The following is a 288,358-nucleotide window of genomic DNA, read 5'->3' as shown; positions in this document are numbered from 1 at the left end:
TCTGGTGGTTTTACTGTTGCCGGTGTATATCTCTGTATGTGCATTACCTAGATTTGCTACATGTTTGAATGAATATTGCTTGCACCACTACAACACTGACGGAGGAAGGAAGGAGAGTCCTGAGAACAGGGAGGGGTGGGAGAAGGTGTTTTAAGACTCGGTTTTATTTCTCATCTAGACACTTGTATGCCCAGGGAAATAAATAACCAATTATAACAACTAGTATATTTTTTTCTCTTACTGGTAATTCCTGAATGCAATGGAAGTCATATTGTAGTTATATCCAAAAGGATACTGATGCAAGTAAAGGCTATGGTAGCATACCCTGCTGTTATAGGCCAGGTAGGCCTGAAAAATACAAATACCTTGAGTTGCTACACTGTATGTTTAAACACTTGAAGCTCCATGTAAAATAATATTTCTTTTAAAATGATGAAGGCAGACACAGTGTGCTTATAGAAAACCATCAAATATTGATTTACAAATGTATTCTCAAGTTAAGACTGAAATAATTATTTTTTCCTTTTTTTTCAGTGGGGCGAAATAAATCAAGGGAGCTAAAAGATCCTTATGGCTTCTAAGAGAGAACAAAGTATAAAAATATCTCTCAAAAACAAACCTTCTTTTTAGATTATTGTTTTGCAGGACTAAATATGGGTAAGATTTCTATCCTTTGATAAATAACACTACTGTTGGAAAGCAGACATTGTTCCTCCTTCCTCAGAGAGCAAGTATGGTAAGCAAAGCTGTGCTTTAAACTACATATCATCCAGTGCCAAGAGAGTTAATTTAAATTTGGTTAGAAATGTCTCTGCTTTTGAAATGAATGTAGCCTGGCAACTTCAACTGAGAACCCTTCATAGGGCCTCAATTATGTATGCAGCTTCTTTGAGAAATATTTTCACACATCTGACCCAAGGCTTGCAAAGCTGTTGCGATAAAATAAAACTGTATGTAGGCAATGGTTCATTTCGGTACAATCTCTGCATTTCTGTACTCCTCCTACCCCGGGTGCACACATAAAAAACATACAAAAACACTTATTGTGCGTTGGTTTCTTGCATTGTCTCATCCACTGCCAACTGAATACAAACTTAACATGTTTGATGTTTGTTCTAGCATTTAACCTGCACACTTGTTGGGATTTTTTTAGGAATTTTGAGACAGTCTGCCAGGCTGCCCTTGTCAAAGCAACATGTGAAACCAGAGAGAAAGAAAATGGGATAAACATGCCATTTCTTTTTCTTTTTTTTCCCTCAAAATGGCTTTGTCTATGTGCACACACCACTAGCAAATGTCCTTCTGTTGTACAATCAATTTCATGTGTCAAGTATTCATATGCTAATGGTGGTACAGTTTCTCACTTTTTCATAGATAAATTGGAAGGACTGTTACAGACAGTGAAACACAAGAATAAACAGCTTTCATTTCAAATGTGATAAATTACTTTCCATTCAAATAACAGGCAACACATGCTACTGACCATTATTGTTTCTATTCATTGCAAGTTTGCCGTCTGTTTTTCTTAGAATGCTTAGAAAATATTTAGCAGATATAGCCAAAGTTGATGCAAATAATTTAATTTCCTTAATGTACTTTTTAGTTTTGGCATGTGAAGTAAATCTTTGCTCAGTTTTCACTGGCAATGAAAGTTTTGCAGATGACATAGACCTATGGAGAATTCATAATTTTTTAAAGTTTACAATAGGTAGGATTTGAAGACTGGGATATATCCTTGAATATGTTAACAAAATATTCTATATGTTGCATGCCCAGAATCCATTACTTAAGAATGCTGCTGGCAGAGGATTTCCTAAATGTAGCATAAAGTAGGAACAGAAGAAAATAGTAGCTAACATCTTTTTGTTCTGTTGCAAGATCAACATTTGTTCAACACATGAAGATTAGGAGTTAGAAATGATCATTTATATTTTGTATCTGAAGTAAAATAGGATGGCTTTCAGTGCTTATATTTTTTAGGTATTAAATAAGTATTTGGCACAAATAAAATAAGCTTGTTTATTAAGCAAAGATTTTTTTTACAAACGCAAAATGGATTTACATTTCTACTGATTGAAAATGTATGGATTGACATAACATAGTCAAGGATGATATCTGTGTCCTCAATTCAGACATGAAAACACATATCTATGATTACATTTCCCACAGTCTATCCATAAAAGTAAAAAAAATCCCAAGTTAAACTTACAAGTCAAGACACTGTTAATTACATTAGGCACTGGCAAACATCTGTGCCACCCCTCTGAATTCTAAGTCACTTGACACTGCCCTAGCCCATGGAGGACGGTAATGTTAACTACAATTAAACATGATACCTGAGAACCATGTACATTTGGGCTTTTGCTTGCCTTGGTGGAAGGTAAAACATCAATGCCAGCTAAATGCATGCAGTATCAGGTTACCACAGACATACAGTAAAATCTTAGGCAGTGCAAGAAGTACAGTCCTTACTGTGGCCTCAACTCATCCAGAACATGTCATCCTATATATTTATGATATATAGCCAAGAGAGTAGCTCTACATTGGATATTTTTTTTAATTACAAAACAATGTGAAATCCTACTGACACAAAACATCTACAAGAGACTGATGGAGTTTGGGACAGTAAAGCTTGATTTATAAAACACACAAGATTTCTTGTTTTAAATGTGCCTACTTCATCTTGAAAATGCGTCACTTCATGAGAGAAGTTAAGGCTTAGAGAGGAGATGATTGTTGTGGTACTTGAAAAGAGATGTTGCATATACTTCAGGTAAGAGCATTAAATAATAAGCAACAAGAGAAATGGAGATGAAAGCCTTTGCTGACCAGCTAGCATGTAAACCATGACTCTTCTACTTTATAACAAAGTACACATTGTCCTCACAAAACATCAGCATCCAGGTAGCATTCTTAACAAGAAGGTGTTTGTTTCTGAAGAGATACGCCCACAGGCACTTCCAGCTCTGTAAAAGTACAGACTCTCAGAGGTAAATTTCCAGCTTTATGTGCACACACCGTGTGCATTTTTAAAATGATGATGGTACTGCTGATGTCCTCCAGCTGTTGGCCAGAAGAGTCCCTTTTCCATATCTTCTTTTTACATAGCAATTGCATCGATGCATGAGAATGTCAAACTGAAAAAGGAATTAACCAGACTGCACATAATCTCATCTAAGAATTTCTACAGGTGTCTGAAACAATGATGACCAGAGCACAAAAGAAATGTCACAGTGTCAGGGCTCCACTTTTTCTGGGAGGAAGAAGAAGGAAACTGAATAGAAAAGGATATTTGCAATTTTGATGCCCAATCATGTTCTGCTGTAGAGGTTACAGAGCTCATCTGCTCTGCCCTCGGAGGGCTCATGACCCATTATTCATCCTGTGTGCTTGCAGACGAGTGTATAGTCTGGTTCAGCAAACACTTCTGCACTTGCTTGACTTTAAGTATGCAAGTAATCCTATTGGGGTGAACGGTCAGCATATAATTCTGGGAGCAATGACATTGACAACATCTCAAGACTAATACAAAAACAAGAATCAAAGTCCTAATGCCTTGAAGGCTGATGAAAATCTGTTTTCACCAAATTTTTATCTAGTTTGCTAAAAAAGAAAAAAGTGAAAGTGTTCAGCAAAAATATTACTCCTTCAAAACCAGAAAATATGCAGAATATTGACGAGTGAAAGGTTTCTTCCTCAAATGTAGAGCACAAAAATTAGATCAAAATAATGAAATTTATACTAACCATGACAATTTTTATATAAACCATGATAAAATGTTGGGATTTTTTAATAGGATATCTTCTTCCAGACCTCAGCCAAAAATCATACATTCAAAGGCAAATAAATATGCATGGTAAGAGTTATCAGTACTTTAAACAGAGAATACAACTACTAAGAATGTGCATTTGGAAATGCTAACATCTACAGTGCTGTGTTGCAGCTATGTGCAATGAGTTGCCTTTTTAGAATAGTTTCAGAATGATCAGGAAAACATACAACTAAATTCTAAAATGAGCAAAGAACCGAATGATACTCTAGTTCTAAGAGTGCTGGAGGGGGTTTTGCGGTTTCTGCATCGCTATCAGGAAATGAGGAAAACTGCAGCATGGGTAAGAAGAGTGTGGACTCTTTCTCACATCCCCAAGAAGGTGGCCCAAGGAAGTAGAGGACTAAAACTATGATTTACTCCACTGTGATTCAATGTGCACTCCACAGCTGTGAGGTAACTTCTTCCCACAAGAATCTAGTGAAGATATTTATCCATGCCTCACTCTTGAAACTACAAGAGAAAGGCATTAAAATTCATAATTATTGTAATTTTTAAATGTTAATCTCCTCAGATTTGTTCTTAGGATATGTCAAATTAAAGTTTACTTAGAAATGCTTAAGCTGATAGATAGTGAATGCTAGGCAGATAAAAGGTGACAAGCAGGTCAAGGAGAAGAAGATGTACACAAGGTTACAATCATCACACTTTACATCTTTGCAAAATTTTTCATCTAAGGCCTGAACTCAGAAGTTTTACAAGCAGTTTTTTTTTTTAAGATGAAATGCCACAGCTAATTAAGTTTTTCATAAATGACAGGAAGTGATGGATTCATCTCCAAGCACTCCCTTCTGCCCACCTTTCTGAGGTGAGAAGGCTCCATCTGCAATGGGCAAAGGCTCTGAGACTCCATGGAAATGGCATATTTGGAGAACAGGGAAGCAGCACAAGAGGCTCAAGTGCTGGTGTGTTCCTCTTCCAGGGATTACAAGGGCAGCACCACACTGTACTGTAGCAGGACATCTTGTGTGACAAAAAAAGTGTCTGGTCAATTGCCTCCTCACTTCATCTCACTCTTGAAGCAGAAGCCCTATCTTTTTAGAGCCTAAGAGGAAGAGAGGGAATGTTTATGGCCCCAAAATCTTGCTTCTTTTCTGCACAGGATCATAGAATCATAGAATGGTAGGGTTGGAAGGGGCCTTTAGAGATCACTATGCTAGGCTGTGTCTCTTAAGAAGCATTTGACCCTCTCAATTTCAGGTATGTATAAAATTTTAAAAGTCTATTACTGTTGCAATTGGGATTTTGTTTGCAATTGCAATTACTATTGATTATTATTATGATTATAATTACTGTTATTGACCCATAAATTCCCAAAGCCGAAAACTGGCATGATTCATCAGATGACACCAGTCTGACATTCTGAGCACCACAGGCCACTGCATTTCACCTGTTGTCTCTTGCACTTTGCTCGGGGACTGCTGCTGTTTGACTGAAGTGTTGTTTGTGTTTAGCTAAAGAACATCTTCCAAAAGATTACCAGTCTTCATCTGAGAGATGTAGATCCTATAGCTTCCTTCAGTAATCTGATGGTTGCTCAGCCTTCCTGACAAAAACTGCCTAATTTCTTGTTTGAATCTGTTTGACTTCAGTTTCCAGCAACTGGTTCATCATGCCTTTTGCTGCTGGATTAAAGAGTCCTTAGTCTGTTGTCCACATGAAGGTACCTACACACTGTAATCATTAAGTGCTCTTTCAATCTGCTTTTTGATAAGGTGCACAGTTGCAGTCTTTATGCCTCTCACTGTAAAGCATTATCTTCTGTATGATTCATTTTTAGTTTTTTTTTTCTACTCCCTTTCTGACCTTGCAACCTCTTCATTAAAAAGAGCTCAGAACTGAACTATTTTAATGATGGTTTTACTATTGTGGAGAGCAAAGAAAAACTCTATACGTATTTGCCTGGGTAACACCACCCTTGAGATCTTTTTCTCAGTTGTTACTGACTAAAGTGCTGTCCCATATTTTGCAGTCATTGATTGCTTTCTATGTGCAACTTTTGTATATCTATACTGAAACAAGCAGACTCCAAGTGTTAGGTGCAACAGATTGCTTTATTTGGTTGTCCTCATCAGTGTTTAATACGATGTCATCAGTGATTTTAGAGTTAGAACCGAATCATCAATTAAAATATTGACAAGCACTACTGATGCTCCTCTTCCCTACAGATCCCAGCAGAAAAACCCTATTGTCACATTCTTGGTTTCAGAACCACCCATTAGCCACTCTTCAACCCATTCACCATTTAATCATTGAGGGGAGGAAGATAAAAGCTCTTCTATACCATTTTACACAGGGTCATAGTAGTAGTTTTATTCACAAGTTAGTTCTATTTGACAAAGTTTGTTTCCGTTTATCACTTTTATTTCCCTCTCAGTTGATTCTTTTTTCCTACTAGTTCAAGTCACGTGAGTAGGACCACTTGGCCTTTCTGAATATTGGCACAGCAACATTCTCCCAGTCTTCTGACATTTCTCTGTTATTTCAAGGTTTATTAAAAATTAACATTAGTAAATGAGTGCTCTCTCCAGCCAAGTTTTTTAGGACTCCTGGTTAAAATTTATTCAAGTCTACTGGCAGACATCGTTTAGCAACTATTAATTGACTGGAAAATACTTATTAACTTCATTAAAGATGATTTTTATGTAAGAATGTCATTATTGTTTCCAAATGGAGAAGAGAAATAACTATTATTGTTTCTGGGTTGCCTGTCTACTAATAGGCTCATAACAACAATTGAATCCCAAGTTTTTTGGATCTTTTTTGTTCCCAGTGCATTTTTTTTTAAAGTTCATAGATCCATCTCCATATTTTTCAAATACTTGTATCTGTTTTTTGCTGTAAAGATGCCTTGAATTTCTTTCTTGTGTCTTAAATATTCCAATTACCTACAGAAAAATTATCTTCCATACCAATTGCAATTCTGTTTGTCATGCCACTTTTAAATTTTAGGGTTTTAAAAAAAATGTATATGTTACTTCACTTCTTTGCTTAGCAGAGAAAAAAAATAGTTTTTCTTGTGCAATCACATTTTTTTATCTGTCTTATATATTCAACTTACAGAGCTCTTAATTTTCATTCATACCCTTAATTCTAAATAATTCTCCAACATATCCTTACATTTTCTCTGTCTGTGAGACCCCAGTTTGAAATCACGACATAGATACCACATTAGTACTTAAATTTCTCCTCCTTTTAGTCACACTGAATGTAATCAAGTCAAAATCACTGATTCTTGGGCAGTAACCAGCATCCAATGATTAAGTCTTTCTTTTGTCCATCTTGATGAGATCTATGGCAGGATTATTTATTTTCATATAATTTGTCTTTGAAGACGGGCTATGATCATCTCTAATCTTTAGTAGAGCTGTGGATTTACTACTGAGGAGTTTAATCATGTGGCCCACAGTAAGCCGTAAGACACCTATATATTTTTCACAGTCTTTCTATTTTTCACTTTTACAAGTCAAGTTGCAAGTAGATTTTTAAACTGTTGATGAAATCTTTAATTTTATTACAAAAATAAAAATTGAAATCCTTACAATAAAAGAAGTAGATAGTGGTAGAAATGCTATGGATAATAATTGTTTTCTCGAAATGGTCTGGAACCAGCTCTAATTGCTAGGGAACAATTAAATAAAGTAGAATATGCAAGGAAATATTTTTACAAGCAGTATATTTTTCATTAAAACTTCTGATAGCTGTTATGTAACACCATTGAAAGTAATAAATTCAATTATTTCCATTTAATTATGTAAGAAGGAATTAATAACTTCAGTTTTTATGGATATTTTTCCCTTTTAATTTCATGTTATCTATTTAAATACAGTTACACTCTGTCCAGAGTTCTGAGCTTTCTGTTCAGGTGTTTCAAATTCCTGTTTCTTGCAATTAGGACCTTATCTGCAAATATGCAAGTCAGCTGCCTGAGTTTGCACTTTGGTTCAAACAGAGAAGTTAACCTCTATCTCAAATCTTGTTTGTCACTTAACCTTCAAGCACTATTTGATTCAGTTTGGGGACTGAAAAAGCGGTAATCTAATACAGTCTTTTGAACCTGAAATGGTGAATATGAGGTTGCTGCAGGATCAATTGCAAATGCAGCACCACAAGATATATTATTTCCATAATTACTAATGTCTATGAAAACTAGGCAAAGTGATCTGTGTTAATGTAGCAATACTGTGTCCCGAGAAATTATGATTTCATTATAAGAGCTCAATCAAAAGCAAATCAATTGAGAAAAATGTGGGCTGAGAAACTGTTAATAGACTACAACCATCAGGCCTTTCCTCATCTTGCTTCAAAATAAGTGTAGGGTTTGGGCATTAATTACAAAACCTAAGAAACTTACAGCAAGTTAACTTGGAGGTAAGAGTTCCCACTGACTGCAAAATACAAAAAAAGGAAAAGACAAGAAGGAGGAACACAGGTGTTCACAACCTTAGACATTCACTCAGCTGAATCCAGGTTTTATAACTCAAACACCTCATGAAAAAAACAAAGATTTTGTCTGACTTCAGACACAGTGTGGATGCCATGTGTGACAGAAGAAATGAAAGAGAGGATGTTAGAGCAGGAAATGAGAAATGCTGAACCTCTGGGTCTCCCCAGGAGAAATCACTCTCCTTGAAATGTGATCATTGTTGCTATCTTCCCCACTGCCCTGTAGCATCTGAATATGCTACCTGAATGATAGCTAAGCCTGTGTTACGTTACTTGTCTTGCCTTTAATTTTGTAAGATAAGATCTTTGTCACACTTTCAAACTAAAAAACAAAAATAAATTGTGTTGTCTTTCTGAACATCAAATATGAAAAGGCTAGACTCCTAATATTGCATTTTCCTTTACTAAACTTGTCTGTATTTCACTAGCAGGAGTGTAAAATCGTCATTGTAATATTTATAAATTACTGACAAAATGAGTATCTAGGTATCTCCTAGTGAAGATATAAACAATCTTATGTCACTCCCCTCCATTCTTCTCAAGAGTATTCACACAGATTGACTTTAGACATTTAATTTAGATGCTTTAAATCAACCCCAAATACGTTTAACCCCTTCCATTGACCAACCAAGATATTGTGATAGGTGTGTTCATTCACATCTGAATCTAATGGTTTGTGCAATGTTTTCTCCAGTATTGACCAACAATCAACCCCAAAATTTCTGTCTTTGCAATACGTAGATTCATCTTAGAGTGTTATTATTTCATGTGTGCATGTGTGTGCTACTTGGTTTCAGTATGTGTAACTCAGTTGTTCATATCAGCTCCTGATTTTATTATAATTGTTGCTCTTCAGGATGTGAGAAGGGAGGAATTCTTCATGTTCCAGGAAAAAAAAAAAAGGGATATAGTCAGAATATTCTTATTGAGATCAACCCTCAGAACCCAGAAAACAGAAGAAAAAGAATGCAGTTATAGGAATTTGCATTTTTTAAAAAATAAACTTAAATCCATGGCTGTTGTTAGAGTCTTGGGAAACTGAGGCTGTTGATTGTTTGCTTGGCTGTTATTGGAGCATCAAAGTGACTTACAGGAGCAATCAAATCCTTCCTGTGTCATCTGCTTTCACATGAGCATGGCACCCAGGCCACATTGCATCTGCCTGAGATACAGACCTCAGTTAGGCTCAAGAACTTGACTCTAATGTGTAGATGTAGCCCACAAAAGTTCAGGTCAATTTGGGACTAATCTCATGTCCCAGCTGCAGCCCATAGTGTGTTTTGACACTAAAGGATTCTTCTGAAACCTGTCTCCAGTTGAGGGCTTGTGTTATGCAGAAGCTGCCATAACCTATTATGATGATGTTGCCTCTGAGGAAACAGTTTGGTGGGACTTAATAACCTCTTGCAGACCTGACATGACCTAGAGGAAGAGAGTAACACAGGAAAATGAGAGCTTCTTTTTCTTTTTGCACTTACACTACAGCTACAGGAATAGTGATAGCACAATTTAGCCAAGACAGAGGCTATCAGCTCCTGCTTGGCAACTGTTCTTACTATAAATAATGACTGCTTTTCAACCAACTGTTAGAATTCGGTTATGGTAGGTGAGCTAATACAAATGTATATGTAGCATCTTCATATGGAAAAGTTAAGATTCCTTTTTTTTAGTTACTGTAGGTGAAATAGGATTATGTATTTGAGCATACATAATCATAGAATCACAGAATGGTAGGGGTTGGAAAGGACCTTTAGAGATCATCTAGTCCAAGTATCCTGCGGAAGCAGGTCCACCTAGATCAGGTCACATAGGAACACATTCAAGCAGGTCTTAAAGACTTCCAAGGAAGGAGACTCCACAACCTCCCTGGGCAGCCTGTGCCAGGGCTCTGTCACCCTCACAGTGGAATAATTTTTTATTATGTTTAAAAGGAACTTTTTGTGCTCCAGCTTCATCCCATTACCACTTGTCCTGTTGCTAGATACAATAGAAAAAAAGGATGGCCCAACCTCCTGATATCCACCATTTATAAAGTTGTAAATATTAATGAGATCCTCCCTCAGTCTTCCCTTTTCTAGACTAAACAGCCCCAGTTCCCGCAGCCTTTCATCATAAGGAAAATAATGTAGTTCACTGTTACAAGGTTCTTTACTATGTTGCCATGAGGTTGGTTCTTTAGGGTCTTTTCAGAAACAAAAAGAGCCTCTCCGTTGATGATTTTCATGTTTGCCTTCTTTTGCTAACAGCTGTTACTGCTATTAGAGTACATAAGTCCTAGGAGAAGATTGTCACAGATCATCCCCAAAGAAGTGGAATATGAAACCACACAAGATGCATTTTTCAACAGCAGATATATCTGCCAGGCTACTACTCAGCAAAGTCCTTATTTATATGTATTTACTCAATACAGATAATTTTCTTGTACGGTATGCCTGGATACTTGTTATGTATAATATTAAAAGCTTTTGAGAGATGTATCTGTGCTGCCATATCATTAGGTAACTTTTCCCTCAGCCAAAACCAAGAATGATTTTCCCAAAAGAAATGTAACAATGATGTAGGTCTCACCCTGGGCAGGCATTGTAATGTGTAATTGTACTTTTGACATGAAAAGGGCCATAATTAAGCAACAAAATCAGAATTTCAATAAAGACATTGTAGAATCTCTCCTTCTATAGTGGTGGTACAACAATTTCAGTACAGAAAATATATTGAACATAACATCAGTATGTCTTTTATATTGTAAATACTAATTTTGAGGATGAAAGCAAAGCCTTTTTCCCCCCAGATTTTCTCTTTCTGGAGCTTAAGTTCATGATACTTGCCATATGCTATTCACACCTAGGTTTTACTATTTCCATTTAATAAAGAGTATAGATGCATTTCTTGATTCTTATTCATTGGTGCCAATGGAAAGGCAGAAATCTGCACTATACATCATTAACTCACTAAAACATATATCTCTTTTTCCATTACTTGCATGTGGAGTCTTTAGCAAACTGCAATGTGAACTAAATTTCATGAGCCCAATTGTCCAAGTTAAAGACTAGGTCTCAGAAGGAAGATTAAGCCTAATCTAAGCTAAAGCATGCTGCATAGCTTCATTTGATTCCTGCTTACAGAACGCCTTGATGCTTACTAGCAGAGCCAATGTATGAAAATAACCATGCTGTAGGAATAGTTAATATAATGTAATCTCTGAATGTGACACCTTATCTATGGGTATTAAAATATTTATGAAGTGGAAGTCATTGTTTATCTATAATTTTCTGACCTAAATTGTTTCCAGACACTAGAGTGCTGTAGAGAAATGGGAAGGAAGGAAGGAAGGAAGGAAGGAAGGAAGGAAGGAAGGAAGGAAGGAAGGAAGGAAGGAAGGAAGGAAGGATGGAAGGAAGGAAGGATGGAAGGCAGGCAGGCAGGCAAAATTACATAATTTTGCTCTGTTTGTCTTGATCTGTTCTTAAGTTTCCCATATGTACAGGTGTATGTCTTTCTCATTGTAGAATGAAAACCAAAATTTTCTTGTTTGGAATTTCAGTTGGAAATTCTGGTTGTTTAATTTTAATTGCATTTCTTAGCTCCCATCTAGTGACATATCACGTAACAGGTTTGGAGCTGAGACCAAAATGTGCTAGAATTCTAAAGGGATCAAAAAAGTAAAGGAGAAAATCCTTTCCAGCAACAGCTCCATGGCACATCCTGTCACACTGTTCAGAGTTTTGAGCCATGGAGAGAGAAGAACTATCATATGCAAGGAAACCACATCAGATGGTTGAAGAGCAAAATAAAGAGGAGAATCCTAGCACCTTTGCCCTTTTTACTACCAGCCTCCATGATAAAGGAAAAAACAAGTGAAAAGGAACAACCAAAAGCAAAAAAGGCAATTAAGAAGTTTCAAAGAGAGTGTGTTTATCTTTCCAGTCTTATTTCTTCAGCATTTAAATTGTTGTCAGGAAACCTTATACTTTTAATTGTTCCTGTATTTATAAAATTACATGTTTTTCTTTAAAAAATCCTTCTGAAATGGAATCTTCCTTTTAAGTGGAAATCACAATTCTGCTGCTCATTATCCAATAGCCACAATTAACCCACGGAAGGAATTATCTGGAAAAAGTGAGTACTTCTTTTCTTCTGCTGGAAGTAGCTTTTAAAACTTGGACAAGTGCTTGGCATAAAAAACACAGATTTTGTCTTTCTGAAAAAAAATCAGATTCTTCTACCAAAGTCAATCAAGAAATGCAGCTCATCAATCTACTCCAGCAATACAGATGAATCATATAGGTATGGGTCATATTTGGCACACTAAAGGTCTCTGCAGTTACATTTTATTTGCCTATGAATTCCTTTCCTTATGCAATTGATGTATGTATGATAGTAGATTAGGATCACTATTTTACTCTTCCGTTTTTTGTATTTAGGCCAAATAAGCCTGTCATTACAAGACTAATAAAAGACCTGCCTCTGAAGAAACTATGTTTATCTGTAAAAGCCCTGCTGGTCTCCGGTATTTTGTGGGAATGTACTGTTCTCTTTAGGTAGTATCAGACAAAAGAATTAAAAATATACTTTATATATTTATAGCACAAAAGAGACAATTACTTCCTTCCAAGAAAGCCACAGTTATTTCAGATTTCCTCAGTTTCATTCTTCACTTTTCTCCTTATTCTCAGTCCAAAATACCCCTCATCTCACCGTATTGTATTTCAGATATTTCTTTCCTTCCTTGTGTAATGATATCAGTTTGCTGTGTGAGTTCAATGGGAATGGAAAAGTTGCTTCCTGAAGTAAGAGGAGAGATGCATGAGTGCTGGGGGTAGGGATGACATGCATTCCCCAGAACTCCTGGACTGCATCTGGAGATAAATGGGCCTTATTGTTTTCTTCACAACATCAACAGCCCCCAGTAATTTGACTCTACTGTAAGTGCTATTATCCCATGGGAGCAGCAGTTATCCTCCAGTCTGAATGTGGCCAGGGAATGCAAGGTGATCTATGTGCAACACTTGATCTGTTGTTTAGGTGAAGGCTATAATGTGTAATCTATCCATATTGATCATAGCTCTATATTTTTTAACTAAGAGATTAATTTTTGATGTGTCTAATTCTCAAAGTTTGGCTGGAGTTGAACAATATTTTGAGGACTACTGAGAGAAGAATATTCATGAAAAGCAAGTGATTATGTGAAAAGAAGAAACTTGGAAACTAGCAGAAAAGATATCCCTGGTTTTACTTTTAAAAAAATAAGAGTTTTGAGTCTTTATGTCTGCAAGGAAAAGCTGGGTTACTGTGACCTGGATACAATCCAAACGTTTGAACATTAGACAGAAAGTAAATGAAATTATGATTTTTATTCTAAAATATTTTTTTTAAAAAAAGGTCTGATCTCAGGAGACTCAGAGGGAGTTGATTCTCAGCTTTCAAAGTTTCCACTAGCACTGGCACATTTTCTCCTCTCTCCAATTTTGCAGAGGCTACAGGAGAATTTTCAGATTCTGCTGTACATTACCAAGAAAACCTTCATCACTTGGGGAAGAAAGATAACCCAGTTGTAAAATTTTGTCCTTGGTTTGAGGCACCTCCCACCTCCAGAGAAAAACAAAGCAAAATAAAATGAAACAAACCCCCCAAAGCAACCAAAGCTACCACTCTGAAACCTCAGTTCCTTCAGGAACCCATTAAAGATAAGGTTACCAACAAAGAAGCGGGAAAACCCCAACATTTTAAACTAGATTTACTTGGCTTAAAATATTTTACACACACAATGCTACAGATAAAATATCAGAAGACAGAAATATCTTTACAGCCTCCAGGAGTAGGATGTAATTGACTTATCCATACAAATTAAATGTGAAGACCCATAGGACTGTGTGTCACCTGTCTGGTGGCTAGGCCTGATCCACAGACATGCAGGAAGCTGGCTGTGTTAGTGCTGTAGTTGAGAAGAACTTGTCAGGACCAATCATGAGCAATCCTCTTTGGCACACAAAATGAGGTCTAGGTTTCCCAGTCATCTGTGCAAAACTGAGTTCTATCATTCAATGATAGTACCAGATCAAAGGAGAGCTTGTAGTCGTGGCATAGCTCATCAGAGAGCTCAATTCTTCAGAGCTCTTCAGAGAAAGTAAGCAGGACTGTGATTACTGTCTTTTCAGCCCCAGTACTGTTGGTCCTCAAACACCAGACTCTACATGACATCTTGGCTTTCCGGGACATGAACACAAGTGGAGAAAGCAGAGGTGGCTGCCAGGGGTGGTTGGCAGGTTGTCTGCCAGTGTTCACTCCAGAGGGCTACTGCCCCATTTCTCTCCCAGTTAAGTATAGCTGTCTGATCATGTCCGTGTTGTTCTCAGGGATCTTCAGGAGTCTCTTAGAAACTTCAGAGCAGCAATGTCCAGACAAAGTTGAGTAGGCAACTCAAAACTTTTCAGATTTTCATATCCAGAAGAAAAATTACCTTCTAGGAAAGAAATATTTCCTGTCCCCAGGCAGAATTCTGACTGAGTATTGCATAAGGTTAAGTGCTTTTACAAATATTTCCTTTCTAATGGTGATGGAAGATCTGATCTGAAGGTTGAGATTGAAAGACTATAGATCAAATGGGTCTGACTATTCACTGTGCCCTTCTGCACAATCTGTGAAGCTTATGCAAGCAGAACAGTGAAGACTTCAAGCTGCTAAGCAGGAAAAATAAAACAAAAGCAGAAAACTTAAATCGACTGTTGGTGAAAGAATATATGATGCTTATGATTCCCTAAATAGATTTGCTACAGATAAGGTCTGAAAATGAAATCAGAGAAAACATTTAAATTTATTTTGGTTGGATTTGGATCACAGTCAAAAAGTTTAAGGCAGACCAAAGAGATGGAATATTGCATGTGCTTATGCCTAACGTAATTGCAGCATGTTAAAATGCATACAATTTAGTATAAGTACTTTGGAATTTTATCAGGCTCGGTGAGGACAATTATAACAACAAATGGCCTCATTTTGCTTGAAAAAAATCTTAATTCATGTCACCATGTTTATAACATTCTGTAATGGAGATTAGACATAAAAGCAAACATACAACAAAACAACCATTGTATCACTAACCACATGTAAACTAAGTTGATGCTTCATCATTAGTATAATTTGCCTTCAGATTTCCTGCTATAATACAACAAAGCTTTCTCTAATTCCATCTTGATATAGTTCGGAGTACCATAAGCCACTTTGTACACACATAAGCCTATTTAAACAATGTTTAGGTATTCATAAAATTATGCTAGTTGACTGCAGCAATACTGTATGAAGTAGAGAAGGGTAATGGGATATATAAGGACTTAGAACTGAACCAGCTAGTGCAATTATACCCTCACAAAACAAAATGCCCATTTGTGAGTTCTGCCTTGCATTGGATTTCAGATGGTCCAATTTTCAATGAAAGATATTAAACTTGAAATTAGCTTCAGGCTTAGCTTTATTCCTATGTGAGGAGTTAGATATCTCAAAAACAGGCGCCCGTATTACTTCCTCAGTTCATAAAGCAAGGAAACACCTTTCCTCTGACCTTGCTTTATCTATAATTTGACAAGGAGCTTTTGACTGAAACACAGAAGATAAATATTTTAGTTAAGCATCTGGTTACATGCTTAACAATAAAGAGTATTGAAGCTAGTTCTCAACACAGACATGGTCTAATCACCTTCCCCCACTTTCCTTTATAAAAATCTGAAGAACAGTAAACATTTGGAAAAATGTAGAAGAGCAGACAAAGCAAAGAGAAAAAAACAAACGTTTTATGTAGTTAACAAAAGTATCCTCCAGAGATATTTTTAACTACATAAAGACAAATCCTTCTTCTGTTAAATACTACTTTTGATGGAATAGTAATTCTTTTTCACTCAAACAGAGAATTGGACCCAATCTCAATCATCTGAAAATTCTTTCTGACCAAAAATAGAATCATAGACTTGTAGGGGTTGAAGGGACCTTTAGAGATCATCTAGTCCAACCCCCCTGCAGAAGCAGGTTCACCTAGATCAGATCACATAGGAACATGTCCAGGTGGGTCTTGAAGACCTCCAAGGAATGAGACTCCACAACCCCTCTGGGCAGCCTGTGCCACTGCTCCGTCGCCCTCACAGTGAAATAGTTTTTCCTTATATTTTATTGGAACCTTTTGTGTTCCAGCTTCACCCCATTACCCCTTGTCCTGTTGCTAGCTACTATAGAAAAAAGCGATGTCCCAACCTCCTGACACCCACTCTTTAGATATTTGCAAATGTTAATAAGATCTCCCCTCAGTCTCCTCTTCTCCAGACTAAACAGCCCCAGTTCCCGCAGCCTTTCCTCGTATGAAAGCTGTTCCAGTCCCCTGATCATCTTGGTGGCCCTGTGCTGGACTCTCTCCAGCAGTTCCCTGTCCCTCTTGAGCTGAGGAGCCCAGAACTGGACACAGGACTCCAGATGAGGCCTCAACAGGGCAGAGTAGAGGAGGAGAAGAACCTCCCTTAACCTGCTGGCCACACTGCTCTTGATGCATCTCAGGATGTCATTGGCCTTCTTGGCCACGAGGGCACATTGCTGGCTCATATTTAGCTTATTATCAATCAGGATTCCCAGGTCTCTCTCTGCAGAGCTACTCTTCCGCAGTTTGACCCCCATCCTGTACTGGTGCATGGGGTTGTTCCTTCCCAGATGCAGGACTCTGCATTTCTCCTTGTTCAATGTCATGAGGCTCCTCTCTGCCCAGCTGTCAAGCTGGTCGAGATCCTGATGAATGGCAGCACAGCCTTCTGGGGAATCAGACAGTCCTCCTAGTTTGGTGTCATCAGTAAACTTGCTGAGGGTACACTCTGGCCCCTCATCCAGATGAAGATGTTGAACAAGGCTGGCCCCAGAACTGATCCCTGTGGAACTCCACTGGCCTCAGGCCTCCAACTCAATTCTGTACCATTGATCACCACCCTCTGGGCTCTGTCATTCAGACAGCTCTTGATCCACCTCACTGTCCACTCATCCAAATCACAGTGCTTGAGCTTTCTGATGAAGATGTTGTGGGAGACAGTGTCAAAAGCCTTGCTGAAGTCAAGGCAGATGACATCGGCTGCTCTCCCCTCATCTAGCCAGCTGGTTGTGCCCTCATAGAAGGCTATCAGGTTAGTCAAACAGGATTTCCCCTTGGTGAAGCCGTGTTGACTTCCCCTGATAACCATCTTTTCCTTCATATGTTCAGTGATAGCATTCAGGATGTGTTGTTCCATCACTTTTCCAGGGACAGAGGTGAGGCTGACCAGCCTGTAGTTTCCTGGGTCATTCTTCTTGCCCTTTTTGAAGACTGGAGTGACATTGGCCTTTCTCCAATCCTCAGGCACCTTGCCTGTCCTCCATGGTCGTTCAAAAATGATAGAGAGAGTCTTAGCAATCACATCAGCCAGCTCTCTCAGCACTCTAGGATGAATCCCATCAGGATCCATTGACTTATGAGCCTTGAGCTTGGCCAACAAGTCTTTAACCTCTTCCTTTTCCACCCAGGACAAGTCCTCTGCTGTCCTTGCCATCCTGTTATCCTTGCTGGACTGGGCTTCCCGAGGGCTGGCCTTGGCCATAAAGACTGAAGCAAAGAAGGCATTCAGTACTTGGGCCTTTTCTGCATCCTCAGACACCAGGGCACCCTCAGTGTTTAGGAGCAGACTCACATCCCCCCTCGTCATCCTTCTGCTCCTGATGTACTTGAAAAATGCCTTATTACTGTCCTTAACATCCCTGGCTAAATTTAATTCTAGAAGGGCTCTAGCCTTCCTAGTTGCACCCCTGCATGCCCTGGGAGGGGATGATGTGAGTAAGCACTGAGAAGTATTGTGACAGGAAACTGGCATGTATTGCAATGATGAAGGAGAAAAGACTTGGAAAGACCATGGAGAAGCTATGGATTATCACAGCTCATGGTAGGAAGGAAGGTAAAGCAGACAGCTGCTGGAGATATCAAAAAGAATGAACAGGATTAGTATATAAGTGTTATTCCATCATCAACTCACATAATATAACCCATTCACATTTTCACATTGCAAAAGAACTTTAAAAGTTTCAAGAAAGGCATTGGTAAATTGTAATGAGTCAACAAAACTAGAGTGCAGAAGAACTTAATGTATGGAGAAAATTTGAAGGAATTGGGTTTGTTCAGCCTGGGGACAGTAAGGCTCAGGGGATCACATGTCTAAAAGGTTGTTACAGAGAAGAAGCTGTCTTGCTTTACAACAATGCATGGTGACAGAACAAGAGGCAGGGGGTACAAGATGCTTCAGGGGAAAATGCTGTCTGGATATAAGAAAAAATTCACTAAGAGTACTCTTAAATATTGAAACAGTTTGCACAGAGAAGTGATAGAGTCTACTTTTTCTAGAAATATTCATGACAAAGCCCTGAATAACCTGATCCAAGGCTCAAAAGGTTGGATCACGTGATCTCTAGAAGCACCTCCTAGCCTAGACTTCACTATGATTCTGTGACACATACTAGAACCAACTTTATCACAGGGTTAAAACCCTAGAATAAGGCTAATTTTAAAGGCTATTTTAAAAACTAGCACACATTTAAAATACCAAAATAAAAAAATATTTTTAAATCATATGAATTTAACAAGAGTAAGCTTGGTAAGCCAAAAATTTTGTAAGTCCAAGACCAATGCACTCAGTTCTTCAGCCAGCCATTCTCCTCAAATCTCTCTGCCTTGCAGGTAGCTCTGTCAACCTGTCTGTCTCAGCTGTCTATCTGTCAAGTGACAATAAGATACTAGGAGCTTCAGTTAACATAAATAAGTGATTTTGATGAAAATGTTTATTATGAAAACAATCAGACAATATAATTTTGGAAAAACGGAATTTTAGTTGTTTAGCTTGTATTCCACTATGACTGGTGTCACTACACATCTTTTATGGTGTCTCTCCTTTGATTTTAACTGTTCACATACCTTTTATTTGTATCTCAAGTTCCTCAATCTCTTCTCTGTTAGTTTTAATCACAAAATCAGTTAGCACTTCTATTTTTTTTTGCCTCTCATCTTCTATTTCTTATAATTTGTCCTAAAATAGTTCACTGATTCTCACATCTTACTGCAGAGATGTGCTTTCCGTTTCACCTCTACTTGGAACTGGTCCTTCTTTTCTCTGTTGACCTCCATCTCTAGTTTGTTCCTTTTCCAAGACTTACAGGTTGGCAGTGCCTCTCATTTCTGCAGTGCATACCTGTCTTTACTTCTGACAGTGTTACTTCTACTGGGATTATTGTCTACAGCTATATTGGGTTTTTTGTAATGTAAAGCCTTGGTCTTTTTTTTCATCATTAGCATTTGACTCCTGTAAGACCACAAACACTACTTTATCTTCCATCTCTGAAGTCTTATTTCTTATACTCTTTTGCCATAGAATTAAGAAGGCCAGGTACCAAGTGATTTAGCTCTTCTGCATATATTTTCAAATGCTATATTTGTTATATTTGTGAAATGTATTTCTGCTCTCTTTTCAAGCACTGAATTTACAGTCTTTTCTGCTTTTTCTGCAGCTTCATATCTCTCTGTTCTTTACTACACTGTAAGACTCAAAGCCTTTTCCATCCTTACTTTTCCATCATACCAAGACATGTTCTTCCCTATTTCTGTGCTCTTATCTTCTTTCCCAACATCTTTGCTCTATTCAAACCTAATGGCTTTGTGCCTTTATTCTGCTCTCATCTTCAGGTACATGGCATATTCTCAATGGAGAAGAGTCTGGGCAGCAGTCACTGAAGCCAGTGAATGGTGGTTCAGGATAACTATCTGAGCTGTTGACAGCAACTTCTCACACTGCTCTCCTGGACAAGAGTCTCACTGTGGTAGAGAGCACTTCAATGTCTGATCACCTTGAGTCTCTTTAGGGTGAACTCCTCTGGCAGGCTGGCTGTTTACTCAAGAAAACTTGAAGATGAAAATAAAAAATAATTGAGACGTTCAAGTGTACCACCAGCATAGTCCCTCTTTCAAGGCCGTACTTTTAAATGATACATCTTCTTTCAGCTTTTCTTCAAATAAAACAATTGAGTCTGATCTCTGCAGCTGCAGCAAATGCAAATTCAGGAGGCAACTGCAGTGCATCCTCATTTACATACTGTCTGAGTGCTCAAATAGCATTTGATAAAATTTAAATCAGCCTGAAGATGATCTCAGTGCCCTCTATGTCCCCCACTACTCTGAGTACAGATCAGGGTAATGATTTCATGTTTTGCTTTGCCTTACCTGTCTGGTCATGGTTCCTCCCTAGTTACCCATACCCATGAATAAGTAATGGCAAATGATAGTGTGACACACAAAACCATAATTGTGGCCAGAAATGTGGGATGTGCTTCTAAGATTAACTTTCTTTTTTTTCTCAGTTATGAGCACAGTGCCATAAATACAACTCATAAGAACATGATCTCATTCTTTCAGCATGCCACCAAAGGAAAGATACATGTATAACTCAGGCTTTCCATGGGAGCATTTTCACATCAATTTACTCTGTCAGGTACTGAGAACAGAAAGTACATCTGTTAAACAGTCATATATTCAGTTCAGGATTCACCTGGACATTAGGACTTCCTCACACAAGCAAGAGGAGAAGGAATGAAATATGCTGACCTATAGGGAATCTTTCTTTTTGAGAAGGGAAGAAGGAGTTGGGAAAAGTGAGCAAAGTCTAGGTGAAAAAACTGTTGGTTTTATCCAGTCTGATGAGGATGACAACATCCCTTCAGAGGGCAAGTTGAACAGGAGTAATCCTTGACTCATAAGCCTTCAGTGATCTGGTCATAAAATATCGCATGAAATGACTGATGGAAAAATTATTAAAGAAACAGATCATGTCAGATAAAAAAAAACAAAAAAAAATGCATTACTGATGAAAACAAGGAATACATTGGATCTCTATAGCAGAAGCCTATCAGCCTACCATGGATGAAGACAGCTTTGCCTCAAGAAGGAATTTGATTTAGAGACTGTAGATTCACAAAGACCAATTTTTCTACATTTAGGTATTTTTTGTTTGTTTATTGACCTATAATGCATGAAAAGGTATCCTTTCTATTAACTGGTATCAATAGCAATATAATTATAGAATACTGACATAGAAAATGGTACAAAGACAGGAATGAACTTGGCACGATGGAAGGTGATTATTTTTGTCTTCTCTTGTGGAAAGTACAGAGTAAGTGCCCTTTTAAGATGGACTAAAACGAAGACAAGGGGGAGTCCAGTTGTATTAGAAAAATCAGATGAACTGCAATTTCTCTTTTTCTAAGAAGCCGAGGTTTATTTTTGAGACAGCCTGGCTCAAACAGTGAGGAAAATAAGAGAACTACTGTGCAACATCCACCATGTGACTTACCTCTACCATTTGTCTCAGTGAACTAGGTATGGACTTGAAACACACAGAGTGGTGTGACAGGGGGATAAAAAAACAATGGTAGAAAAATAGATAGAACAAAAGGCTCTTAAGGATCACAAACAAAAGTTGCACAATTCTGTTAAGTGTCTGTTCATGGATGTGATTCGAGACATGCAGTCTGAATTGGGATGGGATTGGACAAAGGGTTATGGAAGTTAAACTCTCCCTGTAGACTTTCTGTGATTACTTTGTGTGCATTTTCTGCTCTTTAACTGAAAAATAAGTCTTTAATTCATGCCTGAGACATCTTAGCTTTTTGGTGTGAAAAGGTGTGCCCTGATGTAGAGATTCTAGTTGCTTATCGTTTAGCAGCTTCTCGAAATACATTTGGTGAAACATAGGGAATAGCACAAAAATAGAACCTCATTGTCAAGCTACCAAAAAGAAACAAAACTTTCAATATATAGGTGACAATACTACTATCTACAAAGGTGCTGTAATGTATTATATCCAAGGCAGTATCATAGAATCACAGAATCACAGAATGGTTGGGGCTGGAAGAGATGTCTAAAGATCATCTAGTCCAAGCCTTCTGCCAAAGCAGGTCCACCTAGATCAGGTCACACAGGGACACATCCAGGTTGGTTTTGAAAACCTCCAGCAAAGGAGACTCCACAATCTCCCTGGGCAGACTGTGCCAGGGCTCAATGACCCTTAAAGTAGTTTTTTCTTATGTTTTGTGGGACTTTTTGTGTTCCAGCTTTTTTCCACTACCCCTTGTCCTGTCACTTAAGATAACAGAAAAAAGTGCCACCCCATCCTCTTGACATATACTTTTTAAACACTTGTAATGAAATCACCCCTCAGTCTTCTCTTCCCCAGGCTGGACAGCGACAGGTACCACAGCCCTTCCTCACAGGAAACATGTTGTCATCCCCTGATATCTTAGTATGTTATAAACTCATCATTTTTTCTCAATAAAGAATCTTTCAAAAGTCATATTTTCATCAGAAGTCTTAGTAATCTTACAGCAATTAACAATAAAATTTGACCTAATGCTACTCTTCAATCTCATAAAGTTGCCTGCATTTTGACATTTCCAGTATTGATTCCTATTTCCCCATGGAAATAAACCAAAGTCAAAACTAGAAACATCTTGAAAGCTTTTTCATGTTTTTGATACGATAATTTCTTCAAACAATATTTAACTTGCAATAACTCTTCAAGTCATGTAGAACATGGAACTTTTTACTTCTTTCTTTGTCCTCCTAGCAGTTGTAAAAATAATATGGAAGCAATAAAAGTGTCATCTACATGGTAGAAAATTCAATTTGTTGTTTTGCTGCAAGGTAATCTATACATGCCAGGGCTTATGAAAAGGCCTCTGCCTCTTATAACAGAATTGCTTCAAGATGAAGATTTTAGTTGCAAAACTTAGAATTTCCTTTCCTTTTTGATGGAATATTAAACTTTTAAAATGAACTAGTAATTTGATGTGAATTGTAGCTCTTGTTTCTTGATATAATAGCATTTCTCTATCACATGAAATACACAGAAGCTACAATTTTTCTTTCTATTAAAAACAGGTTTTCTTTGAAGTTCATATGAATAGGTTAATCTTAACAATTCTTATTATCTTATAAATTCTTTGTTTTCTTTCCCACTTGTCATATTTCATATGAATTGAAAAAGTATTTAGTATAAAGGTATTACAAGTGATCATACTCACTACAAATCAAAATCTGCCCTATGCTCAACCTGGTGTAAATCACATGTAATTCCCTCAAAGTGAAGTTATACCACACTGAAAGTGATGAAAAGAACTGAATCAGTCCTAAAAGTATTTTTTCTCTATCAATGAGCAAAGAACATTTGTGTAAATCTAATAAATTCACATTATCAAATAAAGATTAAAAACTCCCACATATTTCTAAGTACTTAAAAATATTTCTGATAAAACATCTTTTAAAGTTATCTTTAAAATTATTTGCATGGAAAAATGAATCTGTTTCTGTTTCATCTGTAAACTTCTCATGGAAATGACAGTTGACACAATAAATAGAAGCAGCTTATGGTTGCTCTCCAGTCTTTGACTTACATTTACTAGAGCCTTTTCTCTGAACTCATCCTTCAGTGGTCATGGTTAATAATCTTTCAGTGATGAGAAAGTTATGGCTTCTTTTCTAGTTTTGTTTCAACATACATTAGCTCAACTAGGTGAGAAATGTCTCAAAATAAATTTTGGAGGGAAAACCAAACCAAATCAAATTATTACTGAAATTATTTCCTCACTTCCCCAGCAGACAAAATACCCAAAAAAACCCCCTCAGGCTCAGTGAAAGACTGAATCAATTATGAAAAAGAAAAAGTTTCTTTGAATGAGGAAAAGCTGATTGGAATTAAGATAGGCTTTGTTCATATCTGCAAGGTACAAGGAGAGGACTTTTCAGTAGAAGAGAAAAGGGGGATTTGGGAGTGTTTGGCTGCTTAACACTATAGTGCTTCAGAGCCCATGTGAAAATTTGCTGCTAGCTATTAATCATCATTGTGCCTCTGCAAAGAAGCTGTTACAATGATGACTATATGTCATTATATTCCCACTGTAAGTAACGAATCAGAGAGCTGGGAAAGTTGGATAAGAGCGGCTGGCAAACTTTTAAGCAGCAGAATCTATTTAAATAAATTTACATTACATTTGCTACTTTCGCTGGTATGGGAATCATACTTTAAAATTAAACAATATGCTGTGTTCCTGGGCCTGAGTCTTTTATTCTCCTGTCTCTGAGCCTACTTTCCAGGTCAGCCTTTGCCAGCGCTGACAGCACGCTTTTCTCACAGCCTCTCCTTCTCATAGCCTTTGGTTGCTTTCAAGTTCAATTTAGCACAATGAAGTTGTTATGCATGACAGTTTGGAGAACAGAATAGGTGGTGTCTGAGCCTGCTGTGTCGCTACAAAGTGGGCTCATTCTCTGCAAGTCGTCTCAGTTACTGAAGCCTTGCTGGTGGGACACTGCGCTGGACTTCCAGACGTTCCCATCCTGACGAAAACATTTAGCTTCAAACTGCCAGAAGCCGCAGGGTCACCCTTTCTTTTACTGAGACCATGCCATTTAATATGCTGCAGTGGATTTCAAATTTGTGTTGATTTATCCTGTTGTGCTCTTCTTTTATGGTCTTTATTTACAGATGCGTAAAGGGACAGGGAAAGTTTGAGTCTCACATGGTTGAAGAGTTTTATTAGAAATCTAAACCATTGTTTTATGTTTATTTTATAAAGAAATAGAGCTGAAACATGTCATGCTTAATTCCATTAGGCTGAACTGCCTAAAAGAGAGCCCTGAGGTTCCTCAAACAAAACCTGAAAGTGTCTCTTCTGCTAATCATCAGCAACAAGCCAAACAATAAACAACTTCAAAATGTTTAAGATGTCAACACAATCATCTGCTACAAGAATACAAAAGAAAAGAAAAAAGAGCTAAAAATCATCTACAAATGAAAAATTACACAATTATTAAAAATAACTTAGTCTTGATCCTATGTGGGGGTACTACAAGCTACTTCTCTAAGCTAGGCACAGCTCACCATGTCTGGTTGTGTTCATTTCTAACAAAACTGTGGGCCACCAAATGTAATGGAACAGTATAGTTACTATTCCTACAGGAAAAATACTACCTTGTTATGAACTTAGCTATTAACACAACAATAACTTCTTTTTTAAATATCAGGTGCTGCTAGTATTGCTATGAAAAGCAAGTCAGTTGCACACTACTTGACTGTATGTTGTTAACAGGTGGTCTCGATTTCTTAGATTCCCCAGCAGAAAATAATTAGTTGTCTTGATTATGGATCTTGCTAATTACTGGGTAAATCTGTGGAATAATTCTCATTCTAGATTAAAAATTAGCTGCAACCCATGGAGGGCAACGGCAGGACTGAGAGCCACCAGCAGCTCCGAGTGAGTGTGCCCAGATGGGCAGGACTGTGTGAGAAGGAGGCCATGACACAGGCTGTGCTGGAGAGCCTCCGGGCATCAGAGACACACACACAGAAGGTGGAGAGGAGCTGCAGCCCTTGGCATGAACACATGTTGGAGTAGCCCATGCAGGGCTGCCCAGCATGTGACGGGCCCTGCACTGGAGCAGGGAGGATCGCTGAGGGTTCCATCTGCACTAAGTCGAAACAAGCAGCAGGAGCCACCAGTAAAAGGAATGGTCAAAACCGCTTTCCTCCGACTCCCTGAGAGTTCTGAGCCTGGGAAGAGGTGAAGGGTAGGAGGAAGGTGGTCTTAAAGGGCTGGTTGCCTTCTTCATTGTTGTACCACTCTGTTGTTTTCTGTTTGTTATGGTTTTGGTTGGTGGTGGATTAAATTAGTTTTTGTTTTCTTCCCAAAGTTGTCTTGTCTGTTTTTCCCTAGGACCATAACTGACAACTGAGCATTCCCTGTCCTTAGGGGTTCCAGAGGCCCTCAGTACTTACGACTGATCTTGGTCCTTTGTTCCTAGATGGGCCTAAACCACAACACATGGTCACATCAATCAAAAAACGGAATCCAATTTTAGGCCTGTAAAAATAAAATGTTTAAGTTCTCTAAGAAAATTGTATAATACTTTTGTTGTGGTTATGATGGTCTTGGTGTGAGAATCATGGTTTACAGAAAGACTTAATATATTATCTTATGATTGCGGGTGTTAGGAAGCATTCGTGAACCTGAAAGCTTCCTTGCTTATTTCAACATTTCAGTTGGGTTAAAAAAAATATTTTACTTCTCCTATAAAACCGTTTATGGGGTTTGGAAAATTTTATCCCTGAGTAAATCACTTTTCCAAAAACTTGTTATTGCAACTCCCGTTGATGATGATAAGAATTGTTGGTTTTATAGCACATCCAAAACAAGCGAAAACAGATTCAGAAGCCTACTTTCAGGCTCTTGGTTTTTACTGACATTGCCTTGTAATTCATCCAGAAATACAATGCTGAGGCTAGAAAAGCATACACACATACAACAATCATGTAATACTATGGCGTAGCTAATATATTTGTGTTTGCACATACATGCATGCAAAGGAGTGGAGAATTTGTTATGCAAATAATCTCACCGTACTACACCGATTGTCTTTGCTATTGTTGTTGTTCTACTATTTCACATAAATTTTAGCTCTAATTTATCTTTTCTTAATTCTCCCAACAAACACAGCACAAAAAATAGTCAGAGCAGATTTATCTGTGTCCAAGCCCATTGCTATCAGTAGAGCATCTTGGAGTAGAGTCACAGTGCTGCCTAAATCATCTCCTCCAAGCAGAGCCAGATGCACAATGTAGCTAATGTTTCTGTTTCCTTGGGGCTCCGAGTGGTGTTCCCTGTTACAAAACTGATTTTATTTTTTCTGTTGCCTGTTTCAGAGTGGGTTTGAGGGTGGCTGAAGTATGAAATGTCACTTTGGCAATGTCATAGAATGGTAGGGGTTAGAAGGGACCTTCAGAGATCATCTAGTCCACCCCCCTGCAGAAGCAGGTCCACCTAGATCAGGTTGCATAGGAATACATCCAGGAGGGTCTTGAAGACTGTCAATATACTAGGATGTTCACAAGAATATGCTATTTATACCATGACTTTTCAGTGTAACCTATAAACTGGAAAATACCCAGAAATATACATTGTTTGGGTTAAACCCAAATATCTGGCAATGATGAGTTGCAGAAGTTGACTAACTCATTCTGGAGCAATGGGATTTCAGTGAATACCTAAACTCAGATGTTAGCTTTCTTGGAAGATTCAGGACATCTTTGGCTTCATCTATGCAACAAGATACACTGGTTAAAAGAAAACTGGAAGGAGTAGAGGAAAGGCTCAAACCTTTTCAGTTTCATGGACATAGTATAGTGGAAAGTCAAAGCTCATGCAATTGTAAGCATATGTTAACAAACTTGGGAACCTTTGGATGTATTATCATGACTGAATATAGTTCAATTGTCTTGGATGTACAAGAGGATTACACAGAGTGAGCAGAATTAAATAATCTGGCTTGTGTTTATAAGGATAATCTACTATCAGGTACTGTATCTCTAAGGAACACCTGTGTTAGATTTTAGCTGCACTGTTTTTTCACAAGTTAAAGGTGAATCTCTATCTAAGCCTAAGCACTTCAAGGAGTTAGGCCTCTGGCTACCAGGCCTGTCCTGTGATGGGTATGAAGGAAGCCCTGTCAGCCACAGCCAGATTTTTCTGTCTACCCCTCAGGAAAGTGCCTTCTGACCTCCTGCTAAGGCAGATGTCCTATCAGTTGATTTTAAAACCTGCTAATCAACCTAGCAATGCTAGAGAGGTTTCACCAGCACTATGATGACAAAGGAGATCAAGCAGTACATGGGCAAGCAGACCGGAAAAAAAATTAAAAGGAAATAGCTTTGCATGGTAAAACCTAGAGTATTTATCAGCCAATAGCATTTCATATACAACTAATAGAATGGTAAAGTTTCCTGTGATGGTGAGCTTTAGCTATAGCTATTTCAAGTCTCCTAAGCAAGTTCAAAGAAAGTAAATTTTCCTCTGCCCTGATTATGAAAATGGCAGTAAAAGAATTTTAAAAATTTCCTCCAGTACATAGCACCAAGCCTCACTTATTCTATATTTCTTCCTCTGTGATTTTCCAGAATCAAAGTTTTCAATTAAAGAACTGCACTTACAGATAAATCACACTTTTTGAATAAACAATCATCGACAGTCTTTGTAAGGCTTGTGCAGGAAAGTAGTTAATACAGATGCACATTTGCTGCTTTCTCTATCAGCGTGCATTACTACCATATCTCGGATAAGCACCTTAACTTGAGTTGTCCTCCAAAGTTTATCAAGCTTCAATAGATTAATCAGTGGGCTTTTATTTAGGACAAATGAAGCTCAAAGAGTCTCTAACAATGAAACTAATTACTGATTCTTCCCTGACCCAAGCTTATAATTTTGCACACTGTATTTCTAAGCAAGTAGATTTCAGAACAAATATCTCCATTTTTTCCCTTGCTTGCATCTTTTGTGTGTTTTTTTTTTTTTCTTTTCAGTTGTCTATATTTAAATCTATGTGGTAAATGGCAAGGTTCTTCAGGTAATCTTTCGTTGGATACAAATGGCCTAGTATTAAAATGCAGATCATGTTATCTCTGTTAGAGAACTCCATGCAAAACTCGAGAAAGACATAGCTAAGTGTTTGGACTAAACAAGCAAGCGCACGTTGTTATGAGTGGCGCTGGGAAGGCTTCAGTTTCAATGGCTCTACTAATGAGTGAACGTGGGACTGTATCAACAGTCCCGAACAAGCACTTCCTTTGTGTGCGCAGCGACTGCAGTAGTATCAGTTGACTGATCCTTTGTGGTGGCTATAAAGTACCCTTGAATGTGTCAATGAAGGGAAGACACGTAGACAATGAAGCTGTGACAGCTAAATATCAGCAGAGACCTTGAACCTCAACCAGTCCCACCATCCTGGTGATTCCAGCTGCAGTGCAGACGTGCGTGGATGGACTGATGGACTTTCAGTACTGCCCGTCACTTGCCCTGCTCCATCTCCCTGCTCTGAAATGACAGTTTCACCATGCTTCAAGACTTCCCTAATAAGCATCGGGGAGCATTCACTTATTAGTGATGTTGCTAACAATATGTTCAGCATTCTAATCAGGCCCTTAGTGGCATTTACACAACAGAAAAGGGAAAGTAAAAACAAAGCCAGTTGGCTCTGATCAAATGTTTCCTATCAGCATCAGTGGCCAAAAGAGACATGAGATGCTCTGCTGCAAAGCAAAGGCTTTTATTCTTGATTTGAGGGTTGCATTTTGGAGATCACTTGCTTTGTTGATGTATACAGCACATGATTGGTTAAAACACTGCAAAAAGGAACAATAAGCATCTGGCATGCTAATGTTTTCCAATGGAAAACAACAGAATTTTGTTAATAATCAGCCTTCTGGATTACACATTAATAGTATGCCATTGTTAAGACACACACAGTACAGAAGCAGAGACCCTCAAATCTCTTTGTGACAAAGAGATAGACCAGAAACAGCATTCCTTTGTTACAAGTGAACAAATTGGCATCCTCAACTGAGTATGTTTTAGTTCCTCCTGTGTGGCCTTCCCTGCCCAGAGTGATGTCAGGACAAGTGTCCATGCTGAGGAATTCAGGATCCTCCTCAAGCTCCTCATCATCATCACATGGCAAATAGCTTTTTAGAGTGAAAGATATAACATGCATATTATGACAGTAAACAACAGCGCTCTTCTTTTTGCACTAATATCAGTTCATCTGTAAATCAATGGATGAAAGAAATTTTTGTGGCATAGAAGATGTTTCTCCTTTCTCAAGCATCCGGTCTATCATACCAAGCCCACTGACTAGTCACACAGCCTGTTTGTAAACTTATCATTTAGGATTAATTCAAAACCAAGTGCTTTTGACTTACCATGGTAATAGCATTTTATTTTGGTCTCATCCTTTATATATGGCAGACAGCAATGGAGGATAGTTTTTGGAGAGATGGTATAATCAAAGAGAACTTGAAAAGAATATCAGCTCATGAGCAATTTCTGGCTGGCACCAGGTTTTCCATAAAGTAGGAATTAATGGGGGAATTTTTGCTAACTGCTATTCAGAGTAATCCAATCTCCTCTTTGGCTCTGGATATGGAGAAAAGAATAATGAGGAACTACATTACCTGAAAAAATCAGACTTCTATGGAAAAAAAAAAAAAAAGCCTTTTCATCATTCATTCGTTTTTTCCTTAGTTTCCTGTAGATTTTTTTTCCTTTTTTTCAGTGAAGCACAAAGCCAAAATCAAAAAACATTTTCTGTTTGGTTGTTGGATTTTTTTCTTGGCTACAATTTTTGCACTGAAAATGGAAAAGATTGACTCAGTCAGTTAACAAATGTTGACTTAATTCTCAGTGACACATTCTGGGAGCATGGATTAATGATTTTCTAAATGTTTATAATTGTTAAATACCTTCAGAGTTTGAGAACAGTATTTTTACTGTGAATAACGTAATATTTGTGATTTGACAGAAATATTTCATTTATGGGGTCAAATATATATCTTAATTTCTAATCTTTCCTGATCGTGAGCAACACAAGTTGGCTTGCTGTTTGTCTACTGAGTCTACAATAGTGTGGTTGTTATGAAAAAGGTAATTTATTAATAAAATGTTATGACCAGATCAATTGCAGTCTATATTTCAAGAAAAAGAATTCACAAATATTGCAGAACAAGCAAATTATTTGAAAACTCCACATTGCAATCAGGCTAAGCGTTTGTCATAGTGACATAAAAGTCATTGCTTTCCTAAGTCTATGAAGTAACAAGTCGGCCCATTGCTTTTGTCCTTTAAATAAACACCAAAATGCAGGATGGCAGCAAATATAACCAGAGAAACCCCCTACAATCCATATAAGAAGCCTCCATAAAATGGAAACTAGGAAGGCTTGAAATAGGAAACCACATCAGCCCCCACAACACACTTTCCTTGAAGTTTTCCAGATAATTCTGCAAGTAACTACCAATTTATCAGTATTAGTTTCCATCCTCAGCTTCCATGCTGCTTTCCAAAGCGCACCATGTGCTGTTCGTCACAGCTTCATGAAGGGTTTTACCAGAGTGACTTCTAAGTCACTGGAGATATTGTGCATCCATAGGACTCTGTGGTGAGAGCAATTCTTACCTGACACTAGTCTGAAGGATCTGATGGATCCATAAGCCTGATCCCATATTCCCTCTGCATGGGCTAGTTTGCTTCTTTAGTGAGGAAAATGGAGAACCTTATGGCACCCAAGCTTTTTCTCCCTCTTCAGGAAATTTCCTTATGAGCAAAATACCATAGTTTTATAAGTCTACCCGATAAAAATTGCGCATGCGGTGTTGGGATGAAAGTGGGGTGAATAAAGCAAAATCTGAAAATTGTTTTATTATCTAGTGAGAAAGAAAATATTTTGTTTGTCTTTATCCCCTAACAGGAAGAAAAATACTAATACAGGTTGTTTGGTGCTTACTTCACATGAGTAAGAGTAGTTCTCAACACCCATGCTCAAGCATCTTGCTCCTTTTTTAGAAGATACAGCATGAGCTAAGAACAGGCATGGACAACACAGAGCTCTCTAGGACGTACAGAGATAATTTACTCTTGGAAAAGGCTACCCATAGATTACTACTCTCTGGAGCAAGAGGTGAGCAAAATAAAAAGCAACTACTTCCTAGAAGTCTCTCTGACATGAGTCAGTGCCCACTACTTACTGCTTAGGGATGGCTGTGCAAACAGTTGAGTCCTAAAAAAAGAAGATTTAACTAATAGAAATGCACATCTGTTCCCTTACAAAACATATAACTCAGTGAGCTACTCAGTGGCTTTACCCGCACCGAAGCCTTAGCAGGATCATTATTTTTTTTAAGCTAGTGCTTTTCATAAAAGAGAGATGACATTATTAGAACACAATAACATGAACACTTAGGAACTTAGGTAACTTTCATCACATAAGTAGTCCCACAGAAGTAAAAAAATATGTGCTTCATTGTTTGCAATTCTGGGCACTTGATATTATGTCTTTTTATTTTAAGTCATTGAGGTTTATGTGAACCATGTTCACTCTAGAAATATATTATCTAAAAGATTTTTTGATATTTGTGTTGACATAATATACAGTCATGGTATAAATTTAACGAATGTCAGAGAATAAAGTATCTTTTCCAAATATACCTACATCCATTATGAAATAGTATGTCTGCAAACTGCTTCTGATTCTCTCACATTCACATTTATTGTATCTGGGCTTAATACTACAAACAATTACTTACCTCACTAACTTTACTCATGGAAGGGTTCTGACAGTACTATGACAACCTATCCTTGCCAAAACCAGTATGTGTAAGCACTCTCCTCACAGAAGAAAATTTTCTTAGTGATAATTTCCACTTGAGGGACTTTCTTGTGACAAAGCTAAGATCCTTCATTAAAACATGTCACTTAATCCTTCATTGGGAAGATACTTGAGGAAATAAAGAGATAAATAAAACAAGAATTAATTGGCAGACTGCGCAGGTAGATAAATTAAATTTTAAATGCAGAAAGAATTTGGAATTAAATTCAGGCTAATAGGTCACTGCAGTGCCTACAGCTGGAGCATTCACTTTTGCTAGCCCACATATAGACACACCCAGCAGATCTGACTTAAAACAAATGTATGTGGTCATGTCTGAAAATACACCAGCCTTCATAAAATAGTAAAGAAGCATTTACCATGAGCTAGTATGGCAGGCTACCTAGAAGAACCTTATAAGGTTGCAAAGTATTTCACTTAGATTAAGAGCAGTTAGAGAGGTGAAGTACGTGACCGTGTATAAGCAGCTGAGAGTGAGATTCATCTCTTCCCACACACAGAGTAAATAAGGTTTACACAGACAGCTTTAGATTAGGAGAACCTGCCTGGACACATGCTGTATGTGAGCCATTCTGACCACTACACCCATACCAACAAGAGCAAAACAACCCCTCCCAATTAATTATCATTACTCTGTGTTTATATGGGAAAAGCACTGTGAAGAACATAACCCAGCATCTGGGGTGTGCAGCAGCCTTTGTTTCACAGCTGTTTTGTGCACTCAGGAAGGCAGGCAGTTTTCTATAAGAGCCCAGGGATCCTTGCAGAGGACTTTCACATAATATGACTCACTGGATTTAATAATTCCACAGGATGCAGGTCAGACCAGGATTAGGGCCAAGGCATGCTTCTAAGAGAGACATATTGCACAATTGTATTGTTATAAATCATAAGCGTTGACATAAGAGAGGCTGAAGAGATGAAAGCAGGAAAAAATATTGTTACAGTACATACACTGCTCATAACATTAAACAATGTATGTAGAATTACATTTGCAATAAAAATTTCAGTTCTGTTTCAAAATAAGCATATGGATGATAATTTTACATCCACTTTTAAACAGGCTCAGAGGCAAAGCTGGATTAGACAATGATAGTGGATAAACTCCACAAGTAGCATATAGGAGTCTTCTCTCCATCCTTAAGCAGCAGCAGTGCATAATACATTAAGGTGATGGTCTTATAAGACAGCCTGTGATTTAACAGCACAGTCTTAGGCTACTTAAAGGAAGGGTGCCATAAACTCTCCTAATAAAGAGAGTTTTCTTTGGCTCTCTCATATCCAAAAGAGCAGCCACATGCATCTATGGCACTTTTCCAGAAAGAAAGTGCCTCCCAATTAGACTTCAAAGTCCAGAGATTTGCACTACCGAACTGAGTGCCTCATTGTGTCCAGCTGAAGTAAAGCTCGGCAGCACACAAGTGAGCAAGTGCTGTCTGCAGAGTAATTACCAGGGGCCTGATGAGAGAATCAGTGGCTGTGGAGAAAAAACAGCTGAGTGTAGCTGCATAAGAGGGGAAAACTGGAAGATGACGATGCAAAATGAGAGTCAGAAGGATGGGGAATGCTTAGCAGTAGGGATACAAGAGAAAATGCATTAGAAAGAAAGAAGAGATAGACTGAAGAAAATGAGAGGCAAGGAATGAGGGAAACACCTCTGAAACAAAAATATCAGCAATGGAGAGGAAGAGGAAAATATAGTATCATGGAAAATAATAAATTACATCTGTGAAAAATTAATGACAACTTCATAGAACTTAGTAGAAAGCTGAATGATACACAAAGAGCTGTGGGGATGGATTTTACAATGGCACAGCTCATTGCTTAGGACTAATCTTTTTGTAGGACATCTGAACAACAAAATTGAAGTCACTGCTGGAAAACAGGTTTAGAGACAGGCCACTTTGCTATTTAGATATCTATATTGGTGACAACTTTGAAGAGGGTGGTGAGTAAAGATATTGTGGCCTCTAATATTTTCTGTTGCTTTCCATAAATCTCTAAACTAGCCCTGATAGGGTTGACTCTTATTCCTAGCTCGTAAAGAGTGATTATTTTCCCCAAAGAATACACTATAAAGCAGTTTTTTTGCTAAAATATCCCCTACAGGCAGAAACGCTGCATTTCTTCAGGGTGCTCCAAGCCTTTGTACATTAGACATTTGTCTCCTTCATTGAGAGCTTCACCTACTCCATGCAGTAGCTAACAGACCTTGTCTGGACAATATCAGTATCACCTTGTTCAGTCTGTCCAGTATATCATCCCAGCCATGGTCTAGTGTCCACCAACTCCATGCCTAAGTATATGGTTTTCCTGACCTATCCCACAGTACAACCATGTATCACGGATGATAGAACCTGTAATGTTAATGACAAGCATTAATGCATTAAACACTTTGAGTCTTGAAAGACAATAAATGTTACTGTTTGCATTTATTTCAGTGGCCATGAGTCTGATTAATCAAGTTGAATTTGGTCTCATAAAGAAGACCTTCACAAAAAAGTCACTATCAAAGCTGAAAACAAAACCCAGATTCTGTATCTTTTTTTAATTATTTTCCTTATTCTTATTCTAAGGGAGAAAAAAAATCCATAGTGCATGCTTAGGAGAAAATAATTTGTTAAAATAAATAATGCACGTTTCAGGAAACCCATTCCCAACACTTACATCAAAATGTTACTCAAAAACACATCAAAAAAACCCAGAACAAGAAACTTCTATTAATTTTCTCTATAATTCAGCAAAGCTCTTTAACCTGTGTATATGATTAGCTTTAAGATAACACACTTTTTCCTGCTCATGAGTTCATGTCAGGTTACCTGCAGAGTACTCAGTATCTCACAGGAATGTTCTGATGATTTTGTTAGGATTTTTAGTATTTCTTTCAGGGTTTAATTCTGCAATTTTCCCTCAGCTCACATGTCATTGACTAAATAAGTAGTGTTGGTGAAGGCTATTCATGGTAGTACTATGGAAGTAAGTAAATAATGGCATTTTCAAAACTTATTAAATGATTCATTGTGACCAACACAAGAATATTTTATCTTAGTGGCTTTTAATTCTGTTATTTATTATCTTTCCTAGTAAGGAAGGAGAAATGAAAACAAAAACTTTATAAATTGTTGCTGGGGGTATTTTTGCTTAAATATTGTAAGACTGAATCTGTTGGTTTATATTACACTTGATATTTTCGTGTATATAATACAATTTTTTATAACAGAAATGTAGTAGTACACAAAGGCCATAAAAAGGTTACTTACGAATACAAACATTTTGAGGAAGCTGCATATATTCAAATGCATGCTTTTATATGAAATACTAAGTATACATATAGATAGATATGTATATATGTGTGTGTAAGTTTATGTATGTACTTTGATACTGCGACATATATATATGACCACATAGTCTACTGAGTGTAGGTGTGCATGTAGATGTATATATATATGCACTTGTGTATGATTGTGTTTTCTATCTAAAAAAAAGAAATTTTATTTTTTTAAACACTTTGGGACAGATCTTTTTGCCTTCAAATGAAACGGAGATAGAAGAGAGACATTATAACAATATTTAATTTGAAAATGTTTGAGTAATCTTAATATGCAACTTAATTTTCCCCAAAAGCTACCTACAGGATAAAGTATATAGTAATTTGGGCTAATTCTTCCTGGAATTTGAAGGCTGCAGTACTACTGGCTGGTCCAGTAACAGACTTCTCAAAAAGTAGTTTCCTTAATATTCTCTTTATAGCCCTAGCACCAACAATTGCACATCTAGACATATGAAATACACAGATGATAGCAATATATTTGATTTTTAATTTCTGTTTGGTACTAATGTATCTTACAGCTTCATGATGTACTTGTAATTATTAGCATCTGCTAAACCATGCTTTCCAGTGCTATATTTTATCACTCTTATGACAGTATATATAACCCAAAACTGTTCAAGGGAGAAATAGTGATCTATGAAACAGAGCAGCTGTTCTTTGCACAACTCTCATGTATACATTATTGGATTAGCAATAATTAAATTAGTGCATTTAATTGTCCTGAAATTGGTAACAAATTTAGATTCTGGTATTATTTGTGTAAAGTATAATATAATCCCGTAGTTGCAAACTGCACTAATATAGGCCTTATACTATTATATAGCAGTACTTGCTTTCCCTCCCTTGAAAGTAACACAAGGGCTGCTGCTTAGCTTGACAATAACACTAAAATAGCTTTTTTGTACTGAATGATCAGTTTTGCAAAAATAACACAAAATGACAACAGTAGGCATCTGACAGGTAAATAATATCATGAGGATTATCTGCAAAAGTAAGATATTTTGCCTGTAGTTTCTCTGAATCCACAGAAGTGTTTCTCAAATAAAGACATTTCAATTTTATAGGTTTTCAGTCATAAAATGCTGACAAAACACTAGGCCATTATATGTTGAAAAGTAACTAATCCTCATAACAGAAAGGCACTTTGTAATTTTTTTTGAAAGAAAACTAAAAAAAAAATGGAGTGTGATAACTATACTAAAACTTGGGAAAATGAAATAAGGTATATATTCATTGAGATACCAGGGAGCAAAGTCCTCATGAAACTGGTCTTGGTTTTGCAATTGAAATGCATTATAAGCACTTTTTCTTCTTCTTCTTGACATCCAGGCAAGAGTGAGTCAGTATATGGAAATAAATATATTGAAATCAAAGTTTTGGGGAATGTATTTTGTCTTGTTATGGACTTGATATTACATGCCAGCATTCATAAAAACAGGAGTAATTCATACTTGAATTATTTACATCTTTTTCTTCTATGACAGAGCCTAACTGACAAGGAGCTGAACTTTGCAAACAATTCTCAAGTCATCCTTGCCAAAATTAGGCTGTTGAAAGCAGAAAATAAAAAGGACTTTTTTTTTTTTTCAAAATTCCCTTTTAAAAAACAGATACATCTCTTTATAAAACACATCTATCTACAAAATATATCTATCCCTCTGCATCATTGTCTTTTAGCAATAGCCTACCTTCATCAGACACACACTTGCATTTTCAAAGATAGGGGTTTATTATGGATCTTTCTTGTACAGGTTCTACATATGCCTTGCAGCTCAGGAAACAAATCATTCAATTAAGGTTCTCTTGTTTTCTTTCAAGTATTAACATTTAAAATATACTCTACTAGTATCCTATGGTTGACAGATAGCTAAATGCAGTAAAAAATAAAAGAGAAGTTTTTCATTGTGTCTACACAGAGCACACCTTTCTGCAGGTGACTGGTTACTTACAACAGTGAAAAAAATGTAGCATCATGCCTGTCAAACTTCCCAACTATTTTCAGGTAAATTTTTACATGAATCTGTGCAAGAAATCTTTAAGACCTGTTTCCAGTGTTCCACTTCTCTTCTAGTATACTCAGCTATGAAAATATAACATTGACACTGAAACAGAAATATTTCTACATACATACATATCTACCTGTATCTTCATATAGGTAGGCACATATCTTATGAGTGTAAACATTTAAATAACCTCCAGCTTCAAATTTATCTATCAATGTACATTTTGCAAAAAGTTCTATGTGTATATTCCTCAAGTCATGGTTCTGGTGATGTTAAGCATATAAGCTCATATAGGTTAAAGTGTATCTTTACATTAAAACATACCTAATGCAGGACCACATCCTGAGTCCTTGCTGAGGATGTAATTCTACTAGATACTTTACACAAACTTCCATTCTTTAATGCCAAACTTCCCCTACAGGCAGTGTAGTTTACAGGTTTGCAAGCCAGGGTCTTAATTCTTCAAACTGTGAACACAAAATTTCCCCTTGGCTCCATCAGAAATTTGATATGCAAAAGATTTTTGCCTTGGGATTCTGATTAAGGGCCATTTTGCTCTGAATGAAGAATTATGAAGCAGGACTGGAGGATTGGTTTGTGAGACTTGTGTTTGTGAGCAGCCTTTGGATGAAATCAGTGTAGCTGCTTGTGAAGGACAGCTCACTGAGGGAAAAAAGCTCATAGTCCAATTTTAGGACTAACTCAAGGCCATCACGTGCTGGTGTTGGTTCTGAAGAATAAATTGAGTTTAACAACACAGAAAGGCCCACATGATTATTCATCTAAAATCACATAGTCGTATTAGTAGAATGTGTAAGTGAACTCTTTGGATGGGAGTAGTGCAATATCGTTAACATCAATGCTTTCAAAGCACACATTTGTGGCCATTGACAGAGCTGTTGCAATCACAGATTGATGGGTTATGACTATGCAGTCTTGGCAAGATGTCTAAACAAGCACAGAAAACACCATCTCAGACACATCGCTCTCTCCTCCTTACAAAAAAATAAACAAATGAAATGCCCTATGTAGTGGTCTCTCCATGGTGGGATCAGTCATGGGCAAACAAATGTACATGTTAACGAGGCCTAATCTTCCATTTTGTGTTTGTTTCTTCATTAGGCTCTAACAGTGCTTCTGCCCCCACACTGAAGGTTTGATGAGAAGATAGTATGACAGGCTTGGCCTCTCCCCATACAGCTGGCACTGCCGATGCCAAAAGCTGGAGCCTGCTGCAAGAGGGATCAGGAAAGGGTCCTCAGAAGCACAGTCTGCCTGTCAGTTTCCCACTCGCCTCCCAGAGCCCAGCTCCCTCCCTGAAGCCCCTTAATGAGAAGTGGAGGACAATGCCAGTATTATTGTTTCTATTTGGAATCTGGTGGAAAGAACAATTGCTGTTTACCCTAGCATCCATGCTTCCCAAATCCTGCCCATAATTACTTCTAGAGCCTTTGATTAACTCTGCTCCCCTCTTTCAGCACAAAATGCTATTGAGCTAGAGCAGGACAACCTTTCTGTCTCTCTTGGGTCTTTTAATATTGGCTGGGCTTCCTTTTGCTTGCAGAACTGAGAATATACCTGAATTTGTACCAGGCTCACCTGCACCTTCTCCCTCAGAAAAACGTGATGCTGAAAAAGCACGCCCCTGGTTTCCCATTCAAAGTTTTCTTTACAACTGACAGTTTTTTTAATTATTTTTAAAGGTCCTTCTAATTAGCCCAAGGCATCTCTTATCAATTTATCCTTGCTAAATTGTTACAGCCACGTATGTAACACAAAACAGTCAGCAAATTGTGCTTATCACAAGAGTGGAGCAAGCAACTTTGTTTTGGTTTTGTAAACCAAGCAAAAGGGAACTGTTGCTGAGTCTGTTTCTGGGAGGCTCATGATAATTTTAGTCTGTTAAACCATTTGCTCTTTCTTCACTAGCCTCCCTTCCTAGCTCCCCCTTGCAGTCTGCTGCTAGCACTATGCAAAACACCGTCATGAAGATGCTCAGTTATGGAGATTCATGGTAATTTTTAAGGGTTATCCAATGTGACGTTTATAGGACAGTAGCATACCTCAATTTAAATAAGAGTGACAAATACCTTACCCTTTTTATTTCTATAGTATTTTTAATATTTCCTTGATCTCTCCTGGGAGCAGCATGAACTGGTAGGAGTTTTACAAAATATTTTAATAATCGAATACTACTTTTTAAAGCTCTGGGTTTTTAATGTACACATGGTATGTATGCATGCATGCATATAAGTCTGTCTTAGCTTAATGGCAATTATTTATATGAAATAAATAGAAGTCTTTCTGTAGATATTTTACATAATATTCTGTTACCTACAGATAACAGTGGAGAGTGAAATGTCTCATATATCAGACTGTTCTATCTGTCTAATTACTTCAATAACCTGATTACTCACCTGACAGACTGATTTAGCAAGCTTTTATTTTCATTTTCACTTTAAGTACAGACTTTAAAGAATAACATTAAATGATTTGATGTTAACTATGGTGAACTGCAATTATGTTCCGGGTCTATTGTAGTACCTCTTAGAGGTTTATGTTGTTTTAATTGGGATCTAGTCTAAAAATGTATTGTTTGTAATGATTACTAACTACGAGCATTTTTGTTCTTGATATTTTAATGTGCTGGCACAGCAGATAAACCTTCAAATTCATTTCATTATTTCATTTAATATCAGTAAGGTTGCTTGCAGATGAAGGTGTAATCCATAGTAAGGCCTTGAAATATCGTGTATATTCACCACACATTGGTATGAAACAATAAGAAGTTTACCTCTAAGGAAAAATAGTAAAATTGCCTGCTACACTGCAAATTACCATAGTACTGGATATTGTTATAGAGTCATTTGAAAAAAGAAATCTGTTTTATACACTGACACTTCAAAGTATTCACAATATTCACAAAACATGCAGCATCATTACTGTATAAATCCTTTACTCTGAACAGAAATGATTTTGTGATTATACACATAAATAGAAAAAGTGTTGCAGAACACATTAAAGAGAAGCTTTAATTTCAGTTGTATAAGTTCTTAGCAACTCTTATTTGCTCTTTATAAAATTTAAGAATATTTTTCACTGTCTCTCTTAAACACATAAATGTTACATTGCATTTGCACTTAGAAAAATAGATGTACTTTGTGTTTTATTCCCTATTTTTAAGATCTATTTTTATGGTATTTTTAATTGGCATAAACTCAATCCTATCCTCCATGTGTAACAATGTAATGGAAGAGAAACTCAGTAGAAGTCCTATATTTCATTACAAACCTTGTCTCAGGTTTAATTGGGGAAATTAACCAGAAGGTAATGAAACAATGTTAGAAGCCTTTGCTTTGAACAACACAAGGGTGTCAAATCCAGTGTTTTACATTTACCTGTGGATGTATATACATTCTATGCAAACCTGACTGTGACATACTATAAATACAACCTAACAGCTGTGGTACTTCATAGGAAAGAAGTGTCAAAACGTTGCAGCCAGTCCCACACTCTCATCTGCACAAAACGATATGGTCCACAAGAGTTTAATTTTTTTTGCATGGCTAAACTTTATAACCTGTCAGAGGATCCATGAAGACCAAATAAATAACTTAGCATGCTTGTTTTCAGAAAATATTAAATGCATTAATGGAAGCGTAGGAATTTTCTCTGTTTGAGTTGAGCATGTATTTTGCGTTAGTCAGACACAGAATGAACAACCAAGGTTTACCTTCACTCGCCCCATGTTCACAACCTCTCTACACTTGGAGCACCCCACACAGCCACCGAGAGATATCCCCTCAAAGATGCTCAGTCCCTTATAGACATGGGGCCAAAACAAACATCAGGACACAAGGTCCACCACAAGGCCATTGAATTAAAATTGTAGGAAAATACTGGGACTGTGCTCCTGTATAATCTTAGTGTTATCATACTCTAACTCTTGTAGGGTCAGCCTTCAGTCTGAGCTTACATCTGTCCTCTGTTCACGCTATTTACACCATGTCAAGTTTAAAAAACTATTCAGTGAAGACTAGAAATTTGGGGGCCATGGATATGCCTGTAAAGGCCCTGATCCTGAAAGGTACTAAGCAGCTTGTAAAAGGTGCTGACATCCATCTTCAGAGTTACTGGAAGAGCCATTTGGAGAGCAGCACCTTGAGAAAATTTTACTGTGCGCCTTTAAATTAGTGACAAGTCAAAGCATTGTACTCTCATTAAAAGTGAAGGCTTAGTTTATTTAAAATTTTATTAAAACATTGGGTTATGAGGTTTTATTACTATCAGTTATTAAGACTGTAGTGCTAAGCATCAGCAAAATATTTTATGAACCTACTAAGTGACAAAACTGGGCTAGTGTTATCTTATAAATTCACTACATGCATGCTCACATATAACAGTTTTTTGCATTTTTCATGCTGCCTGAAGAACTCTAATTTATGTATACAGCAGGCAGAAAATTACATCTCCCTACATAAAGACAGAAAGGTGTAAAATCTTTTATATTTAGCTTTTCAGAGATTGTTTGAATTTGCCTTTATGATCTATAATTTTGTTTATGAGAAGTAAATTTCTGGAATCAAATGGGCATATTTTCCAAATACTATGCATAGATGTGATAGATATTTCCTTTAAATTGCTGAGGCAAAATACAGTATTTGGTGGCAAGCAAATACTGGTAATCGTGTAAGGTAAATCCATAAGAAATACAGGAATATATTTCGTTGCTCTTAAACTAGCCTTTATTTATCTTAGATTTTTTGCTTCTATGAGTAGAAAACAAACTTTCCTTCAAGAGGTCTGTGAACTGAATCAACAATATAAGGCCTGAATCCCATATGGAAATCAGTTGTGTTTAATCCTGGAGACTCTTCAGGATGCAAATGAGGAGAGGAGTTTTCCCTGTTCCTGCTGTCATATGGACAGCCAGTTTACTGGTGCGGGTGCACACTGTACATGCTGTGGACCCTCCTGCACCTCCCCCTCGCCCCAAGACTTGGTCTCAGCTGCCTGCCTTTCATAGAAAACCACAGACCAAGGAAACATATCAGTAATAGTGCCCTGTAAATTAACTTGACATTTGATGCAAGAAGAAAAAAAAAAAAAGAAAAAAGAAAAAAAGAAAAAAAGAAAAAAAAAACAAACCCTAAAAGCTTACAAAAGATATTGAAAACAAAAGCCACTCAGGACTCACACTACATGAAGTATGGATTTAAGAGATCTGGAAGGTAGTTATTCTCTTGCAAGCAAGACACTTGTCCCTCCTTGTCTTTGTTAAGACAACTCAGTCACTCTTTGTTAAAGCCACAGCATCTGTCAAATAAACAAAAAATACTTCATACTTCCACGAAACAGGCAAGTAATATCAAGGAAATGCACTACTAGCTGTGGGCTTGGCTTCGTCTTGTGTACCTAAACTGTAATTTTCAAAAACATGCTGCTGTTGGATGATAAATTGGAACTACTAATATTAATTTACCACTAATAAGTTGTGTTACATAATGAAGACATAAATAATTTAAGGATAGTATTTTATGATTGGCATCAGCTTGTTAAACATGTGAGAGGTGTAAACACTGCTTTATCTTGAAAATATTATCAAAGTAAACATTACATTTTTCTCTCTACTTGAAGCTACAAATATTTTTTCTTTTTTTTGTCAAAAAATATCTTTGAATCAAAGACAAACTATTGATGTAATATTACCTGCCTCCCTGACTCTGCTTGCAATATCAATAGCAATAGGATAGAGGAGCATATTTAACCGCTTAGACATGCAGGAATGTTGCTATGCTTTATTGTGTCTGCCCATCCCCACCTCCTTTCCTTCCCCTCTCCTTCCTCCTCCCTCCCTCCTGTCTTTTGCTCACACACACACATACACATGTACATATGGACACAGACACACACACTCCTCACCTCTGTAGAGCTGGCCATACTACATTTCACAAATGTCTGTCCTTATGGTTTACAAGCAGTGTACTGTTAAAATACATAATCTTAGCATCCCTGTTTCTTGATATTCATGGATCTATTTACAAGTCCCTGTGTTCTACTTTTTCTCCTCTTTCTATGTATTATATCACTGGTATGCCTATACTCTTGTGGGAATTTAAAATAAGAATCAAGATATAGCTGGAAAATATTCTGTAATATGGTGTGCATTTCCATAATTTAGCTGTTTGGTTTTTTTTAAAGAGGCAATTCTAAGAGGTTTATGGACTTACAGATATATTAAGAGTATTTTGATTGGCTTTTTTAGAACTTCAACTACTTAAGGTTCTGTTTGTGTGAAATGTCTGTAATAAAACAAATTTATGTACACATACATGCTTGTGTATATGTAAATGCATCTGGAATGAAAAAGTCTATAAATCCTTGTCAGTTGTGCTGATTAAGCCCCACATTCTGACACTGGCAGTGTTAAAATTTTTCACAAAAGAGTTAAAATGCTAAAGTTTTCAATTTAGTTCTTTTAGTAGCAAGTAAAGAAAGAATTTAACTAATGCAAAAAAAAGTCATTCATAATTACCTAATTTTCACTTATTTAAGAAATATTTTCATTAGCACATTTCACAATTGTCAAATGAGCATTTCCATTTTGTGAACAGGATATAGTGCATTTCATCAATGATTTATTTTCTAAATATCTACAAGCTTGATTCTGCAAGATCTTAAATACGAGTAATTACACTCACGTGAGTAAACCTCTTGATATCACACACGAGTCGTTTCTTGTAAGTAAATTTTACTGAATCAGGCTCTAAAATTAAAAAAGAATTTTTATATGCATTCCATTTATTATTTTGGTGTATTTTTCTTCTTCTCAAGGTTCACTTGTGAACTAATAGTTGACAATTACCACTTTTCAGAAAACTAATATAAATCATTTTTACTGGGCTGCAACAATAAAAGAAAATAATATAGCATGTGCTTATCATGTGTAGCACCTACATTTTTCACTCTTTTTTATTTGAAGCAACAAGGTATTCCTCATATATTCACCATAAGTAAAACACTAATGCTCTTAATGTGAGTAGGCATTCCACATGATTAAAAGAGAAAAATATACTTCAAAAAGATTAATTTTGCAGTCAGATGCAAATAAATTCACATTAACATTATCCTGTCTGGAGTACGAGGTTTTGTTTTCCTCTGTAAGTAACTGGAGTGGTTTTGCAAGATGTTGCCTTAATAGTAAAGCAATTTAGAGTGGGGGATATTTTTAGACTACATTCATTTAAAGGAGGGGGAAGGAAAGGCCATGCAGTAAGATATACATATATTTGTAATTCATATTGTTGCTGTGCTTCTGTTGTACTCTGAGCTTCCATCATGTCTGAGATGGGGAGCTAGCATCCAGACAGTGCATCAAGGCAACAAAAAAAACACCCTCACTGAGAACACAGATAGTGGGATTTCTCACTCTCCTCCAGTATCCTCTCTCATTACTATCATGCTGCTTCTATTTTTAAAAAATAAAAGTAAATCACAGGAGGTTAGGAAGGTATATCAGGACAGTGTGTTAAATAATGTTATTAATCCTTTTGGTCCAAAATAGAGGTATTTTCATTCTGATCTTTTAAGAGCCTCAGTCTACAGAAAAAGATGACAGAAAAATGAACTGCAACATGCAAGCGTTAAACATTTAAATTCTCTGTTCCTTGGTCATTATACTGATGGCTATATTTTATATCTTCCCCTCCTCCACCATACTTTTGCTGATTCCATCTCATTTGCATGGCCTTATTATTCATGTAGCCTTTGTTCGTCTGATATAGAGAACACCACTGTGACAAACCAAAATCCATATAACAGAGATAAGATTTTATCTTCTTTAAAATTGTTCCAGACATTGAACATTAGCGTTCCACTTACCAATATAATTCAACGTTAAATCACATGTATGTTCTTGCTTATAAGATACTAATAAGTTTACTATTGTTTAAGAAAAGGAAAAGTTAATGTCTAAACTGCTTCCAAAAATATTTTGGTTTAATAATACATTCAAGTTCTTCTGTTGATAACAGTTTAAGCAAACGTCCTAGTAGTAGGTACAATTAAGAAGTACCTGTTTATTTATGGTAAGTGATATGTCTTACTATATGGATCTTGATAAGTTGGGATTATAAAATATTGAATTTGACAGACAAGGCTCAACATGGACAGCCAGCCTTCTATTCCAACGGTTCTTGCTTGCCTTGCACCTTAAAACAGAAACTGGATCCCTTAAATGTGTTATTCCTCTCTGGTTCTTATACCAAATGTATTTTGATGTAATGGAAATTTGAGTCTGATTCATCCAAGCTAATCACCGATTTCAGTGTATCTGCAAACCACAGGGAAGGCTTCAGAATCAGTTTCTTGGTTTCTGTCCAACACTAGGTAACAGAGGGTTTAATGTCATCCCCTTAAAAGGGAAAAGTAAACTTCCACTGGCTGCAGTAGGAACACAACTGAGTCCATGTTGAGAGAAGCATGAATGCATATTTTTTAAAAAGAAAAATATCTTTTGCCTTCAGTAGAATTTTAGGATGTAAAAGGAAAGGATAATTTGACTGCTTGAGCTTTATCGTGCTTGATACCAAGTATCTTCCCTTCTATGAGATTCTTACATGAGAGATTAACAATTTTTTAATTTCTAAAATCCCATGGAAAAAAAAAATGAATTAATCAATTACAACATCACTAAAATTCTTTCTCAAAAAGAATGCTACATGGTTACCACCATCAACACTTTCCTGATAAAAAACAGAAGACAAAAAAACTATTTTCTTTTGAAGGAAGGTATTTTCATGCTAGTCTTAAAGAGCACAATTCTGTCCTTATCATCTTGTATCAGAGAATCTCCCAGCAGAAGTATTGGTTACATTTCATCAATATGATATGACATAAATAAAATATCTCCTTGATTCAAGGGAGGAGACATCCTTGGAATTACTTGTAAGAATTCACCCATGTCTTCCTTGGAATTGTGACAATTAGTCAATTCAGACAGTTATATTCAGTACAAGCTTTTAAATAAAATAATGAACTGTGTGGTGCTTTAACTTTGTTCCAAATATTTCTTGCACCAATTAATCAGATCATCTTTCAAAAGCAGGAAATAGCAGTTGTTTCCACACTTATGGCATTTGGATTGTACGAGGTATAGCCCATAGAAACTGGAAGATACAAAGGAACATGCGCTTGGGTGTTCAGAGTTTTCAAAGCACCACAGAAACTGCCAAACCCTCAGTGAGCTCGACAGGTACGTTTGTGGCAATGCCTCTTGTGTTGTCTCTCCCAAACCAAGACCTTGTTCTCCACATGATAGTTTCGTGGATGTTATGAATGATATTTGGAAAACCTGAAGTCTTTGTCTTGGCATGCGTATTGTTATGCTAGCTTTCTGGCTTGCTGTGTGTGCAGTTGGCAGATTGACTGTCCACAGAAAATACCACAGACCATCCTCCTCTGCAGAAGACAAGACTTCCTTCCTGTTGGCTGTCTCATATGGACCTTCACCAAGAATCATGAGGTGATTCTCAACACAAGCTGCTTCACTCTGGTACCTCATGAATTTTAGGCATGTTCATCATCCTACCTAAAAACGTTATTTTTATAGCGCTTACGTCTGAGGTGCCTAAGAACTCCTTCTAGATCTCATCCTAGGCAATTTTCCTGTGCAGTAGCAATAAGATCAAGCTCGAATGTCACAGCCAGAGCGTGCAGGAGTGGGTTTCCAATCAAATAAAACCGACAGATTGGTAAATACCTAAATTAAAAAAAAAAAAAGAGAACAATTGAGGCTATGATAAGGCAACTGTTGGGGTCCTTACTCATCTTCTTCCAGTGAGGGATACATGGGCTTTATTCTCAATTGACTTCTTATGGAAAATCTCTGCTACAAAACAACACAGTAAAGCTACAAGGTGCCTTGGCATTGCTCTGAGAGGCTGAGAATCTCAGTTCATCACATCCATTTTCCATCAGCAAACATCCCACTCCCAGACATTGAAAGAGGCATCCTCCAGAGTTTCAAAGGCCATCCCACACTCAGTAGAAAGATGTTTAAATTATGTGGCCTTTTGCACTGTTACTGTTTCACACAAATGCCCTGTCCAGGACAGCACATCTGCAAATCTAGGAGGACGAAGCTCCTGAGAATGATATGAATATGGTGCTTTCTCTCCATAAACACGTATGAACATGACAATAATCAGACAGCTGAGGGAGATTTTTAAGGAAAACATGGAGGTAAGTCATCACACTCTTACAGGCTGACAATTTAGAAAATAAACTGGAAATGAGGATAAGAAGTTAAAAGTAACCCATTCATATACCTTTCCATACTCATCTCCACCAAAAATTTACAACACAGGGAAAGTAATTACCCCTTCCAGTAGGCATGCAATTATAAAGAGTTTCCTAGAAGACTGTGGGAATACAGAAACAGAGGAAAATATAAGATCTGTAAGAATAGACATGTTTGGGTCTTCATCTTTTTGAGAAACACTACATGTGTGTACAATGCTTAATAAATTAGGTAGTGCTGCTATGTCATGGTTTGACATGAAGCTGTTTCTGGTAAGCAGGAAGGGGCTGTAAAAACAGCTCCCATAAGAATTTGCTCAAAACTCTCCCCAGCTCTGAGTCAGACCCACAAACAAGGAGTTACTGGGATGATACCTGGGAGTATTGGTTGACAGCAGCTGAACATGAGCCAGCAGTGTGCCCAGGTAACCAAGAAGGCCCATGGCATCCTGGCCTGTATCAGGAATAGTGTTGTCAGCAGGAGCAGGGAGGTGATCATTCCCCTGTACTCGGCTTTGGTGAGGCCTCACCTTGAATACTGTGTCCAATTTTGTGCCCCTCTCTGCAAGAAGGACATTGAAGTGTTGCAGAGGACCCAGGGGTGGGGCTACCAAGCTAGTGAAGAACTTAGATCATGTTTCATATGAGGGACAGCTGTGGGATCTGGGGCTGTTTAGCCTGGAGAAAAGGAGGCTCAGGGGAGACCTTATTGCTCTCTACAGCTACCTGAAAGGAAGTTGAACCAAGGTGGGGGTCAGTCTGTTCTCCCTAGTGACAAGCAATAGAACAAGAGAAAACAGCCTCATGTTGAGCCATGGGAGCTTCAGGCTAGATATTAGGAGGAATTTCTTTACTGAAAGGGTTATCAGGCACTGGAATGGGCTGCCCAGGGAGGTGCTGGAGTCACTGTCCCTGGAGGTATTTAAAAGACAGGTGAATGTTGCAATTTGGGAAATGGTCTTGTGGTTGATAGGGCTGGGACAAAGGCTGGACTCAATGATCAGAGGTCTCTTCCAGCTGAAATGGTTCTACGATAGATAAAAGATTATGTCCTAAGCACTATCATCTTTCCTTTTAGGGATTTGAAAGAAACTAGAGAAGTTAGTAGAAATTATTGCCCTACTATTAAACAGCCCAAAACACAGGGGTATGGAGTAGAGCAGAGTATAAACAAGAGATAATAAAATTATATATATGTTTAATATAAATAGATCTATTTTCCAAGTGTCTTGCATCATTTGATATACTATCTAGTTACTCAGTTAATAACTCTAATAATTATTTGTTTGTTTTTGTGGGGGTTTTTTAAATCAATACCTTTATATAGCTATGTAAGTTACACAAGATGTTTTTGTCTCTGACTTTGCTAATGCTACTTCTGGAATGAGGCTTTTAACAGTCATGACAAAGAATGAAAGGTTTTCATATTGTGAGCATTTGGCAACATTTGTTTTGAATTTTCTGTTACAGCGACTGTTTCTTCCACTAAAATGCTTCCTTAGAGTACTCATACATAGGGCAACAGAGCCAATTACATCTCACTTAAAAGTATGGACAAATATTTCTTACTAATGATACCTCGATACTCACCAGCCTCTAACATAGAAGAGAGGTAACAACTGTAAGCACTGGGAGGCATTTCTGAAACTTTCAGCAGCTTACAAAAATGGAGATAAATAGGTTTGGGTTGGGTTTGGTTTATTCATGAGGTAGATTCTTTGCTTGGACTAACTGACCTGCTCTGGGATTTTTGCTGTTAGTTTTGGGAGGCTCAGCTTCACAGTCACTTTCATTCTACCTTATGTTGTTGGTGATAATGGGTGGAAGCGATGTTTAAGTTTTAGCTGTCAAAATCTGATCTGTTTTTGTACATGGCCCACCTGGACATGTTTCTATGTGATCTGATCTACATGAACCTGCTTCTGAGGGAGGGTTGGACTAGATGATCTCTAAAGGTCCCTTCCAACCCCTACCATTCTATGATTCTACGATTCTATGATTCTATGATTCATGCAGATGCATACATTTTCACGTTACTGTTATAATCAAACAAATATATTTTCTCTATTTCTGAAACTTGCAAAAAAGTAGTTGTACTGCATAATGTATTAGAAATAGCACTGCATAAAAGCATTTTGTATTGTTTCCATACAAGCAGATGCTAATATTTTTCTAAAGGTAGAAAAAGGCATTTTGATTCACAAAATGTTGTGATGTACAAATGGTAGCCTGGTATTAGCCTGTGCTGAAACTGGGCCTTTAACACTTCCATTCTCATTTTTTCAGAAGTTTAAACTGATGATGACTAAGCTATCAACAAAATATGTGATACGATGATACTTGGGAAACTAAGTAGACTTGGAATTAATAAACATTTATCAGTGACTTTCCTACCACTTTAGCTTTACATCGTTACCTTGAACAAGACTTATAATCAATGCAAAATTTTTAATTATTTCATAAAAAAGTATTTTAGTACAGAGAATTAATTAATACTGAAAATAGCATCTCTGAAAATAAGAACTATCTGAAAATAAGAACTGTTCTTTCAGTCTTCAAATAGAGCTCTCCAAGGGTATTCTTGCTGCCTCATGCTTCAAAGTGCACCATATTCTGTTGTCTAGCTTTATTTCCATACATACATATATGCATTTATGGTACGCCCACTGTGGCAAAGGGAGTCATACAGCATCTAAGCGAAAAAGGAAACCATACTACACAAGCTTTAAGAAGTGGATTTACGAAAGGAAAACACACTTAGGTGTGAATCGGGAAACAAAAAGCCTGTTCTCATTTCTTTTCCACAGTGCTCAGAAGAATTCTACTCAGTTTACAGCCTTTATTTCTCAATATAACACTCCCATCACAGATAGCCAACAAACACATACTTTGCAAATAAAATTTCCACAGGGTTATGATTTTTTTCTAAGGCCTTAGGGCTACCAAGCCCACCCCAGCTCCAGGCACAGAGCCCAGAATGTCCCCACCCTGTATTTCACTGCTGTTTCTGCTGCATAACTTGGTGGCAAAGTATGTCATCTCTCCCTCTGAGAGCTGCCCACGCATCGGAAAGTGTCTGACCCCAGTTATTGGTTGCTCTATTGCTTTAAATGAAAGAAGCCCGTGCAACAGCTTTGAAGATCTTACCTTCAAACTCCACTGATTAAATAAGTGAGAAAAACAGTATGTGACAGTATCAGAATGCCTTCAAAGGAAGATTTAATTCTTATACTGTCAAACTTTCAAAAGCTCAGCTACACAATTATCTTCTAGCAAAAATTTTGGTATATTGACTTACAATAGAACTCTCAAACCTACAGCTTTCCTAGCTTTCCATGTAAAGGGAAGGGCTTCATTTTTTATCTTTCTTTGCCATATATAGTCCAATGCATAACACATTTTTTCTGTAAAATTATGACAAAAGGAGTGTCTGTTCAAGTCACAAGTAAACACTGGAAGAACTGTAACACCATTAATAAAATTGATTGTACTTGTCAGTTAATTAAAACTGAACACCATCTATAATGTAAAACAGTAAGTAGATAAGTGTCTTGGGGTTGCAACTGAAATATATTTTAGCATTTGTTTTCATCCTGGTTCCAAAAACCTACCCCTTTCAGCACAGGTGAGGCTATTACATCACAGGGCCTTTTTGTTGCATAAAGAAGCACAAAAGAAGCAAGTGGTAGGTGGTAATGGTGGTGGTAGCAGGAGGGTGGAAGATGCCTTCCTCAGCCCTGTTTTTACTTTAAAAAGAGAAGTATCTTATTTGGGACAGACTCAGCTCTCTGTACGTGCATCTACTACAAATTCACCATCAGATTGACTTATTTCACAGAGCTGGAAGAGATGTCAGAATGAATGAGGTACATAGATTGAGCTGACCTGGATCCAGCCAGCCTAAATTCCACCCAAATCTTTGTGTCTGTCTTTATTATTGACTGTCTCTAGGTCTTTGCAGAAGAACCTGTAACTAGCCCCTGACCACCAGGCATGGGCAGTTTCTGGGTGAGAGCACTCATTCCTTGCTTCAGTTCAACTTGCAAAGAAGTATTCAAGGCTCATTCAGCCAGAGATTAAAAAACAGGAACACCATCAGCTGCATCAACTGCTCCTGTAGGTATTTTATATATTTCTTAACATTAAAAAACTACCTATTAGTATTGTATTAAACAATCTCTTCAGAAGATAAAAAGATACCACATCGACTTCAGCCACCTTACTGATCCAAGTCAGCCCAACTGAACACAAAATTTGTCCAATACAAACTCTTCTGCAGAGGTAAGGCAACCTATATGACATTGGTTATCTTGGAGATTCTGACTGTATTCTCAGCAGTTAAGATGGGGTCACATCCACATTTGGATGAAATTTCATCAAAGCTTTCCTGACAAATAGTTGTACAGCACTGCATGGTAATTTGCATTTCTCTGTCTACCCTATTCTTAAGGTATTCCCTGCTTTCCAGGAGGCTAAAATTTTATAGGGAGTCTGTCTTTTACCTTGTACTAGGTATGCTACTATTTTCTTTGTGTTCAGCTTGCATCAAAAAAGACCAGTACATGAGTTACACATGTCTAAGAAAAGACCAAGGTGATTAACATCACCAACTCAGTGTGAGATCTCATTAATGCTTTCACAAAGTGATGCTACAACTAAAAATGCTGAAGAGATTAAGCATTTAGTTGTATTTCAAATTAATAAAATATTGTTTAAACCACATAAGATGGTGACAGGGCATTTGTGTTAAAAAAAATGTACACTTTAAGGAGGCATCCCAAAAACAATATAAGCATTGCATTTACTTCTGAAATTAGAGATGACGAGAAATTACACGAGGATATGCATACATATGCATACAAGTAATTAAGTGCATAGCTCCTCTTAATAAGAACTTTGTATGTGTATTGTGACATATTGTGACCTGGCAGAGAGTATGCAACTGATACAGTTATTAGTAAATGAGGCAGAATTGCTCTTCAAGAAATTCTAAGATCTACAAATCTCACAAGTGTGTTCTAGTATATAAGACATTTACTACCCTTGTATTACCTTGTTTATACATGAGTTTTGAAAACTGAAAGAAATAACTTACAGACTTGTGAAAAATATCTTTGTTCAAGCTTTTTCTTAAAATGTATTTGATTTTTTTTTTAATCTGTATTTTTGGAATCAGGATTTCTTCATTATTAAGAACCTCAATTTTCAACTCCCACTTTACAGAGCTCCCACTGAAATCAGGTCAAACCTTTGAAGTAAATGGGATTTCTGAACATGAAGGATTTGTGCATTGTTTACAATGTATTTAGGGATATTATAATACATTATCTGAAAATAATGTTAGTGCCCTGGTACAGGTTTTTTTGGGTTGCATAAACAGCAAAAACACTTGAAGGTTCTTCCTCCTCCTAAAAAAAGGTAGCAGAAGCATAATGTACTTCTAATATCATTAAAATCATTCTGACTTTGTCTTCCTGAAATTGTTAGCAGAAGCAGTGAGTATTTCATTTTGTACTACAGATATTGTAACGACATTCATTATCCTTTACTGTTGTCAATGCAACCAATTTTTTCAAACACTCTAAAGGGAGAAACAGAGAAATATGCGATATTATATTATATTACATTATATTACATTATATTATATTACATTATATTATATTATATTATATTATAGATATTATATTATATTATACTATATTATATATATTATATTATATTATATTATATTATATTATATTATATTATATTATATTATATTACATTATATTACATTACATTATATTATATTTATTATATTATATTTATTATATTATATTTACTATCTTCCTGGGACGACACTCACCCTAAGTGAAAAGGGCATACAAAATTTATGTAACCTCAAGGAAGCAGAATGAGACAGGTATATCTCAGATCTGTGAATATTTTCTGCTGCTTTTTACCTATGACTATTTAAATATAGCATTTCAAAAGATCCTCTAGTGGAGTCTCTGAGGTTGCAAAGGCTCCACAAATTAACCAAAAATACTCTTGTATTTGCAATTATGCTGTGTTTTGTTGCATAAATAATAGTTAATCTTCAAGAAGATGTTTCTTTGTGGCAGAATACTGTTAATAAAACCTGATCACCGCCTACGGAAGCTCCTTTCTCCATGACTAAATAACCCTTGGAAAAGACTTTATGTTAACCAAGTCTCATTGAATGTTGATGTCCCTAGGTTTAACCAATCTCCTGGCTTTGCTTTTGGCTCCAGTCATATACAACTTTTGCCAGGGCTAACATTGTCAATGCACAGTTAGCTGGATATGCATCACTTTATATTTCTTGCCTTTCAGTGGCATTATCTCAGATTGGTAGAGGAGACCTCATGCTGGGCTAATTCCAGGAATAATTCCAAACAAGCATCTTAGTCACTTTCCTTGGAAAGATAGGTCACTAGTCATATACTGGTCTGAAACACAGAATTATTAAGAGCATTAAGAAAAGAAGTATGATGTAAAATGTGCTCATTTTTCTGCTTTAAATAAAACTTTAAAGGACAAAATCTCCTCTCTTTGTTTCTATGTGTAATACACAGATATCCCCGTGTATTCTGCTACCAAGAGAAGATGAATCGTTCAATTTACAGGTAGTAGCATGACACAAAAATAATTACGCAATAATGTTTCAGATATTTTCCTTTTTAACATTCCTATCATAATAAATTTAGACTAAAAAGAGAAATGAAGTAGCAATATCAAGCATCATAAATATACAAACAGAGCTGGAAAACTAGTTGTAACCCCAGTTCTGATAATATCTTATACATGACATCTAGTAAATCCTTTAACTCTGTGTATACATCTGTGAAAAGGGAATAAAAATATCATTTACTCTTTGCTACAGTGACTGATTGTGCGGCTTATTACCTCAAGGTATACTGTTTTAAGGCACTGTGTAACAGGTATTTCTATTAGCTGAGGTTTGTGCAAAAAATGTCTTTTAAAAATATGTTTGCTGGGCATAAAATCAGCATAGAATATTGCTAATTTATAATATAATTTTTCAGGACTGAGCAACACCCGTTTAGCTCAGAATTTTTTTTTTTTTTTTTGTATAGGGTTTGGTAACAATTGAAGACCCAGACTACTTGTGTCTATCCAAAGATATAAGCTGAAAGAATACATTCTTTCAAGTGCATAGATATAAGCAATCCTGATATTCTGGACTCATTTTGTCTCAAATTCAGAGTTGAGTTTGGAGTTTGTTGACCACTTCCATGACCCAGGTGATACTCTGCAGCCTAATTTTGGTCTGAAGTAGTCTCATTGTTTTATCACCAAAGAGCATCATACACAGGATGGTGGCTGACTTACACATTCAGGCAGCAAGGAAAGGGCAGATCAAGTCCTAGCACAATATTTAGTTCCACTTTTCCAAGAATAAGCATCCAAAGACCCATATAAGTCTTCCTTTAACACTAGATTAAAATATCACTAGTCTTGCAGGCGGCAACTGCAGAACTGGGAAAAACAGATGGAGACTTTGGTTCAGGCATGTGGGCACTCGACTCCCAGTAGTGTGTCCATCTGATGTCATCATAACTTCTTTCCAAATCTAACTGCATCCATCCCACACACATAAAGTGAATCACAGCATGATACTTTGGTTCAGGCATGTGGGCACTCGACTCCCAGTAGTGTGTCCATCTGATGTCATCATAACTTCTTTCCAAATCTGACTGCATCCATCCCACACACATAAAGTGAATCACAGCACGATATACTCCAAATCACTCCAGGTAGGTAAAAGAATGAAGCAGGCTACTGAAATACTCTTCAAAACTAGCTTTGGTGTCTCAATGCAGAATACTCAAGTATTATACAAGTCTTTATGTTGGGAGTCATGAAGTCTGGTAGATGCATTCTACTACCAGACAAAGCTTTAGTTTCTCTGTGATTTCCTAATTCAGAAAACAAGAATGATATCTTCCTCTGGAAAGAAGTTTGAGAAGCAAAATGAAAAGCTAACATGAGAGCTAAGAATAAATGACATTCACACTTTTGGACTAATGGAGACAGGTTTGCATGTGAGTAACAGCTTCACATATGAAGGCGCTTGATGCTTTGGATCCATCACAGGATTTTTAACACAGGAATGCATGGACCTATGTATTTACATAGGATAGATTGTTCTTCCCTGTTTTTTAGATGCAACAATGTTATTTGTCTTACTGCACTTTCAATTTTTCCGTTTCTGGGATTGTTTCCTTGTAACTGCCCAAGTTAGTCACATTAACTCCATTCGTATTAACTCCATTCATGTATCCTGAATTAGCACATGCAGAAGCAAAAATGTTACTATTAATTGCAGCCAAGTGTAAAGCATCCTATAGACAAGAAAATATGAGGTAAAACTTTGGATGGAGAAATATTATTTTTAGAGTTTGGATTAAACTAACTGACATGAGAGAGTACATCTTTTCCAACATTCATTAGATAAAATTATCAGGACATGAAACATTACAGGTGAATATTGCTATAACATAATAACTGTATGCTTTGTACAGCTGGGTAGATAATACACTTTTGATATAAGTAGTGCTGAATTATTTTATGATTGCAGTTAGCACAAGTTGCTGTTCTGAAGTTGTGACAAACTTCAGGCTGTCTGAAGCAAAAAAGGGTGGAAAAATATGTATCGCTTAGAACTTCAGGACAGTACCATTCTTAACCTCAAAATATTCCATGAAGCTGGGTAAAATATTGTTTTCCAAATTTCAAAGATTAGCAAGTGCAACATGGGCAAAGGTATCCAATATCTATACACTTCAGATATTGATTTTCGCTGAACTTAACTAAATTTGTTTTGCATTTTAGAAGTATATAAGTACATAAAGTATAAAAGTAGTTTTTTGTAAGAAACATTTCTCAGAAGTGCCTTGCTAATCATTTTAAAAACTTCACCTGTTTCTGGTGCTTTTTTGCCTTAAAAAAAAAAAAAAAATTACATCCAAAAAACTGCATTACACATTTAGAAGGTGCTAATCCTTCACCACACTGATTCATTGCAATGGAGGACATGTATCTTGACTGTTTTCAGAACTGCTGTAGGAAGAACATGTTGTACATTCCCAATGTACCTGTTCCATACAATCACTTCCCCTATTTGAGTACAATGGCATGACTAATGCACATGAAGTTAAGCAAGTGTGTTCAGCCCCAAGCCAGTAAACACTAGCAGAGGGCCAGGGAAGTGAGCCCATGCAGAACCTGTCTCATTACATACAGGAATACAGAAATCTGCCACTGTCAGAGTGAAAGGGTTCACAGGACAGGGACTCTTGAAAGCAATTAAAACACAAAACATTTCAGCTTTGCCTGCTTAACAACCCATTAAACAGACAGACAAATAAACAAACAAACAAACAAGCTGTTTTCTCCATTTCACTTGTTTTCCCAGTACTGTCATTGCAAATAACAAAACAGCAAGACTGCTTTCTTTTCACTCAAAATGGGAAACAGACAGCTATACTTTATATCTGAAGACAAAAGAATCATTCAACACCAGCATCTCAAACCAACTAATGTTTTGGAAAACAGCTTGGAAATACAGGTTAAAACACAAACATAGTATTTTGTTATTTTGTTACATTTATCCTTCTTAGATAATCTCTATCAATATACTGGTCTACATAGAGCACTTTCTGACCACAGTGTTCACAAATGTGCTCCAGTATTCTACTCCTGAAAATAAATTATTATCCCATTGGAATAAATGCTTCTTCAGGCTGAGCTGTGACAGGGTTACTCCTGTGCCAGGGCTATCCATAGCGACACAGAGATGTGACTAAAAGGCCTTGTAAGGGGAATTCTACAAACAAGACCTCAGTGTTGCAATATTTGTGTTTAATGTCATGCATGTGAGTCATCTAACTACCCTGAAGGGGATTCTTGCATGCATAAGTAGTTGGAAAAATGGAAAATGACATATTTTTGATGCACAGGAAGGAACAGAATTTAGTTTATATCTCAATCTCATATAGTACTTTGGGATTTTTTTTCCGCTCATTCACATGATATTATTTCTGGTCATTAGTCTGATAACTTAAAGTATATAACCAAGATAATAGTGCTGATTTGGGTTCATTCTCTCTATTAAAAATCAAAATTAAATAAAGAGAATGTATGTATATGTGTAAGAGAGAGAAGGACCATTCAGTAGATCAGTAGATACATACACTTAATAAAATTCTAAGCAGACCTTTTTTATATTTACATATAAAAGTGTAACATGCACATATATGCACAATTATGTATATACACATTAGCTGAGTATTCACTAGGTTCCAAAATACTAGAATTTCTCATGTAAAGGGAAGAATGATACACATAAAAATATTTATTCTACTTGCTGGCAGTATTTAAGAGTTGCTAACTTTTAATGCCTTGCATGTGTGATTCTTCTGTATGAAAATCAGTTTTTTGAAAAGCTAAACTCTTATTACCACTTCAAACTTCAGAAAACACAGTACAGTCAAAAACAGTGTTTTCAAACAGATTGTCAGGCTTGTTTAAGCTTTTTAAGTGTTTATAAACCTTTACTGAATACAAGAGTAATTTTTGAAATTTTATTAAAGTCATGTGACAAGGCTGTCTAGCTGCAAGTGCCATGTAACAGATCCTTGTAAGACAAAAATAACAAATAAGCTGGAAATGCAACTATTAGAAATGCAAGCTTGTAATGTTTAAGACTAATTTGGAAAAAAAAAAAAAAAAAGGTCTATACCAAAGGAGATAATTTTCCCGTAAAACAGTCCTGACCAGGCTGCTTAGCATGGGGCACTCCAATACCAGAAGGTTTGCGTCCTTTCCCAGAGTAAAGGTTCCTTCAGCATCCTCCTATATGTCAACATGTGCTCCTGGTGCAGACATTGAGCCTCACTTGGAGCTTGTTCTTGCCCTGACAGCAGCCTCAGGCTCTTGCTGAGTATCTCATCTCCAGTTCACATTTCCACCACCTTCCAACTGCCTAGGTCCCGGTGAGCCCTGTTACCCAGGAGATCCAGCCATCATGCATCACACATCCTCTTTCACCATGCCCATTCAAAATGGTCTCAATCATGCTCTCTGGCTTGATGAATTCCTGATCTACTCTTTCTGCACAGCTCCTCTGTGCCTGAGCACAACCAGCCCATGGTCATGAGCTGATCAGTGACCCACAGGATGTCATGCAAGCCACTGTCCTCGTCCTTCCCAGGTGATGATTATGGGTGTTAGTGACAGGATAACTATTTCTCTGATGTTACCACAACGTAGCTATGAGCAACAGCTGTGTGCCTAGATAGCACAGAAGTGCCACATGTGTACCATTTTTATCAGCAACACAACCCCTTATGTCAAGGGGTTCATAACTATCAAGTTGTCAACACTGACTCTAGGTATAAATACTTTTGTTCTTCCTCCTAGATACTGTGACAAAACATATGTCCTCTTCATTCTACTTCCCAAAATGCATTTTCAAGATAGTACTGCAAATACTTATGTAAATAACCACTTCAAGCACCCATGTCACTTTCTATGACTTTGCTTGTCTGCTTACTCTGAAAATGTGATAAAAGTTATCTTAAAACCCCTGAAAACAAAGTCTCAGCTCTTAGTTATATGACTGATCTTATTTACTATTATTTCTACAGTAATATAAACAGAAAAATAATATGAAGCATTTATAATTGCTGCAAGGAAAAAGCAAGTAGTTATGTATTCATGCTCGGAAATCTGGTTTCCAGAAGTTCTGTGTGCTCTCATTTCTTTCTGCAGCAAGACTGAGTGCTTATAATTTTTTAAAATATGGATGGCAGTGGATAAGAAACTTGAAGTAAGACTTTTGATACATTTTGTCAGGGAAAAACCCCAAGAGCTCTGCCATTTTTGGCTTCCCACAGAACGTCATCAAACCACAGGCTTGAGCAGTACTAAATCTTTTCTGTGTAGGATGGAAGGTACTAAAAGTCTCACCAACTGTGTGTTCTTTGCCACAAAACTTCAGTAGAAAAATATTGCCAAGTTGCAAATAACATTAAAATAAAAGAATGCATGTGAAAATATTATTATATACTCAGTATCTCCTGTAAAAGTACAGAGTTAAAATAAATGTTAAAACCATCAGCCTAGGAAAAAGCTGTTCAGTGATTCAAGGACGTGCACTTATCTATGGTAAAACAGTGCTCGCATTTCATAAACTAAATAAAGCTGGGTCATGTCAGCATCTGAGATAAGAGGTGATACCAGAGGTTGCTTTTCTGCATTAGCAGCTGGCACGCTTCTGCATAAGTGAGTATTAAATTAAACATTCAAGTGAGCAGTCAGTTACACTCCTTTACCAGAAATATGTGTTTACTGAGATTAAACAGATCTTATCCTTCTGTTGGTCAAAGAAGCCATAATAATGACTTGTATGAAAGTTGCCACAAGGTATGAACATTTTTGGCACTCTGAGTTTTTCCTATTTACAGAAATTGTAAGCTTAAAATTCATATTTTGATGTCATGAGAACACGCTTTAACTCACACAGAGTCCATTGCAACTGTTGACTCAGAGTTTGCAATGGCTTAGAGGATCCCACAGGTGACATATCGGTCACTATTCTGATCTGCTTACTATGCTCACTTATCTTCAGGGAAGGTAAAAAACAATCAATGTTTAATCAGACAAAGTGAAAAACTGCCTCACATACATTGGATTTTCTCTCTTTGAGGCTATGCTTCTCATTTTTCTAAGAAATAATATCAATCTGTTTTAAATTAAGTATGAGCAGTTTGTAATATATGAAGGATTACAGTCTAACCTTCTCTATTAAGAGTCTGCAGAAAAGCATTAAGGTAGCTAGGAACTGTGGCTTGAGAGGTCTCTCTATTCCATACACAAAGATATCACACCTAAAATTTATAGAAGAAAGTTTTGATATAAACTTTCCACAGGCTCAAATAAAAGTGAACAGTAAGTAATAAAGGTGCTACAGTGCTCTGGTTTGCCAAATTCATTTTCAAGTAATCGTGATTTTGCTGAAGGATGATTTATGAGGAAGTGGATTTGGTAAAATTGTCAGATCACAAGGTCTTAAAAATAAGTGTTAAGACAAAAATTTATCATTAACCAAATAAATTACAAAATTGCTTGTTTTGTTAACATTTACTTCACAGTCTAAGGACACAGGAAAATTCTAGCATCCAAAAAAACGTAAAACAAAATAGTTTCCCTTCTAAAAAAGACAGCACTCTTTTGTGAAACTGTCAAGTAATGATAATTTAAAAATGTTGCTTACAAACTGGAGGAGTCATAAGTGTGCATAGGCCTCAGTCCAGAGATAATGCAACACAAGCCTGAGGCAAATAGCAAAAGAAAATTTAGATATCAGTGAAACAAATAACTGTTGTCTTGCAAAATTGAGAGATACTTATGTCAGGTTAAATAAAAAGTAAAACCAAGAGAGTTCCCAAAGGAGTTGCAGAAGGTAATAAAAGATACCAACAGAACTAGAGCTAAAAACAGAAGATGTTCTTCCCAGATTTGTTTCCATGCACATTCAGTAAGAATCTGGAAAATAACTTCTGACTGAAGTTGCCTTCTTGTAATTCATTCAACCCAGAAACACTGGACACGCCATCAATACTTCTGTCTTACTTTCCTCAAATAACCTTTCATAGCAAAGCATACACAACTTCAAATCCAATATGCATATCAGCCCAAAAATTCTGAGGATATTTTCAACAGAGAGCAATAGGTATCCATATACACTTATCTAGCAAATAGCTTTGACAGAGCTAATAAAAAGGCACACATAACACTTGAGCAAATATATGTTAATTTGCAGATACAGTTCAAAACTTCAATTGATTGCAAATACCTCTATAGTTCATGTCAAACAGTTTAGTCATAACCAGGCTTCAGCATCCTAAGTCATTCTTTGCATCTGTTTTTTCAACTGATCACTATTTGCACATACAGGGAAATTCCTGCTGTTTCCTCCAGTCAAAAATGAAGCTTTCGTCTAATTACTTTCTATTCACTACTTTTCTCCAAGCCCAAGCATTTGAAGTACAAAGCTTACTGAAAATTGCAGATTTTTCCCTATTGAAATTTCACTATAAAACTACTACTGCTACCGTTTTTCTACTAGAAATTCAAAATTTCTTTTTTAAGCATTGTGCTTTCAAAGCAAATGTCTTTTTTTACCAAAGATGTTTAATGTTACTATGATCTCAACACAAGTCTGAGAGTAAGATAAAATGAGAGAAGAGATGTAAACTTCATGGTAAAAAATAAATAACTGTAGTTATTTAGTGGAGGCGAGTTCACCTTAGGATTTATTACTACGACGTTTACAACTTGTGAAAAAAAATATACTTCCAAACATTGAAAAAGATCACTCGTATTGTTTGAATATTAGTTCTGTAAATTGAAGTTTAGCCAAAGCTCCTGCTAAGGAGAAGGTGGGTTTGTCATAACTCAGTTGTCTGAGGATGCTCTATGCAAATAGGAAGGAGGAAACAAAACACAGTAGAGGAGGGGAACAGACAGCCAGGGCACAAAGGGTAACATCGTTAGTAGAAATGAGAGAACAGAGCCAGGTCAAATGTCTAAGTCAAATAAGGTAGGATGATGTTCTGGAGATGTTTGAATACAAAGGCAAAAGGCTTGAATTTAACTGAGAGGTGATGAACTTGAGACATGCAATACTTTGCAGGGTGTGCCCAACACCTTGCAGAATTGTATTTGAAGACTAAATTTTCATCACTCGTAGGACATTGTGTGTTAGCAATGAGTGCTGAATTGGGTTCCAAGTGTTTGGGAATCTATCTGGAAAGATGATACAGTGTGATTGTCAGATTATTATCATTAAATAGAAGTATCTGAATGAAATGCTGGAAACTAAAATGTAAGCTGAAGAAAAGGGAAATGTTCCTAGTGGTGAATTCTATTAGACTGTTGAAAACTTTCTCAGGGGAAATAGTGTACTCTTTTTCTTTGTAAGACAAAGTACTGAAGAATATACTTTAAGGAACAATCCTAAAATATCATAGAAAAGCATTAGATAATCTGTTATGTCTTTACTGTCTTTGATTTCTGTGGAACTGAATAGAGACAGTGCAATTAAGCAAAAGTAAAAAAACATAAACATGATTTTATGGAAAAAAACTATTAACCTTTGTGTCACTGTAACCTATGAAAATGTAGGTAGGTAAGTCTTTGTTACTTTCACAGAAGCAGAAGTACCATAAATGCTAATATTGGTACTTTCACAAACACATATTCATGCAGGTGCCTAAGTCCAGAACCAACCACATATCTGTTTTGAAAACTCCTAGTCTCATGAAATAAGAAACTATAGGTCATAATATAGGTAATATAACAAGATAGCAAGATAATACTGCACACCATGTAACACAGTCTGGAACCAGAAGGTGAAGCATTTGCATCAAAGTACAATCAACATATGAGAGCAACCCACTGCATTAACTTTCTCTGTGTAAAATATTATTTTACATTGACAGTGATCCTGAAGAAAAAGTAACAGTCAAATCCCTATCTGATCACTATTGAATACACTTTTTTTTTGTCTTCAGTACTTTCTATGTAATATTGAAAATTAATTTCTCATATTCTACTGTGAATAAATATTTTTACAATATTTCTGTGTTAACTATTATCCATGAAAATAATCAGTCATATAACACAACATGAAGCAACAGAAGTCTTGGTGTAAAGTCCATTAACTGAAATAATGTTATTCCTTAATCTGCAGGTTCACAACCCAAAGCCTCAAATAGAAGAGGGAAAAATGTAAAAAAGCAGGGCTGTTAAGCTTAATTTCATAACTATCACTGTCCTGATCTACAAAAGGAAAGTTATGCTCTGCCTTCAACTCTCCAAAAATAAAAATCTACAGTACCACAGGGAGCAGAGAAGTTGCTACACAAAACTATTATCACTCTGTTTTTCGGTGTCAGGGTTTTATTTTGATACACTCTTCCCTAGAACAGTGTAAGGAAGGAGAAGTAAAACTCATTTGGGCCCACGCCTGCTCTCAGAATGACAAAGTAGGGTTATGATCAATAGTCAGAAATGAAAATGTCACACAAACAGTGCAAGGGCCTGATTGCTATTAGAGCTGGAAACCTCCACAATGACATCGTATGTGACATTCATCCCACGGTGGCCTTTTGTGATAATGCTTACATGTGTATTTCTGAAAGTGTCACAAAGAAAATTTCAGGGATCTTCCCTGTAAGAGGGTGCAGCTGTTTTAACCATATGTTACTGCTCTGTGTACTGCATATGAAAGCTGTAGCTGATAATCTGTACTTAATGGGACAAGTTCAGTTTTCTTCCATAGTCACTCAGTTTCACTTTCAACATAGTCTTTTAATTAGAATTTTGCAGACAGTGTTATAGTGCTGTCCTGATTTGCTGTGTTCCCTTTAGTAAGTATTATTTTTCCCTCGCTGACAATATGTGTATAGCCTTCATAGTAGCATAGAAACAGAGAAAAAACATCACCCAAAAGAGAGACTCAGACTAAATGTTTTTAACATACTTATTTTCTTATTGCATTTACCTTCTATGAAGGTATTATTTATTATTCCAGTCCAGTTCTATAATTATGGCCTCTGTAGAGTAAAATTATTACAGAAACATGCTGCCAATTTTAGTTTCTGAATTTTTTTATTGTTGGAATCTTACTTTTTTATTTCAAAATATATACCTATGTGTCTAAAATGTATTTTTGCTTTTAAGAGTGTCTAATCTCTATTCATACACGAAAACTAAAGGCCAGAAAATGCGTTAGTCATTGAAAGAAGGCAAAAGTAATGTGCTAGTGTAACAGCTCTCCATCTCTTGACTCTCTCCATCTCTTACCATGTAAGTTATAATTCTTCAGAAGAACATCTCACATTTGGGAAAAAATATACAGCAACCTAAAAGATTCTTGGCTTATACTGAGGCTGACTTGGCCTCTGTGGCTAGATGTGTTTCTGAAACTCTTCTTCTGTCCTTTTGATGCTGCACAAACACTGTCTGCCAACATTGACATTAAAATGAAACTGACTATTTTGGTCAAGAAAGGAGAGTGAATGAAGGTAGTATTATATATTAAAGACATTTTTTTCTTTGTTTTTTTCTTCTATGTGACAGGCAAAAAAAGAAGAAAAAATAAAATACAACATCCCATCAAAACAAGGGTGCAATACTAAACTAAAGCAAGACTCTGAGACTCTTAAGAAGATACTTGCTTCAGGTAATTGTGATTTCTGATGTGTGCATGCTTTATGTATTTAACTTCCTGCTGGGTCAGCAGTCTGAGATTCTCAGAAGATGCCTCTAGAGAAACACTTCCTGTGTTGTCACAGGAAATGTAAAGCCCTTCATTCCTTTTTTTACTTAACATATAATTCATAAAAACCTAAAAAAAAAAAAAAAAGTGTTTCCTTCTTGATGAATAAGAAAGATATAGTCACAAAAGTAATGTTTCTTGGGTCTTAAAATAAGCCAAACCTATTCTGAGACATGACTTTGGAATTTATCTCTAATTAAGAAAGAGCAAGAAATTACATTCCAAAACTAGCTATGAGATAGCAATAATGCCCTTTTAGTGTGCATTTTTGGGCGTAGGCTGACATGATTAATAAAGCTTAAGTTTCTATATATTCTTATTGGAATTGAACATTTAAAGATTCTAGGGAACTGTAGCAGAACATTAAGAAAAATCTTTTATGACATTGCTACCTATTTGTTACACAAAAAGAACTGAAATTGTTTAGCCCACTCTTAAAATTGTCCCATTCTGTAATTTCAGAGTGTATACGTACATGTCGAGGTGATCTTAAGATGTTTTGTACTATGTAGGGTTATAAATTTGTCTCACCTTTTATTGCTTCTATGATGGTTAAGGGTACATAAATTCACCATAATTTTGGTCTCATGATTCTTGTCACAGTTGGAGAAGTATTTAAAAAATGGTAATATACAGGTTTTCCCAGTCACATGAACAAGGGCACGATTTATACGTATTTATGCCAGGCTGTTTATTAAAGGTGTTAAACCAATTTGGAACTGTTGACTGGTGTGACAGATAATAATATAACCTCATGGCATAAGTGATCTGGACTCAGAGATATTTCACTAAATTAAGAGAAAGACCATTCACTAACATTTGAATGAGAAAAGTACGGAAGTCAAAAGGTGTCTGAAAGAGACTCAGGGAGAGCAAAACACATACCAGAAGACATAAAGAGCTATGTAAAAATCCCAGCAAAAATCTCACTAAACAATAAAAGAACATAAGTTGAAAAGGCTAGCAGGAGTCTTTCTCTGTACCAAAAAAAAAAGTGGATTAAATTTTACTGAAAAGGACTATGGATGCACAGCTTAAAAAAGATTTTACAGAAGAGGTTCTGTGCTTTTTCAGCGCTCTTACAAAAAAAAAGATTCATCTTAAAATTTCAGTGGAATATTTGGTCTATTAAATAGCCATATTAAAGAAAATGTCATGAGAGTTTCCAAAAGAAACCTTGTTTTAATCACAGCTTTAAAATACTGTTGCATCAAAATTGTAAAATTATGCATGCCTTATAAAACTCTAAAGTTGAAGATATCTTCAGTTTTTTCAACTGAAGTACCATAATGGTTTATATTCTTCATATTAATATCATTTCTCTACCTTTTTTCCCCCATTCAATTAATTAATTCTAACCATTGATGTCCCAGATGCAATTTTCATTGGTTCTGTGGCAACTGTGCATCCAATGGAAAAAAGAATGGGAACTAATTCTCTGGATCAGATCATCCTGACTCTGTGATTGGTCAGCATTATTCATACAAAAACATCTGCATACAAGAACATCCCATAATGAAGTTAGCAGTCCAAAAGTAAAGGTTTAGTTCTTGTTGATGTTATCTGTACAGTATATAATTTCTCATACAATCTAACTGTGGCTACTCAAGTTGTCCGTGGCATGCCTAATAATTTGCTGGAGTATCATCTTTATTTATCTTTACTCAATTACATAGCTTAACTTAAGACACACCATCTCATCTCTTCTGGTTTAAAACATTCCTTTCAGATTTGACAACAATTACATTCATTAAGTGTAGATTGCCTTACTTTCTATGGCAGGAGTTACCTATTACCACCTCTGTCTTAGCATGTTACATTGTTCTGATTGGAAACACGCACACTTTGAAAAAAATGACAATTTTTACTGGATATATCTGATGATTTAAACAGAAGATGACATTTCTTCCTGAAACTTGCCATTTGCAACTCCATAGGACAAGTTTTTTCACTTTTGAAATCATGCACAGGTACTTTGAACAAGGTTATTTAAAGGAGCAGTTAAAACCCCAATAGTAAAGAAACGGGATATATGAGTTTGGAGTCTGCATGTCAGTAGGCTACCTTAAGACATCCTTAAGACAAAATTAATGCATCAGCAGAATCAACTGTTTTTACATATAAATCAAGGGAATGTGATCATGAAGCTGCTGAAATAGAGTTATAGAAAGTACAAACTACAGCTCGTTCCAAAACAGTTAATCTGTATCTATAGATACAATTTTAATATTGGAAAAATACAAAATCATTGAAAGCTGTAGCAGAAAGTGATGATGTGAAAAATTAATATATACATTTATTATGTAAATAATAAGAAATCACAGCTTACAGAGACTCAAGTGCTTGTTTCAGAAACATGTCAAGCTGGCCATATGCATTTCAGTATCACTCATTTAGCCCCCAGTATATCCATATTCAATAAGTATTTTGTGTTTTCCTAATTTCTTTCATCAAAATCATTCACTCCAATATATGTAGACCTAAAATCTGTGCTTGAGAAACATCTCTGAATCTCAAGGACATTTATATGATCATTTTGTAATCCCAGCTCATTGCCAATTGCTTTAGTTGCCATTTTTATCTACCAGAGCATTTTTTAGGCACTCTCCTTATGTTTCTGCTGTAAACCTACTATAAGCCTAATGCTCATACAAGTGATACTCTCTACTACCAGAGATTTTTGTTCCTTCAAAATCTATAGTACTGTTCTATTTGTGATTTTAAATCTCACTTCTCATTTTTCGCTGGACTGCCCTATGTATCAAAACAATTTGCCTCTTGTTTCTGAAATGGTTTCTTCCATACATTGCAAGAGTGTTATTAGTTGTTTTTGTTTTCTATAAACATTGTGCATTTTTTTTTTTCTACACAGAAAGGGCTTGTGTTTATCTTACTAATTGCTCACTGGTGTATTTCCCTTTTTTTACCCAAAGCCATTGCTCTATTAAGCAGAAAAAACCATAATGTCAAAATCACCTATCTTGTTGATGATTTAGTTATGGCTTGTGCAATGTTGTGAATAGAGCATGCTGTAAGTGTGCTAAGTATTATTTTCTAGCCATTCCTGTAACTCTAAATAATAATATTTTGGTTTCTTGTAGATACTGCATGTGCTCCCAAAAAGTCGATGTAATTCCATCACGTTATTTTGAGAATATCAGAAAGACGCATCCTCTGTGTTTTAGACTTTCATACATTATGCCCATGAATGTCACAGGCTCTACAAGCCTAAGGCCACATCTGTCAAAGGCGGAACCCTTTTTAGCAGAGCATACTAGCATATATACTACAGGAACGACTCTTTATGAGAATTCCACGAGAAGAAATGAACTGCCATTCCTGAGCTGAAAAAAAAAGGGTTTGCATTTTTATTTTCCTCCCCAACACCTCCTCAGATTCAAGGATTGACTATTTTAAAGAGTTCAGTTTTACATATGCATTATAAACAAATAACTTATAGGAAAGATATAAACTAGGTAGGCATACAAAACATGACTTGAACATTGAAATTTGTAACTTTAAGAGAAAACCTAGGTGCAAAAGCATGTAACCTTTATAAGCATAAATAAATCTTCTGTGAATATACCTTATAAGCTTTTACTTACACTGCTGTAAATCTAAAGTAACTCCCCTGACCTTAATAGCTTTACTCAAGATGTATTCCTTGTACAGATGAGATCAGAATTTGGCCTTTTAACCTCAATTAAACACCATGTGCAAGTAATATCATACCCTGAAAGTCAGGATGGCTGAATCAGGTCCTCTGCATAAAACACCATCACTAGGGAAATGTTTAGACAGTGATTTTCAGAGGAATGTTTAGACCTATAATTGAGCTTAGTTAAATCAGTAGGAGTCTTAATTATTTACCAGCAGTGTCCCTGGATAGAATACTGAATTTACAGTCTCTCTGGGGGTATAGTTCTCACAGCCACTGAATAATGGTATATTTCTCCTGATCTACCCTACCACTTTTGCCCCAACAGCATTCTTATAGTCTTCAAAATACATGCTGTAACACAGTACAAAGTTAAAGGCAATGCTCTGTCTTTGAGGTCTTCCTCAGGCTGAAGAAGAAATAAAAAATTACTAGTTTTCAGCTTATGATCTGAAGAAGACCCAACAGCCAAAACATCACCTTTGACTCAGCTTCTATTTTTGTGTATCATTTGCTATAAACTCTTCTTTCATTGAGAAAAGAAAGAAATAAATGACTTCTTAATGCAAAATTAGTTGTTTTGCATAAGCCCATAAGAGTTGAATACTAAAACACATGTATTGTCTTTAGTTTTTAAATACTTTCCAGGTACATAGGAAAAAAACCATCAAAATACAGATTTTAAGTGGGTTGAGAAACAAGTAGAAAAAACCCAAACTCATTTCAATCATCCATTAGGAAGTTTTTGGCACATTCCATAATTTTCTTGCTTAGTAAAAAACCAAACCAAAACAAAACCCACCAAGAAGTACTCCTTTTTTATTGTAATTATTTTAGAACATTTCTAAATGTTCATAAAACATACTTCCGGTTTCAGACAATTCTTACATCATTGGCACATTGACAATGCCACATTAACTGGCCTATATATTGTATTAACTACCTTTGTATTAACTAACATAAAAATACTGTCTTGTCTGAAGTACTATTTGGATTTTGTTTTAAAACTTGTAAATTAGATTTATATGTTGATCTTGGGGTTATTTTTAAATTGTAACAACTGTTGATACCTGTGAAAGTTACCACATTCTCAGTAACATAAATATGAACTTTTCATTTTCCATGTAATTACATTAAATAAGATGAAAGAACCATCAGAATACCTAAATGACTGCTTTAAAAGATTAATTGGGAAATTCAACTGTGATACAAAATGTATTCAGAAGCAATATACTTTTATAAATTATTATTAATTCCTGAACTAGGTGATCTATAAGTTTAAATTACCCTCTATGCTTGGCACTGAAAAAAAAACCTACCTTCACGATGTATTGTGATACACCTGGGAGAAAAATTCCCATCCCTAACATTGGCTAGTACAGTCAGGTGAACACATTTCTGAGAATATTTTTTACTTAATTTTGTTAGTTGATTAGGCAAATAAACAGGATTTGGGTTTTGGTTTTTGGGTGCAGTAGGGGTTTTTTTGTAATTAAGGTTCAGAAGAATTTTTTTAATGAGTAAAAATGACCACATTTAATAGCCACAGAAATTTCAGTCTTGCAATTAAAAAATCTAGAGACTCTGCTCTTTGTGCCAAAGTTCAGTGTAGGAAAAAAATTGATGCTCTTTCTCAAGGGAGGGATGCAAACTTAAAACATTGAAATTGAGGTCTGCATTACTACCTATACAGAAAAATAAATACGGTTTTAGAAGTATAGGCTGAGTTCAATTTCTACTCATAAAGATTACCAGAAGCCATTGCTAAATTTGATGGTGATTATTGTGACTGAAATAACTTTTTAAAACAAACAGAGAGATAGTCTTGGCTGTTTATTTGTTTAGGCTGAGAGTCTGCCATCTTTCTGAGCAGGAGAATCAATTGGATTGCTTAAATTAGTCTGTCACAGTAGAAATTTGAATACTGTTCTTCATTACTCAGTCATTTTATCTACACTAGTCAATGATCTTGATTTCATTTCTGTTGTCTAAATGGATGAAGGTGATGTTTGAAGTGGATGCATAATTTGGGAAAATGAAAAACAGTGGGAAAATGTCTCTTAGCTTTTAGCTTAGCTTAGGTAATAATGCATCTGCACAAAGAAATTAAGCTTGAAGTCACATGTCATATATTATCTCTAGATTAAGATAATATTTGGTTGGATTTAGCTGTTATGATGTTATAACTTAGATTAAGCAAATTATGCTAGCTAGCATACTCAATTATCCTTTAAATTTTTGCAGTTTTCAGCTCCTGTTGACCTCTTTCTTCCATTTAAACCAAATCCTAATTCTTTCATCTATGAGAAATAGGGGCAGCTTCTGTACTCTATAACACAAATGCAACTGTAAAATTATCTAAGTTCAAAAATTCAGTATAAAAAATCCATTTCCCATGTTTTCTTATTATGGCCTTTTAAAATCTAATTGCAACATCAGGTATTCTTATATGTTAATTTTGCATCATGCCACTTTAAAAGTAGATAATTCTGTTGTATTTTCTTTCCTTTATGCACTGGGTTTGTTTATTGGTGTCTAGGAGCTTCCAGCTATGAAACTCCAAGGATGCATCTGGAACTTGGTTAGACGGGGGAAGATATTGCACTACTCATATATGGGAAAAATAATCTCTCCTTTAAAACCCATGAGGCAATATTAGAACACAGAGGGATATCATTCAGTAACAATAAACCCTAACATTTTGTTGGGTTGGGCTTTTTTTTCAGAAGGAAATCAAAATGTGTCAGCAAACAAGAAAGTCTTCAACATCATCTTTTTTCTCCATTGACTTTGTTCTCAAACATGGTTCTTCATTTTTGGCCTGATTCTACAGACACAGTAAAAGCCTTCAGTGAAAGCAAGAAATCCTCAGTAATAAGCAGGTTAGAACTACATATAGCAAATAGCCAGTATATCTGTACTAATCATAGAATGGTAGGGGTTGAAAGAGACCTTAAGAGATCATCTAGTCCAACCCCCCTGCAGAGCAGGTTCACATAGATCAGGTCGCATAGGAACACGTCCAGGCAGGTCTTGAAGACCTCCAAAGAAGCAGACTCCACAACCCCTCTGGGCAGCCTGTGCCACTGCTCCATCACCCTCACAGTAAAATAGTTATTTCTTATATTTAAATGGAAGTTTTTGTGTTCCAGCTTCATCCCATTACCCCTTGTCCTGTTGCTAGATACAACAGGAAAAAGGGATGTCCCAACCTCTTGACACCCATCATTTTGATATTTGTAAATATTAATAAGATCTCCCCTTAGTCTCCTCTTTTCAAGACTAAACAGCCCCAGTTCCCAAAGCTTTTAGTCTAACCTGTGCCAGGGCTCTATCACCCTCACAGTGAAATAGTTTTTTCTTATGTTTAAATTATTCTAAGTGGCATCAGGGCTTTCCAAAAGTTGATGGCCATTCTGAGAATTAGTACAGATAAATATTTTCATTTCATTTTGTCTTTAACTAAACCAGTATCCAGAAGACAGTACATTGCTTTCTAAATACGTGTTTATCTAATACTTCTTGATGTTATACAGATGATTTCCAGGCTTAAAAAATACTGTTCTGGATGAATTTCAGGATAAGTTTTGAGAAGTTTAAAAAAAAACTTTTTATCAGATAAACCACTGACACACAAGTTTGGCTTTGATAAGCTTTAGTTTATTTCAAACTTACTCAAAATTATCTATTTAATTCAATCCTCAATGCAAATAAGTACTTTTTCTTTCTGTGAATACTTATCCAACAAGCAGCCCTTGAAAGGAAGAACAATGGCTTCTTCAGGACAACTGACTTTCCCATGACAAAATATTGGGACAATGAGGATTAATATTCAGCTCTCTACAGCTCCATTAAACAATCTCTTGAAATATTGCCTAGTCAACTTCTAATTCAAAAGTCAAAGTTATTGCTTCTTAAAATATGCCTTAGTTATTGAAATCAGAGAATCACAGAATGGTAGGGGTTGGAAGCGACCTCTAGAGGTCATCTAATCCAACCTCCCTGCTAAAGTAGGCTCAATCTAGATCAAGTCACTTAGGAACATGTCCAGGTGCATTTTGAAAACCTCCAAAGAAGAAGACTCCGCACCCTCCCAGGGAAGTCTGTGCCAGGGCTCCATCACCCTTCCAGTAAAGAAGTTTTTCCTTAAGTAGAACATTTTGTGTTCCAGCTTTTGTCCATTACCCCTTGTCCTATCACTGGACACTAGAGAGAAAAGTATTGCCCCATCCCCTTGACAAACACCTTTCAAACACTTTCAAGGATTAATGAGAACTCCCCTCAGCTTCTTCTTCTCCAGGCTGAAGAGTCTCAAATCCCACAGCCTTTCCTCATAAGAAAGATGCTTAGGTCCCCTGTTCATCTTGGTAGCTCTGCACTGGACTCTCTCCAGAAGTTGCCTGTCTCTCTTGGACTTGGGAGTCCTGAACTGGACACAGTACTCCAGATGAAGCCTCACCAGGGCAGAGGAGATGGGGAGCAGAACTTCCCTCAACCTGCTGGCCATGCTCTTCTTCATGCATCTCAGAATTGCATTGCCACAAGGGCACATTGCTGGCTCACAGTTAGTTTGTTATCAACCAGGACTCCCAGGTATCTCTCTGCAGAGCTGCTTTCCAGCAGGTCAATCCCCAGCCTGTACTGGTGCATGGGGTTGTTCCTTCCCAGATGCAGGACTCTGCACTTGCCCTTGTTTAACCTCATGAGGTTCCTCTCTGCCCAACTCTCAAGCCAGTTGAGATCCCGTTGAATGGCAGCACAGCCTTCTGGGGAATCAGTCAGTTCTTCCAGTTTGGTGTCATCAGTGAACTTGCTGAGGGTACAATCTTGTCCCCTCATCCAGGTCATTGATGAAGACATTAAATAAGACTGGCCCTGTGGAACTCCACTGGTCACAGGCCTCCAACTTGAGCACGCAGGTTTCCCTCAATGGGTGCAAGAGGATCCTCCCTCATTTGACACTCCCTCAGGGTGGTGAGCTTTCTGTTTCTCATCTTGTTGTGGGTCTGAGGAGCACATATCATTGCATTTCCTGCTCTGACTTGTTTCCATGTTAGATGGCATGGCACATACTTTGCCATTTTGCACCCTCTTCCCTGAGTCCTTCAGTTCAAAGTACTCTTAACTAAGCTGGCCAGCCTGTTCTCAAAGATTCCAGTGCCCTTGCGAGACAGATGTATTCCATCCTGCCCTATCAGAGTGCAGTTATGGAAGAAGGTCCCACTGTCATAAAAGAAATCACTGAATCACAAAATCTCAAGGGCTGTAAGGGACCTCAAAAGATCGTCTAGTCCAATACCCTTGCCAGAGCAGAAACACTTAGAGTAGGTCACACAGGAATTCATCTAGGTGGGTTTTGAATATCTCCAGAGGAGACTCAACAACGCATCTGGACAGCTTGTTCCAGTGCTCCATCACTGTCACAGTGAAGAACTTCTTTCTTGTATTTCTTTGGAACCTCTTATGTTCCAGCTTATACCTGTTGCCCCTTGTCCTATCATTGAACACCACTGAGAGGAGCCTGGCTCCATCCTCCTGACACTCACCTTTTATGTATTTGTGAACACCCCTCAGTTGTCACCCCTCAGTTTCCTCCAAGTTAAATTGCTCCAGCTCCCTCAGCCTTTCATCATAAGGTAGATGCTCCACTCGTTTCATCATCTTGGTGGCCCTACACTGAACTCTCTCCAGTAGCTCCCTATACTTGATCTGAGGGGCCCAGAACTGGACACAATATTCCAGATGTGGTCTCATGAGGGCAGAGTAGAGGGAGAGGAGAACCTCTCTCAACCTACTAACTACTGCCTTTCTAATACACCCCAGAATAAATTAAATCTTCTCATTGGCACCAACCACTAAGTCAGGAGTTATGATTGTATGATTTTTCTGTTATTGACTATGCCCTTTCCTCTGGTCAGGTGATTTCTCCAAATAAGTAAGAAGTCTGTGTAATTAATTAAAACTTATTTTCCTTTCCTAGTTGCCCTGCTTTCAACTCCTTCACTCTTCTAATGTCACCACACTACTAGCTGTCAAGTTGTTGTAGGGCTTTCCACATAATATAAGCCAGTTGTCATCCAAATGTGCAGCTAAGATGAAAAGAAAATGCAGTTCCCAGTATTTGGAAAAATGAAACATGTCACTTCAGAGCAAGGTCTAACTCTGGTTCATAAGCAGTGCTGAGTATGCCCTTGGTCTGTCCACACTTTGCGATCATGTCTAAACAGAAGGCTCATTCTGGCAAAATAGTTATAACCAGATGTTCACTAGTTAAAGCATACTAAATAACTTCATTCATAAGTAATATTGAATGTTTCCTCTCTCTTTATATTCCTTTATAAAACATCACTTTATAAAACATCACTTTATAAAACATCACTTTATAAAGGTTTTAATCTTGGTTTATAAGTCAAGATCAACAGAATGGAATGTGGGGGGGGGTCTACTTTAGAATACTTCATCGATTTATATTTTTTTCAGTTACTACTTGAGATTTGCATTTTATGGAACATTTTAAATCATAATCAACACACATAGACAAATTTAAGAAGAGATTAGATTTCTTCCCACATCATCGATGGTTAAGGTAGAATTGATGTTATTTCCTTCAACAGCTTTCCTGCCTTTGTAAAAAAAAATTTCTTCATTATATGTTTTGTGAAATATTGATTAAACTATAGCTAATTCTTCCATTATTTGTCTCCAACTTATTGTGTAGAGATGAGAGATGCTTCTTGTTAATTCATGCACACATTTTATACCTACTTGAAGGAGACAATGTGGTAAAAAACACAAATCATGTAATTTTGTTAAATATATTCAAGAAAAGGAAAAAGATATATCTTTACTTATTAATTAAGATTAATGCCTTAGCTTTTTACAGTTGCAGCTTCAGAACTCTACAATCTATGATCTATTTCTACCTACATTCACAATATATTAAATAGGAATTTTAACCTATATCTGTGAAAAATCAGTTTCACATATAATAGAATGAGATTTCTTAGCAAAAAATTATAATAAAATTAATTCCTTATTGTAAATTACTGTGCAGATATGCTCAAATACTGCATAAAGTTTATTCTTAGTTTTGTAGTGTATTCGCAAGATTCACAGTGTTTCTAATTTTCATGATCACTGGACAGTTGTTTCTCTTTAAGTGTGTACCCTACTTCTCCTGCTGTTTGGCAGAGAATTAGCCAATCAGAGAAATAGAATGTACATATTAGCTATGTTGTTATCTTTCCATAATGTTACTTCCACCATCATCTACCACACTTCTCATGTTGGCTCTGGAATACAAGCTTTTCAACCTTTTAGTCTCATCTTATCACTCATTTAAGTACTACCAAAAATGCATAAAGGAGGAATTGTCCTTCTGTTCTTATTGTAGTGAAAAGTAGGAGGAAAAAAAAGCAAAACAGAGCTGGCAAAACTGGGTGGGAAAGTCCAACAAAGCAAAACAAACAGACAAACAGAAAAACGTGCTTTATTCTGGTCTTTTAAATCATGAAAAATCTGAATTAACTCTATTAACCATCACTGAAGACAACCAAAGTCAAAAGGTCAGAACATGCCCTGGTTTGTAAAGGGTGAATTCTAGCACTGATGCTGCCACTGCAGCATGTTCTTCTACACTCAGTTACTCTTAAGGACTGCAAAGCCCTCATCCCAAGGGCAGCAGCTATGTATTTGCTCTCTGTGTTTACTTCCAACAGCAGACTCCTCCTCTGAACTGGTACGAAGGAAAAGAGAGTAAGCATGGAAAACAATCTGAGAAGAAAGAAACAAGTAGAAGTGGAGTAGGGATGAGTTATAAAGCATAGATCCCAAAAGAAGGCCATACTTACACTTGCACCAACCCTTTGTGTCATCTAATCCATGCCAACTTTCATGAAATCTGGCATGGCAATGCTAGAGCAAACAAGATGATATGAAAAAACATAGACACAGCCCACAGGATTATTACCTATGTCTCCACAGAGACTGTTCAGGCCCTTAAACCAAACAGCCACACTCTTCTATCCCCCTTCCTTCTCTGTCCCAGTGAGTTTTCAGTTATTATTCCACAATGTGCCACAGCTTCACCCAGCTTGTACCTGATACCTCTGACTGCACATGCTCCTGAATCTTCTCTTTATATATGCTAAAAAAGAAGCTTTTAAAAATGATCTTCCCTCAATAGCTTCCAATGAAGTGAAAAACTCACAAAAGTTCTCCAAATGTTTATAAAGGTTTTCTTTTTTCTGTTATAAAGGTTTTCTAGTGTAACGTTTTCATTTTCTTTTTTTCCCTCTAATTGTCCTCATTTTATCAACTGAAAACATAGAAAACTCATAAAATAATAATAATGCACCAAACTATTTCTTCTACATATTTACTCCAAACATGGATTTGAGGCTTTTGCATATTTTTGAATGTTAGTCTCATCAGCAAGAGATGATTCATTGGCTTTGTCATCATTAGAAAATTATCACGGGCATAAAAACTATGTGAAAATGAAATTAGGCATTGGAGTTAGAAACTCGAGACAGTTCTCATTCTTTTCCCATTTTTTAAAATTTTTAATACTTTTGAAAGTTCACATTTTTTCTCACAAATTTAGCAAACAATGACACAAAGAAAACTTAAACTGAGGTAAACTCTCTTTATGTAATTTACCTAGATATTACATAAAACATATATCTTACATATATATACATATTTCCTTATACACGGAAGTTTGTAAATGTAAAGTGTGCACAACAGGGATGTCAGAGAGGCACCCAGAACAACTCAAAAATTGAATCCTGGGTCATACTGTAAAAGTGTTTGAATTTGTCAGCCTGGACTTTTTACTGAACAAAGTGGCTGCACACTCATGCCATGTTTTAACAGAAATGTAAGGATGAAATCAAGCCAATGGCTTACAAAATTAACTTGGCTTGGTATTCTGCCAGTGTCTATTCAGAGATGATAATTTATAAACTATTTGGGTCTCAATCATTTTCACTTCCTGCATGAAGAGATCTTGATCTTGCACATGTACAAGCATTGCACATTAACTTCAGTGGAAAGACAAAAGGATCTTTAAAGGACAATACAAGTTCTTTAGGACAGGGACACTAGAGAAAAAAAAACACATGCTTTTAACTGTTGTATTTATAAACACATGATACATTGTTATAGACCATAATATAATAATATGTAATATGATATATTTGTACTGCACAGAAAGGAATAGTTCATATACTGTCTTACAGGAAATGGTGCAAAAGGCAAAGGCAGTACATATATATCTATGTCAAAGAAATGGAAGGAATGTGGCTATATCTGATATAATTATACCTTTGAGGTCTTCAGTATAAGGCTATGCATCTTAAACCAACCATTTTCATTCCTGATTTTTAAATGTATATTTCAATCCAATGTTTGTATTCCTATTACTCCCATGACGGTAGCCAAGCAGCAAACACTATCACGATAGGCCTCTATCACGTCAGCTTCACAAAATGAGTTACAGATTTACCTTTAGAAAGCATTTTATTTGAAGATTTTACTCGAAGCAAAAGAACCACCTGGAATTAAATGACTATGTAATCATTAAAATTTAGAGATAAAAAAACCATCTAAGAGCTGATCTAGCCAATCCTCTTAAGTACACAGAATTGTAAGAAGTAATGATTTCTCTGGAGTATTATTCTCTTCTCCAGGTTGAAAAAAATCAGGCAACCATTATTTCCTTTGAATCTATTCCACTGTCCACCTCCTTACTAGGAATTTTTTCCAGATATTTAGACAGCAAGCTGCTATTCTGTTTCTTTTCATTTATCTTTCCTAGGTAAATGGACCATCATATCAGCATTGCTCCAATACTGCATTTTGCTTTGAATAATATTGGCCACATTTTGATCAATATAAGAAAAAAATCTGGATGCGTACATAGAATGACCAGTTGACACCATGCAAGCCTTTGGTGTCTGGTATTACACCCACACACATCTGCTTTTGATTATCAGTTATCTCAGTCTCTTTGCTCAAGCCTTCCTCATGAATCAATCCCTCCATTCTGTTATTTTGTTTTCCCCCTTTTTTTCTCTGAACCTTGTTTGTTTGACTCACTACAGGGTTTTGGGGTTTTTTTTAAATGGCATGCTGTATTCTAAGTGGTAGCTAACACTGCCATGCAGAAATTATAATACTGCCATGTGGAAATTACAGGTTCCCAACACGATGCTTTTAAATAAATGGCATAAAAGGCATTGCTGCTACTCCCTTTTTTTCCCCTGTAACTGTATTTTATCTTTGTAACTAATTTGTTGTCCACTCTTAGGTCTCTTCTTATTACTTAGTATCTGTTTCCACTGAGTATTTGTGTTTGAGACTTTTTTTTTTTTAAGTGTGTATTCATTATCTTTCTTTTTTGCACAATAAATCTTTTATTTTGATTTCCAGCCAATATATCTAACCTGTCTTGATTAGTCTTATTTTTTCACTTTTCCCACAAGCATTTATAGCATCTAAAAATACAGCGAGTTGTTTCTTTTGCATTGTCCAAATTATTAGTAAATAAGTACATTCAGATTATAAATTGGATGTTCATAGAACTAGACAATAAATCTCCTTAAAATCACTAAAGTGTGTGCAATTCTTAAGACTTTTTGAGGGAAGAAGAAAAAGTTAATTTAAAAAATGTTAGAATACTAAAATTGCATTTTCCATTGTTCATTTTTAGGTGAACTCATCACATTACACCTGGGAGTTCAAATATTCTGTGGCCTTTAACATTCTGTGTAATTGATGTGTAGTTGAGCAAAGGATTTGGCTTCATCTGGGGACCTAGACCACACGGATGAAAACATAGAAAAAACAGCTCAAAATACAGTTTAAAACTCAAAGTACGGAAAATGGTATCCACCAGTGAGAAATGCTAATTTCAGGTATGATAGGCTCAACTTAAAGCCTTTGTTTGTTATAGCATCTCTTATTTATAGAAGCTGCCTCATTTAAGAGACATAGTAAAGTAATGAGACCTGAAAACAAGGGACCTTACAAGATTGAGCTCAGTACAAAATTAACAGTTTCTACAATATACTTTGATTTGTCAGGTATTTTGGCCTACAGATACTTGAATATATGCTGCTTGTGAAACATTCATTAAATGCACTGAGATTTACTCTTTCTTAGGTGAAGGTAGAATAACATTTTAAATTAAATTAAGAAATGAAGTATTTGTGTTAAATATCATATATTTCATTTCATGTGTTTACAGTAAGGGAACGTGCCTGCATACTGTATATTATTAGCAAAATGTGCTTAAATGCCTGACTTCCGTTTTCATTAACTGGCATATCTTTTTTCCTTCAGTGATATTCTATTTATTTCTCAGATGTTGAGAAGCATGAGCAAAACTAATGAATATTTCTAAGTGAGATGTCTCAAAATCATGTACTTTCAAAGTGACAGAAATATTTAATTTCACAGATATATCCTATTTACGTTCAAAATAGATTATTTCACTGAGAGAATTTACATGTTTCAGCGTCATCTATCAACAGTGTTTAGAACTGGAGTGATATCTTTCAACTGTAGCATTTACAAGTCAACACTTGTCATTAAATGTAACTGTTATGTTCAAGAGATTTGTAATAATAGCCTTTAATTAAACTGGGGAATGTTAGAGGGTTTCTGTTGCCCTTTGAAGTTCTTAATTATTAGTTGTATCCAGCCTTTTATGGCACACTTAAGGTTAAATTAAATAATTAAAATAAACCTCCAAGAGAAATATAAAGACTTTACACATGTTTTAATTAAATTGCTGAATGTCAAGGTTTTTAAAATAACAACATACATTTTTATTTTCTTGTGTTGGCATACTAGAATGCTACATACATTAAATATTAAAAAATCCATACCTTTTTATGGGAGTAACCAATAAGCATGACGCACGTAAATGAGCTATTTTCTATGCATGGCTGGCAAAAGTGCTAATTAAATAGTTGGTATTCAAGGCTACGCTCGTTCATTGTTTAGTGACATACAAATCCAGTGATGTGTGCCAGCAGACATTTTAAGTTGACTGTTCTCTCCTCTACGCTCTGTCATGAAATGGTGGCACCATGATGAGAACACTGGTGTAAGCAAAACACTGAAATATGCTTTAATAATGCTTTAACCATGTAGTGACACTAGTCAAGTTTTCTAATGAAATTTTAATTTCTTTCTTCTTCTAAGGATGTTACGAGTTACCACTGATGCATATTAAATCACACACATGAGTAATTTTCTCACTACATTTGCATAAAATGGCTAAATGCTAACGCACCAAATGGGGCTTACCACATATGGTACAGTAAATATGCCCTTGCAGGTTTTCTGCAATCAATCTCCTGTATTCCATTAGCAGACAGATAGAGGTCTCCTGAAAAGGGAAAAGAAAAAAACCCCACTGTGTGTACACTGCAAACTCATGATGCCTATGATGATTTCTACACAATGATTAGAACCTAGTCTAGAATTCGACTTTGCACAAGATTGAAAATAGAGTTTCTTGGCAAATGTGGCTAAACGGTGCCCCTGAAAGGAGCCTGGTGCTGCTAAAAACCACCAGGCAGTTCATTCAGACTTTCCATATTTAGCAGTAAATGCTAAGTTTAACATCCACATAGACCCTAATTTTAATTTCTCAATGCTTGATGTATCTCCAGTGCTCCGTGCTAAATCTACAGCCACCAAAATCTTGTCAGCTCCTCACGATTTCTCCATGCAACTTAAAATACCATTCTTCCTGTTAGATGCACTCACCTTCTACCAGCATTAGCTGCTGCCCTCTTGTCTTTCTGCTAATAAAAATTATATATATTGGCTGGTGTGTACTTGAATCAATAGTAAAATCACAGTAAGAATGGCATCTCTGTTGCAGTATTTTTAATCCAAACAAAAACCTTATATTTCATGGCAGAAACTTTTTTCTCACTCTTTTTTGGTTTTGACATGTGGAACATTATTGTACCTGGGTTAAAAAAAAAAAAAAAGTGCTATTTAAAAATAAATTTATGCTTGGCCCTACAGTTATTTTGAATTAGTCTTGATAAATAATTAATTAATGTATAATATATTATTTAGATGCAATGGTCTTAAGAACTTGAGTGGTATTTCAGCTACAATTATAGTAATTTATTTATCAGTGAAAAATGTACACAATCTCACTTCAAAATCCAGTGGACTGAAGAGATATCAGAAAGACACCCAGGAATGTGCACAATGACTCTGGGCATTAGATTAACTTAATAATGTAGTGGTGTGCAAGATATTATAACATCTACCACAGCTGTATTTCATGAATCATTTTTAAATTATGAAGGTGAAACAGAGTTTTCCCCTTATGGTTTTATTTTAAGAAAAAGACAGTTTTTAAACACAGAATAGTAATTTGACCATTCTATCAGAACCAGATTATTGTTTCTATTAGAATGGAAGAAAAATTAAATATCATGTACAATAATATCCTGGAGTATCTCTCTCCTTCAGCTATCAGAAGAAACATTGATTTTATTACAGTGTCATTAAACAGTTACTTGATTTTGTACTTATTTTAGGCTATCCCATTGGTCATCAGTGGTAAGGGACAATGGAGGGAATCACAGAATCATAGAATAGTAGGGGTTGGAAGGGACCTTTAGAGATCATCTAGTCCAACCCCCCTGCAGAAGCAGGTTCACATAGATCAGGTCCAACAGGAACATGTCCAGACGGGTCTTGAAGACCTCCAAGGAAGGAGACTCCACACTGGGCAGCCTGTTCCACTGCTTCATCACCCTCACATTAAAACAGTTTTTTCTTATATTTAAGTGGAACTTTTTGTGTTCCAGCTTCATCCCATTACCCCTTGAAGTGGAAGTTTTCTGTCCTGTCAGTGTAGAAGGATTGGTGGCTGAGGTAACCTCCTCCTAGTCTTCTAATGTATCTTCCCTCAGCCCACAAAGTCTTTTTGAGGTAAATAAGTTAGTGTTTATGGATACGATGGGGCACGGTGAACTGACATACTTCAAGATGATGCTTGTGCAGACAAAAATCATGGGCTTTCCTATATACCTACAGTGAATTCTGAGATGCTACAACAGCAATTGTCTTCCGTGACAGGACAGATAAAGAAAATAGTTCATATTTATGCAAAAAAACGACAATTTTACATTTTCTAATATACCACAACTGCCGCAGAGTTAGACAGGTGTGAAGAAATTGCGTAACATGTGATCTCATCCTCTATGTGCAGGTTTTCCATTACTGACTCCAGCTTTCTCATACAAGGTTATTGTATGTTAGATTCCAATTACGTTAAACTACTACCATTATTCTCATGATAATGATATTATTTTGTAACACCCCAAACTCTTGTTTCCTAAAGATAACATTCTACACAACAATGAGAGTGAAGTACTTCTTATGTTAATATCCCTTTCAGAAAACTGACATTATTAACAGAATAAATGTAACTTACTTGAAAAGACGTTTCTTAAAAAAAAAAAACAAAAAGGATTTTAAAACACTATTATATGCCTCTTTTCATTGATGCAGAGTTTATTCTAGAATTAAAATAATCTAATACAGATCATACAGGTTCTTTTACAAAGGGCAAAATGCTGATCCTATTTGAGTCCAAAGACAGGTTGACCAAGCTTTGACTGAGAGCACAGGACATTAATTTTTCCCAACAAACTCTTTTTAGATTCTAAAGAAGACAAATCACTGACTGTTCCCTATGGCCATTTATTTATGAAGTTCATGTTGATCTAGCTTCCACTTTCTCCACACTGATGTAGAAACTGGAGGTCAAAGGGCTAAGCAGAAGGTGGTTCCTTACCACAATCTCCTATGCACTGACAGTTTCCTTACTCTCTTTATCACATGGGTCTGCAGATCCTGCCCTCAGTCACACTTACTGATATACCACATGGCTTTCAGCATCATCAAAGCCATAACAGTCAACAAATCATTAAGCAAATGAAGAAAACTTGTGGTTTTATCACATGTTGCTCTTCAGCATAGATATTTAAATTATCAACGTTTAGGAGGAGTGAGTGCCTGTTCACCATTACTTTCCAACCTTACATGCCTCAGATTTCAATAAGTGCTGCAGGAACTGAAGAAGGTGGCAAGAAAGCTTCAGCTCCTGTAGGGGCAAGGCCAGTTTTGCCTTAAATGCTATTCATCCCATGGTTCTAGCAAAGCCAACAGTCCAAGTTCATATGTTTCTATTTACCATTCACTGTGTATACTGATGTATTTACCAATACACACTAAATACATGTGTGTTTACCATTCAAACAAAAACAAACAAACAAACAAAACCCAGAACTTTAGAAAAAGGTCCTTGTGATGTAGCCCAGGACAAAAATGTCAACTGCAAGTGACAATCACAGAGATAAAAAATGAACACCACCTCAAGCAGCTGCGAGAAGCATCCATGCTTGTAAGCAAGGCACTCAAACTCATAAGGGGGTCCAAAAAAAGAGCCTGACCTTACAGGACCGACATGGAGATGACCACCTCCTATGAGATGCTGTCCTATCTAGCCAGCAAGTTCGTTAACCCCGAAAATAAAACAAGACAAAGCCAGCCTTGTGTGTGAGGTGACAGCAGAGCCTTCCAAAGAGCTTCTTGGTGGCGGAGCGCTGAGGCAGTCGCCATCGAGGGCGATTCGAGCTCCTCAGCTCCAACCGGTAGCGCGCCGGCACCAAGATGGTATCATTAGCCCCGCGCAGCGTGACTTCTCCCTAATCCTTTCTGCAACTCACAAGAAGTGTAAATGTCCATGCATGATGTTATTATGGGGCTTTAGTAGCCGTTGGGTTTTCCCCCCCCTCTCTTTTTTGGGGGGTCGGGGAGTACTTTTTGTAGCCTCCCCCTTGGCGGAGGAGCACGCCGGCGCGGAAGCGGCGCGGCTGTCATAGAACCGCAACCGCTCGGTAACTGAGCACCCGGTGGGGAGGGGCTTGGCTGCTGCCGTAGGAGGCTCCTCGTGCGGCAGACAGGGCTAATTACCGACAATCGCTAAACAGCTTTTAGCAACGCATCCCGCCGCCCGAGGTGGGCCACAGGCGGGGACCGCCGCAGAACCCGGCCCCGGCCCCGGCCCCGGCCCGGCTCCAGATTCTCCTGGGAAACACCAATCAGCGCCGGAGGTGGGCGGGGACAAGCGGGCGGCGGACCAATGGTGGCCTCCCGGCGGCCGTGGCGGCGGCTGCGGGGAGGAGGCAGCTGGCGGCGGCGGTGGGGTTGCGGCTGGTAGTAGGGGCTCGGTGCTGCCGGCAGTTCCAGGCTTGCGGATGAGGCTCGGTCCGGCGGGGATGCACCTTGGGCAGCAAGAGGGACGAGTGGCGGCCTGGGGAGCCCTCAGGCCCTACGCGGCCTTCTCGTTTTCCAGGGGGTACTTCCCCACACTAGGCCAAAGCAGAGGCCGTTTCCTTTCGTGGAGGAGGTCAAGGAAGAGGCCTTTCCCTATGCCAGATCCTTGCTGGGGTGGATACTCACAGCCTCATTCGTAGGCTACAAGAATACATTTTTTCCTTTATGACTGTCAGATAAGGGAAAAGATCCAAGCCTAATGACAGTTGTGGGTTTTTTTGACCTGTTTTGCATCCAGTCCAAATCATTCAGAAGCAGGAGTAAGCAGCCATGAGCCTAGTCTGAGGAGGACAAGCACTGCAAGGTTTGGATCGTTCGTAGCTTGATATTGGTATGGAATTAGATGGAAAAAATAGCCTTTTTAAGCATTAGCTTTGAAGGCACAGGCTGAACACCCCACTCCCTTTATGCTGTGTTACATATGTATCTCTAAAACCAACAGATCAGCAGCCCAGCATGACACTTGGTCTGTTCCCCTGTGAAGGCAATATCCCAAGTTCATTCCCTCGCAGATAATCTCAGCATGACCTTTACACCACACAGCACGAATGTGTATGCATACATACACACACATATGTTTACAGTTACACACAAGTGACAGCTTGAAGAAGATCGAAACATGCTACTGTGGGTGGACAACGGCAGAATCGAAGTGCTGTTTTCTCCTCCTTTGCCACTCCCTCCTGGAAAGGCCCGTAAAAAATAAATCCTGAATTTTTACCCCATGCAATTGCCATTTGTAATTGTCAAAGTCTCGCATTTTCTTTCTTCTAAGTTAAAATCACAGAGGAGGTATGGGGTAATGAATGTGCTCACCGCTGAGTGAGCAATCTATGGCAGCAGTGTACAAATTTAAAACCTGAAAAGACCTTTTTTTCGTGAAGTCTCTGAGGGATGACTGCACACCTCTGCACCCCTTTTCTGGAGACAGTGGCAGAAAAAAAACTTCTAATTCAGGCAGGAGGGACAGGATTAGCTCTAAGGGAAGGTCGGCACGCCCTCCTCTGCCCCACAAAATGAAACATTTCACAACACTTATTTTAACTGAAGCAGAGGTAATGAATCCACCCTATGCTAATGCATATTAATGAAAACTTTAAGGGAGGGAGAGATGCAGTGATGAAGATGCCCATTCATACAAGCAGCCCTTTCTGGAGCAGTGAAGGCAACCCCTGGCCTGACTGCCAGGTTTTGCACAACAAAGCAGTGACATTGACCTGGCTTCTCTTTTTACCTCCATGGATAAGGGGATGAAGCACCTGCCTGTGCTGCCCTGCTTCTGCTCGGAGCCCAGACAGCCCCAGCTGACTTTAACTCACAAGCAGTTTCTTGAGAAAGTCAGAAAAGACAATTTTTCTGCCACCACCACGTGCCCAGTCCCCGTGATGACCCTTTGCCTACACCATGCACCAGCATCCCCAGCATCCAGTGCTGCAGATGATGGCTCTGCACAGAGGTCTGAACTAACAGCACTTGTAACAGAAAACACTGTTCAGTGAGGGGAGGGAAAAAATAGCAGTAAAAACAGAGAGAACTGGAAAACGGGTCAACACTGAGATGCACTGATGGATTTCCTCCAGCACTTGGGGAAATACATTTACCAGTACTTTTCTTACAAGTTTAAGTCTTACTTCTGTTAAACATTCAAGAAGAAATCATCCCCTAGACTAGGAAGAATCAACCTGACTACTGTGGAGTACACTTACTAATGTTTTACCAGTCCCAAGCTGGAGGGCAGCAGTAGTTGCCAAACATGAGCTTCGTGCACTTTTATTTTCTTAATTACATAAGAAGCAATTTGGTAACTTGAACTTCTCAGGAAATTATTAGCCAGCTCTACACACTGAACCCCAGACCCCGTAAGAAAGTTAAAATTTTTATCTGGCTAAAATAACTTGTAAATTGCCTCATTCTTTTCACACACACACTCTTCTTTTTATATTTCATGCATTGTAGACTCTAGCAATGATATTAGTTCTAATGTGGGAAAATATTATAATTGAGATCTGGTAAGTTATTTGCAGACTTCAAGTTTTTCTTTACACTGTGCTGACATTTAGTACAACCCCGGTGAGGAAAACAATGCTGCCATTCATGGCTCTAGACATAGATTTCAATCGACTTAAACGGGCACAATGAAACTTGGTCATTCACTGGTTGCCCATATTGTGTTCTCAAATTTTCTCTCAGCAAAAGTATAATGACTCAGTATTGTATGGTTGCATAGACAAGGGTTCAGAACAAGAGACACTGGTTTTGTCCAACGGTGTGAGAAAGTCGTGAAGGGATCTTTTCTTCCAGATGGTGTTAAATTCAGCTGCCTTTTTAACATTGGCCTTGCACAGCAATCTGCTGCTCCCTTTTCACAAAGACTTACTAGTTAACATGCATACTCACGAAACGTGCAGCTTCACTCCAACTGTGTTACAATGCACAGCTATGCTAAACAAACTCGATCTTGGCTCTCACAGTGCTAAAACCGGCCTCCAAAAGACTGGTATCTGCACTTTTTTTCCCCTTCTTTTCCTGTTACATAAAATTATTTAATTTTTTTCCCCCACGAGTTTTAAGGAAACGGCACCTAACATAGGTAATCTTAGGAAATGCTACTTGCAGCAACAACTTGCTGCCATATGCCCTCTTTTCCCCAGTCGGAAGTTAGATGTGCGGCACAAAAGTAGGGTAGAAACGGGACACTTCTCTCCTACAGCAGGGAAGGAGTGACAATAATAATACTGATAACAGACAAAAGGTGTTTATTGATTGTCAGGTAACATTAGTAAGGTAGGAAACTATTTACTATGACAGCGGCCAGCTAGCGATACTGCTGCTATTTTTTCTCGGGTTTTTCCTTCATAGATTTACATCAAAGACCAGAAGAGGCGAGCAACAGCTTCATTAAGTGGACCCCATTGGAAGCCTAAGTAAACAATGGGTTTCCCCAGAAAATAGCTTATTGCCTTAATTGAAGCTCTTTGGGAAGGAAAACCACATGCTTTGTCATGCAAATGTTAATTGTGGTTGACAATGGCTGTAGGTAAATGGCACCCCTGGACGGGCGGTGAATGGGAGGCGTGCAGGCACGCTGCGTTGAAAAGCTGGAAGCACAAACACCGTCTTGATTGTAAATAAACAAGGATCCACTAGTCTGTGGCTGCAGCAGTAAAACTTTGGCACGTGCGGGCGGCAGCCAAAATGGAGATTTACTTCAAAACAGCCTGGATGGGGTCTCGACTCTCCCCACCGGCCCGAAACCGCTGTGCCGTTATTTGTGTAACTAATGGGGAGGATGGGATAACTTTTGAGGCCAAATTCTTTGTTTTCCGTCGCCAGTGAGCCCACCGCTGGCAACGGCCTAGTGGTTGACTCCCTGCCCCCCTCCTCTCACGGTGTGGAGGCCAATGTTCCCACGCTCAGCCCCAAAAATCAAGTTTTGTAGAAGCAGTCCAATTGCGAACATTAAAAAAATAGCCTTCTTCCCTTATCTCTGGTGGGATTTCCACCTGCCTGCAGACACCAGATTTCTAAGGCAGTATCCGGGAAGATGTTTGGATGAAGTCCAAAGGAAAATATCACCCCTCCCAATCAATCTGACTCGCATTTCACCGCGGGAGGGGCCATCGTTACAAAGAGGAATAATACCCCAAGTACAGACTACTACTATATAAAAAAAAAAAAACACAGCCAAACATTACGCGGGGGATAGTAATAACTACCACGCGCCCGGGCACAGCGTCCGCAGCCTTCTCCGCATCCCCGACATCCCCTCCACTCTTCCCCCTCCGCCATCCGCGGGAGAAAGACAGAACTTGCGCCCGGAGAAGCCTCCGCGGCCGCGTCCCTTTTCCTGCGGGTGAGGGCGGGGGGAGATATTTGAGGCTCGGTGGCGGCGGTGGGCTCCCCCGCCCCCCGCAGCTCCCGTCTCCCGCCGCGCTGTCCGTCACGCACCACCGGGGCACGGCGATGCCACTTGCCCCGAGCGTGGGAATGGGAGCGCCCAGCCGTTCACATCTCCTGCAAGCCGTTTAACGGAATCAATTAGGCAAGACAGACCCTCCGCCTCCCGCGCTACACACCCCACCCCCCACCCTCGCACACCACCTACCCACACACTCCCCCTGTTTTTTGTCAGGTCTATATACGTCCTAATTATTTCGGTTTGGGATGCCAGAGCTGTTTCCTGGATAGATCTGATCATCCTTACACAAAAAGAGAGGAGGCGCACACGTGGGATTTGGAGTAAATGTCACTTTCATTTCCAATGCTAGGCGCGGAACGAGGCACAGGACATTTTTTAACACTTTGACAAGGGGGGGAGGCGATCTCCTCTCCATCATGTCTTTCTGCTTCAGTAGCTTCCTCAAGGAAACCCCTCGGAACAGAGAAGCATCTGTCCTCGCGTCTTGAATAGAAGAATAAAAATCGGCTATCACTTTTTTTTTTAAATTCATCTTTGTGCAGCTCCGCCGAGTTCTCAGTAGATGTAAATTCTTAAGGTTGCCTACTCTTCAGCGTAAACTTTTTTTTCTGAAAGACTGCTCTCACATTATTCGAAACAACCCCCGATGCTTTGTCTTAGATGCACATAGATAGGTTTGGGGTTGGTTTCTTGTTGTTTTGTTGTGTGTTTTGGTTTTTGGGTTTTTTTTTCCCGAGTTCAGTCCCTGCTGTATCCTCACTACCACCATCATCTTCATCACGAACAACTACCACCTTTATCTTTGAGGCCATTTCATTGCAGTGAATCACTTGGCGAAATGAAACTCGGGGTTTCCAAATGGCTTTCTAAGAGAAAAATATATACGTGTATATATATCCTCTTATCCCAGTCATGCGTTAGCTGGTCTGGGTTTCTGTCATTTATTCAACAGCAATAGTTGCAGAGGCATTGTTTACCACCAGTACCATGCCCTCCGTCCAGCGTCTGGCTGTCTGCCATCTGACAACTTCATATTTCGGAATAAGCATGCCATTTCATTTCCTCTCCCACCTTCAGCTGTAAAACGTTAGATTCAGTAAACGTTCCTGACCTTTCTCGGGTTTTACTGTCTCTTTCGCAGTAGTCTTTCATTTTCAGACGCTGTACGATGATCTTGAAGGAGTTTTTACTTTCGGTTATCTAGCTTTATGAAGACCAAAACACTCATACAGCTAGATAACCAAAGATAACAACTCGCTTCCCTCAAAGCTTTATAATTTAATATAATTTTTTTGCTTTTGTTTGTTTGTTTGTTTCCTTGCTAGAATCCAGATTCTTTCTGACAAACAGGCTTGTTGTCTCTTCCAAGACTACTAGTGCTGCTTTAAAATATTCCTCCTCTTACAATTGCTACCTGGATTGTCTGTATGTATCTGCATCTAATAACATCCAAAACAGATCTGTTGCCTTCAAAGTTTATTCCGAACTTTTTCTTTCAGCCAGTAATGTCCGCAGCGATAGCCAACAATTCCAATGTTAACACCAGAAAAATAAAACCAGCTACTGAGGTGCATCAAGCTGCGTTCAGCGTGAGAAGCATCCATCCCTTCACAGGCCTCTATTTGCATTGTAAATGTTCTCACCAAAGACTCTTGAGCCCTCTATAAAGATGTAAAAGCCATCAGCAATTTCCAGCGCAGTGCCAGGAGGAAGAAGGATGGAAGAAAGAAAAAAAAAAAATAGCATTTCGGCAGAAAGTGACTCGAGGACGCGGCTCCGAATCCCGTTAGGTTACCACGGCATAGAGCTTTTTTACCGAATGATGGCGACTGGGTTGCCAATATCTCGCATGTGTGTGTGTTTTTTGGGGGGGAAGGTCCTCGCCTTGGCGGGGCTTGCCGGAGCTGGGGAGGACGTGCGTCTTGCCGGCTTGCTGCTGCCCCCGGTCTGAAAGAAGGAGAAAAGGGCCATCATTGGAGGGCTTTCACTGCCAAAGTGTGGGCCAGCCCGGCAAGGTCAGAGGTCCTAGACCGCGGAAGACCAAGGTAATGATGATGTCATGAGAAACCTCAAGTACACACGGCTATTGACACGCATGAGTGACCGGCCACGGCGGGACCGGGCCCCGTCTCGCTTCCAGTATCGCCGCCGCCTCCTCCGACTCTCCCGGCTGCTTTACCTTCCTCCTCTCCCGCGCCGGCGGCTCTAACCTCCCAAGACTGGCGGCAAGGCCCTCTGCTAGGGCATGGACGAGCCTTTTCGGTGCCGGGGAGCGGCAATGCAGTGCCCCCGATCCCCCTGGCAGCCCCCCCACACGCCCCTCCCCCCCTCATCCGGACTTCGGCGCGGTGCGGGAGCGGGGCCGTCCTAGGCCGGGACCAGGTCTGTGCCGCCCGGTGGCTCGCGTGGTGATTGCGGGGACCTTTTGCTTTGCTGGGAGCAGATGTGTGGGGGGGTGTTTTTTGGTGTTTGGCGCCTAGAGCGATTGGTATACAGGTCGTGCAAAGCGTTTTCCTCCTCGCGTCTGCTGGGAAGGCTGCGAGCAGCAGGCTCAGCCCGCTTTATAGCATCTATACCCTCTGCCCCCCCACCCTTTCCCTCCCAGCCTCTGTGTATGTGCATCTCCGTGTTAGAATGCAGCACAGGTGAACGTTGCAGCAATATTTATCTAAGGCTGTACATCCTCTGGCAAAAAGCCTTAATAAAAACACTGATTTATCGTTTATTTTTATTAATCTCGTATTTAGAGCAAAGAAATGCATACTGACATTACACAGGGAACTGAGTGAATCAAGTCTTTCTAAACTGTTAGAACGCATTACATACAGTTTTAGGACTGAAGTCTCTCCATCCTCCTTCCCTCACCCCCCAAAAAGAACATTATACTGTAAACTATTTAACAGCTTCATTTGTATAGAGTTTTTCTAAGCAAACATTAAAGGTCTCTCGAGCCTACATGTACAATGAATCTTCTCACTGAGACAGGCTAGGATCTACCATATTTACTGTTGAAATTAATAAATGGACTTCAATGGGTCATGCATGCTACAGCCAGCATAGGATGCACACAGAAAAATCCAGTACAGGCAGACTCTGGACTGTTCTGTGCTCCTAAATTCTGCTGCAATTCATCTAAGGTGCAAAGTAAGACACAACTCATCTCACACTATGTTCCTGTACAGTTACAATCAGTATGCCACACTGTACCTGAGTACATCACTGTGCTAGAATACATTTGTTTGTAAATTAACCTGTGTTTGCATATGTTGGTATTTTTAGGGGGAATTTTTTAGATGTGTGGAGCTAAACTGAAGTTGAGGTTGCTCTGTCTCGGCTACACAGCCTGCTTACATGATAAAGCATACACCTGCTTGTGTGTAGAGGAACCGTATGTACATGTGTGTGTATGTGTTTGTCTGAAAATGTACACATCGGTGTTATGTCGTTGAACTGTAGAATGAGAGCTAGATCAACCAGTCTATTTTTATCATCAGTTACTGTTAAAAAAGCATGAAAATGGGGAAACAATCTAACTTGTCAGACAAGGCCCCAAATTAATACCCAGAAGAAACACACATACACTGCAAATCTGCCAGATCTCAAATTCAGCAGTGACATTACCAATGAGGCTACTTGTTCATGCTTTCAGATTCTCAACCTTTGAAGCACAGCATTTCTTTTTTAAAGAGATATTAGATACTCTGGTGTAGGGGGACACTGTGATTTAGCACCACTGCTTTGTACTTGGGAGACGCCAGAGATAATTGTGACAGTGTTCTTTGTGAAAAATGCAGAGCCTGGCGTGAAATGGTTCGAATTCTTATAATACTGTGTTATTAGTTACCAAGGTACTTCATCGCCTCTTGGGCTTTTCAAGCACAACAGGGATGGCCAGATCAGGCATTTGATTAATCTAGAGTCACATGTTCGTTCTGATATTATGTAAAATTCTAATGAGTTTTCCTGAACTGCCAGAAAGATGGGGTTTTTTTTCAGGCAGTAGCTAGGGGCAGGAGTGCTGGTGATCAGGCACAAAGTGCTCACAGACAGGCTTGTGAGATTACACATTAAATTCTTTCAGTCAGAGACACAAAAATTCAAGCACTTCTTGTATCTGTGTGGATGTACATCCCTGCTTATATACATAGATGTATGTATACATCTATGCATCTTAATGTATACATGTATACATTATGTATACATCTGTGCATCTTAACACAGACACGTATGCACACATTAACATGTGTGTAAAAGTCATCACAGATTTACAGTTAAATTAAAGGCTTATTATTGCAAATTGTTTTGTTTCAGACATGCAAGATAGACCACTAAAACAATGAGCCCTGCTCTCATAATCACTTTGCTTATGTGCTGGTCTGGGAAGTAACTGCAGTACACCTGTTCCATGTTGTAGATTAATCATTAGAGCCCTAGCAAATCAAAAGAGCTGACATGACAATTATGACTTAGCTGTTCATTAGCCACATTATCATTTACATTTTCTAACTCTCAGGCATCATAAGCATTTCTAACTCTAGTAGAGCCTTGGAACAAGTGGGTGTCAAATAAGTCTACTCAAAAATATTTGCTTGTTCTGAATATCACCAAAAAACCCCCAACAACTACACAGTATTTGTAAAATACATGACACCAACCAATGTGTCAATAGCAGAAATTAACACTGCCTGCTTTCTTCCAGTGTATGTCACTGTAAAACTTATTTATTCCTAAATCACTGCAGAAATCATCTTCATGTTGGAAGACGGGGAATCCAAACATTGACTTTTTTTTTTCCTTCTGCCTCCCTAATAAATTCCCTCTAATAGCCTGTAGATTAGTATGTGATTGCCATGCTTGTTTTCTAATCTTTTTATAGGTCTCCAGATGGCTGTGACATAAAGAAGAAACATCCTATGTAGATTCCTTAAGAATAAACAGTCTCCATCGACTTTAAAGAGAAATGTTTATGATTTTCCAATAATTGTAATCAGAGTTCCATCCTGATGCCAGCATCCCCACCTTCCATGGGGGAGACATACAGGACCCCTCCTTAATCTGCTGTGAGGTGCCTAAGAAGGATGTAGCATGACAGAAACCCTTTTCCCCACAAAATCAGGAGAGAATTAATGTAGATGTAAATGACAGCAGGCCAGCAGAGCCTAGGCCAACTTTCCCTGCAGAGGCATCTCTGCCCTCCCAGACAGGTAAGTCCCGTGGCTGGCTTGCCTTCTAATAAAGGTGCCTAGTCATTTCTTTTGTGGCCACCATTCCATTTCACAGGCAACTGCAGATTACACTGCTCTTATGCTGAATATGTGGTACGCAAAGGTGAATCTAATCCAGATCATTAAGTAAGAAAAGACAGGCTGTCAAGAGTTCAAGGTCTCAGAGCAAACAAAAACAAAGCCAAGAACCCACAGTCAGTAATTACCCATGGAAACAATTTGTCCCGTGAAAGAACATATATACATTTCTGTAGGTAATACATATCGTATAACTTTTATTAAACAAACAAACAAACAAAAAATCAACTTAAATTTACCGTTTCTTGTCGTGATTGTCACTCCCTGTGGTCTGTCTGCGTTTCCTACATCTGAAAAATAGAGGAAAAAAAAAAAGGAAAAAAAAAAAAGGGGGTCATAATTTAAACACTTTCAGCTTTTGACTCTTGTTTATGAAATGTATATGAGCAGGTAAACCTGTGTGTATTCAGAAAGCGTCGAGGGCATTAGCCTTTGTTTATTAAATAAATCACTAAAACACTTCGTTCTAGATTAAACAGGGAAATAACTCGCCACATTTCCTGCAGATGATCTAATGTGCCACAAACCAGATAGGAATAATCTGGCATCTGCAGGGTTAAATGTGATAATCGATATTTACAAGAAATAGTAAAAATAATGAGTTATTTTTAAAAACAAAACAAAACAAAACAAAACTAAACAAAAAACAAACCACACGGTACCATTATTTCTGGACAGTTATGCTTAGAAGTAAAATGTTAGGTATGTTGTTTGGGGCTGCTGAAGAGAAGTGAGGAGAAGCAGAAGCAGAGAGAGGATTTGCATACCCCGGACTGCCAGCTCCTTAATCAAGGACGGAGGCTCCACCTAGCCTTCAGTTCAAAACATGCAAAACGCATTAACCTGCCAGAGTTCCCAGCCCTTTCAGACCGCCGGTGTCTTGAAACAGGGATTACCGGGAAGACAGAGCTTTGTATTTACAGCCTTGCCAGTTTAGACAGATCGTCGGAGGTCAAGAAATACAGCTTAAGCTGCTCGGTGTCATTGGATCATATCGACTACTTCAGCTTAAAAAAACAAACAAACAAAAATCCCCAAACCCCCCAAACCCAACCACACTACCATTATTTCCCAGGGAGCAAACAAACAAGTCCTTGTGTTTTACTGCCAAGGAAATGCGGACTAGACGGCAGTTGTGGAAAGGTACTACTTTTATTTGGTGGGACGGATGGAGGAATGCGACGGGGCACCCCTGGACGAGGTCTCGTGACAGGCGAGACAGTGGTCGGGTGCCCTGCCTCCCTTCACCGACGCCCCCCAAAGGTATTTTCCCGAGCCGAAAGCGGTTCGCAGCTGCCCGGAGGCCGGGAAGAGTGGTGTGACCATCATACCCGTGTATGAAGGAGGGGTGCGTGTTTGGACCGGGCTGAGCTTTGGAAAAGCAGGATGAAGCAGTGGACGGGCTAACAGCAGCGAGACATCCTCTGGGTCCCGGACCGATGCAAGACAAACCTTCTCTGTTTCTGCCTTTCCCACCCTCTGTTTTTAATTTATTTTTCTTTTTCCTTTTTCTTTTTTTCTTCCTTTCTTCCTCCTTTTTTCTCTTTCCTCCCTTTTTTTAAAAAAAAAAAAAAAAAAAGTGGTATCTGTAGGCCACGGGACTCAGTTTCTATACTCCAGTCCTGTGTTTGTTGCTGTGCATGCACACCTTTAGAGACACCCAGGCATTGCCAAAAATGTCCTTGTAAAGCCATAATTCTGCTTTCACCGGCGGCCTGACCAATATTTAACAATCCCCGCACTTAACTATGCCCCACGACCAACAGGTTTAGCATCATACGCACAAAACCGGCTACAAGACGCCGTGTCAAGTCGTAAACCCTGCCTCGTTAATGAAATTTCCCTCGCCGGGGGCGAGTGGAAGTGGCCAGAGCCCCGTCGAGGCTAGTCGCTCTGGCTTGCCGGGGAGAAGCGGCGCCGGCCCGGGTTCACACACACACACACACACACACACACACACACCCCCACACCCACACCCCCCACACCCACACCACGGTACTTACATTGCTTCGTCTTTATCAGAGAGAGACTTGACCCCAGATCTAGAGGGTCAGCTGAGCCTCCAGGGGCAAACAAAGATCACCACGGCCTTGTAGCAGAGAAAGCTCTTTCGCATCTCCAGAAATTCACGTCTTTCCACTCGCTATCCCTATTTAAAAGCCTCACTTAGCTCCAACGTGTCCTTCTCGTGCTCTCAAAGAGCTGAAAATCTTCTATCCAAGAAAACGATAGAGAAACGCAGAAAGTTACCTTGGGTTTGTCTTTTTTTCTTCTTCTTTTTTCCTTTTTTCCGTATTACTTCCTATGCCCCAGAGTAGAAAGTGAAATGTTGTATGTGAGGCTCTGCAAGTTTGTTGTTTTTTTTTTTTTTTGGGGGGGGGTGGCCAAGGTCTAGTCCAGCCCTCTCTGCTGAGGAGGACGTGCTCTGAAATTCAACCGATTTCCTCAACGCTTTTGTTGCTGATGAACTGAAGCCCTATTGTTCATCCATTGCCACGGTCTTTTTCAGTTCCTACTATACGTTATGCTTTGCCAGAGATAATGAATTTGCACCAATACGTCTCATAGTCCCATTCTGACAGACGGAACAAATTAGAAATGTCTAGTCTAAAGAAGAGCAAAGGCTATCTTTTCCTAGAGAAGAAGGACAGCGCGCAATTCTTTGGAAACTCAAAAAAATCCACAAAACGCAAAAACCAAAACCCAAAACCAAACCACAAACAAAACTGCAGCAAAGCGTCGAGTTTTCTCAGGTGTTCTCCTCCAACTAACTTCTGAAGAACAGTTTCTTCCGAGTCTTACTTCTGTGAGGCACTGCCATTTTCTGCAACTTTTATCCAAACGAATCAGCTGTCCGAGAGAGCAGAAAAAACAAAGAAAGAAAGAAAGAAAGAAAGAAAGAAAGAAAGAAAGAAAGAAAGAAAGAAAGAAAGAAAGCAGCTGACAGAACAGATTGTCCTCACGTCCTTGCTGTCATCAAACTTGTAGTGTGACCTCTCGTCGCTGGAAGGAGGGTGTCCTACAGCTCTACAAGTTCCTTCTGTAGGGGACCATCGCTCCGGGTTTGGAAACACCTTGAAAACCTGGGGTTTAGAGTGATGGGTGGGGGAGGAGCGTGGGGGGTGCGATGGCATAAGTTTGGGTGTGCACTGGGAGCGGGAGGTGTGTGGAGAAGGAGGGATGGAGAGAAGGAGGGATGGATGGAGGAGAGATGGAGGGAGCTGGTGCACGGCGAGAGAGTGGCAGGACGGCTCTCCCCTGCCCTTGCCCAGGAGTGTATAGTGTAGTGCTGCTCCCCACACACCTCACTCTGGGGCTGCGGTACGCGACCCACCGTGCCCCGTGTGGGTAGATGTCACGGACTGTGGGTATGTGTGAAAGAAGGGGGGGCTGCTAGTGGTAGGGGCGGACGGGGGGAGGGGCGATGCTAAAAAATGGATGTATATATAGGTGCTGCAGCCGCGCACTTACATAAATACATATGCGGCTTTATATATATCTATATGCATGTACGTGGTGGCAGATGGGAGTCCCACTCGGAGCGAGGAAGCTCTCCACCGTTACCTGAGCCCGGATTTCCGCGGGGACAGCGGGAAAAATCCTTCCCAGACCCCGGGTATCCCCTGCCGGCACAATCCCTGCGGACTCAGAGGACAAAGAATGCTCTGTGAGGACCAAAACGCCATCCCGGAGCTAATCGGGGGAATTCATGAGGAGCCTTACCCCTCGGCCGCGTCTACACACACACACACACACACACACACACACACACACACACACACACACACAAAACAAAACAAAACAAAAAACCCAAAAAAAAGAAAAAGAAAGAAAAAAACTGACGAGAGGATATATAAAAGTCCACACCGCTCCCCTTGACAGGATTATAATCGCTTTTCCACTCGCGGACGTGGGCATGGAAGTTTAGTTAAGATGCTTAAATGGAGAGGTAGGGAGTGAGGATGGGGGTGCGGGGGGGCGCAGTGTGCAGCCTGTTTGCTCCATGAGCGACCGTAATGAGGTCCAGAAAGATGCTGGGGAAGATCTCACCGCAAGCCATCAAATAAATAAACAACCTCAGGAGAAAAGGAGAAAAAACCGCGTTTCCAACAGAGAGCATCCCGCCGTTGGGATCCCAATTCATCTCGAACCCGGAGCTGAAAGTTCTCCAAATATCGCGACATATCGAGAGGAGAGAGGAGCACAAATCCCTCTTCTCAACCCTCTGCAGTTCTGCTGCCGCGCCGGACCCCGTTTATACCGCTTCTCTCCCCGATTTCGAGACGACGGGGAGGAATCACCGCAAAGCCTTCCAGCAGTTCTGACTTGCAGATCAGACCCACGGCGTCTGCGACTAAACCCAGCGGCTGCAGTCCCCGCTACTCCCTCCTCCCAGCTGCCCTGTCCGTCCACTTTCCTTCCCAGCGACGCTAGTGGGCTGCTCGCAACCGAGTCTTGACACCGCGGTACCCGGTCGAGTACAGGAAGGGATGTTTCACTCCCACTGACCCAACAAGCAATCTTTTGGGGAGGGAGGAGGAGATGGGCTTTGTTTTAGGGCCGTGCGAGGTGATTTGGAGCGTGTATGGGGGTGGTCTGATGCTCTTTTTATCAGGTAGGGGCGCAGAGCAGTGCAGAACCGTGCGGAGGCTCTCCGCGGCTGCGCCTCCCTCCCCGCGTCTTCCCATCTCCGCTTCACGTTCAAGGTTTAACAGCGAGGTCACGTCCATTGACGTCAGATGGATGCATACTGTATGTCCGGCTGCATTTATACACATCAAGGAAATTAGGACGGGTTTTTTGTTTGGGTTTTTTTGTTTTGTTTGTCTTGTTTTGTTTGTTGTTGTTGTGTTGTGTTTTTTTAATAGAATATGCAAACCGTACTGCTCAGAGAAGAGACCGTGGATTCCGGGAGAGCTCGCCCACACTGGGGAAGATCCTAATTAAAAGAATAAAAATTCTGGTCTCCCTTCTCCTTCCAAATATCATCATAATCATCATTAACAACAACAAACAAACAAGCGCCCTACATCAGCATCCCGAGACGGTCGGCGGAGGGGAGAAGAGCCCTGCCAGGAGCGGGCAGCTCTGGGAGGTGATGTGGATTCGCCATTCTCCTCTTCTCCTCCTCCTCCTCCGGCTCCTGTTGGCTACGGCGCGCATTACTTTTAATACTGATGCATATGTAAAATTATATTTGCATTTTAAAAATAATTTATGAAAGTCACAGGTTATCGCATTTTCTATAATCTCTCCTCTCTAGTTATTTACTTTTTTTTTTTTAATACGCTCCCCCTTTTAAATTTTTTTTCCCCCCTTTTTTTTTTCCCCTGGAGAGACTCAGCTGTGTACGTGCCTTTGTATCCAGTTTCCTCCATGCTTCTGTTTGTATGAGGTTGCAAAATATGCCCAGTTCTAACATTATAAACCAAGGTTACAAGATGTCTCTTGGGTTTCAGTGACGAAGAGGATCTTATTGCCCTGCCCAGCTACCGCACCACTAGCTCGAAACTGGAAGATTGATCGTCTCATTAACTTCGTATTAGGTAAAAAAAAAAACCAAAACCCACACACCAAACGTTTTAAGGCATAAAGGATTACAGGTAATGCATGTATGGGGGCTGTTTCAAGAGATTTATACTATTTCGTTGCTGTACTGGGACCCAGAAGCACGTTTAAATCTGCTTCAGTTTCAGGAACCTCTCATTTACAAATCTCTGTTAAAATGCGTTAGACATAGGTATGCACAGCTTTCTCTGTGGAAGACATTTTGTATGTTGTCTTAAGTGCCACGTTATTAAATGTATTATGTCTCATTTTCAGCACGCGTAGCTTTAAACCCACCAATTAATTATTCACACGAAGAGTGCTTTTAGAGCTTATTTTAAAATACTGCCGACAGCATTGCCGTTTGCTTACTCAAAAAATCCACAGGCCTTGAATTACATTAGAAGCACTGTTGGCATATTCTGGTTTGCCTTCATGGGCAAAGTCTCTCAAGAAAGACGAAAGTGGTTTAAATGTGATTAAAACCAGGAGATTACTCTATGTCCAGGTATGTTATACTTTTAAACGAGTTATTCCTTTAAGAAACTTCATAAACAAGAAAAAAAACCCCCAACCTTAAAAAAACCCCTGACACCTAATAACACACTTTTATCTTTTTTCTTTTTTTTTCATAAAAAAGAAAGACGTTGAAGTGCATGCATAGACAATTAGTCATACTATGAATGACTTACCTGTGCAAACGTACAGGGCAAAATTTACCCCTTCCCAAAGACTGTCATGCATGTATGTATATATATATATATATATATATATATATATTTAATAAAGAGCAGAATGTGGTGCTCGGCGTGTTTCACCACATATACACTTTAATTATTTGGCGTTTCTGACCATATTTCCAGCACTACCTGTCTCACTGTTGTCACAATCTCTACACTGATGTGCCACCCAATAAAAAGTGGTCAGATGAATACACGTAAAACATTCTAAAAATAAATAAACAACCTCCCCAACAAACCACCCTTGGGTCAGCTCTTATCTTACTGCATTTTGCAAAGTACAACTTATGCACTTTTTTTTTTACCAATGGCAGGGACCGGGGATTGTTGAACTCAACCTTCTTCCATTTTTAATTAGTGCACGTGCGGCTACCGCTCCCTGTATTAACATACTCCGAAAGGCAGGCGGAGGTGAGCGTGGGGCAGTAAGTCTCTCAGTCCGTCTGTCCGTCTCCGCAACGCATCCCTCCTCTCACTCCTCGACGGCCACCTCACGTCTTTCTTTCCCACAATGGGACGGGCAGCACACCCTGCTACTCTCTGAATCCCTTCTCCCCCTCCTCGATCCGGGATGCCGGGATTCCGCGACTTTGTACTATCCCCCTACCTCACGTCCCCCGCTTACGGCCACAGCATTGGAATAAACCCCGGGGTGGGTAGAGGAAGGAAGGACTGGGGAGGGAGGGAAGGAGGCAGCGCCACTGGTAACGTAGGGACAGCTATGTCCCCTCCGTCACCTGCCACCTGAACGCCAGCCCGACGACTGGAAATAGGAACAATAAATACACCCTATCACTCCACTCACATGCCTTACATAATATCGGCCTTTTACAGCTCAAAACACAGACACGTATATGCCACTGCGCGTCTGCATGGCTCATCCGAGGTGTCCAAAATGCCACTGAAGCTGGTGATCCTGAGACTGAGGTAGAGAATAGGTAGATTAAATGAACGAATTATAAAATTAATAAAAGCACTAATAAGGCTCACATCTGGGGGGTGTGGGGGGGAAGGGGCTGACTACAGCCAAGGAGATGAGACAGGGCACCGGACTGAGAATAAATAAATTCATGAAATAAAAGCCACTTCACTCTCCTCTTTTTTTTCCCCCCATCTTTGTCTTTTTTAATTTTTATTTTGTTTTCCCGCAGTCTAAACCAAGTATTAGTCATTTTATTTTACACTTAGTATTTTCTCCCTTGTGTCTTGAGCCGTATGAGTCTGATCAAAACGTAAGTACTTGGAACTGCGTACTGCTCTACACTTGAACATATACGTTTTGGCAATATTTACATATTATTTCAGAAGAGTGAAGATACAAGTATAGAGGAACGTCCTTTTTTTTTTTTTTTTAAAAAAAGTATTCCTTCCTTCTTTCCCTCTTTTTTCTGTCTTCTTTTTCCCCCCCTCTTTTTTATTTTTTTTAATCTCTTTTTTTTTCCTCCCCCCCCCCTTTTAATTTCTCTTTTTCGATGTGTGTTTGTTTGTTTGTTTTCTGCAGGACTTAAATGTCGAAACGAAAAAATTCAGGAAGGCAAATCTATAGTCTTAAGTGACAAAACCAAAATTTTGCAGGTGAATAATTAATTTTCTTTTTTTTTTTTTTTTTTAGACCTACACACTATCATAATTTTAATTCCTCACACAAAAAATCTCCAGCACGGGTACACTCTGATGCTACCACCTCCTTTGGGAAATAATAATAAAGAAAATCTCAAAGCCGTACCCCTTCTCTCCGGTTGAGGACATATCCCCCTATCAGGGGTAGGAATACTGAGAAATGGCAGGAGAAAAGGGGCCAAGAGCCGCCAAGAGTTTCGCCCAAACTTCAAACCACGGCTAAATGGTGAGATTTCTTTGTGAGGGGCGTTTTGGTCATCGCGCATGTCACCAACTTCACCCCATCCCAAAGAAGCGACCGGGGCTGCCACCGTCCCACATATGGCGTGTCAGCATCGGCCAAAGAGAAGTCAGCCCCATTTTAATGATGACTTTTCCGTTCTTGCATAGAATATCTCAGCAATAAAGGCGAGGTTTGGAGAGCACGGTTATTTCTCCGATTTTCATAGTTACAACCTGACGGAGAGGCGACGACATCTCTTTTGTGAATGTGTGGGGTCCTTCTTGTGCCCTCGGCCATCCGGAGCCCACTCGTGAGCGGAGCAGGAGATACACACACTCACGGGTCACTCCGCTTCTCTATGGTCTCTTTTACCCCGCCCCAGCCCCACGACTGCCCCGGGGACGCCGGTGCCCCCAGTACTGGTGGCGAGGGAACAGCGACATCTGCCGGTGCCCACCGGCCGCCAGGGACCGTCAGAACCCCCAGCACCGGGAACGGTCTTTCCAAATTCCTACCTATCGTCGCCACACCTCGGATCTGCCTCACCACCACCACCATCAGCAAAAAAAAAAAAAAAAAAAAAAAAGTAATAGCAGTTAAAAATAGAGATCTGTTGAGAATAACGATGAACTCTGCGGGCAGAGCATTCCCCGGGCATAGGGAAGCATCCCCGGTCCCTTGCACCAGCACCTCTACCCGTGGAGAGGGAATTGTTGCTCCCCCTTCGCCTCTTAATTGCCAGGATTAAAACCGTCTCTGTCTAGAGAAAAACTGGTCTTAAGAACCCGGGGGATATGGGGGGTGGGGACGACTACTGCATTATCCCAAGGAATATTTCAATATTTGTCCCTGCAGAAGGACCCCATTCTCGGTTTACGTTGCACTGACGCTCCGTGGAAAGACGTTTTTCTCGGGAGCGCTTGCTAGGAGATGGTGAGAGGCTTTACCTTTCCCAGATTCTCCTTCCCACTTTTTAATAAAAATAATGAAAACGTAAGGTTTGATGTTATCCAAAGGCGTTTTTTACGAGCAGGAATGGCAGTGAGGGTCTCTGATGGAGGTGGGTCGTCAGAAGGAAGACTCACTCCCCAGAAGTTGGAGGTTACATTTGATCAGATTAACCACCACTTCTCTTTTTGTTTTGTTGTTATTAGTTGTTGTTATTTCGGTAGTTTATTAGTCGAGTTTCCGCCAAGACGGTGTGCTTCTGTAACTGATTTCCCAGATTTCCTTCTAGGAATTTGAGTTATTTGATTCCTCAACAGGCTGCAGGCGGGGAAAAGAACAACCAGACTTTTTAGGAGGTGGTTTCTTCTGCACCCGCGGGAGTTTATTTCTTCTTGTCCGAGAAAAACCGCAACCCCCAAATAACAACAAAAGCCCCCAGCCTATAAGACTGGTACAGTGAGAAAAGGCTATGTGGGCACGAACATAAAGTATTTCTATATAAAGGGTGGTGCGGCTGGTATACGCGGTTCAAAGGCATACGTGGCATGGCTAGCCCTCTCGTGTTTTAGATGCCGTGAAGCAGGAGCCGGCCTCTCATCTCCCTGCCAGTGCCCGCCAGGGATGAGAACCCAGGAAAAAAAGACGAAACTTCTCCGAATGTCTCAGGACGTAAAACCCGGGTGTAAAATATTTCTCCCCACGCTGTCCCTGGCCTCCCCAATGGCATAACAAGCACGAGGTGTCCGTCGTAGCAAAAGTATCTCTGTTTAAGAGTCTGGTGGGTTGTCTCAGAGGCAGTCTCGATCGGGATAACGGAAAAATGTGGACTGAAAGAAACGACAACCCTCCGATGAGCTGCAGAGGGTTGGACTGGTAGTACCGCATCTCCCCGCCATGCGGACCGATGGACGGACGGACAGACGGACAAGCCTGCTGGAGCCAGTCCCCACGATCCCAGAGTACACTTCCCCGACAGTACCCACCGAGCCTGAATTGCAGCATCCTTTAAAATTTTTCCAGTTTGGTGAGTATGCTTCTGGACGAAACGGATCAGAGCTCTCCCAGCACATCCCCGGTGCTAAGTATCAGAGCAGCTTGTGGGGCAAACGCTCCCACACACACACAGGCAGATAGAAACTCCTCTTACCCCTATTTTCTTCCCCAAGTTTCCAATATCAATGAGGGAATTAAGGTAAAGGAGCTTCGGATGAACGAGTAACCTGAGATATGTAAACCTTTTGGGGTCCAGAGTGGGCTGGTGGGGGAGTGTGGTGTCTCACTCTCTTTCATATCCCTAGAAGGACTATTATCTCGGGCAGAAGGACCCGTGGCTCGGCTAAAAAACCTAGCCTTCCTCTCAGGGGCCGTGCTGGGCCACGTCCCGTGTCCAAGACCAATCATCAACCCTGCGCAAACACCCCAACATGTCCTTCCTCCCTGCTTCCACCCCATTTGTTTTTATTTCTCCTTGGGGGGGCACTTGACAGGCCTGTTCTCCCTCCCTAACCCTCCCCCCATGCCGAGTGCAGTGTGATGCTCAGAGTGCGGGTCCCCCACGAATCGCCATGAGTGTTTGAGGAGCGCATGGGTGAGCCCCCATCAGCTGATCAGGCGGGTAATTCAATAACTTCTGTTAGTGTCGATAAGATTTATCACTGACGATAAGGAATTCGGGCGAGGAGGAGGAGGGGAGGAGAGTGGAGGATTTAAGGAGAAGACGGGGAGGTGGCAAAGGAATTTCCTTACCCATCAGTTCGCCCCATTGCCGTCTGGGGCTGCTGCCCACTCCCTCTGCCCCAACATTCCACTCGGCCTGGACCTCAACTTCGCCTCCTGTCGTGCCTCGCCGTCCCCTCACTCTCGAGGGAGTACCCTCCCCTCCTCCCTCCTCACGCTCTTCTCCGGTACTCACCGCGCTTCCTACACTCCGCAGCCGCTCACAGGGCATCGCATTCGTCCGCAGCCCGTCAGAGATTCTTCCAGCACAGCACCATTCGACCTATGCAGCCGGGCGGGGAAAACAGAAGGGGCGAAGAAAGGAGGGAATGGATGGATGGAGGGAGGGGGACGGCCATGGGAGATGCCTCACACCGGGCTGCGACGTGGCTTCCCCCTCCCCTTCGCCCCAGCATTTCCCACCCACTCTCCACCTCCCCCCCCCCCGCCCCAAATTAGACAGCTGCGTGGGACCGGGACACGTTCCGCCTTCGGGACACTCAGTCGGCAGAGACAGAAGTCCGGAATCAGCCTATGGGGCTCTGGGGGACTCGAATTTGTGGCCCAAAACAAGGAAAGAGGGCTCGGCGGCTGCCCGCCGGGACGCGGGCTCAGCCAGTAGGACTGCGAGCTGGCCATTGCCTCCTCTCCTCCCTCTTCTTGGTGTTTATTAGTATTATTAATCCTGTTGATACTAATAAATAATTAGAAAGGAGGGTGGCAGTCTGTGCGAGCTAGGACAGAGGACACGGAAGGAGTTTTCCGGTGGGGATGACGGACTCTGCCGGAGGACAGCCCGTCCGGGGGTCCGATGGGCCCGGGCCCGATTTGGGGGTCCGATGGGCCCGGGCACAGGTGGCTCCCGGGGAAAGGCCGCACCGCAGGCCCTGGTTACAGGAGAGATTTGATGAGCTGCCTCACCCCACCCTCGTTTACAGTGTCGGGGTACCCGCGTCCGAGGGGCTGGATCCCCGCCCTCAAACTTTCACTGCTGCAGACACAGTGAGGGGCTGAGGATGTCTTTAGCGCTTTTCCCCGAAAGGCTCGTCGATTCACACGCCATCGATTGCGTCATTCTGAGCTCTCTTCCAGTCACGCACATGACGGCAAACTGTCGCTGGGAGCGGAGCCCCAGGCAGCAACAAGGATGTTCCCGCAGGGTCTATGCAGCTTTCGGCTTTGTAGGGATCGAAAAACACCAAAGTCTGACATTTGCCAAAGCCTTTTGGGACTTTCATATCGTATTTATGCCACGTCCACGTCAGCAAATAATGTAATTACAAATTGTATTGGGGATGTCGGAATTAATTTGATAAGCAAGTGTTATTTCAAAACAGACTGCACCAAAATAAAAATAAGTGTTTGTGGGGTTTTTTTTGGTAGGTTTTTTATGGTTCTTTGTTTGTTTGGTTGGTTGGTTTTGTTGTTTTTGTTTTTTGTTTTTTGTTTTTTGTTTTTTTACAAAAGAAACGTATTGTAGGAATCTTCAACTAAGTTCAGAAATTATCTTTGATTTTGTCAACTTCGGTGTTATATAGAATGATTAATATAATAAATACAAACAGCTAAGTCAGACTAAATTGAGAATTACTATAATTTATTAAACTGAAATCCATCGAATAATGTTGTTTATTCTAATGAGCATGAAAACGTTTTCCTTTGGTTATTTTCAGAACAGATGCTAGAACATATTAGATTTTATTTCATTTCGAATCAAAGGGCTGACATTAGAACAACCCTCCCCATAGTCTTACTGTAACATGCTGCTACCCGAAGCGCGAAAAAAATCAACAAGGAAGCTCCTGAAAGTGGAATTATTTCTATTTTTCTTTGCCCTGTCTATAAGCACTGCTAATGATTACATGTACTCACTTTCTCCTATGGACGATCCATTCTCTGGTGGCTGCATATTTCCAAGCACATCCACACTCGGGTTTATTCTTCTTCAGAGCAGTTATTACCTACACTGACAATGGCAGAATGCCCCCTTCCCCTTCCCCTTCCCCTTCCCCTTCCCCTTCCCCTTCCCCTTCCCCTTCCCCTTCCCCTTCCCCTTCCCCCTTCCCCTTCCCCTTCCCCTTCCCCTTCCCCTTCCCCTTCCCCTTCCCCTTCCCCCTTCCCCTTCCCCTGTCCCCTTCCCTTCCCCTTCCCCTTCCCTCTTCCCCTTCCCCTTCCCCTTCCCCTTCCCCTTCCCCCTTCCCCTTCCCCTTCCCCCTTCCCCTTCCCCTTCCCCTTCCCCTTTCCCTTCCCCTTCCCCTTCCCCTTCCCCTTCCCCTTCCCTTCCCTTCCCTTCCCTTCCCTTCCCTTCCCTTCCCTTCCTTCCCTTCCCTTCCCTTCCCTTCCCTTCCCTTCCCTTCCCTTTCCTTTCCTTTCCTTTCCTTTCCTTTCCTTTCCTTTCCTTTCCTTTCCTTTCCTTTCCTTTCCTTTCCTTTCCTTTCCTTTCCCTTTCCTTTCCTTTCCTTTCCTTTCCTTTCCTTTCCTTTCCTTTCCTTTCCTTTCTCTTTCCTTTCCTTTCCTTTCCTTTCCCCCCTTTAAAAAATGTTGGTTTTATTATTTTATTATTGTATTACATTTTCAACTTTAAACAGGGAAGCATAAAATGTTTTTGACTTCAAAGGTCAGCACCTCTTATAAGGCTTACTTAAATATATATGGCAGGCAAAGGCAAATTACTCAGCTTTTTCAAACGAATTTAAGGGAGACGGGAGAATCTGTTGAAAATTATTTCCAAATTTATTAAATCGTTCCTGTAGTGCATTTGTGTAGAAGGCAATCATCGGAAGGAAAAAAGTCTAGCCAAGAGTTTGACACCATACAAATGAGAAGAAAATATTTAAAGTCCTGCTTAGTTACTTTGGCGAAGCGAAATCCTTTAATTCTGTTTCTGACTTTCTTCTAATTTTTTTTTCTTCCAAAATTCTCCTCACCGAGAGTACATCTGCACTTATAAAGAAAACAGTAGGCCACTCTGAAATCCGTCTATCTGGGCAATGGAAGCAGAGACAGGATGCTCCGTCTGTTCCTGGCACCCCCTGAGAAGAACTGGGCTGGAAAGAGGACATACTCCATCCTCCTCATCACTAGATGAAACATCTTCAAGGACATTGTAGGTGTAAAATGTATGAGGGATTTTTGGTTCTTTGAATAGCTTGAGGCAGGTTCCAGTTTTGCAGCTGTGACTCGAGCAAAACTCGGCGAGGGAATGCTTTTCCTGGGGAAGAATCGAGTACGGTCGCAAAAAACGAGGATGGAAAGTTTGCGGTGTTCTTTGGAAGTCGATTTTTAAAAACTCTGCGTCTAGTATTGAGATAAAAATGTACTTAGATAATAAAATGAGAACTGCTGATGGGATGAAATCCCGCTCCCCTTGTGTCCAGCTACTAGATGCTGCGGAGTTTCGCCGTAGCAAGAAGGGTCCTTGAATTGATCTTATTTACACAAGAAATTCGATCTAACCCACATCTCTGTTGTTTGTCTGAGTGAAGGAGGGGGGAGGAGAGCCTGATCTCTCCAGGAAACGAAGTGATGTCTTCCCTGATAAAAAGGTACCAACCGTCTGGTCCCCATAGGGCATGTGAGAGGAAGCAAACGGCTCTTCCGGCAGCTCCACGGTCCTCTTTCAGCGGAGATCGCTGTCCTCACCAGAGGAAAACGACTAGTTATATGAATTACCTCAGTTACTTTGGGTTCCTTTGTTTTGTGATGTTTCTGTGGCTTTGTTCTTGTGGGTTTTTTTGGGGTTTTATTGTTTGTTTGTTGGTTGATTGCTTGACTGTTTTTTTTTTTCCGAGTAGATGAGATGCTTTCTAAAGTTACTCCTACGAGACCATTTTTTCCCAAATGGCATAGCAACAACTGAAGGCATTTCCAAGAGTCTACGATTTTCCCACTTGTTGCTTGTTTTTTTGTTTATTTGCTTGTTTTTCATTTCCCAGATGAATAACTAACTTTCGGGATCTCATTAATATTTACAAATAGCTAAATGGTGGGTGTCAGGAGATTGGGGCATCCCTTTTTTTTTGTATTGTATCTAGCAATAGGACAAGGGGTGATGGGATGAAGCTGGAACACAAAAAGTTCCATTTAAATATAAGAAAAAACTATTTCACTGTGAGGGTGACGGAGCAGTGGCACAGGCTGCCCAGAGGGGTTGTGGAGTCTCCTTCCTTGGAGGTCTTCAAGACCTGCCTGGACATGTTCCTATGCGACCTGATCTTAGGTGAACCTGCTTCTGCAGGAATATTGGACTAGATGATCTCTAAAAGTCCGTTCCAGCCCCTACCATTCTATGAATACCGGAAGAAGGGGAGCTGAGGGGAACTGTCTTAAGGAGTGGTTAAAGGCATGGATGTAGTGATCGTGGACCTGCGGCGGGGGACCCAAGGGGACATGGGAATCAACATCATGTCGGAGCAAGCTTGCAGCCCCCACTTCGGTCTTCTACGTCATTTAAGGAGATTTCGTGTCTCTGTAAACCTGCAGACACCCTTGTAAGGTGCGGCGATGTATCATTAAGTGCAGATGCTAATAAGAAGGGAACGCTTGGGTCACTACACCCAAACCTGAAGCTCACACCCTCTGAGTCCGAGTCCCGGATACCTTCTCCCCAGGCAGTAGCATTTTTTCTCCTGCTCCCAGAAAAACAAAACACCTCTCCTTCATGGCCGAGGATGGGGGTGATATCCCCCAAACTAGATGGGAAGGAGAGCAGGATGTAGGTACCCTCCTTCCAGGGCTTGACTTTGGCAGGAGGCAGGGCTAGCCGCAGCAGATGCCTGATGGAAACCCCCTCCCCGCCCCCGCCAGCGGACTTTATCGGAGGCAAACCGATAGCCTTCAGAAAATCTACCCCCCCCCGCCCCGTCCCCGTCTTCCCCTGTTCCTCCTCCCGCTCCCGGTTCACATCGTTTCTGTGGGTGTGTTTGTTTGTTTGTGTGTTTTTAAACACCCATGTAAGTGTTTCTGCCCGGTTTTCACACCGTCCTGAGAGGGTTCGGTGCCCGAGACTCGAGTGAGCCATTCCCCCTCTGGAGGGACATGTGTAATAACTAAATGCGTAATTACAACCGTATTTACATTTTCCTTGTTACTATGACAAATATTACCATTAATAATACCCATTAGCGTCATTATTAAAATAAATCAACCAGCGGAATGGAATCCTCTCTCTGGCACGGACAGAGGGAGCGGGAAGGGAGAAGAGGGGAAAGGGCAAAGCGGGGAGATGAGGGAGAAGGCAAAGTGAAAGGGGGAGGAGAAGGGAAAGAGGAGGAAGGGAAAAGTGGGGGAGAGGAAAAGAGGGAGAAGAGTGCAAAAAAGGGGGAAGGGGAAGGAGAGAAGGGGAGAGGGTGGGCAGATATATCAGACGGCAGTGGGAGAGGGGAATGGAAGGGGAAAAGGGAAAGGTGGGGAGAGAGGGGAATGGCTGTAGAGAGGGGAATGGCAGGGGAGAGGGGAATGGGGGGGGGAGAAGAGAAAGGCGGGGGGAGAGAGGAGGGGGGAGAGGGGGATGGAGAAAGAGAAGAGAAAGGCGGGGGAGAGGGGAATGGAGAGGGGAGAGAGGAATGGAGAGGGAGAGGGGAATGGAGGGGAAGAGGGGAATGGGGGTAAGAGGGGAATGGGAGGGAGAGGGGAATGGAGGGGGAGAAGGGAAAGGCGGGGGGAGAGGGGAATGGGGCGGGGGGATGCAGCGGCGCGTGAGCCGTTGCTGCCCCCTGGCGGCGCCGCATGGGCCTGCCCCGTTCCGCACCCGCGGAGCTGCTCGGAGCCGGAGGAAGCGGCGAGGTTAAGGCCGATCCCCACCGCCTTCCTCGGCGGTTTCCTCAGGATTTCCGCGACCCCTCCCCGCCCCCTCACGGCATCCCAGAGAAAGCGCAGAAAAGTCAAGGAAAAAACTCCAGAATAAGCCTAAAAACAAAGACTTTCTGCTTTTTAAGAGTTGCACGACCCTTAGGAAAAACACTGGGAAACGTGTGTGGGAGGCCGGGTAGGCGCGCGCCCTCGCGCGGGAGGCGGGTGCTGGGGTGAAGGAGAAGCGAGAAACAGGAGAAAAGCGGGGCGCGGGGAGGGGGGGCGAGGAGCGGGGGAGGGATGGACATTGGGAAACGGTGGTGTGGTGAAGGGGATTGCGAACGGGAGGAAGGAGTTCGAAGTTTTAGAGAAACGCAGCGAAATGAGGCGGGAGGAGAGAGACCACACAACGCACGGGTGCGGAGGTGGAGACACGGCAAAAACCAGAAGTGAAATTGATGTGAAAAGTCACCCACAGAGAGGAAAAAACCCTTTGTGGGGTTTATCTATATTTTTTCCATCCTTCTTGTCTTTTAATTTTGTTTCTTCTCCTGTTATTTTTTCTAATCCTTCCCCCCCCCCCCGGTTATATTTTATCCTCAGTTGGGTGCAAGCAGTGGCTCCTAAAGCCAGGCTAGTCCTCCTCATCCTACCCTGCACATCTCCACATGAGTCCTGCTGCTCTCTGCGGGAATGCAGTGGCAGAAGTTATTGAAAACTGTGTGAAAAAAAACCCACAACCCAACTCTGTAAAGCTAATAAATTAAAAAAAAAAAAAAAAGAAGATACATTTTACTCCAGGCTTTATTGTAACTTATAAGACCCCAGTCCCTGAATTCTTCTCCCATTTTAGGCAGAGCAGGAATAAATTTGGGGGTAGCTAATGATGAAAAATCAACCCTTTCACCCCAGAGGCACAATCATTCCCATAAAAAAGAGAGGGAAGTCTGTAAATTCAGGTCTCAATGAGTGAGAGCTGTCCGGGTGTAATCTGTGCTCATCCTCCTTCAGGAAGTGCAAGGATCTCAACGAATAAATTCCTCCCAGCCATCCCTTTTGTCATCAGAAAATACCAAGACAACTAATCCTTGAAGGGAAATCCTTCATTATTAATAGAAATCAGAGTTACAGAGCATACAGGGCCATCTCAGTGACAGAGTTTTGTTTTTACTGGGAGTAAAACACCAAGTTTGGGACATCAGCAGAAAACAGCTCTTTCAGATGCCAGATGACCCTTTCAAAGCTGTTTTCATTGTGAGTGTTGATGAAGAATCAGGTTCTTCTTCTTTCTGCTGCCAAATCCTGCTTCTCACACAGCACTTCTCTTACTTTTCTTGTGGTTACTCTTCACAAAACACATCAAATAAATAGTTTTTCTTCCTAAAATACTGATTTTTGTTGTTTTATTTGAATTTTCAGATGAACCTATAAACATGAAACATTATTATATGATTCAACAATCAACATTCAAAAATCAAATAGAATGAAAATAGAGTTCTAAACACTTGAAAACCAGATCAGCTGTCATTCACTTAATGATTATTGTAATCAACATTATGGTTACACTTTTCTTCATCTATGGATATGGGTACAGTAGTCTTCCTCAGTGAGTTCATGTTTAATGGTTCCTAAATACAATGTTTGGATATTCACCTGCTTCTCCTGAACTGTGTGGAAGGGGTCAACATTAAATTTTGCTAAATAGAAAATAGACAAATATAAATAAAATAGAATTAAAAGTCCATTTTCATTTACAGGCTTTTGAAAGAGAAATATCAAAACGAGTGGAAGCGACATATAGCATTTGTTTTTCCTGCTGTTTTTGGAGCAGTGGAGGTAAATGTCAATAGCTGGACATCAATAGTTGGACATCAATAGTTGGTATTAAGGCTTGGAGCTTCCTTCCCTCTATTCTGTTTTTAGATACAGTTTTGAGGATTCCCAGGTTTTCCACATATTTAGAGTAAAATTAAAACTGCAAGTCTACAATATAGTATTAACTTCCTCATCCCGAGTCACTGTAACAGGACACCACCATTAATGTTGATTTTGCTATGTATTAAATTACAATAAACTAATGTTACAGGGGTACAAATTTGAAATATCAAAGTTAAGTTTATGATTCCTTTTCTTTCCAGTAATTTAAATAAACTTTTATGTTTTTGACTGTTTATCTTTTAGAAATGCCGAGCAATACTGAGATTATGCATTTTTTTTTTTTTGTTTAAGATTAAAATGTAGGTGCTCAGCTTTGCCACATCATAGAGATATCATGCTATGATCTTTTTTCATGGCATATGGGCATCCTGAGAGCTTCACTTTCTCACATAGAGGTGATCTTGTAAGATCATTGCTTCTCTTCATGTTGTAGGGCCTCTTAGCTTGGGGCATTTGGAGTAATTAAAAGTTTTCCACTTAGTTGCTCAAAAGCAAGAGAGAAACCTCAGTCTCTGAAGTACACAACACTCACTAGAGATGAGGAGTACACACCAGTCTGAAACCATAATGATTTCAAAGTTAATACATGCACTTTGCAAACAATTATGAGATTTAAAAGTTTATTAGGCATGCATTTAAAATCTCAGGTCATGCATTTTGTGACCTTACAAAGCAGCCGGAAGCAGCAATTCACCTCTGAGGATGATGCCTGATGGGAAACTGAGAGTCTATCAGACAGGTTGACCCATATGAGGCACATCTCATTTAAGCTGTGAAGATGTGAATACTTTGGTTGATGGAATTAGTTTCAGTGGAAGAAGGAAGTACTTTAAACAAGATCACAATTACATTGTCTTTTCTACTTCTTTATACTTGATACAATTCAGACTTACAAATATTTGGTAGGTCAGAAACTAGAAATTAGTCACTCCCTGGAGTGTCAGTTGAGTATTCCTGCAAATATTATGTTTTTATCTGCACCAGATAAAATAATATCTATCAAATACTCAGAAGAGATTAACTGAAACAAGCACCTACTCTTAGAAAATACATCTTTCTGCTTTTAGAGACATTTTTAACAACAAATTGATAATTATTTCCATTTCCTGAAAGTGTCTATTTCTCTCCCTTGCTGCCCCTAAAACAATCGAGCCTTTAAAACTGGAGGGAAAGTATGCAATTAAGTAAACAATAGCAATTAAAATGTAAAAATCTACTTGCAGTTTTTGCTTACAAAGGGAAAAGAATCAGAGTCAAGTAAAAATTCATGCACTACGAAAACTGGAAGATGGTGTTGACTTAAATGGATTATTTTGCAATTTATTTGGAAAAAGAAATTAAGAACATATTAATAGATAGGCCATTTTTTTTCCCCCCACAATCACAGACATCTTCTGCTACACACATTGTTCTTGCAGATTGACTTTGATATTTTAGAATGAGTAAAGCATGAGGAACAGAGCTATCTCAGCATCCCTGAAGAAGCTTCAGTTTCTGCCTTGAATGGTTTTGCTTTGGATCTTCCTTCACTGGTGAAATTCAGTGTTCCTGATAAAATTCACTACACAACTATGTGTGATTTGGAGTGACTGGGTGGCCAGGCTTGACCACCAGACCTAGCCTGTCCTTGGCATTTTTTTCCAGCAATGATGGCAACTACAAGAAAGTCTGGTGGAGAAGCAAACTGAGTGAGCTGTGGGCATTTACTCCCTTCAGTGACAAAAATAAATGATGAAACGTAGCGTATATTACACACTTCTCCTTAATTCCTGACAATTACTGCTTGGTTCATGACAAGCAACCACCCTTAATGTGAGATCTTGGTTTGTTTGCAAACTCCCTCCAGCATGCTGCCAAAAGAGGGACATGGCATGTGTTGACTCCCATTTCCTCTCAATGTCCATTTATGTTTTCCATTCTTCTCAGATGGTGCTGTTAAGACTGTTGACATTCCCCTATAAAACCTTCCTTCTCTCAGCATATTGCGCTTGTGACAAAGGCAGCTTTTCCCACCATATTGTAGCCATTCAACAACCAAATCCCTCCTGATAGAATGTCCAAACATTGATTCTCACATTTACTACTGCTAGGTTATTATGTTTATTTGGCATTCAGCATGAGACTTCTTTCTCATGGCCCATAGCTTGTCAAAAAGGCTAAGGTGACACAGGCTTTATGTCCCAAAGAAATTACAAGCCTCTGTTCTTTGATCACCCTTTGTACATGAAGTATCACATCTCTACAGTGAATGGCTCACAGTCTCTCTCCTCACATTCACTCATCCCAGCTAAAGTCTACGCTCGTCCCCTCTGCTGAATCTACCGTCAGTCACTGACAGGTAAGTCCTTAAGGAGTCTTAAGGTTTCTCCTTAAGAAGCCTTCCATTACACACTCCCTGATCTACCTCTGTCTTAAATACTAGATCCCACTTCTTTCTAAATCCCATCTCTCAGATCACTATACTTTCTGTCTTCTCATTCAAGAGGGCTTTTATTTCATGTTTCTTTCCAGCTACACCCAACCTGATGAGCTCTTAATCCTAAGACATTAAGGGCATCTTTAGTAGCACGAAGTGTGTAATATCTTTAATTCATGCTACCTGTAAACCTCTTTTCCCCCAGCAAATGAAATGGAAAAGTGTTGTCCCCTATTACTTGCACACAGAGGAAAACCAGATTTTTTTGCAGCATGTCAGCAACACGATAAAACTCACCAAATCCTGTGTATTTGTGTAATAGAATAAAAATAGGTTTTGTTTTCTCACTGCCTTTTATGTTTAGAGGGTCAGTTTAATTTACCAAACTAAATGAAGATGAACAATACAATATTGGCTTTTGATCATGAGATGAAAGATGGACAGAAAAGATAAATCCCACTTCATATGATATCACTCTGTGTAACCTTGCCTTTTATAAAAAAAGCATGGGAAGCATTCGTACAGAGTGTTAAAATCGGCACTCTCCAGGAAGGTCACTGAAGGCTCTCTGTAACAATTTGCCTTTTTTGAAGAACATGTCAAATTCAGTGTAGCTATTGGTCACTGAAAACTGTCTCCTGTGCCTTGAAGTCTGCTGATGCCATTGTTTTACCAAGGAAAATGTGCTTGTGGAAGGTAAGCTGGGGCGAGGCATTTGTGCATTTTTCAGCATGGAGGGAAAAGCATGGCTTTCCTAGTCCATGCTCAAGCAGAGGGATGCAGAGGCAGCATCAAGATTACCACCAGTGTCAGGCAACACAAGGAACCATCTGCTTGTCCTGTCTCCAAGTCTCTTAAAATGATGTTCCAATTCTTCCTCTTTTCAGTAATTTATTGATGAGTGTAGCTAGCAGGTCAAGGGAGGTTCTTCTCACCCTCTACTCTGCCCTGGTGAGGCCTCATCTGGAGTCCTGTGTCCAATTCTAGGCTCTTCAGCTCAAGAGAAGACAGAGAACTTCTGGAGAGAGTCCAGTGCAGGGCCACCAAGATGATCAGAGGAATGGAACATCTTCCTTATAAGGAAAGACTGCAGGACTGGGGCTGTTTAGTCTAGAAAAGAGGAGATTGAGAGGCAATCTCATTAATATTTACAAATATCTAAATGGTGGATGTCAGGAGATTCGGATATCCCTTTTTTGTATTGTAGCTAGCAACAGGACAAGTGGTAATGGGATGAAGCTGGAACACAAAAAGTTCCATTTAAATATAAGAAAAAACTATTTCACTGTGAGGGTGACGGAGCAGTGGCACATGCTGCCCAGAGGGGTTGTGGAGTCTCCTTCCTTGGAGGTCTTCAAGACCTGCCTGGACATGTTCCTATGTGACCTGATCTAGGTGAACCTGCTTCTGCAGGGGGGTTGGCCTAGATGATCTCTAAAGGTCCCTTTCAACCCTACTGTTCTATGATTCTATGAATGTTACAGTTTCACCACTTAGGAATTACAATAGCTACAAAGTCTCTTAATTGGTTTGCCAAACAATAAATCCAGACCTCTCCTTGATGGGAGAGAGTCAAAACGCAGGCAAAGGTAGTGTGTGCCATATCTAAAGCTTTCTTTAGAAAAACTTTTACTCCTTATAGTAGTTTCTTCAAAACTCAAACTTTTGTAAGTGGCAAAATCAGCTCTGGAGATTTATAATTTAGCCAACACATCATCTATTACCCACCTTTGTTTTACCATTGATTTCTGTAGACTGAAGGCGATTTTTTTTTTTTTTTTTTTTTCTGATGGTACTGTTGTGCAAGTTCTCTTAGGGGAGAAAAAAAAGGTAATTTATTCATTCTTTTCTACTGCATGCCACTTGTTCTCTAGCCTTGAACAAAATCTGAACTGTTGACACATTTCATTAGTGAACAACACACTCAGATAATTTTGAATAGTTTTGCTTGTGTGCTGTGCTTTTGGGAGCATATTTATTGTCTACTGTGTCAACAAAGGCACACCAAAAAACCTCACTCCTGATACATTTTGAAATGAGTAATTTTCTAGGACAGCATCATGCTCTCTGTGGCAACAAATTGATGCTTTATTGTGAGAACTACATGATTTTATACATCGTCTTTCAGATCTTCTCAGCCTCTGAGCAGGCATGACGCTGACTGCAAATAGCAGAAAAGTGTCTGTTGCAAAACCCAGGGCTCTTCCCGTGACAATTTTTCTTTTTTTTTTTTTTTTTTTTTAATCAGTATGTCAGGTGTGTCACTGAAGATTCTCATGACTTTTTTTCAGCAAGATCTTGAGTTGTTCTGAATGAAAATTCATTTTAATTTCTAAAAAAATAGATATTACTGCCAGTAACAACCCTTTTTGTACTAAATACCAGAACCAGTCCCAAATCAGTAATGATAAAGTTTTTAGTCCTAAATTTTAGAACATTATGTTACTCAGGAAAAAAATAAATAATGAATTTAACATGAATGTGAGAAATCACAGTAAAGAGATTTATGTGTGATTACAGAGGAAGAAACTGAAAGAGGATAGTTCAGTTAGTGACAATTCACAGTTTTATTGGAAAAATGGTTTTAATCAAAGAAACATGGCTGGTTTTATAACTGGATTGAGTGCTAAGAATTACTGCATAGTTCTTTATGATGATGTTTGACCTAGCAATGCACAACAGTCTGACTGAAGACTATCAGCCTATCCATAAAGCACATGATATTGCAAATTAAGAACTGTTCAATCAGTAGGCCTCAACAAATTTGAGTTAGTGGAAAAGCTATCAACTAGGTGTCCTTGTGACAGGATTCCCACTGATCAAGTGATGAGTCTGTTCTTTCCAATATTTTTTTAGCTATCTGAAACTAAATTTAAAAAAATCACAACTGGCAATATTTGCAGATGATAGAAGCTTGGACAAGAGAGAAATAGTGTTAGTTAATAGGGGAGTCATAGAGCACATTCTAGGTTTGCAGCTAATTTTGGTCGTTCAAAGCATTTTCTAGTACATGCAAGCCAAATGCAAAGTTATACATCATGAGACAACAGTTGCAACAACCTGCAGAATGGTGGTTCTTTTGAAAAGTAGTAACCTTGTAAAGATTCAGAAATTATGGCAACTCAACTGTAATTCTTGGCTTGAGACTGCTGAAAAAAACCCACTAATCTGTCCCCAAAGGGTGAGAAAGAGTTAGTGTATACAGAAAGATCATTTTGCATTTTCCTACAACTCAGGAATAGTATGTAAGAACCAGGACACTCTCATGTCCACTCGTTCTCAGGTCCACCCTTTAAAATGGAAGTTGAAAAACTGGAAAGCATGCCTACAAACTATTTGAATGCTGAGGAAAACAAAAGCCTGTCAAACACACAACATAAATGTCCCTATGAAAAAAAAAAAAAAGAAAGAAATCTTATTTATATGACATAAGTAGATTTACAGGGAGAAATGTACCAGAGCAATCTTCATTGGAGGAGAGAAAAAACAGAGATGACAAACTGTATTTGCCAAGAGCAGCCACATATCTTTAATGGACAGGGAAAAGAAAAGGAAAAGAAAAAAGGAAAAGAAAAGCTCTCTGAGCATTGCTATTCTGCCTCAAAGACTTACTTTTGCAAGTTAGTAATCTCAGTGTAGGGTGTTATGTGAAAATCTACAGCCCACAAGACACAAGAAATTACCTGAGACGATCTCAGGTTTGGTCTGTTTTTCTAATCTGAGGGGATTACTTAAACCACCTAACTCTAAACACTTTATTTAGGGAGCTATTCCCTGTAGGTACTCAATAGTCACTGGAGGGAGACAGAGTCCTCCATGAGAGCATTTAAGGAGTGTTTTCAGGAGAAGCCTGCTGTTTTCTTTTTACAGCTGTGTCTAAAAAGAGAACAGTTCCCTGATGCTGGGATGGTGTGCTGCTGATGTATGCAGGTTGCCCCTCTGTCTCATGCTCCTCAGCATCTGGAAAACAGTACTTATCCAGGAAGAGAGGGAAACAAGATGCCTCAAAAGCTTCCCAGGAAGCAAGACCAAGAGAAGGGCTGCCCAGGTACAGGTGGTATTTCAGGTGAGATCCCTGTGCCAAAGCAAATACAAAGACAGAAAGGCTAGAATTTACTTTGGTACAGCAGGAGATGACACCATCAATGGCATGCCTGGTTATTTGGACACTAGCGCCAGGGCATAAGTTTCTGGGACTGAAGTGTCAGACAGCTGGTCCACAACATTGAGTTTCATCTGCCTCTGTTGTTTGAGAGGAAGAGGTGGCATTCTGCTGCAGGCAACGGCAGCCAAAGTGGGGCACAAAAGCTGGAAGCACCACAATAACCTCATTTTTCTTCACGTAGAACCAAAAAGTGAAATTATTTTCCTGTAAAATAAAAAATTCCTGTTGCCAAACCACACATTCCTCTAAGCAGCAAGGAAAACCAAAGTGTGTAGACTGATGGAGAAAAACTCCTGTGTTTTCAGTGTACAAGGTCACGAAAAGACACATTCCTTCCTCTCTGTGCACCCTTTGTTTTGTGCAGCTGTGAAATAAAGATCTCCAGGGGCTGCCCGCTTCCTCTCTACTGAATCATTCCCATTCAAAACACAATGCACAAATTGCGGTCCACAGTTTGGGACTGAGTCCATCTGGTACCTTGGGCCGCCTAAGGATGGATCCAGGGCAAACAACGTGATGGAGAGGAAATATTGTCCATAGCTGTGCCAGAGCTGGTCAGGGTCTATCTGAGATCCACAGCTCAGGTCCAAGACCAACAGCAGTCCATGAGATTGTAATGAAAATGCTAAAAGAAAGTATCAGTGGAAAGAAACAGTCCTTTTGGATTTCTGCTAGCTTCAATATACATTATTTCTTTCTAAAATTGGACATATTAGAAGAGGAGGGTCTTGTTACCTTCTTTTAGACCTTCTTCACTCTCTTTTCATCATCTTTCCTGCATCTTCTAAGTGACTTGGGCTTCCCAGCTTGGATTCTCAGACGAGATGCACAAAGCTGACCACTCTGAGGATCCTCTTGCACCCATCCAGGGAAACCTACAGACTTGAGTAAGTCTCTGTGTTGCCTCCACACCAATACACACAGCCTGGGGAATAAGTAGGAGAAACTGGAGATGTGGATGATGTGGACTCAGGGCCATGATCAGTAGGTCAAGGGAGGTTCTGCTCCCACTCTACTCTGCCCTGGTGAGGCCTCATCTGGAGTACTGTGTCCAGTTCTGGGTTCCTCAGCTCAAGAAGGACATGGAACTTCTGGAGGGAATCCAGTACAGGGCCACCAAGATGATCAGGGGACTGAAGCACCCTTCTTATAAAGAAAGGCTGTGGGATCTGAGCCTGTTCAGCCTGGAGGAGTGTGGTGGTTTGACCCTGGTCAGATGCCAGGTACCCACCACGCTGCTGTCATCCCTCTCCTCAGCAAGCCAGCGAGAGGATAAGATGGGAGTCTCATGAGTTGAGATAAAAGCAGTTTAATAAGGAAATAGCAAAGCCACACATGTGAGAAACGAAGCAAAATGAATAAAGCTGTTACTCTCTACTTCCCATCAGCAGCAATGTCTGGTCACCTCCTGAGAAGCAGGGCTTTGGTATGTGTAACGGTTGCCTCCCCCTCCCTGCTCCTCTCCCTGAGTTTATATTGCTGAGCTGATGTCATGTGATATGGAGTATCTCCTTGGTCAGCCTGGGTCAGCTGCCCTGGCTATGGCCCCTCCCAGGATCCTGCCCAGCTACAGCTACTGGTAAAGGTGGGGGAAGGAATGCTGGAGGGACAGCCCTGATGCTGCAGCAGCAGTAGTCAAAACATTGATGTGCTATCAATACACGTTTTTAGCTACTAACATAAGGCACAGCACTACAAGGCCTGCTGTGGAAAATCACCACCACCCCAGACCCATTACAAGGAGACTGAGGGGGGAATCTCATTAGTACTTACAAATATTTAAACGGTATATGTCTAGAGATAGAGCAGCACTTTTATTTCTGTACTCTCCAGTGATAGGACAAGGGGTAACGATCAAAAGCTGTAACACAAAAAATTCCACTTAAGGAAAAACTTCTTTGCTGTGAGAGTAAGGGAGCACTGGCACAAGCTGCCCAGGGAGGATGTGAAGTCATCTTCTCTGGGGCTTTTCAAAATCCACCTGGACACATTCCTGTGTGGTCTGATCTAGGTGGACCTGCTTTAGCAGGAGAATTGGGCTACATGATCTTTAGAGGTCCTTTCCAACCCCTACCATTCTCTGATTCTGTGATTTATTTTGTATTGTCACCTCTGTCCTCTTTTATTCTCGTACAGGGTCTTGTCAAATCCCATTACCTCTCTTTCCACATCAGAGGAGAGTGGAGAAATGCCATTGCCGTGCTGGTAGTTCAAACTAGTTCTGTGCTGTGACTCAGTTTTGCCATGAGGAAATGCACACCAGCCTTATGCCTTCAGGTTTTGCTTACAGAAATGGTAATTTTGGTTGTATAGCTGACTGGTTTATTTCATGACATAAAATAATGCAAGCAGTTCAACATCATAATAGATTTTACTCATGGAGAGCTTTTTTTTTGTTTTTTAATAGGGAGCATCTGGTATGTCATCTTAAAACCATGCCCTCACTAGCACTCTAGCAGTAAAAGGACAGACTGATCACAAACTTTTACCTGCTATTGATTTTACACAAAAGTAAGGCTTTTAAATTAAGCTCGTAAAGCTTTCTAAATGTATATTTAGGTTCCATCACTGTGTATCATGAACAATACATTAAGCTATAACTATGTACTTCAGCAATTTGTCTTATGAAAGCTTTGTAAGTTACGGAAAACAATGGCCATATATTGCTTAATTGCAGACCCAGATATCATTACTCATGATCCTCAAATTATTTTCAAATAAACCATGGGCTTCTCTGAAGAGAAAATGTAAAGTTAACTCATAAAATAAAAATAGTGTTTCCATCTCTACCTTTAGAGATTTACAGTCCAAAAGGACCATTTGTGTCACACACAGTCAGATGCCTCTATTTCCAAGCTGTAGAAGTTCAAGCAGGGATACTTTTACCAAAAGCTTGCTATCTAAGGCCTGGAAAGCAGCAGCACCCGTGGTTTTTATTGTTGCTCTGCCCAATGGGAGGTGTAGTCATGTGTCTGAGGGCAGAACTGGGCCCACAGAGACTCTTACTTTGACCTGTGAATCCATCAAAAGATTGAGTTATTAACAACCACATGCAGAGTGAAGAGCATAATTATTTCCAGAAATGCTGAACTTAGAGACTGTAGGTCACATGAACAGTGGGGTAGTGTCACAACACCTATCCTTATTTCCCCCACTTTGGCAAGTGCCTGCTGCTGGAGAAGCCTGATGCTTGCCCAGGAGCTGGGAATGGGAGGGCTAAGGAGGGATGCAGAGTTAAGCTCCTACCAGGGGCAAGAAGATTTAAAATCAGTTTTAAACTGGTTTGCTGTTTTGCCTTTGTGAAACCTGTGCATCAGCAGACAAAGGGGCACATCCCACTTTTGGGACCTGGCTCAGTCCAATGGGGTCTTGCGCAGCAAAATTGGCAGATGCCCAAGGGCGATGCCTGGGTGCTGCTATGCAAAGTGGTTTTTATCTGCCCTTAGAAATGGTCAGGCAGCTTCCAAGACCCATGCTGAGAGTGAGAGAAGTGCGTCTGGACAGACAGGTCCTGCTCCAATGATAGCTGAATACAACTGGAGCCCTTCAAACATGTTCAGTGATCTACAGCTTGAAACACGCATTGTGGACCTGCCTGGTCAGTTCTGAGAGACTGGTTGTATCGCTGTGGAGGGATGTCTTGACACAACACTTTGATCAGACTTATGTTTCATATTTATTTGTTTATGAATCATATAATGGTAGGGCTGGAAGGGACCTTTAGAGATCATCTAGTCCAACCTCCCTGCAGAAGCAGGTTCACCTAGATCAGGTCACATAGGAACATGTCCAGGCTGGTCTTGAAGACCTCCATGGAAGGCTAGATTGATAGTCACACAAGTGGGACCAAGCCACCAATTCTCTCTATTCCTTTGCAGAGAGGGAAAAAAATAGTTTTGCCAACAGAGAGGTTCTTCCATTCCAGCATGCCAGCCAAGGCAAGTCTGACATATTCCCTTGCCATCAATACAGCACATACGTTTATATTTGTCTTTTGCTTGCTTGGGGATTTGCAGATGAAAATGACTTCTGAATGGATCGGGAGTCCCTTTGACAAAAGAGAAAACTGAGACATAGATAGAATGGCTTGCCCGGGAGGAATTGTGGAATATTTATTCATTTAAATTTAAATGGTAATTAAGGTGAAAAAAAATTGCCTAGACAAGGCTCTGGGTATCTAACACATACTTAACAATAACATAAAGTCCCAGCAGCAAAACAATAAATTGACACAGGATCTTAGCCAGTCAATTACAAAAGCTTTGTTGCAGTTCTACATTACTCCAGGAAGAATATTCCCATTGGTCTCCAAAAAACCTTGCTGAACAGAGGTCTTCTGCAGCACACCCGGAAGAGCAACAACCCTAAATCTTACCCGATACAACAGAGAGGATGTTAAGATTATCTGCTCAATCTGAACCTTAACGTATCACCAATATGCCCTGGCTTTGTGTGTCTTTGCAAATTCCCAGTCTTTTAAGGAAGGATTTAAAAAGTGTTTCTGCCTTGTCTGTCTATTCATTAACTCTGTTACTAAAATGAAAATTTTAATCTCTTAGCATTTATTAAAAAATGACTTTGGAATTAAAATGAGATAGAGTATCAGAAACAAGTGGCAAAAAAAGGAGAACTTCTTCCTTAGAATCATAGAATCATTTCAGCTGGAAGAGACCTTTAAGATCTTCGAGTCCAGCCTTTGTCCCAGTCCTGTCAACCACTATACTACTCCCTAAGTGCAACATCCAACAATCTCTTAAACACCTCCAGTGACAGTGACTTCACCACCTCCCTGGGCAGCCTGTTCCAATGCCTGACAATCCTTTCAGTAGAGAAATTCCTCCTAATATTTAGTCTGAAGCTCCCCTGGTGCAACTTGAGGTCATTTCCTCTTGTTCTATAGTTTGTTAGTAGGAAGCATTGCAGAGCCCTTTTGAGCCTAGGCTTGGGGACAGGAACTGGTTTTGAGCTTTTTTGTTATACAAAGACTTTGGCAGACAGATTTTTCTCTTTTGTATCACACAGGCAGGTAGATGGTGCAGAACCAAGATTCAAAGCACTCTGTTAGCTGTTGTATAGATGCTAACACTTTGGAGATGTCCTATCCACTGACAGACTGGTCTGGCATGGTAAGCAGATTTTGGTAAGATGTTGCTGTATAAAGTATCACAGCCCTTACACAGGAGATCTACACGGGGTCTGGATAATCTTTGAAAAATCTCCTCTGCTTGATCCATTCTGGATTTATTCTAAAAGCCTTGCCTTTCAGCAGAGGTCTTTGTGAGTGCTTACACCATCGTCAGCTGCCCAACCCTCTGTGTTGGTGCACAGCTCAAATTCCCAGACATATGCTTTCATACTGTCACCACTTCATACATTAGTCTCCCCCCCACACACAATGCTAAGTGATGAACTATGTCTGCCTCCATCATCTGAGTACCCTTCAGAGCAGAGCAAATTGCTTTCTTCTGCTTTGGGCAATGTGAGTACAGGATGAGATTTTTTTTTTTTTTTTCTGCATATTGTAGCCACAGAAAACAGTTTTACATCATAAATTAAATCCAATCCTGCATAACCTGTACTCTGGGATAAAAGAGCCTTAAGGTCAGGGAAATAAAGTCCCCCAGGAGTGAAGGTGTGCTGAGGTGCTGATGGGCAAATGCTGTGTGGCCTTTCTATCCCTCTGGGGCTGACTATTTGCATTTAGCAGCTAAAGGGTTATTAAAGCAGGGCAAAGCAAAGGAGTAGGACCACCTGCTGATGGAAAGCATGGTTACACTTGTTCTTCAAAAATCTGGGGAAGTTCAGACAAGCAGCTATGAAGTATGAGGCTGCTTTAGGGTAACTGTATCTTTTTTCTTTTTGTAAGGAACCAGAGTAATTCCCTGGGGTCACTGACTGCTGAAGAACAAGATCAGAGGTAATCGAAATGCCTGGGAGATGGAAAAGAAAGGTCTTTCTGAAGCCTCTCTAATACTCTGCATCTCCAAAAACTAGAACAGAAAACCTGTATAGGCAAGAGCAGTACTTCTCTCTAGTGGACAAAATTAGCTTCCTTATAATCTAGTAGGCTGGAGAAATTGGCTGCCATTCAGAAGGTGGGAAGAGAAAAGGTCTGACTAATGCGATCTCTTCAGCAACTATTCATAGATTATTTGAAGGAGACTGATGTTCCTGTTAGCAAGAAAACCCTATCCAAGCTTAGCTGCATGGCCTGATCCAAACTGCCAGCCTTAACTACAGAAGTTTCTCAGAAACAGCAGTCGGTCTGTTTAGCTTTGAGGAAATTGGTGCTGGTGAGCAGCTCGCACTCTCACAGCTATAAAATTTTTATGATAAGAGACTATATTGGATAAAAAAGATCTCAAGGGTTACACTGTCTAATGAAAAATTAGCCCTAGTTTAAGGAAGTTTTGCTGTTTTTTACGCTGCACTGTCTTTCCATGCTTGGTAAGCAGGACAAGTAATTATGATGCAAACTGTTTTTCCTTAAGTCAAATAGGTTAATCTTTTCTGTCTTCCAGCTTCTGATTAGGGAAAAATAATTTTTCAGTTAGTAAGGAACCAGGGGAGGATTTTACAACTTAACACAGAGCAAACCTTTTGGCACAGCCTGACTGATGCTTGTTTGTGCAGCCACAGTGACCCAGAAGCCGAGCTCTGATATCCTCAAAGAAGTGCATAATGAGAGCCTTGGCCAAGCTGAGACTTCAGCTGACACTGTCTGAATTTTTCTTATGGTGAGCATCCTCACTAGAGTTTTCTCTCATGCAAGGTTTCCTTAAAATACCAACTCCTAAACACAAGAAAATTTTAAATAGGAGAATATCAAGTCTGCAGGAGGAGATACAGAGTAAGAGCAGGGGACTTAACTGCCTTCTCCCTCTGTACCTTGTTATCTTCATTGCTGGTCTTGTGCTCCACTCCAGCAGCCTTTGATGGCTTCTTGCACTGCACAGTCTTCAGAAAATTCCCCTCAGACTCCTAGGACATGTTCCTTCCCTCTCTCTTTTTAGTCTTTTTTAAGGAAGGAGATTTCTTGCCATGATCAATCCGCTACACCTTCTCAGCCATGATTATACTTCTCTTCAGAAATTCCCTGTTCAGTTTCTCCCAGGGAAGGCTCTGTCTCACCCTTTTTCCAGAGGATTTGGCCTTCCTAAAATAGTAAAGAAAACTGGTTGTCTTCCAAGACACAGCTTTTCAAACAAAGCAGAGTGAAAGTCCACAGTTATCTGCAGACAGATTACAGACTCCCTTCACAAGGTGCATCACCTGTAGGATATACAAAGAAGAGAGTGTCCAGTCCAAGAAAACATCTTGTACAAGAAGATTATTTCATTATATAAAGCACTTGCAAATTCTCATACGCAGTTGATTGTAGTTTCCATGTTTATTCTTTCAAGATGCTCACTGAGCTGTTATTCAGCCTGTGACTTTCAATTAGGGTCATCTTACACAGAGTGTAAGTAAGAACAGTCAAATTGTTAGCCCTGAGGAGGTGAACACCTCCCTTGTTATCCTGGGTTGGAGTGGGAGCCTTGATCTGATCCAAGGAGGGGAGACTACACTGGCCTCATTGGTATTCCTAGCATGAACAGTTGGCTAGGAGAGGGACAGGGGGGATTAGTGATTCTAACTATTATTAATCACTCAGGAATGAACATGTCAAAAGTGATGAACCCAAAATAAAAAATGTGACACAAGTACTGCTGAGCAGCTAAATAGAGGAGCAAAAAAAACACAGCTCACAGGTTACACAAAGCTGTCTGCAAACCAGTGCATATTTTCACACATTGTTTCTTCATAGTGAAGTCTCCTTACACATTTAAACACCAACGTGTAGATTGATGACTCATTTGTAGGTTAAAATTTCAGATTAAGTTGACATCTCTCAAAAGAAGTAGGTGATTAACTCTAACACAATAGCATTCTGCCCTAAAGTCCATGATTTGTACAGAAATATCACCAGAAAAAGGAAAAGGAAGAAATTGGCATCTTGTTTAGATGGCATATTAAAAAAAAAGAAATTATGACAAGTCAAGAAATTAGAGATATCACTTTGCATTAAGAAATCTTCTGAAAAATGAATACACATAGATCTATTTCTACTTGAAATCATCTCTCTAGCCTGTTTGCCATCTTCAAATGTGTCAGAAGGAGATAAGCAAACCCTGAGGTCCACTGCGAAAGGTGCTTTTCAGAGTCTTCCTTCTTGACAGAGCACATCTAAAGCGGTACTGCAGAAGGGAGCTGAGGGAATGAAAGAGATTTTTCTCCTTTTCCTGTCATCCCTTAGCAAGGGGAGAGAGGGACATCTGAATGTTTTCTATGCCATTGCATTTATTGATTATGTAAGGTGTTGGAATGCATATTTTTCTGTGTCTTTTCCATGACTGCCTTTCCATAAAACAAGAGTTCAGTCAGAACTGTGTTTTGAAGTTGCCGTTTGTCCCACAGTTTTCTGAAGTAGAAAGGATTTTGTTTCCTCTGTGTCCTATAGACACCATGATGGAATTTTGTGTGTGTCTTCACAGCATCCTGAAAGCATCATAGCATAAGAAGAACTAAAAAGAGGAATTCCTAGACAATATGTTGTCTCAGGAGGTGAACAGCAATATGTAGCTAGTATTTAACAAGTGAGAGGCTTAGAGAGGCCAGTGGTAGAAAGAAATTTCAACAAAAAATGCAGGAGGTGACACTGTGTTGGGAGAAGAACAGACCCTCATGTTGTACCAAACCATAAAATACTTCATCTGTATCCACATTTCATTCTACAGAAACATATCTACAAATGTTTGTTTGGGAAAACTTCTCCTATGTTTTCTGAAGTCAGGGTGTGTGTTTGCTTTGCTAAATTCAAAAGTTAAGAAAATAGTAGCCTAATGCCTCAGAAATCTTGCCCGTATCATAGTCTGTTTCCTGACCAGTCATCGTTCTTCTGAAAACCTGGACTAAAACCATGCTGTTCTTCCTTTTTTCAAGGTTGTTTAGCTTTATCAGGAGATTAGAAGTCATTGCACTGGTAACTTCTGTGGCTTGATCTACAGGTTGATTTTAGTTCTGCAAACTCCCAAACAATTGCTGTTGACGTGTGTCAGCAACACTGTATGAAAAGCTAGGTCAGGATCAGCTTTACAACTGCTTAAATGTAAATTTGGGTTTTTTTTTAATCATTCAAATTTAGAACAGTTGAGATTTCAAACAGTTTTCAAAAGGATGGCATTGAAATTGTGTTTGCAGACTGTTTACTCTTCTTGCATGATTTTTCATTTGCCTAACTGTCTTCTCCTGCCCATTCTCTAACATGGGACGTCTGCTTTTTTGCAGGATTCAAATGACTTGACACACTGAATTATTCAACTAATATTCAAAGGGTACAAATAGAGAATAAGCCCTTGCAGGAAGCTGTGTTTGTTAAGAGCTCAGCCTCTGCCTCTAAATGCTAAGGTAATACAAGATACATTTTTTAAAGTGATTGCTATATTTACACTGCATCTGTCATGAGCATTTCTCACAAGCTGCTAAATTACTCTCACTAAATGACTTCATGGTTAGACTATTAATAAACTTGACTACTTCACAGACTGAGAGATACAAAAACATTTTTGGAAACTCCTAAAATACCCTAGTCTGCACTCAGATATATTAGAGGCAGCAGAAACGGCCATCTGACAGCTCTTGAGTTTGATTTGTAGAATTTTGCACAGGAATTCCTGTACTTAGCCCTATAGTTTTGTTTAAACCCTAGCATATCCTTGGTTAAGTTAGCTAGTCTAGATACAGAAAACGAAGTCTGCACAGAGATGGCTAAAATGTGTGGAGTCTCCCTCTATGGAGGTTTTCAAAACCTGCCTGGACACGTTCTTTGTGACCTGATCTAGGTGGACTTGCTTCGGCAGGGGAGTTGGACTAGATCTCTCAAGGTCCCTTCCAACCCCTACCATTCTGTGATTCTGTGTGATTTGAATCCTGGTCTGATGGTCTGCTTGCAAAACCAAACTTAACCCCTGCCATGAGTACATGGAAGACATTTGCTGATAATGCTGTTCCACAGAATTTCCTGTGTAGCTGGGTACTCCCACAGTGAACAAAGACTTAATTGTTTATCATATGCATGTATGTGTTTTATTAATGAACATTTGATACCTCATAACGACATATTCACATACGCAAGCATGGGGTTTTTTTTTCACAATGGGAGCAAGCATGTTTTTTTCCCAGTGGGAGCAGTCCCAGTGTGTTAGACAGCACTTTTGCACACACCCACAAATCTGTCTTTTGAGCAAAGCTCTTGTGCTTTGTCTAACAGTAGGTATGTGAAATTACAGGCCCAGGTCTATGTATGTGTCACCTCTCTGTTTTTACTTCCCACCCTCATACTTACACACTGATATTGTCTCATCCCTCTACGTGCACATTAGTTCTATCAGTCACACATCCTTAACTGTACTCGCTCGTATGTAATTTATGCAGTTATTCATTTTTTTCCTGGCTGTTGTGGAATAAATAAACAGGTGCATATTTACACTTAAGTCAACCGGGCATGCCTCACAATATTGAAAAAGTCATACTAAATGGAAAGGCTTGACAGTTTTAACTCTTGGCTTGTTATGCATGCTTCATTTGTACTACATTAATTTCTAACTCTGTAAAATCAATACGCATAGTCTGGAAAGAAAAAAGGGTTTGGCAGGAGAAGAAGGATACTCAACGATATCCAGACACAACAGCTGCTGATCAAAAGTCCATTTATATCATTATCTTCTCCCTGACAACGGTCTGTATGGTTTTTTTCAGGGAGAGAAACATTTTTTAAAAAAGGCATAAATGAATTATCTTTTACAATACTTTTAACTTTCCAGAAATCAGCTGCAGAAAATTCTTCCTTTACTCTATGGGGACTGTATCAGCACTCTTAAAAAGGAAAAGGGACCTAACTTATCTAATCTCTTATGAACTTACACAGGCTTTTGGCTTCCATGACCTGTGTCCAGTTCTGGGCTCCTCAGCTCAAGAGGGACAGAGAACTTCTAAGAAGGCTCCAGTGCAGGGCCACCAATATGATCAGGGAACTGAAGATCTTTCATACAAGGAAAGACTGCAGGAACTGGGGCTGTTTAGTGTGGAGAAGAGGAGACTGGGGAGATCTTATTACCATTTACAAATATCTAAATGTTGGGTGTCAGGAGGTTGCGATATCCCTTTTTTCTATTATATCTAGCAACAGGACAAGGGGTAATGAGATGAAGCTGAAACACAAAAAATTCCATTTAAATATAAGAAAAAACTATTCTACTGTGAGGGTGACAGAACACTGGAATAGGTTGTCCAGAGGAGTTGTGAAGTCTCGTTCCTTGGAGGTCTTCAAGACCTGCCTGGACATGTTTCCATGAGATCTGATCTATGTGAACTTGCCTCTGCAGGGGATAGGGCTAGATGATCTCTAAAGGTCCCTTTCAACCCTACCACTCTATGATTCTATGAGGTCTTATGACTGCAAAGCTTGCCACTTAATTGTATGTAATGTGGTCATCGTATGCCCTTGTGAACCTACTGTCTGATGGTTTCCCTGGTCAAACCTTGCTTCTGTTGTTTCTGAGAGAGAGCGAGCATGTAGCAGTTTCCTGCAGATCTGCTGTCCCCATGCCATTCACATAAGGATATACTCTCTTATTTACTTAATTTTCCAAATTGAAAGCTTGTATTTTATGTAAATACTCCTCTCAAGCAGATTTGTACCCAGCTTATTCAATATTTTCTGAGGTGGGGTAATGTACATTAGGTCAGGGTTTCCCACTGTAAGAACACATCTACAAAGGATGTCATAACGCTATTTTCTATCTTCTAGCTCCTTTTAAAAAATTCAAACGTTGTTTAAAAAGTTGCACAAAAGTGACTCATGCCTGTGCTAAGGAGACATAGATTTACTTCAGATGACTAACTGCCACACGTACTATATTTTCACAAGCTTATCTTTGAAGGTGTAGAGTGTTACTGTGAGGGAACAGTCACAGTGCAATCTCCTCCAAATTCATGTCTTAAACTTTTCTCAGTGAAAGTTCCGTATTTGTAGCCTGTGGGTATGGTTGTCATCAGACTGCTTTCCCTTGGCTACTATTAACTAAATACACTTAGGTCAGGAACCTCTTTTCTACTTTTCCAATTTAACCAGTAAGTAATACAGTAAATTATAATTAGAGAAAGTAATGTGTCAGAGCGAAAGAAAAGGGTTGTGTTTCAAGCACTATTTTTTGACACATATTTAGGCAAAGAGAAGCAGAAATGTGGCATTTGTTGTTTTTGGGTTTTTTAAAATATGAAATATTTGTGATGATTTTCTCAGTGGTTCAAAATGCAACCCGATAAATACAACCAACTGCATTTTGACTGTCCATTTTGGTGGTCTAAGTGCTGTTCCTTGGCTTGTCAGCTCTCTGTAGTCAGATTCCAGATGCTTTTTTCTTGTTTCCTCTTTTTGAGTTTTCGTGATACATACTTGTCAGAGGATGCTGTGGTTTCACAGAGACTATATAACTTATCCTAAGCAACTCTCCTAAACACAGAAAATAATTACCTATGTAATGTACTGTCCGAACAAAATCGTGGCTTACAGCAGTGATGTTTATCAGGCAAATACACTACATTTTATCACTCCTACCCCCCCCCCCCCCCCCCCCAATGAAATGTTCTGCTACATTTTTTCTTGTCTTCAGTCAAAGATGTGAAAACTTCACCACTCATGTTGGTCATCCACCACCCCCCAGAATGAGGCAAGATGTTTTGTAGCCAAAAACAACTTACGTATCATTGTCCAGATAAGTACAAATGGATACTTGAAACTGAAAACTGCTGACAGGACATGAATGAACCACAGACATATGCACAAATGCAGAAGAGGATAGAAAGGACAATTAGAACAGCACACTTCACAGCTTTCATAAGCAATGCACTCATTTCACATTCACCACTCACACACACATCCTCGTGTTAGCTTCAAACTATCTCTAGTAGTTACAGTGATGCAAAAATGAACCAGAGCACGCTCCAAGGTCTGCTGGAAGGGCAGGAAGAAACACCTTTCCCAGTAGAAATACTACTGTTAGCCACAATGCCTGCTAATAGTTAAAGTTATCCTGGATCTTTGAGAACTGTCGTACAGATTTATCTATTGCAGGTGCTCTGAATACTCCATGTAAAGTGTCAAGTGCTGCACATCAATACAAAATCAGTGTAGCCTGAGTTTGCTATGGCTAAGTAGTCTGTGCTTCCCAAATCAAGGACACCAGAAAACTGGGGTTTTGTTTGCATATAGAGGTAGAAATATTTACAGAGCAGGCAAAGCCTTTCTGAGTTGGGTCTGTGTTGGTGAATTTCCATGGAATTGGTGAGGAATAGCCTCATATAGTTATGTGAACAGAGGCATAAACAGTGTCTATTTTGCTGTTCATTGATGAAATGACCTGATTGTTATAGCTCCTCCTTGCTCCTCCTCTCAGCACCCATGTTTCACCTGTGGAAACGCTGCCATTACATTTGAGGAAGGGATTCATACGAACAGGTCACATTGACAACAAGCAAAAGCACGAACAGGACTGATGGTCTGTGTGAGTCACATGCAGAAACTGTCTCAGCTTTCCAGCTCTAAAAAGATACAATGTTGATTTTTGCTAAAGGAAAGAAGAAAAACTTTGGAAGGAAAGCAAACACTATGGATGGAGAAGGATGTGGCTTAGTTATCTCCGATCACATACTTTACAACTGCTCTTCAGAATGACATATTGGAGCCTCAAGTGAGAAAGCTTTATTTAAAGATCTGGTGACCTTCCCACTTCCATTGCAACACACAAATTAGAAAATCGAGTATTAGTTCATAGAATCTAAAGCACAGTAGTCAGTACTTGTATGGTTATTTTTATGGAGTAATAAATAACAAACAAGTATATAACAGATTCTGTATGCTAAGTAATTCCTTTTCCAGTGCAGGTATAGCATTACCAGTATTAACCACACAGATGATTGCAGGAGGGACAACTCCCAGATACAAATTTTCTAAGAGTGCAGAGAGTATTACATTTCAACTACATTTCCAGAAATACTTTGTTTACCCTTCCCAATGATGACAAAAGGTGATTTACTTCAGGAAAATGTGTTATTTAGTAAAACCAATGACATTTAATCTTAGTTTCAGCATTTAATTTATTATGCTGTGTCCAACACTGCAATAGTAGAAACAGTCCTCTTTAAAGAAATTGACATTAAAAGCAACAGGTAAATAACAGTGCAGCTGTTTTCTTTCATAAACATATTTAGAAAGGAGGTCTTGTAATGGTTATTTTCGAAACTGCCACATTCACCAAGCACCTTGCTATTAATAGCCTTTCTGCCTCTGGCATGAAAAAACATCTTGTTGAGAGAAAGCGATCCTTGTATTCCTAGACTCCAACACTATACATGTTAGTGGGGGGAAAAAATTAGGCAATAACAACAAAAGTACACAAAAGGGTTTGATTCTGATGCAGTTCCTACAAAGTTACCATGTTAAATAAAATATACAGAAGCACAGACTCAATGATCTATGATTTTGACATAAAACATGGGGCTTTTTTGTGGGGTTTTTGCATGGTCCTCCCCATCGACAGAATTTACAGGACATATACTCAGGGGACTCTGGATTCCTGTCTAGGACCAAGTACCTAAAATTCAGGCATTGTTTCACCTAGTTCCTCTGTGATCTCAGATACTGGGGCCAGATTCAGATGGCCACATTCCAAATGAGGCTATCTTCCAGGGCAACAATGGAGCTTCCCTGATCTGGTAGGTTGATGTATGGTGGGGCATTAACATTTGTGAGGCACTGAAATGCTCAGGGCCCCACAAAAAGGTGCTTGACTTTCTAACCAAGCACAAGTCACAGGCAGAGGGACCTTAAGGCAAGCGCCAGTTGTTAAAGTGCTGATTCTTTCATGTGTTACAGTGCAAGACAGTGAAAAGGGAACATTACTTAAATTAATAAAAAAATGCACCACAGACACCGTATCACTAAGAAAGCCAGTAACTTTACTGATTTGTCTGCAAAATACAAATTATACCTTATTTCCAGCAGGAGAATCTTTTGAAATTTTCCCATTTTTGTTCACTACAGACAGCTGAATTAAGTCCCTTGAGATACACAGATGTGGTTTAACTTAGTTATAACATCTTGTCATCTAGTGGCGACAAAGTCCAGCTTATGCCGCTGTGAGCCTCTACTTTAATATTTGTTGCAAATGCTTGTATGCTCCCATTTACAAGCTATTTTGTTATCACCATTGTTTTATGGAAGCAAATCCCCATGAAAGAGAAGAAAAAAAGAAAAAAAGGATACAACAAACCATCTGAAGCAATCCAAGTGTAATGCCTGTGGTAACCCAGGTCTGATATTAGTTACTCCACAAAAGACTCTGGTACTGCATTTTTTTTTTTTTACTTTTTTTTTTTTTAAATGAACTGCTTAACTGACCTTTTTTATTTTGAATCAAACTGAGGTACGGATCAGTCTGAGGTATGAGAAGGGAAGGTAGAAATGCAACACCTGATTACAAAAAGAATCAAACGGATACTTTTGATGCAGAAGGTCTGTGGCTCAAAGCTTGGATTGCTCCACATCTTTGGTTAAAATATATTAACAAAAGCCTTTTATTACATCTACAGTCTGAAGCGTTCTAACAGACACCAATGTTCCATCAGTCCTTCAAGAGACCTGTAGTGGCAGGAAATTAATGCCATATAACTGACGACATCACAGCAGATGGCACAAACAGGAACAGATGAAGTATGCCATGTTTAGGCAACAGCCTTTATTGAGGTTTCAAGTGGCTTTTAAAAAATTACAAAGCATTTACCTTAAGGTGAAGGAAGAAGGAAAACATAACAGCTCTGTTCGGACTATAGATAAAAGAGGGTATATAGGTTAACACATACAATACAAAAGGGTTGACATCCTTGAAAACAGTCTATGAGTTCTTTTATTCTTACGCTAGCTTTACCTGAAAAAGATCTGAGGACAACAGATATTTTTATATTATTCATTAAAAACTGCTAAGTTCCTCTTCTGGGAAAAATATAAGCCATTTTGTTATAAAACACAACTTTTGAAAAACACTGAAACGACAAAAGCTTTACTGCAAATGGCTCAATGCGTACAATATACAGGTTGTGCAGATTGGGTATGTCATATAATTGTCACCAGCAATTAAACACTAACTGACAACACCTTTTAATAGAGGTTAGCTTAGCTATAACAATACTTGCAGATGTCTAGAATGCCACTTCAGGTGTTTGAACTTACAATTAAGAATGTTGCCTAAAACATTATATAGCATGGGTTAAGGTAAAGTAAATGTTAATACTCTTTCAGGGCTCTGCCCCAAACTCCTTAAATACAAAGGAATCACACGATAAACCCAAATTAGCTTTGCAAATACAATAAATGGTAAGGTACAGATAAAGGAACAAGAAAGGTAGACAGGTATAGTTTACAGAAAGTGACTTCACAATCAAAGTTGTGCTTCTTATCATTAGATCAGTTTGCAAATATGCATTATCCCCCACAATTTTGCCAGCATGAGTTAGTTGCCCTCTGCAGCAGGAACAAGAGGGATGACTGGCATTTATTTTTCACGTGATTCTGTTCTACTTGTGTTTATACAAAAATCACTGTCAGAGTTAATATTAATTGCCCAGGCAATACTTTTCAGGCTACTTTCTGCTTAGTTACTTGCAGTAATATATTACACTGCATCTTCGTTAAATATGGTATCTTTCTTTTTTTTTTTTCATGCGTTGCTGAGGCAAATCGCAAGGTAAACTATTAATATGGCTATTCTTCATATATCAATAGACCAAATCCCCTTCCCCACTGACAAGTTTCTACTACAATTCTGATAAAGTTGTATTTTTTTTTTCTTGAAATGACAAGGTACATTTGTGATATATTTGCATATTTTTGACACACCAAAGTTTAAAATTCTCAGAAGAGAATATGAGTATAGGTTCATCTGAAGGTGAAGAGAGTGGTTTCAAAAACAGGTTTTTTTGTGTTTAAAAATTAATTATGGGCCCCATTTTACCTTTTTTTTTGTGTGATTTTAAACATTTTTAGCTTTTTTTTAGTTTTTTATATTATTATTATTTTTTTAAACATGCGTATCTTTTTCTTTACCCTGCAGATTGCTACACGAGATAAGATGGACGCATTAGTAGCACAGTATTCTGCTTAATGAGTTTCTAGATCATGCACTAGCCTCTGCACAGCTGAGAGTGCCTGTAAGGCAGGCTTCTGTAAAGTCATGGTAAGTGAAAAGCGCACCCCGACGCACACGGCAGTCTGTTCATCATCCTCTACTACAGAGAGGTACACTCTATTGTGGAGCAGTGCTCAGCAGCTGCACGTAGAAGTGGGAAATAGAGTGCAGATTTCCCCTAAGAAAATATCCTGTGTTGACATTTAGCTGTCGTAGCTATGTCCTTCGTCATAGTGTCAATGTCTGCACATGAGAGCTGGAAGGACTCTTGGAAAAAGGAGGACTATTACAGTTTTACTATGGAATTCTCATTTTGCTTAAACGCTTTTCCCGTCCAACAGAAAGATTAAACCAAAACATTCAAATGTAGCATTTTATTCTAATAAATGAGAGGAACAAGGAGGGACTTAAAAGAAATTATCTGCTCCCTCTGGTCAAGCTGTTTTAGACAAAGGAGCAATATGAAGCAGGAGAAAATGTGGACACCATATGCCGAAGTGAATCTTGCTGGGTGCAGATACACAGGGAGCGGCGTTCAACAATGTGCCTGCTGTGAGAGGAGGTGACCGCAGAGGTCCACGATAGCCAGGGACCTGGTGGCCCACAATGGCTGTGTAAGATCAATCGACTTGTGAACGGTTCTTTAACTGATGATCTCTCTAAGAATTCTACATCTGTGAGAGAGAGGAGGAATCTTCATGATCTGTGTGTTTGTGTTGATCCCTCCCCTTAACTCTCCCCACTGCTTCTGGAAATATTCACATGCACTCACGTATCTGACAGCCGGTAGAGCTGTACATCTAATTCTGACAGGCAGAATACCAGCTTCATTAATGAGAAAGGGCCAAGTGATGTCACTTTGCCATTTAACCCATGGAAAACTACAAGATACGCAGGACGTTAAGTCATAGAAGGGCCCTTAACTTGTTACAATGCACAAAACAGCATGAAAAAACTAATCAGTATATACAATGGATCGCAGTTCACCCAACTGATTGTAAAATGCTGTATTAAAATGGTTTAAGTTGTTACACCATGGGTAAGTTCTAACTTTTCTTACAGACCAATCTTTCAACAGCTGACTTTGATCTGTAAAATGCATACCCAGTAAAAGAAAACAGAAAGAAAATAGTTAAATGTGCAACTGCACAAATATAATTCCCCACTATTAAGATAACAAAAACTTTTGCTATTACCATAATTATTATATATATTAGAAAGCTATACACAAGCATGTTAATTTCACAGATTTTTTTAAAAGATTCTTAATATTTTATATAATTAGAAATACACATTTCAAAAACAAAACTTCTGCAAAGAGAAAACAGTTATCTTGGTTAGCAAAGCATGGAGTTCTTCATGGCTTAGGGTAGTGCTTTCTATACAAAAAGTCCTTTTTGCTTGTTTCTTCAGGACTGTTTAAAAGATTAGCGAAGCTATCAAGGAAAAAAGAACACATTTTGGCTTAAGGAAACTACAAAAGCCACAAATGCTTTGCAAACTCTGTCTTACTTTTTAATATGAAAATAAGCAAAATGTAATGTACATATTTTTTTATTTTTTTTTATTTAATAAGTGATGCAGACCCAGAACTTTTAAAATTAAATATGTTAGCCCTCGAACTTGAACAAGTATGGTCCTCTTCAAATGTTTTGATCCTTTTTTACTGAGTGCCATACTCTAACGATACGCCTGCATGTTTGTGAGCATTTTCAACATGTCAGGTGACCCAGTATCTTTCTAGCATCAATTCGTGGCCACCCAACTGCTGGGTCTGTCAAAACATCTGTACATTTTCTATATGTTGCATAACAGCTGCTTTCTCTCTCAGTAAAGATCTGCCGTTTCTGGCAAATGTTTTCCTTTTATCTATTTACATGTAAATAACGTTGAACCTGCAACATGACACTATCTATTGTAACATACATTTTGCAAGGGAGCACAACAGTGAAAAGAAGTTAGCCTTAAAATCTATTTTGTACAAGTGTTCTGTTGTACAACTCAAGTGCTAAGCTTATCTCAGCATTTCTGTTTATCCTTATACTGTATCACTGAGGCAATTTAAAATTACTTTTACAAAACAGAGTACCTGACTTTTTTTTTTTCCACACACAGCACATATAATGCATATCGACCCCCCCTCCCCCATTAAGGTATAGCACACACACACTGCAAGAAAAAAAAAGAAACAAACAAAAAACTAATAGGTAATAATGTTATCATGTCGCCCATCCTTCAGAGAGCCGCATGCGCTTGACAGAGGGGCTTTCCCTTTCGTCCGGCGAAGGTCTGGTGAGTCCAATGGGAGAGTGGAATTCGTTCCGGTGATCTTCTCGATCACTTCCATCGTAGGAACTGCTACAGCTGCTCAAACTGTCAACTGGAGATCTCCCCGCCTCATGGCGCGTGTGCTGTGGGTATCTCGAGGGTGTGGTGGTACGGTCTCTAGGAGGAGAAACAGGTTCTGACTTGATGTTGAGGCTTTGAGTAGAAGGCAGGGAGAGATTTGTACTCTGAGATAAATGAGTGCTAGTGCAAGCTCTGTAGGAGGAAAGGAAACCCAGTTACAGACGGAGGAGGCATGGAGCCCCCAGATATGCACAAACACTCACACAGAACACCAGTGTAAAGGCTCGCACGGCACCAGCGCATGCGGAGAGTGTGGGGACCACCTGCTTTCTGGGCAGAATCCACAAATCCAAAGAGATGAAAGCATCGCAACAAATGTGGTTGGCTTGAGCGGGATGTGCCCTTGGGTTTGAGAGGAGGTCTCATTTTCAATCTCTCCCCCTTTTTTGACTCAAGTGTCACAACAAATTTTGGAAGGCGAGCCTTTGCACTGTTGGAACCACCTGCAGGTTTCTTTATAACTAATGCTTGTGTGTGTGTATGCACTGGCTGAGACAGAAGAGGCACGGGCTTTCTGCTGGGATTAATCCAATTAGTTTGAATGTACCCAATTATTTTTATTGCTCTGCATTTTGACATGTGACTTCAGATGCTAAACGGAAACAAAAAATTTGGGACAGATATGCTTTATACCTTTCAGAATATAGTTGAAAGCTCTGGCCTTAGAATTTCCATTAATAAAATTCTACATGTGGGCCAAGATGTAGATTTGATTTTATGGTTCAAATCTATAAATTCGTAACTCAATCCAGAATGCTTTTGAATAAACTGCTAAAGAGAGGCTCAAGAGTAGTGGAAGATGTCAGAGGACTGTACTATTTGCCTGCAGGAAAGTCCAGCTTTAGAGGATGCTCCTAGGATCAAGAGAAACTGCTACGCTAAAACTTTTTCAAAGGCAGGCTATGTAACTATTCTAACTTAATTTTCTTTCTGTGTATTTTTGTGGGTAGATGGTATCAGAGGAAAACTGAAACAGGCTGAGAGGAGAGGGAATGAATACTAGGAAGACACTTTATGGAAGAAATGAGATCAATTGCATTTATAGGATGTTTTGTGCAAATGCACCACCTCCTGGTAAAACCTGACTTTTCGTTATTAAAACAGAGTTCTCAACATGCAGTCCCACTATGTTCCACTTCAGGGATCACTGCCTAGGCTGAATCACACAGAATCTGAAGGGTTGGAAGGGACTTTGAAAGATTATCTAGTCCACTCCCCGCTGCCAGAGCAGGACCACCTAGAGTAGGTCACTCAGGAACTCAGCCAGGTGGTGGGTTTTGAATGTCTCCAGGGAACTCCACAACCCATCTGGGCAGCCCATTCCAGTGCTCCATCATCTTCACAGTGAAGAAGTTTATCCTTATGTTTCTTTGGAGCCTCTTATGTTCCAGCTTGTACCCATTGCTCCTTGCCCTATCACTGGACATCACTGAGAATAGTCTGGCTTCCGCCCTCCTGAAGTCAGTGTCTAACTCCAGAGCGTCAAACTTTCTACTTGTGAGTATGTATACAGAGGGAAACTGAAGGCAGTAAGGGCAACAGATCACTTGTCCTCCTAATATTTTACAGCCTGAGAGATGTGTAGGTATTTTTACTGCAAGCAGAAGCACCACTGGTATTTGGAAGTAATTTTTAAGCATGAAGAAGAAATAATTAAGTTTAGATGTGGTCTTTTCATTTATTGAAATATTACACTTTTCCTAATACCTCATCAACGGGGAGTTGAGCTTACTCAATCAACATTTACTACAACTTTGATGAAAGATAAAATATAGTTTTCCTGTCTTCTGACAGATTTAAAATGGAACTATATGGCTTCAATACTGAATGATACCAGTTGATTATATCAGGAATTATTGTAGCTTTTAATAATGGACGAATGTTGTTAGAATACAGAGAAAACAGGATGTTCTACCTCCAATTATTTTTCTCTGCCCTTGATCCCTGTACAGATGAATGTACCAAATTTCCAGCAATCCCTTTCATAAGTCACAGAGTTTGTGAGTAATAACCCTCACAGTAGTAAATGTAAGCTGCTTTTTTTTTTTTTTCAAAGAGAACATTTTCTTTGCCTTTGTAACTACCAAATTAACACATATAAGAAACTGTAAATATCAGACTTCATCATTTCAATTTAGTGAAAAGAATCCAACAAGAACCAAAAATCTGTTCCTAGGTTCTTTGGCTTTTTTTTTTTGCTTTTCATTTCCAGTGACTTTGTTTTTCAGTTGCTTAACAGATACTAAGACATCACCTGGGAAAACAGGCTGCCAGTTTAGCATATGTGATAATGTTACATATGATTTTAGAAGCTAAGCTTATAGCTGAAGATGAAAGTCTAATACAGTAAGGGGGGGCCTGGGGATTTAAATTAGAAGTGCTTGATGTGAGCAGATAACGTATCACTTTGCAAAGACGGGGATAGCTCAAAACTCCATGCTAGTTAAAAACAACCACATTCAGTTAAATTTGTGGAATATACTTGCATTCTATTGTGTGACAGTCCTCAGAGGAACAAATTTAGAGGGATAAGCTGCATTTTCAATGAAACAGAGCTATTATTGTAGTATTGCAACATTGCTTTTCAGTAGTGTTTCAGAATTGAGTACAATAATGCATTTCTATCCTTATAGGTTCCTTGTGGTTCATTAGTGGGACTATGTAAACACTCAGCATACAAATTTGTGGTAGTTTTAAAAACACTAAAGGCTGATCTGCATTTCGAACACTTTTTTGTAAAGTGAGGACATTTTGCTAGGTCAGGATTAAATTTTTGAAGTTTAAAACAATACTATTAAGTTAGAGCAATTATTTTGAGGCATCACAGAATTGTAATTCTGTGATGCCTCAAAATAATTGCATCATTAATTTAAATAAAATTAACTTCATTTAATTAAGGACTGCATTATTAATTTTTTTTCTTAAATATCTTTTTTTCCGTTAAAACTATTTCAGAATTTTAATATCTAGGGGTTTTCTGTGACTATAACTTACATTATTTCATTAACATCTTCTGAAATGTTTTTACAAGAATCTAAGGTAAGCTAAAACTGCTGATAACAAGAGAAACCTACTGTCACACACCGATGTGAATGGTGAAATAGTACATACTTAGGTGCAGTCTTTAGACCTGTATTCTAAACAGAGGGTTGACCTCTGTTTAGAGTAGAAGTAATATTTTAAAAAACAAGAATCCTGCCTGCTACAAAATGATTCCTTTTAGTGTATGTATGTGTAAGAGTGTAGGACAGCATTTTATACCTATAGGTACCAGTGTATATTTTACACTGTTGCTTCACATTACTATGCATTTTTTGTTCAGGCATGTCCTGTTTTCATCATTTGAAACCTATGCTAAGTTCACTGGAAAACAAACGTAGTTTTAATATGTAAAATCCACAGAGAAAATAAAGCAAGTTCCTGCAAAGGATTGTGTATAATTATAAGCACTCAACAAGTGCCACACAGTCCGCTCATGTTGACATAATCACCTTTTTCCCTATATTGTATGGAACATTCCATTTTATGGGGATAATAAAGAAAATGAATGTTTTAATTTTACATAGCATTTCCTATTGAGACCAGTATAGAGAAAATGTGATGTTTATTTACAGTGCAACAGCCACACGGGACCAATGCTGGTTCCTATCTGGGTTCAACTCAGAACAACTATACAGCTCTGCTGTGTAAAAGAGATGGGAAGCAAGTCAGGATGCAATGAGCTTTCAAGTGGGTTTGTCTTTGCTGATGCCAGTGAGATCAGTTCTGTGTGTGCTTCTGTCTATTTCAGCCTCCAACTGGTATGGAAGCTCAGCACACACAGAAATGCAGGTCTAAGCAGGGGATGAGTGAACATGAGAACATGCACCAAGCAGGTTTTCACAGGGGTAGAAAGTAGTCTGTTGAAGGAAGAAAGAGCCTCATCTACCTTTTCTTTTATGCCCACACTTGCTTCTCTAAATTATTTTACTTCCTCACTTCATATAATTTTTCCCCATAAAAATATATGCATAAGGAACCACTGAAAATTTGCCACAAAATTCAGTTACATAACTTTAGTGATGTGTGAGTCTGCAACCAGGAGGATAGAGGACATTTTTGGCTTGCTCACAATGCAATCTTACTCCCTCCCTTCTGTTTTGATTTTAGGTAAATGCAAAGTTGGTTTTTTCCTATTTTTTGATCAATGTAAAAGCAAAGTAAGAATTTTTCTGTATAGGTATTTTGATTAGCTCTCGTACATTATGGTTTATGCTTTAAAAAGAAATTTCTAAATGAACAATATGAAACTGAATCACTGAAACACCTTATTTATGATGGCCACATAAGAAAAAAGGCTCCATCCTAAATATATAATGCTTTTAATCAAAACAAGGAAGTTGGTAGAACTGATAAAAATTCATAAAACACGATGTCACTGCATCGACATTTTTCAGTAAAAATGTTTCAATGGAAAATATTTTCCCATACCTAGCTATGGCTATTACCTAATAAAAATCAATCATTGCTAAGCTTGCTATATGAGTCACACAAGTTGAAAGTTTGTTGAGGTGGGCAGAAGTTTGAAGAAACTTCTTTCACATAATCACCCATACTAAAGATTCTTCAGATAAAATACTGTTTCAGTGTTTGCACTTGCATTTTAGGAAAATTTCACCTGTGGCTGATACTTAGGGAAGAAAAGATTCTCTCTTAGATTAGCAAATACGGACGAAAGATAACATTTTGCTTATAACTGACGTGCTTAAAAATGTAGATAATTTCTTTCAAAGTTTGGAACAGACTTCCCTCCTGGTTAGCAGCAATTAACTTCTAGTAGACTCTGGTCCATGTTAAATAAGCAGTAACCCTGTCTGTAAGATATATTGCAGCAATATTCAGACAAAATCCCAAAGTTTTGTGAGGGATTGATTTTCCATAGTTTTTTTTTTTTTTTTTCAGATGTAGACCTAGTAAAAAGACTGTAAAAACAGTAGTTTGTTTTTTAATCTAGAAAAGTTGGAAAGTTTGACTTATTTTCATGCCCCAATCATATCAAAACAGGCTCTACATTGCTATCCTGTTCACTCGCCTCAGCAAAAGGCCAAAAGCTGCACAGGCTACTGATATGTCCTGAGGTATTTGCCCTCAAGCCTGCTGGCACTAGTATGGCTCCTAATTGCAGTTAAGAGTTAGAGTGAGGTTGCAGAGATCTTCTCCAATTATTGTAAAGATAGTTCAGCACCGCTGAAATTGTTGGGGACTTATCAGGAGTAAGCTAATCTATGAAACCATTTTTCTATTCTAATACTAAACATATTCTTCTGCCATGCATTGAGGAAGGCAAGAGCTCATTTTCACCTTTAGGCTTCAGTGTAAAACAAAATCTGCTGGAACTAGCATGTCTCTTCCAGTAACTCTGTTTCTCACAGATCTTTGTAGCCTACTGCTACCAACAAACATCTCAGAGTTGTCAATTTTTTCCAGTATACGACCTCACTAATCCCAGGGATTTGGGCTGTCAAACCCTTTCTGGATGCATTTTCTCAAATACCTGGGGATGGCTATAATTTTGTGTGTTTGTTTTAATCTTCCTGCAAATTCTAGCTCAGGTTGACATGGACTGAATATGTTCTACATAATTCCAAGTCTTTAAAAATAGTCCAAAAGTTAGCACAGGTGCTTTTGAATGTATAACTCGATAACTAAAATAAAGAAATGCTGATGATTTTCTGCAGAGATAGAAGACTTCTCCAGAACTGTTAGTGAAGCAGCTTTCATAGCTGAACTCACTTACAAATCACTGAAAGAATAATAAAAGCAACAACTCAGAATGTATTCCATCAGCCACCACCATTACACTTTGATATTTTGTGATATGAATTAGAAACAGATGACGATGTGTGACATATCTGAAAATGCACGTAGTTAGTTTAGGATTTAATTTATGCTTTCTTGGTTAACCAAATAGCCTTATTACATTCTCTGGTACACCACTGAAAACAATCAGTGTATTGTAAGGTTATATATTGATATCTAACATGTGAGTTTTCAATTTATTTACCACTTTATGTCTTTAGTTGTACAGTTAGTCTGAATGTTGTGCCAGAAACAGTGCAAACTTAAAAAGAAAATAGAAGAAGCATTTGAGGAAAGTACTGAGACTATTTTTTTTTTATGCACAGCAGTTATTTCAGCTGTATGTTTTTATGTAGTTAGTATCTATATATGCTTACATATACAAGAATGAGGTTCAAATTTTTTTTTTCATCTGAAACACTTGTATAGCTGTCCTTTAAAAACTCAAACTGAATGCACATGGTAAAGTAGTTACTGTAAGTTACAAAAAGTGGACAGATAAGTTAGAAGGAGAATTTAGAAGTTCAAGCCACATTTTAATATTAACTAATTTCACACTATGGCAACTACCTTGCAAAAAAATTAATGCGTATGTGCAACACCTCTTTCTGGGGGGAAAAAAACCCAGTTCACTTTTCAAACGCATGTGAATTAAATTTCTCCTCGTAAATATACTCTAGCTGTTTTCAGCTTCTATTTTTATACAGAAACCTTTTAAAATTCAAATATGTCTAGCCATACCTTAGGCTATGTGTGGTGTGCTGGTGAATGCCTATGGTCTTACTTCATAGAAATTGCAGATAGAGGATTTTTGAAAATCACACCCTTAAACTTCACTTCAATGAACCAAAAGGTTGCCTTCTCAAAGTATTAGGTGACTTCCCTGTATGAATTTTCACACTTTTAAAAAACCTGAAATTATTTAGCTGTGTGCGTCACCAATCCTGAATAAATACTGGGAAATCAGCCACTAGAGGGCACAAACACCCATCTTCCGCAACACAGCAAAGCACAAATTTTGTGGGCTTACTGTTCTTAGGCCTAATTATCTTATTTGCATCTAGAAAGCTTTTCCAAAAAACGAAATTTGAATGTCAGAGCTGAGCAGAAGGGTGTGTATGGGTGTATGTGACTATTACATAAGGTTAAGGCTTTATCTCAGGTCAAATCATTATGTCACTCTTCACTTGATTAAAAATGCTCAGGAAATTTTTGAGTTTACTGTAAATGTTTGTGCTATAGTAACTGGAAATAAAAAGCATAAATGGCAAAATACAGCAACAACACAATGTAAGTGTTCAGTTTGGCCTTTAGTACTGAAATGAAATGCTCTTTAAAGAAATGAAAAGTAAAACATGAACTGTGGACATTACTATGCTGCTGAGAAATTGTCACGGACACAGACTATTTCACTGTTGCTACCCAGAAAATTTTTCATGAAATACATAATTCCAGTTTTTGGCAAAGAAGCTCTTATACATAGTAAATATATGCTGGTGTGTTGTCTTGACACATTTCGGATTTGGGATTACTAAGGAGACTAAAATCATTGTAGAACAATAGAATAAACAGTGCTTACCCCAATTGACTGAGGGCAGATGGTGGCATGTTATGGAGGTGTTGCTGTTGCCAGCCAGTCACAGAACCAAGATGGAGAGCACTGGCTGTATTAAACCCAGAGAGAGATGATATATCTGCACTACTCAGAGAATATTCTAGATTTGAAAATAAAAAAGACAATAATTAGAAGAGAATTAAGGAGGAAGCAATTAAACAATAACTAGCATCGTGATTTTCACATGACACTTTATAAGCCTTTTAATTTTAATTATACCAATCACATTAAGTTGCAGTAGAAAAAGTAGACCTTCCTCTTTCCCTGAACTCATTAACTTGGCAGCAAATAATACATTAATAATTATTCTGTAATTTAGCAGGGCTTTTCTGGTTCTGGAAGATCCAAAGCAATCTTAGCCTATATATCCACTGTAACTACAGATGCATTCTCACAGAGTCAAAGACTTGAAAAACACAGTAATATTTTGGTTAGTCCTCCTTGTAGGACCCAGCAGGCAGCCCAAGTCTGAACAATGCATGTCGTCTCTAAGAGCATTGGATCTGTATGTCAGCAAGCCCCATACAGCGACAATGTGCAATAGGGACTGCAAAGGATCTCCTGAGATTTGATTTCTAGTCTCTCCTAGGGACTGTGTGATAACCCACAAAGTTACTGAACTCCATTTTGAAGCCAGTAAAGGTGCTTGCTCTCACTATCCCTTAGGAAGGTAAACTCAACAACGTACGATTGATTACCTTTGGTATTAAGAGGATTGAGAAATGTCTTTTAGGTTACATTTTTCATTAAAGCCAATGAAAGAAAGCTACTGAAGCAATTTTCTCTTAAAATAGCTAATGTATGAATAGATAATGTCTTAAGTTACTGACAGATACAAAAGAGGTAAATGCACTGCAAAAGCATATCAGCTGTGAATTTTTCAGCTTCTCCCACCAAACATTATCTAATAAATTAGTACTGAGATAGACGTTTGTCAGCATCTTGCTCCCTCCCCCAGCCTTTACATCTTGCATCCATACTTACCAGTACCATATGTTGTTGAGATGGCTGATGGGTATCCTCCCATCCCTTGCCCTGGTACAGTAGGAGTTGCTACGGAAACCACTGGAGTAGCCAATGACTGAGCAGACTGGGAGTTATTTATCCTCTGATTCTTTTAAAGTAAGTAAAACAAACATATTATTGACTTGTTTGAAGTCAGTTGAGTGTATTAGCTTTCTGGGCATGTTTTGTGCATGAGAAATACAGGCTGATACAAATTTCTAGAAATTAATCATTTAGCATGTGGCTTTTCTGAACTCTGCCAACCCTATCATTTACAAGTCTTCAAGAGACCAGTTGTCACCATAGTAACCCATTACATCAGTATCTCCTAGGTAACTGAACTAGTAACAAGTCAGATACCTTTTATTGTGGGTAGAAGAAGAGCTCCTGTGGAAAACTAAAGAAATAGGTAAACTCTATTCCCATTGCTTTTTTTTCCACTCAAAAAAAAAAAAAAAGAAAAAAAGAGAAGGGGGGAAGAAAAGCCCCCTCACATGCATTCCTGTGGGATTTGGTGCCTTGGAAGCAAGGGGCATTCCGAGACTGCTGGGCCCTGAACAGTAGATGGTGCTCTGGCTACTTCATTTTTCTGCAGTAAACCAAACTTCACCAGTGTTAGGTAGTATGGCAGTCACATGCTTATCTTTATCTATGAAACTAGATGTTGCACTGTAAAGATTGCACTACAGAACTCCGATCCTGTGAGTGGCAGGACAGAACGACCATAGAGCTACCAAAAAAATGTCATAAGGCTGCATTAACTTCAAAACCACAAGTTTACACGCTCTCAAAGCACCAGCAATGAGAAAGCTTTACTCTAGCTTGCATAATTTGAATACATGCAACAGCTGCACCTGGCCTCCCATATGGCTATATTTCAAAAATTATTATGACCTTTTTTGTTCAGAAAATAGTTGTGGCAATGTTTTCCATTTTATCTCAGCAAACACTTCACCTACGCAAGTATCAATCATATGAAAGAACCAGTTTTCTTTTCCTAGTTATTAAGATGAATGTCACTACCACTTACCAGAAGTAGATCAACATCCTCAGACTGAGTGCATAGGAAAGGAGCATTAAAAATTAGTGAATATAAGTATTTACCAGGGTGAAGATTTCTAGCCTAGGGAATAGCTTCATTTGCTATGAGCAGCAAATTAAACACTTTCTGAGCACAGTCTGGAAAAAGAACACTTCATAGATCTTTTCTTTGTCCTTCTCATGGGATGTGTGTTTCAACTGTGAGGATAATCTATCCAGTTTTCAGCACAAGACTTTCTCTAAGAATGCATTATTTCTTTCACAGCCTCAGTGGCTGCAGACTGTGTTGATATACCTGGTTTCAGGAGACCTGACCATTCACAGAATCCCTTGGAAAGTATCAGTTTTAAGGACCTTGGAATAAATCATTTGATGCAGACAGCTTGTCACTGCCTTGGTCGACTTTGAGCATTGCCCTGTAGGACACTATTCCTGTAGGAGACTGTTACTTATCCTTTCGGGAAGGCAGCATCACATTTACGGGGGGGTTTTAGTTTGATGTTCAAAGTTAATGTATTATATGTCATACTGAAGTAGCCAACTTGGAAGTTGTTTTAATACTGTCTGTTACATAATGGAAAAATGTGTTTATAGTGTCACTTAAATTTACACTGAGATCTTTTTAAAATTAAGCTAACTTTTAATGTCAAATAATTCATGAAGGATTTACTGGCAACCACTAACTGATTTTTGGAGGGGAACTACAAGATATGCACACAACATCTTCATGATTCAACCTTATAGTGTTAACAGCCTGCCTAAATTTTGCTAATCCTGGCAGGAGATACAGCAGTTTTGTGCTCCGTTTTATCCTGCTCTATTTGCTACCTCTTATCATTGCAAAATTTGGCCTTCAGAGCTCAGAGTGACAGAGTTAAAATTAATTTACTTGTAGTTAATCTGTTTTCTGCTGAGAGGCCGAGAATCTGTGTAGCTAAACATTTAAGAGAAACATAGTAGGTTAGGAATAGACAGGGTTAAATTCAGCCTTTTATAACAAATCCAGGAAAGGCTCCTCCAGCTACGAGGAAAGAGAGTGCAGAAGTTTAGACTGTGTAGGAGACAGTTCCTATTTTGCAACTCAACAGAAAAAAGGGAGGAAGTAAATATGAATTCATAAAAGCAATTGAACTGGTTTTGTCTACATCCTCAGGTTGATGTCAAGTCTTAAGGTTAGACAGAAAGACTAAACAAGCAAGAATGTGGAATGTTATTTTGCTGATTTCAGTTGCTTCAGTAGGCCTTGAAATTGCTAAATATCTCTTATCTGAAGGACATTAAAAAAAAAGCTTTGAAAATGCATTACCACTGATGGCATTGTGTTCTTGCTGCCAGGTGGAATAAGCACACGGAGATCTGGTTTACGGTTGTTCATTCCCAAATTCATTGGAGGCGGAGATTTTGCTTGCATATTCTTGTTCAAATTGCCAGGTGAGACCAGCAGACCTGGTGAGTTGCGGGGGTTTCCATATCCATTTCCTGTTAAGGTAAAAAGAAAAAAAAGAAAAGAAAAAAGAGCGAGAAGGATTATAAACTTCACTGAACACAAAAAATGTCAAATAAAAAAAATTGTTAAGGTAGATACCTCTGTCATGTAATGTATCTTTATAGGAAAATACAACACATGACATACCTAGAAAAACTTTAAAATGCTTTCTCTCATGGCAGACAATATCTCAGTGATGTGCTGAAATCAACTTGATTATATGACTTTGTTTACAGCACCACAGTATATAGCACAATATACTGTGCATTCAAAGCAGCCAAGATCTAACACTTGTTTTACAAGAGAATCAGGAAAGTTAGACAATCTTACGGTTTAAAAAAACCCCAAAGCTATGCTTAATTACTTGACAACTACAGAGAACTCTGCCTTGCCTGACTCAGCCCTTTCCAGGTCATGATTTTGTTTTGTTTTTAAACAAAGGATGAGTATAGAAAGGCTATAATTTCCAGAAAAGGCAGGGGGAGGCCTAGGAAGATTCTTAAATGTTTTTTGGCTCTGTTTCACCACACTTTTTGGACCTGATTCTGTCAACACTAAAGTCAATGGGAGCAAGAGCATAACCTTATTTGGAAAATACCACTGTATCTTTCATCTTCATCTCTCCGCTGCTTTCTCCAAGCCCCAGGAACAATTCTGACAGGCAAATGCTTCATTTGCCTTTTTCAGAAATGAGTTTCCTTCTCTCACCATGTAGGACTGATAACTGTGTGTCTGTATGGTTTGCAACACTAAAAATGAGACCTTCCTGTTTCATCTGCTTAATTTCACCTCTTTCTTATCCAAAATGACTTTTTAGTAGAATCTTGAAATTCTGCCCACAGATGCTCAGGAGAGACACAGAAACTGCCCAGTCACAGAAATGGAACCAGTGCAGAAAGAGAAAACTTTCATGGATAAATACCAAAAAACCCAAATGCTAGGGCAGACTTTCTGTTCAGTCCTCATCTTTTGTTCCTGCAAACTGTGACACACAACCTAGAAAAGGTGAGGGAAGATGAGCTAGTGAGTGTGACAGAGCCCTATGTGTTATAACACATAACTTCCTTTGGAGTCCCAAAGTCAATAAAGAACTTGGTATCTCCCTTTTTTACACCCATGAACTGGGGTTTACCACCCTAAAGGACATAAGTGAATTATGCAACTAAATTTGATAAAGTCTATGAGATGGGCATAATAATGACAGTACATGAGAAGTGAACCTGCCTTCTAGTTAGGATAATGAACTGTGTTCAAGTCTGACTAACACTAAATCATGTGTTTAATCTGGAAACACATTAGCTAATTGTCTTCATCAGATCAGCAAATCCATGGGAAAAAAAGAATCTGTTAAAGTCTGTTAAACACAAACCTACCACTTCAGGCTCTGGAAGACCCTGAACAGTGAAAATGAGACTTCGGACACAGGAAAGTATCTTTAGTCACTGGTCTGGCCTGGCTTTATTCTTGTGTATTTTATTATCATCACCTCCCTGGTATTTGCAAAAACGAATTAATGTGAAAACTTAGAAACACTCTCATCACTTCAGAGATCTTATATTAAAACAATTTTCATAGTTAATCTTGTTGTTTATTTCCTTAATAATATCTTACACTTCATGAAATGAAGCAAGTTAATGAAAAGAAGTGTATTTTACACTTATCAAGCTAAAATAGCAGAACACTGTCAAGAATTTTCCATTTTGTGTCAGTAGGCTTTTTTTTTTTTAATGAACAGTTGCTCTCAACTGGGTTTGCTGTATATCACGCTCTAATTAATGCTATGTATTACTAGAGGTGTCAAAATTAGATGGGGCATTTTGACTAGACAACAATATTTTCTTCAAGAAACTACAGTGCCTTTTAAAAGGTGATCTTTTACAAAATGAATACTGAACAACTAATGATGTGGAGAAGTGCTCAACAGAAGAAACTAAAGCAAAAGTAGAGTTTCTCTGAGGCTGGTTTCATACAGCAGCTATTTCACCAGCAGGAAGTAAAATTGCCTTGTGAAATCTGTTCTATGACAAGCATCTGTTCAGAGAGTGAAAATGAAGCTGTTTGAAGACGCAGTGTATTTTATTTAAGTTCTGCAATATACAACCAAACATATTTAACAAAATAACATGCGCTGTAATCTTTATGTTTGTTTCTACAGTTGTGATTTTTGGAGACTAGAAACCCTTACAAGAAAGAACTCCCATTTTCTATGTAAGATATACTTCATGTAATACACTTAAAAATTTAGAGAAGGCATGCATTTGTATAAAACTACTTTTGAGAAACTTTTGTCTGGCCTTTATATTATTTACTACAGATGTAAAACATTTTGAACAGTGATAACATTTCTTACATTTATATTTTTAGAACACCAAATTATTTTTAAGAACTACTGCAATCTTCTCTTTGCCAGTAGATTTCTGCTGTTCATGGCATATTATGCCAGCTAGCATTTTGGAGCCATATAATAACCATTCCTCTTTCCAGCCACCAAACTGTTATTCTTTTGGTGTAATGTGGATTCAGGAATGCAAGACTGTGGACCTTAAACCAGTGATACAGGAACCCATCATTTGGGAATCAATGATGAATGCATGCATGTGGTTTACAGTTAAGAAGAGTCTGCATTTAAACCAGCTCTTTAAACCGTATCCTCTTTACTCAGAAAGCCGCGGCCTGCTTGGAGGCAGCTGTCCCACCTTCACATAAATCCACCAAAGAGAATGGCCTCATTTACATTCAGAGGCAAAAAAAAAAGTATAAGACTTCTAATATACAAATTAAACCTTCCTTCATCCTATACTTTAAAATTACACTGTGCCTGGACAATTATCAATTTAGATGTGACTGTATGCAGAATGTCACATTTCACTATCCACTTGAAAGCGCAAAAATTATATATCATGTATGAATGGATTTCCTGATTATAGATTATAAGAAAATGAAAACCAGATGGATTTTAGAGCATGTTGGCTTTACATTTTTAGTTGGTTAAAAGCCATATTTTTTCTGGAATAGAAGACTTTTAAACATTACGGATATAATTCGTAATGTATGATGAAAATAAAAACAGTAGATGCACAAATTTTAAAGGGCATATGTCAGAATTTGTAAATTTACAGCACTTTCAATTCAAGAAGTTTTCAGAGAAAATTATTTTTCCTGGATTTGTTTGCTATACTGACTTGAAAGAATAAAAATGTTTTACACAGAAAAGGGCTTGTTTCTCGACAGAACTAGTGGAGCAGCACGTGTCATGAAATGCAGTGCCAGACTTTGTATTTGGACTAATAGCGAATATAAAGACAAACACTTTCTGAGCATAGAATGCTCTTCTTGGGCATGTTCCCACATTCTGCATTTAGGCACAAGTGCTACTGACTTTTGAAGGAATTTTTTCCAAGTGTACAGTTGCGTAATTAATCCCTTCAATATCACTTTTTAAAAAACATCCATAAAAATTGGTTTTGTGATCCAGTAGTTAATCAATCAAGAAGAATTGTTTAAAAATATTAATCAATTACTCATGGAAAACTATGATTTGAACTGTATTACAAATTCACATACTACTGTCTTCAATGGTCATGTCACGTTTTCAGATTTTAAGGGTATGAACGGTGCACAAATTTGCTCAGGACAGGACAGAGAATGAAGGTTCCTTCTCTTTTTTTCATCCCCCATTAGTAACACTTGTGCCTTAGGTGTGGTTTTGTTAAGTGGATACCAAGTGCCTGCAATTGATATTCTCAGAGTTAGGGCAATAATTCTGTACCAAGCATTTAAGCCGGGAAACTTTCCACATGTTAAGGCGACACGATGAAAGGATAATTCATTTCTATATCTCCCAATATTTTTGAATTGCATTGTCATGAGCCAAATTCTCAAAGTCTTGAAAAATTGGAAAACTTTAGTACTTTGATTTTGTCAAGTTTTGAACCAGTCATATCCTTAGTTATTTGTTTTTAATTTGTGATTTCAAAGATGCAAAAACATACCAAACGATAAAACTTCTGAGGTAGTCCTAGAAGACTGAAGAACAAGATACACAATTTATGTAACCTTTCTTTGATCTCTCTTTCATTTACTCTAATGCTTTTCACTGACCATATGAGTTGAGAATTTACAAGCTTTTTAGGAATCTGGGATGGCTACCTCCCATTAATTTTAATAGGAAAAAAGCTTTCAAATTCTCAAAGGAGTTTCAATAATGGTCATTTCAAGTTTCCAACAAGTGTGTGCTCTTGTGGAAATTACCATAATTCTTTCAAGAAGAATATGTACATTCTGTTTCATGGAGAATTCTTGCTTCTTATTGAGTTATGTTAATGCATATCCCAGATATATATACATATATATATATATATGACATTATGACTGGCCACCAACTCTTCAAAAAGAATGTTAAATTTAGAATGAACGTATGTAACTGTGAGAGCCAACCTCCACTTCAAAATACTTGTATGTATTAAAAAAAAATCAATGTAGTAATGGAAATTTTACTGAATTTACACCCAGGTTTTCACTCTTTACTCAATCTTCCCACTTTCTGGACAAATGGTAATTGTTCCTAACAGTAACTAAAAGGCAATTAAAGGGTTCCTCTTCTCTCTTAAATCTTATGCGTACTTTTTTTTTTTTTTTAAACCCATACACACTGTTGGAACAGGCTATGGCTTACCATCCAAACAAAACAGGTACCAACAACAAAGCACTAATGCCAGGAAGCGGTACTGGTGTTCACTTAAACATAATTTTTAAATTTTAACTATTAACAGGAAATTCTTGCTCTTTAAGTCTAAAGCCACATAAAGGGCTTTAATGGCAATACAGTTGTCCCATGCTGGGAGAAAAGACAGTATTTGGGAATCATTAAAGTACTGCTAAATAGGCCATTTGGGTGTAGATGGAGAGCCACCTGCACTGGGACTGCACAAAGCACTGCACCTGCCATTTCATGACTCTGGGTGTTAGTGAGATCTGATTTTGGAAACCAGGTGAATCGCCACTGCTTCCACTGCAGTAGACATAAATATCTCACCCAATTTTCCAAGGAAAACCACGTGTATGATCTGCTTATATCTGAGATATATTATGGAGAATGTGACTGGTCTGCAGCTCACATTTTTGTGTTTTGCTATGTCCTGGGCTGACTCAGATCCTGCATACTGAGACAGTGTGGGTCTTACTGCACACCTTGAGTTTAGTGACATTATTCTCTAACCAGTCTTATGGATCCCCTCACCAGACTTGATTCAGATCTCTAGCCGTGGCCTAACACCTTGTGCTATCCACATTCCCCTTCTCATCCCCATGGAGGTGCCTGGTGCCTGGGGCTGGGTCTGCACCTGTCTGGGGCAGTGGGATGTGCTCCTGCTGTGAAACAAAGCTCTGTCACAACTAGGAACCTCTGCTATTCCTGGGCTCCAGCTGCTCCCATCCCTCAGGGTGTCCTGGCAGCATGTTGCTAATCATGAAAGAATTAAAACCCAATTCTTCCTCTTCAAATCTTCATGTTGAGTACTGTCAACCACCTTAATGAACTGTTTACATTAATGAAGTAGTGAAAATTATTTCTAACCCTTGAGCTAGTGCCATATAAAATTTGGAACATCCCTACTATCTACTCTCTGTGGAGTACCTGCAGGTGCATACAACTACTGCTGAGAAAGGGGATGTGCAGCCATTGGGCTCAGATTTCCTCCAGGACAGACATGGTGCTTCTCACGCAGAAGCTGAAAGTAAAGAAGTGGCTCTTTGTCCACCTGACACATTTCAAAACACATTTCTAGAAACTTAAGGATATGCCATGATTCTAGGAGGCTAGAAATCAGAGATGCATTTTTCAGTCAAACAGAGAAATAAATTAGTTTATTTAGCTGTAGAATGAAAGACCATGAGAACAGAAACCTGACCTGTGTATCACAGAGCATGCACTCCATGCAAATATTTTACTGCTGAGTCAAGTGTATAACTAAGTACATGGCAAACTAATCTGATCACCAGCACTGTGGTCATGTTTTGTTGCTATAATAAGATCTATATTTAAATGTTTCTAAAGTACTTCTTGCACTAAGTATTTTCTCACTTTAGTCTGTTCACACCTTAATAAAATAAATGCAAAGGTGGCACCTGACTGTCTACAGAATTAGCCTGTGGCTACCCACATAAGGAACTGTGAGCAACTCTTTATAACATTTCTTACTGCAATTAGGTTAACCTTTGGAATAAGGATGTATCACATAGGCAGTGAGGGTCTCTTGTAAATTATATACTGAAAGAATGGTGACTGCTCTTCCTTTCTTCAAGGATGATTATCCTATTCCTCCCTTTTTTGCTCAGAAAAATACTAGAACAGTGTATGATTCAAGCCCAGCTCCTGTTTATGGGTTTTAAAAAAAAATCAGTACAGTTAGTGTTGTTAAGTATGCTTATATTCTTACCCTGTTTGATCATAGAATCTTACTGTTTGCTTTCATATTTATTTAATGGCATCTTATTTCAGGAATCTGAGATTACATAGCTTCAAAATAGAAACACTAGATTTCCTGTATCATCACTTTTGATTGTACTGATTCATTTATTTTTACTTCTGTAACACTACTTTGTTGTAACATGGTTATTTATCAATAGCTATGCTCATCTCATATATTTCAAGTGATCCTGTTTGGCTGCTCTGCCCCTGTCATGGGTACTACAGCTGCTGATATGAGGAGCAGGCATAGTGTACACCTGACCCCACCCCACTCACTGTCCACATTTGCAAAGGCTGGTCCCTGTTCTGCACTATGAATGCAGTGGTCTTCCACACTAATAGAAGAGGTCAACACCAAAAACCAAGGGTGGTTTTAGATGGTGCCCATCTGAAACCTAGCTTGCATAACAGCTTTTCTGAAAATCTTGTAGTAAGTGGCATAGGCCTGATTTCTTAATATATGCAGGATATACAAAGCATATCTGGTCTTCACATGTCTGAGATAATATCCTCTCAGAAATATGTTTTCAGGACTGAGCTGGCCTCTTATAAGTTAATTCTTATTCCAGTAAATCAATTAAATCTTGTATATTATGACCATTTATCTTCTTTCATCTTGTATGCCAGCTGAAAGGATATTCTATTCTAATTCTAGTCCTGTTAGTGCAAAAAAACAAACATTTTTTCTTTTATAACATGACTTGCTCTAGAGTCAGAAGAAAGGGAAAAAGCTGACTTATGACAGAGAGAAAACTTTATTACTGGAAAATAGAATATTTTCTCAAGATGCATAGGAGAAAGACAGAAGCCTGGGAAAAGCAGAGATCTTACCTCCTCCTGACTGCCTGAGTCAGAGTCTTTGACAAATCATCTGCTTTTCAAAAATTATTTTGCTGCTGAAAAACTATTGCCTGTTTTAAGATGTTTGAAATCAATTACCATTTTTTGGGAAAAATGCTTTTTAATGAAAAATATTTCAAGACAAGAAGTAATTCCAGTTGTAAACAACATATCATTTTAAAAGCTACTTCCTTGTTTCCTCAAAGAATTTTTATTTTTGTAAACATATAGCTAAAGTCATTTGTTTCTGTTAAATGAACAATTATTGAAAAATGAGGAATGGGTAACTTAAAATTAAACGTCAAGAAAGTTTCAGGACTACATATATTTGGTGTGAATGATGTATCCTTACATTTTTAACTTAGCAATGTTATTAGAACGGATATGCACATAAAAAGAAAGTGTTCAGCACACAAATAACACTACTTCGTTTTGAAATTTAAGCAAATGCAAAAAAAAAAAAAAATCAATAATGAACCCATCCCTGTCTCCTCTGGCTTTTATTTCTGGGAGACTGTTCCAACTGTTACCAAAAGAAAAGTCAGGTCACAAGAGATTTGGAAGATAAAGGGAATCCATGGATTTAATATCTTAACTGGGGAATCATGTTAAAATCATTTTAAAAGTTAAGGGGAAGGGGCCACGTTAACTTAATACTGCTCCTAGACCATTCATGGCTGCAGCCTCAACTTCAAGAGGTTAAAAGAATTTCTTGCTTTCCTCTCAGAGAAAAAGACATTGCATTATTCTAGATCCAGGAGGCATCAACTGTGGCTTTCAGGACTCAGGGTAGGCACGAAATCCAGATGTTTATTAAGTTGCAATGCTTTCTGATATTCCCTGCATCTGAACAAGAACATGGATTGCAGTATGTAATGGAAGACAGTGTGTTGTTTTAGTGAACAAGAATGCGTGGACAAAAAACCAGTAAAATCGCTGTCTCACTGAAGTAAAATGTAAGATTCTCCCAGTCTTCACTAGGAAAAGGATTTTATCTGAAGAATCCAAATTATTATTGAGGAACATTTGAAATGGCTTGTCATAACGGAAAAGAAGTCAATCATGCCTGTCTTTAAAATCCCACAGTTTGCATGACTCACTTAATTGTTCATTACACATGAACTTAGGGCTTTCTCCCTTTCATTCCTTTCAAACTGTCTTTATAAATACAAATATTGAGACACTGTTGATTAGAGAGATGATGAGATAGAGAATAACTAAATTAATTACTAAGTCAATGCTTACACAACTGAAACCTAATGAAGGCCAAATTTTTACAGATTGTCATTAAAGTCTACTCAGAATGAGTTTATGTAGCTCTCTCCACTGTAAGAGGTTACATGAGTTAGCTGAAAATACATGCATCCAACCTTTGCATATGACATTCATTGCAAGATTTTGTTTTTTATTTTTACACAGACAGTATGTCCATGTTACATTTACATAGAAACTTATCCATAAAGTTTCACTGACATGATTTTTACCTGTATGAAAAGAGTCTGAATAAGCTGTATAAAACAGATTGGTTGCTTAGGGCAGAAACAGGACTTCATTTTGGAAAGGCTTCTGTTGGTTGCCTATACAGATATGAAATTCAGGTACTGTTAGATAGGCTATTTCTTTCATACTATATATTACAACTGTCAAACAAGTTCTAATTTTCTTCCTGTTTTGTAACTGTAGGCACTTTCCTTTAAACACTGGGGGGAGGAGGGGGGAAAGTATATATCCTCCTGATATGGAGGAAAGCTTCAAAAAGGAACACTTAATGGCATATTATGAGTGGAAAAATGAAGAAGGAAAGGAGAGCTGTTATGCTTTTCACCTCTTATTCCCCTCTGTGGTTTCAAGCCAACTTGCCAACTTATGAATCCTCATTGTTTGGATTTGGCACTATTGCATCACAAACTCTGTTATGAATGACTGCATGTTCTTTCTTTTGGACTGTAAACTTCCTTGGACAGGAACTACTGTTTACTTTTGTACCACATCTTGCCCAATCTTTGGACCAGAGGTCTGTGGGTGACTGCGCTCATCAAGAAATAAGGGAAGGGTAATGACTTACCATGCTGTCCCTGGCAAACCCAGTCCTAACAGGTTGCCCATAAATATGTAGCTTGGAAATCATTGTTCTAAGCTCACTTGTTTATTTAACATACTTGTAGCCTCACAATTATTTTATCTTGATGATGCCAAAGACGATTTCTGGGCACTGTGTAGAACATTTATGTACCCTTTTATTTTTTTAGTTTTAGTATTAGTTTGCATATTTATATTTACAGTTTCAGAAGACACTAATGCAACTAGGTGCCTTTGAAATCCCTGCTTATTTTTGGTACTGCTTGTAGGCTTCTTTGGTCAGATTGCACCTTTTTAGTAAATCAATCTTTTTTGAGAATATCCAATCTCTACCCTGGGGGCTTATACATTAAAAAAACCCCTACTATTACACATATTCCCATGTGGCTTGAAATACTAGAATTTATAATACATTCACCCACAGTCAGTACACAACCAAGAAAAGAAAATTGATCAGGAAAACATCAGGAAATTATGATAGTGGCTTGAAGATCCAGGACCTTAGTCTTCAGAAGATGAGAAGGCAACTGTTAACTTGTGGTTAATTTCCAGAAGGAAATGAATAACTGCTGATTTATAAGTAAATATGAGATGCAGTTATTAAAAAAGATATGGGAAGAAGTTTTCAAATTGCACTACTGATCTTTGCAGTTTCAAATGATTTTAAAGAATAGGCTTAAATGTAGAGTGATGATATTTGATTTAAAGAGACCAAGCACTTAGTCCACCCCAACAGTATCTGTAGACGCCAAAGTACTTTCGAATAACTTGCTTCTTTACTTTGATACTAATGTCAAGATGTAAGTAGAACAGAAATCAGACAGTAAAAACCAGAAATTATAGAAAGTGATTAAACAATTAAAGTAAGTGGGTTTTTTTGGGTACATATCCTGTATTTAAAACTTGAGATTGAAGTTTTCTATCAATGTTATTATTTATAATGATATAAAATACAAAATAAATTCTGTTGATTTAGATAGGCTTCAAAATAATACTTAATTAGAAAAAGTCATAATCTGAAAACTATTAAAAAACCTTAAAATACAACTCAATCTAAACATATTTGAATACTAGAACTATAAAGTAGAGATGCAAAGAAAGATGTCCCCTAATACTGTTGTATTTTGATGTTAAGCTATGTTGTATTTTGATGTTAAGTTTTAATTTTTATCAGTCTTTCAACATAGATATTAAACTGCTGAATAAAGCTTGTGTTCAGATAACTGACTGTACTAAGACTTCGTAGACATTTATTTCTGGTCAAGTTACTGTTAAGTGGTTTGTTAAAAAATACCCTTCCTAAAAACTAAAGGAACTTCATAGTCTATTCTGTAAACAGGTAACATATGACTTAGTCGTCATATCAGTTATGGGACAAACTAGAATGTTTTCAGAGCATAGTGGCTTGAGTCCAAAAAGTTCCCATTCTCTTTCAACCAAAAGCCTCTGGTTTGAGAGAACAGTGCCAAAGACACTGTTGTATTTATATTTTAGCAACTATACTAAATGTTAAGTTCATTCCAGTCTTGTTGGCAGTTGGTACTGTCACATGATAGAAACTATTCAACCAGTGTTTGGCTGAAACAAAATTTACTTTAACAAACCTGAGATAACCTTGGTTTAACTTAAAAATATCACTGATGGTACTTAGTTGTGTAGGATAATGAAGCAGTCATCTTTTTAAAGTTCTAATTATGTCTTGGGTTGACTCCCAAGGTAAATTGTGGATGATTTCACAGTTATTACTTGAAGTAATCCAAACCACCAAAATAACATACTTCTCAAAACATATTTCTGATATTGCAATTGTAATGTAATTTGTTCTAATGGAATTTGTTAAAGTAGTGCAAAAACTGAGGCCTTGTGTTAGTGATCACAAGTAGTTTCATTTTGTAATGGTAGAAATGAAACTCTTTAGATTCTTCTTCTTGGAGTGTGTTATTTTGAATATATGCTATTTTTGGACACTGCAGAAAAATGATAATTAATAATGTTCTAATTTGGCCAGAAATATGAACTCCAACAGATTAAACCACATGATCATGCTACCAGCTTTTAAGATGCCAAATAGAAGAAAACACAGAGGTCTCTGTTTCTCGTGAAGAATGATGAACAAAGAGAACTTTTGATGTTTATTCTTCTGCACCCTAAAGAGGACTGTCCAAAACAGTGGCTCTGTGGAATGAAGCAACTAAGACAGAAGATTCAACCTTATAGTGCCCTTCCAATTTTCCTTCAGCCATGTATCAAATTCTTTGTACTGCTCTGCATTTAAGAGATTTAAAAAACACTTCTTTAATGGTGTTTAAAGCTCTTATTGCCAGATAAAGAACAAAGACTATTCGTATGATTAAATATTTATGATGCATTCCTAGCAATGCCCCTCATACACATGCTCCTCAAATCAATTGCCTGCTCCAAAGTCACACTGCCTGAGAGCTTAATGCATAACATGGAGCGCAGGAAATACAGATTCTTAATTTGTGAGTAAATAATCAAGCTATCCCTCTTCCTATGCTTATATATGTGTTTAATATATTTTCAAGAAAAAAAAATATTTAGAAAGAATGTGAATTTTCAACTGGTGTACTGATATACAGATTTTATTAAGTCACATATATGTGCAGATGAACTTTTATTTCAGCATGTGCCCCTTCTAAAAGAAAACATTGCCTTCTTTACTAATTGCTTCCCAGTGCCTTTTTAAAGGAACAGAGAAACCAGTAATGAGGCAATAATATTTCTTAATAACCCAGTAGAGGGAGCCCCTTAATAGGGCAATCAATTTCTTACGCCCACCCCGGCCCCTCCATTGCCGTTCCTAAAGTTTCTGCCATACGTGAGGTTAAAGGGAGATCAAATGCGAAAACCACCAGAATGAATCTTTCTTTAGCTGTGTTTCACAGGCTAACAAAAGATAATTAACAAAACTATAATTTTCTATCATGCTTTCTTTTTTCGAGAACAAAGAAGACTAATAGCTAACTTCCCGTGGTCTGCCTTCTCTACTCCTAAATTAATACAAAATGACCCCTCATGGCTTCAGTGTGTGTTTAAAGAGCTTCTCTGACACAATGCTGTGCAGTTTCGATTTTACTACAAATCTCCACAAAAACATCTGTGGCTCATCTATGTATGAAGACAAAAGGAGTGAGGTGATCTAAGGCAGGCTGAGGAGAACCAAGAAAGACAAGATCACCATATCCAGAGTTTCTTTATAAGTAAATTTATGAGACAAGATTAAAACTGGCACACATAGCAGCTTTGGTTTATAGTGCACAAAATGGATCTTCCAACTATTTTTCCAACCAGTTCTTTCAGAGAGCAGTTAACCCAGTGACACTAGATGTGCTCCATGTTTTACCACTTGGCTTATTTTCTTCGAACATAAGTGTTTTCTTCTCAAACTGAAACAGTAATCTTACCATTGTCTTTTGTAATCCGTATTTGTAATAATGCAACATTGCTGACATTTCTAACAAACCACTGAGTTTACTGAGCAAAGGGGACTACTTTGACAACATTGCTCTGATAACACAGACCTTAGCAAGTACAGTTCACATTAGGTCTATGGAAGCAAGAATACAGGGACTAAGCTTTTTCTCTGCATGAGTGTTTTGAAAATCCTTTCCCTATTGTTTACCAAAGCACTCAAGCAAATACATAAAACTAAGCATAAGTTAATTACTGATTTTTTAAGTTAATGCTAACAGATTTTGCTGACTAGTAATGGTCTTGGACCAGAGGCTTGAAATCAAATCTGTGCTCAGTAAATTGAAGTCTAATGAGCAACTCAATTCTGAGATCTTTACTCAAGCTTAAACTCATAAAATGAAACCCCAACTCAACAGGAAAAATCCCTTTAACTTACAAAGGATTGGGATTTCTGACACTGGCCTCAGATCTATGCAAAGGACCCAAAAGTTTTGTTTGGTTTTTTTTTACATAAGGCTAATGTGAAAGAAAATACACATTTGGATCTGTGGAATTTGTTGAGGTGCAAGATTTTTGACATTGCTGAGAACAAGCCTCTTCCTACTAATAATAGAAGCACAAATATCAGCTATTCACCCCCCACCTGCAGGAAATAAGCAGACTCCGATCACTTTCTAATATCCCGCCTCCAATATGGAGCTATTTTAGGAATCAGTCTTTGAAGGAAGTCCTTTGTTCACTTAGAAAAATAAATATAAATTCTTTTCTCTTTACCTGCACTGGTGCCTGCACCGGTTGTGAGGTCCCCACCCATCAGGCCACCTAAGGGGTTGAAGTGAAATACTACAAATGAGCATGATGAATTATACCAGGCAAACACTAAAAACATTTTCTCTGACTTCCAACGGCCTGCTCCAGTACCCACCACAGTTTTCCTCTGACTTCAACAGGCATCAGATCAAACTCACAGTCACAAAATTGTTTAATGATACCTGTATGAGACATTTGCCTATCAAAGACAAAATAAGTAGTACACAACATTTCATTATTTTATTTTTGTATTTCCACAGCCTATGAAAATCCAATTATATTTGAAAGTTATGTATAGACTCATAGAATCATAAAATGGTAGGGTTGGAAGGGACCTTTAAAAACTTCCTTTAGTTCAGCATCACTCAGAAAAGCAAAGGCTTCCAACAGCATTGGGAGGAAGAGAATGAAGGTTCCTGGACGAGAACATAACTCAGAAGCTGTAGCATATTTACATAGCTCTTCTTTTTATTTTTCTCAGCCTTTCATAGATCATCTCTAAGAATTTTTAAAACTTCTCTTTGAGCTTGGGGACCTCAAATGGTTGTTTGAACCTGGTATACTTAAGGATCTTGATACTGTTTGGCTTTAGCCAGGCTTTAGCCAAACAGATTGAGTGAACTTAATCACCATTTATCTTATTCAGACGTGAGCCCTCATCATCACCAGAACAAAGCACAATCTCTTGTTATACAGGGCACTCAAGTACAGAGCTCAACTAATATTCACTCGTCAAGGGACTCGTGAATGCATAAATGATAAAAATTTCTACATTTAGCCACTAGACTGATGACTTAGGTAATGAGTATCCTATTTTACTTGTTTCAACTTGTTTGCACTGGCCACATTTTCTCTCCTGACCCCTTAAGCTTTATGGTATAGTGAGTCCTTGCATGAATTAAGCAGACAACCTGCCTTTTTCCAAAACAGCAAATTGTCTGCCCTTTTATCCTTTATTGATTTCCTTTAATCTTAGTCAATATTCAGCTTTTTCTAGAACTTGGTTGGGGTTTTTTTTGATTTCTAAATTAGGAATAGAAACCCCTTTGGCACTTCTTTTGATTTTTGAAAACAGCAATTTTGGACAAACTGTTACAACTGGTGAAAATAGAGTTCTTGTTTCTCAGAGTACAGCTTGTGACCTAAGGTACACAAGCAGCTGATAAAATAGTATTTAAAGGGATGGGATTGAACAGAACCTACCTGTGTTGCCTGCACTTGGAGGCCGATGTGTCACGCCAGGAGACATGCTATTTCTTTGCAATGAAGGATGAGCCAGCGGCAAAAGGTTGGGGTTTCCCAGTGAGCTGACTGGGTTACTGTATACCAAACTGTTGTGGTTGGATACTGGGATGGAAACTGGCATCTCAAAGTTTGGTGGTGGAACAGCCTACACAAGCAAAAACGGGAAACAAAGACGAGAATAGTACAGAAGCACAACAGCCTTTAAGTACAGTTACACTATATTTATTGAAATATTTTGTATTTCATGGTTAAAATCTACTTGTTCCCTTCCCTTAAGAGTTGAAAGAAGAGTTTCAAAAGAGCTACCTTGGCTTTTAAACATGATTTTTCTCCCTTTAATGCAGCTTGCACTTTTACTTTTTATGAACTGGAAAAATATTGTTTTTCTTTAAGACAAAACTCTGCTTTATGAAGCTTCATATTCTTTTTCTTTCTGTGAAGTCGTAATTGTTCGCTTTTGATATCTTAATCTAGTGTCACAGATGACTGCAAGATCAAAGGTACATGATTATGATGACTTCATTGCATGGAGAAAAATTAGAAGGGGTGGAATGCAAAAGGGAAAGCTTTAATTTCAGCTTATGTTGCTTTAGCAACCAGCATGATTCCAAATAATGTTAAAGGCACCAACACAGTAAATTACTTTTAAAAAAGTTTCTGTTTTAGCGTGGAGGGGCTTAAAAGCAAAAAAGTTCTACTCAGGGCCAGGTAGCAAATGCAAGAATTTTAGATAGACGTCTTTAGGTTCTTTGTGGGTTTTGTGTTTTTGTTTGCTTGGGTTTTCTTTTTGAGAGGGGTGGTATAGTGTTTGGTGATGCCTCTCTAATGTACTGTTTTCATACTTTAGGGCAAAACCTTTTCCTGACACAATTTCCTTTCAAAGGAAATCCCTTTCCAAAATAACCAAATTATGGACCACTGGCAGAAGGTGTGAGGAGATGCAGTACCTGATTTTTGTTATGCTCTTGGAAAGCCCAACTCACGTTTTCTTCATTGGTTGGTGAGTTTGTTGGTTCAGGTTTTCTTGGGTAGCAGTTGCCAGAATTTCTTTAAAATTTATGACTCTGATATCATTCAAATACATTAGAACTCCTATTTGTTTTAAAAATAATTAATGTATTGCCTTAGTGAATGGAAAGAAAACTTTTTCAGAACTATCTGATAGCATTTGATATATTCAGATAACTAAATGCACACAAAGTAATCTCTAATTTGCCATTTAAATATCTTATAAGCTTCAAGAGTCTAACACCCCCCCCAAATCTTTAAATAAGCCTTGTAAAATCTTCAGAGGGAGGAAATCACAAATTTTTGTTTTGTTGTTGGCAGCTGATAGTGCTGGTAAGTCTTGAAGAACCTAGAGGGAACATGTTGAGAGCTGGACACATAATCTGCTGTCAGGCAACAGAAGCATCCTGACCTTGTGCCACCCACATGTCCTCTCTGGCTGGCTAGAGCTGCTGGCTGTGCTCTGTGTATTACAGCCCTGGCCATCAAATTACAGTTATCCCTTAAGGCTCTTTTTTGTCCCTTCCCCTTTCTAGGGACAGACATAATTTTGCTCTAAATATAGAGGAATCATTTTGCTTAACCACTGAAACACACAGCAAGATTTTAGTTCAAGGTATGAGGCAAAGGATACATTACACAAATGCCTTGGGACTTATTTCAAGGTGCTAAACCCTCTATGCAGCCTGTGGTGTGGTTTTGTTTGAGATGGCTGAGCTCAGGTTGGGCATCTGAATAAAGAGACCTGTAGACATTGCTCTGAAGCTCGGGGCTGTGCACTGGGACTCACTGCCCTTTGCAGTGCATTCCAAGAGCCACATTTTCCCTAGAGCTGATTGGTTTAAGTAAAGGTAGGAAGGGGAGAAGAAGTGTCTAGAGGTTCTAGTGTTTAAGGAGCAAAACTACATGTGCTGTTAGGTTTGTGTAGGGATCCTGAAACACACCATTGTTTGTGTCGCAGAAATAATAATAAAAAAGAATTAAATGTACATGATGAAAAATACAATTGCTGAAGTATATTCTTTCTTTCAGAAGCAATTTTTTTTTTGCCTGCAGATGTTCTTACAGTTGAAGTCCAGCTTAATAGCTGCATGTGCGACTGGTCTTTCATCAGAAAATTTACAAAGTATGTATCACAAGGACTACTTGTATATGACAGCACTGAGGTCTAGGATCCTTGGAAATAGGTCCACGTAGCACAATCTGAAATATTTTATCAGCCTTAAGGTATAGTTTGAAGCAAGACATTCTCCTCACTGGCAACAGAATGACTCAAGAGGTTCCCAAATTGTATGTAAGACAGACATGCATGGCTGCTCCTGGAGCTCAAAGTCAGCAGCTGCTGCTGGTTTCTGCCTATCCAAAAGTTTTTAGCCAGTGAATTCACATGGGGATGGATGTTTTGGTTCCACCTCCAGCCTGACATAAGACATAAATAAGCCAACATGGAGTTTCTTGCTATTTCAGTGTTCAGGGCAGAGGTGGAGATCTCTCTGCCTGATGGCTTCTAGCATGTGATCCTGACTGCTTGAGTACCAGCCCATGTCATATTGTCACCCACTGGGGAGCACTTTGCACAATGTCTTCTTGACCCTAATGGAGTGGCTTCACAATGTGCCAGGTGAGAAGGTTGTTAGACACTGGCACAAGCTGCTCAGGGAGCTAGTGGAGAAACATCCCTGGAAGACATGAAAAGATGTGGAGATGAGGTGCTGAGGGACATGGTTTTGTGGTATGCTTGGCCGTGTGAGGTTAGTGGTTGGATGTGATGATCTTAAAGATCTTTTCCAACCAAAATGATTCTATGAATCAATGCTTCATCTCTGTCATGAGATCTGTGAAATCTGCCCTCTAAGCATGGGTAGACACCATGTCCTCTGTTCTCTTAACTTGTTCTCCTAACCCCAATTTCTGTTATCTAAATTAAAGCATGGGTACAAATGCAAATCTGAAGGCAGTGCCAATTTTCAACAGGCTCGTCTGCTTTCATTGCTATGCTCTCTTCCATGTACAAATCAAACCCTTCCAGGGCTGGAAATCTCTTTTCCTAGATTAATATAGCACAAAAGAGCTCCAGTCTTGGTTGCTCTTGCAGCTGCCTGTCTCACTAGTAATCACTGAAACATACAAATGTTGCTGAAAAAATTACTTAGCTTTTATTTTGTCATTTTTTTTTAAACTAGTGAAATGACTTAATTAATTTCTACAGTAATGTTTTCAATTTCAGCATTTTACCTACTGTTTTACCTACTGTCTGGATATACTTACAGCTATTTACAGAGTACTTCATAGGCAATTTTATCAGGCAAAGTCAGTTTATTCTTTGCTTTGCATTAAGAGCTTAATGAATACAGTATTTTTTGTTTCTTCCCCTCAGTAGTAAAAGATTAGAGAGAGTATACTCTATTAAAACAGTACCTTCTAGCTACAGTCTTGCACTAGTTACCCAAATTTTGCTACAATCTTTTTATGTCCTTCACCAAGAACTGCAAACTCCTGCAGATTCCCTAGTCATTCTTGGTGGCAAGTCACGAGGTGTATCTATTTGAGCTAGGCCTGATGGACATTAAAGCTTATGATGCACTGTGTAATATCTATATTAGTAAATTAAACATGCCTAGGAGCTGATGCCATCTGAGACCACAGAGCAGGCCATGTCCATATCAGCAAGCTTTTTCAACTTCAAAAACATCATGACTACATAGAAACTGACAGTTGAGAATTGTTCCTGGCCTGGGCTAACAACCAAACAGAGCTAAGAAATTGTCTGGGAGAGTGTTATTTGGCTGGTGCCAAAAACATGCCAGGGACTGTTCAAACAATTCAGGGCAGAGATAAGCACCTCCCTCTTCCTCAGTATGCCATTTGCTAATTTACTAACAGAGATGAAACCTTATTCTACTGTGTATGCAGCTTGCCATGTTTTGCAGTTTGTTTTTGGGGTTTTTTGGGTCTTTTTTCTCTGTCTTTCCTCCTTTGGATACATTTGCCAAATAGGGCAGATGGCTCACCTAAGAGAATATCACAAGTGCCCAGCACATACTGCTGTTAGATGTGCACTCTTACAAGCTGTGGTACGTTGTGCAAAGCAAAGTGTTGGGGACTCAATCCCCTTGGAAATTAATGGACCAAACATTCAGTGTTAAATATTGTTTTTATCCCTCCCATATTCAACCAGGCATTCTTTTATTTAGAGACAGAGATACTTATAAGCTCCCTTCCAGTGGACTATTTCTGTCTCCTCTGCTTTCACCACTCTTATGAAAATTACAAATAGATGTCTAATTATTATCAGATGTTTCAGAACAATATAAATACTTAACCCCATAAAATTATCTGAGGAAACATTATTGGCCTTAGCTGTTAGGAAGAAAAGCCAATTTTGGATTTTTTTGGCAGCAGCTTTATTCTGTTACAAGACCAATCAATTTTGCTGTCTTCCTTCTAACGTTATTGGCTTCCTTTGGTGATCACAAGTAAATGAATAGAACTTCCCCGGCTTCCATGAAGTTCTGCTGATTTGTACAGTTAAGGGTATTATTGTATACAATATAATACATATTAACAGGTATCTACAAATAAATAATATTAATAAATTTCTATTATGTACTAGCTTTGAGCTCCACCTTGCCCATTACAACCTGGCTTATGCCAAGAGAAGGGGCTCCTGTCATATTAGGGGAGAATATCTACTGATTCCTCTTTTTGAGATAAGCAGCTTGATGGAGCATACAGACCTTGAGCTCTGCATGTGAAGTATTCAAAGAAGGGATACCTTGTCTTACATGAAAAGAAATGCTAACATTTTTCACTTCTGTATCTCCAAAGCATCCCTGAAGTCATTTCATAAAAAGATAATACACTGTACCTTTTAATATCCCTGCAAGGTCGGAAGTTATATTGAACCCAAAATACAGCTCAGGAAAGTTAAGCAACAAGTTAATAGCTGAAGTAGGACTATATTTGATTTGTGTTGTTTCTAATTACTAGAACTTTCATAGTTTTATAGAAAAGACAATTTTCCCAAGTGTTTATGGAGGTAGAGAAAGTAATAGAACTCACTACCACAGGAATGAGTTTTTATTCCAAGGCTTTTTTTGTCATGTCTCAAGATGTCAAATGGCTATACTGTGTTCTGCTTTGTTGGAGCAAAAGCAGGTAGCATGAAAGAAACAGAGGATCTGAAGGAACATCCCATATACAATGTTTAAGGTGGAAAAATGGCTCAGTTAAATACCATCTGATTGAAAATTCCACCACTTTGATTTGAACAAGTCAAAGGTCACCTTTGAAAGAGGAAAGGAATGGCAATTGGTAAGACTTTGACGTGAAAAAGGGTTAAGCATTTCAGCTTATAACAGTCACCCTGAATGTTGCAGTCATCATTTGTCAAATTGAGTTCCATTCTGAGAAACCAGATTTACGGTGACAGCTTTGGAGCCTTTTTTTTTTTTTTCCCCTGAGAGAAACAGCTATGCAAAAGAAGGAAATAAAAAGGGAGGTAAAAAAAGATGGAATATATGTGTCTTCTTCCCTGATATTTTATATACATGTTTGACATCCATAGGAATCATTCCAAATACTAATTTGTCAAATTTGGTGACATTCCAGTCTCTGAGAAAATCTTTATTACTTACATTTTTGCATAAATAGACTTGCCATGACGTCAGCTTGTCTTCAAATTTTAATTAACCTGGGTAAAAATCTTTCTGCTGAGAATTAATGGAAAGAACACTTACACTGCCTGAGACAGTCTGGGCATCCTTAAGAAGTATCCTCAGCTTAGCACCACATATTATACGCATAATTGACTAGCACCACAGAAGAAACTTTCCTCTTTCTGGGTATACAGACATCCTTTTTGGCAACTAACCATACAACCTACATGTGGGAATGAGGAACGAACAAATCCAAATGATCTCTTTTAGAAACAAGCAGTGCAAACCTATGCAAATTCAGATGCTTCTTTGGTCCTGGTTTGCTACTTTCTCTTCCACACACATTTGGAAGAAGGGACAAATATAACCTCCGAACCTTCATATTCTTTTTGTTGGCTTTATAAATGTAATATTAAACATAATGACAAAGCATTCTCCCCTTGTACATTTTGTGTAAACAAAACAGCACATGCAGAGTTATTTCTCTTAGATATCTGGCAAGGCATATGACTGATGGTTAGAAATTTTGACTTGGTTAAAACAAAATTTAGCTCATGTTAAAGCATTAAAGAAATGCTGATGAGGTCAAAGCAAATTCTCTGACAAAGCTGTAAAATCACCCCAACACACAAACATGTCTGAATCCTACCATTAGGCTCTCATGCAGTCTGTTTCTCTGCAGCGAGCAAGTAGCTGTAACCCTTCAGTGCTGCAACTGAGTTTAGCAGAGACACTCAAGAACTGAAGCGACACGCACAGAATGCACTAATTGTGATATATAAAGGAATTTCAGTTCTACATGGGTTTTTTTCTATATCACCACAGAAAGTATTCTGTGGGTTTGTTAGCCTGTCCACAAAGAAAGATTTCTATTGTTATTTTTTAGATAGAATTTGGGTGAGTGGTGTGGTAAAACAGTTCTGTAAATCAAGTGAATATAATGTATATATGTATATTTCACTTCCTTCTGTAGGTTTCATCCATAGTAGGTTTTGCCTGTGTGTCAGAAGCAGAGACTTGGAAGAAAAATCTGTTGTGTGAAATTTTCCGACCACAGTGTTTAATTATATTTTAGGCTATTAAAGCCTGTTTCCAGCTGAAATGTTTTCCTTAAGAAGCCAGAACTGAAAGGGTTATGGTTTGTTACTGCAGCAGTTATCAGCAGACAGCCATCTAACCTTTGGTACTTACAGGTATTTTATGGCTCTTGATCATATTATCAAACTCTTCATTAATTTTTTTGTATTTTTCTTCAGTGCGTGGGGTGAGAGCGTAAGAGGAGTCAGGATCAGGGCTTTCACAGCCTTTGTTTTCTTTCTTGTTCAATGCCTGCCAGGTTCAGAGAAATATCAAAAAGTAAAAAAAATGAAAGGGAGCTCAGAGTACTTACACATAATCTTTGCCTGCTGATCATTAGATCAATATCTTCATTAATTTTTCTGTACTTGTCCTCAGACTCAGGGCTGTGACCTACTGAATCGTCTGCATCGGGGTCTGGACTGTCACAGCCATTAAGTCCTTTCTTTCTCAAAGTCTGAAATACATAATTTGGAAAGTTCAATCCTTGACACAGGCTGCAAGAAAGACTCAGCAGTGTTACAGTATCACAAACTGCCCAGCAGTAGAAGGTTTTGCACTATGCATTAGGGAAAGAAAGCAACTAGAGATCCACCACACTGATGCTGTAGGTCTCCAATTACCAGTGGCATGAGTGGACCATACAGACTTCTTTCTTCTGAAACTGGAATTAGTCAATAAAGAATGAAGATAGAGATCTGTCAAAGTGACTATGCTAGTACACACCCTCTGGCTCCCCTACATCTGATAGCATTAAGAGGTTAAGATAACCACTCAGCATGCAATTTGTTTTAACATATTTATACACCTGAAATGAATGAGCATTAAAAGTAAAGGATGCAGAGTTTTACTGTGGAATACTCTGGTGTTTTCTCTAAAGAGAGACACAAGTGGAAGAAACAAAAAAACCCTCGTGTTACAAAGTTGGGGATTGGTGCTCTTCATGGGAGAAGGAGGAGGATACCTAAAACGGAATTCTTCCTTTGAATTGGATGTAAGGGATGACATTAGCAAGGCCCTGCCATTCCAAAGTGTACACTTGTGACAGGACAAAATGGAGGACAGAGTTGCTAATGCAGCTGTGAAATACCAATGGAGAGCTTCTAGACATGGTGTTTACTTTTTTTTTATTCCAGTTACAGTGCTACAAATGTACAGTTCTAAAGCTTCATTTACAGGAAAGAAAGCATTGCTAAAATAGCTGCTTACTGAAAAGTCAAACCAGGTAACTTTCAGGTTCATCAGCTCAAATCAACCCTCACAACCAACATCATTATCACCAAGATAAATAACAGAGAAGAAAAAGCTTAAAAACAGAATTAAATCAGTAGCTAACAGGTCTGAATGGTTGTCTAGCCTCAAATAGGTTTTAACTGATCTGCCTCAACAGATCACCAAACCACAGTCATGGGTTTAATTAAGGTAAAAGAATATGAGAAGCAAGACCTGTGGACTCCCCAAGTACAAGCAACAGCACACAAAGTCAATATTTGTAATATTTCTCAAGTTTGGTTTCAAGAAAGCCTCAGTCAAAAATTCTTCAAAGAGTCCATCTGTCCATTTATAAACTTTATTAGACAGCTTGCAGTTAATTCTGAGTCAAAATCTGGCTAAGCAATACATAGACATCACAACATAGACATCACACAACACTCGGGTTAATAAGCAGCTGCATATTAGTGTGGGATGCTCTAACTGACTTCTTTTTGCCTTCTCAGAATGGCTGCCTGTCATCTGAGGTTTTTGTTCCTTTTGGAAAATCACATTTTCTAATTATTTTTTTTAAGGCAATGCCCAGCTTACCGCTGTTAAATCCCTCAACTCATAATGTCTTCAAGTTATAATGTCATACCTTGTTTCTGTGCTATTGTATCAATTAATTCACAAAAACTCAGACTTCATTTTCTGTGTTTTACCTGGGACTTAAGAACAGAACACTCTAATTCTTGCAAAAGCTATAAAACTCTTCTCCCTGTGGAGACACCTCCCCTGAACCTCCCATTTTCATCAAGTCAGCAAAGTGATGATGATCTGCCTTAAGAGAAATGAGCCTTCCAAACTCATCTTCTGGACTTCTGAAACAGATTTAGGCAACTGTGGAAGGCTGGCTGAATGTAGATCTTTCTTCCTAAACTTCTTATCTATACACATTTCACATTTAATCCCACGAGCTACTGCTGATGCACAGATAAAATTATAAATCTATTGCAATACAACATTAAGAAGCTAAAACAATCTACGCTTATTCTCCACTTCCTCGTTTAAGTGCTAACTAGCAAAATAGACATAGTCATGTATGATTTCCCTGCTACTAGCTTGAAACAAGCCAATTATAAAGAGGGGTTTTGCAATCAGCTGTTGTTTAATAGATTTAATAGATACAATATGATATATTAAAAGCAAAGTTTCTCTATTCTTTCTGAATAATCTAATCTCAACTAATGTTCTTTGCTCTATGTAGGTACAGAAGAGTTGTCCTCTGAACACATAATCTGTTTTCAAGATCCATTGGATTAAGCTGTCCAGACATGAAACCCAGATCAGCAGGTCTTGAAGACCTCCAAGGAAGGAGACTCCACAACCCTCTGGACAGCCTGTGCCAGGGCTCCATCCCCCTCACAGTAAAATAGCTTTTTCTTATATTTAAGTGGAACTTTTTGTGTTCCAGATTCAACCCATTACCCCTTGTCCTGTTGCTAGCTACTATAGAAAAAAGAGATGTAGTCACTTCTACAGTTTGTAGGGGTTCAGGGATGCACTGACATTTGTCATATTTTCACAGGAGCAAAGACAATATAACTCAATGAATGTTTTGCAGCAGTCTCCAAAAAGAGACCGTATTCCCTCCCAACACAGTACAATTTTTGTTTCATATTTATTTTTATTTTCATATCCTTAGAAGGCAGGCTACTGCCACACCAAGTGGAGAACAAGAAATCTAAATTAAATTAAGTACTTAGGGAAAAAAACCCCTATTAAACCAATTAACTATAATCCTAAAGAGTAGAGGAAAACCTTTGCCTCGCAAAACCTATCAATCCCATGTGTTTGGCTGGTACCTTGGATGATGTGGCTAATCAAGTTCACTGTGTAGGTTTGCCCACCATCCCCATCCCCTCCTCAAAAAAAAAAAAAAAAAAAAAACAAAAGAAGTAAAAAAAGAGAATATGCTTCAATGAGTTAGGGTAAAGTTAAGCAGCAGTAATTTCCATGTGTGCTGCAGTCAGAGAGAGGCACAGCTCTTAGTCTTCTGAGTCCTGGAACTTATCCTGGGTTCACTGTGAATTGCATTTTGGGGTAAAGTGCAACATGCAGAGGATCTATGCTGTGGCTAGGTCTCTTGGGGTCTCTCTTGCTCCCTACTCATCCTGCTGATTGTTTGTTGCTTCTGTCTGTAAAGACTCAAGATGTAACGTTGAATTCATCTGGGAGTCTTTCTGGGAGTAAATTCTGGTTCTCTTTTTCTTCACAAGAACATACAATTTTCAGAAACTTGTTTGAATTTCATTGTCTCTGAGATCCTTCCCTTTGCACCAGATTTGCTTGGCATTGAATAAAAATAAAGAAGTTATAAGGGACAAAACAGAAAAGAACAGACTGATAGACTGCACAGGCACACCAACACACATACAGATATACACTCCTCTTCTGGAGGAGAGCAGGCTGAAAGTGAAACACTTACCCTCTGTATAAAGTGTTGAGAGGTATTCAGGAAAAGTATAATGATCCTGAACACCTTAGCATCATCTCTGGCTTCTCAACATGCAGGCTACAGTTTTGCATGTTCTATCTCCTTGTTTGTCACTTTACTTTCTTCCACTTCATTACTTACAACATTGTACCTCTCAAAAAGGTCCTTTAATGTTATACTTCAATACAACACAAGTTGGTGCAGCACAGCTACAAGTGGCACTGACCAACATCCAACTGATCCATCCTTACTCACAAGCTCTCTGGACCTATTTTCAATTTTTTCTCTGGTCTTTGTCACCTCTTGAAAGCAGAGGCTGCTTCTAGACATTAGAGAAGGCTGGAGTCATGAGGAAGATCAACTGGGTTTCATAGCAAGCTAAAGTCTTTCACCTAGTCTTGCAGTGATTTAGAAACCATTTCTCTTACCATGTTAAGCTGTCACAGCCTTTTGCAAACCCTGGAAAACAGCCAGACCTATCGCATCCTCCTAAGATTAGCTAGTTTCCAAAGATTTAATGACTATTCAGGGAATTTTTAAGAGGATAAAATTACACAATGGTATAGAGCATTGCATTCTAGTGGTATCAAAGCCAAATATCAGTTATTTTTAAAGAAAATAAGCCATTTTTGAACTACGGAAGCTCCACTTCTTCCAAGCAATTAAACAAGAGATTATATTGGACTCCAATACCTAAAATCAGCCAAGGCATTTGAAAAACAAAAATGGTTAAAGGAAAACAACCTTTGGCTGAAATCTCATATGCCAGCAATTTAGCCTAAATCCTGCTCTATAAATCTCAGAGGAGAAGTGCTGACTTAGTGACATACTGGCTGCTGTAAAATGAAGTATAAACAACTATTTACTTTCATTTCATGCAAAATTTATCATCACTACAAAACCACAAAAGAAAATACGGCACTAACAGGCAGGTCTGATTTTATCAAGGCAATGGAAATCATTGCAACTTGAAGTCTTTTGAGGAGAGAAAGCCTTTCATTTTCCTAGTGCAGTCCATGTTTCTGCAGTATTATCCTCTTCTTTTAGCATTTATTTAACAGGAAGAGTGGGGAGGTTTTGAAATGTTAATTTTTTTTTTAATCCTATTCTTTAGTTTGTTCATCTTTATAGAGGAGTATTTCCTTTCTTCTTAATAGGTTCCTTTGCTCTGAACTGCTCCTCACCACACTCCAGAGCTTGAGAAGACACAGATATTTGGGCTTGGAAAGGCTCACAGTATAGCTGCCAAATTAAAAAGACCAGGTGAGCTGGTGAGGTCCCCAAAATGTTCATACCAGTCCACTCTGTTCTATTTTGATGTCCTCTGCAACCAAGATCTGACTATTGAAAGGTTATTCACCATCTTCCTTTGTGTAATGAAGAGTGCAATCCCACTTCATTTGCAATCAAAATTTACAGTATGGAAAAATTCTGAATTACAGCTTTGCTCTACAAATTCCCGTAGCTGTTATGTTGTCTAGAAGTCACCACAATGATCTCTAACTGATAACATCACTAGCAACCATAACAATCCACGGAGTTGTAATTTGCTAAATTATGTTCCACTGTCAGTAGAGGAAACCCTCAAGTGCTCTCCATTTTCCACTACCACTTTCTTTCCTGTGTCTGGATGGGATAAATCTTATAGCCACAAATGAAAAATGGTTTGATCTCTTTTTCACTCACTGGAGCCACATATCTACATGACAAGGCAGACAAGAGTCAATGACAAAGGAATGACATGCTCTTTTGTTCAACTGTTTTATTACTTATATCCATTCCAAAGGACCCAGACAAATTTAAGGAGATGCCCTCAAAAAGTAGCAAGTATTTAGATCATGAGTGTGATTCATTTAAACATCAGTTTGCTCTCTGTGCAACAGAAACATTAAAGTCAGAAAGTATTGAGTGAAGACAACCTTCACTTTCTTCTCTTGCCCAGTTATATAATGATGACACTTTATGATGAAATTGCACGATACAATGTATGGTGCAATCAAGTAATGAAAGGTTCTAGTGAAATGAAGAACAGAAAGGGGAAGAGATAGGTTGCTATGGGAACCATCCATCTAAATTCCCTGACTTCAGCATAACTAAAATCTCAAATTTTATATTCCATTAGAGTTCTTAGATTTTTTTTACATTTAATAATGAACATAAACTAGTATGCTGGTACTAATGTACTTTAATTGCATGTTTAGGGGAATCAGATAAAACATTATTATACTTACTGTTATCTAACAAGATCCAGACCAAATGTACCCCAGTAAAAAAATGAAACATTTCTTACCTCTTTTGTAGAAATCATAGAAAGCTTTTGTGCTTTATACTCTTTTTGAAATAAGCTACAGGGCTTTTATAATTGCCAAACTTCTATAACTTGTTAACCTTTTTGTTAATATTTTTTTTACTGGTTTCAAAGAAAAAAAAATTCCATTGTCTGGCCTTCTGTATGTCTGCCTCCTTCAACTGAAAACACGTAAGTGTGCTTTTCACAACAATACACCAAATCCTCTGCTTGCATTTGCCTTTCATTTTTGCACGCCAAGTGATTATTCTTTCCTCCTTCAAGTACCTTCCCTAATCACACCTCTTGTGAAACCCAACAATGTCGATATCCTTTGCCAGCAACATCTGCGTCTTCTTCCTTATGAGCGATTGACTGCCGTGCTATGTATGTTTATATGTGTGTGCTGCAAACTCCTTAGGACATGAGGTTTCTACCTGCTTACAGAGATCAGTCTATTCTCTTCCACTCATGCTTTTGCCATGTGCCAAACCACATCTTCAGTAATTTGTAACACCAGTACAAGCCCAAAAGAACCTGTGGGATTTTTGAAAATCATGCTGGGATAGTGGGATTTTTGCATCTTTGTTCCCCATGGCAATGCTATGAAACTCGGGCAGAGTGGTCGTTGGCAAGGCAGTGTGTCTGATGTGTCCCAAAGCGGGTGGCACGCAGAGCTTCCTGGCAGTGTGGTCTCTTTCCTTGGACTGATGCCTCACTACAAACCCTGCCTGGCCTATGCTACCTCTCTTGAGAGACAGCGAGACTGGAGATGGGGAGATGGCAGAGGTTTCGTCTCTAAAAGAGACCAATCACAATCCCTCTCTTTAATGTTCAAGTTTAACCAGAACCTTTCTATACAGTTTTGATTTAAATTACACAGAGCACTTTTGGCTTTGCAAGTATAAATAGAAGGATATATCAGACTCAGACCTTATAGCAGCTAATATCAACCATGTATTTTTCTGGATTTTATCAGAAATTTTAAAAAGTGCCAATCGCATGAAGACCCCAGCAGTAAAGTTTTGTATTAAAAATTTCTGTTAATGTACTTGACTAAGCTTCTATCCTCCTATGTTCACAATTGTTTCACGGGACACATGAAACATCCATCACTGCACTTGTAAACTGTGGTTTTTTTTAAAGAATTTAGATTGGAATTATTCAATTCCTGAGGTTCTAAGTAAGGATATTTCCTCAGCCTTCAGGCTTATTCCTGTCCGTTGTCGTGGTGCAACAGGTCTGAAAACCTCACATATCCCCCTGGGCAGCTGACGTAGGATTCCTACGCCAACCTTCAACAGAGCGGATCACATTTCCCCGGCCTTGATAGAGAAGACGGGTGGCAGCACCCGCTGAACCCAGCCACCCGGGAATCCATAGCAGGAGTGGAGCATCAAGTGACTGGCGTCGCTGGCTGGCACAATGGGTCCATGGCCCAGCAGGGAGCGGGCCCCCGGCCCGGCGCAGCAATTCCATGCATCCCTGCCATCTGCAGCTGTCAGCCCCAGCACCTGCTGTCCCACGGCCATAGATGGCCATGCCCGGAGCTGCAGCGCTGATTGGGGATGCTCCACTCCTGGTCCCTCATGACCAACCAGTTTGGGTTTGGGGTTTTGTTTTTTTAATTTTCTTCATCCTTGCTGATGTCATACTTCTCACCTCCCATATGGTTGTGGCCTACAGGAATGCAGCATTTGTGCTTTACAGATATAGATACATAAATATAAGCATATATATAGATATATATATGCATACACATTCTCTACTAGATCACTTCTCAGTTCCTTTTTGTTCAGATCTGGTGGGATTTTTTAGATGTCTTCATACACAAGCATGACCAGCCACAGTTTGCTATAAAGCAGTATAATGCCAGCTTAATATAGCTAGTGTGTTGGAGCAGAGAAAAAAACACACAAACCCAAACATGTGTTTTCCCAGACAAGATTTACATTTCCTAAGTAATGAATTCACATGTGAGATTAATTGGAGGTGTTAAGATTAGCGAAATAAATGCAATGCTGACCTAGTTGTGATTACAGCTTCTGATAAAATCACCTCTACAGATATGTGAGACTTCAAAAGAGAAAAAAACAGCCTTGAACAAACCAAATTCATTTTAAACCTTACTCAAAATTGACTCTACTGTCATAGAGTACACCCTTTACAACCAAAGACTGTCTTAAAATAAAATACTGTGCAGCTGTTTTTTAAAGCTATTATTTGAAAAGACAATCAAATTCTGCTCTTTCATGTTAAAAAAAAAAAATCTGACAACTTTCCAGAGACTGACTGTTAATGCTTCACACTCAAAATTAGCAGATCATTCACTTAGATCAGAGGTATTCTCGGGATATTTGTGTTTTAAGGATGGAACAGTTATCACTGCTGTTTGAACGTCCTAGCGATTTCAATACCATACTGAGGATTCAAAGGCCTTTTGCAGACACTGTTTATTTGTAACAGAAACACAGAAGATGTAGGTAAGGGCAGAAAACCTCAGCTTGTTCTCCTTTCTTCCCACCACTCTTTATGCATGCTGCTCTGCCCATAAATGTGTGCCACCTTCTGCAGAATGGAGGAGCTAGCGCCACAGCCTAGTGGCAAATGCCTTCTGTTCCATCCTCTATCTTGGAAGGTGGACTTACAGGAAATTGACTTCCACTATTTCTCAAGGGTCACTGTCTGTGGAATGACTATGTAAGACAAAACTTTCATATTCTGGCAACTTCCGTGAGTTCACTGTTGGGAGCACCACCAATCTGCAAGCAGACTCAGTCTGCCAAGACGTGCAAAGATGGCCTAAAGCTAGAATAGATGCATCTCAGTGTACCTTCTTCCTCCTTGGTAACAGCATAGTATCAGTCCATTACATCCTTTACAGATTTTTCAAAATGGTTAAAGTGTATGAAGTACTTACATGGCTAGATTTTCTCCAAGCTTTATAAAACACATTTAAAATAGACGAAGATATTGGTGAGACATAGTGTTTTTGATTTGTACTAGCTTTTGCTGCCAAACACGGGAAGTATATGAATGGCAAAATAAACTTTACAGTAGTTCAGCAGAATCATCTCAGCATCTTTAGGGAATATGAGGCCATTTAAAAATAAACACTATAATGATCAACAGGTTGTTATTTCCCTCCTTTTTATGTTCATCTATCTATAATCCTTCTCCACTGACTCCAGACCTTCCAGATGGAACACTGCCCTCAACATTTTAATTTGTGTCTAATTTAGTCAGACATATACACAAATACAAAGCTGAAGTCAGATCTCATTTACACTAGTGTAAATCTGTAGCTGGATTTGGAACAGCTGTAAAGACATGACGGAGTTATTCTAGATGTACAGTGGTGTTACCATGTCTGTTACATCAGTGTTACTATCTCTTGAAACATACAGTATTTGAAATATGCAGGGCTTAATATAAATGACTGCAGAAACAATTATCTATTTCAAAGGCAGCTGGTGTTTTTCCATGATATAAATGGGAACCTTTAATACTAAATGCCATATTCAAAATACCTGAGAGATATGACATGCAAAGGAACACATATATTTTACAGAATCTTTTGTCACAAAAAACTTACTACTGAAAGAAAGGCAGCTGACAGGAATTACACTTTGCGTATATTTTGAGCATTATCTATGTTCTGAAAGATAAAGAGATTCTGAAATTATTGCAGCCATCCCAGGGTGAATATGTTGCCAAGTTGCATAGGTATGCCCACCAATTAAGTTTTCAGGAGCAAAAATGATATGTACCTCAGACAAATAAAACTGTAACACAAAAGTTACTTGTGACAGAGTTTTTGCTACACCACGGGGCAAACACCTTCACCCTTAACCATGGGAATCTTTGATGACCACAACATTTTGCTTTTCCATTTCATCTGAAACAGAGCACCTCCAGCAGCACTGAACCAGTGCAGTGCTGACTCAGCACTGAAAATGCCACCCACCAAGACAGGAACACCACTTCCTTCAGCACATGGGCTTTCCTTGGAAGTGCCTCATAAAAATCTTTAACATATCAATGTTCTGAATAGATTCTTTTTTCCCCCTTTTTTTCAGAATGTGAACATTATTTTACAGTGGAGCAAATTACAGAGTATTAGAAAGAACGATACCTACATGACAATGAGGAAATGTTGCTGAATAGCAGTTCCTTTTAAAGGTAAAAGAACATTCTCTTTTATTTTTATATTACCATAATTGTTTCATCCATTGGTAAAAATGCCCAAATCAATATATTTTTCAAAAACGGTGAATTATAATCAAGGCTGGATTTCTGAAACTCTAGCCTCCTGTTTCATTGCAGGATGGAGGCCTTAAATAGCACAAAGCAATAACCACCAACTCACTGTTCTGGTGATAGAGTCAAGTTTTCACCACAAAGAAAACGAAGGAAGACTTCCCAATAAGTTTAGAGTGAGAAAGCACTATCTGAGAAGAAAGATTGGACCATGCTTTTAACTATGAAAACAGATTACTCAAACAATGCAGACCTTAATACAGGATTTAAGATGGCTATTTGTTTTCTGCTAGACCAGAAATTTAATGTAAGTTCTGTTATATATCAGAAGTATTGTGTAAATTGTATCTACCCTTAAACAGTTGCTAAAATCTCTAGACTATAGTATTTTTGTGCTTACCAAAGTGTTATCTGCTAGCAACAAAGCACTGGGTTTTGTTTTCCCATGGAAAATCCTACAGGAGTGGTAAGATATAAATGGAAAATTTGAAACTTGCAGATAACTAAACCAAACACTGGCCAAGAAAAGAGAAAGCAGTCAGAAATTGTATGGAGAAGCTGGATCAAGCTTCCAAAATAGACAATTATTCTAAAATGCTGGTCATTTCAGCACCTCTGTCTTCCTGAAGTTTAAACTTCTTCACAGGTCTTACTGCTCCTATCACTTTGCTCTTCCCTCGAGAGGAGGAGGCACTTTTCTCAAAACAGAAGAATCAGACATAATAGATTTTAGAGAAATTAGGAAGCTTTCTAGGCAAGGAAATTCTAAATTTCCATCATTGCAAATTCTGCCATCATGGAGGCAAAAGGTAAGCCTCTTTAAATCAGATAATCTAAGGTTTAAGTTGCTACCACATACCCAAAGAAGCTGCAGTTCAGCTCCCTCTTCTGCTACTAACTTCCTGCATAGGCTTTGTTAATTCACTTTTTCTATAGTTCTCACTTTATAAAAAGTTGAATGATAGTAATTACCAATGTAATTGGCATGCTATAAGAAGGAAAACCCCAAGCAAACTGTAGTTTTCTCAGTCAGAAATTTGAATTCAATACAGACAGACAAATCCTCATATATACCTGCAAAAAAATGGCTTATACGCTGCCCTCTTTATCTCTGTTAAATTAACAACATAATGGTGAGTCTCAGAGCTCTGTTTGGAAGAAAGGAAGAAAAATAGAGAAACAGACCAGCTTCTAATTCTTATCACTGCTTAAGAAAGCAGAAGTGGCAGAGGCAGACTCAAGATCTAGTCAGAAAAGTCTGACCAGGACCAAGGACTAGAAAATTTGTGGCTGAGAAGGTAAGAGGGAAAAAAAAAAAAATCTTCACTCAGAAATTGTCTTTTTGTGAAAATTTCAGCTTCCTCCAGAAGCAACTAAAATATACTTTAAATGCTAAGGGTTTTCATTGCAAAACTGGATTTCTTTTTTTGGACAAAATTATAATTTTTTAAGGAAGAATTGGTACATTGGCCTGCCAAAGCCCTACTGTCTGAAATCTTCAAACCTTTAATCATACAGTGTTCCCACACATAGAATTCTGTGGGCTACAGAAGATGTTTCTCTTGAGTTCCCTAATTCTGCAGGAGAGCTGGACAAATGGACCAAGATTTCAGCCTGTTTCATTTTTTTCCATGACTTGACAGAGGTAGGAACAAAGGACACTGTGAACATGCATATGAGCAGTATCATGTCACATGGAGGAGACTTGTCTGTGGGCTCTGATCAGCTTCGGTGGCTCTGGCTGCTGCAGTATAAATCACTGCACAGGACTGTCTGCTCTGCCCTGCCACCCGAGATTACTCACCCCATACCAGAGCTGCGGAGGTGGAGTGGCCAAGTGGTAAGCATGCATTCCCTTCTTCTGACTCTGCTGTGAAGGTGGTAACCTTCAATGCAGGAAAGGCAATAAATAGCTTGAGGGTACTTGCATCTTTAGATCCCACAGCTGTTTCCTCAGACAGCCTCAGAGTCTCTCAGAACCATGTTATGCTACATACAGGAAAAGAAACACTTCTAATTGGGAATCCCAAACTCAGAGCAGCTTGAGGGACTCTGTTTATTTTAAAGAACTGACTATTTATTTTAAAGAACATCTTTGTGATGTATCCCTTCACAGTGTTTTGCAAGGTGGACACATGTTGTATTTTGAGGACTGTTCCCAAGAAAAAGGTAAATCTTCTGGCTCTCCAAGAAAAATGTTCAGAAGCTAGTAACACTCTTTTTTACTAACACACTCAACTTCTGTACAAGGATCATCCACACTGGATCATGATCTAACAAGGAAATGAAATCCACAGGTGCACATGCACCACACCCGGTCCCAAAATCTAGCAGTCCCTGAGCTACAGACTGCACCTGAAACATTATGATGAGAGACAGAACATTGGTATTTCCTGTCGACATTATTGTGGGAAGAAATCCAATCTTATTTATTCTGTTATCTTGGCTATATTCTAAGCTGTTTGCAGTCATCAGCCTGCTGCCACAGTAGCAAGAGCTTCTTCATAAGGAGCTTACAATGCAATAAGACAATGCAGAGGGAAGGAAAAGAGTATTACATGGATTGACAAGGAATACTTCAGGTTGTCTTAAAATGTATTTTATGATTGAATATGAAAAACGAATTTGACGGTGTCAAAGAAATCAGAGAGAGTGATAAGCATAAAGATTAGATTACCTCAAAATACATGTGGCTTTGTCTCTTAACATTAGTATATTAAAATCAAAGACCTGGAAAAGAGATCCTGTCTGATTTCCATGGGCCCAGACTTTCACATGGCAGTTACAGTAGCACAAGGGACCAGCAACTTCCTAAATAACCAACATTTTCAGTGAAATTCGGTAATGCTACAAGATCCTTTCCATGAAGAGGTGAATGGGCATATAAGCAATAAGCATATAAGAATTTTTCTCAGTCCAAAAGTGAACAACTTTGTTCCTAATATCTGCAGAGAGGTTCACAGTCCTGAGGTTTGCCTGTAGTTTCTCAACAGTGTGAAACTTTCAAACAAACTACACCAAAGCTTACTTACATTGATTCCAAATTTTAGCAGGATTCCTGTTTCTGCCTCGGGTATGCTAGATCACAAGACCCCAGAATAAAGTAGCAGTAGCAGGAATGGATGAGTACTTCTTTTATTCCTGTCACTGAATTGGTCATGGAGATCAGTAGGAAGCAGACTTAGCTGCAGAATGTTTAGTCAGCTCTTTTGCTCTATCACTCTCTGTGAAGGAGGAGGTGGAATTAATAACATTTCTCCCATGACAAAGACTGTGCAACAGTAGGAGGATTTCTCAGACTCTATAACAAGAAGGGATGAAAATTTTAGTGTGTAGAAGAGACAAAATGGGTTTCTGTAACCCTTGGAGATCCAGTGTTTCACCTCAAGTCCAGGCACAGAAGCATCTTCTGTTCAGTCTACAGTTGTGCATCTGTCATGGACATTATTATCAGGTGAGTTTAGTCCTACTAAACAAACTTGCTACTATTGATGTTGGTCAAATCAGAATTGTCAAATATGGTCATCTCTGGTTGTTCTAACTGTTCAAAAGTCCTGCTAATGAAGACAAGTAGGTATAACTACACATATCTGCCGGTGTTTGAAAGCCATAAATGAGGACAACTCCAAGACAGAAAAATGCCAGGACACCTTTCTAAACATCCTTTGGAATAGAGGAGATTTTTTAAATGACAGGAAAATGTAGTAGGAAATGGTAGGAGAATGGTTAATGAAGAGTGTTCCCTCTTAGCCACATTGCTTTGAGCTTACACCAAAACTGTAAAGAGCAGTCCACACCCTGCTGCAATTCCCTTGGGCCAGGAAAGGGCTATGGAATAGGTCCAATAAAGGACTTAGAGACATAGAAAGCTCAATTTGGCAATACTTACTATTTAAGTACCTGAATTCCTGAGTGGAATTCACACTGTATTAGGAACTGAGGCTTCCCATCCAAGCCACTGAGAGAGTTTGGTGCTACGGAACAGGATCCAAACCTAGCAGCATATGATGAAGTGACTCAGGCCAATCAAAGGGAGTTTTGGAAATCCTATCCCTCATCAGAAGTTACACTGCTTACCCAGGGCTGCAAAGACACCATCCTCCACAAAGCCCTATTGGGCACAGGCATTAACTCAGGTATACTGTCCCCTCCCACAGTTAATCTTTCAAAGACTTGAGGAAGAGTCACTCTTTCCCTTTAAGAAAAAGTTGCTGTTGCAGATTTTTTGTCTAACAACTAGTGGTTAGAGACCTGCAACAAAACTGGAAACAAGGATTCTGTTTGTTCTTTGATCCAAATGGGCTAGTCTTCCATATCCCTATAAGGGATAGGATTTACCCAGCTGCCCATCCTCTATGATGTTCTAGGTAGGTTAAATTTTTTTGCTTCTGTGCATTAACAAACACAACACTTCTTGAGTCAAAGAAACAGAACTCAAAGAGCTCTGTGGCTTGTTACTGTAGTTTTGTTTGCAGGAAGAGTCTGTTGACACCTGATTTTTGCTCCAGAGCTGGCATTTGTATTTCACGTTGAATTCACTCTCAATAAGTGCCTATTAAGAAAGGAATTAAACCAAAGTCTCTGTCCCTTTAATAGCTCACAAACATCAGCAATATTTTCTGAATCTGTTGTGTGAAAAGCTTGATGTTACACTTGTGCAGTGAATTAAGAATTGCTTGTCCGAGACATTGTGTTCATGGAGGACTAAGAGCTCCTAGATCTTTTGGGACTTAACCTGGGAAAGATTCACCATTTAGGCCCAAACTGGGTTAATATTTAGGAAGCACAGTACAGACATCTAGGCATCTTCAATATTAAATAATAAAATCTCTAACAAAGCTCATGTGCCTACAGTTTAGGCTTTTGTATAAATGACCTTAGTTACAATATTTTAAAGTTAGTTAAACTAAGTCACTTCTGTGAAACACTTCCAGATATCAGATGGAAATTACTGAGCATAATTATGAATTTTTATTCATGAGTTAAACAATATATGTGGGTTGTGTGAAAATTTACATCTGAGAAGGCTTTTCTCAGATTTTACATTCTTTTCACACAGGTTACAGAAATACAGACTAAATGCTGAAGGTCTACACTGGTAACTACTGGAGAAAAATGCATAAAGCTTCCATTTTAGTGATGTATGTTTGAACATGCTAGAAGTATGCAAGAACCAAACCTTGGATTATAACAATGAAAGGAAAAAAATATGTGTTCTTATGTTTTTCATGTTATAGCCATGATTCTATTGTCATGAGCTAAATATAGTTTAAACACCATATACTCCATTAGGCACTGCTTCTTTGTCAAGAGTTTGATCTCTTATGAATCAATCTATAGCGGCTGTGTGTTGTTTAAAGTACTCTTATCGACCCTTCTATAATTTGCTTTCTTTGAACAGCCTGTGTGCTGAAACATTTGATCAAAGAAATAAACGTATACTTTAACAACCCGAAGTAAAGTGCATGCACATTTTTATAACTGTGCACTATAAAATGTAATTATAGCTGTCTAAAGATCACACAGGATGATATAAATAAATGAGTTTGAGATTTTTTAAATACAAGCCTATCCAACATATCACAGATTTTTCCCTTAAACATCACTGTCTATCATGCAAAAGCATTAATGAACTGTTTAGAACACAGAAATTGTTTATATAAACAAACACACAGACTCCTCCCTGAATTGAGGGCAAATGGAGTCTAATCAATACAAACTACATAATATATAAAGGATGGATGCAAATTTTATAGCACACAAATAAATAATTAATTTATACCTTCTTACTGTAACAAGGAATAAAAGTCAGCACGTTTTGAAGTTTAACAGACCTTTTGCCAGAACTATGAAAACTATGTGGATAGGCATCTCAAGAACAGATGGCATTATCTGTGTTCAGTTCAGGGAAGGAAAGGTATGAAGATATTTTACTTCATGCAGAATAGAAGTGTAAGGTGTTCTGGCCTGAGAAGAGCATTTAAAATGCCAGCTTTCTGGCAGGTGAGTGAAGTAGGCCAAACATCAGGATTAGGCTGACTTTTTGTATCCCCATTCTCTCTGGTGTTGGTGGTCCTCTTGCACAGTGCTCACAGTTGTTACTTAGGGAATGGAATACACTTTTTGCCATCTCCGTGGTGTGGAAGAGAAGCAGATATTTTTACTTCTTGGTTAAGATACACGAATGCTACTAACAGTACAAACTATTTAGTTCTCAATTCTGCCACCCTTACTGACACTGGAACTGCTTTAGAAATAAAGTCTTGGTTCTGCAAGTATTTGCAAGAGTAATCAAGTTTCTTCCTGTGAATAGTTTCACTGTCTGAAATAAGACTTCTATGAATCTTTGTAGAAATAAGACCTATTCCAGTATTGCTTACAATAAAAGGTGACACATTTGTAGAAACTGGTATCTCTGCTAGGAACTGTAACCAAGAAGTGCTGAAATTATTAGTCAGAAGGCTCCCATTGACCACTCTAGGTTTTAAATCAGGGGTCTAATTAAACCTGAATGGTGGCTTTCACATATATCAGAATTTCTTTTGTTTTTGATAGTGGTAGGGCTCTTTTTACCTAATCCAACTAAGAGCAGGGGCTAAGGGCCCACATCTGCAAACACTTCGGCACTAAAAAAACCTTTGCTTATGAAGCACTGCGCATCACTTTCTGATTTTACTAGAAATTCAGTGCCGCATAATATTCAGTGTTGGTTTGACAAAGAATAGTTGACAGTTTATGGGAGCCTAACAAAACAAAAACTCTTGCAGAAAAAAAGTGCAAGGTCAGTAAGCCAGTGTTAAAGAGTTGTGAGGCAATAGCAGATGTGTATCTTTACATTTGTGATTATTACTGTGTGTAAGAATCCATGCAAATAACCACATTTTGCATTTACCTTACAAAGCGGGGACGTCTCAATAGTGAAGACGAAAAACGTATTTGCTCACAAAAGGCTTGTGTCTGGAACATAGCTATAAGTAGCTCACTATCTAGGTTGAAAATGGTAATGCAGGGTAGTGTGTCCTATTTTTCCATGCTTGCAGTGAAGATACAATACGGGAATTCAGTCCTGGTAATTACTAATACACCACACAGACACAATTACACCCTGTGTACTGCATAAAGGAATCACTTGTGGTCTGCCTCCATTACAAAGAGCAGTAGGGGGCCAACATGCAAGAAGACAAAATGCTTTACAAGGAGGAAGGAGACTAGAAGAGTCGATGTACCCAAATACAAGGACCTTGATTCTTTTTGGAGTGATTTAAGTCTCCTTCCATCAATTATCGTCCTTTGTCTCCAGAGTCTTATCACAAGCAGCACTACAGGAATTGAACAAAACAATACTCAGGCTCAAATAACCCTGTGACCTATGCTGACATTTCCACACCCTGTTGCTGTGTTTCACCAGGTTACTCAAGATTTTAAAAAAACTCGCAAAAAGCAGAAAACTCCATACAGAGCATCCACAAACATTCCTGTTTTAAATAACATGCTCAGTCCTTCCTGGTGTCTTCTCTGACCTCTGGTATTACTGATAATTCACATTGCAATGTCACAATAGTGATGTGATATAAAAACCTCTGTAGCACAAAAGTAAGAATGACTTTCTCTGATATGACAGTTTTTCAAATGAAAAGTTGCTGCTTTGCAGGGTTCTCATCAGGTTTATTTTTAAGTTAATTAGATCCTGCCCCTTGCCATTCCCATCTCCTCTACCCTCTTGGTGGAATTTGTTTTTCAGGTAAATAAAAAATTACAAATAAAAAAATCTTCACTTAAATATATGCAGAAGTGCTATGCAGCTAAAGTTTCATTTCTCAGTGAAATAAATCAGCTGTCTACTAATTCATTTTTACTGTTCAGGATCAGAGTAATAAATTTTCCTTTCTTATTGATGTGTGAAGTTTTGAGGGCACAATTTTAAGTATGAAATCAATGAAAAGCATCTATTTCTTTTGTTTGTTCACACTAGATATGTGACATTTCACGGTAATTCTTGACAGAACATTGCAGTCCTTGCACATCTGAAAATAAATTAAAAAACATGTGGAAAGTGAAAAAAAAAAGAACCTTAGGAAAGTCAGCTATTTTCGACAGTAAGTTAGCTTCTGTGAAACAAAGCCTTGTCTTTCAGAAAGTGTTTACGATCTATGAGGAAAAAAAATATATCCTTGGGCTAAAATGTTTATTGGCACCTAGGAGTCTGAAGAGAGCAAGTCAGGCCTGTGGTTCTTTGAAGGCACTTTATCATCGCCTGCATTCTCAAAGGGATCTGTGAATGAATAGAGCTGGATTACTCAGCCTTCTATTCCACGCCTATTCCTCTCCATTTTCCTTGGCAAGACTGAGAGCCAAGCTATTTTTAGTTAGGCAGTTTTCTATTTTTAGACAAATATCAGTTAAGAGACATTGTTAGGAAAAATTTATAAAAAGAAAAACACAAAAGGGGGAGGGGATGAGGCTTCCCATCTTGCATTGTGAAGCAAGCCCTTGAACCTGTAACTCCAGGCGTTTCAGCTGCTTCCAATCTTAGAAAAATAAAGAAAATTCAGAGTTCAGGGATTTAAAAATAAACCTACCCTCTGGCAAGTAGACCAAAATACAACAAGCTGTTACTATGTGAAACAGTGACTACAAAAACAAAGAACATTCTCCAATGACTAGATTGGGATAAAACTTTGGAGCTATTAAGTTAGAAGAATGTTACACAGACATGTAAGATTTTTCCAGCTTCTGAGCCAGATATATCATGTTTTGGAGAAAGAAACAGTGATCTGTGAAATAGACCTTGCTCTAAGAAGTACAGATTTCAGTTCCCAGTTTAACAAAGCAAGGAACTATGAAGAGAGTTTGAAGCAAATTTATATTCTGCACATATCTTTCATCTTTGTCATCATAGCATTTTTACAACAGTCTGTCCAGAACATTTCCTAAGTTATGAAAATACTTTAAAATTTATTACTAAGAACAAGAGAATAAAAGAAAAATAATGTGGAGACATGACCAAGAACAAGAATTGATCCTTACTAAGTAAAAATCAGGAGGTTCAGAATTTCCTCAAAATACACTTGAAAGTATCTTTTGCTTCAAAATTATTAACTTTGCATCCATTTCAGTTTCCTCCGTCCCTATTTTCTTCTTCCAGGTATGGAAAAACAAGCTATCAGGTGAGCAACTTCACTTTCATTTGAGACACATTAGTAGTACAAACTATGTTTCATGTCAATCAAATCCTTCTTGCAAAGTACATCAGCAGATTTTTTTTTGAGAGGGCAAAACAAAAAACCTCATGATGCAACTTTCTCTTAGCTGCATTTTTCACATACTGTATTAATTTGCAATATATTAGAAAAAAAAATAATAGTCTCAAGACTTGACCCTCTACTTTTCTTCTGCTAGGCTACAAAGCATCAAAAGTTTATCACTTATTAGATGTACAGCAAGAGGCTGCTGCAGAGTTATCAAGGAGAGCTCAAACAATAGCCTGTAGATGGAAAGATAAAAAAAAAAAAAATCTCATGTGTGTGAGTGGGAGGAAGGGAATAAATTGCTGTCTATTGGAAGTAGTAGAGAAACTCATTTGGACAGTCCCACTGACTGAAACAGCAGTCCCACTGAGGGACTAGTTTGGATGAAGAGAATTGCCTTCCACCATTTTTCAACTCCAAAGTTTTTCTTGTGGTCTTGTCATAGCTAATATTTAAATAAAACCCAAATTGATGGAATAAGATTAGGTAAGAATCAGCTTTTGTTTAAAAAAAGATGCATTTCTAACTAATTGCTTGAAAAAATGAAATTAATATTGATAACGTGGGGATGTTTTTTGTATTTTGAAAATTGGATATTTTCCTTTCCAAGATTTTTTTTGTACTACTCATGGTTATGAAAAAAGAAAAAAAAAATTCACATGAGGATGTTAGGTTACAAACACATTTTCCAAAGGCTCAAAACTCAGAATGCAAACAAAGAAAGAAAATGCTAAAGATCTTGAAGTCAGTCCCACGATTTTGTTATATATGAGGTTAGCAATAATGGTTTATCTCATATTTACTAAAAATGAAACACTTAAAAAGCCTCAATCATCATCCAAGGGAAAATTTTTTGGCTAGCTGACCTGTCCAGTCAGCTCCTGGCCTGTGGAAAATGGTAACAGAAGCTGGTTTTTAACAAGCTGGTCCTCAACCAATTTACAAAGGAAATCAATAATGCTATCCCCATTTTACAGATAGGGAAACTGAAGTATTAGGAGGAAATGTGACTTGTTCAAGGTCACACAACAGTATTTGGCAATGCTATTAATAAAATCCAAGCCTCATGAGTCCTAGTCCAGGGCAGTATCCAATAGACTGTACTGTCTTTAGATCACCCTGAATAACCTTTCTTATGTTCAGGCTTACTTTCTATACTGTCCCAGATCTTCAGACCATGGTAGCTGAAATAATTCCCCTGATTTCATCAGCTGAGAAGTTGACTTGATGTGTACTTCACCACTTGTTTATATGTGGTATTATGTTATGATGATAAGAGAAGAAAATACACTTATTACATTAAATAAGCTACAACAGTTGCCTTACTTTTCCTAAAAAGAGCACATTTAGAGAGTAATATGGGCTTATTTACTACAAATATATAGATAAGAGTCTTAATTGATAAGAAGAGGATTTCAGAATCTAATTAACCTCCCAGCTAGTCATTAGCTCTGTGACCTTTTAAAATAATTGACAGTAGGAATTTCTCTTCCTCTTCATTTCATCCAGAACTTCCATATCAAGTGACTAATCTTTCGTGTGCCTCAGTGCCCACAAGCACACCTGTAAGAACTGACGAAGTAATGTGCAGTCAAGTCCATCAGCAAAACAGGGCTGTGGCATTTCTCTCAGGCACAATATACTGCCCACGCAGCATGTCACATGCATGCACCCTTGGCTGCCTGCATGCCATCCACATCGACTTTAAACTTACAATGTGCTAAAGCTGTAAAGTTGTGAGTTTCAAGTCCTCCAAGCTTGTAGGAGATTTAGTAGCACTTCACACCTATTGACACTCTGTTCCTGGTCATAATAAAATCAATCAGATTTTCAGTTCAAGCTGGTCTCTCTACAGACCTGTGGAAGTATTCATTATTACTTACCATTAGTTGGATATTCTCATTATGAACATTTTTTTTTTACAAGCAATAACAGATATGCACAAAAGCAAAATTCTGAATTTTACCATTCCATAAGGCTTGTTATTTGTTCTCTACCATCTTAACATTAAGGTCTGTAAAGATGTAAAACACAAAGGATGTGCAGTCTGCAGGGAGAATTTCACATGTCCACAAGCTGACTTCTTCCCCTCATGGGAAAATGCTGCTACAAATGGCACTCAACTCTCTTCCTATGTTCAGTTTATTCACCCTCACCAAATACAGGAGTCCTCTTGCGAAAGGAAAATATTCTGCAAAGGTCAATTTATCAGCAGTTACTAGAGCAATGAAGATGTATGAAACTACAGAAAACAAATTTAAAAGGTAATGCTAGGTGCTGATTAACCATGAAAAACAATCCACAATTTGTAAAATATTTACAAATCTGATATATTATTGCAAATTGGAACTGCTTTTTTCCCCCCATGCCCAATCAGCAGTCCCATAACAACAGCCCTAGGATAACTAAAGTCTCCTAGATTGGTCAAAATGTGGTCCTTGCTGTGAGAAGTGTAAACTGATGGAAACAGGATTGATACATTTTATTTGGAGAATATTAGTGTATTATCATGACCTTATTTGCTGCTACTTGTCACTGTGCTGTGTCTGAAGCAGGGTTGTAAATGCTTCAGTTAGGACCTCTTAGTGTGCATTAGAATAAAGCCAAATTGCAAGAGTTAGTGAAGAGTGGGGGTGAAAGGACCCAGTATACTTGAAATACTGAGGTGAAGAACACTCCACAGAGTAAGACAATATATAGCTGAGGAGCCAAATGAAGATAAGATTTTATTGAAGCAGAAGAACCTGACAGTTGTATTGCAGGAGCTGGCATCTTCCTATCTGTAAAAGTCTACGTTGAGGACCCTGAACTCCTTCTAAGCATAAAAAAGAAGAAAAAAGAGAAAAAAATAGTAGCTGAAGCCAGATGTCAGTAAAAGACAGATTCAAATGCTTGATAACAAGAGAGATACCTCAGAAGAGGAAAAGATACTGAGGTCAGGGAAGAGTTTCTTGTAAGATAAAACACAGCAGCAAAGATCAGACAGATGTGTGTGCATTCATGCAAAGTAACAGTTTTAAGTAGTGAAATTCACAAAATTCAGAGAAGATTTGTTGGATGATTGAATTGCTAAGACAAAACCACAGTTTAAAAAGAGGAAAATGGAGGAATTTCATGTTGATCCTCTGTTTTGTCTGCCAATGATTAACAGTATGGCAGAGAGGTAGATACATGTTGTCCATAAAATGTAAGATGTGTTTAATGGGATGAATTTGAAAGGGCTGACCTACTAGGAGAACTTGAGTTAAAGGTATTGACCACTGAATCAGCAGAGGAATAGAAGTCTGATGGAGAAAGAGGGACAATAAGTGCAGCAGGGTCAAAGAAATTGATGGATTTGGGGCTTAAAAGGAGATGAAAGATGAAGTGGTTAGTGATTTGTGGAGGAATGATTTATGTACACACCGGGCAAGAATCAGTATATTAGACTCTATTTAAGAATAAAAATCAAGATTTAGTAAAAAATCACTGGAGACAGGAGATGACGCTTTGACAAGAAGTGATAATGAAGACACAGAGAGAGAAAATAGGTAGGAAGTTTCACCTTAAATCAGAAAAGGCTTGATGACTTAGCTGAAGAAACAGCAGATTTCTGAAATATGGTTAGGGTTGTAATTATATTTGCAGCCGAGATGCAAAACGTTTCCCTGTATTCCTACTCTGAAATACGCTCCCAAAGATCTAAGGGCGATGTCCTTTCTGAGTTTCTAAGATACCAGTGCTTTGGCACTGGATTCCCATTGCTCAGAGTAACATGGCAGTGAAATATCAATGAATTGAATTGTGTTACATCCAGTTCCGTTTTACAGAAACGAGGAGAGGTTTGGCCTCATTTTAAAGAAATGCAAAAAATGCACAATGCATATATTTATCTTGTAAAACTCTTTAAGTTTACTCTTCTACATTTTCTCATTACCATAAGAAAGTGATTGCCTAGTCCAGTACAATTGTGCAGATAATGTTAAATGATAAACTCACAAGGTAAGTTTTTTCTAATTGATAGAGTAGATGGAACTGGATTTAATGACAAACTTCTAAGGACAGATTGGAACTCTAGCTGTAAAAACACTACTTTTGTACCAAAGACTGTGTACCAAATGCCACAAGATTTTGTACTGAGGGAAAATATAATCCCATTTCAAAGTAAAGAATTAAAAATCTTCTAGTAATTATATCACAGGAGTTTAAATGACAGCTGCTTAATATACTGTTGTTGGTATGTACATACAGTACTTCAAAGTTAGCATAAAGATGAAATTAATCCTTTTTTTTCCTTAATATGAAAGGAATCCTGCACAGGTTCTTCTATTCCCTAAAATAAGTTACTATATCCAGCAACCAACATACTTTTTAACTGAGGCAGAACTGAATGAATGATTGTGGTGTGAGTGGTTTGGTGGGTAAGGACATAAAGACTTCACTTTTAAGAACCCTGTTAACTCTAAACAGAAGTCTCAGAATGATTTTTTTTTTTTTTAGAACAAATACGTATCATAAAACCTCCACAAAGATTTTGGTAAGACTCAAAATAGCTATAACTGTTGCTGAAAATGGATAAACTTTCTCCTTCATCAGCACACAACGACTTTTAGTTACTTGTGGATGTTGCAAGCATATTTACTGTCTAATAACTCAAAATCATATACACTTAGTAGATGATTTTTGTATCTAAAGAACTCAGATATACCAAATTGCATGCTAATAAACTCCATTTTAAGTGAGGCAACTGGGCAAAAAAAAAATCTCAATTATATTTATTACATGTAAATGAAATTATTTTATATGGAAAGAAAGTATAAACCATTTTTGAATAAATCATTAAACCAGAAGAAAATGTCAAAGAATAACTGTAACTGAACTTTACAATTCTCTTAATATTAGACACTCAGTTTTACATTGTGACAGATGTCATTAGATCACACATTTGCAAACTGGGTAGGACCAAACTGCTTGATGTGCAGTAATACAAGTATTAAAATGAAGGTCAAATAATTTTTCTCTTGAAAAACAGTGTAGTGTTTGTTAGCAGTATGACACCTGGTTGTCTTCTCAAACTTCAAATAACAATTTACGGCCCGAAGAGTCATTCCTTCAGACACTCTAAATATAATTAATCCCAGTAATTAAACTGGAAACATTTGGTTAATAAAATTGAGAGCTTTTGTTAGACCTACATAAAAATTAATGTATTTTTTTTCCATTTGAATAGTCATGGTTTCACTTAAAAGTAATTAACTACACATTAGAGACCTACTCTTTTAGTTTTCTTGGAATACAAATTGTTTAAGTCATACCATATTCTAATGACTGATAACACAGTTCTAGCACAACTAAAAGGTAACTAGTTAATATTATGCTGAATGTGAACAAAAATTGCATTCTAAAGACTTTATATGGTTCACAGTTATATTTCAAATTTTCATAAGTCTACCTAAAAAAGTTTTCTTTCTTTATTCTGTGAAGAAATTTGTGAGCATAGCTAAGCCCTTTTCTTTTGCTGAAATATAGTCATTGAATAGTCATTTAGATGGAAATGATCAGATTTAATAATACTGTCTGATTCTCATTAGCTGTTGATTGCCCTGGAAGAATAAGATTAAAAACTTTTAAGTGTGAAATCTAGCTGTCTGAAAGTGAGAAAAAAATGTACTCCTTACAAGGAAAATATGTGTAATGCAGTCAGTATAACTGATCAATTTAAATATTTAAAGGTGTAGCAGATTTATGTCCTGTACCTAAAAATATACCCAAACTACACTAAGAGTCAAGACATTTCTCAGGCTGCATACTTTCATGGGTTCTGTTCCTCCTAACTGTGATGTTAATTATCATTTAAAGGTATGATAATACGGAACTTTTGGTTAAAACCTACACCTTGTAGAAGTACTCCTTTGATTCTAAAATGGTACTGGTATTGGCATGGCTTTAGTATTTTGTGTTCCAATCAGAACATTGAAAAATATAACAACAAAATGACAAAATGACTGAATTTAGAGCTGACACAACATATGGAAAAACTATAAACAAGAACTTCATTTTGTCTTTTCTGCCTATTGTTAGGTTACTCAATTTAAGTCATGTTTATTCCAACTACCTACTTTTATTTGGCTTCTTTTAGAGAAGTGTAAAATAGATGCCCACTATATTTTTGGGTATGGCCAGAAAATCGCACATCTGCATGCAAAATGGCCCATCAGTCTATCTGAAACATCCCATTATTTTTGTAGGAAAGGGACTTTGCTGGTGTAGATAGTGGTCTTACTGAAAATCACAGTTACAAAAAAACCAGCCATTATTTTAAATTTTACATTTTCACTCAAGTTTATTGAACAACCACAGTCCTCATGACAAAAAAGTATTAATTCATTGTGAGGTTAGTAATAAATCGCTAACTGCTGGCTTGCTCACCTATTCCCACACAAAAGTCTGCAGGAAGGAGCAAAGATATCACAGGAAACTTTTCCTGCTAAGAATATTCTGGCTTTTTGCCACCAAAAGAGAACAAGGCATTATTTTTGGGACAGAATTTGAATTCTGCTGGACAGGACATAGGCTAACCAAAGCTAGGTGACAGGAAAGGCTTCATGTCTATACAGGAGATTTGAAGTAACAGAGGAAAAGAGATGATGGAGAGGAGGAAGAAATTATGTACTTTCCTTTTAGTCTTAACTTATATAAATTTTTGTTCTGCTGTCAGAATCTCATTCTCTCCTAATGAGGGAGAAAATCTGCTGGAAAAGCATGAAGGAAGCAAAACTGTATCACCCTATATTTTGAAATAAGGAGACAGAAAAGTGATATATATTCCTGGGTTGAAGTCTTTGCCAATCTATGGCGGTGTTATCCTTCAAAAACATTTTACAAGTAATTCATGCACTAATTTTCTTCCATTGCTAGTCTCAAATATATGACTAACCCAGGTGAAGATTTCTAAGGCATTGAAGTCTCATTTTAAATAACATTAGATCATTTAAAAATTTGCAACTAACACCTTTAAAAAGATCTGAAGTAATCCAAGTTTATACACCAAGGTATTCAGAAGCATTTGTGAAGACATTTTCACTGATATTTAAAACAGGATCTCAACCTTCCAATACTTTGAAAAATGATACTGTTAGATGCCTAATCATTTATGTGCTTTCAAAGCAGGAATTGCATAAAGTCATGTAAACAATTGTTTTTTACATTGCTCTGTGTGTTTTGCTCTTACAACAAAATTATCGAAAGCTTCATTTACTTTGCATGACTTGAACTCTAATGTGATTATAAAGTCAACTGACTTTTCGGAAAATATTAGAAGCTTAAAATTCAAAATTTTTAAGAATTCCAGTAATTTTAAATAAAATTTGCCTTATATATTTAAGAAAACAATGAATGTCTAAACAATTAGTGCCTCCAGCATTCTGATAATATTGTTTTGATACTGTTGTCATTATATTACATTACATTATACAATATAGTATATTGCAACAGCATTCTGTGTGAGGTAGCTGAAAATTTTGTTGTTGTGCAGCTTGTAAATTTCATTTTATTAAACCTCCTTCCTCTCTAAATAATCAAAACAGTGAACAAGTTAGTCAATGCCTTAATGCATTGGTTCTAAATATTTTTCTTCCACACATTTTACAATGCATTTTCCAGTTCTTGTACAGAGGACATTACAGCTTTTGGAGTGAGGAGGCAAGGGACATGTTTTCTGGAGAGCATGTCAGTGGGAGCAACTAGGAGACAAGGGGGAAGATTACTTACATGGGAGGTAGATCTCAAGGTAGGGAAGACTAAAGGGATGAAGGGACAAAGCAGGACAGAAAGCTGGACCAAGAAGAAAGGGATCTCATTGCAAGAGTTTCTGCTTGGTGTGTGAGACAGCAGGACAAAAATTACAGTTCACAAAACATATAGATTCCCTTCAGCCTTTGCTGCACCACCTGCAAACCCCAAACTAACGCTCCGTTGTTCTTATTCTGCTCTTTTGCCACTATGTCACCTCCAGGGTACCTTCTACAACCCCCACAAAAGATGATCAGGTCATTCACTTTAAGAAAAAAAAGATTGCTCACAGAACACAAAATCTTACCTCAACAATATCCGAATTTGTTCGACTCTCATGTGGCTCATTGTACTCGGTATATTTCAGCAACACCTTGTCCATATCAGTGCTGGCATATTGGAACAGTTTGTTGGTGCTGTTGAAGATGATCAGAGCAATCTCACAGTCACACAGTACACTCAGCTCATAAGCCTTCTTCATTAACCCAAATTTCCTCTTTGTAAATGTCACCTGGAAAAAAGAGAAAACGGTCTGTCAAAAATCCCCAAGCTGGTCTTTGTAGTCATTCTTCTTTTTTTGGAAATATAAATGTGACTGCTGTAGTCTTTGAATTGAACCTATTCAGAAGGCAAATGCATAAGTACAAATATAGTTCCAAAGTAGATTGTAAGTATGCTTGTGTTACATAACTACGGAAACATACCTAATTCTCACTGCACAAAGCTCGAGTTAAAGGTAAAAAGCATGGGACATCTTTGTTAAATAGCCCTATTAAGTGTTGCTACTGCATCTTTCTCTGAAACTTTCAAATTCATGTGCTTATTATACTGCATACATCTTTCCCACCAATATCTTAAAACTGCACCTTAGATTTCCAGTTGTACACACACAGCCAATTCTTATTTTTCAAGTGATTGACTTTGATTCTATGCTTCCCAGCTCTGCTAGGTATTTAGCAAAGAAATTATTTCATGTGGGATTTAGGTTGTGTAAGAGAAAAATTGTTCACACAAACACACAATAGTTTTGAAGAAATATCTATAGTTAAATATCCAAATGCTCTTGTGAGAAACAAGAAGTATAAAGTACAAATGAAGAACAAACAACAGCTGCCCAGCAACAAAACCTACCTTTGAAATAAGGTCTTTTTCTAAACTTGTAGCATACTTTATTACATTTTGAATTAGATGCTTAAAACATTTTTCAGTGTAAAGGACTTTTTTGGGTCATATTATAGAGAGAAAAATGGGGATATATTTCTAAGTTCTCAGGTCAGCTAATGCCCTGACATCATGCAAAACCTAGGCAGTGTGAAAAACAGCATTACTCTGTACAAAACCTAATTTTCCACCAGGACTGTTCCAACCATGAAAGACCTGAATATCAAATAAATGTGCTTTTTTTTTTTCCCTTTTCTTTTCTGCACTAGCTTACAAGTTCCAGTAAGACATGTGAGTCAGAATAAGAAACTACCATGAGCTGTTTAAACTAATTGTATGGTTGTTTTTTTCTCCTTCTTCCCTTAAGTGTACACAATGACTGTGATTTTTTTAATACTTATTTTTTTCTCTAATACTTTTCAGTGACAAGAATTTTTAAGATAAAACCATGATTTTACTAAGCCTATTATTAATCAAGTGTAATATGCAGTCAAGCTATTTGCTATGTCATAGACAGGCATGAAACTGAATTTACAGGTCTACCTAATCCTGTACTTGTTGCTACTACTCCTTAACACCAATAAGCAGTAGCACCTCTGCACTTTAATGCTGAGGCATAAAGATTCCTCTGCACACGGTTCATACAGTTCCTGTTTTATCTTGTAACACTCCTAATGCAAGTTAATGCTAACTAGGAGCCCAGACTACCTTAAAATCCCAGCATGTGAGGCCATGGAAAACATGAACTTTAAGTATTGCTGAACCAATACTTAAGTAGTCTCTCAAATGTATACTTAAAGTTATTCCTCCATTGTAATTTCAATCTCTTTAACCTCTGCCAATGTATTGTTACAAAAAAAGATGTATTACCATTAAACACAATTATTCAAGCATTTTAAAAACACACTTTCCACAGCACTGATGTCACGTACGCATAATTGACAGTTCTTTCTAAATTTCTCTATCTCAGTGGCTTTTGATATTTGAAATGAGTAATAAGATAGGTATCATACCTTGATTCAAATTCTGAAAAAAGGCTAGTCTTTCAAATATTCTTTTAATGTTTTCTCTGATTACAGAAAATTAAAATGCATTTGTTGAAACATATGTATCTATATATAAAAGCATGTTTTAGAAAAGCTAAACATATAGAAAGTGAAATGTACTAACTCAGCATATTTTTCTGCATCTAAACTACCTTTCAATCAACTTTTTGACCACAGTGCTGTAGGTGGAGTGTCTCTGTACAGTATGGTTTCTGTTACAGAGAAACCTCAGAATTTCACATTTTACAGCCTCTTACCATCAAAGTACACTCCAGGACAGAAATATCTCTAAAAGCCACTGTTTGCATTTACTGTTAGATGCTCCTGAACATTTTGAATAACCTCACAGCTCCGCTACATAGTGCATGCTTATTTAATAATAATTCACACCAGAACGATACTGGTTAGAGCTCCGTTTTGTGGAGAGTGAAAAAAAGAACAAGAAGTTATTTAGATTTTTTTTTTCATTAAAATACAATCTTCATTTCTTTGGTTTGTTTTTAACTCTTTGTTCCTTATATCATTTAAAAAATCTATCAGATAATGCTTTCTGACACCGCTGATAAAGGCATTAAAAACAATTTTATCTACTACTGTTTCTATGGCGATTTGGAATATTACTTTTCTTTTTAAATATGCCATTCATTGTGGCTTATCTTTACATATGTATAATTTATATATCTATCATGCTTTCACAATTTATCATGCTTTTACAGCAGTTTGTAGTAGGGGCAAATTTGTGTGTTCAAATGTGTAGTGAAAGGTCAGTGATTCAGAAAAGATTAATACACTTAAGTCACTTAAAAATAAATGATTTTTAAATACTTTCTTCTACGTAGCTACATGAGGAAGATTAGTACACTTCTCTTCCATATACTAAAGTTTTTTTCATGAGCAGTATAAATAGGCAGTATGTTTGTTACTTAACTTTTTTGCATCTTTTGCATTTTTTATTTTAACCATGCTCACTCAAGTAGAAAGTATCTAGTAAATATAGGCTAAGGTAACAGACAATACTCTATTGCAGAAATTTTGCTGAGTGGTAAAAATTAGCATAGATAATTTAAAACATTTGTTCACTTGTATAGGTGGAAGGCAGTGTGCACCTTACACTTCAGAAGCTCTGACTACACTTGAATGAACAGTACTGAGAATGAGCATGACACACAAAATTCACAGGAACACAAGCTTTGAGAAGCTGTAGCTACAGTTCCAAAATACCCACATGGTTATCTAATTTTATTATCATATATTGTGTTCAAAGTTCTCAGTCATGATAACAATGGACAAGGTTACTTTGTCTTTTTTTTATATAAAGAACACTACTAAGACTGAAAGAAAACATGTAGAGTGAGGCAATTCAGCAATGTATTTTTAAAAGGACATACAAAGAAATGCATGCCTTTCAGTACCTGCTTTGTATTTAACTTCGTTTTCAGCAGCCAGAATCAAATCACTACATGTTCTTTCTTGACACTATTACTCAAATTATGATTAATCATCTCGGCTGTCTAAACCACTGCTAATTTGTAGGTGTTTTTCAGTTCACAAATTTTCTCCTCTTTAGGAATATGATGGACAGTTTAGGAAGTCTTTCCCTTGTAGGAACATAACATTTCAAAATGACAGTGTGAGAACTGGGGAGAAAGGAAGTGGAACAAGTAAGAGGCCCGCATTCAACTGCCTTTAGAACCTTTTAAAACAATGTGTTATATATAAAACACAAGATTTGAAACATTGACACAATTTCTAAGTAGACACAAAGTCTTGAGTAAGTATGGCAGATATGATGCATGGGACACTCAGGAGGTACTACACAAGCAATCTGCACAACTTTGAACATCATAAAGTCAAACTGGCCATGTCTAAACTATGAGGCTCTTGATAAACCATCACTGCCAAATACAAAATCCCATCATATGATGACCCCAAATAACTACCAGAAAGGCAACAGCTCTTGCCATATTCTCTCTTGCCTTTCTTCCTGTTTAATTTTTGCTTAGATCTGCTTGCCATATTAAGAGGTCTGGCTGCAACAATCTTTACAACCCTCAGTGGGACTAGGGAGTAGCACCACTGCAGGATTCACTCTAGACAAACCTTCCTTTATGCAACAGCTGAGCATACCACATGAAATGAAAGACCTTTTAAAGAGTAGTGAAAGACTTTCAGCAGCCTGCTTCCATCTTCTCCAGCATAACTTACAGGGATGAGAGAGCAGTGATTTATGCTGGTAAAAGAGCTATTGTCCCAGAAAGCCTCAAGTGTATTGAGCTATGACTTGATAATAGTCCAGATAAAGAGTTCTAAGCAGGATACCCTAAAATTATAGCTATAACAAAATGTTCATGATTAATCCATATTAAAAAAGAAGGCTTTGTACTTATGTATTACACCTCATTTTTAGTGTATTAGTACATAAATAACAGATCGAATGCTTAAAATAGTGTTATTATTTCATCAGCCCAAATACAACACGACAGTGGATCTCTTCAGAAATTTTTTCTTTGTAAGTAAAGAGAGAAAGGATAATTGGAAGATGTATTAATTAACAGATGATAGAGTAACTCAGAAATCAGTAGGTTAAGCAGTATCAATACACTTCCCACTTTAACTTACAATTAAGATCTAAAAACAGATGGGGAAGCAAAAATAATAATAATGGTTAATCTCTGACACTTCATTTCCTTTTGTTGTATCGGAGAGATAAGACTTAGTCCATTATGTCCAGATGTAAAGATATGTATGGAGTTTAGGTAAAAAAAAAAACCCATCTCTATAAAAAACACAGTAGAGCTAATATTAACTACAAGAAAGTTGACTTTTTTCTTTTCTTTTTTTTTTTTTTTTTTAATGCTGTCAACAGTTCTGGCAGGTACAAACACATGTTTAGGGTAAAAAACATGTTTACTAGTTCTGTACTGCTAAAATGTTCATAAGGTAAAGGTCAAAGAATATTTCATTCCCTGCTGAGCAAATGGTCAGGAAGCACATTTGTCTGCATTTCCTGTCATAACAGGAAGAGTGTAACTTCTTCCTCTCCACAATGGCTTCAGTTCTGCTTCCCACCTCCAGCTCCTTCTTCCCCAGGGCTTTCCAAACTATTCCTTGCAAGACAGCAAGGCTGTGCCTGCGTCTGTGCAGGTTTTCAGCTCTGCTGTGCTGGCAGATGCCTCATTCATGACTGCACTCTCTTTACTTAGGCTTCTTGCTCACACTTCAAATTAAAAGTAATTTGACCAAAATATTTACCTTATGCTAATTCACTCTAAATTATGCTCAGAACACACATTTGTAATACAAGCACACTTCACCTTAAATCTAATCCGTTCTAGAAACTTACAGTTCAGCAGCTCTTATAAAACTTTACTTCTCAGGTAGTCTGGTATAATGTGAATGCCAGAATTGTACAGAGCACTACAATTTAGGAGTCACAAAAACCTGGGGTGTGTTCTTTGCTTACAGAAACTCAACTTAATCTCTGAAAAAACCAGGATCGAGGCCTAACTGTAATGCTATATTCCAAATATATGTCTTAATGTGTGCAGTTTAATGTAAGCAAGAGAAGGAATTCAGATATGTAAAATATAGAAAGCATGTGATGCTTCAGACAGGGGTTGAACAGAACATGGAACAGAATGGTGCTTAGTTGCATAGTTAAGCAGTTAATTTTTCACATGAAAACATTTCCCTGGGGGGAAAAAAACCCCATAAAATCTCAGATCTTGGATAAAATGAAGACATGCCACGAGGGAAAACTGAAAATACCACAGAATCGATGGAAAAAAGTTTTCTATCTAACTTGTGCTCATGTTAGCACTAATATGCAATACTCTTCTCTCTTTGTACAGGGGAGTTTCTGAATCAGCCGATAGTCTCTTACTCTTTCCTTTCAAATAGAGCTGAAACATGGACAAAAATAGATACATGAGGCTGAAATTAGTTTTGAAACTAGCAGCATTAGGTATCAAAGTCAGTAGAACAAATCTTGGTCTTCCTGCAAACGGTCATTTCCCTCCAGGATATTCTTCCCCTGCCCCATAACCTGACTTCACTGATTTGATCTACTTTAGTTTGTTCTCTATTGATCTTATAACTGCAGTGTGTCTTGGTGTACAGATTTGCTGCAATCAAAGAGTGACAAAAAGTCTGTGCATGAAACAGTTAAACAGCAACTGTTATAGTCGTACCCCACAGAATTACGCAAATATGATACTTTTAAAATGGTGTCTAGTTATTTAAGAACCTTAATGTTGAAATGTACACTTCCTATGGTATTTAATAACACTTAAGCTCCGAGTAGCTCATTACAAATTGAAAGAGATGTTTTAAATAGTATGCAGAATCATTAGCTAAGCTCAACTCAGTTTTCACTCTGAATCTGACAACAGTGTGCTTCATGAGCAGGGAAAAAAATGCAGAACTAAAGAGCAAGATGATCAGTGGGATTAAAAAAATGGTATATTGCCAAATAAGACCTGGTATTTCTTAGTACTAACTCGACAAAGCAGTGGATTAAAAGCAAGAGGGTGTTCCAGATCCAGTACTAGAATGTCATTGGGTCAATATGCTCTCTTTCCTGGGTCAATGTACCTCCTTTTAGCTCACAGATCGTGGATTTAATGAGATATTTTGTAAGAGACCTTGTATAACAGTAATACAATATAATTTATGTCATTACACCTATTTATTTTAGGCCTGGGCAGTCCTGCTTGGACTGTTGCAAAGACAATTTCAGATGATCCCAGTCTACAGTAGACGACAAAAGGCCCTCATTACAACTAACAAAATATTACAAACTGATAAAAAATATATAGAAAAAATAAAAAGACTTTTCTGAGGCAGACAGATGCAAACTTTCCTTCATGTGTTGACTTAACAGAGCTGGGCGGATTACTTCTTTCAGTTAAGAAAAGTTTAAGTTAAGCTTACCCACATTTGTACAACTGTCCTTCCTCTTTTCATTTTCTTTTAAACAGCCTTGCATTTTTCACAGCTTTCTCTGATCTGCCCAATTGACATTTCTGCTCAAAGACCTTGTAGCAATGAGGAGCTCCCAACGTCAGAGGTCCGTGCTAACATTTTTGGCTATTGCTTCTATTAGCGGTGCAGATAATATAATATACGCAATCTGCTTGAATGGATTGTTGACAAGACTACCATGATTTCCTGAGCCTCAGCAACACCACCAGGGATTCATTCCACACTTAGAAACACTGTATTATCCAACTTCAATAGAGTCTCTGGTCACATTGGCTTTTTATAATAGTATTCTCTTGAGAATTTTCATTTCCATGTAATATCATGACCGTAACTAAACTACACAAATTAATACACATTTACTCTAGCCCTGGCAGTTATTTGTACTCCTTTTCCATCTGGATAAAAGCAGAGTGAAAGGGAGTTTTTTCAGGTGAGTTTATTTGTAACTTTCACAACCAAAGAGAATTTGTGATCACTTACAGAACAATCAAATATCCTTGCCACCTTTGTCACCACATGGTAACTATGAGTGCTGGGAAAATACAGCCAACTTCCAGCCCACATGAAACAACCTTAAATTAATGGCTTCTCCTAGTTAAAAGCCTGAATTCAGTACTCACAGAAGTCAATAACAAAGCTCTTATACAATCGGGGGTAAAAGGACTGAGATTCCAATGTCTAGGTTGTAGTACTTTAATTTCTCCTAAAATGTCAAAGTTTCAAATAGTTTTTGGAAAAGTGAAGATCATGTCTCCCATATTGCACATTTCCATGGGATCGGCATCCAGACATCTGACTCTGAAGAGTTTCATTTATTACCAGTATGGTCACTAAAGTACACAAATCCAACCAACTAGACTTGCTCAGAAGAAATCCTCTTGATGGGAAGTCCACGCTATTTCTGTCCTTCCCAACACACTCACACAAGAACTTTGAACAGCGGAGGAGTCTCCTACCATAACAGACAGTAGTGTGGAAAAAACCAGCTGCTATACTGCTAGAACAAGTACTCCCTTCAATAGTTAATGTAAATCGCTGGTCAGGACACTAGGCAGATGAGTCGAAAAGGAAGGACAGAAATCACCTGCCACAGGCCTTGTAACAACTCAAGCCCATTTGCATCTGTTATCCAAACAGATTCACCCTGGCCCTGTGAGCAAGCAGAAGAATTATTGCTGTATCTCCTCATTTAATACATCTTCTGCCTATATTTCCCTGTATGTGCTGTCCTGCAGAGGGTATACGTACTTGAAAACACCTGAGGATGTACTACCAATGTGTATTCAGATGCACTATCAGTGTGTATTACGTTGCCATCTAACATGCCCCATACTGCAAAACAAGACTACATTTGAATATAAGCAACAATATGGCATTTTCAAGTCAATAGATTTGCTGATGTTCTTGCAAACATCTTTCTGTAACGTAGTAAGAAAGAAAACAATTTCCATCCATATCATCATAAAAAGAGATACAGTGGAACAGTGCTTCAGCTGGTATTTCATTTTATTAATTTATTAAAGCTTTTAACCTTTTTTTTCCCCTCCCAATACAATCTTTTAATCTATTCTGTGCATTCAAATCTATTTCTGCCATGAAATAAAAAAATAATATACTATATTAATGTAATATAATAATATAGATAAAATTTAAAAAATATAGTTGCTATTTTAATGTGACTGGAAGTGTGCAAGTTAGAAATCAAACAGAGCTTCACTGAAGCAGCAGTAGCTCATGGAATACATTATATTTTAACAAACTAAGCCTTGTGAAAAAGTGCATCTCATATAAATGGTTTAAAAAACAATCAGCTATTAGTGAAAATTCAGTTGTATTTAATCGCATATATATTGGTACAACTGAAAAGCCTGATCCCACAGTCCAAATTAATCAATGGAAATCTCTTCATTGGAGCTTTAAATCAGGACACTAAATGCAAAGAGGAAACAACCCATAGAAAAACTTTCTGAATTGTGTTTCAATATATTAGTAGAAGTGAGAAGCAGAATTAAGCCAATTATACTTTGTGGAGGTTACAGTAATGTAAATCTTTAGCCTCACAGTGAGTAATCAACAAGATATTATGAAATGCTAGCACAATAAACACTTTCTGCACTAACTCCACAGTTGTTAACATTATAGTGTTACAGTTTTATTTGTAGTTACTAGTACTGAAAGCTGGTGCTTTAAGTCTTGAAACTCTACTGTGTATGACTTGAAAGACCTTCATTTTTTACAGGAAATTTTGCCTCTGGAAAGCTATTTCTTTGATAAAACTGGGGATTAAATTCTCTGTAAATCTTGTAATTGAGTGAGCAAGTTGACATGAATGCTATTTTATGAACTAATGTAAATAATGGCAAAAATTTGTAGTATCCTCTACAAAATAATCCAGGTTCACTTCAAAAAGAAGCCATGGTAGTATAAACTTCCAAGCAACTACTGTCTTAGTGTTTAATGGTAAATTCAGTTCAATATTTCAAATATAACTTAAATTGCAAGACATAAACCAATTTAAAAAAATATAGTAATGTTTAATATTAATATAATTATTCTTTTTTTATTGGATCAAATCAATAGTTAACCTTAGGGAAAACACAAAATGTATTCATCAAAAATACGATTTTGCTTTATGTAGGATTTGCTGCTGTGGAGAACACAAGTGATAAAAGTGACTGAAACTATGAAATTTAAACATTCTGGGAAAGCATATTTGAAGATTTTCTTTTAATGTTATGACTTATCTGAGGTTTTTATGGCTTTATAAAGTCCTTGTAGACTAACAACAACTTCTTAAAAACCAACTTGAATAAATGTAGAAATGTTTAGGTTAAATTAATAGAACTAATATATTAATAGTAACTTGGTAGCAAGTTCTCATTAAAACAGGTACTGAAGATTACTCCTAAACTGCAGACACAGATATAAAGAACACAAATTGTAGTGTTATGGAGTTTCTCACCCTCATGAATCTCCAGTTTCAACAAAACATGTACCTGTTTACATCAAATGTAATCAGCAGCATCTTTACACTGATTTTAAGATGCCAATTCTTGACTTTTACTTTTCTGAAAACAGGAAAGCAGTTTCCCTAATTTATGAGCATATTTTAAGTAGCAGAGATAGTGTTGATAAAAGCTACTCAGCCATTTTACCTAAAGCAGTGGTAGTAATTAATTAACCAGTCCTGCTGGACCTATTTAGTTGAAGCAGTAACAGAGATTTTGTTTCATAACCACACCATGGCAACATTTAGAATGTGTTGGGCTACTGAAATGATTTTTAAAATTCAGTCAGAAAAATATGAGTTTTTTTATGAAGTAGGGCCTTATTTATATGCAGGACACAAAAATAAGAACACTGCAAACATGTAGGAACATAAATAATTTGGATCTATGAACTTAAATGCAAGTCCTCTTGCAAAAGAAATTCGTATTAGTTCAAAAAGGATAGTACTAAAAGCCTATATCCTGTAACAACTTGCAGATGAACTTAACCATGTATATTCCACACTGCAGTGAAAGTGAGTGCAGAGGGGGACCAAAGTAGAGCACTTACGTCAGTCTTTCTCAAGTCATGTCCTCAAGTAATAAATTCCCAATTATGCATGTAACTAAACTTGAAAAATGGTGTGTAAGGTTTGTGGTTGTATACATTCTGTAGATGTATACATATACATATATATCAAGTCACCAACTTTTTAATCACTTACAAGTCACCTTAGAAGTATAATATGATGTTCAAACATTGTATTTTTGTTACTCACCTGTCTGTTACGTTCATCCATAATCCTTGTAATCTGAATCTTTTTTCTCCCCATAGTCCCCGTTTTTTTTTCTCTCCTTCTTCCTTAAAATTATGTATTTTTCCCTTCTCTTTCCTTCCTCTTTCCCGTTTCCTCAAAACAAACCGCCTTCTTCAGCACTTGCACTACTCAATTCACAGTCCCCTGCATCCGTTCCTGCTAAACACAGAAAGGAAATCAAGTGTTAGTACAAAACTGATAACCAGATGAAAGTCATTGTATGTAGCTGACCAAGCATCCTCATTATAATTTAGTATATAAATAAATTACAATGAAAATACACTTAATCTATAAGTAATGCACAGAGAAACGATAATTAAATCCAAAGGCTTGTTATTGGGAACAAATCCTCCAGCATATCTAGAAATGAAGAAAAGGACTGAAATACACATTGCCAAAACTTTAATGGAATCAAGTATCTCTAGTTTTAAATATCACTCACTGCTCTCATATGAAAAATTACCTAAATCAGGGAGTTAATGAACCTCTTCTGTACCTGTGTATGCTAAGTAGGCCAGCTAATTCATTTCTGAAGGGAAAATAATCTTGTGTTTTGACAGCAGAGGTGATAATGTCCCTCATTATGCAAATAGGATGGACCTTTATTAAAGTGTGACTTGATATATGAGAGATGTCAGCTACTTTAAATCCAAAATTTTTAACCTTATTCTTTAAGAATATAGATGAGTGCAAGTATTACTTAAGATACTTGAAGAACACAGCAGTGTATTTTTCCCTCCTGTCTTTTCAAGTGAATTCTAAAAAGTTCTGATGAATGATTTATAATTAGCAAATACATATATATATATATATATCTATATATATATATATATATATATCTCCTTAAAGAAGTTCTTTCACCAAAAGACAAGTTATACAGCAGAAAATAGTAGGGACAGATGATAATTTAAGAATGTTTTGAGAAATAATTTCACAGTTTTAGTAGTGCACTGATACTAGCTCTCTGAACTTTACTATACTGGTTAAGTTGCAAAACTAGGGATAGTTTGATGCAATATACAAAAATACATTATGCAGTACACAGTACATATTTCACAAAATGTCATAAATCACAAAATTACTTTATGTCATATTCAAGTAATATATTTTTTTCTCTTTTTAACCTTCAATTACCATATTTTTATATTTACATATTTTGAACAGAACAGCACAAAGTTCCTTTAAATACAGGAAAAAAATCTGAACAGTATTAAATGATTTTTTTACAGCTTTTACATTAGATCCACCTCATATTAAAAATATTGCCTTAGAAATAAAAATTTAGTAATTTTAAAACAGAGCCTAATGTTTCCTTATTTATTTTAAGCTCATAGACTTGCAGACAACCTGATAAATTCTCACAATATGTTATGTAATACTAAGCTGATGTCCTGGGCACTTAATCCATTATTTGGCTCTGATTCAAAGCTACTGAGGTAGAAAAGCTAGACCTCACTCATTCTGATCTTCAGTTCTCTCTTGATTTTTTTTGCATACATTACACTTCAAGCTGCTCAAGTGTTTTATTGCTCTAAGGAAAAAAAAAAGTTAATAAATCAGTAGTCAGTCTGAATTTTCTGACTAGCCACTACAATATATCTTCTGGGCAAAATAAATTTTCAAGTATAATACTGACTACCTTTCTGTACATTAATTCTTTTAAAATATTATTTGCCAGTCACATTTATACATGCTTAAATCATTGCTGTAATACAGAACACAGAACAATTCATATTGCCAATAGAAGAAAGTGTAAAGGATGCAAAATTTATTTGCTGCTTTTCACTCGTTTGAAAACCTCAACTTCTCCCTGCTTAAAAAGACAAAGGCACTTGGTCAGATTTAGAACATAAAATAGAAGTCCAAAACTTTGAAATAAAGTTGATTAAATGTATTTATAAAACTTTTTATTCAAACAAAGCTAGGAGACAGTCTTATCAGACATTCAGTGTTGACAAACAAACACAGTCTTTTTTTAGAAACCGTTTTAAATTTCGTTGGACTGGGTTCCTTTCCTGTTTTTCCTGTAGTCTTACCTCTGACACAAAGAGCAAGTTAGGATGGTGTTTCGCATGCATATGCGAGACCCAAAGGAGCCTAACAGTCTTTCTCTGTAACAGTAGGCATATACGCTAATGCACAGCAAATGCACATGGAACAACTTCCTTTCCTTTCATTCAGCTGAAGCCAGTGGCACTATCGGCTTACAGCACTACATCTGCCTAAACACTTATTTGCTGCGAGGTGGAAGGTCAGGTGGGCAGATTAGAGCAGTAGTGATGGGTTGACAAGGATGAGAGCTGCTCTGCGGATCACAATGGTAAATTCAGAAAAATGACTGCATACTAAGAAAATCTACCAGGAAGGACAAAAATCTTAGTGGAGGAGCAATATGTTGAGTCCCTCCCACACACTTATCCATTTCATATATAAGACCAGTCTTCAAACAACAAAAGCTTTTACGGACAATTTAGTCAAAAACCTTAAAATTCCTATGATCTATGCAAAGTTATCTTAGAGTAACTCAGGCAACATTGGATGAGCAGAACTTTGTTCTTCATTACCTGTAGTAATCCACTAATTACAGTAGTTTTAAGTGGGAAAATAGATATGCAGGAAAATAAAGTGGAAAGGGAGCAAGGACAATTTGGTTGTTAAGTATTATCATTCAACCTGAGAGACTCTGAAGACATGAAGACACATGAAGACAGGAAGACATGTGTTAGGATGTATGTATCCAACATACAATTTGGAAAGAAACAAAAACTTGCTTCAAAAGGCAGCAGGTTAAGTCTTCTTGCAATTTCTCTCACGTTTGCTTTTTACTTGCAGTCTGATTTCAAATAAAAGCTTTTTCAGTTTTTCTAGCACATTTATTTCCTTTAAAAATAATTTCTGCTATTTTTAGTGCTACTACAAGCAAGTTGGGAATGTTGTGGTATTGTTTATATCTTTCCCACTCCTTTACACATATATATATGTATCAACACATACTGTTTCACATTTTATTCTTACTATGTGTTTGCCTATAGTTCTGTTCATTTCATTAGTACAAATATAAAGCAAGTAGCTGGACTGATTCCCAATCAGTTAGATTCAGGTGAGTAAATCAAGATATATGCGATTCAAGGACTATAACCTTCAAAGGCTGGTGACTTCTAGTTCAAACAGAATGTGAAAAACTCTGGAAACCAACAAGTCTGCATGGTTGCTTTAGGACTTCACGAGTATTTTCGGCACTTTTCAAATTTCTTGCAGGTCTAAGGATTACAGTATTAAGTATTTAAAGTTCCTGTTAACTGAAAACTGATAAATTTATTTCCCTAGCATTTATAAAGCATACTAGCTAGAAAAGTTGAAAGTACTATGAAACTTAATTAGTACTGACAGGCTTTCATTATCCAAGAGAATCTAAAAAAGAACTTAAAATTATTCACGAAGCTATATTGAAGTAACTCTGCGTAAAAGAAAACTTCCAATTTAATGACACAGTCACATGCAAACAAATCACACTTAAAAACAACACATAGTTACATGTTACAGTGTTACAGTTTGGTTTTTTTTTACAGCATTTTTTCTTTTTGCAAACCCACACATTAAAAAAAAAAAAATCAGGCTGCTTACAAAAAGAGGAACTTCATTTTTTGGCGGGCTTCTGTTCACTATATGATTTGGCAGAGGCAGTGGAAGCTGACAGAAGATTGATCTGAGCCTTGAGAAGGGAAAAGAGCTAATGGACAAATGCAGCAGATGAACACTTCTGTCTCTTTCATACATTCACATACACGCGCAAGCGCGCGCGCGCACACACACACACACACACATGCACACCCACTGCCGCTTCTCTGCCACACAGAAGAATCTTGATAGAATGGCAGGAAACACGCACAGAGTGGTCAGGGAAGGATATGATGTCAGCAACCACGAACAATAAAAGGTGTAAAGGTGCTTCCTTCCCTAAACTGTTCCAGAAGTGCAAAATGGGAACCAAAACTCTCCACTTCCTTCTCCGAGCAGAACTGTCTGAATCTGCTCTGCTGCAACACCCCAGACAGAGAGTCCTTTGAACAGTTACATCAGGGGCAAAAAGGACTATCAAAATAGGAGAGTGAAAATATTTAATTTATAAACAAGGTGGCCAGAGTTAAAAATTAAGTTAAAATGTGCTAAGGTTTAGCATTTTCATGGTTGCTTTACAAAAGAAACAAACTTGCCTTTAAAGATGTCCCTGTTCCATTTAGGAGTTTGCATTCCAAGTGAATTAATTAGGTTAAAACTAAGGACCAAACCAAGTTTTTTTTGTATTATTGTGATGTAAGGAGGAAAACAAGAAATGCCATCCCTATTTTCTTGCCATTTTTATCTTGATAAAGAAAAGACCTATGGAATCTTTTAATGCAAACTTTTCTCTTTACTTTTGAACTAGATTCTAAGGAAAAATTGTACTAAGAATACAACTAACACTTTTCTGATGAAAAACTAAATGCAAAAACTGCAACACAACAGTGAAAATCCACAGAGAAAACATATTCAAATAAAATGGTCACTCAGATATTTTCTGTAAAGCCCTATCTGACTATGTTCATTACCCAGAGAGAGACAGTGAAGAAACATCTGGGCATACTGCATTAAATAAGGTCACCAGTCATTTTGGGTTGGTCACCTTGAGATGGATTAAATTGAAAGAAATACAGAAAGGGTGAAATGAAAGATTACTTCTCTTGTTACCTGACAGAGAGCTGCTGATGTTAAAGATAGATGTGGTCCTTCATATTCAGTGTGGTTTAGTTACACAGTCATTACACTAAACACAGTTTGTCCATTAACAGAAAGTTTAAGATAAAATTATATATGTCATCACCACGGCAATACATCACTAAAGCAGAAATGGGATAGTCTACAGTATGGTTATCTAGGCAGAAAGCCATGAAACAAATGAATCTGAGTCATCTTAAGGGTTCAAACATCTGTCCCCAACACTGATTTAGAAATTAAACATAACCTACATTTATGTGTTTTGATCTTATGGGCAGACTGCCACACGAAAAGATTGGGAGTTCATTTTAATCTGCTAAATTTAACTCTCAAGAGATCATGCGTTTTGCTACAGGAAGCATAAACCAAACAGTTGAGTGTTAATGGACATAAAAAAAATACTATGGACTACTAGAGAGCGTATGTCAAACTGAAAAAGTCTGTACATAAAGAAAACACTTGTAATATTTAACTACCATTCATATTTTCATTTATGTAACCTCATTCCTGATTTATGGCATAAGTTTAATTTATAATTGAGAACAATTCAAGGACAATGAAGTTCTGCATAAAGGCAGGAGTAAAATGTACAAAAACTTGCAAACTTTAAAATCATTCAACACATAAATTGTGAATTAAAAACTTTAGAGAAAACTTGAATTTAATATGAATTAATATTTCACTAATTATACTACCGGTTCTGAAAGCATCTGCTGAATTTGTGAGATTTTGTATTTCACCCCAGTTATTTGTTTGTTTGCAAAGGATAGCAGAATGCATTTTTTTTAACAGGTGATGTTCCTTATTTGCTTTTCACATTTTTTATTTGAACACATTCCTATTACACTGACAATGCTGCAATGTACTGCAGAAAATTCCTCTTTCAGTGAAGTTATTGTCTTTTAATCAATACCATTATTTGTATGCCTAGGAGGAAGAGGTCTGGGAATATCTATCATGGTGAATTTTTTTGAATTTGAAATTAAACAGTTCTGAAGACTAGTTGTGATAATACTTTATCTCCCTTGAAATCAGACAACTGTAATTACAACTTGAATACAGTACCAAGTGATATGACAGAGAAAGAACTTATGCAATGTGTTTGGAAGAGTGTTACTTGCAAAGTTTTGCAAAGTTGCTCTGAAAAATGTTCTTGGGAAAAGTAAGCATCACAGCTGAAATAGTGCAGAAGATGGTACTTCCTAATAGTAGTCCTACTTTATTATGCCCCAGACCCTTCCATTCAAATGACTGAGCTATTGAGATACTGATTATCTTGCCACCTATGAAATTAAGCTGCTCCATGACTATATAAAAAGGAAAGCAGTGACTTCAGCTCACCTGAAAATGCACTGAGACTCATCCATCAGCCACAATGAAGGAGGATTTTCTCAATAGCACATACATGTTATACCAAACCTGGACATGCTGATAAAGAACCATGATAGGAGGCCAAAGGCCTTCCAAGTGATTGTGGAATTTGCCACAGATAGTGAGTCATGCCTTGCAGTGGTGCACCAAAAGAGGAAGCAACCACCACCAATCTAGATGAAAACCGATTGCCTGAAGCTCGGTAAGAAGAGATACACGTCTGCTACGCTTGATGAAGAAAGGAAGACTTGGCAAATTTACAACATTTTTGAAGAATAGATGGAGAAGTATACTAAAAAACGTCCCCTGAAAAAGTTTGTTTTAAATCTAAGACTAGGAGGTAATATTTCAATTGAAAAAAAAAAGTATGGAAAAGAGTCTGAAGAAAAAGTTTACAAGTTTATGATTAGGTTCATGACGTACCTTTGTCAGCTAGACAGACATAATGACAGTCTGACCAATAAATATGGAATAGGATCCTTGAAGTGCTTGGGAGACTGGTGAAAGCATAACAGTTTATTGAATCAGACAAGCTAATAATACAAGGAAAAAATAAAGGACTGAAAACTGAATCACCTAATTGGTCTGAAATGGAGACAGTGACTATGAACGGGAAGCTGTCTGAAAACAGAGTAGGGAAATTGGACTGCTGCAATTTCAGCTAGGAGTCTCGATAGTTTTGAGCTAATAATTTTATTGGATTGCATTAGTGTTAATAGAGAAGCTATAAATACAAGGAAAGGTGTTTTACTTAAGTCAGTCACTAAGTCTGTCACTTACTGAGCTAGAGAAGAGGAAGCATTTCAGTGGGCAACAGGATATGACTTATCACCTTGTTTATTCAAAAGTTGTCTTGGAACTACTTAGATTGTAGTCTACCTGTACTTAAAGACAGCTTTCATATTGGCTAGATACTAGTGCTTACATTTTAGGAGCAGTCTTACTACTCATGAAGGACTTTGGAGAGTGTTGGCTTATTACAGGAAAAGTCTTAAGATCTTTAGGGTTAAGTCATTGCATCACCTGAAAGCAGTCTCTGGCTGTGGTTAAAGAGAGATTTATAGATTTGTTACTAGTGCTTGCATGTAAGGAAGTCTGTGGTGAGGCACATAAATCCCCACAACAGCTTTTAAGAATCAGGGGACAGTTCCAGGTATTACTGGAAAAAGCTATGCACTGCAATATCAAATCACAGTCTGAACCTGGGCACAAGTGCTTGGTAATACCAGTACCAGCGACAGACAGTTTTAAATTGTCCTCTATTGAAGAAAGGACTGACTAATTCTCAAAAGGATTCTATGTAACCAGCAAATTGTTTTGATTACTTTCTGCCTATTATTTGCTGAACTGCAGAAATGCAAGGAAGCTTGACACACCCTGTTAGACAAGTGAGCTGGAGACAGCAGTGTCCGAAGTGTGGTCAATGATCAGTCTTGAAGCAATACACAAGAGCAGGTTGTAAATTAAATTTTGAGTAAAACAGTCTGTGTTCAGATCTACACAGACCTGGTCTCCTTCATCTTCATCCAATAAATGCCAGGAGAATTATAGACACTCTGCGCAAGGATCCTCTCTTTTTTCACTCAAAGGGCACTTCAATCATGCCTACCTAGGTTTAACAACACAAGCTGAGTTCTGCTGTTCTAGGTTCATGCCGCATGGCCACTTCATTTCTGTGAGAAGGAATAAAGATTGGGAATGTAGAAATCTCATAATCATATTTTGAAAAGGGATCTCTTACACATTTACACAGCAAACTTTTCAGGAAGTTTTGAGAGAAAAGATCTTTTAGAAGCAGGAATTTTTTGGCATCAATAAATAGGACAAAACATTGTAAGAATCCAGAGTTCTGAACAAATAAATGAGTGAGCACTGTATTTGGTTCAAAAACTAAGCTGAAATATAGGAAGGATTACCTAAGGAAGTAGAATAGCAATAAAACTAAAGATGAAAGAACCTTAGAACTGGGAACATAAGTGTAGAAATTAAGAGAAAAAAATCCTGAGCTGTGAATAAGTTCTTCATATGCCTCTGCAAGGCAACAGATTCTATAGAAATACTGTGTAGGGGTTAATAGAAGGAATCCTTTCCAACATGATCGAAATGAGTGACCAAAATTGTCAAGGTAAAGCTTGAATGAAAGTAAAACTGTTTTGTGTTAGTGATGGGAAAACCTGTATAAATACGTTAAGGTGACACAACTTTTTCTTCTGGCTGGGAAGTGTTGCTCAGAGTGTTGCCATTTTTAAGAGTAATTTGAGTAACAGGTGGAAGATGAGAGAAGGTAAAGATGTAGGATTACTTCTAGTTAAGCATAACTTCTGTGTTTACAGACCTGGATACCTGAATAAAAGACAGTAAAGAACTTTGTTAGATAATATTTTGTGGAGGTTTGTGATTTGTGACCATGAAAAGAAGCTGAAAATTGAGACACTGGGAAAGTGCTCAATTATAGAAAATACAAGGAGTAGAGCCCAGAGTAAAACTGATGCAGAGAAATGGCTTTGGAGTTACTGCTGATGGGAAAGGGAATTCAAACATTACTACTTGATAATGGACATTAATTCTCAAGTCTTGCTATATTTAGAGATATAAGAAATCAAAAAGTATTATTTTTCACCAATATATCTTGCATGATGCAACCAGTTGCCCAAAGCAATCACTGCCATGTCCAAGATGGACTGAGTCTCAGGCAGATATGATTATAAATCCAGAGAATGATACTAATTTCTGTGTAGCTATTTCTTTATACTACCACAAGCATAAGAGTCTCATCACTAGTACCGAAAAAAGAAGTTAGACAAATTTTGTAAGCAGTTAGTATCTAATGTAGATTAACCAAGTTGGAAAAAATAAATTGCCTTTATGATGTACAAGCCCTTCTTTGTACTCACAGTGTATCCAAAATTCATCTTTTTTTTCCAGCTATAATGAAACATATGAAACATACAGTGGCCTAATGAAACATATTACCTGTGCCATATAAACCGTCTCTCATTAGTGGTGTTAGGCTATCTCAGTGCTAACTATACCACAGAAATATAAAATTGGTTTTGCTACAACATAAACACATAACTTTATTAGTTTGTAAAATCAATCTCATCTAGTGATTAATTTCTTAGAGAGGAATGATTAGATGAAGAGATGTTTTGCTTAACTCCTTTGTGTACCTAGTTCTAGAAACAGATCCTTTTCTCTTTCATTCCTGACTTTCCTGGAAATGCCAAGAATTAAATACAGTTCTTCTAAAATGTAGACTGTACAACATGGTGGAGAGCTGCTGAGACATTAAGTGTTCATTCATTCTGTGAAAATGTTCATATGATAAATAGGAGTATAAAAACTCTGACGCTCCCTGAACTGACCTGCTTGCCCAGAGAGAACTGCAGGCTTAAAATGAGGAGGAAGAAGGTAAAAACAAAGAAAAAGTAAGGAAAAATAACAGCTAGGGAAATATATCAATCTTCCCAATGACCATGATGGCTGAAAAGTCTACATTAATGCTTCTAATCGCACTCAGTTTTTCTTTCTTTTTTTCTCCCAAGGACAAAAGGAGATGAAATGTATGCCAAGTGCATAATAAGGCTAATAAAAAAAATGAAAACACCTGCATTTTACCGAATAAGGGTGAGGAACTGCCTCTGTCTGTGAAACCTATGTCTTCTTCTAACAGCAAAGCTCATAAATTAGGACAGGCTGCAGCTTTTAAAGATACAAAACACACATATAAGCAGAAACATATGAACTCATATTTATTCTAAGAAAACATACGAAAAGAGTACAGTGGCAGTATAGCAAAGAAGCACTTACAATGTGATTACAAAGACCTGATACCTCTTATAAGCCACATAATAGGAAATAAAGCTTGCACATATATTGTCTGGTGCCTCATATCTGGAGTTTTGCATGTTCAGGATGATGCATCTGTTAAAAAAATGGAAGGTTATGACTACCAAGAAATAAAGTACATGGCTGCATCTGCTAGTACTAGCACATCATCCCTTATTTGCGGAAGCTAGTTGCTTTCTACCTCCAGGCTGTATCTTGACAAGAGGCATCTCTCTATGCTGGAAGATCCAAAGTGGACTCCCACTGGTTTGGAACTAGAAGAAAATGCATAAACAGACAAGACTATAGGAAAAGAAAGATAACATGGAATTTGCTGTAAGGGAGAAAATAGAAAAAGATGACTCATGGGAGGTGTCTGAAACAACTGACTGATGTTGTCTGCTGAGAAAGGAATATTCTGTTGTTCTGGCTTAGTGGGATATTGTACAGATTATTTTGTTCTTGGTGGTGGCAAAAGGGGGAAGCAATAGATATTTTTCTGTTAACATTATTCAGATGAAAAGAGAGAGAATGGAGAAAAGTAAGATACATGGCACACTGAGGAGTTATGCTTTGATATGATAAAGAGCTATAAGAGCTGCATTTTAGATACTAAAGATCCATCTTGAATCAGTTATAAAGACATAAATAGCCCCATCAAATTTAGCATGCTGTTCAACCACATCATAGTTCACATTCAGTTTTTGAAGCTGTATTAGGTAACTAATTCACACTTTTCACAAGAGGATTTGCTCTTCTAATTTTTCACAGAATTGAAGACTAATATCTCTCACCTCAAGACCTGTAAAAGAAATTTTCTACTGAAACAGAATGTGTTTATGACAGAGGTACCCCTACCACTGTCTACGATAACAAAAGCCACAAGTGAGCATCACACCCTGCCTACTGAACCTCAGCTGTAACCACTCCATTAGCACATGCAGCTGGATTTATTTATTTTATTTCTCACACATTAAAAACACATTGCCTTTGGCAGTAGCTGATACAAAAAGTCAACATCCTTGACAAATATCAGAAGAAAACAGACATATAAAATGTGCTTAATTTGCAGAAGGAAATACAGTGCAATTTGCTTAATAGTCTTCATTCTTTCGTGAATGAGCATTTTTTTTCCCTAACAGATCATTGCCAGCACTGCTCATTTTATTATTGTCTTAGAAGCATGCCAGAGAAACACAACATAATCAATACAAAGATACATTAGCTAAATCTTTTCGTGGCCTTGAATGTACATTATGTTTTCTCAGAAATGGCACTTTTTGACTTCTACTGATATGCAAGGTTATTTCTGACAAAAAATATTCTTAGAAACAGATAGCTATGGTAAAAGTACCAGGCTGGATAGTATAAAGAACTGAATCTGAGGTTGGGATGCAAACACAGCTGAGATCTGCTCCCTTTCCTGCCAAAAATATTTCATGACACCTTTATTTTTCACTCAGTTTCTCTGTTGGAAACCTGAGGATAAGAAACCTGGGGATTTGTTCATGCAAATGTTCTGAAAACTAAGTACAGTGAGTATTTGTTAAACAGTAGAGAATTCTGAAGTATTTCAGTAAACACACTATAATTCTCATCTGGCATAGTATACACACAAATAGAGAGGATCATTTAGCAGATTTAAATATATATGAAAGCAATGTCAAGGGCAAGATTATAATAATAAAAATAGGAATATCTGTGTTTGAAATCCCTGATTTCAGAAAGTTATAATTATCTTGTATTTCTAAAGCATTTATATACACATGCTATTCTAGCACAATGCTACACTTTATGTTACTATATATCTTCTTGAAATAAAGATATTTGACAGTACTGTCATAGAAGGTCCAACACGGTACACAGCAGATTCATCAATTTCCTGTTTCTTAGCCTCTCTGTCTTACAGCATCCTAATCAACCTAATTAAAGCTTCGTTCATTTGGAACCTCAGATGACAATTTGTTTAACTCTATCCCACTGTGGTCTTTTTATAAAGAGAATTAAATTTGATCTTCTGACAGCAATTATTAAATGATCCCAACTGGCCCCAATTAAGACACATGGCTCACAGGCCTCAAAATCCAATAAAGTGCCAAGCCCTCTCTCTCACTTGTACATCTTCCTTTAGCTTATTTTCTTAAAGCCAATTAAGCTCATCTTATCAAGTGGAACTGAATGCCATTGTGTAGACTAATTCAAGATACAATGCATCAATTTACTTCTACAGACATACTGAATCAGCGACAACACACTCAAAATCATCCTTTTGAAACCCTTCCCTGATTCAATTCACCTAGCTTTAATGCCTTTCACTGTGCTGCACATGACCTACATATGCCTACTTTAAAAACATTGCCTACAACGAGCAGTGATTAGAGAAACGTATTCGGTGGTATGAGTTTTGCACTGCTTGCCATTCTCCTTATAGTAACATATCTCTTCTTTAAGGATTTCCACTGGGTTATCATTTCTTCATCTTAGAAATTCAAAGAAACGTGACACAAGTGTACCTTCTGAGGTTAACTTTATTTTTTACTTTTAATTTCTGCTCTAATTTTTCCACACATGTTCTATAGTATCCTGTGAAGAAATGTTCCCATGATTTCACGTACGAGCAGGTAGCCCCAGGATTTAGAACTCATTGATTGTGTGGCACTCCAGGGAAAGAGATGAATTAAAACCAGCCTCAGGAGACTGAAGTAGTTTCCATACACATCTGGCTCTTCTTATTCTAAACTCTAACACCTGCCTGGAAATTTAACCCTCAACTTTTCTCTGAAGAACAAATGGGACAGATTTATCTACTGCCATTTGGTTTAGGTCAAAGCTGAGTTGTGTGGTGTTCTGCTAAATTAATTGCAATGTAATTGACACTGTTTGACATAGTTTTTTAAAACATGATGCTCCATCGGTTTTCTGATCAGACTGCTTTCTCTCTATTGAAATATGTATGATTTAATATTTCTCCACATTCACCCTAAGCATAACTTTCAGTAAAAACACATTAAAATACAGCACACATTTTCTGTCTCGACGTTGGTAAAGAATTGCTGTGCAAAATACAACCATGTGCACAATTATCATCAAGAGTAAGTAACAAGTAAAAAAAGCTGAAAGCAATATTGCTTCCATTGTGGTGAATGTTTTCTATACTTCTTTAATTGAAATCCTGAAAAAATATAAGAATAATATTCCTTAAAGACAAAAAAGACAGAAGCACACTAAATTTCAGTGTGACATTTTCTTTACTAGGAGAAAGATGTGCAAGTTTATATGAAACATGATTAGACACATTTCCTGTTCAGATAGGAAACATGCTTTTCTTCGTAGAAATTTTAAAAATTAAAGTGATGCCAACCACTTCTCAAAAAGTAAAACAAATTTCTTTTTAAAGAACTTGCAAATGTTACATTTAGGAATAATAATAAAAAAAATACTTTTAAAGGAAGTAACAGTTTTACTCCCAGAAATGCTACATGACTCTTGCAAGTTTAATTTGTGACATGCAATAAAAGTTGTCAGAGAATTTCTGGAAAGTGCATGGAAACTTCTAAAGATTAAAATAGATTTCAGTATACTGTGCTGCAAATTATTTCTCATTGTATTCTAATAATCCCATACAGGATGTTAATTTAGATCATTCTTTTGCTAAAAACAGCAAACTGTATAACAGATTTAGTGCAAAGAGATGAAAATATCCTGTGGAAAAAAAAGAAGTCTGTACAGAAATCAGATCAGCCCAAATCCTGCCATTACTCAGCACTGCAGTGACGTGCAGATGTTTGTAGTGGTTTAAGGAGCCAGCGGGGGCTGGAAACTCTACATACTCAACTCCAACATGATTGCAATTGAACCTCATCAAAGTAAGAGCTCATAATTTGTCACAGAAAACAGCCAATTAACATATGTTAGAAAAAGGCTCCCATAAAGATAATGTATGATTAAAGATCCAATGCAGCTGTCACAAATCAAAATTCTGCATTTTAAAAAGAAATATCAGTCTAGGTTTCTGAATGTTTACATTGATAATGTATACTATATTTGAAAAAAACTCCAGGGGGGAAAAAAAAGCCCCTCCCAAATTATAGTATTTCCACCAGGTTTGGAACTACAGCTGAGGCAGATCCAGGTACTAAAGCTCTATTTACTGTTCTGGTTGCTGTGCTTTAAATAGTTAAGACCCTTGCCAAAACCCAACCGTTATTTTGTTTTAGTGCTATTTTAAAAGACAGATCTTCATTGTGACTGAGGTGGCCTTCATTGATACACTTTGTTGTCAAGACATTCCTCTGAAAACACAGCATGTCCTTATTGCTACAATAAAATACAGCACTGTAAAGCTCTGCACTATAGCCCCAGGGCCAGTACTGTGATCCCAGCTATTCAAATGGCTGTGAGTAAGACTGCACTGCAGCCAATGCCATTATTTTACATTTACACTGTTGAATATGAGATCTGAACGTAGCCTGCAACCATCCATTAAATAAATATATAGATTAAAAGTAGTTTTCACATATATACATGCATGGAAAATTAAGCCTGTTGCTTTATTAATACAGAACTCTGAATGATTCCCATTCTGGACAATGATCTTTATTCCTTATACTTTGTACCAAAACATATTCATTTTCAAAACACTACATAATTAAGCTGCTATTTTTTACAAGCATTATGCAGTTTTCTTCCTGCTATCATTCAGTATCCTATGTGTCAGTCCGTAAACTCTGAAGCCACTTCAGTTGTACCTTGTTTGATGTATGTGCATATGTGAGTATGCGTGTCCTTGTCTTGACATTGTATTGTAAAAGGAAGCGTTTCCTCTTTTCTGTTTGAAAGAGACCCAAGAAAAACAAAGTTTTGAAACTCAGTAATCTGACTGGACACTAGTCAATGTATTTTTTAAAAAAACTTTAATTTGTATTCAGTCAAAGAGAATCTTATATTGATGGATAAAAGCAGGGGCATATTTTAATCAGTGCTAACAGAGAATAACATAAAGGAGATAGTATTATTCGAAGTGGAACATGATGATTTTTATAGGTCTCTCCTCCCCTTTAAAGTCCTTCGGTGACTCACAAATAGTTTCCATTAATACTATAGACTGTAGTTTTTGCCATCAGCACAAAGTTAATTTTCTTAAACCAGCACTTACTATACCAGTACTGAAGTATCTGTCAAATTTAAAGCTATGGTTTCAAAGGCCCTGAATAGGCACAGGGTTTTTGAATACGCTAAAACTTCACATGCCAAGAGGTCAAAAGGAAAACTTGTGTTTAAAGTTACTTGTGTGTGTAAGAGTGTCTCAAAAAGACCAAAAGCACTGAAAATTTCTGACTTGTTTTTACAGAGTAAAAATTCCTAGTGTTCTGTAATATTCCTTAGTATGTTACATTAAGATAAAAAATAATAATTATGAATCATTGTCCCTTTTAAGAAAACACTGTGAATAATGTTAAGGTTATGCTGCTTTTTTTTTTTTTCCTCAGGAGTGTGTTCATTGATTCCCAAGCAATCAGTAAAACTTTTGATTAAGATCTCAGACATAGCTGAAAATCCCAAGGCTTCCCTACTATTGAAATTTCACTTGTCTTTGACTGTCCCCAACTAATGACAATAAACTATGCAGCCTCAAGCTAAAGAGATTAATTTCCATTTTGCAATGAACAGACCTAAAGACTGGACAAAATTCATTCCATATCAACTATATTGTTGTATCAATGAAAGAAAATACACTTTTGTTCCTAGATACAGTTTGAGATAAGAATTATAAAATTAAAGGTACAAAACAAGTAAGACTTAACAAGTAACACAATAAACACGGGTCAGATAAGAACTGTTTGGGGTTTTTTTAAGAATAAAACTGCATGTCTTGTACAAGCACGCTTAAAATTTAGTTTTTACTCCTGACAATAAATTTGCTCTAAAAAATTGGTTCTAACAGTACCTGTAGAATAATTAAAAGCAAGTTCTTAATTGTAAGGAAATGCTGTACGAGAATGATTTCCTATTCTGTAAGCTTAATTTTCCTCTCAAGTCAGGTAATTCCTCTAAAATCAGGTAATTTTACAATTGGATCATGAATAAATGACAAGTAGGTGTCAGTCCACTATTAGTAAGCCACACATTTTCCAAGCAGAATTATAAAATTGATTTGCTGTTTACTTATAACAATATCTTTAGGAAAGAAATATCCATCATTCTTTTTTTTAAATTTCAGATTGAACGGACAACGAAACACTTAAAATTTCCTCCTATCTATCCATATTTTACTGCAAAAGTGAAAATCACCCAAATTGGTAATGGGAGTCTTCTAAATGGGAATGTCGACAGCATGTCATAACCTAAATCAAGACATTATTGGCTTTTCTACCATTATTTAAAAAATCTTATTGTAGAGCCTGGAAACAGAGTTCCTGAAACCCGTATCCAGCTTTTTGATTGCTTCTGTGCATAGGGAACTTTGTGGCAAATTTTTAACTTACTTTAACAACAGCAGCACTAAGTCTTTGGAAAAAAAAATTGAGGATGTTGTATTAAATGTCCAAGATCCCTTGGACAAAGCTGCAGATTCTACATGGTCTTACCCACACGCATCTATGGAATTATCCTGTTTAAATAAAGGAAAAACATGTTGATGCTTCTGAGTTTCTGATGAGTGTGTTGGGTGATTCTGGAGAGGATATATGACTTATCATGTTGTGTAAGTCTCTAAATCCTCCTGGGCTACAGCAATGCTAAACTGTGACAGAGTACTAAAAAAATAAAGCTTAAAACTTAATAATAATAACAATAACAAACTCTATACTAGGCATCTTAACACAAAAGGCGTTAGTCCTGTAAGTTACCTAGAGATGACCACTGTGGAATCAAAGGCTCCATTTTGCAATTTTACATGAAACAACTATAGAATACATTTAATATATTCAAGTATAAATTAGGAACTTTAACAACAATTAACAATTTTGCTGTCAAAGTTTCTAAGTTACTGAAAACTTAAAGAGATACTTTAAAGTCATTTTAATCATCCAATATTTTCCCATACCCGCTCATGGATTTACTTTTCAACAGCAGCAGCCTGCAACAAGAACAAACTGATTTACAGCCCATGTTAAGAGAAGCTTGCTGCTCAGTTGACATTTTTTTTTCTTGGCTCCAGTAGATGGAAGCAACTCTCTTGCTGGGCTTTAAGTTTAGTGTGGTTTTGGGGCTGTTTTTCAAGCCAAAATCTTTATTTTCGTATTTATTTTGTTGCCTGTTGATCCTTTGATGTTAGATTCCCAGATAATTTGTTCCAGTTCCTCAAGCAGTTTCTTCAGATGAGAGCCATGCGTTGCTAAGTCTGTAGCTCCTGCTGAAACGTCTTGCAGGGATAAACAGAGCCTATTGCAAATCTACATGAACTGGTTTCTGGGAACTCCACTGCTGCATGCTTCTGTAGAAATAACCACTGACAAGACACATACAAGAAATTGTCTGTGGTATGGATTCAAGTGTGTACAGACAGTAGTTGTCAGTTTTACAATATCTTTTCTGATAAAAAAGACTTATGGAAACAAAAGATCCTGCATTCTTTTACTATTTTGGTTAAGCCAGTACATCCCTCATTTCCCTTCAAGAGTGAAAAATAAGCTGACATTCAATGTTATGCCAATGGTAGACAGGATTTAGACGGATTTTAAGTACACGGTTTTTAGGATCACAGGCTATCCTGGTCAGCCTAGTTCGTCTGATGGAAAGAAGAGCAGAAAGCATAGATAGTCTAACACTACTTGGAGCAGACTCTAAGGGTTCCTTCAAAATTAAGCAGCCTTTACACCTGGCACAGAGAAAGCATATTTCATATCTAGATAGATAAACATATAGGAAAGTAGCAATGTTTGCCATTGTTTCATCAACCCATAAGTCAGTGCCATGCACTTCTGACATATAAGTGGGTGAGATTAGACGTTCATCTTTTTAAAGACTTGTCACCCTCAATTAAAGAGGTGTCAACTACTCTTAACCTGTACAGCATATGGTCACCCTGGTTAATGAAAAAGATACTTAGTCCTGAGTCACTGCAGTCAAACTGCCTTGTGTTGTGATCCTGTTGATTCTCACAAGCTAATCAGGGTCAAGTTGGGTCAGATTTATGTACCGAAAATTCTTTAGGACAGGGGCAGTCTCTTCCTATAAGCTCCTATGGTACAAAATAACAGGTAAAATAATGGTTCTTCAGTTATAAATGGAACATCTGGATATCGCTGGACTCTTTCATTTATCTATCTGTAGTTAACAAAAGTCTTCCAGACATATGCATATACATGAAGTCAGAGAGATTTCAACCAATGTTGTTTTGAAGGCAGTACGCTAACAGAAAACTGTGTTACAAACGAACTGCAAAACCAAGATCCTGATCACTGAGAACATTAAAGATTTTATGACAATCTTTACAGAATGAATTATGTCTGATGTTCTGCCCAAATTGCATCTTGGGTCATTGCTCTGCCCTTACAAATTCTAATGCAACAGTTGAAGGCATTCTTTGCTTTTTAGTCTAGACAGATTTGGTGATGTTTCATCTTGTTAGAAGTGCTGCCATTTTACCATGGCTCTACATTCAGAGTCAGGTGAGCTAATTAGATTCCTTGCATATATTTTGCCTTCACTGGGTTATTTAGAGGCCTATTTCATAATATACAACTAGAAAGCTTTTTAACTAATACGAATTTCTTGATGTCTGAAGTAAAATCTTTCTCTCTTACAAGTTTTTCCAGAAAAGTTAACATGGAAGAAAAAAGACTTACAAGAATCTTCTTTTACATTAATGGAGACTAATGAAGACATGAACATTTTGCATCCAAATATCTCCAGTGTACTAGTCTACTATCTATACTTCCCCCTCTCAGATATAACTGATTGCAATGCGCAGCTTTTGGAAATCTTATGTATGATTATAACAGTGCCATGAAAGAAAATGGACTATGCCTAAAGGAATGGAAATAATTTTTGAGTCTTGACTGAATAAACCTAACTGATAATCTCTTCTTAATTATATGGTTTACGTGGACACAACTAACAGATCAGAGAAAGAACAGCTTCACATAACTCAGGGCAGCTCTTCTCATCACAGCAACAGAAATGCACATTCCTGTAAAAGTTATAATTATTTCTATTTTTCCCTGCATTAGTTTGCAGAATGGTACAGATCAAAGTGGTGGACATAATTCAGTCTTTAACATGTCAAAGGGTAAATTGTGACATAGTCACTGGGGTGTGGAGATACTTCTTCATAGGAATAAATATATTATTTTAAAATAAGGTAAACTTTTCGGTTTTGGAAAATGGTTTTTGTAATCACTGTTTTCTATAACACATTTCTAATTGTTTCGCAGTTGTTACAGAAAACGAGTACTTTAAGAATAATTGTATTAGTGTTGGTATTTTCAACCCGATCTATGGGAAATTTGATTGACTTTTTTGTGCAGTAGTCTGTTTTTTAATCTCATGTTTAGTAGGGTAATGGCAGTGATTACATTTCATGACAAACATGCCACTTATTTCTCATCAAATTGATGTTACAATTTCACATTAACCTGGAGGTATCTAATCTCCGTATTTGGTAGAAAATGGTTAGAATGCCAAGAAAGTGGGAAGGGCAGGAGCAGAAGCAGTGTTTCTTGTGTTACTAGTAAATTGGATCACTGAAATTTACCAAGAAATAAAATTTTTTACCAGAATCTCTGACCTACTGCTCAGTAACAAGGAGTGATACTCTCCATGAAGACAGATTTTTAGTGATATAAGAAAGCATTAACAAGAAGCGCACACAGAGGACATGAAAGTCCACTCTACCATGCTGACTTGGCATCATGCAAAATATAGAACAGAAAGTTCTCCACACAAAAAATACTATGTAGGATGAGAGGAACAACACTTTTTCTCCTCAAAAGGGTTTACACTTTAACCCAGTCAAAGATGGGGTTTTATGCATTGTATATATTTTTTATACTACCCAATTATATTTTATAGGTGAAATCTAGATTCTCTATACTCTTAGACATGGAGAGATAAAAAGTGTCTGCTAAGTAAGAAACTATATTATCATCCTACGAGAATGTCTTAGAACATAAATTTTCACATTGTGATAAATCAGAAATCACTGATCCACAGCAATGTTCTCAACTACCAGGAGGCAGATCTAATATAATGTGTTTTAATATGATAGGGTTGGAGCTACTTTCATTATTGATGCTAAAAGATAGTGTTTCCTAACACTACTGTCACATACTATAGTTATTCTTCAGGTAGAGATTTTATTCCCTTGCCAATGATTCTCGACCCCATCCTGCTGAGGTGGAGAGAAGAATTGTGTGGTTTGGTTATTGTCAGTTGAGTCTAAACCCCGACAGGGATGAAGTGATTTAGCTACTGTCCATTTGATTAGACAGGTTGAGAAATTCCTATTAATGAAAACATAATTGCCTACAAATTCTGTCATTTGAAAATGGACAATGAGTTTTCTTCCACACATGCATAGCTTCTTGCTGAAGTTACACAGACTTTTGTCTGTATTAAATTTGCTTGCCTGCTCTCCAGGAATAATGCATGGAATAATGAATTTTAGCTCTGTTAATTGTAATACTAACATAAAAAGAAAAAACTCAAACCCACAAAGGAGTTATTTTTTCCTTCTTAATATGTATCACATTAAGGCAACCTCATGGGGGAACATGACACAGGAAAGGACAGAAAACATCAAAGTTTAGATAAGTCAGAATGATAACCATCAGGAACTCTGAACAGATAAAGTCAGGCTTCTGCAATGTATGGGACAATTCTGGACAACTCTGAGAAGATGTCAGACAATGTGTTTTAAAATGTCTATCACAAAAATAGAAGACATCATCAGCTTTGGATGCAGTGAAATCCTGCCTGGAATTCAAATAAAAGGGTAGAAGGACCTCAAAAATGCCATAGGTTAGAACTGTAACTTGGTAAGTCTGGAAGAGACATATCAGTCAGAAATAGTAACTTTCAGTGGGTACAGATGTTGATATTTCAGAGTAATCTGAGGGAAAAAAGAAACATATGCACCAAGGCTATTTCTATTGAACCACATTAAAAAAAGAAAAACCTACAAAAAGTAAACTGTGTTTTAGTGTGTTGCTTTTCTCTGGTTGAGTGAATTCAACTATCTTTCAAATGTATTTTTTTAAAAAAAAGTAACTAAACAAGAAGCACCAGCTTGATTTTCTCAGCATTCTGATTACAACATTTCCAAGGGCAAATCCTCGTTCCAAGGCTGAGCCTCAGTCTACTCTTGCCAAATACCAACACTGACTTGAAGAATATAAAGTTTAGTGTTTGCTACCAGCAATAGATATTTATTAATCAAAAAAATTATAGCCTACAATTAAACAAATTAATTTAAAATTTTCCAAGGTACAGATGGCAAGATTCACTCATATTATATTATTTATCATTAAATTTAGGAAGGACATCTTAGATTGCAGTTTGCAGTTAAATATGTACGGAAGAATATTATAATATATTTGCTTATATTTTTATGGTGTTTCTTCCACTAAATTTTGGCCATATTTCATCTCAAATGCATAGAGCTTTCCACTCAACAGGATAATTGGAATTGTGGAATATAGTAAGACCTAAAATTAAGTGTAAATAGAGTATAATTTGGGCCTAGTCTCACTGAAAGAGAAGTGCCTTGTGAAAAATATGATACAATATAATTCTAAGATCATTAGCAAGTAATTACACATATTTTAATCAGTATCTATTGAAAGATTTATTTTTTTCATAAGCACTATGAACTTGAATCCTTTGTAAACTACAGAATGAATATTAGCACAAACTGTCATACTGTAGTTTTTACCAACTACATGAATTTTTGCTTTTTACTACAGAAACTGGGCCTACTGTTGCAGCTAGGGGTATGTATCTATGTAGTAGAATTACATGACATGAACATGATAAAACCAAGAATTGTCAACGGTAAATATATGCACATGTTGAGGGTCATGTAGCTTCTTTTAATTCTTCCCTGTTCATGGAATAATGATCAGTAACGATAAATAATTTAGTTCTACACTGCTCTTCTGCCAGCTAGATAATTATGAAAAGGCCCCTGGTTTGCATTTTAGCAATTACTGTGTATTCCCTATAACTGAAGATCTGATAATACTGTAGTATATTTTGCTCTTGCTGCCTTTAGTACATATAAATCATATTTAAAGATCTGCTGTGGCACAGGTCTTCAGAAAATACATTCTACAACTATGTTCCTTTTTAATATCTTACTGCTTATCAATGATTCAAACTGAGATTACAAAGCAGGTTCCTTTGATTGTATTATATCCTAAAGTCTCTGTTTGGGCTTTTTGCATTTGTACACATTTATCTTCTTTCTCTTTTGCTGTACTGAAAAGATAAATGTGTTACATAAAATAGAAGAGAAAAGGAAAACACTTTGAAAATGTGTAAAGAAGTTACAACTTTTGCATATATTTTAAGGAAAACTACAGTTTAAATTAGTGTTGTATGCCACATCCTAAGGAGACGAAGCTTCCATTCGAACAAAACACACAGAAATTTAAGTAGCAGAACTGATTTGTTCAGTCACCTGGCTTGTCCTCCATCTAGTATCTGAATTCATGGTATCACTTTTACTTCTTCCATGTCTGTTTGCAGTAGTGCATGTCCTTTGATAATGGGGAAAAGTTCATAATTTTAGTCCTTCTTACACCAGTTGACTAAAAATATGTCCCTGCTGTCACCTTGTTCATCCTAATGTAATATTCCAGCTTTAGGTCACTAAGCAACACCATCTGAACTTGTCAAAATAAATGATAGAAAAATACTGCAGCAGTAACCTTCACTTACATACTCCATCAAGTCCTAGGGTACTACAAAAAGGACTGAGATCAAATAAGAAACAGAGAATTGAAAGTCCTGGGTAGCAGCTTGTTTAAATACATTTGTTTGAGATAAGGAGGAAAAAGAAAATACACCTTCCTTTGTGAAAGGGAAATCTTTTTTATGTCTAATATATTAGAGAAATTCTTCAAGAACAGTTCATCCACTCACAAAGACTACTTGTGCAATGCTGCCAAGGTCAGGGTCAGCTGGGCTATCAGTTATGGACTGGCAAGTGCCAGACAAGCAAGCTAAGCTGCCTTGATTCTCTGTTCTGCACTGCATAACAGCTATTTTCTTAATTGCACGCTGAGAAACAGGTAACAGTTTCTCTCAATTCAGAGACAAATGTTGCATTCTGACACACCTATTTTTTAATTGTATAAATTCAGATGTATGTAAGCCATAAATCCCTGAAGAACAGTGTCCAAAGTATCTAATAAAGGGAGAAAAAAAAAGTATAAAATATTGTCATTCTTTATATAATTTTGTATACTCAAAATATACTGTATTTCTCTGTATTTTTCTATTATGTTGGTGCAACTAGCATTGAAGCACATTATTTTTTATTTAAAGTAGCAATTTTATGCTTCTGATTTACAACAGTGTTTTGGTGAAACAGTCTAAAACAGAATAGCAATGATCTGTAAAATGTACTGCATATCTGTACTTTTAATTGATCAATATTCTTACTGTATCAGGTATAGAATGACTGAGTAGTGTGTTCATGTTGGTTATTCAGTCTCTGAACTGTAACAGAGCTATTTCTGTACTTTGAATAAAAATAGATTAACACATCTCTTTTACAGTTTTGTATCTAGGGAGAATAAATCATAAAGCAAAAGAATGCATGGTATTCCACAATGCCACAATAAAATTTGCTCACAGGAACCAGTGCTATTAAAAGCACTACACTCTGCTGGGATTGTGGTTCAAGGCCTAATGATTAAGAGTAAGTTACCCTGAAGGCTATCCAGTAATGAGTATTTGTAAATTCCCAGCTCAATAATATGCAATACTTTTGGATTATTTCAAGAAATAACTGGGCTGAAAAGTTCCTTGATATTCTCAGTGTCTGTAGTCCATGAGAAGGCTACTAAAAGTAACAAGACAAAAAAAAAAAACACGTTAAAAAGATACCTATTTAGCTGACCTAGCAGAACAAGGAGTTTGCATTGTATTTAAATTTAGAAACATCTAAATATAATTAAATTAGTTTCAGGTATGCATGTCAGCTTCCTCCATTTCCTTATTTTTTTCCAGAAATAACTAATTTGTAAATTTAAAAGAAAAAAACAACCCATCAACCTTTTTTTTTTTTCTCCTGAAACCAGCTTCCACTTTGTAAAAATACACGCTGTCTAGAAAATCTTCTGAATATTGATAATTTTAATCAGACATTAAATAACTTGCAGAATATTTCAAAATTCAAAAGATTTTAAGTAATTTAAAAGCACACCAACCTGTCAAGCGATGACTTAGTGGGGCAGCATTTTACTTGACAAAAATAATCGTAACGTCGGTACAATATCCAAAAATACAAACTTGAACAAGTGTGTAAGTCTTGGCAACACTATGGCTTATAGCCTCAAACCCACAAGCATAAATGTATATGCCTAATTTGAAACACTTGAATAGTTTTTTGAAGACTGTAGAACTGCTCATGTAGCTAAAATTAAGTACATATGTAACAGTTAACATGAATGAAATCACAGATATCATTACTGCGTCCCAATGAGTAAAGCACACCAATGGGAACCTGAAATCAATGAGCATGTTAGAGGTGCAAAAGGAAATCCTTGATGCCGTTCACAGATCTTTGGTGGACACTAGCTACATGCATGTAAATACTGGCACAGTATTCAGGTACTCTCAGTGCATGGAACACTATTTAGAGAAATTATGTGAATCATACCATCTGATCCCACAACTGAATTCAGGTGAATTCAGACAATTAATTGTTAGGCTGAAAATGCAGACAGAGTATTGAGTAAAAAACCCTTATGTATTGCAGAAAGTATTTTATGAATGTCCACACTGTAGGATCCATCTGACCTCTCTGAAGACCTCAATATTTGGCACCTCATCTAAGCTTCTTCAAACATAGGCTTACATTATCATCAATGGAGAAAATTAGGCACTATATAAACATAGCTGAAACATCTCACCATAATTACAGAGACTATAATAATAAAAGTACCATGACAAACAGCAAGACAGGCAAACAAAGACTATTCCTCTCCATCTGAAGCTTTCTACAGCTGAAGCCTAGTGATTTAGAAGGAAGAAGAAAGGAATAACTCCTTGCAAGGAAGAGGAACAAAGATTCAAAAATCATTTTTAAAAAATATCGTAAATGTAATAATGGCCCATGTGTCCTATTTAGTAAGCAATTATATTCACATACTGTATTTGTTAACATGAAAAAGCATGTGTCCTTATCACACAAAATGAAACTCATTAAGAAATCACTATCAAGAACTACATCATTAATATGCTTAGGTTACTCTACAAGTAAGGAAACAAGACAACGTAAAAACTCCAACAAGAATTATTGAGAGAAACCATAATAAATACAGTCTTAATAGGAATTATGCTGAAAAATAATAGTGGAGAAAAAATAAGTAGCAAAAAATGTAAACTTAATGTTTTCTGATAAGGATATATGGTTCAAGACAGATTTCCTGGGGGAGTTCCTTAACTGAAGGCCTATCACAGCAAAGGACATAACTTGCCAACCTGTGATGTGATGCTGAGATTCCTAAAATGTGCTATGGGGGTGGTGATATCTGTCAAGATGATATTTGTGGAGGAGTTCTTGAAAATAGCCAGGATCTAAACCATTAAGGGTTTCAAAACTTTAAACTCAAACAGCTACTTCAGAGCAGTACAAGGAAGACGATCATATTTGCTCAAGACAGGACAGGAGTATGTCACTGCATTCTGGAAAGGCTGCAAGTGACAGAGCTGAGCTGCTGGAAGCCTTTCTAGGAGGGAATTATGATAATCCTCTCCATCAAAAGGGCATGAGCTACTGCTATGAGCTCATCACAGGATAAATAAGGGCATTCTCTGCATCAAGCACACTACTAAAATGGCATTTTTTCAATCTCATTCACCGCAGAAATCTCCAAAGAGGAAAAGAGAATGAACTGAACATGATAATTTTTCCTACTGCACTCAAATCCCCTGAATCAGACGGTAGTGACAAGTAAAAAGAGAGAGCAGTCTCCTAAAGATAACACACACTGCTAACATTTGTGCTTTCTCTGTGGCTGAAACAGAGGTAGTTGGCAATCCAGCCTATGTGAAAACTGATCTACACTTGCAGAAACCCTGGAGTGAGTGGTACACAGCTCCTTATTGTTCAAACTGTGATGAAGTCTTTGATATTGAGCATTCCTACAATATCCACCATGAGCATATACTTCATGACATGATGCTGGTGCCTGCCAAACTAACCTCAAACTTCTGCACTGCTTGGAAGAACCATGAAATACTTTTATTATTAATCTGATAGTCTGTACAACAATATAGTTGGCTAGTACAGGCCTGAGGCTCAGCATTTGGGATATAAGTAGTTCCCTATGCTTGTGCAAACTAGTATTTCCTTTCATTTGTGCATGTTGAATTGGTGTATAAACTGAAAAACATATTGGTAAATAAGAGCACTCAAAACCTGCTTGTGTTCTGAAGTCATGGAAGTGTTAAATATGTCTACAATTAAAATGCCAGGCGATTTTGGATCAGCAAATGAATTAAGGTAATAAAGCATCATTACGTACATTTTTTAAATACATTTATGTAAGTTTCATCTTGAAACCGTATAGAATTACTCACATTATCTGTGAATTAAAGTATTCAAAATTAAGCATGCCAATGAACAATAAATAACTTTCTTAAAAGAGAAAGCTTATGTGATATATACAGTGTAAGAAACTTCTAGTAGCATGATTATTAAAAGTAACAGCTTGTACCCCCTACAGGATGACCGAGTTTGAAAGAAAGTTCAGAATGGAGTGGGGGAATTAGCTGATGAACTTCTGTCAACTACTGCAGTAGCCTTCATGAATAATTCAATATATGCCCTATCCCCTCTATGTCTCAACAGACTAACAGCTGCAACTCTCAAATGACAAGTGTTATTTTTTTCAGAAGCTTCCAAAAATAGTATACTGATCATAAAATAATGTATATAATAAAATAAAGCTTTCCCTCCCTGCTTTTCACTTCTGACTTAGAGTAACTAGTAAAGTTTTAGAGCAAAAAAAATAATTTTCAAATTGACTTTTCTGAGTTACACAGCAGGTCTACAGAAGCAGCTGGGAAATGAATTCAGGTCTTCTACCAAAGAACTAGTCCTTTACCTTAACATGACACAATTAACTCAGATAACTGTTCTCAAAACCTCAGATTAGCTTTGAATGTAAAAGCCACAAAATCACACTTCCATAACATGGGTCATTACTCTGGCTTCAACTAGACAGAAGATCTTCTGGTCTGAGGTCTTCATATCGGATATTTTATCTAACGTTCTCTATTTCATACCGAAAATCTGACACTTCAGGATGTCAGGAAATCGACTGAAAATGTTTGGTGCATATTCTGATGCGGAATGGAGCTTTCACCTAAGCTAAAGAGACTTCGTTAAAAGGGGAAAGAAGCTTAAGGAGACAGTAACACAAATTTCCTTGATGCCAGTGCAACTGCCTGTTCATCAGTCAAGTTTAGGAGCAGAAGCAGTTATCATAAAAGTCTGCTCACACTCCAACAATTCAGATTAGAACCTGTACAAATAGGATTACCTATTTTTTTCCTAGGCATGGTAGGCAAAGAAACCAAGACCATGCAAACTCTAATCATTCAGAAAAAAACCTTCCACTGTCACCAGGCCTTAAATGCTTAAAGGAAGTGATCTCTCAGGGAAGTTGGTTTAAACAATTTTGAGTGTTTTTCAGTATTGTGAAAAGGTTTTTCAGTGGCATTATGTAACAGTGGGTATTTAGGGAAGGAAAACATTAGCTTAATGTAATGCTGAAATAGCTACACACGTAGCTGTTTCCTGATTTATTGAGAAGCTACTGTGTGCAGCACTTCTGACAGAAAACAGCAGCGGACAAAAACTTTTGATGACACAGTCTGAAAGATCCACTTGCTGCTTTGATTTTTTTTTTTTTTTTTTTAAATAAGTGTATAATATTTTAGTCTATGAGCCAGCTTCTGTTTGTAGGAAGCATACTCTATGCACAAGAGAAGAAAAACGCTTTGCCTTGCACACCCTATATGGTTACATGCCATAAAATTAAGCAATTACTGAAAATTTGAAAGTGATCTGTTGCCGAGAGATAAGGTTTCTTAAATATTAGCTTTACCTTCCTATAATGAACTGCTTTCCTTCTCAGTCGCAGAAATGCCCTCGTTCTTCAGGTTCAATGAAATGTAAAGATCCTTCAGTGCTTGAGTTGCCCAATGAGTCTGGTCTCAGACCAGACTTTAACCAAGTTGCAAATTATTTAACTGATGATTTGAGTAAGAGCTTTCTTGCACTTAAACTTTTTCAACCTCCTACTGCTTCCTTGTCACAGAAACATAAAGTAGATTTATGTGATGGATTGAAATTTATATTACCTTCTAATACAAAATAATGAAGAGATAGGTTTTGTTTTATACCATCAGGTGAGTTTTTCCTATAAAGTAGGAATCTGAACAACCAGAGAACTGCAATGCACATGACATTTTCAGCTGCTTACATTTCATATTTTAGCACTTAAGTTTTTAAACAAGCTAAAACAGTATTCTAATATTTTGCAAACAACCAAGCTATTTGTTCTTATTTTCACATTTCTAGCTAAGAAAAATTAAAAATTGGAACAGTTATTGAAATACTGCATTTGAAAACTTAATAACACTGCCTTTTTTTTTTAAAGTTAAGATGGTATTAGATAGCTTTGTCAGTTGAGCTGTTTTCAAGATAACTTAGAAATGCTACTATGAAAGTGCTACTATGAAAGCACTACTTCATCCTCAGCTGTTTTAACACAGGTTAACGTGTTTACTTTTTCTGAGCACTACGAGAAGTACATTAAAAATACGGTATTTTTCTCCAAAATAATAAATTAACAATTAAAGCACTGTGTATTTTTGCCAAGGACAAAATAAAACAAAAATGGAAAGCCATAATAGAATTTACTACTTTTTTTTTTTAATATAGTGATTGGATTTAAAACTAATCATTTGTAAGGTATCTCTTGCACTATATAAATAAATGCAGCTTCTGAGATTTATGCAGGTGGAACATTACTGCATAATACGGCCAAATCTGTGTGCTAAGTCAGTGGTCAACTCTGACTCCAACCAGATAGTTCCCTTCTCTCTTAGATGGTTGATAAGTGTAATTTCTTTTTGAGTAATGTGTTGGTCCTGCATCCTGGGGCAGATAAAAAAACCAGGATAGGTGTATTTTTAAAACAGAAAAAAAATCCCCAAATAGTGCTTTCACTAGGGGCAGTACTCACCCAAGAGATCTGAGTGGTCATTACTGGTGAAGAGCCCTGCTCCAAATAACACATTTTTGGGGCCAGCTCACGTCACAAAAATAGTTTGTCTCTACTCATGAAAGTTCCACATCTAACCTGATACAGGGAAAAAGTCTGCCTCATAAAACTATGGAGGGTGGTTGTCCCATCAGAAACACGCTTCTGGGAAGGCATCGGAAAGTATTTTCCAGTGAAAAAGCCTATACTCTTCCACCTTGTCAACAGTATGGAAATTTAAGATTTTATCTTAATTTTCCAGTGTTTAATTGTACTTCAAACTAAGCCCTTTCATGGTATTTTGCAGTTCTCTGTAAGTTACTGTTACTACTGTTAGAAATGACAAAATGCAAACATATACAAGTCTTACCGACCTATTCTTAAGATTTATCTGAAGATACACAGATATCTTCATATTATCACTTAAGTAACTATCAATATTTATTCCTAAAATATAACCAGGAGACTGAAAATACTAGCTCTATTCAATGAAGATGAAAGTACGGTGAATACAAAGCTAAGTGTCCCCTACTCCATGTAAACTGAAACCAGTGGTGCCTATGGAAAAGCAGCTCCCAGACTACTTTTTTTGCTAGTCGCTTGATCAGCTTTCCTCGTGGACATTTTTAGATGGAAATTATCGAGTCTGAATAAAATGAAAAAAACCCCAAAACCAATCAAACTCCTCACCTGTCATTATCTATAGCTAAGATCATCACTGATATACGAAACAGGCTCTTGAACTTGTGGAATAGAGCTCTGTATAGTAAGTCTTCAGCTTTGGAATTCATCAGCTCATTTGGCCAATCTGGATGTGTATAAATTTCATCTTTTCTACCGTATCAGGTTCCAAGTAGGATCGTGAAGTACTAGACAAACAGATTTGAGATTCTTGTGCTCAGCATTTGGATCTAAAAGCAATATACTGCTATGCTGAATTGAAGTTCAGTTTATAGGTAGGGTTTTTTATACTAATTAACTAATACACTTACGTTTAAAAGAAAGTGCATTAAAAAGAACCAAGAAAAATGCAAGTTGATGTAACGAGGAGTTACATTCCAATAGTCTTTCATTTGGTCTTCGGCTTCTTTCCTGACACTTTGTAGAAGTATCAATTCTCATGACATATCAGGATACATCTACCCTTTTAGCAATTTATTTAATTATCCTATTCATTTCTTGCTGTTGGACTTAATAATAGGTGTGCTGATCCTGTTGTAATATTGGTCTTAAGAATCTAATAACTTAAGTGGTAACAATACTTCTGGAGTTTAACTAAGCCTAGCAATCAAGGAAGAGAGGTAGCAAAATAGATAATCTGAGAACCTTCTTAGCCATTTTACCTTATGTATGATAAGCTGAAAAGATTTGTCTGTTAGGGTTGTGCATATTAATGATTCCCATCCAAACATAATTTTAGGACTAATTAAAAAAAATCAGTACTATTTTCAGTAATCCTAAAAAGGTCTAGCTTATAACAAGAAGAAATAATGGAAACTAGGGGTTACCGTTATCTTCTAATCCAGCCTGTCTGGAAGTCCAAGAAAAAGTCATGTTTCTGATGCTCTTATATATATATCTAATTCCCATACTCTCATACACAAATATACAAGTACATACAAAAAAACCCACTAAAAAATATTGTATTTCTAACTCATAATACAGAAGGACTGTAAATCTAGAACAACAAGAGAAAGACTTTCATTTTATATAGTAACTATATATATGTGAATAAAGAGCACCATGTGTTTATGGACTGATTATTTTTATGAGGTCTAACTGTGAAGAGACATTTTGACAGTTTTATTTACAGTGTAAGGCATACCCGGAGGCATACAAGCTTAGCTTGAAAACCACGTATATTTGTATATAAAGCACACAGATAGATGTATATGTACATATGTATAAATATATGTACATGATCATAGCAAGTGATTTTACAGTAAAACCACAAGCCTAGTTAACATGGCAGTCTACCACTGCAATGTATTTCTAGATAACCATTTTGACATGTACACTCTGTCAATAACATGAAATCTGCAATTATGTGAGGTACAAAAATGTGAATTCAGAGTTTTAGGTATATATAGGTATTCCCCAAAACAAAATAGTGTTTAAAAATATGTCCCAAAAATACAGATTAAATTTCTTTAAATATATTTAATTTCTGTAAATGTATATGTGCAGCTGTTTCAAATGCTGTCAAGTCACTAAGCTCATTAAGCTACTTTTTGATTTTGGGAATCAATGGAGATTTCCACTGCTGAAGATTTTTTTTTTTTAGCTATAGTTAAAAAAGAACCCAGAGACATAACTCTTTTGAACAAGGCACAATTCAAAGATAAAGTTAGATCATTAAGGATGAAAATAGTAGGATTACAGGCAACATAAGCATGTTAAAGAAATTCTGTTCTTTAATAAAGATCTAGTGTGCCCATACATATTTAATGTTAACAGTTTTTTAAGGGTTTAGGCTGTAACCTTAGTAACCCTGTGTGGAATTTGCTAGTGTCATCCCTGCACTCTTTGGGATAGAGGTAGAATGCAGCAAAGAAATAACTAAGTTGTTTGCCAAATTTGAGCTGTCAATTAATCCTCCTCTGGAAAAGACATAACGGGAACACCCTATCACCTCATAAACAGGATTATGCTGGTTAGACACCTTCCATAAAGTTTAATTAACACACCAATTTTTCCTACTGAACACTGAGAAGGACTACAAGACATTCTCAATGGTAAAACTATCTGCATTTCACTTCTTTTTACCTGCTTTGTTTGCCTGGTTTGTTCGTACTGTTAATACCTTGAGGTAGAGGCTATCTGTTATGTGTATGTGCACATCATCATGCATTATTAGGCCCTAATCTCTGTTAAGATCTGTAGCTGTTACCACAAAACTACAAGTGGTAACGGTAAGGTAAAAAAGTTTTTTTCTGTAGGCAAAAAGTCCAAACCATTAAAATTTGATTTAACTCCATCTACATAGTCTCTTACTGGATAATCACTATAGACAAGAAGGAACACGTATTCCCTTATGCAATACCCTTTTATGTACTTCATATGCATGCGGAATGCTAAAGATTCCACATTTTTGGATGATCAGCAATATTTATAAACTTACAAAATTTAAAAGAAATACCATATTATTTTCTTATAAATACTTGGGAGTATTACATTTACTCCAGAATGGCCAAAGTAATTGCTATTGCTTGAAACTGAGCTCTGTCAACATACTGTGTTAATTTCCTATACAGATTGGGTTTTTTTTCCCCCTATCGGCAAATCCACATTTTACAACCTACAAATTAAAAAGAAAGCTAAGATGTTAAAACAGATACCCTGTTTAACCTGATGCACAGTGTCTTGGATAAAACCCAAAGACTGAACAACAGATTAAAAAATAATAAAAAGAACAAATTTATTTTCAGTTACTTTTTGGAAAAAGATAATCTTGTGGAAGTGACTACAGCAGCATGTTCTGTCACACTCTTTCCATAAACTGAGCCCTGTCAGTGACAGCAAAACAGATTGTGTGCATCTGCTGGGAATGAGCCAGATGACAGTGGAAGAAACACACATGGATACCTTGGCACAACAACTAAAGAAGCAGAAGAAAAATGGACAGAAAGAAGCAGAAAGTTCTAAACTTTAATTAAAATGGCTCTAACAAAAGTGAAGTTATCTAAGAGTCTGTTGCAGATTGTATGCTTTGCTTTAGACTGTAACTTTCCGAAAGCAACTTCATATTTATACTCCACATTATCTTGTTTACTGCCTACGGTATTCATATGGCCTCCATTCCCACAGTGTCTGGGTCCTACAGAATTTGCCTCAGGGAAATACCATCCTCATTCTATAGACAGGGAATGGAAGCACCAACAAAGCGAAATCCTCAGTTATCTAAAATAGGTTCTGGAAGAAAGAGTTAAATCCACATTGCCCCAATCTGGGCTACTATCCTAAATACTATAATATCCTTTCTGTGCTTAGCTCAGCTTTCAGACAAAAACATATATACTTAAAATATTATACTTAAAACTGACATTAAACATATAACCTGCTAGTACACTAGCATTACAGGACAAGTGAGCTTGAGAAATTAAACTAACAAAACTGGTAACTGAGTCAGCTTTGTCTATGTTGCTTTTATCCTCTCAAGTCTTACCGTTGAATATATGGATTGGGAGCCTGAGATGGCTCTAAAAATGATCAGTCAGCTACACTGAGCACAAAACCGCTACCACAATCAGTGGTTGCTGTGTGTTCTCACATACAAAAGGAGAACCTGATCTTCACTAATAGTTAAAAAGCACTCCCAGATACTGAATCATCATGGCAGCTGAACTGCATGCTTATACTCACAAATGAATTTGGACTTTTTTTTTTTTTAAATAAATATTTTATTTCAGGTGTAAAATAACTTCTGTTGTTTCTCTTTTGGTTAATCATTTGAAGATAGACCTAACAGACATGGAAGTGTATTTCTTTCTTTTTTATTTTTCTTTTTTAAAGAAAACAGTGTTCCCATTACAAGTACATACTAACTTTTCTGAATTTTACTCTGACATTTTACATACTCTTTTGCCTTATATATCAGGAAGAAGATATAACCACCAGCTGAATAAAGATTAGTATAGCACCTAATGGTCCGAACAGCTCAAGCAAACTATTTAGAGCATCTGGAAGCCTCATGAGGCCAGTGGTCTCAGCTTGTTATGTATTCCATATGCAGTGATTATCTAATATTCTGATGATACTTGAGAACCATATTAATAAAACTGAATGATTCGGTATTTACAAAATATATATATATATATATAATTATACAGTACAATTAACATCCAGCAGGCAGAAGTTCATGTATACTCGCCTAGACTAAGTAAAATGCTAGAGCAGCATATAATGCACTTTCATGTTCCATCTCATTTCAGGATGAGTGAATAGCAGCCACACATGTGGAGAGTTTAACCCCTGAGAGGGACTTTGAAAAATGCTAAGGTCTGCTTATAATGTTCTTGATCAAAGGAGTGGTATATCTCTACGTATTCTTCCCAATGTGGTCCGGAAGAGAGGATAAGAAGATCTTCTTTTGAAATGTTCTATTCAAAAGGTACCTTTGTTTCTAATGACTCTGGAAAAACAGTCAGAGTGGAACTGAGAAAAAGAGGTGGATGTTAATTAACAGTAAGAATGATAATTCTGTGTATAAAGCATTTTTTAGTAGGTCATCAAGTCAGTGGAGTTACACTAGAATACACAAGCAAAGGACATAGCTTCATATACTCAGTTACATCTAAAATACTGTTAAATAAACATTTTAATGTCCACGGATGTGCGTTCTTTTTGTATTTGTGAAATCAAAATTTCAAAATTATGCCAGAAAGGAGAGAAAAAAGCAGTATATTTTTACAATTTACAAGCCATTTCAAGTTTTTTGACAAATAGTAGTCAAGACTGAATATTGGCAAAACTGGAGCTCTTATTCTTCTTCATTAATTCAACCATAATAATGTGGTCAGGAAGTCAGGTCTGGATTCACACTCATGTATTCATCAGGCACATTAACAAGGTACAAGAAACTGACTGAAGAGGCATGCACACTAGGCCACAAGGTCTTTGCTAAAGGACCACCCAAGGTCTGCTGAAGATGACTGAGAACATGCAAATAATGGCTACTTTTGAACTATTTGTTCTCATAAAGGTTCATTAAACACTCTTAGGCAGCCTGAGCAATTTATTGCGGCCTGAAGCTGTATGTACTTCCTGTCTCAACCAACCTATAATCAATCCATTACTTGTTTACAGAGTACTTGTTGTCTTCATATTCAAACACTTCTTTGTGTTTCTAACTCCTGTCGTAGATTTCAGAGCTTTGCTAGGCATAGTACCTCTCAATTCAAGAGAGCAACTCAAAAGAATGAGGCCACTAAAAACTATGAAAGACTGAAACAGGTATTAACAAACATCTAGTTTCATGTTAGAGGAATACACTTGCAAATGTAAAGATAAATGAAAAGGCACTTTCTTCTTAGAATCACAGAATCATATATATCTTATAAAATAAAAGTAAACTTTTCAGACAATGAAATAGGAAAGATGGCATGGAATTGGTTGTTTAAACTAGTATTAAGCTATATTACAGACTAGAAAGAGAGACACTTTTTTTTTTTTTTTGAGAAAGAGAAATAAAGGAGCACATGAGACCAACCCAATAGCTAAGGAACTATGGCATTCCAGTGAAACATGACTCAATTACAGCCCTTCATTTGATGAATATTTAATTATCTATACAAAAATGGGGTGGCCTTACATTTGGAAAGTGAGAGTAGCTTTCTCCCAGAATATTCTATACCAATTGATTGACGACCTTTCCAGAAGGAGAGAATTGTCTTTTCTGTGAACTGTTCTAAATTAAGGGTTGGAAGTACTTCAAATTAGGTTTCTCAAATGGTGAATTTTGGCCATAAAAGTTAAACCAGAACTTATAAAGAATTTATAGACTGGTATTTTCAGTAGACAATAGGGCACAGGAAGTAAAACCTAACTTTCCCTTTTTCGTGTTGCCCTAAGTCCTTTCTAATTATGTGGATAGATCCTAGTGCACCGAAATGATTTTTGGTTTTACAGCACCTCAGTGAAGGTGATAGTTTTAATCTGTGTTTTCCCCTTATAGAACTATGACATTGCATAAAAGACTTGCACAAAAAAAATAATAATAAAAAATCATCAGCAGCATTTAAAATTACATTTAGGTGTTCTGACTGTTGTGCAGCTTTTGCACTTCTTTTGCAGACTTTTTTGCCTTGCATCTGCTGCCTCAAATACAGCTCACGTGTCACTTTAGAGATAGTGATTACTGAATTTTTACCATATATTTTAAAAATTCCCCCTTTATTTTTAAGTTTTGGAACTAATATTGAAGGACTCTGCTTCCCGGTCTGTTTGGAAAATGTCAGTGATGGGTTGCATTATGCGTTGGAATTTATTATATTAAAGAAACTTAATTCTGAGCACGCTCAGGAACAGAATGTACTGTAGGTTCACTTTCTCAATAGAAAAAGCTGTATTTTAATCTTAGATATCTAGTTTAGATCACAATATTTAAAAAAAATGCTCTGTGAAAAGACACAAGAGTGGGTATTTTTTAAACTATTCTGCATTTAAGCTTAGCACTTAGAACATGTGAAAAAGGAATGCTGATGATGCCTTTTTTTTTCACAGGTATTAGCACAGGAATCTCACAAAACTGTATGTTGCTGGATTCCTTGTGATTTTAAGGAAGCCTTTTTGATCTATCTACATTGTCTTTTGAACTTACAGCAATCAAACATGGAAGCTGCATTTTTAGGATGATGTTTAATTCACAGAACAATCTTCTGATCCACTGGTGGAACAGCTTCCTGTTTCTGATCACATCTGGAAAGCAAAAGGGGAGAACAGGAGAACAAATATTTTCTTCCTCACAATCCTTAAAATGACTTTTTATCTGAAATCTGTAGAAGTGCTATTCCATGTCCTATTCTGGGTAGTCAAAGCAGTGGTGGTCTCACAACAGGTTTGCCTTTAATCTTATACAAAAAAATGTGGTGGAACATAGTGCTACTGCTTTACAGATGACATTTAGCGACTTGTAACAGACGGCAGCAGCAGAAAATCACCACTTGTCCAGATACATGACAAGTATTGCTCGTCAAAACAGACCAGCATATCTTTCTTTTGTGTCATGTCTCTGCTGCATCAGATATTGCTTCATATTGTTATTAAGTGACAAAAAAAAAAAGAAAAAAAAAAAAAGGACACGGTCACCATTGAGAAAACCTTGTGCTCTCAATTAAGTACTTTTCTACAGGATTAGAAGCACAGGGAAAAAAATCCTAATAGCATTAAAATGCCATGCAAAAATACCACTTCTTCTATTGCTTTCTTTGTATCTGTCATAAGGATTTGCATTATGCCCATCACCATTGTATCTTATTCCTGATACATTTTTTAAAAACTGTGCAGTTCCAGAAAAGATAGCACTCAGTAAGGATGCTTTCAAGATGACTATTCTGCTGATCACCATAGAATGTAATACTGAGCTTCTGACAATATCTACTGGAAGCATAGTTGAACTAAACGTAATGTTCTGGATGGAGATTTAACTGGGGAAAAAAAAAATCAGTCTAATTTTTTACTTGTATGACAAGAATATTATAAAAAAAATAGAATAATAATATTGTTTCTGTCCTATGTATAATCCTTTTCACTGTAGCATCAACAATAAAGCAGAAATGCCAGATCCTATTGTTATCCCAGTGACATTCAGATTTCTACCTACCAAGGATGTAGATAGACATTCTCCTTTTCTATACATGTGATTATAGTCAATTCTGCTTTAATTAGGTAGCTTCCCAATCATTCTATGTCATGTTTCCTTTTAAGAAAAAAATGGAGTATTACTTTCCCATTAACATACATTTTAAAATGTAATTTTAACTTATGTCCATTTGATTACAACATGTCACAAAAGTAAGAGTACTAGTAGTCCAATAGCCTGAGTTATATATATTTTTAACGTGAGTTCCCAAGAACATTACAAAATTTTACTTCATCCTATCTAGTTTTAAATGAGTGTACCAGTCCATAGGCTTTTACTAACATTTACGCATTTATGCTCATATTTCTGATCTCTAAAATTTATATATATATGTATGTTTTCAATAAAGTTGCAAATTTTGTATGCCACTAGAAGAATGCATTCCCTGGCTCAATATTCTGACATTACAAATGTGTCATGTAGAAGTTTGCAAGTACGCAGTTTCATGCTTGTTTCATACACTGCAGTGCGGTAATAAGATGGATATTTTCTTATTCTGCTGCTATATCAGATCCGTCTCTGCATTTTATACCTATAAGTAAGATAATGGAAAAACTGACCAGTTCTCCAAGATTGTCTGGGAAAAACAGGTTTTCACCAAATAGGGCTTCAAAGATCAGCTCCTTATAGATATAGCACATACTGCAACATCTATTATTGTTAAGACCATTGACCTATGTCTACACTTTGGGATTATTCACAGAAAGATAAATTCTATGTGCTTCAATTGTAAATTAGTTTGGAAAGACAAGATTAAGGTTTTGACTACCGTATATTGTCCACTCTCCTCCATTTGCCTACTATTTTACTGAAAAGTGTGTAGCCACATTCTTCCTATCCCTACTAAAAGTATTTATCATTTTTTTTGCTGTTTCTCCCACTTCTCATATTCAGTATAGGTAGAAGCAACATTCAGGACACAGATGGACAGATATAAAGCAGGCCTGAGGATAAGTATAAAGAACATACTGTCTCCTGCTGATTTCACAGAATATCCTCGAACTATACTAACTTTTTCTACCAACTGCCCAGGCATTCTCAAGGGTTACAGTGATCAGAGAGGAGTTCCTGGGAGCACATGACTGAAGCTGAAATGCCAGGCTGAAGGGACCACATGGGCCAGCAATACAGGATGGTCAGAGTGTCCTGTGGTTTCTCTACAAGCCCCTCATCCTTAGGGATGGCTTTTTCATCCAGCTTCGATGAAATGATTTAAAACAGCCTCCACTGAGAAGTCCATATGGAATTTTTAAATGAAAAGTGCCGTAGTCTAGCTTCTCACCCTGGTGGATATGTTCTGGAACATTTTAATTTCTGTAATGATCCAACAATAACTACATTATCTGGATTAAAATAAGACACCATTATTTCAAATATAATCAAAGGATATTTGTCAGTAGGGGAAAGAATTTATTAAAAATGAAATAAAGAACACAACCCACTGTGTAACTTTTTAGTTGTATTACTGAAAGTAATATTTCACGTGGACAATGTTCTGTATCATATTTACTTTTGCTGATATGTTTTAGAAACAATTTCACAATCTTCTCTCTTTGTCCTTTGTACACACTTTGCTAACGGCTATTGATTGACTACTTAAAAGTAAATAGTGAAATTTAACTGAGCAGAGGTTCCACAAATGCCATGCGCCCTGTATCTATAAAAGCAAACATAAATTCTGTTGTTTCTAATTCAGTTTATTTAACTGTGTATCTTGTGATTATAGGATGAGAGATAAAAGACAGTAATTTCTAATATGAATTCCTGCCCTGGCATTTGTTCCTAATTTTGATGATAAACACCACTTAAGAAATTATACAGTGGAAGAAATAAGAACCAGAGAAGATGTGTTAAGTTGGATTCTAAGTTTCCTATCAGCAGTGCTTCACAACCTGGGAGAAGGAGGCAAAGGAGCTTCATGCCATCTGTTCCATTCTATTCCTAATCTATGGGCTGCCTTACGGTTAACTGAAATGAAGGCAGCAGATATTGATTTTCCAGGACCTGTTGTATTGTCCAAGATCTCTGAAACCCTCTCCGCTTCAACCCTTGCAACCCTCCAATGTCAGGGAAGGTGGCAGAAGTCAGAGATAAGTACATCTATCCTGCTGAAACAGGTGACTGCTAAGTCACCTGTTCAGGGAATTACAAAAGGGGCCTAGGCTACAGACCTACTGTGACTACTGAATACACCTTGCGCGGGAGTGTATTCGTGCAGTATCAAGATAAATAATTCCCACATAATTCTGGTTCTAAATAAGCGAGATAATGTATTTCCAGAATTTCTTGGGCCACGTTTCTGCAATCTAAATGTATTTAGTTGTTAAAAAAAAACCCAAAAGTGTCTGGGGGTGACTAGTGGAGCTCACTTTAGCTGTGTTTAAGAGTAATAGTCCTACACTTGAACTGCCTTAAAGAATCTTTTTCTGTATGCTTCCCTCTATTGCTCTTGAAAATTTACTTTCTCTTTGCGAGGGAATAAGCAGTTTAACTATATGAGAAAATCCTGTTACTTTTGCATGTTAGTTTTTCCTGGCTGAGTAAGGGTGCCATTTGATACTGTGAAATACTTTTGAGATGCTAGGATACTCTACGATGTTTAGTAGCTTGAATAAATGACAGATCTAACAAAGTCTCCTTGCAGTTCAAACTTAATGGGAGAAAAATGTGATACTAACAGAGTTGATGGCAGAACATAATCTTAGAAACTGCATTTTTAAAATACATACTAAAATCAAACATTAATTCCCATGGCTGAGATCTGTGTGTAAAGATTTAACTCTGCATTCAGTGGGAAACAATTATTCTGTCCGCAAAGAGCATCTAAAATTACCATATATGCACCGAGAAGAAGACATATTTTTTTTATTGCCCATAAAAACTGGAAAAACAATGATTTTCTTAATTGCTAAATAATTTCTCTTTAAAACTTCCATAGGAATTCCACTGATTTTTTTGAGTCTTAGAAAAACAGTATATATTTTCACCATCATCATTAAACTGGTCTCATACTTTACTCAAAACTGTGTGACATTTAAATGTGCAAAAGTGCTCTCAGCCTTGGCTGAATCTTTATCATTTTAAGACCATGTCTGACAGTTTAAATGTACAATGTGGCCCATAAGTTATATTTTGTCACATTGATATTAGGAAACTTTATGAAAATTACACCCTTCCATGAAAAAAAAAAAAAATCTACTGTTTATGATACAAATCTAATGGAATGGAATTTTTTTTCAAATATTCATGAGTTACATTGAACTTGTAAGAAAAGGACACTAAATTTCAGTCTTTACCAGTCCAAGCTTTGTTTCAATATTTTATGCATTATTATTCCTTTTCCAAAGTACAGATCATCCATACCTACAATCAAAACTGTAAGGTGAATGTTTTGCACGTTTGAGGACTGTCTTAATGCAGTTCTTGCACTTTTATAGCAGTAATGAGGAACAATTACAAAATGTGATAACTTTACTATTCTTTAAAGACTGTAATGAGCAAGCATGTCTCAGACTAGTTTTTTTCATCTTACTTGGACGTGAGCTAACTCAGGATATTTCAAACATTTATGTAACAGCATATATTGCCTATTTACCAAGGGCTTACTTTTTGAAGCATTATCCTTCCAAAATTTTTAAAACTCTCACTTGAATCTAGCAATACATTGAGGAGTTAGTGTAATGGAAACAAAAGGAAACAAAAAACAAACAAAAAAAGTACCTTACATATAACATAAACTTTTCAAAATACAGCTAGGTGAAGCTAGGATGCAAGAAAATTAAAATGTGCTCTCAGTGTCCATTAAGATGAAACATCTGAATTTCCAGGAGTTTCCTGTCTGATTATAATAACACACACAAAATTAAATACATAAACATTAATTTTATGTATCACATAAGATGAAGACAATGAAAAAAACAATGTTTACATTTATGGTTGACTCATTAGTGTTTTATTATGTGAAACACTAGGAGGCATCAGTTGGGTAAAAAAAAAGAGTTCTTCAGAAAAATGGTAAGAAATTAACATAGAAGTTATCAGCTTGGAAGTTTAATACTTCCTAATGTTAAAATCTGTACAATATAACTAATTTATGCAAATAACCAAAACTCTCTATTGTCACTGATAAATTATATATTTAATAGTATGAGGGCAACATTTAATTTCCTAGCTATTTTCAAACCAGGCTACTGTGTTCACATACACAACACAAAGTACAATTTTACATAATACTATATTAAAAAAAATAATATAGATAAACTAAGATGACTTACTTGTTCTGCAATATTACACTTTTGGTAAATCTACGAAGCCCTGACATGTTTTATATACTCTCCTCTGCACATAAGCTCGTAATAAGGTAAGTGCTGTGAATTTTAGTACAGTCCTAGGCACTTTTAAGAACTTTTAATTGCTATAACAGGATGCTACCTAGGAAAAAATATTTTAAAAAAAAACAGGAAAATAATCTACTACATTTTAAATACATTTCTCACATGCAGTGAATTAGAAAGCATGTGCCACAAGTGGCTCTAGCTTTTACTATAAAGTCAGATGAATCTAGTAATGTCAAGATTGAGTTTTAATACTTCAAATTGCATATAACAATGACTAAGAAACATGAGTTGTAGTTGTCTTATAAAATAATCAATTGAAATTGAAGTGTGCCTTGCCATGCTGTAGCAATCAGCTTTTATCTCTGCCCAATCAAAATGACATGTGAACTCCCTAATCCTTCTTTTGTAAGGCACATAAGACTTTGTTGTCACTGTTGGTTTTGTGAATCCCCTCTGTAAGCTGGTCTGATTTCCTAAAGATGACAGATCCTAGTGAATAGACAAGCTCTGCTGCACTGCAGTCAATGAGACGGTGAGATTAAAGTGGAAGACTGAAGACACTTGCTTTTAATCACCTGTCCACATGCAACATTGACCATCAGTTCTGAGAAAATTACCTTAAAGCAGGTCAGAGGACCCATATAATTCCTTCTAAAAACAGAAAATTAAAAAAAGTAATTTTTAAATTTTTCACTTATACCATCAGTTGTCTTGGCTGACCAGAGTTGTTCTAAGCCCATTTTGTTTCTGAAATAAGATGCAAAACTGTATTTTCATCCTTTTCAAACACCAGAATATTAACTCTGCTCTTAAGCTACATTTTCTGTCAGCTCAGAATGCATATTTTTTTAAATTCTATACCTACGTTGCTATAGATCCTAAATGAGGATATCGCAACATTATGTAGCAAAACTTAAAACCCTTAAAATGTGTCACAAATATAATTGCTTTGATTGTTCTTCCAAATGCAGAAGCAGAGAAATCTTTCAAGTATCTTTGAAATGATACAGGATCATATTTGTGTTCTTTATAATCAGTGTTTATCAAAAGGGTATCACTACACCTTACCTGATTTTTGGATAAACTATCATGTAAATAAGAGTAATGATGTCCAACAGGTAAAATGAGAGTTTATGTCGCAAAAAACAAATGCTTATTCTTTCTATCATCTAACAGCAGTTAATGAGTTCTTGCTCAATGAGATACAGAAATATCTTTAGCTGTCTCTGAAGATGAACTGAACTATTTTGGCCAACAAAAAATTAACCTATTACAGAGAAACATCAAAATAAAAGAAGTTGGCAAAAGTATTCTATTCACAACTTCTGCTCAGTTCCTAATTTTCTTTGCGGTTGTATTTTTCTACTAAATAGTGAGCTATCAAAATCTTTCAGAGGTATACTTTTGGAAGAAGCTTCAGAAAGCTTCACTTCTCTTTGTCTGTAATATTTTAGATGTTTTAAAAACCAGCACCATTTAAGACAGGAATCCCTAGTTTTGAATGTGCATGTTTCAGGTAAACAAATGAAATATTTACCAAAAAAAAAAAAAAAAAAGAAAAAAAGTCTTATTTTCTATTGAAAGAAAATTCACAATAAGAAATTATTTATATGAATTTTCTTACGATGTTCCAAAACTATGAACTCAGGAACACAACTCTAAAAGACTTAACCTCACACACTATTCGTCATTTACTAACAACTTCTACAAGGCTCTTAAGCCTAAGTTTCCCTTTTTCTTGGTCAAGTAATCTTAAGAGTATATACACTTATCTGATTCCTGCATTCATTTATGGGACATTGAAAGTGACACCTTTTACATCTCTATCCTAACAGAGCTATGGGATAAGCAAGAGGTTTATGTCTCCTTGGGGCCTGATCCTGTAAATTGTTATTCTTGTGACTCGATCATTTTGACAGAAGCAGTCTCAGTGTTATCAGTGGGACTAGTTGTGTAAGTACTGTTTGTGTGAAGGTTTTCAAGTTTGGGTCCCAGAACGATGTTCTTATTCTAGCTCTGTAGGGCACATTAGTAAAACTATATACAATCAGCAAGTTTTTAAAGTAAAAGGATGTGTACTGCAAGGAGAACAGGCAGCCTGAATTAAGGGCCATTCTTTTCAAAGAACTGTTTGATTACTTCCAAAGGGACTTAAGTGTGAGCAGAGACTTCAGTATTAGACTTTATATGAATTATATACTCATTAAAACAGAAAGAATAATTAAACAGATTATTTAAAGAAACTGATAAAGTCTGTCAGATTTTTTACTTCATGTTATCTACCTAAAATCATATAACAAATAGTTCACAACACAATAGATCCTCAAAGTGGCTATTTGCCTGAGCATTTGATCTGGCAATCAGTACATATGTAATACAGAGGATAAAACTGGTTCACAGGTGGTTATATTTCCATGCCCTGCCAAGCCTCTAGGGATTAGTTATTATACTCCACATAAACATCTTTACTTTTCAACCACAACACCCGGGAAAGTGCCAATAAAAGAAATCTAGTTGTATTTCCATCTCTGATAATTAGTTTATCATCCATCTCACAGTTCTTTTAAAGAAAAGATATGAAACTAGGACATGTGCCATTAGGCTGACTGTCAGATACATGCTAAAAAAATGCATTTTGTGTCAAGAAAATGTTCTTCTGACCACCAGACAAATACTGGCAAAGTGCCTTTCTCTGCTGAATTCTCTGAAATCTTTAGTCTTAAGCTGTATATTACAGTATTTAATTTCAAGATATAGGTATTTGCTAATAATTTTGATACACAATAAAGAAAATAGAACTCTCCTTTGAAAGACAATGCTCAGGTTCACACAATGATTCATTAAGTTTTGCTTTGCGTTGTGCTACCTTTTTTTCTTTTTTTGAGACAAGGACTTTTTAAAGTTTGTCTTTTTACAAGTTTTTCAGGCTGACAGAAGGCCACACTAAGTTTTATGTGAAATGCTAAGTATTAGAGTTACATAATGCTCCCACAGTCTTACAAGTTTGTCATTTACATTAAACTTTATCCTAGCCCCTAAGCAACTGTACTGCAAGTAAAACAGGCAGTTTTGTAAGGCTGATTAGCTCTAATTCCTTGCCGCTACAAAAAAAAAAAAAAAAAAGTAAAAACAGTAAAGATGACGCAAAGTGCGATGTAAAGACCAAAGCATATTACAAAGAAAAAGAGGTTTAGAGCCCATGGCTTGAATTCCCATGTAAACACAAGGAGTCTTTCCACCCCAAACATAAGTGTTCAAATGAAAGATACACAAAGTTACACGCTTGCACGCATGCATCACTTAAACTCAAGAACTGAAGAGCCTATGATACAAGGAAGTATAAGAGCATTTCACTCAAACTACATTGTTTCCTTAGTCAGATAAATCAGGATGCAAGGACTACAAGGTCCTTGTGAACAAGGTGAGCTATTAAAATAAAATAATCTTTGAACACTTCACAACATCAAGCACACACATGAAGTAAACTGACTTATTCAAAGTTTAAACACTTAGGACATGGATAGAGACAAGCAAGCAGTAATTTGCTAGACAGTGATTTAACTACGTTACTTGCCTAAAAAGTTACTTTAAGCAATTGCACAATCATACACTTAAAAAGTCTGCAAGCAACCTCACTCCCAGTCCACATACAATGACTGATACATTCTCCAGAAGCAATAGGAAATGTGCGTAGGGCTTTTGTAGCGTGCTCACATACTTCATTCCAATGCTGAGTTTCACATGTACTTACATTATAAACATTTAGCTGTTTGGATGGTCAGACTAGTCCTTGAGATATTTTCCTTTCACAGGAAAAAGAAAAAATCCCTTTACTTCTTCCAGCCTTAAATATTCACCACCTGGTTCAACATGCAGCCTCCTTGTATCACACACACAACCTTCAAAGTCAATCCAATAAGCAGCCAGAAGATGTCTGGTGCGTGTGTGTGTGTGTGCGCGCGTGTGCGTGTGTGTAGCGTGGAGGAGGAGAAAGTGGCTGAGCTGATGGTCGGATTAAAAGTAGCCCGACTCGTCCTGAAAGCGTCCAGGAAGGAAGTGACAGCGGGCGAATGGGAGCGGGCGAGGGGCTCGCAGCCTTTGTCACGCCGCGGAGGTGGGGGTGTGGGGGGAGTAGGGGGGGCGAGGAAGGGGCTGGAGCCGCACGCCCGGCGAGGTGTCCTCCTCTGGCTCCTTCTCCTTTCCTTCTCCGCGTCTTTCTTTCTCTCTCTCCCTCTCTCTCTCTCTCCCACAATCCCAAACGAATGACTCTCTCCTCCCGAGCTGGGGAAATAATCAGTTTCACTCTTGCAAAAAGGGGGCGGGATCAGATCCCGAAAGCGTTTTAATAAAACAAACATAGAGCAGCAGCAGCAGCAGCAGCAGCTCTCTTCCTTGCCCCTCTAGTCTAAACTAGATTGATAAATTACTCCACTACACTACTTTAATTATGTATATGGTATGCAGAATAAATCACTGAACATCAGCACCTCAATCAAGCACTTTTTAAATGATAATTGCATCTTGGCTGAATCAATCTTTCCATTCCTGACATTTTGCTAATTTTAGTTTTACGGTGGATGCAATGGCAGATGCCACACGCAAACCTAATGACAATCCTTTATTATACCGAGAGGAGACAGGGCGGCGACCCGGTGCGCCTTTTACCCGCTCCCGGCGAGGGGCCGTAGCGTGAGGACGGCAGGATGGCTGCGAGAACCGCGGGGAGCGAGCAGCCGGGGCAGCGCCGAGGCAGCACATAGCGGCGGCGGGCGGTGGGGGCTCCCATACGCCCCGCGAGGCCACCGCCGCTGCGCCCACACCGCTCCGGGGCGGCTTCGGGCGAGCGCTGCCGGAGGCTAGGGCGCGGAGCGGGGGCTTCCGCCCCTTAACCACAGCCCCCTGCCCTGCGGCTGCTGACCCCTGCGCCGCCCCCCGCGCCGAGCGGGACTATGGACCTCGGCCATTCGCCCCCTCACACCCCGCCTTCCCACCGCCCGGAGGTTTCCCTCCTTGCACCTTCGCCGGGCTCCTTCTCCGGAGTCTTCCCCGCGCCTGCTAAGCAGCCCAACTTCCCAAACTCGTCAGGCTCAGCGTCCCCCCCAGGGTCCTGGCGGCAAAGCCTGGGGCAGCACCTCCGTCCCCGGAGAGGAACGCCGGCCAGATAAAACCCCGCTCGACTAACGGAGTTAGTCTCTTGTCAGACTCACCACAGAAATGCAGCAGTACCACTACGATGTGTGAAAATACAGGACTTTTTATTTTTTTTTTTTTTTAAACAGGTTTATTTGCTTTTAAAACCGGGCTGAAAAGACTGTACTGTATGGGAGCTTGAATCCAAATTAGGCACATGCAATAATTTGTCAGTAAAAGTGGACTTTGCAGATACTTGTTTTAATTTCTGTGTAGATAGCCAACTTTTACGATCCTTCGAGAGCAGCAGGGGAGTTTATACAGGCACAGACCATTATTTTTATGATAGATTAAAGCACTGGAAATAGGAACAGCACGCGTGATAAAACCAAACGACCGAGTTCAAACAACAGTGATAAATATATATTTGGTTTATTTTAATACAAGTCCTTGGTCTTGCAGCCTTTTCCCCTATAAACATCTCATTGGGCCACTGACCTACTTCCAAAGTTCCGTATTTGACAGGGAATAAATGCCTTTTGAATTCAAGCTGTACTTCTTAAAATGTGGATGCTCAAAGCATGGTTGGGGCAAAGCAAAGCTAAGGCAGCTCTCACAAACACCCTGCAATTGCTCTTAACACAGATCCCTAGAGAATACCCTTTTGCCACTTTGGGTCTCATAGTGCCCTGCTCAGTCTTGGCAAGATTTAGATACAGAGTGGACAGATCTCGACGGGCTGAGAGTTACACACTATAAATGCACTCACAATGACAATGATAACAGAAAACACTGATGCACCCAGAGCCACCAGGCAGCCAGACGTGAGCCCAGCACACTACGTACGGTGGCAAGAGGCACATATGCTCAGCAGTGTCAGCAGTGGAGCCCAGATAACGCTGGGGAAGAAAGAGTTTCTCAGCCTCAGGTTTGGCATGAAGTGCAGCAGTAAAGAAATAGGGAACAGTTGCATGGGTTGTACCCTTGCTATGCCTCTTCTCCAGACAATTTTTGTCTCCTAGCACTGCACCCAACTATCCAGTAATATTCATATTTTCTTGGTGGCAAAAATAGAAAATGGTGTTAAGACTTCACATTTTTGTGCTCTAATTGAAAAATGACTGTCATCCGCTTTTTTTTTCTTTTTTGTGATGGATGTGTAAATTTTCAGGTTTCTGGCTGGCTTGTAGCACAGCCCTTCAACTGGCAAGACAGAACACAAGCACTGTCATACCTTGAAAGCAATTATTAAAGTAGGCAAGCATTTCAGAAAATAAAAGTATACAGCAGCTTAGCACATCTATACCTCTACGTGAGCACTTATGGCCCTGTCTTTAAATAGTGGTGACCTTCACGTAGCAGAGTACCTTAAAGCCATGCCAAGTTTTTGTCACGAGTACAATTCATCAAATCCATGTAAAGGACATCTCGATTTTTAAAACAGGGTTCAGATGCTGGATGGACAAGCATTTAAGGGGAGGGATAGGCTTTCTCACCCATCTCAGGGTTAGATATAGCGTGAATTTATGCAGTACCTTTTGAAGTGTTTAGGATTTTTTTCTCTCTCTTGCTACATTTAATTTTAAAATCTGGAATAATTTCAAAGAGCAAAAAACCTTTGTTCTGGTGTCTGTACTTGTACGGATGCTCCACAAATGCATCCTTTTCAGACTTCCAGCATGAAACTCAAATCTACTCTTTTAGGCTGTCCACAGGTCACGTGTAGGTCTGCTGACAAAATAATTTTTTTCTTAATCGACCATCTGAGGCTTGCAATGCTTTAAACAATGAGGCATCATTCAACATGTTATAACATCAGATCTCCAAAGTTTTATCAAAGGGTGAAGTGTTCATCCAAGTATCTCTTTCTCTTGCAAGTGTGTTTATCTCAAGGTAACATTTCCTTTGAGGATGATTATCAAAGTCCTGTTTTTGTTCTTTTGTGGATGCAGAATGTATCTTTCCCTTAGGAGAAATGAGATTGCCAACATACATCTTTTAATGGTGTTTAAACTGAAAAGAAGTAAGGTTACTATGAAATGATCCACCTCCTTTGCATCTTAACCCTGGGGTGGCTTGGTTTCTATTTTCTGTTTAAAGTTCTGCTCAACCCCACTCCACTCCACCCCTCGCTCTCTTCCACCACCTCCCTGTTTGTAAGAGCAACACAGTATAACACTTCTTCCCATGTCTGGCTGCTTTTAAACTTGGCCCACGCTGGGTGCAGTGCTTGAAGTGAGCTTTACAAAATTATTTTAAAGTGAGCTGGGGCGGTTGCCACAGCAACCCACCCTGAGAGAAATCGAGGCTATAGATTAATCTACCCCAGAAGATTATTCAACAGTACTGTATTTGTTCTTCATTCATTCAGAATATTGCCTCAATTCCCCCAATATGCTTTTATAATGAACAAAAGATGTAAACTCAGATAATTTCAGAGATAATAGGACATATATTCCAGGAGCACAGTTTAAATGCTTTGTAAACTAGTGCCAAGAGCTGAAATGTATGTGATTCTTTGCAAAATCATATAATTGCAAAAAAAAATATTTGCAAGGTAGGCACAGCTGACATATGAACTTTAAATAAAATGGCATGCCATTACTGAAACAGTGTTATACACATCAAGTAATGATTACAGAAAGCCTTTGTCACAGGTGTACCTGTAAGTACATAATACAGCAGAGCTTGCTCTCCAGGCTTTGCTTTTAACATTAAATCTGAAAACAATAAATAGTACTTTGTAATATTAAATGCAATAAATATTAAACACTCACCACATACACCCTCTTTATTGTCAAAATCATCCGCCTCCAATGCTTTACTTAATCTTTCCCATAGTAGTTACTTCACAGTTTACAATTCTTGTTCGGCACCTTAAGACGTTTAAAAGCACAAAAGTAGCATATTATTAAAATGCAAACCTACAGTACTTAAATATATGTAAAGAGATTTATGAAACAATTTCTATAAAAAGTCTTCACTGATGTGCACTTAGGCCTAAAAGGAATACCATTGGTAAGTAACTCGGCGTTTTCAGAAGCTGTAATAAAACTGCATCTGAATCCTACCTCCAGGATGCTACACTATCAACAAAGTTACAAAACTATTGGTTTTGGGCTGCATTCATCCTTCAGTCAGTACTTGGAAAATTATTTGTGCTTTTTCATGTATTTTGGAAATCATGGATGTCTCATTGTTTATTAAGTGCCAAATTAAGAGTGTGGGGTAAATGTGAAAGTGTGGCAAATTAATTTCTTCCTTAAGGACAGACGTATGCTGTGCCACCCATCTCCTCGGCTCTGACTCCAAGAAAGCGACACAGACAGCAATCACATTGGGAAAATCTTTTTTAACCCACATGTCCGTTTTTCGGTGCACCTGTGGCTGTGATGGGGGGAGGGGGGGAGGGCGGGGGTGTTCCCACTGAGGCTCACACGAATATCTTGGCCTGGAAGAGGCGACCGCTCTGGTCACTGCCCCGATCCCTCGTACCCTGGACACATGCTGCCTCCTCGAGCTTGGGCTTCCATTCCGTTATTATTTCTTCCTACGGGCCAGAGTCTCCGGCCCAATGCGAGCGCAGGTACTGCACCGCACGCCATCTCCTCAGGCGGCGCGGCCCAACGCCTGCCCCCGCGCGGCCACCACCTGAGACCCCGGCGGCGGTGCCCTGCCGTGAAGTCCAGGGCTGATTGCTCCAAGCCGACACGGCCGGGCCCCAGCGGCCACCGAGGGGCGAGGTAAGCTGCCACGTGTGTGCGGGGCCGGCCTGCGGGGCGGAGCTGGTCGGTGCGCGGCACCCGGGGGCGCTCCGCCTGTGCCGCGGGGCTGCTGCAGCTGCCACCGCCGCCTACTCCCTGTTTTCGTGGGAAGGCGCTGAGGCGGGCTTGGGGGAGCGGGGGGAGTTGGTGTCAGGTCGGCCGGACGCCCGCTAACGCGAGAGCGGGTCGTCCTGGGGAGGGCGGGAAGCGGTAACCATACCGCGGCGGTTGGAGAGGAGCGGTGAGAGCCCCGTGGGGCGGAGGCTGTTTAGAGTAGGGCGGGAGCGGCAAAGGCGCCGGCGGCCCCGGGCAGGCTCAGGCTCTGGAAGCGAGAGGGACCCCGAACCCAGCCCCTCGTTTCCTCTCAGTATTGACGCCATCGGGACCCTCTGAAGTCCTTCACAGCCTTTAACCACCTCTCCGACCTTTTGGAGTAATTGAGTGTTGCCGGTTTGGGAGACCGAAGGACAGTTTACAAAGTCCTGGTTGTGCCGGCAGGCCTCGGGGTGCAGATCATGATGGCCAAGGGCCCGTCTCTCTGCTGCCCTCCAGCCCGAGGCTGCAGGGGTGTGCAGGGAGGGCTGCGAGGCAGTGCCGGGCATGATGAAGTCCAAGCAGCACGTGGCTGACGCTGAGCAGGGGACTGTCAGAAGCCCGTCTGGTGTTTTGAGGGGCGTTTTGAGGGAAACGCGTCATTATGTGTTGCAGCTGTGGTGGGAGCGATGTCTGGAAGGATAGCACAAATTGTGCTTCTGGGCTTGATGGAGAGCTTGGAGGTGGACTAATCTGGTACATTATCTGTTAACTTTCCAGGCTTTTGGAAAGTTAGTTTTTTGGTTTTGTTTTTGTTTTTTTTGCACTCCCTTGCCAGTGTTTTCAAGGGCCTTTGCAGGGAGGAGACTGATTGTAGAGGGAAAAAGGCTGCCAAATGCAGTAAGTCAACAATGAAAAGGGGATTTGTTTGTTTTGCTAAATTGATCCCGTTCTAGTTATCTGAAGTGTTTCATTGTTACAAAAGGCAATTTCAGAAACTGTAGTTTGCAAGTTGATATTGTCCTTTAAATATCCCAAGATTATTTTTATCTAAGATTTTTTTAATGTTTATTTTGTTTCTTTTAAAAAAAGTGTTTTAAAACTAGAGATAGGAGGCAGCTTCTTCCTAGATAAACACATTTTCTTTCAATGATTATATATTACTAAGATTGCCCTAAATGTGTAAAAATAGTATTTAGTACTTTGTGGATAACAGCACAGACTAATATTAGAATCAGATTTGGACCTAGTGATAACCACTGTTTTTGTTTGCCACCCATGCTTTTTAGAAATAGGACAATACTTAAGGTCTGCTATTTGTTAAAAAATGGGGCTGAGTTTGCATCTGAAGGAGTTAACAGCTATAGAAATGTTGAATCTATTGCTTGACATGGAACTGGGATGCTGTGGGGCTCATGTACCACATCTAAGTTCCCTGAAGTCTGTTGAAATCCAATGCAGTCTGACAGGTTTCAAATGAGACCCTAAAATGGAAGCTTGTCCCTATGTCAGTGGCCACCCATATCCTATTCCTGCCTCTGAATTAATCTTTGAATATGCTGGAACTCCAGTTTCAACGCTGTTTCTCTGTAAGGTATTTAGATCTCATCATCATCTTATGACCAACCTTCCGTTGAATGTATATAGTTTATAGATACATGTATGTATTTTAGGAGGACAACACTTGTACTCGGTGATCTCGCTGACATATAACTAAAGGAAGAATTTCACCTACTACCCTTTTCCCCGTTGAGATTTAGGGGCTCCAAAAATGTGAGTCTAGACTTGCATGGAAGAAATTTATCAAGGGTTTTGAAGTTCTTCAGAGCTAGTCAGAAATTGGCAAGCAAAACTTCCAGCCTCAGACAAACTCTAAAGCTCAGTAACCAGTTTTCAATTTTGCCTCTTCCCAGCCTTCCCTAGTCTCTGTGACATAAAGTTAATTAGGTGAAATTTCAAGTCAAATGTTTTGGTTTTTTTTTTTTCCCTATGCAAAAATATAAAATAGATGAAATATGAACTTCAAGTGGAAATTTTGAATCAGTTCCCCATCCTAATAGGGTTAAAGTCCAGGAAAGTATTTGAAGAATAGTTTTGGAAATGTTATTTTAATGAACTGCTGTTCATCAGTCTGATTATTCTGCATCTTCATACGTCTCAGAAACATTAGACCTTATTTTAAAAAGCAAGATGTTTGGTGGAAACGTAATTTATTGTACAATTTAATGCAATTATGATTGAAGTCTACCAAGATTATTAAACAGCCTTCATCCAAGAAACACACTATCTTTACTCTTTAGCTCCATCACTCACAGAGAAGAGCATGCTGGAGGGAGATGTGCTGGGCATTGGTGTCTCTTTGTTTCAAGGGGCCTGTGTCCCAACAGAGACCAAGTCAGAGCAGTTGCGAGGCCACTTGAATTTACAGGCAGGATCAGGTAGGTTCCTGCCAACTGCAAAGTTCAGAGCTGCAAGTCCCTACCTTTAAAATCTTTAATCTGTCTTCCTGTACCTCACACAACCTCTAGAGCTGATGCAGAGGAAGATAACTTTTTCGTTGTTGATTTACGCAGCTTCAGAAGGTTTAAGCATCCTCACCTTTAGCTAGTCATTTAAAAGAAAGTTGCTGCTAGGACAATTCCACCCACTTCCATCCATGAAGAAAAGCTGCCTAAGTTTCATAGCCAGCATTTAAAATAAGGACCACCTTTCTCATTCTTGCTACCAGGGGCTTTTTTTTTGTCTATATGGTGACCCTCCAGCTGAATAAAGAGATTCTCCCGGTGATCCTCTTTCATTTTGGGAAAGATTGGTCTGGGAAAGGATTATTTTAGGCTGTTCATTCCTTTTCCTTTCCTGAAATGGAATTGCTTGACTAAGGTATTGTGATATTTTCAGATATTTTGCCAAAAAATGCACAACCCAAAACAAAATATATAATTGAACTCCCTTGCTAATTATGTGACACTCAAGCATTTTTCTATCTTGTACTGCATGGTGATGTGATATAGAAGCAGACAGCCATAGATGGCCAGAAAAGGCTTAATTAAGTATTCTGCAGCTGCTACAAATTAGATCAGCATCTGCATCTGTGTAGACAATAAAATTCATGGTAATTTTGAGGGACAAGCAAAGTAGATATTCATTTTGGATAGACCCCTAGCCACAGTTCAAACAAAATTCAAATCAAACATGTTCTGAGGGTAGAAAAACATTGGTCAGTTTCATCTCTTGTTGCTGAAGGCCACTGAGGTTCCCCGTCCTGGCTACAGATATAAATTCCAACATACCACATGAAAGGCTGCTGTTATGGTATTCCCAAATGTAAAAGGAAATGCTTCTCTCTTTTTTCTTTTTTTTTTTTTTTTCTTTTTTCAAACCCATTTCTCAGGAGTGTTCCAGACTAGACTTTGAGATGTATTTTAGATAAACACCCAGAATTATATCTGTTTCTCTGAAAATTTGCCTCTATTTCAAATTGCATGATGCTCTCTGAAACCCAGACTTGAGGAAATGATACACAATTTTTAAAGGTCAATTGTTCTGCTTATAAAAAGAAGAGTTGGGGTTGTTCAGCCTGGAGAACAGAACACTCTAGGGAAAACTTCTAGTAGCCTTCTAGCACCTAAAAGAGCTAACAGTAAAGCCAGAGGGGGACTTTGTGATAGGCATTTGTGATAGGACAAGGGGTAATGGCTCCAATATGAAAGAGGAGAGATTCCCATTAGACAGTAGGAAGAAGTTCTTCCCTGTTAAGAGTGGTGAGGCACTGGGACTGTGACTGCCCCATCCCTGGAAGTGTTCAAGGCCAGGCTGGAAGGCGCTTGGAGCAACCTGGAGCTATGTGCCCATGTCAAGGGGGTTGGACTAGATAGTCCTTAAGGCCCATTCCAACCCAAATAATTCTAGTATTCTGTGATACTTGCAGCATAAACTGAGTATAGAATACAGTAACAATAGATTAATACATGGAATGAGGAGCTAAAGGCATTATTTGTCAAACTTTTGTACAGGTATGCTTGCATGCAGGTATCAAGGTTATTCTTTGAGTATTTTGAGAAAATACACTGGTTTTAAGTTAGCAGACTGTTCAGTACTAAATGTTTCTATTTTGCATTTGAACAGTTCAAAACATAAATGTTGATCTATAAATGTAAGTGCTGCTGTAATACTGATATTTCTATTATCAAAACAATAATTAAGATAAAACTTTCATTAGACATTTTAGAGAGGCCTTTTGAAGGTTGACAGCTCTTGTTGATAAGTGAGGAAGACCTTGTAGCCTCTGTAGCCATAAACTGTAATTGCACAATAGCTGGGTCAGCTTTTAGGTGTGCTTATGCCACTTAGTTCGTCTATATCAAAAGTTCCTTGAGCCTCCACCTGTGATGTCATGGATTATAATTCTTCCCATGGAAGCACTTAAAAAAGTTGATATTACTGAGGTTAAAAGGAAACTAAGCCTCAGAGGTCATGTTTGGGTATGTGCTTCGGTTTAGACATATTTCATCTGAAGTTACCCTTGCTGTTGTATGATCTAGTTGAGCATTCCTGCACAGTTCCTCTGAGATCCCAACAGATTTAAGTTCCCATTACTGGTCTGTTAAATGCTTCGCAAGCCTGCACCAATTGGACCAGCAAGATCTGATTTCAGCAATGACTTCACAGATAGCTACACTGCCATGGTTAAAGGAGGAAAAAATACAGTTACTAAATTGGAGGAGTTTCTGAAAATGAGAGCTGTCTTTTTTGTCAGGCAAGTAAGTACCATGCAGAGACCATATCAGTTCCTTTTTTTTTTAATTAACCAGTTCATCTCCAATCAAATATCTATCAAAACTCTTGAACTGACCCACTAACTTACCCTCTCCATTACACCTAAATAGGTATGTTGTGGAGGCACTAGCCTTTAAGCAATCTGGATGGTTGTGCTGTAAAGCCTCTTTCTGCTACTGTCTCTGGACATGTCTTAGTTGTCCTGTGACACAGATAACAGAGCAGGAGCTGGACAAAGGGTGCATATTTTGAAGGAATTATAAGATTTTCTAGCTCTGTAAGCGAGACCAAAGGGTCTTTTTTGGGTCTAGATATTCAAGTAGAGTGAAGATGGAGCAAAGGATGTGTGGGCAGAAATAATTTAAGGTTTGTCACTAATGGGGATAGGTTAAGAATGTCTCGATTAAAGTGAGATCCAGTGATGAGTTCTCACATCTTTTTTTTGCAGATTTATCCCAGCAGGTTTGAAACAATTTGACAAATATTTTCTCCTAGGAACAAAGGAACAAGTGCATCTTTGCCTTAATTGAGAGCCAGTTACCCCACGTTTCTGAGGAAGAATGTAATCCAGATTTTCGTTTCAGGAAGATTTTATGTGCCCAGGGTCTAAGTGCTATCAAAAGCACAGTGGTTGAGGTTTGAGTGCTTAATGAAGTCTTTCAGTGCAAGGACACATAATTAAATGGCCAGCCATATCTTTCTAAGGGTAGGAACTATCTCCTGATATACAAGTAAATTTCATAGAATCATTATGTTATTTCACAGTATTTTTATTTTCTAAACATTAGTAGACTCTTCATCAATTTTTATAATTATTGCACATGATATAATTTATTACCAGGCATTCTTCCACTGTAATTTCAAACTCAGGAGATGGATTGATACTAGGGAAAGAGCTATTTGCATATAGTTATATTGGGTAGAGTGTATCTTGTCACCATTTCAGAAAGCAGAGAAAAATGAATGAATGCTGTAATTATCTATAGCAAAAACCTATAGGAGCCATCAGTTTTATCATAGAATCACAGAATCGTGGAATTGTTTCATCTGGAAGAGACCTTTAAGATCATCAAGTCCAGCATTTGTCCCAGTCCTATCAACCAGTAGACCATTTCCCTAAGTACAACTTTTTGTAAACAAGTTTTGTATACATCCAGGTTGTTATTGGTTTAGCAGTAAAAGAAAGTAAAGAAAGAGGAACATTATTAGGGGAAGAACTGGTTTTTTTAATTAAAAAAAAAGGCAAATCAAAAGCTAAACAATGCAGATACAAAAAGATTTGTTGTGTTGAATTAATCCTTAGCAACTGAGTTTCATAGTATTAAGCTTTTATTTTTCCCTGACGATGCTGTCATGTTTCAGAGTACAGTCCATCATCTACATTAATGTTACATTGAACTCCAGGTGCTGTGAGCACAACTTTTAAGTATATATGAAGAACTAGCATTACTATAAACGTATTGATGAACAAGACAGTAATTGCTTCTTTATTTATTCTGTGCAGTTCACAAAATCACAGAATGGTAGGGGTTGGAAGGGACCTTCAGAGGTCCGTCCCGTCCCCCCCCCCCCCAAAACAGGGCCACCTAGATCAGGTCACACAAGAACGTGTCCAGGTAGGTTTTGAAAACCTCCAGAGAAGGCTCTCCCTGGGCAGGCTGTGCCAGGGCTCCCTCACCCTCACAGTGAAGTAGTTTTTCCTTGTGTTTAAGTGGAACTTTTTGTGTTCTAGCTTCTTTCCATTACTCCTTGTCCTATCACTAGATAAAACAGAAAAAAGTGATGCCCCAACCTCTTGGCATGCACTATTTAGATTATTTTACATCCTTCCAGAAAGCTCCTGTGCCTTGGCTTAAACCTAGATGTTTATCCTTCGTAAGCTGTATTTATTTGACTTGATTAGGAATCTGGAGACTTTAGATTTATGCATAGAATGCACAGTTGCCTTTATCTGTATTGAAAATTTCTTAAATGATGCCTCCAGAACTTGCCTCATAACGCTAGTGTCTTTCAAAGGAGCAAACTCTGCTTTGACTATGCAATAGTTACTGCTTTCATTGGAGAGGATGGTTCAGTTAACAGATCATGTATCTGGAAGTTGTTTATGGTGAACTGTACTGTGCATTTTTGAAATGGGAGACAGCGAGGAGGAGCTGTGAACAGTCATGGAGAGCAGTCTGGGAATGCTGGGAGTGTCTTTGCAGTGGGATGCAGAACAGCCTCTCTGCAGCCACTGCAACAGCTCGGGGGTGGTGAAGCCCCCAGCTGTGGCAGCAGCTTTCTGACATGCCAGCAGACTGGTGAGAAGGAGAGTTCTCCACTGCTTCCTAACATGCATGTGTTCCTTTTGTTTCCAGGGAGACACTCTCAGACCAGTAATCAATGAATTTTTGAACAAAAAAAAGAATTACTAAAACTCCTTGAAGAAAGTTACATGTATTTTGTAGGATAAGATTTTACTTACTGCATCAAGGGAAAAATAATAAATTTAAGTATATATACACATGCTTATATATATATATATACACACACACATATATATATACTTATACACACTTTATATACACAGATGTGTATATAAACACACACTGTATAATAGAAATGAAAAATGGAAGATTTGTATTTTTTTACGTGCTGAAATATAAAGCAGTAATTAAGGCAATTCGTCCTACTTTTCCCTTCTAATTTTTATTGTGCACTTCATCTTCTCATCTAACTTTTAAATGCAGCTTCATTGCTCTCGGTGGAAAATGTCCAGTTTTCACCAGTGTTGGTGAAAGGAAAGAAGGCACAATATGCTTTGAAAATACTGTATAACACTATGAAAAGCCTTCAGTTAACTTCTGAAGAGCACGGCATACAGTCACTAAACAGTGCTTTTTGCTAAAATTTTGTGGTTAAATCCCATTTTATATTTACACACATTAGGGAATAACTAATGTAGCTGTCTTCCTGACACTGAAGCTTGGATTTACTGGAAAAGACAACCGTGGTTGACAGCTGAGCTAGGCTGTATTTTTTCAAAGTAAAAGATAAGAAGATAGTTCTAGGGTAAACTGCCCTAGTTTACAAAACAGACAACACAGCTCTTAGTTGAGGGGAAATAAGTTGGTACAGAAATAAATGAGTGTACCAGGCATTTTAGAGCTGAGTCTGTTTCTAACTGAAATGATAATACAAAGTTCAGTGAATCAAATCAGGTTCTCTTGTTTCTCAATCTTGGATATTTCATTAAGAACAGAAATAGTTCAGAATTTAACTTCATGTGCATAAGACTGATGATGAGAAAAATAAGAAAGACCAGTGAAGGGTGCTTATCTGTATTTAATAGTATAAATTACCTTGGATGTAATCCTCATCTTTTGCAACGTTAAACAGTCTTTTTCTAGAAAAGTAAAACATGCTGTACTGAAGTTTTATTTTACAAAATGCTCCTTTTTTTCAAATACGGTGTAATACAGACAAATTTAATTGGAATTTCATGAAATTATCCAGGAATTTGTCTCATTATTTACTGTTTCTGAGCCTTTAAAATCAATACAGTAAAATTATGACGAACTTAGAGTATAGAGATTGAAAGGCTCTAAACCAAAGGCTACATGTTTTTCTTGGTGAGTGGGGCATGTACAATGTCTAGTTAACTGTAGAAACTACCATATTATTTACTGTCTTTGGATTTAACAGTATTTGGGTTTTTATGACTTCTTAGGGGATTTAGTTTCCATACATTACAAATGTTATGCATGAAACAGTGATGTTTTACAAGGCATTGCTTACTTTAAAGGCAGCTGTAGTTTGGGTTTTTTTGTTTTATTTTATGTTTCATACTTGATCTGAGATAACATATTTTGAGACTTACTTTATTCTTTGATTAGTAATCTTTTATTCTACTGGTATTTTGTTCTCACATACAGTAGGATATTCTTGCAGCAAACGAGTTATGATTATTTTCATATAGCATATTCCAGAAACAAAAATAGTCTCTACTACACTTTTCCTATTTCCCTAAATGAAGAAAATGGATGAAGATTAAGGCCTGATCTACCTGCTGAGGTTGGAGTTCCCTATCAACCCACACCAGGCAGCCTACCTGAAAAAAAAAATCACAGACCAATAATGTTTAAAAGGGCCTCAAGTATTACTATTCATCCCCATCTTAGGCTGTCTGTTACTGATAAATCATTTACTTTGACACACAGGGAATATCCACTACAGAAATAGCCTAACTCTATATTGACATAGGATTCTTTTCTATCTCCCATTAGTATCTTTCATGGTGTACATAGGAATTGTGAGTATGGACTCTGTTTACTCAAGAAGGTTCATATGGTCAAGTTTTCTCTCTGTTTACTTGCTTAAATAAATGTTTTCAATTTTAACACAACAATTTGTAATGAATACTGTGAAAAAGTTAAAAGAATGAGTTCTTGAAATAGAAATCATAATAAAAATGCTTTTCTCCCCTCCAAAATATTTGTTTTAATATGTGGTTACATTTTCCTACATTTTCACTTTAATTGAAATACTACAGTTCTAGAAAAAGAAATCTTTTTTTTCCCCTTAAACTAGTTTCCCAGTTCTTACACAAGTTAAAAAACGCATGGGCATAATTTGTTATTTTAAAATAAGGAAAATTGTGTAAATTAATGATATCTTTAAAAAGCATCATGCCAAGCAGTGATCGCATATAGCCATTCTTTTGTAATTTACCTTTTTGATTCGGTGAAAAACATGGGGTTTGGATGATAATCCTTTAGATTATCAAGTTTCGTAAAATGTTCTAAACATAGTTAATTTTGCTCCCCTATTTATTACAAAGTAATCTCATGTTGATTTTCAGGAATTTCTAAGGCTCTGGAAGATCCACTTAAGCTCCAAATACTAGGAACAATCTCCAGACAGCACATTGTTTATTTTCTTGAAAATTACCAGGACAACTCATTTATTTTAAAGGAGGCAGATGTGTGGGGCACAAGGGGCACAGAGTACACCTCCAGTGCTGTCTGGCTTCTGGTATGGCTGTATGTAATCCTCTATGTTCTTTCCATTCAGGTTGGTAGAAACAGTTTGAAAGAAACTAACTATAAATATCCAGTCACTTTCAAGAAACTTTTCTTGGCAACAGAAGCTAAAATCAAGCACTGTATCAAATAAAATGCAAAGCATGCTACAAAGCTTATCTGCTTTCTCTTGAAGAAAGCTTTGCGAGCATAGCCACGAGCCTAGAGCTGAATCACCCAGTGCTATGGCAAGCAGAACAACTGCAAAGACTTAAGAATTATGTTTTAATTGTTTTCTCTATTAAAACTCACCAGCGCCCTTCTTCTGCTTCTCCAGGAAGTCGTACCCGTCAGCACCTGCTGAGGGCTTCGTTGATCAAACTGGCAGGTAAAAAAATTCCTGTAGAATAAAGCCAGACCAGCTGGCTTTGAAGAGAAACCCCCGAGTTTGGGTTGTTTGCCTCACTCACCCTCTCCTCTGCGGCCCCGGGCTTTTTCTCCTTTGGATGTTGACCTGTAGGCTGCGTGATGCGGGCGCACAAGTGTCTGGCAGGCCAAGGAGCACCTGCTTCTGTCACTCCCAAGTAAATTTAGCTGTAAAAGGTATTGCTGACAAGCAGACCTTTGTCAGCACTGGCAAACGAATGCAGCATTGCCGTCACCCTGCAAAGTACGCTGCGAGTTCAAGTGGAAAATATCACATTGGTTGTCTTATCCAGGAATTACTTCTTTGAGAAGAAAGAAGGCCAAATTGCTTGCATGTGGCAAAAAACTTTCCTCCTTTACATAGATGTTAAAATTACAGTATTCCAAGAATAATCTCTGAACAAGACAGGGTTTTGTTCTATTAATTATGACTGGAAGGAAACTTTTTTTTTTAATGGAAATACAGCACACACATATTTCAGTTCAGGTTGTTAAACTGTGTTAAGTATTAAAGTTGATTGCCTTTCTTTTCACTAAATCATTATGCTTTTTTATTCAAAGAAATATTAGAAGACTAAAACGTCTCAAACAGGAGGTATTAATCTCATTCCCAAAATTAGAAAGCAGGCAGTGTTGAGAGACTGGATGTCAGAATTACATGTTCATAGCACTTATGTGGTGGGAATCTAGGAACCAGGCACTTTTAAAATGGGAGCTAAAGTAAATGGAGACTTTTCTGAGAGAAGCACTCAAAACTTGCTGTTATTGTCCTTATTGGATTAAGGTAAGGGTATTTATCATTTATATCTGCCCCTTGTTTTTCTTTTCCCTTCCTGGAAGTGGCTTCTGGTGATTGAAATAGAAAGATGTCATTTACATCAGTATGTCTCTCGCAGAGTTAGAAAAGAGTCACCAATGTAGGCTTGCCAGTGTTGATAGTAGCATATGTGGATACTGTGTTTTCTGCTTGAAAACTGTCATAAACTCAAGCAACTTTAAGGAAAAAAAAAAAAAAAGTGTATTTTACTACCATGTGCAGTTCAAAAGGAGCAAAATGTTTTTTCTAAGAAAGTGATGGGCAAAAGTGTGGGTCAGGAGTTTTTTGTGAAATAAACAAGGTTCCTATTTACTTACTTGTATAAACAACCACTCACCAAGCTGTATGTCTCTGCAGGGGCACCATTTCAGATAAAAACATGGACCTGATTGGCATCGTCCTGTATCCATGGAAACGTTTCAAGTACCTCTCTCTCTCAATATGTACTTCTCTTACTCAGAGTTTAAAAGCTGAGTACTGAATAACTAAGTGTTTTTATTTAATAATTATATGGGAGGCACTTTGTGGAAGCTTGGTTCTTGGGGCTCATATCTATCATAATAAAGATCACAGGTTTTCATCATATTTAATAAAATAATGTGTTTCATTTAAGCCTCCTATCAGCTGTCATCTTTAGATGACAAACAATGTTCAAAAAGTCCCTATGAGTGAATATTCTGAAATTTTTGATGATCTATTCCTGTTTGAAAAACAATGATCATAGGCACAGCTCTAATTACATTATATTAGTCTGGTTTTCTGTCTTTCTGAAAAATAACAAAAAATACTAAGAAGGCAGACTGTTTTGTTTTGGAAACAACCATACCCACCTATATCACTGTTTAGTAGGCCACAGGAGTTAAGAGCTTAGCAATTGCTTTGAAACTAAACTAGACTGAAAATTAAGGAGGTGCTTTAGCTCAGAAATAAGTGCAAAATAATAATTTTCATATTAACACGTGTCTGCCTGATACTTAAAATGTTGAAGCAAAGAACTGAGAAAAATAAAGAGATTTTCTGTCTCCATATTTCCACACAGAGAAGGAAGCATAGGCATGAACTACATTTATTTTCAAACCCGCCATTCTGAAGAAGATCCTTTGCAGTTCACGTAGTTATTTCCAAATTACCTTGGCTCAAAAGCAAAGTTCTTCCAGAATTCTGCCTATTAACTGATACAACTGATGTACACTTTTAATGTAGTTTGATTTACCAGGTGTGAAAATGAGTGATTGCCATTAGTTAACATTTGGTACTTATTTATTTCTTTTAAATCTTTTCTTAATTTTGTTGTTCGAAAACATTTTCCCCACCTGGGCCCAGGTTATAACACTACAATGCCTTGCTAATTACAACTGGTATCAGAAAAAAGCATTTCTGTCTAGAAAAATCTGATAGTTCTCACTGAAATCCAACTGGCTTACAGTCTTGGCTTTGCTAAGTTTGTGTCTCTGCATATTATTTTCATTTACTGCTGTTACTGTTTTTATTTGCCACCTTGTCTCAACAGCCCAGTCCCTGCTGAGTGCAGATGGCACAAATGATGTCTCCACTGGTGAGGCTGTAACAGCCTTTGTAGAAACTCTGTAAAACTTTGCTGTAAAACAATGAGAGTTGTTACCTTCGCGCATGCTAGATTCTCTGTATCAGGCTTACACTTTTATTGATGTAGATACATTTACAAGCATGTAAAGATTTTATTTAAGAATGATCATGGTGTGGGCCAGTTGAACCGACCCGACTCTCTGTGAAAGCTTCAGTGAGTAATGTGCCTTTGGGCTGGCCTGTTCATTCTGCAGATTGCCACATGAGACCTAGGATTGTGACTGCTCTCGAGAACTTTTACTCTGAGCCAATTGAGCATATCAGAGAGGTGAAACTTTCAGCCCCTGGGGAAGGATGAAGCACACATGACAATTTTGTACATTTCCCTTATATCATGTGCCTGTCCTTGCTACAAGGTCAAGATTGCTGGGGTACTAACTGGGGAAGTAGAGACTAGTCACAGCTTAGCCCTCTGTACATTCAGTCTGATGTGGACAAGGAAGCTCTGACTGTGTTCATCGTCCTGAACAAATAAAATTTCACTTCCCTATTTGAATGGCAGAATTACTCAGGTGCATTGCAAAATACAATGAAGGCTGGGTCTGATCCTGCTGCGCTGAAAGAGGGGAAACAAGGTTTGCTCTGTTGCCACTAGGTAGTGGGCAATAATCTGATTCTCCCTAGCCACAGATCTCAGGGAAAGAAAGGGATGGGGAAAATTGGTAGTGGTATCACTTGGACACATAAATCTTCATCTAAGTAATGTGTTCTCAGCTTTAGAATTTTATGCTTTTTAATCCAAGATGTCTTTTTTTTTTTTTTTCCCCTCTAGCATTTGTTAAAGAATCACTTCCAAAATGCTAGAAAGTCAGCCTGAGCATATTGCAGATAAAATCTGTCTCCCTTCTCCATCAAGTAAAATAGAGATACAACATTTGGCCTATATTCAGTTTTTCAGGTGCTAAAAAGCTATGACAAAACTGCACAGATCGTATGATAATGGGCATATTATACAACTCTATATCATCATATGCCCAACTTATTATTACTATTTTAGTTTTCTACAGACCACTTTTATAGCACCATCAACTTACATGCACTTCAAAACAACAAAGGCTCATTGCATGCTTTTTGAATTTATAGATCAAATACAAACAAATGGAGAAAAATGCCCAGAAAACATTTAAGAGTATGGAAAAGGTATAGGGCATATTTCTGTGAAAAGAAAAGTGAGCTGGGTTGTTTGAACACTTTTAAAGATCATCAGCAGACTTAAATGTAGGCAAGTAATTCTCCATGCAGGGAGCACCTCCTGTTTTTTTGGTGCAATTGAAGCAAAAATGGCCCCTAAATTATGACCCTTTCATTCTTGAAATATACTCATCTGAAAAGGACTGACAAAGAAACTTGACTGATTAAAAAGCAGCTGCATTTGGGGAACTTCCGCACAACAAATTTGGGCTTGACAAGAGGTGGGAAAGCTGAAAACACAGAATCTGTCTCCACTGGTAGGAGCAGACATTTGCCAGAGGGAAGACACAGTTACAATAGAGATGTGATCAAGTGTGAAACCTCCAGTTCATAAATGTACTGAGATACACACATACAGCACTGAGTATACGTATGTGAAGTTGCATGTGCCCTTCCATGCATCACTGTGCAGAGTCTGAGAGCATAAAGAATATAAACACACATTTGGCAAGTGAGAAGGAGGACAATATTACGTAGGTTTTCCTAATACAGAGGAGGATCTGGGATTTTGTTCTTGAAGAGAAAGTAAATTGCAAGTTATATAGAGTAGGGGTATGGTAGGAAAAGATTGAGTTTAGCTGGAGCATTCTGAATGGTTTTTAGGGAAGAGTGTAGGGCACAGTTAAGGTAGATAAGGTGAGATACCTATCCATTTCAGTAGTCAGGAGCTAGCTGTGGTGAGGAGCCACATTTCAAAGTAGTACAATTTTATTAGGAAACAAGTTGCATGATAAAAGTTGAGAAATATGTAGGTCCCTAAGTTAAAGAGAATGGAGTAAATACAAAGTGAGATTGGAGTTAGAGAAGGAGTCAGAAGGAAGAGTGGTGTTTCTGTTTGTGGCAGTGGCTCTTTGTAGTCAGAGGGAGGTGCATGCCATGTTGCAGAAACAGATTTGGCATAAATGCAAGTGAAAGGAGGAATAAAGATAATCATAGCATACCAGGTTGGAGGGGACCTCATGGATCATCTCATCCAACCTTTCTTGACAAAAGTACATCTCTGAAAGTGGGCAAAATAAAAGACTTTGGAATAGGCTTCTTTCTTTTGCATTGTTCATGTCCTAAAAAGAAAGCAGCTTTTCAAAAAGGAAAACTGAAATCATTGAAGGGAAAGGGTAGCCAAGTGGATGAGAGAGAGCAATCTGACCTTGCAATAGGTTACTGATTCTGATGAAGTACTGTACCTGTGCATGCTATGTACACATCTGGACAAGTGCTTCAAATGCCCCTACCTCCAGATTTTCTGTAAAAGATTTAAACAAAGCTATGAGAAGTTGCTAATGTAGGCAAAGGAAATAACTTCTGACATGGGCAGGAATACCGTGTAGCTAGTGTGCTTGTGTAATATAATATGCAAAGCATACAGGCATGAAAGGATGAGATGACATGATAGGGCCCAAACTTTTATGCAGAGCAGCCTCTGTGCAGGCTGTAGCTTGGCCTTTCTCACACAAGGTTCACACACAGGTGTTAGATGACAGTCTGATTCCATAAGAAGGCATGTTCCAGGAGCTATATACACCTCACTCACTATAAACCTCTCTTACTAGATTTTGCTGAAGCTAAAAACCTTTGAACAGTAATCCTGGGATACTTGTGAATAGATCCATACCTTTACACTGGAGGAGCGAAAGTGGTGCAAGCAGCTACAGTCTGTGGGAAGTCAGGTATGTATATACCATTAATTTAAATGTGCTACAGGATTCTGTCAGCAGAGGAAAGACAGGAGAGCTTCCCCAGCAACGTTTACTGCAGAACAGTTACATTGATTATAAGTTACTTTAAAATAATAAATTGATAGTGACCTTCTCTGCCAAAGTATGATTTATTACAGACTGATTGGCTGTTTTGTATAGCTGTTTTACATACTAATTGCCAGTGTAGTTGCTCAAGAATTAAAATATAAATATGATAGGGAGTGAATCATAGACAGTATCTAAAAGCAAAACTGAAAACCTCAAAATGTTACAAGCTTTTAGAACTAAAACAGTTTAGTGCAAAGCAGCAATATGGTGTATTGTCAAACTAATTATTTGAAAAGGAGTATTTATAATAAATATTGGAAAGGATCAGCAGAATAAAGGGTTTTGCTAAACATTCCCAGTTTAAAATGTAAAAATGATTCAGCTCCTCTTCCTGCAAACCATTTTTCATATTATGCTATTGTCTCCCAAAATTCTTCAAGCTCCAGTTTTTCAGATACATTCTGTGCAATAGATAAAAGATTTATTTTGCATTTGTCTTGGTGTCTACAAAAGATGCTGACTAATAAACTAATAAATGGGCCTCCTTCTTGTTTTAAGCTTTTCATTCCATATGAATAGTTGATTTGAAGGCTTTTTACATGAATTAATACCACAGCCATACACAAGGTTGCCTAACATATCTCACTGAGATTTTGAAATGTTTGTGAGTTGCCAAATTTCAACTATTATGCTTTTAGTGTTACCCTTTTTGGGTGTGTGCTTTATCCTGTATTTTCTAGAACGAATCTGCAATTACTTGAACAGGAGGAGTGTTATTCTGGATTACATGTATTAAGAAAACATGTAAAGTTGTTTTCATGAGGAGTCTCTAAAACCCACAGATTTTGGATTAATGGAAGAAGTTCAGGGAAAGTCTTAGGACTATACTCCCCCCCTGCTCAAACAGTATATCTGGCAAAGAGAAATCTCCAGGAAATTAACCAGGTCACGTATGCTTGTCTGAGGCTTCAGTTGGGAATCTGGCACCGAAGAGGGGGAGGAAGTGATTAAAATCTGTTGGCATGCTGCATGCATAGAGCCAGCTTAGAGCTGCATTGCAACTAATTCTGATATTTGTGTCATTTTGTGCATTGGACTTAAAATTATCACAGAATCTGAGGGCTTACTAAGGCGCATGCTGAACTATATATGTTTTGCATTGTGTACAGACAGATGTGTCAGCTGCTGTCCACTCCTTACCTGATCTATTTCAATTTCTTGTGCAAAAGAATAGCATAGGTTGTTCTTTTTTCCTTTACAACTTTTTCCTGCTCTTTGGTATGGTACAGGGAACTGACCTCACTTTACCTTTCTCTCTTTGTCGCACCTTCACAGCTCTTAGGATGGCTGCAAGCATTGTCCAGCCTTTCAACTGGTAGACAGCAAAATTTCTAGTAGAATTCGTACATTCAGCACTGAGTTTTGCAGTAGCCACTTGTATGTACAAAAATGTCATTCTAATCCTCTGTTGTTTTTTGGCATTAATATACCATATTCATTGAGGCTGAGACAAAAATGCTGTTTCTAAGAGCCACTGATTTGGACAATTATCCAAAATCAGATTATAGTAAATGGCAGTCTTGGGAATTTTGATTAACCTCTAAATAAGTATTACTTTGGAAAAACCCTGTCAAATGCATTAATGATAAGTTGTGAAGTAGTAGTAATTGCAGGCATGGCATTATAGATAACATAGTTAATTGATACCACCCTCTCAAACATGTATAGCACATCAGCTGCCATGAAGCTTTGCTGATTATAATAGTATTTACAACAGTTGAAATATTTCAGATAAGACGCGTAAAATAGAAACTTACGGTGCTTACTACCATCTCAATTGGTCATTTAATGACTTGAGTTTGGATGGATATTGCTTGGCCATTAATTCTTCCAGCTTTCTGATGAAGTAGATACATACTGAGCTGCTCTAATTAGATTTTCAAGCAGTGTCATATGGTCCAGGGTGAAGACTGTAATTAGTCTAGACAGTCTGCACAGGGTGAAGTCAGGTCCAGGGATCACCCAGAGAACAGAGTCAGGAGCAACAGGAGGTGAACCAGGGACAGTGCTGGAGATGAGGCTACAGCATGGCCCGTTAGTCCATCTAGGGGAGGGGGGCAAAGATGGAACTGGTGACAAAGCTGTGACAAAGCAGGAGACTATCCAGGGGAAAGCAACCCACAACAAAGGTATCCAGAGAATGTGTCCATCCAGAGAATGCTACACTTAAAACGTAGCTCTGGCTACTTAGGGCCCTGGACTGAGCTTAAATCTCCTCCTGGATCTGAGGATCTGGGCATGGGAAGGCCTTGGAGGAGGCTTATCAAGGCCATTGTAGGCTGTCAGGGCAATCAGAGCTTTGACAGCTTCTTTCTTTTCTTTATCAATATTGCAGTCCTATGGTTCAAAAAATGAAGCTGCCTAGGTCACCTTTCCTCATGATGGTCATAAGGGACAAAGTGTTTTGAATGAGTTCAGTCTGAGATTACAAATGGAAGTGGAAAACCTGTCTTTGTCTTGCAGATGTATTTGTAGAAATACAGTACACGTGCAGACTAGGGAAGAATCCCCTGCCTTTGTTCGTTTTGGGACGAATGGCACACATTTCCTTAAGAGCCTTCAGTTAATCTTTTTTCAAGCATGGCTGCAGGCCTCATCAAGAAGTTGGGAGACAATAAGCTGTGTGTTGATGATACAGCTGCACAGATTCATCGAGGCAGTTGTGGTTTTTGGTTTTTTTTTTTGTTGTTCAACAAGATGAAAGTGTTGACAGAATAAAAAACTGGAAAGAATGCTGAGAACAGCCAGCACTAGCCACTACATCATTGTCTGGCACATGAGTCCAGGTGAAAGGGAGAATTTGAAGGGAGTGGTTTTTTTTGGTCATAACAACTAAAACAACAGTTGCATGACAGAAACAAAGAAGAAGAGCAGTGGATATGTGTATTTCTAAAATCAACGATGGTGGATAGAGGGAACCAGCTCCCAGGAAAGAGCATCAAAAAGTGGCCCTTCACACAGGAAACTTGTGTATCTGCTGCTAATCATCCCATATGTGGAGAGTGGTGCAATTCCATTGTAGCAGAAGTCGAGGTATTTCATGACCTGGGTAAGATGTGTAGTCTGCTACTTGGATGGCAGACTTCTAGCCTACAGTCACAAGAGTAGACAGCAATGCCTTAAGTGGACTTTCTGCTTCTGGTCATCTTACCCCTCAACATACTGGCTGGCACAACAGTCATGATTTCTGTATCTTGGCCAGGCCAGTCACTTTATATGACTCTTGTGTAGAGTAATGATAGGCAGTGGGATGGGAGGAAAACTCTCAAGTACAAATTAGATCTGATGAAGAATGGCTTCTTACTTCATATGAATTGGGGGGACAGTGATGGATTTGAACCACTTGGTCCGGCAAATGCTAACGTAGAGCTCCCAAACACATGTAAGCATAGTTAGGAAAGCATTGGGGCTCCATTCTCCAGTCCTGAAATCACAGGTTGTGAAATATAACAGGACAGTCTTTTTAGGAAAGAAATAACTTCTGCTCCTCCTGTAAATATTGTAGGCTAAAAGGCTATAGCTACTTGAGAGAGGGAGCTGGAATGCTGTTGGAAAATGAAGTTGAGCCTAAAACCTCAGGCTGCAGAATATGCTTTGTAAATATTGGTCTTTTTGGAAGAATTTGCAGGTTAATGCTATCAGCTTGCTGAGTGATTCTGCCAACTTAACCCAGTTTATAGCATAAATCCATGAAATCAATCTGACCCTCTGTTTGGGGATAGCACTTGTCCATTTTCAAATGAAAATTAATAATCTTGAAAATTCCACCATTCTGATGAGCAGTGATAAGTGGAAGATATACATATAGTCATAATAGTGTCAAATGAGCCCAAATCCTTGAATGAGTTTTTACTAAGTACTTGTAAAAGCAGTTAATAATTTAAAATTTTTGTGGGTGGGTTTTTTAGTGTTTTTTTGTTTGTTTGTATTTTTCACTTAAAGCAACATGATGGATTTATTCAGCTAAGGATTTTCTTGCTGCTGGACTCCTTCCCACCCTTGAGTAACAGAAAAGACCAAATCTCCATGAGGAAGTGGAGCTATTCTATGAACACTAACGTATTCTTACCACTTTTGTCAGTTACATGAATTTGTTTTCTGCTGTTAAAGCCAGCATGAAGGACTACTTAACAGCAAATAAAGTATTCAGGCTTAAATGCTAAGAACAATATTTTAAGCTGAAGTTTTTGTTTTGAGAGACATCCAGGATTTCATTCCATGACTTCTTCCTAAAGCTACGGCTACATAAATCAGGGCAGAAGCGTACCTGTTTACACAGCTGTGCCAGAGGAATGTTGCAGAAACTTCACCTTGCCAAGGAAAGGATTGCATCCTCTCTCATCCCTAACTTCTTTCTCAATGTTGATGAGTAATAATTTGTATCCTAAGAGCAGAAGAAGGGGCAATACTCCTAACTGATCAACTGTGATTTTTGTAGCTGCCTGAGAAGTAAACCTTAGGGAAATATGGTTTTTAGCTTGATTTTTTTTGCTTTTGTGAGGATAAGGAAACTGCCTGTCATCTCTTTGGGAACATATGCATATAAGATTACTAATAGGAAACATTATACACAATTCCATCTATATTTTCCCAGTCATTGTCCATGCACCAGCCCTCAGCCAACACTACTGGCATCACTCTCACTGAACAGATACTAATTTCCATGAGCTGGTGCCTTAGATCTTGTATTACTTTTATAGTCATATACTATAGACTGGGAAATGTCAATAAAGGACACAGATTTTGAAATAGGTGAGATACAGGAACGCAACATAGCAATTTCACATAAGGACTTGAATCTGAACTGTTACTTATGGTTGGCATACTATCACAGAATCACAGAATCTTAAGGTTTGGAAGGGGCCTCAAAAGATCATCTAGTCCAAACCCCCTGCCAGAGCAGGACCACCTGTAGTAGGTCACACAGGAACTTGTCCAGGTGGGTTTTGAATGTCTCCAGAGAAGGAGACTCCATGTTCTGGTTTAGCAAGGAGCAGCTTTTGGCTTAGTAACAGGGGGAGCGGGTTGCAGTGAAGACCCGGTAAAGAGTTTGCGGACTCTCCCCCGGCTCCTGGGTTCACACCCACCTCCAGCCCGCCTGGGCCAATCTGGCGCCTCTGCCATCACTATTTAGGGACGGGAATTTGAAGTGCGTGCAGGAGGTGTAAGAGTGATACAAGATGGAGGCGACCATGCGGACCCTTCAGCCAGAGAAGGAGGAAGGAAGGAGAAGCCATAGACCCGAGACCCCTCTGCAAGCCGAGGCGAGAATGCAAGCTGTGCCCCTGCAACCTATGAAGATCCATGGCAGGACTGAGAGTTACCAGCAGCTCCATGTGAGTGAGCTCGCACGGGCGAGGGACTGTGTGGGGAGACGGCCATGGCCCAGGCTGTGTTGGAGAGCCTGCACGCCGCAGAGCAGCCCCACACGAGAGGCAGAGAGGAGCTGCAGCCTTTGGAATGGGTGCACGTCGGAGCAGCCCGTGCAGGGCTGCCATGCGTGTGAGTTACCCCACGGACTTGCAGGGAGGACTGGTGCGGAGCCTACCTGTCCTGAGGAGGGACAAAAGGCAGAAGCTATGGGAAATAGTAGCCTGGTCTGTTTTGTCCTGAACCTTAAGGGGCAATTAAGCTCTCCCTGCCCTTGGGCAATTCTCAGCCTCTTCAGTACTTGAGGGTAATCGTGGTCTTTGTTCCCTGATGGGCATAAACCAGAACACTCCACAACCCATCTGGACAGCCTGGTCACACTCACAGATAAGAAGTTCTTCGTTGTATTTATTTGGAACCTCTTGTGTTCCAGTTTATACCCATTACCCCTTGTCCTATCATTGGCCATCATTGAGAAGAGCCTGGTTCCATCCTCCTGACACTCACCCTTTACATATTTGTAAACGTTAATGAGGTCAACCCTCAGTCTTGTCTTCTCCAAGCTGAAGAGCCCCAGCTCCCTCAGCCTTTCATCATAAGGGAGATGCTCCACTCCCTTCATCATCTTGCTGGCCTAACTCTGAACTCTTTCTGTCAGCTCCTTGTCTTTCTTGAGCTGAGGGACCCATAACTGGACATGCTTTGTTTATAATGCAAACTTATGATGCAGCTCACTTGACCTAAATTCTGTTGCAGTTTTCTGTTGCAAAAGAGGCACTGTTGCAAGTAAATTGAAAAAAAAAAACCAACCAGCCAGGAAGTCCTTACCAAAATGATATGATGAATTCAGCGTTGTATGGCATTTAATCTTACATTGCATCCTATTGATTTTATGCCAGACTTAATTTTTCATTTTCAAGTGAGTTGCAGATGCAATATTGATACCAAGAGTTTTGAGCAGAATAAACAGAAGATTTGAGGAGTAGATATGGGGAAACTGAAATTTATCAAATTTGTCGAGAATATAAAGATGATCTGGGAAGTAGAGATTGGAATAACAAGCAGCTGGGAAATACTTAGCATCATTGACCATTTAAATAATGACTATCCAGTTTTCTGTTTTAATTGACAATTAAAATCAAGGGGCAGTTCATGCCTATTAGAACCATTGTGTTAAGCTGTCTACAAACTTGGCCATCTATCTCCACATGACTTTGTTTTCAGTTAACATCTGGAAGATTTTCTTTGCCACTAAAGGCAGAAAACCCTCATGTTTTTAGTTTAAAAAATGACAGTCTGCATCTTGCAGCATGCGTCTGCAACAGTGGGTGAATTCTATGGCAAATTTAATTGCCACAGAATCACACAAGGCCCTGATTATTACCAAATGGTGTGTGATAAACAAACACAGAAACTGATTTTACTAAAGTATTCTCTTCATTTAGTACTTAAATGCACTAGAAGTGGCCTTTTGAAAAGCATGGGTCATGGAATAACAGTTGATATTGGAGTCTCTGGGTTGCTTCGTTGTTTATTTAACTTGACAGCAGGCTAGCTACAGTTTCACAATTTAGATAATTTATTTTTATAGTCAAAATGTTTGTACAGTAGCAAAATGGTTTAGTGTATCTCTGCAATGGGATAGTGCCTCTTTCAGCAGCTGCTCTGGCTTGCTTTAGTTCAGGCTTCATGCAGAGAGGGTGCTTCAGGAGACTGGCAAACTGTTAAGTTACCAATGTTGTGCCAGTATGCTGTACCCAGAAAAACGAAACCTTGGGAAGCTCATTTCAGTATGACTTTCCGGTGTTTCACATGGCCCTGAGGGGAGAAGGAGATGTATTCTGTAGTTTCTCTCAAATAAAAGGACACATGGATACAACAGTAGAATTCAAAAGTGAAGAAAAGACAAAGCTATAAAAGTGCTGGTGGTATTCTTTGTGTTGTACAGAAATGCATTAGTGAATGTGAGAAACTGGTTGGTAATAAGAACATGCAGTTTCCTGGAGGGTTGAGACAGTCAGCAATAGACCAAACCTCAATCTTTGATAGCTTTCTTCACCGTCATGGTTATGAAGGACTCAGATATTTTTCACATGCACTGGTAACAACTTTCTGAGATTAGTAAGTAACACGTAATAAATTAAAAGGAAAAATGAAGTCTCCCTCTGTTTCCTTCAGTGCACTTTCACTGATGGGTTAGGTGAGTATGAGAGGAAAAACAGGAAGAAGGCTGAAAGAAAAGTCACTGTAGATACCTTATTGGAAGACATCTCATTTTCCTCTATAGCACAAGATTCCATGTCCCAGGGAGAGAGTCAAATTCCTCTCAAGAGCTTTTGCTCAGGAACCAAGAGTTTGAGCGACAGTGGACATGTTGAACAGAGAAGGACATGTTTGTGGTGGCCCTTGGCTCTGCTAGCTTCTGTGGAGTGAACACAGGTCTTTTGATGTCTCTGTGTACAAATTCTCTCTGCAGTGGCAAGAGGAGAAATCAACTCAAGTAGCAGCAAATTTTCCCTGTCTACAGGCACAGTGCACTGCATGTCAGTAAATGACTCCTTGTGCAGTTTACAAGACGATGAGATCTTGATTATGTGGGTCCAGATATTAGCTACCAGCTTAGCCATAGGCAAATTTTCTCTTGTTGTAAATTCACCATTTGTTCAGGCTCATACATGCATGCATAAAGGAAGGGTCTGGATTGCTCGGTTTGTTTTTTTGTCCTCCCCCAACTCACACTCAATGATTTTTATCCTCTTAAGAGCTCCATAAGATTGGCATTATCCTGTAGTAGTGGCACAGCCTGCAGTCGTTTAATGCCTCTTCTTGTGGGGCCAGGATTCCACGCCCAAGTGCATTTAGTAGGTCAGTACAGTAATTTTAAATGTCTTTCTTTCAGTCTTTTGCCATCTTCAATTATACCTTTCCACCCTACTATTTGTGTAATTTTCTTCTGTCTGAAATCTCTTTACTGTTGTTCTCTATTGCACAGCATGACAAATTACCCATCAAGCCATATCTTTTCAGCCCAGAAATGCACAGTAACACAGAGTCATGGCATTATCACATGTTGTGCACTTTATTTCCTCACAATTCATTCATGTGTGTCACTTCATTTTCCTGCTTCCTTTTGTCATCGTAAAGTTTAACCGTTTTATTCTTCCTAAACTTTAGGAACAATTAGAAATGCACTTCACTATAAGCTCAGAGCAACACCTATACAATTCTGTATAACTCAACATTTCCTCTCCATGATGAAACCATGTCCATGATTCCAAGTCTTTGCAGAAGCTAGGACTTTCATCCTCGTTATAGAGCTGAGTAACCTTGTCTGTGGGCAAGAGAACTATTTGTGGCCTCTGGCCACCAACCAAATTAACTGTGAGACACCATTCACTTTGACAGTGTGTGGTAGATTCTCTTGGGAGTTTTGAAACTCTCTGGGCCTAATGTGTACTGTGCCCACAGTCTCTTCTGTCACTTCTCTCACCCCCTCCTCCTCTTTAATTCAAGATAAATACCAGTAATTGTGCGGCTTGTGCCAAGATATCTCCCAGGCATTGCAAGTATGTGCTGGAAAAATCAATTGGAATTGCTCACAGCATCAACAGGGCTACAGCTGATACATAAATAAAATGTGTCTCTAGAAATTATGATTAAGATAATACAGAGAAAGTTTGTTGTTCACAGCATGGTTTAAAGCACTCTTTAGTATTCCACAGGGACAGTGCAGGAGTTCAGTGCTTGGTACCTCCCACACCATTAGCACACAATCTGAAGAGAACCACAGGAACAAAGGCAAAGCAGTCCTCATAAAGTATTTCAGATGTGAGACAGGATCTCTTTCGGCAACCATGCCATCTTCTTTAAAATCTATTTTGTGGATCAATAGGAAGTAAGGTTGATTGAAGGCAGAGAAAACACTTCAAGCTAGAGGAAATAGGACTTCAAGTAATCAGAAACATCACTAAGCCTGTAGGATGAAATTTGGTTGGAGATAACTTTGTATATCTTGAGACTGTTATTAAGGAAATGCTGACTGATTAGTACTGTTAGATTTTATGATTTTTGAAAATACTTATAGAGAAAAATATGAGACCAGAATATAAGCTGAAAACATTGTGGTGCCAAGGGTGCTCAGAGCTGAGGGCTGCCAGTAGCTGGTATAGGCACAGGTTAGGCAGCTGTGTCCTGTGTCTAAATCAATCTAATCCTAAATAAGGTTTCTCTCCCATCCTCTGCAGCATTTTACTGTGTACTTTGTATATTTACCTATTATATGCCTATTTTGTGCCTTTCATGTTGAATTTTAAAATATCCCATGTGTCAATTAGCACTACACATAATTAATTATGATTCTGTTTTCGAGCATATTTACAGGTTGAATGGCAAGATTAATATGGAAAGAAAAATGCATGACAAATTTAGAAAAAGCCTGACTTTCATTTAAAGATAAAACCTTTTTACTTCACTTTTTGCAACTTTTGACCACTCTCAAAATTGGTTTAAATGGGACTGGAAGCTCTCTCCATTGCAGTTTGTTTATCTTACGATGTTTTCTAATCCATTTGCTTTAGAGGGTCAGGTAGGATCTGGTAATAGAAAGTCCATCTCAAGTGTGTTTCTCCATATAGCCCCCTTACGGAAATTTGTTACTGCAGCTGATAAACAGAATTATAGAAGCTTTGTCACACAAATCATATTATAAAAGGTTCCAAAAAGCTTGACAATGTTGACAGTTGTTTTCAGCAAATGGCTGCTTTGCTGTAGCACTGTCAATGTTGATGTCCTTGTGCACATGTAAAAGAGCAATGTGATTAAGGCAAGCTTGTCCATGCTAGATATGAGCCAAGTTTTCAGTCTCCTCATGGCACTGAAAGATTGCTCAGCTGTTGCAGATAAGGCAAGCATAGCTAGCAGATTTCTGCCATTAAAAAAAAAAAAAAATCCTTGTCTTTGGGCATGCGTCTGTAGGCATTTGTGACATCTACTATGGACCCAAAGTTCTAGATAAGAACAGCTCTTATTTGTAACTCACATTGATATTACTTGGTTTAGATTACTGAAGTATCTGTAAGAAGAGATTTTTCTAGACAGCAGTCTAAAGCATGATGTACTTTGTAAAGTGGTACAGAGGTAAGTTATCACCATTCCTTTAGTGCCACTTACTGCTGTGATTTCTGTCCACCTAGTGTTGAATTTAATTTAGACAAATAATCCATCTTGTTTCTCTTCTGAGAGTATTTAATATTTATATATGAAAATTGATACACGTGCCTTACCTAGAACATCAGTCATCTTTTCCATAGTTTTTCCTCACTATCAACTAGATGAAAGGAGTAGAAAACTCAGTTCTTTAGCCAAAACTTTGTCAAGGGAAATGGACCTGAGTTAACACAGTCATATCTTCCATCCTATTGACCCTGAATTCTTTATGTAAGATGTCAAAGCCATGGGACTAAGCAGATTTTTTTGTCACGTCTGGGTGTGGAAACAGTGGGAAGAAGCCAATTTCAACAACATAATCTTATAACAAAACCCTGGGGATCTTTTTGGATAAATTAGTGTAGACTTTGTTAGTCTAAACATTGTCCAGTTTCCACTTTTTATCCACTAAAAACTCATTTGAAAAGCCTGGGTTTCTGACAAGAACCTTAGGGAGAGAAGGGCACAGATTTTGGATTGGTTCTGGTGACCAACTGCACGTTTCCTCAGACATTCGGTGTGATTTCAGCACATCTTATCATATCATAGATAGGTCTATGCTTCTATGAGCCAAAATGGAAAAATCTGTGAACTGAGGCTATCTATCAGCTGTTTTTTCTGACAAGCTTGTTCTATGACTGAGCATAAAG

The 288,358-nt window shown here is 38.0% G+C and overlaps 1 protein-coding gene across 9 annotated transcripts; it reads right to left on the bottom strand.

Moving 5' to 3' along the window:
- Positions 1–135,756: 135,756 nt before the first annotated feature.
- MEF2C (myocyte enhancer factor 2C) lies at positions 135,757–256,828 on the bottom strand. 9 transcript variants are annotated; one of them, XM_062017653.1, is made up of 11 exons: positions 256,338–256,828; positions 210,450–210,647; positions 199,801–200,004; positions 172,551–172,694; positions 172,352–172,489; positions 165,453–165,639; positions 164,214–164,261; positions 150,437–150,609; positions 148,069–148,198; positions 147,049–147,184; positions 135,757–139,763 (listed from the first exon to the last, which is right to left on the bottom strand). In XM_062017653.1, the coding sequence occupies exons 2-11, from the start codon at positions 210,501–210,503 to the stop codon at positions 139,442–139,444; spliced, it is 1,536 nt and encodes a 511-aa protein (XP_061873637.1). In that variant the 5' UTR covers positions 210,504–210,647; positions 256,338–256,828; the 3' UTR covers positions 135,757–139,441. The 9 variants fall into 9 exon arrangements, with proteins under 9 accessions (XP_061873637.1, XP_061873628.1, XP_061873634.1 ...); XM_062017644.1 differs by lacking the exon at positions 172,352–172,489; XM_062017650.1 differs by lacking the exon at positions 172,352–172,489 and having other exon boundaries at positions 135,757–139,667.
- Between the last annotated feature and the right edge of the window lie 31,530 nt (positions 256,829–288,358).

The sequence above is a fragment of the Colius striatus genome, chromosome Z, assembly GCF_028858725.1.
Source record: "Colius striatus isolate bColStr4 chromosome Z, bColStr4.1.hap1, whole genome shotgun sequence".
In the NCBI taxonomy this organism is placed as follows: Eukaryota; Metazoa; Chordata; class Aves; order Coliiformes; family Coliidae; genus Colius; species Colius striatus.
This window is presented reverse-complemented; position numbering and strand designations above follow the sequence as displayed.

Coding starts and splice junctions, on each gene's coding strand:
- MEF2C (XM_062017653.1), bottom strand. CDS start 210,503: ATGGGGAGAAAAAAGATTCAGATTACAAGGATTATGGATGAACGTAAC. Junction 150,610..164,213: donor CGGTGCAGGCACCAGTGCAG/GTAAAGAGAAAA, acceptor TTACCTTAACAG/GAAATGGATATGGAAACCCC. Junction 148,199..150,436: donor AGAACACAATGCCATCAGTG/GTAATGCATTTT, acceptor TTACTTTAAAAG/AATCAGAGGATAAATAACTC.